Source organism: Epinephelus fuscoguttatus, linkage group LG8 (assembly GCF_011397635.1).
Source record: "Epinephelus fuscoguttatus linkage group LG8, E.fuscoguttatus.final_Chr_v1".
NCBI classification, from domain to species: domain Eukaryota; kingdom Metazoa; phylum Chordata; class Actinopteri; order Perciformes; family Serranidae; genus Epinephelus; species Epinephelus fuscoguttatus.
In genome coordinates, this window is record NC_064759.1 from 9345875 (window position 1) to 9627141 (window position 281267).

The 281267-nt window shown below is 41.9% G+C and overlaps 6 protein-coding genes and 1 long non-coding RNA gene across 11 annotated transcripts; 6 read left to right on the top strand and 1 right to left on the bottom strand.

Moving 5' to 3' along the window:
• The first annotated feature begins 8290 nt into the window (after positions 1-8290).
• LOC125892755 (uncharacterized) lies at positions 8291-12384 on the top strand. Its single transcript, XR_007449779.1, has 3 exons — positions 8291-8521; positions 10497-10669; positions 12150-12384. It is a non-coding gene; the product is annotated as an uncharacterized LOC125892755 (long non-coding RNA).
• A 521-nt stretch (positions 12385-12905) lies between these two features.
• On the bottom strand, positions 12906-15514 carry afp4 (antifreeze protein type IV). The gene is made up of 4 exons (XM_049582957.1): positions 15438-15514; positions 15159-15233; positions 14003-14153; positions 12906-13308 (listed from the first exon to the last, which is right to left on the bottom strand). The coding sequence occupies exons 2-4, from the start codon at positions 15208-15210 to the stop codon at positions 13047-13049; spliced, it is 465 nt and encodes a 154-aa protein (XP_049438914.1). The 5' UTR covers positions 15211-15233; positions 15438-15514; the 3' UTR covers positions 12906-13046.
• A 7204-nt stretch (positions 15515-22718) lies between these two features.
• On the top strand, positions 22719-30364 carry rbm8a (RNA binding motif protein 8A). Its single transcript, XM_049582954.1, has 6 exons — positions 22719-22857; positions 23481-23540; positions 23661-23741; positions 26477-26613; positions 29476-29612; positions 29903-30364. The coding sequence occupies exons 1-6, from the start codon at positions 22791-22793 to the stop codon at positions 29949-29951; spliced, it is 531 nt and encodes a 176-aa protein (XP_049438911.1). The 5' UTR covers positions 22719-22790; the 3' UTR covers positions 29952-30364.
• A 350-nt stretch (positions 30365-30714) lies between these two features.
• On the top strand, positions 30715-79498 carry otud7b (OTU deubiquitinase 7B). Of its 5 annotated transcripts, none has more exons than XM_049582910.1 (12): positions 30715-30927; positions 56915-57151; positions 60709-60879; positions 61073-61303; positions 62680-62781; positions 63253-63380; positions 66711-66817; positions 67186-67313; positions 69679-69828; positions 71149-71266; positions 73129-73207; positions 74262-79498. In XM_049582910.1, exons 2-12 carry the CDS (start codon positions 57067-57069, stop codon positions 75750-75752), a joined length of 2790 nt encoding a protein of 929 aa, XP_049438867.1. In that variant the 5' UTR covers positions 30715-30927; positions 56915-57066; the 3' UTR covers positions 75753-79498. The 5 variants fall into 5 exon arrangements, with proteins under 5 accessions (XP_049438867.1, XP_049438869.1, XP_049438870.1 ...); XM_049582912.1 differs by having other exon boundaries at positions 71152-71266; XM_049582913.1 differs by having other exon boundaries at positions 61076-61303.
• A 3968-nt stretch (positions 79499-83466) lies between these two features.
• mtmr11 (myotubularin related protein 11) lies at positions 83467-134523 on the top strand. Its single transcript, XM_049582915.1, has 17 exons — positions 83467-83954; positions 95094-95163; positions 105859-105995; positions 106193-106262; positions 107061-107200; positions 107690-107774; positions 111699-111846; positions 112241-112328; positions 112989-113077; positions 115942-116069; positions 119194-119272; positions 119595-119665; positions 121271-121443; positions 126297-126467; positions 126679-126897; positions 127426-127743; positions 132239-134523. The coding sequence occupies exons 1-17, from the start codon at positions 83898-83900 to the stop codon at positions 132692-132694; spliced, it is 2499 nt and encodes an 832-aa protein (XP_049438872.1). The 5' UTR covers positions 83467-83897; the 3' UTR covers positions 132695-134523.
• An 11653-nt stretch (positions 134524-146176) lies between these two features.
• sv2a (synaptic vesicle glycoprotein 2A) lies at positions 146177-230384 on the top strand. The gene is made up of 13 exons (XM_049582918.1): positions 146177-146329; positions 182333-183123; positions 202202-202382; positions 206141-206292; positions 206599-206732; positions 210229-210318; positions 210965-211072; positions 213255-213343; positions 215592-215756; positions 216225-216358; positions 221139-221345; positions 223577-223736; positions 225130-230384. The coding sequence occupies exons 2-13, from the start codon at positions 182514-182516 to the stop codon at positions 225311-225313; spliced, it is 2214 nt and encodes a 737-aa protein (XP_049438875.1). The 5' UTR covers positions 146177-146329; positions 182333-182513; the 3' UTR covers positions 225314-230384.
• A 1072-nt stretch (positions 230385-231456) lies between these two features.
• On the top strand, positions 231457-234554 carry bola1 (bolA family member 1). The gene is made up of 2 exons (XM_049582958.1): positions 231457-231511; positions 232817-234554. The coding sequence occupies exon 2, from the start codon at positions 232840-232842 to the stop codon at positions 233290-233292; it is 453 nt and encodes a 150-aa protein (XP_049438915.1). The 5' UTR covers positions 231457-231511; positions 232817-232839; the 3' UTR covers positions 233293-234554.
• The last annotated feature ends 46713 nt before the right edge of the window (positions 234555-281267 follow it).

Sequence of the window (281267 nt, forward strand, 5' to 3'; positions counted from 1 at the left end):
TATTATGTAGTGCAGTGGTTTTCAAACCTTTTGTGTCCAAGGCATATCAATGGGCAAATATATGAGCAAAATATCAAGGCACACCTGTATTTTTATTTGTGCACATAGTCTCTACAATGTGCAGATTTGCATCACAGCACATCATTGGAGAACCACACACGTAGCCACGTTTAACGACAGATGTAGCGGATACGTTGAAACTGGGAACTGCCCATTGGTCCCACATCCCATTGTTCCGACCATTTTAAACCCATTGTTCCGAAGTCCCGTTGTTCCGAAATCATCATGATGCCCTGTGGTTAAGGTCTGGTTAGGTTTAGGCACAAAAACCACTTGGTTAGGGTCAGGAAAAGATCATGGTGTGGGTTAAAATGAAAAAGAAAGTGACAAACACATAAGCTGTGAGCCTGCTTCACCTCAAGCCTTTCCCAGCTGACCCAGAGCTGGTCGCGGCACACCATCAAGGCAGAAATACGCCCGCCAGGAGCCGTTCAGCACCGCGGACAGTCGGACTAATGGGATGTCGGACCAATAGGCTGTCGGACCAATGACATGGACCCGTTGAAACTTAACTTTTCAACAATGCTGTGGTTAAAGTGTGTTGAGGTCTAGGCAAAAAAACACTTTGTTATGATTGGAAAAAGAACCTGTTTTGGCTTAAAACACCCAGTTTTGGGGAAATGATTTCTGCAGGAAAAACTTTTCTTGTTACTATCCCCACTGGAAAAACAGCAACTGGTTGCTTAAACAACTGGTTTTGTTGTTTGTTGGTTTTGAGCAGTGGTCTGCAGCTTGGCAGGCGTCTCACTTTGGTGACACGCCATCTTCTTTCTCCTCCACCTTCTGATGACAAAGGCACACAGAAAGCATTGTAGCAGCTGAAGGCGGCTTTTTCTAATTGTTTGTAACGAGAATGAAGCTTTTTGTCAGCGGCTTTTGCATTGTGATGCCCCTTGCGTTTCTGCGCTCTAGGCGCCTGGTGTTTTTGCCGGAGCACTCTGAACTCCTCGAGCAGAAAAAACTTCAACTTAGAGCGGAAAAACGCCTTTTTTCATCAATTTCCCATTGTTCAGTGGGATGATTTGAGAGGCGGGCCTTCTGTGGTGGTCACAAAAGCAAGTTTATAGTTGGTAAACAATAGAAGAGAAAGTGATTGTAGCGGTTGCTGGATACCCAGAGTTATATGGCCCAATGATAGACAGCAGGTTGTCAAACTGCCCCAGAGTCATCCTAAAATATACCTGGAAACAGCCATCATGAAGGAGAAGCTCCTGGACCAACTGGTGGTACTCCCCATGATCCAGCCTCTTTTTTAGGGTCTCATGTACCCACACAGATCTCCGTTTATCTGTGCCCAACAAAGTATCTGCTGATAGCCTCTCACCCTCAACCAGAGCTACAGCACGTACTCTCTGCCTCAACATTTTAGGAACTAGCGACTAACGGTAGATTGCTCACACAGAAAGGTTATTGTAAGGGCACAGCAAGCGTTATTTTTTTTCACCAACGGCATTCAGTTTTTCAAAAAGCAGTGTGTCGCACCTCCCATTTTGGTTTCTGTGTGATCAGGGCCCAAGTCACGTCAAATACTACGTCACTTTTATAATATTGATATGATGCAAGACTCAAATTTGACATACTTGTGGTACAAGAGGGAAATATTTTAATTTTTATTTCACTAGATTTATTTGATAAATTTACTATTTGGTTACTTTACCAATTAAGATTTTACACATAAAACTTAAGATCAGTTTATGAATAAAACATGTTGAATTACTACAGGTTAAACTTCCCCTGCACCCACTACGTAACTAAAACGCTGCTCAGACATGATTGCAACTGTGATAATAATCCAATGTAACACTATAACCTTGACAGGAGGCTCTCTGCTGTTTATTGAGTACTTTTAGTACATTTTTTAATATTACTTCTTTACGTTTTTGTACTATTGCAGGACTTTTGCCTGTAATAAAATGTCCTTACATTTAGATAGCGATACGTCCACTTAAGTAAAAGACCTGAATATTCTTCCACCACTGCTCATGATGCAGCTTTAATGGCTTCAGGATGACCGCACCACTCAACTGTCAGATTTCTTCTCATATAGTGGGATATTAATTAAGACAAAAGAAAAAGCTTTTCTCTCATCTCCTTGCCGTAAGATATAATTCTTGCTCAACCTTCATCAGCTTGTGTCTTGTATTGAGAGTGATTTCCTAAAAGGAGAACAAACAGAAAGAGGCAGCAGCAGTATCTCTGGACAGCCAGCAGATATCCACACGCAGACGGCTCTCAGTCTTAAGTGGAAGAGCAGCAGCCTCTCTCCCATTTAGGATAGTGGGCTATTTAGCCTGACAGCCATTAAATATGAATTAAAAACCACACAGGCCTCTTTGCCTTCGAAAATGTCATTACATATCTTTATGGCGGCCGATTGTTGAATAAGCAGTTTGCAGGGCTCCCCTGGGGGCAAGGCTGGGGATGGGAGTAGAGTGGAGTGAAGTGGATGGAGGGAGGAAGGGGGAGGGAGGGAGGGAGGGAGGGAGGAAGAAACCCGGGGTGGTCAGATGAGTGCTGGAGTGGAGAGATGGCAAGATGGGATAGGGAGACAGATGGGTGGAGGAGCGAGGAGGAATGAGAGGATGAGTGGAGGGACGGCAGAATGAAAACAGAGGGGGGAGGAGGGGCGGATGGCCACGTGTGGAGGTGAAGCATGGAGGATGGAGAGAGCGGTGGAGGAATAACGAACAGGCAGGTCTGCTGTAACGGATGAGGCCTAATAGCAGCTGAAATGGAATCTACATTACAGGTCCTAACTGAGTGCAGTACTTCAGGGGCCGGGCCACCGAAAGGAGCAAATAATAGCGCTGGCTTGAAGTGGTGCTTCAGTTTCTCTCCAGCAGATGAGGGAGATGTGTAGGGGGGGAAATGAGATTGAAGAGGAAGGGGAGTACTTCAGAGAGATACTGGGCTTCTTAGTATTTTCAGGGTTGTTAAAAAAATGTCTCAAAAGGTCAGCGTGTGCCGGGCGACTCATTTATTGCAGTGTTTGTGGCGTGGCCAGGAAGCCCAAACCGCCAGGCTGTAATTATCCAAGCTGCACCTCCAAATTGTGATGGCTATTGTTACAGAAATAAAGACATTACCATTGGTCTTGTTGCGTTCTTGAATACAGCCTTTGTTGTCTTAATACATCTAATTTCACTGATATACCCCCACTAACAATAGACATTTAATGAGGTTATTTTCACTGATGCTATGAATTATGCTCAAGTTTATCCTACAGAATAATGCTTCAGATTGTCAAGAGGACCATTGAATGAGAGGAAGAAAAAAAATACCGTAATGTATTCTTTATATTGTGGTTACATTATTATTTTCAGTCAGTCAAACACCTCCTGGCAAAGTGCACTTGTCTGATTGGGCTGCTACAAAAGAACAGGACGAAAGTAGAGTATTGTGGCAACTGTCATCCCCAGAGGACTGACGCTGCTTGTTTCTGTAATTAGGCCTCATTTTGCTGCTGAACGTGTTTTTCATGTAAACGTTGCTGAATAAAATATCTGCACTTTGAATAAGATGTCTTAAACCTGAGATCTAGGGGGAGAAAATTATATTCTCTACATTTTTGGTTTGATGAGGAAGGTGCCGATCCATCTCACGTGACATGGATCGGTGGTTTGGTGTTGCGTCTGCAGTGATGAGGGAGCTGAGCCAGAAGGCGACGCTTTCGATGTATTGGTCAATCTATGTCTCAACCTTCACCTATAGTCATGAGCTCTGGGTAGTGACCGAAAGAATGAGATCGTGGATACAAGCAGCTGAAACGAGTTTCCTCCGTGGGGTGGCTGGGCTCAGCCGTAGAGATAGAGTGAGGAGCTCGGACATTTGGAGGGAGCTCAGAGTAGAGTCGCTGCTCCTTTGTGTGGAAAGGGGTCAGTTGAGGTGGTTCGGGCATCTGATCAGAATACCTCATGGGCGCCTTCCGTTAAAGGTGTTCTGGGTATGTCCAACTGATAGGAGGCCCCGGGGCAGACCCAGAACACACTGGAGGGATTACATATCTCATCTGGCCTGGGAACACCTTGGGGTTCCCCAGGAGGAGCTGGGAAGCGTTGCTGGGGAGAGGGACATCTGGGTTGCTTTGATAAATGGATGAAAATGGATGGATGGCGGAGAGCTCTACACAACTTTTTCTGAATATCATTCTAGAACGTGTTTCCACAGCCAATCAGATCACTTCATTTTAAACCATATTAGGTTAAAGGGACAATTAAACCCCCCAAAAACATGTACATATTTCTCCTCTTACCTGTAGTGCTTTTTATCATTCTAGATTTTGAGTTGTTGAGCGTTGGAGATATCTACCGTAGAGATGTCTGCCTTCTCTCCAATACAATCGAACTAGATGTCACTCAGCTTGTGGTGCTCAAGGTGCCAAAAAATATATTTAAAAAACTCAACAGCAGTGTTTCTTTCCAGAAATCATGACCCAGTTTCTCAAAATAATCCACAGAACTTGTTGTGAGCAGATTCATGTAGGAACTATTTTGTTTTTACTGAACTACACCCACTAACCGCATCACTGTGCAGAAGGAAGAGTGCATCTACTACTAGCTAACCTAGCACCGCTAAAAGCCTGGTGGGTGTAGTTCAGTTGAAAGAAAATAGTCCCTACAGAAAACTGTTCACAGCAAGGGTGGACTGGCCATCTGGAGGTTCTAGAGAATCACAGAACGGCCGGTACTCCAGGACGGCCGGCGGCCACCATGCAGTCATCGCCGTTTTTTTCCTTTTTCTCCCTGATAATCTACTGTTCCATGTCCAGTCCGCTAGGTGGCAGCCTTTAAATTCTAAAAGATATCTATGAGCCGGCCGGCCGGCAATCAAATTGAAGAAGAAGGAAGCGCATACGTCACGCAAATCGAGCAGCCGTGTGCAGCAGGTGCAGATGTATTCAAGTTAAACTGTATAATTACAGCCTCTTTACACTGTGATTTATCATAACTCATACCATGTCTTGTTGTGTGTTTCAGGCAGTCACCTGCGTTGTATTGTTCAGCAGAGAGATATCTGGACTGTGTTGTTTATTTCTCAGTGAGTATTCTACACTATGCTCTTAACACAACATCTAGTCAACATCGGTGCTATTGCTATAATTTGGAAGGTATAGTATCATGTGTTAAGATTTAAGTATTTTGACACCTGTGGCTGATGAGTTTTAGCGCACCGGTTGTTGTGGGCTGGGCCGAGTCAAAGTCCAGGGCTGTTTTTTAGTCCCAGTCCGCCCCTGGTTCACAGCAAGGTATGTGGATTATCTTGAGTAGCTAGGTTATGATTTCTGGAAAGAGACAGTCGCTAGGTTTTCATCGAAATGTAGCACAAATTTTAACCAACTTTTTAGGAAAACTGCAAAACAAAATACTAATTTTTGTGCTCTTCCACCCATTACTGCGAATATTGGAAGTTGATTCATTGAGATAAGCAGTAGGTGGCGCCTTTTCTTCAGTCAGGTGCAACTGCAAAAGAGAGATCAACAGTGAGCGCACTGGACAATGGTAATACAGAGTTTTGAATAACTGATATTACAGCTGAGCTCTTGGAAGAGCTGTAATAGTCCTGTGTAGGGCTGGGCGATATGTACAAAAATTCATATCTCTGTATTTATAGGCTGACTGGTGATACATGATATATATCTCGGTATTTTCTTCAAAATGTGTGACATGTTTTCAGTAAGTCAGAGCCACATTTGAGATGTCACAAGCACTTTTATAAGAACAGACAAAAATGAAACATGAACATGGTAATAATCAGCTGCACAACATGTAAATGAAAAATGATATAAAATAAACGCAGGGCTGTACGTTAACTTTTTGCTCACAGCACTGGAGCTACAGAGGTTTAAAGGTTTGCAGCACAGGACACAAAACTATAAAAGTATCAAGTAGGTCTAAATACATTGGAGTTTGGAACAATTAGAAATCTTTGTGGGAGAGTTTAAAAGGCTTTTCAAATGAATCTAGTGCTTGAAAATGATTTGAATCTTTTTATTTATTTAGTCTATTAATCTTATTTATGCACAGAGCATCAACAGAGAGGCCGAGGGAGGGAAGGAGACAGAGACACTTTGTCTGCGTTATATACGTCTTGCATATGAAACGTCTGTGCTGTTGCTGCATCCAGGTGCTGTCTCAGTGTCACACAATAGACTACAACTACCAAGAAGAATGGTGACACGCTATGATCCACCTCACACACAAACTTGCAGCGCAGTATTGCATGCGTGCTGCGGTAATTTTATTCATCATCTGATTTAGTGTAGCTTGTGCAACATATAGACCAATGTCACACTGTAGACTAAAAACCAGACAGATTAAACAGAGGAGCAGCTCTGTCTCTCACAACTTGACCCTATATCAATATAAACAGTGTTGTCTGAATTTATATCTTGCTTGAAAATACTTTGATATATCGTGCAAAGTGTAAAAACTTCTTTGCAATATTTCAAAAATATTTTTGATTTTGGGCGTTTCCACTCAGAGTTTTATAATGCTCAAGTTGAAATGTGCATAAAAAGAGGTGGATGGAAAAAAAAAAACCTAGGGCTGTTGAGTTTTTCCCGAAAAAATTCTTTGGTGCTTTGAGCATCACAAGCCGAGCGCCATCCAGGCAGACATCTCCACAGCTGATATCGCCAACATTTGGCAATTCACACCAAAACAACCTAGACTGATAAATACCAGTACAAGTAAGAGGAAGAATATTTATTTTTGATTTTGGGCTGAACTGTCCCTTTAAAATATATAGCCGAACATGAAGCAGTGACACTGTGTCCAGTGTCGTTTCATTAGCCGGGTTGATTGGAAGCCGACAGGTGGATGGGTGGATGTTTGGGGACACATGGCGGCAGATAGATGGTCACATGTGAGGATGGAGGGATGGACGAAGAAATGAACAGACAGATGGAGAGGCAGGCGGGCTGCCAGACGTGAGCAGCCACTGATTGTTGTTCTATTGACCATGTGATTGGTCAATACATTGCTCCGTCTGAAACATTATCTACCACTATCAGGTTGTCCCCGAGCCGTCTACAAAAACAAAAAAAGGCCCCACAACGTATTTAATCCAATACAGGCATGTAGCAACAGCTTATATAGTCGATACATGCACATCGCGTTTTCACATGCTCAGGAGTAGCCTGCCTATTTTTTGCTAGTTCCTTGCTGAAAAAAACCCCCTGATCACTCATTTTCAGTCCAATCCCTCCTCATGTTCCAAACAGCAACTGCAATATTTCAGTCGAGCGTCTACACACAGAGGTGCACAGCTTCACTTCACACTACACTCTCCTTTTTCCCCCTGCATCGCTCTATTTTGTGAGTGTGTGTGTGTGTGTGTGTATGTGTGCTTTCACTCCTGTCAGTCCACTTAAGGGCCTTTGGTTTCAGAGGAGGCCATTGTATTTCCTCCATCGCCTAGCAACCATCACCAAGGCCGGCACTCCATTGTTGCGGAGGCTGAGCACCTGAATTGCCTGCTGCCTGTTTCTACTTTTGAAAATTGTACTGTAATTTCACAAAGTGGTGTTTCAGCATTTAGAGAGAGACGGCCGTGCTCCAAATTGGAGGGCTATGAAAATTGGGGGAAGCTTCATTTGGTGGTTTCACATCAGGAGCCGTGCGCGCATTTGCAAAAGCGACACAAACAGCGGATTGGAACGTATTGTGCGTTCAGCGAAATGAAAACAAACACTGAGCGATTTATATAGTGCAATGTGTTCGACCTATACCGTGTGTGTGTGAGTGATGAAGACGAGACACAAAGATGAAGACATGCCTGGAAGGGTTCTTGTGAGTTTGCAGCAGATACGTGTTTCAGGCTTCATCATAGTTTGTTGAAATGTACTTTATAGGCTGAGAAACTGATAAAAATCCACAAAGATGGGTGGACAAAGAGAGGGAGGGAGAAAAGTGGAGAGAAAAAAGGAGAAAATGGGAAAAAATATGAACAGAGCAACATGTAGTGGGCGGGACTTGAGTGTTGAAAAGGTTTGTGGGCTAGATTTTTCTCCGTGACGTCACTTTTACAGTTTCCTTGAATAGCACCTGTGTGCATGGGGGCTGTCTGTCTGTCAGTTCTGAGTAAAAACATAATCCATGCCAGCAAAAACATATCTATCAGTGTTCTCCACTGGCCATTGGAGACAGACTGTGTCCTTTTTTTTTTTTTTTTTTTCTCCTCAGAGGCCAACATCGACTCTGTTGTCTTTAACCGCTGGCTGTTAGAGATTGGCCCCCTCGATCCCTCCATTTTCTCAACCCCAAAGCATTTTAGCATCTTTTCTGTGAGCCTATACATTTTTTAAACCTCTTTTTGTGAATTCAAGTGATTTTTTTTTTTTTGTTTTTTTTTGTTTTTGACAAAGACTCCGCTTTCTCTTTGTGCAGTGAAAATTGCTCTTTTTTTGTGCGCCTGCAATCGACGCCCTTGTGGATGACCCCAGGTGCCTAATTCAGAAATGGTAAGTGCCAGCAATTTTACCTTCGGATAAATCAGTGCATCTCCCATTATATGTATTTTTATTGTTTTGACTGAGACGAATACCTGCGTCGCCTTCTGAGTCTTTACTGTTTTTTTTCATCTTTATTGCAATAGTTTTGCCCTGTTAATCCAAACACACATTTTCTCCTGTAATTCATGACTGTCTTGCCGTTGTCTGTCAGTATCACCCGCTTTCTCTTATTGATTTTCAGTTGTGCAACCGGTCCATTCTGTCTCCGCATCCCTGCATTCAGCATCAAACTGCACACAGATCCTGAGAAATCCGTTCGTTGTTAATCAGCCTCGTGAAAAGCATTTAAAATACACAAATTCTGATGTGGAAAAAAACAGACATGCACACCTTAGACTGCCACACACACAGCACACAGCACACTGACAGATGTGTGCACACACAAATACGAGCAAAAGCACACACACACACTTGCAGATCAGGTTTCATTGTGTCTGCGCGGTCCACACAAACACACACACACAAACACACACAGGGTTGTCTGAGATGGCAGCACTGTTGGCCGACATGCTCTCAAGTTTCAGTCAATCCTCTGCGTTCATGTCAGGATTTACATTCAGTAGGAATCAATTTCACACAATGAAATTCTGCAGAAATTGTTCTTTTATTTCTGTGAACGCAGAAATAATTACTCACTGTTACGACAACGGAAATGTGTTTTCATGTGATAGAATTGAAGAATAAGCTGCATACTCGTGTATGAAGGCGATGAGATAAACCTGACACAGACAGCCTTTTCCTACTTGTGATATGTTGCGTGTAACTTTACGACATAAGTACATAATAATTCAAATATATAGGGTGACGTGTTGGTATAACCCCTTAAACTAAAGTGCTTTTTGTGATATAAATCAAGCATCGAATGTGTGAAAACGATTTGTGAATACTGTGTGTGTCCATCACTGTTATACTGTGTGTGTGTCCATCACTATGTGTCCAGCTAACACATTAACAAAATGGCAAAGTGCCAGTGAGAAACAACTGACTGCACGTCTTCCCTCAAAAGCTGACTTCACATGTCCAAAACACTGTTATTAAGGTAAAATTATTGATCATTATTGACCTCACCTGGAGCCTGTATACTGTTATTGACAATGTGGAACTGAGTGCAGGACATGTAAGTGGGAGAAATGTTAAATTAATGCAGCAGTTTTCACTTTCAGGGGGTTGTGAGAGCTCAGGAGGAGTTGGATTATGCAATTTGTGGCAAAAAAAAAAATACAAAGTGTAAAGAAATAATAAGTTTTTGCAGCCTGCTGTTGCTTTGTCCAAAAAGTAATCAATTAAATCAGATGGAAAATGAAAAGAAAAATCCTTTTTTCACTGTGTAACTGTTCCTATTGTTTAATTATGTTTAAATAATACTATGTAATTCTTGCAGTCTCTTATGTGCTGCTTTTTCTTTCAACTAAGGCTGAGAGATGCTCATCTTAATGTCACGGAGCACACAGTGAAGTTGTCAAATGTTAAAAAAAAAATCCAAAATATTCAATTTGTTATAATGTAAGACCAAGAAAAGCAGCATATTCTCCAATTTGAGGACTTGGAAACATCACATTTTTGTCTTTTTGTTGAAGAATGAGAGAATGAGTGATTATTAAAATATTTCAACGTGATATTGCAATTGCAAGTTGCAGACAGATCCATTTTCTATCAACTAATTGTTGCAGCTCTACTTTTAACTGCAATGTGTCACATTATTCTGTTGTGAAATATAATTAAATACTGCCTTAATCAGCTTTAAAATGCTTAAGTGGATATTAACTCGCTCACAGCCTCCTTTCTCTTCAGCTTCTCTTTTGCAGCAGCTTCACTGACTGACAGCTGAATCAAACTGACACTGAACTCATTAACACTGACGTCAGTACGTGGAAACACACCACAGTGACTGAACGACAGCTCGTGTGTTTTCTCTCTGTTCCAGCGTGCGGGGCTGTCACCGGCTGTACTGAGCCTTGGAGCACACCTGGCAGATAACCCCGACGCCAACCTCTGGCCCTCCTCCTACCCTGATCCATCCCTCGGCTTCGTCCTTCCTCTGAGAACACACTGAACCTTCCACAGACTCACACAAAACTCTTGCTTCCATGTTTCAAGGTACAGAACCTGCACGTTGTGAGCGAGTTTATGATGCCGCGACACACAGATAGAAATGTATGTTTGTTGCTGCGATGTAAAAGCAAAGGGGAGCTAAATATCCAACAGCAGTAGATACAGATGCAGGATGATTGCTTTACGATTCCTGTTTTCAAATATGAAAAATGGTAGGTGAAAGATAATGAAGTAGTCGCACAGAGATAATTGCAGTAATTGAAATAATAACCCGCGCAGGGGAACTTGTTCGTGTAAGTGTTTTTCCTTTCGAGCACGAGTTTGAGCACTTTCACAGATGGTTTCTTGACAGGATGCCAACCGATTCATTTAATCTCTGCCAGCACAAGGAGAAGGCCGCTCAGGACTGCCAGTCCGTGCCGTCTGTGACAAACACTCTCTGGCCTTCAGCCGGCAGGTTTGAGAGTGCTGAAGAAAGTTTGGTTTGAAGGAGAGCCGCGGAGGTTTTGTCAAAAGCTCCTTCAGCCCTCCCTCATCGCCACACGATCATACATTAGCTCAAGGAGGCCACCTTGAGTATGGCACGTAGCTTGGCAACAGAACTGGAAGGAGAATGCAGTGACAGAGGGAATAATGCTGTTGTTAAATTACTATGTATTCTATTGAGTGAGCTAATGTAGGAGTATATCCTACTGTAACGATTTCACTGGCTCATTTAGATGGCCTCGAAACAAAATGCCAGAGAGTGTATCTGGAAAAATACTGCACAGTTATTTGAAAGAGAAAGATAAACCTTCGCCGTCTGCGTGAGGACGTCCACAGCAGCATGGAAGACTAGTGATTTTGTTGTTTTGTGGTTAAACTGACAACAAGTCATTGTCTCCCTCACTGCTTTGAGGCACAAGCTTGAACTCGAGTCTAGTCTGTGAAATGTCTCTTAAAATTTTGGGTGGTTGCATAGTAAAGTGCTCCAGTTACTGTTGTGCACACCAGCCAGAAGAAGCCAATTTATCTTTATCAGAGAGAGGTCGCACAGTTTTGGGTGAAAATCCTGCATCAAGTGTTTAAAGGCACACGTTTTTAAGTAGGTTTAATATTCCAAAAAAATAATTTAAAGTATACAATTTGCAGAAGTGTAGATCGCAGGCGGGATGCAGGAAACACGTCCCCTTGAATATTTAGAACATTTTTCTCACCCAGTAAAAACATTAAAGCAGCAGAGGACTTTAATCATGACAAAATTAGACATTTACACCATAAATTGATGCAGAAAAGCCACAAATTAGTGCATGGAAATTCACCAGAATGTTGGAAATTAAGGGATGCCCAAACCCTTCATATGTGTCTCCCTCAGTGTTGAAATGAAACCTGCGCCCTTGATAAATCGCCCCTGATTGGATTGAGAGAAATCTAATTCCTCTTCAGCATGAACATTCGTTACCGGATCATTTCGTTTGGTTTCAGAATGGTTAACTTATTTCCAATTAATCATTTCAGCTTCACTTAAATGTGCTCACATCTGCAGCTCGTGGTAATTTCTGTCCCTTCTGTGTGGACGAGGTGGCAGCACACAAAAAGAGGCGGAATACGACTGGTAAGAAACAACAAACAAATTTGCTGTGAAGTAATTTGTCAAAACAAATTTACCTCACAACAATGACCGCATTGTTTAAATTGTGTTTCAAATATAATTGTCGGCTATGCTTTTGTTATTCCTGAGGTAAATTGCTCTCGGCGAGGTTTGTTAGGAATGCTTTTGTTAACAGAGAATGAACTGAATGTGAGGTATTTGTGATATTGATTGAGCAAATGGTAAATTAAAAACACAAATTCATTACTTGTTAATCTGTTTATTTATTTATTTATTTTTAAGCAATTTTATTTTCTTTCCCTGCAAGCTTAAAGGTTGTGATTAAAAATATAAATGCAGCAAAAGTTGCTCGGCTTTTACACGGTCAGATTTGTTCTGGTTATCATTCTGATTGTGTATTCGGTTAATGATTGGTTTCAATCAATACATCCATCAGCCTGATCTTATCCATACTGTAGGCTGGACCCCAGCCTGTACTTCAGAATATTGAACCATGAATGATGGAAAACACCAATGACCCAAAGGTCAGAGGTAATGTTGATATCGACCTCCACCTCATTGAGTAACTCTCATCAGATTCTGCGACAGTACGTTTCATTTCAGCTTGATTGCTCGCCCTTTGGCTGTCTGTAAATTAATCTCGAATATTTACTCGTATATGTCAAAATAAAGAACACGTCAGCTCAAGAGTGACTTTCAAACCCCTTTAATGAGACATTCAAGCATTACATCTCAAATAAATTAAAGACACAGGAGCATGTCAGACAAACACCAGTGATGCATTCTGCCGCTGAGGGTGTTAACGCAGCTGGAACGGACCATCAGAATGCTTTACTGGGGGGGCATCAGAGCCTTGGTCTGGTCCATCACCTGCTGGAAGAACTTCTCCATCATGTCGGTGAGAGGCTTCACCTGGGCGTGGAAGTTGTCGGTGAGAGGCCTGACCTGAGCGTTGAAGTTGTCAGTCATGGGCCTGATCTGATCCTCGATGTTGGTGATGAAGGGCTTGACCTGCTCCTGCAGCTTGGCGGCCTCGGCCTGGACCTTCTCAACCAGAGGCTGGATCTTGGCCCTGCTGTCCTCCATGTAAGTCCTGCGGCAGGAAGTTGGAAGTCTGTTAGTCGCTGCAATCGTGTTTTAATAAAGAAAATGAACTAAAAAAGGGGCCTGAAAATGTTTAAGTGTGTTATTCTGTCATGAGAAACAGCCGTTCTGGTGTGTACTGTGTGTATTAATGCATGTATTCAGTGCAGGTTATGGGTCAAAATAATGTGGGTTTTATCTCATACACAAGCTTTTTACCATCAAAAGAGGTGGTGAGCATTTAGCCTCATGTTTTATGTGTAATTTTCCATCATAAATATAATTTTTGTGACTGAAAATTGACACATTCAATGATTTTAGAGATGTTTTTTCTCAGCTACACGAGGTTTTCTGTGAACTCGAAAGAATAACCCTGTATTCTGTGTGTCAGTGCACAGCTAGTAGAATTAAGTTAAAAAAATAATAGAATCTAATCCACAGAAGGGAAATTTACACTTCTGGAACTTCCATGTGCCATTTTGACTATATTGTTCTAAGAACAATTTAGCTGTCACACAGTGATGTTAACACTTAACGCTGGCCATTTACATTTAGAGTTTATTCTTGAAGCATTTCCCTAAATGCCTGATCAAAGCTGCTGCTAACACTCAGAGGAACAGTTGTTTTAAATCCTTGGATCCACACAGTGATAAGAGAAGTTGCTGCATCCAGACAAAAGATTAAACAATGTGAAAGATACTTACTGGGCCTGGTTGGCCACCTCCATGGTCTTCACCTTCTCCACCATGTCCTGGGTGGCGCTGGTGATGCTGGCGGACATGTCGTTGATGAGCCTGGTGATCTTGTCCATGTCGGACTCGGCGTCACGTTTCACCAGTGACCCGGCCTGAGTGCCTGTGAAACACACGTTTGTTGTTCTTTAACTGAACCCACTAGATCTTATTGAAACATATACACTGCAGGACCTGAAGACACTAACATGAACAGTAATGCCATAATTTCCTCACAGAACACACACACACAGTATGACTGTTTGAGGTCTCACCTTTTTTAAAAAATGTTTATGACCTACTGTATATCCTAAAGTGCAGTGTGGTGAGGTTAAAATTAAGATTTTAACTGCTTGAAAGTCAAAGAAAAAAGGTTTTGATGCGCAGAAGATGATGCAGATATTCAGAGTTAAGTCACGTTTACATGTTTTATCGCAAGGATACCTAACTTTTACAGAATGGCAGGAGGCCAGGGGCCAGTTGCAGGACATTTCTAGGATTTGAGGACATTTGGGGCTTATCCCAAACTCTGTCGGGGGTCCAGAGGATCCACCCTGACACTTAATTCTATGAACATGCTCTATTTGAATGCTTTTTATGCACTCTGGCACCTTATTTATATTAAAAGTAGAGCTGCACAGTTAATTGTAGTATTATCCAAATCACAGGAGCTCCAATTCTTTGATTAATTAAGATAAAATATGTCACAGCATATTATTATAAATGAAGCATTGTGATGCTACAGAGATATCATGCCTACAAATCATATTCCAGACGTAAGGAAACCTGGTCGTTTGGCACAGACCCCAGAAAGAGTCCCATTATTGTTTTTATATTTTCTCAGTTAGTATGAAATTCTAAAATTACCACTCCCACTAAAACTGTGACTCAAACCACAATCTCAACATCTGTCAAAATAATTGCAATATATTCTTTTTCATATCGTGCAGCCTGAAAAAAGCAAAAAAGTCCCCACTGTGAATCAGTGTATTTTCCCCTTTAATTAGAGAATGGTTCAGGGGGCCACCCGGCATCCTACTGGGGGCCAGATTTGAGTATCACTGTTTAATCGTCTGTATGTCTTCTTTCATAAATTCATAAATTAGAACACAGTGAAAATATGTCTTACCGTGGGCAACAGCCAGCACAAGGACAACAGCGGCAACGAGGGAGAATTTCATGGCTGCAGATGAGCAAGACCAACCTGGAGGAAGTGAAATAATAATTTAGATGACACTGAAAGGAGCAGAGACGATAATAAGAATAGTGTAAAGCAGCAACAACAGAACTGTCTGGTAATGTGAGAAATTTAAGTCAACATGTTTCTCACAAATATATGAGCAACATGTGTTTGTCTGCAGCCACACAAAGAATAAGAAACACCAAAGTAAAGCAGGACGAGACGTACCTTTACTCCTGGGGTTCTCGGACCTAACGGTGCCTTCAGTCAGAGAGTCAGAGGCTTAAATAGCTCCAGACGGTGAGTTAATCACTGCTAATCACAATTTAATCACCTCCAACGTAAAGAGGTGACCTGAACCTTGATGCCTGATAGCAGTCACAGGGAAGACACAAAGTCCACACCTTTGAGTGTGTGTGTGTGTGTGTGTGTGTGTGTGTGTGTGTGAGAGAGAGAGATCAGAGGAACTGTATTCAAGTATACTTTTCAGGTCACTTTAAACATCTTTAAATATTAAATCTGTAAATTATTTTACTTTTTACTCCACTTACACAACAGATTATTTCTTAATAATATATTTTTTATTATAAATTAAACTGTTAAAGAGTATATAAAGATGCAACATTTAGCTTTACTTCAGCAAGCTGCAACAAAAATGCTGCGTACATATTAATACATCAACATTAACAATCTGACGGGGATTATTTTGCCTGCATCATGAGGACTTTTACTTCTGATACTTTTTGAAACTTTAATAATTTGATGCATTTTGCTGCTCATGATTTTATTTCTCATGCAACACATTTATTATTTTAATATTAATATGTATGTATCGTTTTATATATTGTGGCATAATGCACATTTTGTTTTTGTGTACTTCTTCTTTTTTTTCTTTTTAAAAAATTTCTCATACATTATAGGAGTAACTGTAACATTTCGTATTTCCCCCCAGGTATCAATAAAATATTTTTGACACTGTACCTGAGTCAAATTTTAATTGCAGGACTTGTGAAGTATTGGCGCTTTTACTTAAAGGGATAGTTTTTATGTTTTTTAAATGGGGTTTTATGGGGTAATTATCCATAGACAGTGTGTTACATAGCCTACAGTGAATGGCAATCGGCTTCCCACAGTTTGGAGAAGCAGGCTGGAGTCTGACACAAAAGCTGAGCAATGTACTGCTGTGGATGAGGTCAGCAATAAAATGTATTTTAGCCACTTAAAAATCTTTATCAGTGTAAGCGTTTGCAATATTGACAGTATTTTCATTGCTTTAACTTTTTTTTGGCACAGTCCGTTTTGACAGGGAAGCTGTGAACAGCTTCACTTAGCCATATATGCTCTCGTCAAAGCCACCAGACTCCATTGACAAAAACATTAATTTAAGCTCACTGATCACAGGAGCTGCTGGTTAACCGCTGCATCAGTCAGTTGGTTAGTTTGTCTTATTGTGAGACTTTGGTGAATCCAAACTAATCTTTTTAATAGCCAAAGTCACACAATACTACTATCTAACTACCTGATCGAGGCAGTGGTAGACCAGCAGCTGCTGTGTTCAGCAGTTTTAAATCACTGTTTTTCTCAATGGAGTCTGGCTTTGAAGAGAGCGATATCACAGCTTCAGTTTTGAGTTGAAAATCACTGTCTGACATTAAAGTAAAGCAGTGGAAATATTCTAAATATAGCAAACACTGAAATGGATATTGATTTTTTTTTTTGGGTGGGACTTTATTTAGTTGGTTAAAATATGCCTTGTTGCTGCCTCCCCTCTACAGCAGCACATCGCCTGCTTCTTCAAACGGGGGGCATGCCGACTGACATTTACTGTGTGTAACAGGTATAAAACATTTTAGGTAAAGTCAGTAAAGAAAGGAAAAAGGTGCAAAATGAAACCATGAAAGTGTGAGCGACACAAACTTAAGACATTTTCTGGGCAAATTAATGTTTTTTTTGTGTGTGTATATGCGTTATTAACTTTTACATAACATGTCATTTATCTTTTTTTGGGGTGCCCTATTCCTCGACAATGATGAGGGTTAATTCACACATTGCTATCTTCTGTAACAGAGCTTTCAGTTGATGAGACAGAGGTACTCAGTCGTGCTGACTGAGCCTTTGTCACCTGGTCCTATCAGCAGTTGTATGCAACAATTTACAGCAGGCCGAGGAGTTCCTGATAACCTCATCACTGGAGATACAGCAGAACATACCGCAGTTCACACGTGTGTCATCACACATACAATACAGGGGCACCTCTGACTGTCCTCACTGGTTAAACTCTTTTGTGTGCGCATGCATTGTGTTTGTAATCTCTTTCTTTGTGCTTACAACATATTGTGTTGGGTTATTGTTACAGCTGTAGGCAAGGTTGGGCATTGTGTGTCTGCGATGTCACTATGGCAACCTACTTATCCTTCTGTTTTCACCTCTTGATGTTGTACCTCAGGTCTTGTCGGGGAATAATGAGTATAATTAAGCGATTTCAAAGAAAATCTCACATCTTCAGCAGACTTTTAAACATGAAAACCCTCTCAAGAAAATGTTGCTCGTTTTAACTTTGCAGTGTTTACACGTCTGCAGTGCGCTTTGCAGTGATTTGTGTGCCATCTTGGATTTAGTCTTTAAAAGGTGTAGTGAACAGTGATAATGTCGTTGCAGCAGAGTCACATAGCTAAAGCCAGAGTGCTTTGTTTGACAGCAGCGCTGAGGTTGAAGTAACTCAACAATAGATGGTGATTTTAAACTAAATACAGCTGAGTTTCCATTGGATGTGGAGAGACATAAAGAAAAATATCCTGCCACTGAATTGTTTGATGGATTCAGAATCAGAAATACTTTGTTACAGTTGCTCCGATGTAAAGAACAGAGAATTATGAGAAACAAATGTGTAAATATAGAGCAATAAATGACATGAAGTAGGAATGAAATGTGCATTAAATAAAAATAAAGTGTGCATTATGCTACCTCCTTTACCACTGGTGCTTAAGATATAAAAATCATAATATTAAAATGAAATATATATCGTCACCATGCTGAGGCTGTAAGTATGAGAATGGAACTGCAATGAATACACCAGTACATAATGCCACGTAAGATCAGAGATGTCACAATGGACTGTGCAAGTTTTCATGCTTACATGCAAGTTTACACCCAAGGATTAAAGTTCAGTGTAATCTAAACCTAGTAGTAAGAGACTGCTGTGTAAAAAGTGTAGCTGTGATAAAAGGTTAAGCTTCAGCTTTTTCGGTCAGTGTATTTTTTTAATTTTAATTTAATGCCTTGTTATTTATTCTTTATAATGTTAATTCCTTTGGAAGATCATTAACAAGGGCTGAAATAAATCACCACTCTATCTGAGATATTTGTCATGTTGCGTCAAACTGCAACACTCTGGCAACATACCTCTTCTAAATGGTTATCTCTGGGGTGGGGTTATCGTGAGCTAATGCGGTTATCTACACAGAGTTCACTTCATGGACCCGTGGCATGACATGTTGCACATTCTGTAACTCTGCTGCATGTGCAGCGCTGATTCATGTATCTATTATTCATCCGTCAGTCCGTGTTTTTGCTTGTATTGTGTTGTTTCCAGTAGCAACAGGTCAAGCAGAGCAGGCCACTGGTCCTTTTTTATGCCCCAACCTTAAAGGGATTTGTCTGGTGAAGCTTTGAGATGAAGTCCCTCTGACACTGGCAACTAGATGGCAACACTGTGAGGAATTGAAAGAGCAGTTACTTGAAATTGCAAAGTGGGAGGTGAACTCTGGCACTTCAAGCAAACGTTCACTGCCTTGGTCTTCAGACCATAGATGTAGGGCAAAACAAAATTGTCACTAAAAAATACCTGCAATTATTCCTGCGCTATCAGTAGTCACATTAATTCTCCTACACCTGAGAGGCCTCTCTAAAGGCCCTGGCCCACACCAAGCCGACAGTCCGTCACTGAGTGTTTGTCGCCTTAATCTTTGCAGTGTGCACGCCGTTAGCCCTCATCAGCCGTTGTCTGGAAGATAAGACATGACTCATACTTTTCACATCCTGACTCCAGCTTCAACAAGTATTCTTGATGCCAATACTGCAACAAAACACTCAGGACTCCCCAAACTATTGTTGTGATACTGTCTGGCACAGATATTGAGACTACTCAGAGCCCCCTTCCCGATGTGTGGACAGGAACAGACTTCTTCCCCCTCTCAGTTATGTGAAAGGTGAAAGGCTTTATATTGCATCCACAAAGCAATTTGCATTGTTTCTGTTGAATTTAAGGTTTGAATATTTGAGATACAGTCTGTCACAGGACATTGTCAGCACATCTTTACGTCATGTTTTAAAATACCATGCTCATCTGTCCGTCTCCACTGCAATCTGATCCAACTCACCGCCAGATGGTGATAAACTAACTAACAGTCCTCCTCTTGAGTTTCAACAAGATGCAGCCTCAGGCCTCAACGCACGGACAGAGAGCGTTTGTGGATGCATGAGAGCCCTCTGCTGGTCATGTGAAACACTTCAACAATATGTGGAACCATGAGAACAGGGGTATCTACCTCATTTTAGTTTAGAGGCCGCATAGAGCCCAGTTTGATCTCAAGTGGGCCAGACCAGTAAAAGCACTGCATAGTAACCTGTGAATAACAAAGCACTCAAATGTGTCCCTCTCTGTTCGTGTAAAGAAGTAACGTTACAGGTAGTAACACTGTCTGTTTTCCAGCTTTCTTTAGCTTTCCTTCCTCAAACCTGCCAAACAATTAATTTATCCTCTCTGTTCTTAGTTGTCCTGAACCACTGAAAGATGATGGGAGCAAACTGAGCACACTGGCTTCCTGTGTACCTCTGTGAAGAAATAGCAACTGGTTCATTTGGACAAACAGGAATCGTGGTGCATTTAATTGAAAAAGTGGAATTAATGACTTCTCTGCAATTTCTACACATAGCAAAGTCACTGAGTGGGCCAGTGTGGAAAAATACGACCCACAGGCCGTATGTTTGGTACCCCTGCATTAGAATATGTGGCAGGTCTGGAAGTCAAAAAATACTTAGTGAGCCTTAGTGACATAAGGACCCAACCCTGGGGATCCTGAGTCATCCAATTACCTGTGTTGATTTGAGAGGTGTGTAAGTTGACACAAATTCAACCACCTTCTCACTTCAAGGCCAAATAAACACTCTGACATAAAGCAAAGTAGAGGTGGTTCTGAATGGGTTTTTAGCAGTAAGGGGAGGAGTATTCAGATCTTTTACTCAGGCAAAAGTATGTGAATATAATAAGAAAAAATGTACTTAAGGTTTTAGAAGTTAAAGTACTCAATGTAGGAAAATGTCCTATGATGTCATGTCCATATTAGATCATCAAATTATTATTATTAGTCATGTATTAATGCAAAAGCAGGACTTTAATGTAAAAGCAGGATTTGCTGTTGTAGTTGGTTGAGGTGCAGCTCATTTTTAACTATTTTGTGATTGATTGATTATTGATTATTTTCATTATGGTTTCATCTGCTGAATATGTTCTCCATTAAATTAGTCTATTTTAAGGTTATTTTTATTGAATCGATTATTAGTTATACTTGTACATTTTTAAATAATATGTGAGCAGAAGTTAAAAAAATATATAACTAAAGCTGTAGGATAAATGTAGTGGAGTAGAAGTAGAAAAGAAAAGACTCAAGTAAGGGACTGTTCGTTACTTATGAGGGGGGGGAGGGGTGGTGCAAAACAGAGGAGGCACTTTTGAGCACTAGAAGGGACTTTTATTTTTTTAATTAAATAGGGGAGAGTAACTCAAGTTTAAATTGTTGTATTTTGTATATATTTTGAAAATATTCAGAACCCCGAAACCTGCAAATGGGTTTAAAAAGCATGTTTAAATTTAAAAAAAGCCCAAACTACACCAGTTATCATAGCCGGAAACTGTCAAAACAGAAATAATCGTTGGATTTTTCACAATTTTTATTCACATAAACAGATTAAAAAAAAAATACATGTACAATTCATAAAACATAATGGAGATGTGAAATGGAACACTATGATAAGCCACTGAAAGCTTGAGAATAGGGGCCCAGACATGAAGCAAATTGTATTTTAAAATGTGTTAATGAGCACGTCATCTAGATTTAAGAAAAGAAAGTGCATATAATACACAGTAACATCTATAACCTACAGACTAACCAAAAACCTAGAGACTAATCTAACCTAATGCTCACTACAAATGGTCCCATTGGTTTGACAGGGAAGACAACGTAAATAGAAATAAGTGGTAACAGTGTAAATGGATATGAGTGTAACTGCTTTAGAAGTCCCCAGCTGTTTAAGATGTTCATGCTTGTAGTTTTCCAGTGTTGACAGGCCTTGGACGTATGATGTACGACAAGTGCTTCCATCAGGAAATGTTATCACATCTAAGCTTACAATAGAATACAATATTTCATCAAAGTCACTTTATTTAATGTCTCATTTAAAATGTCACCAAAAAGAGGCTGTTTGCACTGACCAGAGCCTGTTAAAATAAATAAATAGATAAATAATAATTCACTCCCGCATGCACGACAAAGGCTTTTTCCAACTTTGTTTTACGTTTTTAAAGTGAAGATGGTGATATTCTGACTGCTGCTGTTGTGTACACTAAGGTTTATGTGTGCACTGTGATGTGATGTCATGCACCCATATCTGCTGAATTGCACACAGCAGAAATTAAGTACAGTCCCTAAAGTAAAAGTACCTCAAATTTGGTGACTTTGGAAACAAAACTCAAAGTATAAAATAAGTTTCAAAAATAAAAGGTATTCAACTTGACTGCTTGCTGTGTTGTTTTGGGTATATTTATAATAAGCAGAGAAATATAAGCAGAGGTGGGTAGTAACTAGTTACATTTACTCAGTTACATTTACTTGAGTAACTTTTTGGATAAATTGTACTTTTCAGAGTAGTTTTAATGCAAAATACTTTTTACTTTTACTTGAGTTATATTGTTTTAAAGCAACAATACTCTTACTTGAGTACAATATTTGGCTACTCTACCCACCTCTGAGTACTGAGTACATAATTATATATATATATGTGTGTGTGTGTGTGTGTGTGTATATATGTTTATATATATATATGTTACAGTATATATGAGAATATATTTGTGTTTTCTTGTGCCTTGATTTATGTTATGTTCGTAAAGATTTAATTTATTTTTGTTTTAGTTAAAGGGGTATCATTTAAAATACATGAATTTGCAGATTATTATTTTTGATTGATTGATTACGTTCATGTTCTTATTTTACAAATAAATCAGACGTTACTCTGTACTTGAGTATTTTTTTCACCAAATACTCTTTTACTCTTACTCAAGTAATTATTTGGATGACTACTTTTTACTTTTACTTGAGTAATATTGTTCTAAAGTATCAGTGCTCTTACTTGAGTACAATATTTGGCTACTCTACCCACCTCTGAATATAAGCAGATCTGATTTGCTGTTCAATAAACATTTTTTGTGGTTACTTACTTTTACGTAACCTGGCAACACGCGCCGACCTGTTAGCTCTCTTTGCGTACGCACTTTGCGCTGGCCAGCCGCGTACACACACAGACATCATGGCGGACGTGTTGGACCTTCATGAAGCGGGAGGCGAGGACTTTCCTATGGATGAGGATGGTGACGGTAATAATAATGCTTATATCCTGTCGAGGCAGATGCTCAACAACCCCGGCGTTCACACGATGTGTAAATATTAAGGTTTACCTGAAAATGGCCGCGGCTGTAAATGCTACAAACGCTAACTGCGTGGTAGCGGGCCTGAGAGATGCTAACAAGCTAATATGAAGCTAACAACGCACCAGAGGTTCATTCAAACCAAAGCTTTTTGTGAGCTCGCTATGTCGCAGTTAGTCCAAACTTGGAAAGCCACTTTTTCAAAACACGTTTGCTTAAATATATCTCTTAGTTTAAGGTAAAACTTTGAGCACACGCAGCGTGTTGTTAGCCACTGTTAGCATGCTATCTGAGTGCCCAACCAAAGCTAAGTTAACGGCTAACATTGGTAGCAAGATACACTAACAAAAGTGCCCAGAACTTCAAATAACATTAACGTTATTTTAGTATACATATAAAAAGTTTTGCTGTCGCTTTTGTGTTACTTTTAGGGTAACTACAGGAGTCTGTCCATATAGTTTAAATTCAGTTAAAGTAGAAGGCAGCCTGTATGTGAATGGACAGAGTTGTCACACAGAATAAAGATGTAGCAGCATGCACACATTTTGACTTGTTCATCGTTCCTCCCACAGAGAGCATCCACAAGCTGAAGGAGAAAGCCAAGAAGAGGAAAGGACGAGGCTTTGGTTCAGGTGAGATGCCAGTACTGTGATACTGGTTCATGCAATCTAACGTTATTGAAGTTTATAGTGTAATTTGGTAGGCTAGTCAGCAGTGTTGAGTCTAATATGATCCTGTGTTGCTGTTTCCAGAGGAAGGAGCCAGGTCCAGAATCAAAGATGATGCCTATGATACTGTGGAGCAGGACGGGGATGAGCCAGGCCCTCAGAGATGTAAGTGTTGTAGTTCGTGTTAAAATGCAATTTACAGGGTGTCTATGGCTCCTTAAAATGTCTTAAATTTTCTAATACAAGGCCTTAAAATGTCTCATATTGTCGCAAATTCAGATTTGATGGGTCTTAAACATTTTTACATCACATTACTGTGAAAATGTCTCCAGGCTGACAGACCCAATGATGGTTAACAATCATTGGACAGATCGAAGAGAACAATTTTGTTCACGGGATATTTCTTTGAATATTGCAGTAATAAATAGCACTTACGACAGCACTTAAACTTTAACATACTCACTTGTTGACATTTTTCCTTACTGTTCATTTTGAACTCAAATCAGTGTGTTTACCTGGAAAGAGTACTTACACAAGTGTCCTTCACATGCACACATATATGTAAAACGTGTATTTCCATTGCAGATTTGGTCTTAATTTCTTTCAAGTCACTAGTGACGTAGAAATAATAGTTAGCATGTTAGCTGTTAGCCTAGATACAGCCGTAGCGTCAGACCTGTTAAAACGTAAGTGAACGGGCATCCTTTCAAGTGCAAAGTTAGTCCACTAAACAAGCTTTTTTTCCACAAAGACCGCCTCATATCGTTAGGATAAATGTCAGAGAACATATAGAAAACGACATGTAAACGTGTTGTCTTACCTTACTGGTGTGGTGCCATGTTTGTTGTTTACCATTTAGCTAAGGCTGCAACCGGTCCCTTTCCTTGCAACAGAGGTATTCCTCTTCTGTGGGCACTGGGGTACAGCATTCACAGGTAACGTTACACCACCGAGCTCCAGAGCTAAATCCTTCCAGCAGCCATTCCTCCTCTGTCGTCCTCTAACGTTACCTGTTGTGCCTCTCTCTCTCTCTCCTCCTCCTCCGTTCTTCAATTTCATGAAGCTCTTCGTCAGTGTATTCTGGCTCAAATAAATAAGGGCGGCCATCGCCTCTTGATGTGGAAAACCTATATACTAACATTCCACATTTAGGTGGTCTTCAGAGTTGTTGTCTTACCTTACGGTGTGTTTACCGTTTACCTCTGCTTCCCAAAGCGCGGCCGAAATATCGCGAGAAGAAGCAGCGATCTCATACCGTGTCTAAAATCTCGCAGGAACAAGCAGCGATCTCATATCGTGCCTGAAATCTCGCGAGAACAAGCCGCAGCAGCTGCAAGGCAGAACCGGACAGTAGCCTGAAAGGTTCATTCATTTATTTTATGAAAGATTTATAGAATAATGGCTGACTTTTTGCCAGACTTTGACTTTGTGGAGGAGGAATTTGATTTTGCAGAGTTTGATGGCCGCCCTTATTTATTTGAGCCAGAATACACTGACGAAGAGCTTCGTGAAATTGAAGAATGGAGGAGGAGAGAGAGAGAGGCACAACAGGTAACGTTAGAGGACGACAGAGGAGGAATGGCTGCTGGAAGGATTTAGCTCTGGAGCTCGGTGGTGTAACGTTACTTGTGAAGGCTGTGCCCCAGTGCCCACAGAAGAGGAATACCTCTGTTGCAAGGAATGGGACCGGTTGCAGCCTTAGCTAAATGGTAAACAACAAACATGGCAGCACACCGGTAAGGTAAGACAACACGTTTACATGTCATTTTCTGTATGTTCTCTGACATTTATCCTAACGATATGAGGCGGTCTTTGTGGAGAAAAAGCTTGTTTAGTGAACTAACTTTGCACTGGAAATGATGCCCGTTCACTTACGTTTTAACAGGTCTGACGCTACGGCTGTATCTAGGCTAGTGGCTAACATGCTAACTATTATCTGTATGTCGCTAGTCACTTGAAACAAATTTAGGACGATAGGAGACGGGTTGAAATAAACCGAAATTTCCCTTTAACTTGGTTGTAGGCTGTAGACACCCTGAATTTAGTTCAAATGTAACATAATAGAATAAAGTCTAAGCTGCACGTTTGTCGCCCTAATGTACCCCTGTGATTTATCAAGTTGCAACCTCTTCTGTTGTTTACACATATTGTAAACTAACAGCAATTTACAATACCAATATATGAAATTCCTCTGTCACCTGTCATTGGCTTTGTTTAATCGAATTCCCATTTGTCAACAGTGCTTTAAAACTTTGGCACACATGAACAACCACCTAGATAAATATTCTGTCAGCTGTGTAAACAAAAAGATTTTTAGCCTGTCTCCCAGTTTGTAACTCTTAGACTTATCCAGGTACTCATAAATGACAAATATATGTTGTTGTAGTTCAATTTCTACATAAACAAAACACGATTTATTATAAGTTACATATGTTTTTTAATAATGCGACTTTTGTTTACTTGATATTTTCATTAACAATAACATATTTATATATTTAAGATGAGATAATCCTTTATTAGTCTGGCAGCAGGAAAATTTACCAGTATTTGTGTCGTACAAAACAACCAATGACAAACAAAAATCTTTTTTTAAATGTGTTTTATTATGTATCAGACGTTGTTTGTTTAATCCAGATAGTTGGAATAGTTATTTTTCAAAGGAGTTTTTGGACAAATGGCATCTTAACTCTGTGACTCAAATCTAATTTTACCACATAAGAGGCACAAACTGGAGCTCAGCAGGCTGTTTATTGGTTAGACCAGTGTTTATTTGTACATCTTGCATGACGAGAGCTTTATTAATCATAACTCCACTTGTGTTGTTAGTTTACAGCGTTGAAAGTGCTGCTTAGTTTATTATTTGACCCCTGATGCATTTACTTGTCTTTGTCTTGTTGCAGCTGTGGAGGGCTGGATCCTGTTTGTGACCGGTGTACATGAAGAGGCCACAGAGGAAGACATCCATGACAAGTTTTCAGAGTTTGGAGAAATTAAGAACCTGCATCTCAATCTTGACCGCAGAACAGGCTACCTCAAGGTGAGACAGATAACCACGCATCATTGGCATTGAGTTTTGAGGTGTCCTTCATTTTGTGGAAGATGTTTACAGTCAGTCGATGCAAACCTGTTACTGTTTATCTTCTATTTTTCATTGATTTGCTCTAATAGATTACTAATCTTATTCATACTCATTCAAAGCACACCTCACCTTGTTTCCAAACAATCCGATAGATGGTCAACTTATGTTAACCTTTATGTGCTGCTGTTCTTCTGCTGAATAAATGTCAGAAAGCATTCGATGGGATACAAAATGGCTCTAATATAAAATAATCAGCTTTCTTGTGGAGCTGAACAAAGTATTCTGACGTGCAGCGCAGTAGTTGGCCTGCTAAAGATGTGCTGTAATCAAGGCAAATAAGCCCATCATTGTACACTGCACACTCCATTTGTTGACTTGATTGAATATGAGCTTCATTTAAAACAAATTGCGTTTTCCTGACTAATTCTGACAACAATTGAGTCAGTCTGATGGATAATATGATTTAACATGGTTTAATTATATTTTGGTTGCTGGTTTCGCGCACACCCTCTTCCTGTGAGGTGAAGAGAGGGCTGATTGAATTAGCCTGTCATGAGTAGGAAAATCTCTGTCATTGCATCTAGATTTAAAATGAGTTAAGAAGGAAGATGTCACTTTTTCCTAAATTTTCTTTAAAAAAAATAAATAAATAAAAATAAATAAATAAAAAAAAATTAAAGATTTAAAGCACATTCAGAATCAGGGTTACTCCCAGGAAGGTTTTCAAATACAAGGAATTTGCTTTGGTGTATTGGTGCATATTATAAGCATAGTAAGACAAAATGAAATGAAAAATAAAAACAATTATTGTAAAGATCAGGAGACATGAATATAGGATAGATTAGGTTATGATAAGAATATGAAAAATGCTATAAAAATATGTACATTTGTGAATTAAAATGGAAGAGCTGTGCAGTATCTTACACTCTTTCAGTAGTGCCCTGCAATTGTTTACACAACACCTGTCAGCACAAGTCAATGATTGAACATTTTTGGTGAAACCACAAACTAGTGCACAAGTTCAAAGCTAAAACAGAAAACCATCTGATGAGCCAAATGTCTTTTTTTAATCCTTAGCTAAAATTACAGAGGGAGAAGGTCCAAGCCTAATGCAGACTGAACTAGACTCAACTCAACTCATTTAACAATTGCTGTAGTTTATCTGAATCACAGATTGTTGTGTACATGATGAATTATTTCCAAATGCAGAGAAAGTCAAGCTGAAAATATATTCTTAAAAAAATCGCATTACAATAACAGATGTTTTGTTTTCATCCTGCCTGGCTGATGTACAGAGTCATTTGTTGTGTGTACAAAAACCAAATGCACTTAATGATGATAGACTTTTTGATCCTCTTTCAATTGTGACCTGAATAAATGAATTGAATGTTTGTCAATATAAAAGATAATTTTGCAAGTCACAAAAGTTGCAGCTTGTTGCAGGTTTACCATGCCATTTAGTTTAGTGTGAAACCGCTCAGTGAACTACATCTCTCTTCTTGCCACGATATACGTTACCAACCACAGCTAACTAGCTAGGTAACTTATATATGTTCCGTGCACAAATGTAACGTTACGTTACCTGGTGTGTTTCCTTGGGTCTCATTTATAAACATTGCATACGCACAAAACAAGGCCTGAAAGAGGCGTACGCCACTTCCCACGCAAAAGTTGTGATCTGTAAAAACAGACTTGATGGGAGAAACTTTGACTCATGCTTACGAACATTTTGGAGACGGGGAAATAAGAGACGCAGATGTTGAGGTGGAAGCCTGATTGTCGACATTGTCAATTATTTTTTGGCACTGTTTTATAAATAAGACCCCTGGTGTTTTTATCAGCCAGGAAGCAAAAGAACAAGCAAGACATGTTGCTTGTGTGACGATATTCTGTTCGGAAACACACAGGCATCGTAGCTTCAGTGAGAGAAAAAATCTATGGCGTCAATTTCGCTACTTGTGTAGTCTCTCTGATTATGCATTTTCACAGTCTTACACTTGAGCAGTTTTACAACAAACTGCGACTTTCTTGACTTTCTAAATTGTCTTTTAAATTGACAGACATCTTATGTGTGATTCGTGGCGCAGTTCAAACAGGATCAAAAAATGTGTCTCTCGCTGTTAACTATTGCACATATTTTTTATGAAACAAGGTCCCATGGTGGGCCACAGGGAGGGAAGATACTTCGCCTCTCTATACAGCTAAACTTTGTCACTGCTACTTGTTATTTGCTGTTTGTGAACACACAAACGTGGTATTTTAATAGTCTAATTTTAGTTTATGTCAAATCAAAGATATCCGAGGTTTTGTAAACGTGCAGTGTTTAAATGCATCTGCTTTTCCCTTAATGCTGTATGGCACATGCCTGTAGAAACATTGACCCATAGGTGTTTGCTCTCCAGTTTAACAGTATGTGTCAGCTTTCCTCTGAGCCACTAGGTGACAGCATTGCCTTGAATATAAAGTGCGAACAAAGTGTCTTTGCCCTGTTACTGGCTCTCCATAGTCATCTCAGTCCAGCACAGAGAATGTTCCTTGTCTTTACAGGCTGTTTAAAGATTAACATATTTTAGCAACAGTCTCATTCATGTTATTGGTCATCTTTTCAAAGCTTCAGAGACATAAAATTGATAGTGTTGGTTTAGTTTTTGTGCGAGGTTGAAAATGTGTTCGTTCTAGCTCTGCTGTGTTAGCCTAAAGAATATTCATAGATCATTGAGTGAGCAGTGTCCTTGTTTTCTGTACTGTGTCGTAAATTTAAATTGTGAAAAGCCACCAAATTCCAAGGCAGTGACACGCTCTCCTGATGACTGTTCCTAGGGATATGCACTGGTGGAGTATGAGACATACAAAGAGGCCCAGGCAGCCATGGAAGGGCTCAACGGTCAGGACATGATGGGTCAGCCTATCAGTGTTGACTGGGGATTTGTCAGAGGGCCTCCCAAGAACAAGAGGAGGTGAGGGTGGTGTGTGTGTGGGAGCAGTGACTTCCCAGTAAGGGGAGTGTACTCAACAGTTTATATGTTTGTCAGTCTTTATGTTCAGAGAATATTGTACATTTTAAATATGTTATTATACCTATTGCTGCTCTGTTACCCAGCCCTTAGTGTTTGCAATGTAGGCTAGATATTTAATATATCTGTACATAAGTGGTGTGTGTGTGATCTTAACTATTTGGGTTTTTAAAATAATAGAACGTCCAATTAATATGATTTTCCTCAGTAACTGAACTGTATTTTTCTCACAGGACTGGCGGACGAAGACGCAGCAGAAGTCCAGACAGGAGGCGGCGTTGAGTTAGGCAGTGGAGGTGTCTTGTCACTTTGACAGGCAGTTATGACTCTTCTCGTCTTCTCATGAGAAACACATTTTTGTACAATATTTTTGAGACAGTTGTTTGGTATCTAGTTGTGCAATTTCAAATATTGTAGTGGGGAATTTCTTTTTTTTAAAGAGACAAATTAACAAAATATTTGGGCCTAACAGCAGCATTTTAATTTGTCTGTAAATTGCTTATGCTGCTTCGCAGTGCAACAGACGGACATCCATTCAGCTGTCAGTGAAATTATGATTTTACATTCAACACCTTAGAGGTAGTGTGTGTTCATGATTCCCTCAAAATGTTGTTTCAGTTTTCTCAATGTTACGTGCATTTTTTGCTGTGTTTTGTTTTATATTGCTTGGGGAAAATTAAACTTTTTAAAAGGTACATCTGTGCCCTGCTGTGTGATTTATTTAGCCCTGCCAATGACGTAGAGTTTACATCATCCCGGATGACCTCACCCAGGCAGTGGTGCCGCCCCAGCTATTTTATCAACTCCAAAGCACCTGTCACTCTGGACTCGGGGTGCCACACTCATAGGCTACTCGGACAAAACCCGTTGCCCTTTATTTTTCTGCAGCCAATTGGCAGGCGAATGATTTGCACTCTGTCGTCCTCATTTGGTGTTTACTCTATTGGGGAACATCAGTCAAAGACCCCAAGAGTCGCCATTGGTTCTTATACATGTCAATGAAATAGCCTCTCCTCTCTGATTGGCTGATCTCAGCGGGGGGCGGGCTCAACTCTTCGGTTGACGTTGTTGTTGTAAGTGGTGGAGAAATTACTTTGTCGCTGGTGGTCCGGTTTGGGATTTTACGCGTAGTTCCACCAGTGAAGATGCTAAAAAGTTAGGAGGTGGTGTTCTTGGAAACGTATATGCTGCTCTCAAGTCGGTACTTGCTGGAAAACTACACGGGACGATGAAAAAAACATCCGCGAGGCCGATAAAGGTAAGCAGTAAAGGGATACTCCAGCTACTAGCGTTAGCTAACGTTAGCTGCTGATTAGCCAGGCTTGAAGTAGCCACTTGCTAGCCAAACGTTACGGTTCGGTCTACTTACTGAAAAATACTAAACACTTAAATGCAATAGGAATTTATGCACACGTATAGCAGCTTTCAAAAGATGCAATTAAATAGTCTGTAACGAGAAAATAAAGTTATTAGGTTGACTGTGAACGGTGCATAAACCCCATGCGTTTGAACGCCTCAAATGCGTTTATGTAAGCATGTGTATTGTTCGTTGATATGTTGTTTCAAAGAATAGTCGTAGCCATAATAGCTGGCTGAGAGTCAACGTTTAGGACAAGCCGCCAGCAGCAGCATAACTATGCATGTATCAAGCAGGTTGGCGAGCTGAATTGGGTGCAGAACATTATATTAGCTTTAGGAGCTGTCACATAATAGCTGTGCAGGGTGAACACTGCATTGTAAAGTTGTGCTGAATGAGAAATCAGATCTATATTTAAGCTTTTATCAGTTATGTTTCTGCCTTTATAGTTATATGGTATGAGCTAGCTTTGTAATAGCTGGCAGTCACGATTCAGATTATCCGAGCCCGGTTTTTATTTAAGGTGCATGCGTGATGTAACATTTACTCAAAGCACCTGCTAGGAGAGAAATCTTTTGAGTTCACGGGTTGTATTTCCTAACTTCTAATTAAAATAACCGGTTACATGAAGCTAACGTTGACGGATCGAGTGAGTCAAGTCAGCAACGCGACATCATTTGTTCCCAGACGTTGGTGCCAGAGCTGGCTGGTCACTCGGTTCACTGTTCCCTGTGCTGGTTTTGAAACTAGGACTTGGGTTATTTGCTGTCATTTCCCACATCGACACGATTAGAGAGGCTTGCGTTACACTTTGCCTTGAATTATTCAGGTCTTGTATTTGTGGGCTCTTTTGTTTGCTGGGACAGACAGTCAACATGAAAAGTAGGACAGGGGGACCAGCTCCTCACTGCACTTGTCCCACATGGACTGTGTATGTTTTAAAAAGCCATATCCTGTTGGGAACACGCAGCAGCAAGTGGGAACCTCCACTTTTGAGGTTGATGGGATCTAACGAAGATAGGTGTTGTGAAGTGGGGAAGATGAAGTGCATCCAGCCCTCCCACCTGTACTCATTCCTCCAGTGGCAGTGCAGGGTGATGTTTGAAATGCAGCACACACAAACCACTGCCTTGCAAAGAAGACTGTTGATCAGCAGCACTGTGGAAAGTTGAATGAACTACCAGCTTAATGCTCCTAAATATGGCTGGTGGGTTTGCCTGCTCCTCCAGTCACCATGGCAGGTAATCAGGCATGATTGTATAGTTACAGTTCTGGGATCTCCATGCACTGTGAGATGTTCGTACCCCAATACTCCATGTCTGAGAAGGTGTGTGAGGCGGCGGTGTCAGGCTTCATTATGCAAGTTCTCAACACTTCAAGGAACATATTGATGCATACAGCAGCTCAGGGAACACCTCAGGCAAGTATTTTAAGCAGGATGTAGCATCCGTCCCTATGCAATTCAGACTCCAAACTAGCGGGGTGTAAAAAGAAAAATATAGTGATTATATTTAAATATTTACCAGTCAATACAGCAGGAACACTGTGTAAATAATTAGATGATTCGAGCTGGTTTATGAATGCTTGAATGGCCCTATAAGTCAGTGCACAAAACAGCCAGCAGATAAATCCATTCACAACCTGCTCCCACAGGCACAGAGCACGGCAGAGTATTTTCAAACCCTTTGTTACACTTAGTTAAAACCATTTGAATCTGTTGATCAAAATCAAAATGTGTGGCTTGGGATTTGCAGCTTATCATACAGAGATCTCCAGCAGCATTCAAATGCGCTGCGGTAAGCATTTCACAGTAGCCTTGGTTGAAAGTGATACGGAAGAGATGGGTGATGAGAATGGTAAAATGTTTCCACTGTTATCTTAAAGGAATGCTTCACCCGCTAAATTAGCATTTGTAAATTAATTCGTCATGCTGTGTTACCTTGAATTTGTGAAGAAAACTTTTTTCCCATGCATGCCTCCACGGAAAAAGACAAACATATGAATGTACTGATTGACTGGGGATCACGTTTAGCAACAGCGAACAAACTCACACACCACTTGTGCTGTATTATCCAGGTCTCATTTATCCAGTCGTATGCTCACATGCATTTTCGCAAAACAAATTTTAGTATTGGAGGCTTCGAAGAGAGAATAGATAAGTTTCTCTTTCAGTTCAGATCCAAAAAGCAAGATTGCATGTGTTTGGAAAGAACTGAGCATATGATTGGATAAATGGGATTTGGATTATACTGCATACTGCTGCAACAATTCATGAACTAGCTGTCAACTATTAAATTAATTGACAGCTAGTTTAACAGTCGGTTTATTAGTTTGAAGAGTTTTTAAGAAACAAAAAGTCAAAAATTCTCTCATTCGAGCTTCTTAAATGTGTACATCTTCTGGTTTCTTTACTCTCCTGCCACAGTAAACTGAATATGTTGCGCTTTGAAAAACAGTGGCAGACATTTTCACAATTTTCAGACGCTTTATAAACCAAACAACCAATCGATTTATCAAGAAGGTAATCAACAGATTGATTGACAATGAAAATACTCGTCGTTGTAGCCCTTATACACCTCGAATTGTGAGAGAGTTTGTTAACAAATGATTTGATACAGTTTTGCTGTTGTTAACACGTTCCCCAGTCAATCAGTAAATCAATATGTTCACTGTTTTCTATCGAGGCATGTGAGAAACACAAAGTTTTCTTCAAGGTAACATGGAATGACGAAATGATACACAAATGGTCATTTTGTGGGTGACGTATTACTTTAAATGATCAGTAATGTTTAGGCACTTGTAATGCCGAGGCTTGTCATCTTGAAGTTGCAAAATAACCAGACCTGGTGGCAGTGGAGATTATTGGCACACTGTTTTGATGTGACACATAGCAAAGTTATATGATAACACAATAGAGGGTAGAGCAGCAGTGAACCAATTTGAGTCTCACTTTATAGTCTCACAAAACAGGCAGTTGGTTTAACTTGGGAAAAGGGTCTCGTCTGGAGGTTTGTGTTACTATCTTAACTATCTCTCATATCTTTAACATGGCTCTTACAATCTGTTTATGTGCTTGGCGGCTGTGGCTGTTATGACCGCACTGGTGTATATAGTGTTTCACAGGGTAACCATGCTGCTTCAGCAGTGCAGAGGGCATGAAAATTTAAATTCGTCTCTCGCTGGGCTCTCCCAAACAGCTGCTCACTTAGTGTGTGTGTGTGTGTGTGTCCAGGATCCAGTGTCAGTTTCAGAGCCAGGCCCATTTGGCCGTGGAGGTGTTCCCATAGGATTTCTCAAACACAGTCAGATTAATAAGTAAGTAGATGAGTGCTTCTTCGGGTTAGTAGGACAAACGCATGACTTTTGTGTCAAGTGTACATGTTTCACTCAGTTTTGCAGCAGCCCAGAACAGGCTACAGATCCACGTTCCTGCTTCTTTTAAGACACTTTGCTGCTTTTATTATTGTCAGAATGAAAATATAACACGTCATAAAACTGGCACCCATACAGCCGTGCATCTGTGCTCTTATCTCTAATCGGCACTGTTCAGAAAGACGGGAGCAGATGTGATACGAAAGGGAAAACTACCTTAGTCCCCACAGTGGCACAGTGAGACGGGGATCAATAGGTGGCTTGTCTCCGCGAGCCCTCTGTGTCCAGACAGCAACTCATAAAACTCTTTGGAGCCCCACCCTCCCCTGGCTGCCAGTCTTGTGACACAGCACCCAGCCAGTGCCCAGGGCTGTTTGTGTCAGGGTGGAGAGACCTAGACCTGAGGCATCTACCTGGGGTGCCAGCAGCTGCTTGACTGTAAACATGTTGGAGATAGTAGGCCTACAATGAAGTGGATTATATCAAGATAGTTGACACGGTTGTTATCACAGTAGAAGTGCCTGTAAAGTATAGGAAGACAGATGAATCCTTATGGTACCAGTTGAGCAGCCATAATCCCATACAGTATGAGATGGCACTCCCACAAGAGACACTATGGTAATGAGAGCTTGCTGTATCAGTTACTGTACGCTTCTCTCTACGTGCAGAGCAGGGTGGGGAACTGATCATTACACTTGCCACCCGTCAAAACCTCACTGTTTTATCCGCTCTGTTAGAATTTGTGGCACATCTTGTCACACAACTGTTACATATATAATTGCCTAATTACAAAAGGACTTACATTTCAAAGTGAATAAATTACCATAGCAAATATGGCAGCAGAGGTTAATCATTTTGGGTTTTATTCCAGCGAGCAGTATTTTTCATCGTCTGTAGTGTCTGTCACATCGCTGCTTGTGACTGCTGTTGCCTTTTTCTCAATTCTGTCTGTCAGATTTGCTGTATATTATATCACACGTGAAGATTTCCTCCCTTATGTTGAAATAATTTAGCTGCACCTGCAGTATAAGGTGGGTGATTTGCCTTAAAATAATATCATGATATTTCAGGGTAGTTGTGAGGTAATAATGTTTTTAATGTCTTTTTGGTTGTTTTGGACTTAGAATAAGCTGTTGTACACCTTTCCCATAATTCCTTGCTCTATTTGTACTCAAATCTGTGAAATAAGTTTGTTGTATTGCATCTCCTTCTTCCACTGCTCATGTTACTATGGTTCAGGGTGTCTGCAGGTCCTTGAAAAGTCTCAAAATGTCTTGAAAACATCATTGAATTGTCTTAAATTTGAATTTGTGAGGTCGTAATTGCCACAGACATTTTATGTTAATTAATTGATCTATCTTTTAATGCCTTTTTGTCAAAATTAGTCGAGCTCTTCTGTGTGAAACTCCACATTTCTGATGTTACCAGTCTTTAATTCTACCACTTAACCTCATGCTGTTGTTTTACTTTATACTAGCTAATCTGTTGGCAAAATCTAACCTAACACACTCTTATAATTAATTCCTCCATAAAATCTACCTCTACAGAACCACATACATACTTAACTTTATACTTAACTGCAATGCTTGAGTAAGAAGAAGATGATTTGTCCAAAAATCACTCTTAAACTTGGTTAAAAATGATCGTTAAAGGTCTTAAAATAATTAAATTTAAGTGTCTGATATATATAGAGACCCTGATGGTTTCTTGTTGGACCTTATTTATATCTGAACCCTTTCCACACCTTCACTTTCCATTTTGGTAGCAATGTTACTTTGCTATCAGTAGGAATTGTTGTTGCTGCTGCTTTATGGAGTCATAAAGTAATATAAGGAATTGCAATATCATGATATCATTATATTTTTATTGCATAAAAATAGATTGTCTGTGATGTGTTTCTTTAAAAATAATGTGGTGTTTGCAAAACTAGTCTTATAGCTGATAAATTAATTGAATCCAGCCTAAAATGACCCAACTTTGTAGTGAAGTGACTTTGGGGTCTAAGTCATAGTAGCTGGTTGTTTTGAAAACAGACGGAGGCTCTAGAGGAGGGTTAGATTGGCTTGTATTAATACTTGTGTCTGGTAGACTTCATAAATTCACCAGCTATAGCCGAGGTCTGCCAACATTTGTTTAGGTGGCTATGTTTATTTCAAAGCATAATAGCTGGTGAATAATGAGACTTAGCTGCCACTTCAGCCCGTGGAGAGAGAAGTGTAGTTTCCTGTGCAGACTAGAAGACATCAGTCCCTCCCACCCTGCCCTGTTGATCCAGGACAGCGGGAGTAATCCCACACACAGCCCTGATGAGGAGCCTGTCACCCATGATGACATCACACAGGGAGTGACGTGAAGTCACCCTGCTGTGTACAGGGCCTGGCCTGCAGCACGTGGGGATTCACATGAGCATTAGTGCTGCCCGCCTTCAGAGGCTGGTGCCTGTTTAGCCACTGGCTTTAGATCTGGCCCGGCTTGGTTGGATTCACATTCAGGCTGATTTAGCAGGAGGAGATCTTGAACGGTTGAATCGGTGTCGAGCTGCGAGTCGTAGCTCCGCTTTGTGTCTAAATGAAAGCATTTTTTTTTTAAAGCTACAGCCATGCTTTGTTTTGCAGGAGTGGAAAAAATTAAGTTAATTCTGAAACAGCACAGCCTAAGGTTCAAGAAGGTTCAAGAAATGTCTCATATTCCTCAAGGGTTAATATGCAAATCAAAGCAGTAGTCATCTTGCCTGCCTTCTAAATGTGAATTATGTAATAGTAAGCTCATTGTTTGTACACTAAGCAAAAAGGATATTTTGGCATCATTGCAAACCCGGAGACATTATTTGTCGTCAGTGTATAGTTCAGCCTATGAATATGCTTTAGAGCAGTGTGCAGGCTTTAGATCTATGTGTCTTTATTTTTTTGTAAGTCTGGATCACAGATTTAAATTGCATTACTGCATTTTTATGTACTGTAGGGTTTGATGCGGATTCTTGAGTGTTTTTGAACGTAGCTTTCTTTGGACAACAATTCTCCATTTCAAAACAATTGCATAAAAAAGCTTTTGGTTTTAGATCTTCAGTTCATTGTAGGGCTGCAACTAATGATTATTTATTTTCTCGATTTTTCTGTCGATTATCTGTTAGTTTAATCGATTAGTTGTTTGGTCTATGAATGCAAGAAAATGGTTAAAAATTTAGATCAGTGTTTCCCAAAGCCCAAGATGATGTCCTCAAATGCCTTTTTTGTTGTCTACAACCCAAAGATATTGCGTTTACGGTAACACAGGAGTGAATAAATAAGAAAACATTTAAGAAGCTGGAATCCGAGAATTTTGGCTTTTTCTTGTCTTAAAAAATTACCCAAACTGATTAATCGATGATCAGATTAGCTGACTGTTAATTTAAGTTGACAATGAATCGATTAATCATCACAGCTCTCATTCATTGACATTTATCACATGAGTGTAGATGGTTTTAACTGAAGGGCCTGGTGTAAACGGACCTGGTGGGAATCCTTTAGTATCGGCACTATGATTATTTTAATCATGTTAGGCATTACTGCAGAGTCACATTACATACTTTGTAGTTCACAGTTGAATTCTTTCGTCCTGAGCTAATAAAGAGGTGGGCAGTTCTCAGATGGATGTAGAGGCTTGTATTTCTTCACAAAGGCTAGAAATCGATGAAGAGGCCGCCAGGGCTGAATGAGGACTTCTCACCCACAGAGTCTGGAGTTTAGGTTGGCAGCTTTCTGGAATACTGAAACCAACACATAATGTTCACCAAGTGAAGCAGTTTATCCATCGGCCTCCGTGCTGCTGTGTTTGCGAGGCAGACCAACACTTTGCACTGGATGCTCTCTGCAGCAGCAGCAGCAGCAGTCACTCTTAATATCTTGTTTTGGGTTTCTTTTCGTGTACGTCTCCGAAACCGTTCTGCATTGATGGCAGATTTGCTTCCACTTCGAGGATCAAATGCCCTCATTACATTTTCTGCTGTTTCAGGTGTCCACCGCACTGACACTGTGCACAATGTAATGTGGTCTCTGTGTGGAATGTGGGAATGCCGCTTATGGTCCCCTATAGCCCTCTCCACAGAAGCCTGCTTCATGCGGCTGTTAATTAGCACTCCTTGACTGGTGATTACTGGGCCTGACTGCGGTGACATGCTCCGGGCACAGACTGGGATCCTTGAAGGCCAGCTTTAATAGACTGCCTAATAAACCAATTTTACAGACAGACAGAAAGGAAGAAAACAAAACTGAGACTTAGAAGGTCCAGTGTTAAGGATTTAGGAGCGTCTGTTGACAGAAAAGGTATGTAATATTCATAACTATATTGTTATTATTTTACGAATTTTAAGAATTATTTAAGAATTGTTGTGTTTTTGTTACCTTAGAATGAGGCGTTTATTTCTGAATATAGAGCGGGTCTTCTTCCATGTTGTTTCTACAGTAGTCCAGAATGGACAAATCAAACACTGGCTCTAGATAGGGCCATTAGTATTTTTGCATTTTTGTGCTTTTATGCAGGCCACCGTAGTTCTTCTACACGGGACAAGTTCCAGTTCTGCAACCTCAACACTAGATCCTACACACTGGACCTTTAAAGCAAGGGCTGGATGTATATGTATATAGATAAAATTATTATTATGGTAGGACTTAAAACTCTTCCACTAGTCATTTAGGGTTTCAAGAAGTACTTCTCAAGACTGAATAAAAGACAGATTTGGTAATTTTTTAAATGCCATTTTGTTAAAGCCTATAAATTGATATGTCTTTGTGAGAATTTAATCTCATCTGTTGAGAGGACATAATAATATTATCTCACTTATAGCTATCTTAAGCCTTACTGATAGGAACAAGGGACCAGAAATCACCAGCTGCTCTCAGATGATCCTGTTTCAGTAGAAAGTGTGTGGGAAGCCTGATTTATTTGTTCAACAAAAAGTTGTTGCGCCTACTGTATCCATATGGAGAAAAAGACCTCTGTTGATGGGATAATGTTTTGTCCTAAATTCAATTCCGAGCATGGCTTTTCTCCACTAAAATGTGAGGTTGTGGCGGGTCCAGGCATTGGCATGCTGCGCGGTATTCGAGCCAATTTAGGGGAAGTGAATTCAGAGATCTCTGCTACATGCACTGCTACACCATGACATCAGCTCTCAGACACTTTGATAAACACTTGTGCTCAGAGGCTAATACTGCCCATTTCAGCTGGCAGGACTTGACTGTTATGCTTTGCTCCAGTGAATATCAGCGAGAGTCCACATTTGGCTGAAAGGAACCACCATGAAGCACTCTAACATCCTCCACTGACTAGGTTATGTGTGAAGCCATGTCCCATTCTCCGAACCAAATTTTGCATCTTGTCACCTCCACAGTGGGCACGCTGGAAGATGAGTTAACGTTAGTGATGGACAGATCGATTCTTTCGACCAGTTCCTTCGAGTTGATTCGTGTAAATGTTTCAAACCTTTCCAACCTGTCAAGATTTGATGCTTTTTGCAAAATATGGTGTCAGTTTCTTCATGACACTTTGTTATAGTACATCCTTGTTCGACAGCAAGGCTGCCTGCCCCACAAAACTAATATGATATGTAATATGAGTTCCTTATCATATTTCGTGGTTCACCTTATCCGTTTTCTTTGCTCCTCCCAAACAGCTTCACCGTTTCATCCAAATATGGTAACATTTGGCTCCAACAAACCGAAATGGTGATGGCTGAAATGCTGAACTGAAGTCTTCGAGAGTCCGCAAACCAATGGGTGACATCATAGTAGCAAAGTCCGTTATTTTATACAGTCTACCGTGTTGTTTGAACGCTCTGAGTAATCAAATACAACACATCTTCTTTGCAGTAAGCTCATTAACACACTGAAGTCAGAAGAACGACCATCCAAGGCGAGTGTGAATGCACCGTTGGCCTTTGCTGGCGGAGGTCTCGACTCAAGTCTGATCTAATAGGTCCCTGCTTGCTCCTTGCTGCAGTACATAACAACACATTACGAATTCATGAGTGCTCAGACATGTAACACGCTGACCCGGTACAACCGAACACTACAAAGAGTTGTTAAATAAGATTTGTTTGTTCATTTTTAGTGTGCGTGACATTTAACCTCACTTGAACACATCCTGCTGTCTGTAAATGGGTGTCCGCCCTACCTCTGCTCGCTGTGTTTAGAACAGTGCAGTCCCAGGGATATCATTATCTTAATGTCAATGAAAATGATGCCATAACTGGGCGGGTACTTGGGTGTCATGCTTTAAGAGAGCACACAGCGTCACCAAGTTATGATGGTCATTAATTAAGGCATGAGGCGTTCACCAGGGCGTTTTGTTCCTGACGATGTTTAAATGTTGGTTGTTGGCTGTTTCTGAACTCTGCACAGTGCAGTGTTTCTATGTTTAAACTGTGATTATGAGAGGATTATTTTTAGACCATCTGAAACAGGAGGTTGCTCTAATTCTAGCAACTCAGAGATTAGGTGGTGATTCTCTGTATGCATTGGTACTGTAGTTTTGCTTACACAGTTGTTATTGCTCCGGTTTAGATGTGAGGATAGATAGTCTGAGCTAGCAGTCTAGTGTGGCATTCAGGGGCTGTGTCCTTTTAAGAACAATAGTAATAATAAACCCAAACCACAGTGAAAGCTCTTTTTTTCTTATTCCTCGTCTTGCATTTTTGGATCAGATGATATTTATTCAGTTGCAGTAGCTCACTCATAAACTTCAAAGCTACTGCGACGTGAAGTTAACACGTCTTTTGGCACTTTACACTCCAAACAATAAACCGAGATCACATTCATGATCTGTAATCAGATCTTGTTTTCCTCACCTTGTTTTGCCTTGAGCTCTCACGGAGAAAAAGACTGGTTGCTGAGTTCACATGGATCAGGTTTAGATGTTTCTGAGCCAGCATGCAGGACGGACGGGGAGGCCGCGAGAGGGAAGTTAGACTTGGCAAATTTTTGTGTGATGACTGGACAGCTTTTGGACTGGACCAGCTCGAGTGGCATGGCCTCCGAGAGGGCAGGCATGGTGTGGAATCTCTGACATCAGCTGTGTGTGCATTCAGACTGGTGTTGTCTTACGCATTACACACACAGACGCCCACAGCTGGTGGTCAAACCTTCATCAGGGCTGGAATGTGCATGCTACGTGTTTCACACTGCAAAAATGTTATCCATTATAATAATAATTATATACCTGCTTGAGGAATTTTCTGAAGCATGTTTTGGTGTCCTTGTAGGGAGGCTGAGCTTTTCCTACTTTTCTGAAATTTTAATTCCCTCTTGTTGGTAAGTTCTTAGGAAACTTGACACTTTTTACAGTGTAGACCGAAGCAAGTGGTGAAAGATAATTATTGTCCTTATTTGGGAAGAAGATAACCAGTTGCTGCAGCTGCATCAGGGTTCTTTGCTCCACTAAAGACAAAAGCTTTCTTGGATTCACATGAAGAAGCATTTGTTTTTCTAGCTAATGGACTTGAAACGGCCCACTAGTTCCTATAATTCACATGCCAGCAGCGGCTCTGTGGATGTTGTGTTTTGCTGCAGGTTAGTGGGTTGTATTGATTTTCCTGCAATGACCAGTTTATTGGTATATTTCCTTTTGTCCAGGGAAATGGCCACACTCTAATTTACTGTATTGATGTTTGAGATGTAAACCAATAGCAACTGCAAGCACCCGTCCCCTCCTTCAGTACTGATCAAGCACATGTGCTCAGCTGAGTGGATGAATTAGTGAGGCAGCAGTTTTCAGACAGAACAGGAAGTAATGTTTAGCAGTTTAAGTTTTGTGTTGTTTGCTCTTATTTTACGGCGAACCTTTGAATTTCTTTTCTATGAAAGCATATTAGGGCGTGTTTATATCAAGATGTGTTGTGATCCAATCAATCAAAGCACTTGTCGAGGTAGTCTGGGACACATTTGACCACATATCTTTTGCAGTGTAAACACTTATGCATCCTGATTCAGCCCAACAAGGACTACATCTATGCAGGACGTGGAGGTTGTTTTGGTGACAGCACACTAAGGCTCTATAACTTTCCCATTCTCAACAAATTGGATGAAGTGTTGAGTGACCGTCCATCGTTTTGCCCTATGGATGGAGAAAGTGTTGAATTCAGCTGACAGCGATATGTTCATCTGTACTGACTAGCAAGCAGCTAGCGAGAGTGTGGACGTAATAATTCTGTGGTGGGCCTTTTGATCTTCTTGTGTAAGTGACGAAAGCCAGTAACGAAATCTTAACACAAGTTGTCAGTTGTCAGAATGTCCATGTCTCGGCTGGATGCTTGTTAATACCAGGTGTAAACAGGCTCTGAGTTAAAGGTGCTTTATAAATCAGTTTATTATGACATTGAGAGGAGCAGAAGCATTGATTTGCTTTGCTGCACAAACCTCTCTCTGCAGCGGCCTTGTATAAGCCCGAGGGGGTATTTACAATGCAATGCTTATCATATGCTTTAGCATAGCCCTTGGAAATGAATGTGCCTACGTAACACTGTTCCATACGGTGCATCCAGTTGCCCTTGAAGACAACTGATGTTGCAGAAAATGACAAAATTGGCTGAGATATCTTCTGCTTTTTCTTCATAGACGGAGCAATTTCTCTAAGCCATAAAAACGTATATTTATCATGTTTTTTGTTTTTTTTTGTCAACCACAACCATGTCTGCAAAGAAAGCCCAGCCCTATAGAATTAGATTACGCTACACCAAGCAAGGATTTTGCTTTGCTGTGCTCTGATGTGCATTTTCTCGTCCAGGGCTGTAGGGTCCACTGATTCTTTTTTCACCCCCTTTGTTTTTTAGTTCAAGAGGGCCTGACGCAGTGCATCCTATAGCTGAGATTCATTCTGCTTCATGTGCAGTACTGCCTTTGTACTGCTCCGTTCAGCTGAGAGAAACTTTAGAAGAACTGGGTAAAGGGCTTGGTTTCCCTCCGTTCCTTAGCCAGACAGCGATCAGCCTCCTCCCCAGCTGTAGCTCTCAGTGTTATGTAATGAGTCAGTGTAGGCTGACTGGGCTCAGTCAGTAACCAGATTACAGCACTCCACAGATAAAGTCAGCTGAAGGACAGCCATTTCACCACACCTTTGTTTTTCTTCCTCTTCTGGTTTTCTTCAGTAGTAATGTGTTAAATGTGACTGATTGTTCACAGCAAACCAAGCCCTGGTTCTGGAGCATTTAATAAAACGCAGGCCTTTGACTCACCGTGAAGGGGAATCAACAAGGAAGCGTTTTCTCTTTCCACTCCTACAAGTCTTATGCATGTCTGTCTGTGGTTTCAAAGACAATAAGCTACGCCTATTGCAGACATTCAGAGCACTCAGACTGACAGCTCTGATAACATCAGACTGATCGAGACTTAAGTGCGTCAATCATGTAGAGATTTAAGTCTCTCCAAATTCCGCTCATTTACTGTCAGGAAGCCCGACCGATACTGGATATTTGGGCTGATTATTTGAGAGATTTAAAAATATTAAAGAGCAATTGCACATATCAAACAAAAAACCTAAAAGGTATTCCTTAGATTTGTTTTCAAAGGATTGTGACCAAACAAAATAGTAAGCAGGATATTTTGTAGTTAAAAAATGAACTTGTACTAGAGGTACTGAATTTCTGAATTAACCTACTTTGGCATATCTGTACTACAATTTTTAGTTACGTCTTGACTGATATATATCTGCAACATATCTGTGGATCTATTGGTCTAGCTCTAGCTCTCAATCCCCATTTTTCTGTCCAAAGGTTTAGCTTTCTGTCTCTCCATCACTCATAGATGGAGCACCGGGGCAGCACTTATTACTCCTGCTACACCAGCCACACTGCCCTCCCCTGTTTGCTTACTTTATAAGCTTTATCTCTTTACTCATATGGTGTTTGAGAGGCTGAGAGGGTGTGTTGCATTTGTTGAGTTCACAGGAAAGGTTTTGTGATTGAACTAAAATAGAACTGACAGAATCACAGAGGTGGTCATACATCATGTCCGGACCATTAAAGGGAAGCAGAACAACGCAGTTGGCCTCATTTGGTAAAGTCCCACCACAAACTGTGCTGATGGTTAAATAATTGTCAGGCTCTGAGTCATCCTGAAGTATCTATTCAGGAGATGTGTACTCCTCGTCTTTGACCCCAGTGCCTTTCCTTCTTAGCTCGTGTTTTGCACACTGAATGTTACCTTAGTGAGCCAAACATGAAGTGATGAAACTCCCCACATGTAAACACGTTACAGTGACCCTGTTTCCCTTGTTCACAGAGACTTACCACAGCTATACCTGGCTCGGTTATTCAGGCATGTGGAAAAGCAGGCTCTGTGGAAAGCACAACCAGTGTATGAAACTATAATACCAAAACTCAAAACACAAGATATAATCACATATCTGCACAGAAAACACAATCGCCTGTCTGTGCAAGTCACTTAATCTTAATAATTTACATCTATAATCTCTTACAGCAGCAAAGAAGAGTGATATTCAGTTATTGACAAGCACTAATGCTCAGATTCCTTCTATATCTGTGACTATTTAAAGTCACAGTGAAAACCGACGTTAGTTAGGGCGAGGTCTCTCACTATAATTACATCATTGAATTATCATAAGATACATGGCCATGACCTCACTCATTTTGCTAACCTCAGTGTTACCTATAGTGTTTACACAAGTGTCTGTTTGCTCAAGAGTTGTGCTAACAAGACGCCAGAATAAACAGCAGGGTTTTGCCGACCATTATAAGATTTGGGCGTTGTGATTCTCCCTTTGTTTCTCTCCATCCGAGCCTACTTACGCAACTCTGAATAGAAATATAACAACATTTCAAAGACAGCTCTATGTAGATTACCAGTAGCCTTCAGCTGCAGTTTTGGAGTGGAAGAGGCTCAGTGCTGCTTGTCGTTAGCTTTCCAACCAGTGGCATTGAGTTATAAAGTACTTTGTAGGTTTACCCTCAAACAACTTTATCGTCCACCAGCAAACTGCCCAGGCCGTTCATCCCCAGGAGCCAACTGCAGCACATCGGCCGGATTATGGAGATGACTGTGGTGTTCCTGGAGCTTTGATAAGATTGTTTATTATTTGCAAGATGCTTTGCTTGGTTTTGTTTTTGTTGGCCAAATTTTCTATTAAGTCTCAAACTGTGTAATTTTTGGCTACTCCTATAAAGGTATTACAATTTTATGTGTACTTTTTAAAAACTATTTTAGGCCATGTTTAGACGAAAACGATCCGCTAAAAACGGAATCATTTCTCATTTTCATTTTGAAAAAAGTTCCGCGTTCAGACGACAAAAATGACCAAAAACACTGTAGTATACATGCCAGGCCAGTAGTTGGCGGTGTGACTTTGTAATGAAACAACATGTGCCTGCACACATGCGCTTCTATCTACAGAGCTGTGATAATAAACAAACAAAATGGCGACTGCACGAATGTTTGTCTGGACGGACGATAAGGTGGAGTTGCGACAGTAAAGCTACACTTTGCTGGAGAAGCATGGATAAATTCAATAGGGTGAGCAGCACAAACAGAGCTCGGGAGTTCGCCATCGTTGTTGTGATGGTCAACTTTCTCGCACATGCCTAGTGACTGGAACCGTAACGTGCATTTGCGAAAAGTCTCTGTTTTCAGAGGAACTGCATATTGCAAGTTTACATGGCAACAGAGACGCACTTTGGAACCCGTTTTCGAAACATTGCGTTTTCAGGCACCCAAAACACCGCTGTCGTGTAAATGATCAGCCAAAACGCAACTTAAGTTTACCGTTTTCGCATAAACAGGACCTTCAATTTTTTAAGTATTCCAATCTGAATATTCTTAAGAATTAAAAGTTAATGGCTCTTTAAAAGGGTGTACTATAGAATGGCCTCAAATTGACATAAGTATTGTATCATTATTATTTCTGAAACGATATATCATTTAACAAATGTAGTTATTGTGACAGGCCTCGTGGTGAATCGTCCCACTTGTAAAAATGTTGCACTGACCTGTTTCGCTCATTCTCAGACTCTCTCTGTAGGTATACATGGATTAGTTAAACTGGCATGTGGAGAAGCAGGTTCAGTGAAAGGCACAACCAGTGTTTCACACGTAAATAAAAGTGTAACTCCATTAACAAATCTTAAAATATAAGGTCTGAAGCCTGGCCTGCACCCTGAGTTCTAACTTGAATTCACATATTTTAATGGACAGAATAACAGAATTGGCTGCCCGTAGCCTGAGTGTCAGACTGAAGCTCTCAGAACCTTCAGTCTGACATGGCTTCCATTGAAGACAATTTACAAGGGGGGGGGGGGAATTTGATTTTTCCCTAACCAATCAGTAGAGATCAACGACTCACCCAGAATCTGACGTCATTAGTATCCATGCCTCGGGGGTGCCGAAAACAAGCAAGCATTGCCCGTTTAAAATGTCTCCGTTGTCGTGCACGCCCAGCTGCATCGCCGTTAAATCCAGTTTAGCAGCTTCCTTAATTTGGTCCTCCATTAACGCGAGTAGTGGCGAAATACCTCGATAGCATCATTAATGTGGTCTGTAGGTTCTGTAGCGGTCGCCATTGTTGCTATCCTCACCAGTTACCCACTGGCGTACAGCTTGACATCAGCGTGGCGCTGATTGGCTAATCGCTAGACCCCCGGCGTTCATTGGTCCGTCCAGCGTTTGGACGAGATAAAATTCATTAAAGTATGCCAGACCAGAGATGCAAGCCTACTCAGTTGAGTGGGCGGGGTCTGTGGTCTGGAACCAGGCTAGGCTGCCCGTACATTAAAGTAAACTTAACTGTTTGCATCTATATGCCTGCAAACACAGGAACAAAAAAGTATTGAAATAAGTATGTTGCTCATGTTCCCTCTTTATCTCAGACTATTTAAAGTCACAGTGAAAATGGAAGTTAGAGCATCGTTAGCTTCTCCCAATGTAACGTATTTATGGAGTATGTGGGCGAGTGTCTTAAACGGGACCGTGGCTTTACAAATAGAACACAATACAGAGCAGTGGAGACATACGGAGCTCAGGAGCAGCAGAACTGTCGGCCTCCACCCGCACTTTTTAAAATTAATAAATTAAACCTCATCCACAGTCTGTTGAAATGTAAACAAAGGTTTAGTTAGCTGATATCCAAACACACACCTTCTTCTAGATGTTGCTCTGCTTGCTACCCACAAACAGTCAGCTGCAGTTTTATATGGTGGGTGGGGTTAGCGAGCACCCCAGACTGCATTTGATTGGATATATACATATGTAACCATGCCGAGATCAAGATGAGTCATCTGAAATGTGTTTACATTTTACAGGAAGAGAGAAGAGAGCGATTTTGATGTGAAATACTCAGTGTTTTTATAGTAAAGTATTAAATTGCAGTATTAAAGCTGTCACTCCTCTACCCTGGAAATACGGTACGGCAAGAGTCTAATCTATTGTTCTGATCGGTCGTAGTGTTATCCAATTGCGTGCAGTAATATTTTCAAATGCATGCTTGGTGCCACCCCTCGAGTTGGGCCATTTTCATTACTCACAGCCAGACCCTAAATCTTTCTAGATTTAACGGGTGAATTTTTACATCACTCATGTTTTAATAAGGCTTAAAGTTACACACAATTAAAGGCAGGGCAGCTTTGATAGTGTTCTCGGCTTCTCAGTCAGATTCACCCCTCACTCATCCACAACTCCAACCTCTTGTCCAAATACGGTCATGGTGACATCACGGTGGCTACTAGGGCTGTACCCAAATATTCGGATATTTGTTTCTATGGGTAGGTATTCGTTATGAAAATTTGGTATTCAATTTACGTTTCTTTATTTACTTTTTGTTTGTTTTTTATACATATTTTTTGGTGCTAAATGTAGTCTTTTTGTTGTTGGTAAATGTAGGTTATCAATAAAAATCAAAATTTTTAAATTGCATTGTTAAAAATGTGAAAATATAGTATAGCCTACCAACTGAGCTTGTGTGCTGTAGCTTGTAGCTGTTTTTTCGTTATCTTTTGAATTTAATATAAATTATGGAACCATTTTTGTCAACGTTTGTTTCCCCCGTTTTGTACAATAAATTATTGTTTAAAGTTTCAACAAGTTTCTTTTGGAGTGCATGACACAAGTGTGTTTTGAAAATGTCCGCGGACTGTCACCTGCTCAATGCATCAGTACCTTCGGATGCCATGACAGTAATAGATTATAGATTAATAGATTATAACAATAATAATGTCAAAATATCATTTACAGACCGATTTAACAGACGATCACTGCTGCCTGACCCGCAGGTCCATTTGCAGGTCCCGTGGGTTACGGGTTGACCCGTGCATCACTACTCAGCTCAGTCTATAAGGCTGTACACAACAGTAAGGCTATAGACATTATATTCTATTCAGGCCGGCAGAACCAACAGCACATCGGCTCTACAGTACACGGCACTGCTGATTAACCATTTTATTGCAGCACAGAGTGTCTGCCAGCAACCAATTACTTGCAGAGGCTTCCTACAGCTTGTTTCAATGGTTCTGATTTAATCAGAAGACAAATTAAACAGGATGACTAGCCAATGTGAAAATCAAAAGAAAGCATAGAATAATGTACTGAAGGAGACTGTTGTGCCATCACTTTTTTTTGTGGTTTGAGAGCAAAGATCCAGTCGCCGCTGTGCAAAACTCCGCAATACAATTAGGTCCAAAAAACCCCCGGAGGAGTGCTTCGCAAGGAGTCTTTGAAAGGAGTGAAATATTCGAATATTCGTTATAAATTCTGCCGAAGGTCTGAATGTTAAAAAATGGTATTCGGGACAGCCCTAGTGGCTACATCTATTATTTTATACAGTCCATGATGTAACTAAGCCACTGTTGACTAACAGGTTGGTTATATCATCTTAAAAGGTGATGATATGTTAATGTTGTGTTAACTAAACAAAAAATCCGTTATTGCAGGATTTAAACTTCCCGTTTTTATGACCAAACAAATCACAAAGTGGATCTTTAAATTGGAAAATTTTAACATACGGATCAAATTTATTGTTTCATGTTGTTAAATGGTAGGTTACCACAGCTCCTCTTCATCATCATAAAGACACATAGTGGGTGTGTTGTCAGCTTTTATCCTGGGTCATGCCATATTGAGTGACCTTGCATAAGTAACCTGCACAGCGAAGCAGGACAAAGCATTTAGGGCACTGAAACCTTTTGCACCTTACAGGCTGAAGGCCCAGTCTTTCTGTCCTGCTCTTTCTTTGTTGCACGTGTTATTGTGTTTATCTTCTTATGCTCCTTATCTTGGCGTGCTTTGAACAGTGGGTAACTGCCTCACCCCGGGCTGATGATAACACATTGTACCAGCACTAGATCCAAATCCTGTCTAGTCTTTATAACGTCAAAGACAATGACAACAGCAACAGACAAGACAAGATATGGTGTTCCCACAAATTACAACAACAAAGTCTAAAACAATAAAAACTAAGGAGTCATTGCATGTTTACAACAAAGAATAAATAGAAAAAGAATGGTAATAGAAATAGTATCCCTATAAAAATAGTATTTGCGTAGTAATGACAGCAGACTAAGTTGCTTTTATGGTTGTTTCTTGTGGCTTTCATGTACGTGACATTTAGTTTTTGCTAAAAGAAAGAATCAGACATGTGGACTGTGATTCAGATGTCTGGAACCAGGCAAGCTTTTTTTGCAGATCATATCTAAAAATGTCTCGTTGGTGTATTACTGCTTGGTTACATAGCTGTTTCACCATTTGGCTGGTGTTTTTTTACACATCTCTCTTTCTCACCAACTTGTGTCTGCGTCATCTTTAGGAAGTAAATGCCGTTTTTAGCTTAGTCATGCACTGTAGTTTTTATCTGCCGTCTTTGTCAGGCAAGAGAATCTGGCTTTTTTATCTCCTCAGAAAAGAGTGATGCCTGGGTGTTGGTCAACAGTAGAAGACAGTGGTTGTAATGCTGTTTCTCCCGGTGTGGATCTCAAATGCGATAACATGAATTCCACAAGAAGTATATTAAAGTGTTTCCTAAGGGCCAGCAAAGCAAACTTGTGTCCCCAGTCCCAGCGGTAAATTGACCCCCTCAGCCCACCGAGGGCTGACGCAGTGGGCTGTGGTGACCTCTCTGTCTCCCTCAGTGATCCAGGCCATTCTCCCAGCCCTCAGCTCAGCACCCACGTGTTGTCAGCAGCTCCTGTTACGTAAGCCCTCCTGCCAGACAAAAGCTCAGCCATCCCAGACACAAATCACTGACTGCCCCATGTTGCCAGCAGCACTGTTAATGTTAGCCAGTGATCCACACAGGGTCTTTCTTGTATAGAATTTTTTTTTTCTGCTGGTTGCCAAATTTAAAATTTTGGCCACCAAATGAAAGTGTCAGATTTATACAACAGTGTGAAATTTATAATGTATTTGTTTGATCTCTATGTGTCATTGCTTTAAGACAGCTTTGATGTTAGAGGCAAACATAGGACTTTCCTGTTATTTCAACACACAAGAAAAAGCCTTTATGAGCACTAGCCCGTGTTAGCCATGTGACAATTGTTGGTGAAGTTTAACAGTGCATGCACCCCACAACATATCTTGCATTTGATTAACTTGATAAACTAGCTTCCCACACCTTCACTGTTGTGAAAGTTTTAATTAATGACTGTATGTGCCAACATGTCCATTATTCTTATGTCTTTGGTTTTGTTATATTGCACAAGCCTTTTTAAAAAAAAGTTTCACAATGCAGGAAGTAGGATTAACGATAACCAAGACAGGTAGCAACAACCTTCCCTTATAATGCCAGACTTATGTAGGCTAATGTCACCTGCTAATATGCCACACCAGAGGTCTCGTGGGACACAGTCTGGTCATTTTTGAAGGAGAGCCGTGCGACATTACATCAAACGCACCAGAGTGGGTTCACAGGAATGGCTGATGTTACAGCAGGCCCTGAGTGACAACAGCCGGTCTTTTGTTGGTCTGTGTTGGTACTTTCTGTCCACAGCCCTTCACTTTTATCGCTCTTTTCACAGTGCCTTGTGTTGTCAGTGCCAGTGGTTTTAGTCAACAGGCCCAATCACAGTGTTTCTCAGAATAATCAAACCAGTAAATTACTTTTTAAGGGTTGCTATTAAGTAAACAAACAAGACACACACACACATAGTACCCTGAGGTCCGGGCAGAGGCTGGATTCTGGTAAAGTCATCAGACCGGTAATCATTGGTACAGATTTTTTCAGCATTGCTTCCTGTGTATTGGAAGTGGTTTTTTTTCTATATCCAGAAACTGAGTCAACAGAACTCAAGGCTTACTGTAATACCTCTTTTATATACCTCTTTTAATTCACTTATACATGACTGGTGTCACAAGTTAATCTCGTCAGAGTCCCATGTCTGCATCTGAGTTCAGCGCTTGTCACAGTTAAACCAAACCACATAGAATTTCATTACGCAATATCTAAAAACAAGGTTGGTTACAGTTTTACTTTTGTAACCATGCCCTCTGCTTGGTCTCTTTATTTGTGCTCTCTTTCTCCTTTTGTTTAAGTGGGAGAGTTAAAAGTTAAAGTGTCAACAACCTCGAATTCTCACCCCTAATATTATTAATCCCTAATCCCTGTCACCTGTGCACCATAGTCTCTAACCTGCCTGTGTTCTTCCCACATCATAATGCCTGTTGACCCCTTTAGATCACCCTCCAATTTGACAACAGACTTTAGACTTAAGGAATATTTAATGTCCACAATGAGATAATTTGCGGTACAGCGCATGAAACAATAAACATTATGTAGACACAAAACACAGAGCAAAACAACAACAAAAGTCCATGATTATAATCTATCAATAATTAGACGTAGTTTGCACATCTGTGTGTATTGCACTCCCTCCGTCTATGGGTTAACATAACCTCCTCCCTACCCTATAGCCCTCTCTACACAGAGATGGTGCTATAGAGTCGCTACAAAGTCCCCTCTTTACACCTCCTTTGCATTTTTACACAAAACAAACAGTGACGGCGTCATGCCACTACATTGTGTGATTTTTGATAGCATGCCGGCACCCTGGAAGCAAAAGAGGCGTAATGGGCGTGACATGTAACACAGCAGCGTTGGCCTCTAGTGTGACGTATAACATATGCGTCGGCAGCACTTTGTAAACAATAGCAATGGCATAATAATCATTTACCATCCCTGTTATATGGTGGCTGATCTCGTCCTCTGCTCTGAGCATAAGGAGCTCCCGGACCTCATTGTTTTCCCAATTTGTGGACATTTTCAGTTGTTCTTCTTTTTGAGTTAGCTGCTAACTGCTGGTAGCTGCTTTTTAAACTTCCCGGCGTTGGGTCGCACACATAACATGTCAAAACATCATCTCATCTTATGTCCTGTCTTGCTGGCTGTCCCTATTACACAGACGTTGTTTCAGCGCTCTTACTTCCTCTAATGCCGACTCAAAGACGAGACAACCCTGATCTCCCATTCCGCATTTGTACGTTTTATACAGAACAGCAAGGCGGAATAACAGCATGAATCCCCAACTTAAAGAGGCAGTCCAAAGGGGGCTTCTGTTTCATGTTGCCCTACTACAGCTTGTTAGGGCTTGATCACCGACTACAGGTGGTTATGAGGACCCTCTTGAAATTGTCGGAATTATCTAAGTTGGATTGCTGTAAGAATAAATGACTTTTAACTGTTGGTTCTGATCTTAGGATGTATGCATCTGTGACAAGAATGGAGTGTCTGGAGTTCCACTATCAGCATGGTCAGACACAGGTGGTACTGATGGCACAGATAGCTCTGTGAAAACAAGACCACTGGTGTTCATTCGAAGGCTCGTGCAAAAAGAAAAGCAGGTCAATCTGATACAAAAGTTTATCCTGGCTCAGCTCTTGCTGCAGAGCCGTGTACCACAGACAAACATAGTGCGGCACCTAATCAAACATATGAAAGTGCGCATATTGGACTTGATACCTTATTGAATCCCTTTTAGCATACTGCCAATTTTACTGTTGACTGAGGCAGAGGAGAAAATGATTGCAAACTTTGTACTTGAAACTGTAAAACCCTGCCCTGGAGGAGTATAAACATCTTTTCTTTTTGAGTCTGATGAGTAACTGGACTTCCTGGACTGGTTCGTATTACATCTTCTGGTACCTATAGCAACACGCTCACTCTGACACAGCTACTGGTGTTTTTTGATGCAGTGCTATTATTGGTCAGAGCGTGGTCTAACCCACACCTCTGTGTTCATATGAATGGGGTCTGAGTCCGTTTTGTTACCCCTGTGGTTTTAAATGGTTAACTGGCCACGACTCTCACATCTCTAAGTCGTATATGTGATCAGTGGACCTGAACACGGCATAATTGACAAACGGCAAGAATGTTAGGAGACCCTGCAGGGGCGACTGCTGAATGCCTGACTTTGCAGCGAACACTCTAGAAATACTCTGCTGGCTGAGAAAGGCCTTTTGTACTGAAGTCTGTTCCTCCCCTGCATGCCTGTGTGTCTTTTACTGTAATAACGACGGAGAATCTGAGGGAGGTAGGGAAGCAAGAGAATGATGGAGAGGTGTAAGAAGAGTAAACTCGTGACTCATCAGGCGCAGTGGAAAAGGGTTCACTGAGTCAGAGATGAGGCAGGAACATTGGGTGGTGGATGAGCCATGGGACGGATGGGAATAGATGACTGTAGGTAGATAAAAACAAACAAAAAAAAAAAGTCAGGCAAAACTGGATCAGGCAGTTTATGAACTTCATGGCACCATAATGACTGGATAGTTTTACGACTGTGTACAGCATTTTTGTTATTTAAATACCCAGTAAACATCATCATTGTCATTATTCTTGCACTGATCACATGTTGGGTGCTGTATTTAAATGACTTTGTTGTTATGTAAAAGGCGGCACAATATGTTGTTTACATTTACAAAACAAATACAAGTGATTGGTAATGCTCACAATGTGAAGTTAGTAGCATACTGTAGCTAGCAATTAGTCAACTGTCTTTCCTTTTTTTTTTTACACTGAGTTTGAGCATTTGAACAGGGGCTGCCAGGATGTTCAGGGTGGCAGTGTCACTCACGTCATTTAGTTTTTATTTAATAAGCCAAGTTATCCTCCGAGCAGGAATCAGACGGATCAGAAATGTGCAATAACATTTTTTGCTGACACTAGATATCAAACAAAAGCTAGAGACTGTATCGTATTATGTTGCTGTGGGCTGTAAATCTACCACTTCTAAGCAGAAGGCAGAAGATAACATAACTCAGAGCCAGGCAAAACCTCTCTTCCTCCAGACAGCTGCCTCCGTCTCACTCAGACTCACCCTGGGTCTGGGTCAGCAGCTGCCTGTACCAGAGAGTGCTCACTCTGTGGCTACATCTGGGGACCGAAACACCCCCAGAAGTACACTGCACACTGACTGAAAAAAACCCAATAATAAACAAAAATGACTTGCTTGACTTGAGGAATCTCAGTCGAATGAGAGGTTGCCGACTGAAGATTTGAATTTTCGACTTACACGTTGGCAGCCCAAATATTTGCTTATATTACAAAGTCACAAATTTACGAGAAAAACACCTCCAGGGCTTTCTACAAGAAAGTCAGGTGTCATCATAGTAAGAGCAACAATAACCACGTAGCGAGGAAGTTACGGTGGATGAATGGGTCAGGCACAGTAGTTAATTAGTACGTAATTAGTTGACGTATTATTTTTAGTTTTTAGGATGTATAAAGCTGCTGAATGCACACTGTGTACATAGACTTTAGCAGGATAGGTTAATAGGCCGGTTTGTGTTAATGTCACATTTTGACGATGCGAGGGAGCCCAGGAAGCCATCTCGGACACTGGCATTTTTGAACCATAAAGGGACGTCTTGATTTGACTTTCAAACAACAGTCATTCAACATCTTGTTTGCTGGGATTCATTGTTTGCTGATGGCGTCTGTGATGTAATGAGGTTGATCCGACTTTGCAAAGTCAAGCGATGTGAACCGTTGACAAAAAGAAAAAAGTCCGGTAAATTTGTGACTTTAATTTCAGAAAAAAATCAAGTCCTTTTCTTTTTGCCTTTACTTGGTAGGAAAGCGTCAACATGAAAGGAAGAGGGAGGGGATGATATGAAGCAAAGGGTCGTAGGTTGGAATCGAATCCACAGCCACTGCGGCAAGGACATAGCCTTAGTACATGAGGCGCTCACTCCACCAAGTAAGTGGTGAACTGAGTGTCCCGGCTTTTTTTTTTTTTTTTTACGTACAGTGGCCCTAATACGTTGTCATAGATTTGCACGTACTGTAGTGTTGCATCCCTAACATGAAACATTTCATGTGCTGTTTGACCTGCATTAATCAGCCAGGTTTGTCATGTTCCAGATGGTTGAGATTTTTGACACATTCTCAAAATTGTACCAACCCTGCAAAGTGCTGGTGAAGGACAGATGTTACAGAATAAGATTTGTAACTGAATGTGGTTCAAAGCACTGCTGAGAAAGTGTATGTACCGCACTCAGAGTATCTTTCCTGGTAAATTAAGGCTTTTAGCTTTAGCTCTGCCTCAGAAGTGCATCTTTTTAGGCAGAGCTGCTTTGATTCATCTCTTTTTTGTCTGTCCGTTCATCGATTGCCCCCTCCATCCTATGTGTTAACGGCCCTGTGATGCTGACTCTTTTTTCCTCTCAGTCTTGATAATGTTTCTGTATTGATTTCAGTGCCCAACTGATGCGGGTCCTTTGGATCTGCCATTGAAATTTGAAGAGTGAAATTGTCTAATTGATTTCAGAGAGGAGCCTCTGAAGGCGTACTGTTTCCTCATATCACACTGCTCTAACAAACTTTAAATTGTACATTATACTGAGGGCCATATCCTTACCCTATTTGAAATGTATAATATTATAAAAGTCTCTGATCTGCTTAATCTCCAGTGGATTTACAGTGCAAACAGACTTTATCTTGGTTGTTTGCTGAACACTTCACTCAAATGACTTGCTTCCTCTCACACGTGGTTTAAGTGTTTCTGCTCTGCTTCATGATCTGTTTCTCTGGCAGAAAACAAATCTTGTCTGTTTACATATTCAACAGGTCATATCTGAAGGCGGTTATCATGCACATTTGCCTCAAGTCCAGATTTTGAAATAGTCATGACTTTAAGTGATGGATCCTGACGGCTTTCAGAATTCATAACAGCTGATTTTAAAAAAATTCACAAAAACGGGATGAAGTCTGAAACCACACAGTTGAGTTGCCCACATGACAGACATCACACGCCTGACAGCAGCTACCTCACATGTGTTTTCATTTGACTGTTTTTTACAATTCAAATCTGACCAAACCGTTTGTGAGACCTGTTAACGTTGTGTGCCACAGCTGTTCTTCGGTGACTGCGAAGGTGTCAAGTTCAAAAGCAACCAGGTCACAGCAGGCTTGCATTTGAAAACGAGGGGGTTGAGCAGGGTCATTATGTCAGTGTGCCTCTCATTCACTGTCGCAAACACTCCTTTCATCTCCTGTAAGCTCACTTCTGATGAGTTTACACCTGCACGTTTAACCATAGTTATCTGTGTTCTCTTTGCAGGTGTGGCACGTATAGCACGAGGTAGAGGACTGCTCCCCCCTCCCCCTCTTCCCGTGTTGCCCTGTAAGAGAGACCAGAGTCCGTGTTTTGTTTTTGTTTTGTTTTTTTTTTCTGCCCGGACACAACCCGCAACATTGTGAATTCATGATCACATGACCGTGGATATGGACGCAGTCCTGTCCGACTTTGTCCGTTCCACTGGAGCTGAACCAGGATTGGCCAGAGATCTGCTAGAGGGTGAGTTACAGAGCATTTCATTATTTGTTTCTATAGTTTTCTTAATGACTGCTGTCCTCCTGGGACTAAACAATGGGTCCTAAGTCAATAGGTATATTATGTGATGTAACTGACACACTGTCTTGTGCATGTGCGACATATTAAGTACATACAACAAAGCAAACTTGGAGTGATAAATGGAGTAGTGATGGAGAAGTAAAAGTCCTGAGTTCAAAATGTTACTTTAAGGTCCAGTGTGTAGGATTTAGGGGGATATATTGGCAGAAATGGAATAGAAAAAAAATGAATGTTTCCATTAGTATATAATCACCTGAAAATAAGATTTGTTGTGTCTTTGGTACCTGAGAATGAGCCGTTAATATTTACATAGGGTGCGGGTCCTCATCTACAGAGATCGTCGTCAGTGGCTCTAGATAAGGACATTTGCATTTTCACGTTGGCCACCATAGTTAGCAGCTCCTGCACAATGAGAGCGTCAGAAAACTTGGATTATTATTTTTTTTTCTAAACATGAAACTGCCTTGTTCAGTGTTTTTTTTTACCAGTTTAAATTAGGGGGTTCATGTGTTTTGGAAAGGAAGAGACCTATGTAAATAATTTAGCTCCTGGTGAAAAACTCATGAGTGTCTGAATTTTATGTTGTCAGAGAAAAGAAGGTGAGCACACATTAGCAGGTGCTGGGCTAGCAGCCCGTCTCCGACATGCCAAATAGCGTCAGAGAAACACATTTGAAATGTGAAACTGCTTTATTCAGTGTTTTTACCGGGTTAAATCACTGGGTTTGTTTTGGAGAGGAGGAGACCTCTGCAGATAATTTGGCTCCCAGTAAAAACCTCCTGAACATCTGGATCAGAAATAAGGTGATCGCACGTTAGCTGCTGGGCTAGCAGCCCGTCTGCAACGTGCTGAACAGGGTAGGAGAAACACTGTTTTTGTTTTTTGTTTTTTGTTTTTTTTACATAAAACTGCTTTATTCAGTGTTTTTGCCGGTTTTAATCACCTAGTCCATTTGTTTCGTAGAGGAATAGACCTCTGGGGATAATGAACACTGGTTGCAATCTGCAATCCTCACCGCTAGATGCCATTAAATTCCTTCTAAATTGTACACACTGGACCCTTTAAGTAAAAGTGCAGAAATATTATCAGCACAATGTACTCAAAGCATCAAAATAAAAGTACATATTCTGTAGAATGGCTCCTTTCACAGTGTTACATCATCATCATTTTAGTATAGAATATTATTCTGTTTTGATCAGTAGCATGAATGATGTGAGAACACTAGAGATGCACTGATCCAGCTTTTTCAGTTTCGATACCGAGTATCAGCTGACACGGATCCGAAACCACAGTTGACCTAAAAAGCTAAATACCTTTACATGGAGTACAGAAAAGACTAGAGGCATCAGGCATTGATGACTACACTGTTCTTTCCTAAGATAAAATGAAACAAGATGAAACAGATTAATTCAATGATGAACTATTTATTTTTAACAAAAATAAACAATTGTGTGGGGCGTCAGTGGCTTAGTGGATAGAGCAGGCACCCCATGTACAAGGCTGTTTCCGCAGCGGCCCGGGTTCGATTCCAGCCTGTGGCCCTTTGCTGCATGCCATTCCCTCTCTCTTTCTATCAATTAAAGGCAAAAATGCCCTAAAAAAAATATCTAAAAATAAATAAATAAATAAACAATTGTGCAACAGCAGTTGAAATAGTGTGAAATACCTCCACACAGCAGATTCACTCCTTCGCTCCATGACGTATGACGTAGCTCGCGTCGCAATAGATTTAAAGGAAAAGGATCGCCTCAGGTATAGGTTGCGTTCTGCGATACCCGATCCATCTATTTTGATGATATTGAGGCTGATATTCAATCCAGATATCGGATCGGTGCATGCCTAGAGAACATTTTTAATGTGATTAGTCAATGTGGAGCCAATTAGAGATACTTCCTCTACTGCCGAGTAGGTTAATAGTATAGTACTGCATCATGTCATTTAAGCAAATTAGGGATGCACCGAATATTCGGTAACCGAATATATTCAGCCAAATATTGCAAAAAACCACACATTCGGTATTTGGTGGAATAAGTGAAAAGCAAGGCCGAATAATAGTGGCGTGTTTTGATAATGGTAACGGAGTAGAATGTCGGCAGTGTGGCGATATTTTACTCCGTCCATCACCGCACTCGCATTTGCGAGTTTTGTGCGGGCAAAATAAATCATTCAGCATGCTGTGTGAGTACAGATTTCAACCAGCAGCAGAAACGAAACGGTGAATCCCGCCGGTTGTGGGTTGAACGGGGGTCACAGACACGGACAGGAATACGTATTCCTGTCAAATACAGCGGCGCATGATAACGGCTTACCGGCGACAGAGAAGTCCGGCTCCAGGTGAATAACTTGTTGTCATGACTGCCCAAAAGTACCTGAACAGCCGAGCCATGGCGCTACAGTATGTGGAGTATCAGAGGGACTTGTCAGGGGAGAAGGGTGGCTGGTTGATTTTTATTTCATTTATTTATTTTATTTTGATCCCCCCTATGTTAATCACTTATTGATGCTGTTTTTGAAGTATGAATAAGTCAATAAGTAATTTATTCCATTGAAATATCATTGGTGTATTATAGAAAAGTGATTTATCTTTTTATAAATGAAAAAGGCACATCTGCCTCATTTTTGCTATGGTATCCTGATACTACTCAGAACCGTGATACTTTCACTGGTATCGTACCATGGATCCCAATTTTGGTACCGTGACAACACTAATCTGGAGGGGGTTCATCTGCAAAAACTAATGAAAAACTAAAAAACGGCATTCGGTGTTCAGTACTCAGTATTCGGCCAAGGGTTTAATATTATTCGGCTTCGGCCACAAATTTTCATTTTGGTGCATCCCTAAAACAAATGTTCTTATGTAAAAGTAACGGTCAAATAAATTTAGTAAAGTACTAAAGAAACATAAAATGGAAATTCTCAAGTAAAGTACAAGTACTCATATTGTACTTCAGTACAGTACCTGAGTAAATTTACTTAGTTACATTTCATCATACTGAATCTAGTCCTCGTTGCCTCCTTCCCTTATGAGACAAAGAGGGGAGGGAGGTGGTTGGGGGTGAACCTGACAGCTGGTAGTGTTATGCACAGCAGTTAAATTGACCGCTGTCTCAGTCAGTGCTTCTGGCTTGTTACTGTTAATTAGACATTCATACACTAACAGAAGGAAGGTATATCTGGAGTCAACAGGGCTCCTGTTGCCTAGCAGCGACACAAGTTGCAGATAAGAATATGGGTTAAAAATGTAATGCAATGCAGTGAGCAGCAGCAGCAGCAAGCCAGCGAGCCGAGACGTGCCCCAAATTCTGATATTTACCCAAGTGAAGGAATGTGCCAGTGGCCTTTGCATAAGATAAGGCAGTTTATGGTTGCATTGACTCATGGTAAATATTTAAACTCACTAAGGATGTGTCATTTGCTGGACGTACAAAGTAGATTCAGGTTGTCACGCTGGACCTGGTGGCTTAGACAGATGTTGTTCCTCACCCTGTCTGTGTCTGTAGGCAAGAACTGGGATTTCACTGCCGCCCTGAGTGACTTTGAGCAGCTACGACAGGTGCATGCTGGGAACCTGACTTATTCGTTCGCAGAGGACAGGACATATCTGCCACCCGAAAAGGAGATGGCCAGGGTAGGGCGGCCTGTGCTCCACCGCCAAGATGAGGTGGTGCAAGGTGAGGCCACCAGCAAGTGACATGTTTGGCAGCTAGTACACTAGTGCTGGGCTCAGAAGGTGTTAAATGAGGACACATACTGATGTAAAGCACCAAACAGCAGACCTGAACAGTTATCAGTAATATGTAGCTTGTTAAAATATACTTAGACTGACACCACCTTTCCTCCACATCTTCTGCCACTGTCTCTTAGCAGCTACCGAAAAGCGTCTGTCAAGGGGAATTTCCCACGCCAGCTCAACCATCGTGTCCCTGGCGCGCTCTCATGTCTCAAGCACTGGAGGTAGCAGTAATGAGCCACTTCTGGACACGCCCCTGTGCACTTTCCAACTACCAGACCTCACCGTGTACCGGGAAGACTTCCGCGGCTTCATCGAGAGGGACCTTATCGAGCAGTCCATGATGGTGGCCTTGGAGCATGCTGGTAAGAACTCAACACCAGATTCTAGGTTTAACTGCATCATATTGTTTAACACATCCATCCCTATGTACAGCCAAACATAAATTAAGTAAGATTTCAATATTTCCATTAGCCTTGCTTCCTTGGAAGATATTTTGACATGTCACAGTAGGAAAAGCAAAGGTGTTAACAACAAAATGAATGATGGCTGAATTCAACTTAGCTTGTTCGGTTTCAGGGTCGTGCCATTTTACATTTTACGCTGCCTTTTCAAGACGGGAATGTTGCATCGTTATACCGCCTCACTGCTCTGTAGAATAAGTACGAGCAGAGAATGGGGAGTTGTGCTGCTTTTAATCCAGCAGTGGAGGTAGTAACAGTGATAAGCTGGAAGTAGTTAGCAGCTATCTCAAAAAGAAAAACAGCAACCAAAATGTCTGAAAATTGGGAAAACAATGAGGTCCGGGAGCTCCTTACCATCTGAGCAGAGGACGAGATCAACCAGCATGTAATAGGGACAATAAATGATTGTTATCAGCAGGTTACGACTACTTCCTGGTTCGCACACGGGGTTGGGGAGCCCTTCTGTTTCCACGTTCTCTCTGTGTTAACGTGGGTTTCCTCCAGGTACTCCAGCTTCCTCCCACAGTCCAAAGACATGCAGGTTAATTGGTGACTCTAAATTGTCCGTAGGTGTGAATGTGAGTGTGAATGGTTGTCTGTCTCTATGTGTCAGCCCTGTGATAGTCTGGTGACCTGTCCAGGGTGAACCCTGCCTCTCGCCCAATGTCAGCTGGGATAGGCTCCACACATTAACGGGGGAAACACTCTCTGACAGTGGAACACACCGGCATGCTATCTAAAATCATACAATGGACGGTATTAGGCTGGCATAATGGAGGAACTTTGTTGTGACAGTTTTGCGGGATCTCCGTGTGAATAGGTCTACTGCCGTGAATAACAGGGATACTTTAATACTGCAGAACAGAGCCATTTTTGTTGTTATTAGCTGCACCTGTGCTTTTCCTAAATGTCTACTGTGATGAGGCCTTTTGTCCTAAACCCAGAGTAAAATCTTATCTACCAACTTTTATAAGTGTGGACGTTTTTTGGACAGACATATTGTGATTAAATTGTTTTAAAAGAAGATCATTTTTAAGGGAAAATCTTTCATTTGAAAAGCACATGTCTGCTGTCATAAAATGGCAACTATTCTATATTCTAGATTCGTGGCATCTTATTTTCCAGCATGGAAATCTAGCTTTGACACAATGTGATTATCTTCCAAACATCCTCATTTTCTCCATCTGTGAGGTGCTACATGGCAGTTGTTTTGGATCAGTGCTGTGTCATATTTGTAACACAAACAGGTGAGTTAGGTTTTTCCTATTTGCCTGCAGGGCGACTGAACTGGTGGACTAAAGTGGTTTCAAACTGTCAGAATCTGCTGCCGCTGGCAACAAGCGGAGACGGAAATTGCCTGTTACACGCCGCCTCGCTCGGTGAGTATCGCAGACCTTTCAAACGAGACCCCAGCACCGTGCAGGTTCACACTCCATTAGCATTCATTGAGAGAGCTTCATTGTTGGTTTAAGCACTAATTGCATTTTACAGTGTTGCAGTGCACATTCACTTAGCCTTTGTGGCCCACTTAGGAGCCCTAGCACATAAAATTAATAATGTCCTAACTAATGTGCAGCCATCGTTCAAGCCCTTGTTGTGCTCCTGGGTAGCTGATGTGAAAGTAATAGTCGTGCTTATCCTGTGCTTTTTAAAAGATATTTACAGGTTTAAGGTGAAACATAGCTACAAATTTAGGTTTTTATTTAATTTATTCATTTACAGTTAATTTATGAGAGAGAATTTGTGTCTTTTAAACATTTCAACACTAAAGAAATACAAAAAAAGACTCTGAAACAGCAGCTGCATTATTTTCACGTGCAATTATTCACAGGTTTTGTTTTCTGATGCAGGTATGTGGGGTTTTCATGACCGGGACCTGATGCTACGGAAGTCCCTGTATGCGCTGATGGATCACGGGTTGGAGAGGGAGGCACTGAAGCGCAGGTGGAGGTGGCAGCAGACCCAGCAGAACAAAGAGGTCTGTTATAGAGGCTGCACATTTCTCCAGGCAGTTTTTGCAACTCTGTGATGACTGTATTAGGGGAGGGTTAGTCTAAAGCATGAAAACACTTGTGAACTTGAGAGTGTTGCCTTTTTGATTCATTTGACCAAATAGGAAAAAACAAACATGGACATGAACAAGTAAAGGCCTTTACATGCTTCCCATACCAGCGTGCCCGCCTGCAGCTGCTCACACGTCTGCAATAGAACATTTGAAATGTCAAATGCACACAGCGCGCTTTTGTGTATTAGTTTACTGTGTCCCATGCAATCCCAGCTCTTTCAAAACACACAAGGTTTTTTTCTGTGTAGGCAATTACGAGGCGGCTGTCCCCGTTAAATTTCATGGCGCCTCCAGCTCTCAACAAAACTCTTGACAGTTGTCTTCATTGTAAACACTGTTCACTAACAAACAAGGTGGATTTCTGTGATTTGTAACTGCAATCGCTGCATTTAGCTGATGTGGTGATGCTTTATTGGATTCAGCACAGTGCATTGGGTAAGGTGTTACCAAAAGTGCCATAGAGGAAGAGTTTTGCAAATCTTGAGTTACCTTCTGGCTTCGACCCTGTTTTTGCTTCAGCAAAGCAGGGGCAACAATTATTCTGCTGCTAATGTCATTGCAACCACAGCAAAGAAAATCATGAAGGAAAACAAAACTCCTTTTCCCTGCTGTTAATACTATAAATATACTACGCAGAAGTGTTGGTTACTGTTTGTAACCTCGCTATATTTGCATTTTTTCGATGCTGTGTCTCATGGATGTGTGTTGCTCATGGTTTGGCAGCTGGTCACTACCTTTTTATAAAGCCCCGACCTCACCTGAGCACTGTGGAGCCACACGACCATGAACAACCCAAACACAGAAAATAAGACAAATATAAGAAAATGCAGGCAAAGGGCAACGGCTCTGCAGAAATAATACACCGCCATAGACTTCGAGTGGGCCATAAGTGATGGCTGAGAGGGATTATGTCTGTATGAGTCTATACATTGAGGGTTTTTTTTTTAGAAAATTCCTACATAGTATATCTTTAAATATAATTTTTTGTTGCCAGCTGGCGTATATAAATGCAGCTGCAAATGGCAGTCTGCATGAATATAAAAAAATTAAAAGATTAAATAAATTAAAATAATTAAAATAAAGTATTTAAAAAAAACTACAATATTTTCACGGGGGAAATGTCAGGAAAAGAAAAACTGATTTTTTTTTTAATTTTTTCCCCACTTTAATGAAAATAAGTGTTCCATAATATGACATTAGTTCATTACGATACGAAAACTGGACTCAAACATATACTGATAAAAGCAAATAATTTAAATTATGCAGAATAATTAAAATTAAAAGTAAAAAACAAATAAAAGGATAAGCTATTTTCCAAAAGTGTTTGAGAGGGGATTACTTTTAAAAAAATATCTATATATATCATTCTTAAAATCCTTTAAAAACAGTAGGACGTCTAAATTTTTGTGAATAATATTTTGCCAGCAGAATAAAATCACTTTATCAGTATTTGTGATCATGTTGTTAGTCTCAAACGAAGGTCAACCAGGTCATGTGATCTGCTACTTCAGTGCACTTTATTATCAAATAATACTGTGACCACAGATGAACATTTAACATCCAAAATTCTAAATATAGACACTACCAATAACTGTTCGTGTATCCATTTCACAATTTGGCCACAGTTTATCAATAACTGTCATTTTTTTCTAATCATAATTATTAGAACTCCTAAAAATATGTTGCTTGTAAAAACTGTTTGTCTGAGCTAGTTGAAGGCACATTACACATGCATGTGTGTGCACATGAGCAGGATGGCGCCACCTCTGCCTTATTGTAAGCCAGGAAAACCCTGAACACATCGACACACCAAAGGCAGACAGGACAACATTGTGTTGCTGTGAACTTTGTTCTGTTCTGAGAGATTTCCAGTCAATGTGTGCAGGTCATACTGGCTAATGTGGTGCACCAGTCCTTTGAATTCTGTCTGTTCATTGCTGTGGGAATTCTGTTGCAGTTTACTAAATATTTGTTGCTGTAAAAGTGTTAATCATAGACATGTCATATCATTAAAGGTAACTCTTTAGTTATTACCCACGGTTGTATCAGTTATTAGAGACCAAAGGGTGGGACTCTGAGTGTGCATTAACTGAAACACTGTTAACACTGTAATGATACAACAAGCGTGTGATAGGTCTCATTCCTTATTTAGACAAAATCAAACCAGCTGAAATAACTTTGCTGAGCTCTGTGAAGCTCGAAACCCACTCCCTGTTCCATGCGGCTCTAAAAGAGCTGCTCCCTTCTGTTGGCCAAGTAAGAGCTTGAACCTACAGCTGGAGCTTGTGGCTGTATTTTTCTGTTTGGATTCACACCGCCAATAAGAATACTGAAGTGACATAAGCCGGTTGGCAGTTGGTATAACAACGTCACTTTTGCTTTGATGAGTCAAAATCGTGTTGCATTCCCACTGTCTCATATATGCTCAGTCAGCCCCTTTGTGTTTTCTTCTATTTCATTTCAAGCTGTTGTGTTGTCTGTTGTTTACAAGGCTAACAACTTTTTAAAAGTGGTGGTTGCCTGAGCTGCATTGGCTGTGTTCGACTGATCAACACACACTTACACCACTCAAGGTTCCTCTTGTACTTAGAGAGTACCTGCTCTGAAATAGGAGCTAAAAAAAAAAAAAGTCCTTCAAAACAGCGTTCTAAGAACTACAGTCATCCCTAGTTCTTGTGATGCGGACACAATCTGAAAGGGAGGTTCTTAGAACTATGGAAAAAAAGTTCCTCTGAGCCGAAAACGCCTACTGACTCTCTTCCCCTTGAAAGCAAGCATAACAGCACACTGAGCATGTTTTTCAAAGTGGCTGCAGACAGCGTGCAGACACCCACAGATGAGATGCCACACGAATGACTGCCTAATGTTCAGCCATTCTTCAACAGCTTCCACTGAGGTGTCCTTTAGCAGATCACTTACACCAAAGTTGCTCTCACAGTGGGCAGCGTCGAGGACTGTGGCTGCACTGGGATGCTTTCTTGTCTTATTGTACTGCAGGTGAAAAACATTTCAATAAGTTTTCTTCTGCCCATATGTGGAGGTTAAATCATGACACCAATGAGTGTTCTGTTGCTACTGTGTGAACGACACAGGGGTTAATAAAGGCTCTTAAATGTCTTTCCTCAATTGTCAGTATGTACCCTTGTGGTAAGATGCCATAACGTCAGCGCATGCTTTTGTGACATTTGACACTCCCTCTCTAAATGGCAAATGTGTGTGTGCATGTCCTTCCTTTCTCCTCAGTCCGGTCTGGTGTACACGGAGGAGGAGTGGCAGAAAGAGTGGAATGAACTGTTGAAGCTGGCCTCCAGTGAGCCGCGAATACACTACAGCACCAACGGCACCAACGGGTAAGGTCTGGCTCGGACAATGCGGGGACTGTTACCCCAACGCACACTTAGTCACACTCATGTTTTTATTCATGAACAAACAACTGCGCTCACAGTCAGAACTGAGTGGCTGGCCCTCATTTTAGTCAATCTGCTATTTACTGTACCAAGCATAAGTTCAGTGGGTTAGGTATACTGAAGCTCCACAATACAAACGCTTTGTTTAAATGTGGTTTCACCTTTATGTGTTTATGAATGTGGCCCCCCAAAAAGCCTACAGTGCCCTTTTTTTGTTATTATTACTCATAAGGAATCTATTACAAAGCAAGCGATATTTGATTATCTCTGGTCTTGTCCTCTTTCACTAAAAGCAGTGTTGTTGTCTTCAGGGCGGAGTCCTCAGATGAACCAGTGTACGAGAGTTTAGAGGAGTTTCACGTCTTTGTCTTGGCCCACGTCCTCAGGAGGCCCATCGTGGTGGTGGCCGACACCATGCTGAGGGACTCTGGAGGAGAGGGTAAATAGCCCAGAGCCTCGCATTGCTAATGCATCATGTTCTGCATTTCATCATATTTTTCACAGTTTCATCATGTTAGTCATCCTCTATGTACCGCGGATAAATTAGGTCTGTCACTTACAGAATTTGCACTGCACTTAGCAGAAATCCACCAGGAAGGATTTGAAGGAAAACATTTTTTTACTGAGATTTCAGTGACTGATGACTTGCCCAAGTTGTCCCGAAGAAGTAAACACCACCCGTCTGGTATCTTAAGCAGAGTAAAATTAACAATGTGAATGGCTGCCAAATTCTGTGTGACCTATTCCTGTCACACAAAACATAGTGCATAACTTTTCTTTACAACAAACAACTTACAGCACTCCTGTGAAGCAGCAGCCATATTGGTTTGGTAATTGCAGCAACTGTTAATTTACTGTGCACTGTTTTGACACCTCAGTGCTGATTTACTGAAATCAGAGGTGACAGCAGTTTTGTTGTGGAATTGATGCAACTGTCATAATTGGCTGGAAATTGGAAGTAGATATAAATTAACCAACAGCAAGTTAAAGCAGACCTTTTATGCTTTTCTGTATTTTGTGTTTTTTATTTAATGTTACAGTGTTGAATGTTCATATTAAACATGGCCAAAGTTTCAAATAATGAAGGAAATGTATGTAGAAGTAATCTACATAAAGACTCAAACAGTTTTTTGTTTTTTTTAACTCTGGGGACAGTATGACATCATAACATGACGGTTTTCTTTTATATGGTCATCCATGCCAGGCACGCTTCTGCAAGTATTTACATCGTGGAGTGCTGCAGGAATGAGTCCTAAAACCTGGAAATAAGTTAGCATTTTGCACTCCTGGTTCCCTCCCAAAGTCAGTGGGTTTTTGGTTAGATGTCTGAAATAAGGTCTGTGGTTAACATAAACTGAAAGACTTTCACGTTTTGTTCTACAGCATAAAAAACAAAAGTAAATACCCCACTTGTGAACTTTGAAGCTTTTATGTGTCTTTAAAAAGGAGGTTGCTTACAAGTGGCTAAATGAGACTACAGAAAATCATCACGTCAACCACAGTTTTACAGCCGGTGAGGTGAAGTCATGCAACAGTAGTGTAGTTTGTTTATAGCCTAACGCTTTTTACTTCTGGCTGTTGCATTTAGACTTAAAAAAAACCACAACTGGTGTTTTTGTTAAGGTTATCTTTCTGAACAAAATGTGCAAGTACCATCAAGGTTTGTTTGCTACAGAGCTTATTTTCTGCTTTAGTTTCTTGAAGACATTTCACCTCTCATCCAAGAGGCTTCTTCAGTTCTAACTGACAGGTGTTGAGTCGCAGGCTTTTGGGTGTGAACCCAAAAGAGTGGTTAAGGTCACATGTGAGTCCTTGACCCACCCGGCCATCTTAGGTGTCCTTAGGGTTAGATGGGTCCGGGTGTGAATGGGTGTTAAGTCGTCTGGGAAGAGATCCCAAGACTGCATTTTAAGTCGGAGATAAATGGTGTCGTAGGCCACCTCCTCTGTTAAACGATAGTTATTCCAGTTTGACATAGATGGCTTCTTTCACGGCTCTTTCGAACCATCTTTCTTCTCTGGCCAAGACGTGAACATTGCTGTCCTTGAAGGAGTGGATTTTGAAGCTTTTAAGTGTCTACAAAAAGAGGTTCCTAACAAGGAGCTAAATGAGACTACAGAATGTCATCACACTAAACATGGATTACAGCCTCGTTGTGGTGGTCATGTTAGGTCATGCAACTGTGGTGTTTGTTTATACCCACCAAACATTAGCTTTTTCACTTATGGTGATTGCATTTATACTTAAAAAGTCATAAAAATAGTTTTTATTTGTGAAGATTATCTCACTGAACAAAACATAGAAGTATCAAAAACGTCCAATCCCAAATCCAGTGCAAATATCCCGTTGGCTGTTTGTTGAGGGAACCAGGGTGATGTTAACTTCCGGGCTAGCCTTCAAATAAACATCATCCCTGCAGCACTCCATGACGGTGCAGAGATGCAAAGATGTAGAAGACCTGGAAACGCTGACCAATCAAAGCAGACTGTGTCTTTTCGATAGGAGGGCTTAAAGAGACAGGCTCTAAAACGGAGCGTCTCAGACAGAGGGTGAATACAGGTGTTCCAACACAGACAGTATGAGAAAAATAAAGTATGATAACATGTTCTAATAGAAACCTTAAAGGCAAGTACGAACCCTGAAAATAAGCGTAATAGGTCCCCTTTAAACACCGGTATGATTTATCGATAGAGGTGAAAGCTCTTTTTTATTTTCGTCTCAGATCCCCTCGGTGCTATAGCGCCGGGAAACAGTCCTGAGGTTGTCCTTATCAGATATTTAATGTCCTTGTTACTCTTCCCTAGCCTTTGCTCCCATCCCGTTTGGAGGCATCTACCTACCACTGGAAGTGCCAGCTGCCAAGTGCCATCGCTCACCCTTGGTCCTGGCATACGATCAGGCACACTTTTCTGCCCTGGTCTCCATGGAGCAGAGAGACAGCTCCAAAGAGCAAGGTAAAGCTCTGCATCATTCATCTTTAATATCATCTGAATATTGATTTTTTTTTTTTTTAGCAACCTCCTTGTAAGCAGTTGACATTTTAAATAATCAATCACGGGTGTAAGACCATTACATTAATTCCTCCTGAGAAGAGTTGCTGAGAATAAAAGCCCTCAAGTAATTGACATTTATTAATGTGTGCAGGGTTTAGAACCAGAGTTTCCTAACAGCACTAGGACCCACTTTACAGCTGGGTGCCTTTGCTTGATGGGTCAGTCTTTTTTTAAAACTGACTTAAGTGGTTTATTTAAGAGTGGGTGACTAATGATCACTGGGCTTTTGAGGATATCCAGTGATCTTTCTAGCTCAACACCAAGCCAGCAAATGATCCCCTTCCTTTGTTGAAGCTGAATGCTAATAAAGTCACAGATTTGTAGTTAAAAATGACTTTGTTGTCATGTAATATGCTCCAAATTAGATGAATTTGTATATCAGATACTCGCCCCATGCTGCCTTGTATTTGTGAGGAAAACTTTTTCTCGCATGCCTCCACGGTGAACGAAGAATCCAAAAAAGGTGAACATTCTCCATGAATTGAAGGGAACAAGAACAGCATTAACCAGCAGCAAAATGATATCAAAACACTCCTGCAGTATAATCAGAGTCTCATTTATCTGCACGTATGCTCAGTACTTTCCAAACACGTTCATTTTTGGTAGAACAGTACAATTTGAAACAGGTCAGAACAAACAGTCTAATGCACAGCCAAGTAGCGTGTCTGAGCAAGCACATGTGTTTGAACTCTGCTCAAACACAAGGCAGATATGTTTTATATTGTAACTGTTGTTAAAGGTGATTGCTAATTACTTCAGTTCATAATGTTCACCTTTTTTTTTTTTTTTTTTTGGATTCTCTGTTGACCATGCAAGAAAAACTTTTCACAAATTCGAGGTAACACGGGGTGATTGATTATGAAAGTAACGCGCATTTTCAGGTGAATTGTTCTTTTAAATGCTGTGTCTTTTCACCTTTACAAGAGTGGAATCTCGGAGAAACTCTGAATACATGTGCTCACACTGAAGTTTATGCACAAATTATAAGTTTATCCTTCAAATTCAAGACATTGGCCAGACGTCAAATTGTTTCCCGGTCTAAAAATACCATAACGGACCATCCAAAAACAATACTGGTCAGACGGCACGGACTAAATGTGAAAATAGAAAGTGAACGAATTGATTGCACTCAGAAGTATTTCTGTCTGCAGACAATGCAGAGTACTGGATTGAAATGTTTTGTCTTTTGTCTAAGAATACTTTCCCCCCCGTCTCTACCAGCAGTTGTGATCCCTCTCACCGACTCGGAGCACAAAATGCTGCCTCTGCACTTTGCTGTGGATCCTGGGAAAGACTGGGAGTGGGGCAAGGATGACACAGACAACGTGATGCTGGCGAGGTATCGTCTCCTTCTAAAATCAGCGCTCACATATTTACACCCTGTCATGTTTCTCAGCTCGAATGTATTCACGAGGTGCCTTTTACAAATGGATTCGTCAGAGGTGCTTTTAAAGGTCACAGATGATACAGATAAAAGCGAGAGTGGCACATGTTGACTTGCATGTGTACTCCCTTATGTACTCCCTACAGCTGTCCCTGTAGCACCGAGTGTCAGTGTGTTGGGATTGACCCCTGACTCCAGATTAGCGACACCCAGTGCCACTGACAATAAGATTAGCTCTAAATACCTTCTATGAATGGACCAGGGAAGGAGCACCAAAATAGCAGCTCGGTAAAAATAACCTTCCACCTCATGTACGTCAGTTGATGACACTGTGGTTGTGTTATTCAAATGAAATGGTTTACAGAGATAATATTACACAAGTGACTGTTGATATTGTTTGGTGAGGTCATTGAGTTAAAAGGCCAATGCAGAACAAGAATGCACAACAGCAAGATGCTTTTAGTGCCATTACTGTACAATTTAAAGCCAAATTACTGTGTGTTGTGAAGCAGCGGCAGGTAAACACCACCCCTGTCACCAGATGACGACGGCTGTATGCATGCATTGATTTATTTAATCGCTCTTAATCTCTGTTTATCAGACCACAAATGAGACAACAGTTAGCTGCGAGCCACCCCACAGTCCCTTCGTCTCGCTTACCCATGAGGAAAGCAGGCACTAGCTCGGGAGACGGACTTTTGGTCAGCAGCTGTAGCAGTTTAAATTTGGGCCAGCGCAAACCCCCCCAGAGCTAAGTGTCACAGCAGGCTGGTGGCCAGCAGCAGCAGCACAGGGTCTAACGTGTGTAACGGCAGCAACAGAAAGTTTACTGATCTGACAGGAAGTTGAGGCTGTCCGGTGTCCTGGAGCTGGCTGGGTTTGCCTCCAGAGCTGCTGCCCACTCTCCTCCCTGCGAGGTGGTCTGGCTCTTGCTAACGTTAGCTACATAAACGTGAACTTGAAGCCTCCGCTATGAGCCTTTAGCTCCGGTTGGCATAAGGCTAAACTACTAGCAACCTTTTCTCTCCATCTCTGAAATGCTTCGCAGATATTGACACACGTTTTGTTTGGTTTATTGTCAGACTCTTATCTTGATTAGTCTGTCTTTCTTTTTCGGGGTTCCTTTGCAGCGTGGGCAGTTGTTGCCATTGCTAGCATAACAAATATCTCTGCAGGACTCTCCGCCATTGAATTAGGTTTTCACCCAAGTGATGTGCACACCTATCTGCATTTGTAGAACAGCGAATAGGAACACCCTCTCTCTGAAATGACCTGTGATTGGTCTCCTATCAAGGCCTAGATTTTCTAAAGCCTGAAAACAGAGCCAAGAGGAGGTGCAGAAGTCCAGTGTTATTTCAGAACACTTGAATTACAATATGCTCAAACTTATTTTACCCATTAACACCAAAAATAAACTGCTTACCTCAGCTTTAAAGAAGAGGACCAACGTTATAAAGTATATCAAGGTTGCAACCTCTACCATTAACATCTGTGTGTCTAAGCTCACAGTATGTTACTTCTTGTTGTAATGCTGCATTGTTTACTTTAATTTGTATATTTCTGTCGCTGGCTACCTGTGCATATTCCTCTAGATCTATTTTCTATGGCTGAATATTTACCTATTGTTTCATGGTTTAGAATCCAACTTTTGATGGTTGTCCAATACTGTCTTACAGCACCACTATTAATAACATCATCAACTTCCTGAACAACAACAACATAAATTATATTTCCATGAGTGCGACACAGGTGCTCTGGCAGAAAGTGTCGGTCTCCTCTCACTTAGCTTTGTTTCTCCCTCTTCCTCTTCCTCCCAGTGTTGCTCTCTCTTTGGAGGCGAAGCTCCAGATGTTACACAGCTACATGACGGTCACCTGGCTGCCCCTGCCCTGTGAGGTAAAGATAAAAGTCCACGCATCCATCCAGAGTCTTGTTTGCTCTTCTGCGGTAGGGAGGTTTATAAAGCGAGTTCAGACAACAGGATTCGTCATAAACTTTATTGGACATCCTGGTTGTACAGAAGCTGCATTTGCAATGATAGACTCAATAAACTAATAAATAAATTAGTGATAAAATAAACAGTGAATTATTTGTTTAACTAACCATGAAAGCTGGTTCAGAATTCCTGAGTCTCATTCAGTATTTCACCAGCCAAAAACAGAAACCCCAGCTTGTAATGCAATGTAAATAGACAAATGCCAAAGTGGTTGGTAGCCACTTACAGTTTGTGTTAATTTCCTACACTCATTATAAACAAGGGCAATATTTTTTTCCTTTTCCATCAGACCAGCTGTCCCCTGACTGCTGTACAACGCGTATGTGAAAACATACTACAGTAGGCCATTCAGGTCATAAAGTCACGCCATGCAAACACTGACAAAGCTCCTCTTGTGCGCCACATGCTAACAGCAGGGAGCTTGGAAGGACAAGTTTCATGGCAGTTTCATGGTTGTGCTGCAGGGTCTGGTGGCCAGACAGGAAACCCTGTATTAGAATAGAATTTTGGGGGGTTGTTCTGTTTAGAAATACTAGCAGAGGATAGCTGTGTGATGGTCAGTATTACTGAAATATGGGGCATTCTCTAAGTACTTCTCGTTTGAGATAACACGTCATCATGTAGGTCATATCCAAATACAGCATTGTTTATTTTAGAGCTTCCTTATTTTGTTTGTAGAGAAGATAAGACATTTGGAAACGGAGTCAATTTGTTTCTGCAAAAGAAAAAAAACAGCTCTATGATTAACTCATTTCACATCCTTTTCCTCCCATACCTGAGGCACATGTGCGTTTGTGCTAGAGTTCAGCCAGAACTCCCTTTTTTCCATTTCTGATGAACATTGTCTTATTTGTTTTCTTTTCCATTATTATATGGTCAGTAGATTTGGGCCTGATGTGCATTTTCCTACAGTATTTTTCCACTGTCTTATGTTTGTGCTTTGTTTGCTCACAGCAAGCCCCTCTGGCCCAGCCCGAGTCGCCCACAGCATCGGCAGGAGAGGATGCCCGAACGCCTCCTGACTCAGGAGAGTCAGACAAGGAGTCAGTCAGCAGCAGCTCCAATGGCAACGGGGAGACAACCACAGGATCAACGGTCAATGGAGGAGGGTCCTTGGCCAAGAACAGCTCCTCTTCTTCATCTAGTTCCTCCAGCAGTGGATTGGCAGGGGCAGGGACGGGAACGGCGGGGAAGGACAAAACCAAGAAGGAGAAAGACAAGGATAAAGACAAGAAGAGGGCAGACTCTGTGGCCAATAAGCTTGGAAGTTTTGGCAAGAGTCTGGGCAGCAAGCTGAAGAAGAACGTGGGCGGACTGATGACAGGAAAGAACGCTGGAGCCGGAGGTGCCAAGCAGGAGGGCGTGGAGAAGAAGAAGGGCTCGTTTAGGGGGAGGAAGGGCAGCAAGGATAGCTCGCCTTCAGCCCACGCCTCAGAGGATTCTGGGAAAGGCTCCCCCTCCTCAGGTAGCGAGCGTCTCAATGGAACAGGGAGCAGTATGAGCAGCAGCGGTGGGAGCAGCACTGAGAGCGAGAACTACAAGTACAGTGCTGATGTGAAGGTCAGCCTGGGCATCCTGCGAGCCGCCATGCAGGGTGAGAGGAAATTCATCTTTTCCAGTCTTCTCACGACCAGCAACCGACAGCCGTTCCAGGAGGAAATGATCCAGCGCTACCTCGCCGACGCAGAGGAGCGCTTTCGGGCTGAGCAAGAACAACAGCGCCGTGAAGCGGAGAGGAAGGGCGTCACCAATGGCATCCAGCCACCAAAGAAGGAGACAGCTGGAGGTTCAGAGCTGACCTACCGGCCTTATGAGGCCAAAGAGGAGCTGTCGGAGAACTCGTCTCCTTCTTTCAACCAAGTCAAGTCCACTCCCTTGAGCCCCTCTATGTACTCTGGTGTTGTGCCCATCCCCCGGCCCTCCTTCATAGACCAGCCTCCTGCAGCAGCACCCCTCACCCAGCACCTTCATATGCACGGCTACGTGGATACTCGGCGTCAGCTAGCCGGGGGCTCCCCAGCCACCTCCTACCCCGGCCTCCCCTCTTACGCCACCCTTCCGCGACACTGCCCTACAACGCAGGGTCCCTCCCATCCCCAGTACAATAACTCACAAGGCCCCGCCTCCCTGAGTCCCTCTCGACTCGCACCCTCGTATCCCCCTGAGTTTGACCCACCGGACTACCCTGGGTCTGAACCCGCTACTGGAAGTTACACCAACGGCTTCCGGGACGTGCGCTCCAACTTAGACTCTCGGAGTGGGCAACCCCCAGTCAGACACTACTCACTGGGCAGCGCCGGTGGTTTGGCCAGCCTGCAGTCCAGCCGCTGTCGGACACCCAGCTGCACCTACTACGGACACCCCGAGACGGGCAACTACTGCTCCTACTGCTACCGGGAAGAGCTGAAGAAGAGAGAGCCAGAACCGGCCATCCACAGGTTCTGAACGGACCTTTGCTATGGCTTGAATTTGATGAGTGGCCTTTTTCAGTTAAAAATAAAAATAACGGCTGGGGCAGATCAGCCTCTGAATGGACGAGAGAAAGGCACAACCAGCTCCCTCCCTTTTTTAGCTGTGTCACTTCCTGTTGGAATAGACGACCTCAGAAAGTGGCGGAGAGTCGACACGACCACAGAATAAACAGGGTGGTTTCTGGCTGCTGGGGTCACATGTTAGACCATAGAATAAACTAACTGCACTTCTGTTACATTTTGCTGTGGCTCTTATGCAGGCGTTGTGTATGAGTGTGTGTGTGTGTGTGTGTGTGTGTGTGTGTGTGTGTGTGTGTTTGTGTGTGAGCTGCAGGCTCTCCTCCTTTATCAGTTTAACGCCTTGCTACTGTCTCCTCCTAGTGGAGAGAATGTATATGGCAGGCGCCATACATAACACTCATCAACGCACACATATACAGTACATGCACACATTTACACTAAGTCAGACTCACACTGCTACACACACACACACACAAACACACACACACACACACACACACACACACACACACACACAGATGCAAGCACAAACAAACTCCATTTGTGGTCTGTGATAACGTTTGGATTGGTTAATTAAGGGATGTTTGAACATTTTGAAGTCACATCCGTTTCGAGTGATTTCAGTGTTATTCAGATTTTACACTACTGTTACTAGATGCTTGCGTCACATGTACCTCGGGAATGAACAGAAGTAATCCTTGTCGGTCATCGTTTGCGTAATGCAAATTGAAACTTCCGTGCAATGCTAATAATGAAGCGTTCTGTGGGCTGCTGTGGTGCTAATGCTCCAGAATGCAAACACAAAAATGTCCATGCATTAAAGCAAACTGCTCTGCACTGTTATCCTCCTGGCAACAATATCACACTATCTTATATCTATAAATTGGATTATAAAGATGTCAACCTTTTGAAGGGTTAATGCAGCCGGCCACATTATTAACCAGGCATTGCTGAACAAGACAACATAGCAACATGGCACTACAGTAAGATACTTTTCCTCGAGCCTGATCCAGAGTATTTCATATGTTTGTTGCAGTGTTTTCGTTTGGGTCTTCCTGTTTTTGTAACAAGAGGTGGCGTTGAGGCATTTGATTACTGTGGCCACGTCAGGCATGCAATACTACAAACTACAAAGTCACATCCAGCTCAACAGATTCTTGAGACACCCGTCCCATACGCAACACGCTATTAAGTCAAATTACTCAAACACATTTATTGGATTTCAGACAAGTAAAGCAATGAACAGATCTGTTGTTGAATCAGTGACATTACATGCTCTAACGCTGTGAGGGCCTCCTGCAGTTGTCTCCAGTTTCTGTTTGCATGCTGCGATGGGACGCATGCATTTTTGTTGGACATTGCTACTCAATAACGTTCACATTGTACTGACGAATTCTGGTTACATGTTACGCCTCTGAAACTCAAAATGACAAACCCTCTGCGCTGTGATGGTTGACAAATGTGAAACATTCATACAATCTCATTATCACACAACAAAATGTCATACAGTAACGTTGTCCTTCACAATAGGACGTGATTGGTCTGGTCGCCCACTGCAAACTCTGAAGTTCTACTGAAGGCAGTTCCTTGATATCTGACATTCGTCCCTCCAAACCCAGTTGCGTAAATCTCTTTTTGCACAAATTCAAGCACTTTCCTGATGTCCGTAGACCCCAAAACTTTTTACTGTTTTTTGAAGTGGCCTGACTGTTGTCCTTTGTTCATCAGACACTGCCACCTCTGTTCATGGGAAACCAGGGGGCACAGGCCAGATGGGTTCCTCTTAAAGATTCAGTTACTGTAGAGCTAAAGCATTTTGGTGCCAGCGTCACCGTCTGACTCAGTTTCCTAGTTGCCTTTTTCAGCATCTGTCCTCGTGACGTCACAATCCCGTTTGTACGTTGTGCGAGACGAACGTCAAGTACCCACTGCTCGCTTGATTGCCTGCAGTTTCTACTACTACTGCCCCCAAATTAAACAAATTATAGTTATTTTTAAATGGTGTTGAAGTTATTACCATTATTGTTTTTTCAGTTAGGCGTATCAACAAGTTGATATGTGGCTGATGTTCTGTTTGAGTCTTCCGTATTGTAATTTCAAACGTAAGGCTGTTTTAGTTGTACTAATGTCAACATGACTACTAGAATACTTAAATTTGTGATTATTTCCCCTCCTAATAAGCCATGACGAGGAGTTTCCTTCGAGGTAGTGTGACTCTTGTCGCTCTACTCGAGTTGAATTGAATCTATTCTTTGGCATTTAAGTCTAGAAAAGCACAATGTAGTATGCAATTCACTGCCTTGCCCAGGTGAGGGCGCTCTTGTTTTGTTTTTCTTTTAAACTCAGTGGAGCTTACCAACCTAAACTCAAACTACGAACAAAAAATAACCAAAATATTAGAGAATCATTTTCAGTAGTGCTAATTTAACACTACGTTAGACTATTTTCTATGTTGCTAAAGCTGGTCAAGGAAGAAGGGAGTTTATTTGCTGTGTATTTAAAGTAACACTAGAGTTTTAATGACAATAAAACACTTAAATGATGCTATTTCCCAAAAACAACATGTGCATTTGCTGTGTTTATGTGTGTTGACATGTGTCCATGCACTAATGTTTTAATCCAGACGAGACCCTGACTGTGGGAAGGTGATGCCTGTTTTAAAAAATGCGTACATGTGCATACTCTGTCCCTCCCTCCAAAGTAATAATCAGCTATCAAACCTTTTTTGTTTGTTTTTTTTTGCAATGAAACGGATGCCTCAGAAACATGTAAGACACCAGACTTTACAGGCTACAAACACTTTTTTGTATTTAAGTAAAAAAAAAAAAACAATGAGAGGTTGTATAAATATGTTCCGAGTTATTTTTGTAAGCCCAAAGTTTTACAGTGTTTTTAAAAGGGTAAGAATGTATATTGTTGGAAACTGAAGGTGTGGATGATAAGCTTGGAAGAGCCTGGATTTGGTGTTTGCCAGAAAGTGACATTTTGGCCGTCGAAGGCGACTCCCAGACGAGCCTCTCGATCCTCGAGGCTCTCTCATTGCAAACTAATTTCCTCAATGCTGACCTAACGAGACACCATTTGAGAATATATATTTATAGTGAGATTTTTTTAATAGGTTTCCTTGTGGAATGTTTAGTTGCGACATTTTAGGATGTTCTTTCTCACATGGCTAATTGTCTAGCAGTCTGGCTTTTATTTGTTTGTTGCTTTTATTTTTATTTGTACATTTTGTTTACTTTATTTTTTGTTTTCTACAGCCACCGATCCGTGCTATGCTAAAGACATGACAGCAGCGTTCTCACTGACCCAGCTCGTTTCCTCCGAACCAGAAGAGAAATGGCTCAGAATTAGTTTTGCGACACAACTGACCCGATATATTTTTATATATTGTAAAACACTGTATTTTCTGTGTGAACAGAATATTCATCATCAGTGACATTAACATGGAATACTTCGAGTTGCATGGGACTGGAACTGTTGCATGTAAATGGCAATCCATTTTACCAAATTTGTGCATTATTTTAACTTGATTTCAGTTGTCCTGGTATTTTGATCTGTTTTTTATTTTGTATTGTTTTAATGTTTTTCTTTTTTTCATGAGAGGAGAGCCCTAAGGCTGTGTGACAGTGCAATCTGGATAGAAAGAACATCAGATTTTATGTTAGGTTATTATTATTATAATTATTAATTTTTTTTGCACCGTTTGAATAAATTCTCATTGTATTTCAAGAAAGCTGAGCCTCCTCTGTTCTCTTTGATTAATATTGAAAAGAAAATGTGTTAACTGCAGATTGCTGGATCCTTAAAGCTACAACCATAATGATACTGATACGCAATTAATTCCATAAACATATAATTGAAGGTCCATGCACGTACACGACATAACGGTCGTTTTTCACATTTTAATTTAGTCCATACATTAAGTCGCAGCATTTGACTGCAACAGCTTGGAATCTGAGTTGAGGCAATTTGCCAGATGACAGAAAATGATTTAGCAATTTTCCATCAACAATGTCAAACACTTACAGCATCCAGCTTCTCGTTCGTGAATGTTTGCTGTATTTCATTGTTTTATTTGATAATGAGCTGAATTTCTTTGGGTTTTGGACTTTTAGTCACACAATAAAAGTTATTTGAGTCACTTTTATCAGACAGACACTTTATACCATATATATATATATATATATATATATATATATATATATACCAGCTGAAAATAAATGACAGACTATACAAAAATGAAAAGAAAGGTCAGTGTCTATGAAAGTCAATTTCTGCCCATCTCTATAAAGGAAGAACGTAAGATCCTGTTTGTTATTATAATAAGAAACTTTCTCAAAATAATGACGGAGTTTCTCAAAATGACTTTATATCTCAAAATAGTGACTTTATATCTCAAAACAGTGACTTTATATCTAAAAATAGTGAGTTATTATCTCAAAATAGTGACTTTATAACTCAAAATAGTGAGTTATTATCTCAAAATAGTGACTTTATATCTCGAAATAGTGACTTTATATCTCAAAATACTGTATCTCAAAATAGTGACTTTATAACTCAAAATAGTTATTATCTCAAAATAGTGACTTTATATCTCAAAATAGTGACTTTATATCTCAAAATATTGTATCTCAAAATATTGTTGGTATCTCGAAATAGTGAGCTAGTATCTCAAAGAAAGTGATGTTATATCTCGAAATATTGAGTTACTATCTCAAAATATGGTTAGTATCTCGAAATACTGAGTTGGTATCTCAAAATAGTGAGTTAGTATCTCAAAATAGTGACTTTATATCTCAAAATATTGAGTTAGTATCTCAAAGAAAGTGACATTATATCTCAAAATAGCGAGTTAGTATCTCAAAATAGTGACTTTAGATCTAAAAATATTGTTAGTATCTCAAAATAATGACTATATCTCAAAATAGTGAGTTAGTATCTCAAAATAATTAGTATCTCAAAATAATGACAATATCTCGAAATTATGACTTATTCTTAAAATAACAGCTTAATATATATAATTGTGACTTACTATCTTAAAATAACTTAATATCTCAAAATAATCATAGTATCCTGAAATAATTATGTAATATCTTGAAATTATGACATTGTATCTTAGTATCTCGAAATAATGATTAACTAAAGAACTACTTATTTAATTTGAGATATTAAGTCAATAACTTGAGAAAGTTTATTTTGAGATACTAACTCACCCACAATGGGTAGTGGCTGTAGAAGCCCTTTACAGAGGGAAACGTTACGACATCATGACTCAGTATCCCAAAATACTGACTATAAAAATACGTCAAACCTCGAAATAACTCGTTAGTATCCTGAAATCATGACTTCATTCATTCATTTTCCGTAATTGCCTAGCTGACACTGGGTGAGAGGCAGGGTTCACCCTGGACAGGTCGCCAGACTATCACAGGGCTGACACATAGAGACAGACAACCATTCACACTCACATTCACACCTACGGACAATTTAGAGTCACCAGTTAACCTGCATGTCTTTGCACTGTGGGAGGAAGCTGGAGCACCTGGAGGAAACCCACGCTGACACGGGGAGAACATGCAAATTCCACACATCCTCATATATCTAATAAAAATCATGTTATGATCATTAAAGTGGAGCTGCAAAGACATAAAGACATTTAAACTGAATAAAAACAACTTGAACAGATAAAGACAGAGCTCATTAATATATTTTATTGTGAACACTTATTTTTTTTATCTGTGCCTCTCTGTATCACCCTAACCTTGTTGCATTATACATTGTTGAATAACTCCAGCTCGGATGATGCAAGGTCCTGTGTCTGCGACTGTTTTATGTATTAGAGAAATCGGAGAACCTTATGTAATATTGAACAGTTTCCCATGTGGTAAAAAATCCAGACCTCTCTCTATTATAGTTCACAAGGACACCGTCTCCCCACCTGTTCAGCAGGACAGACTGTCGCTCAGGATTATTCAGACTTTCCCCCCGTTCTCTTTGGAAAGGAATTTCTTCTGAATTGGCCTCCTGTGTTTGTCTGGAAGAAAGCTGCCGCTGGTTTCTTTCCACGTGTTTGGATGAGAGAGGAGAGGAGCCAGTCCCCACACAGACCTGCTAAAGGACCAGAGAAAGGTACTGCCGAGCAGAAAGAGGCTGTAGATGGTAAATTAACAAGATTATTTTGTTGTTTTTAGGAGGTGATAGGCAGGCTTGAAACACCACAAGGTCAAGAGTTGAGTGGTTTTATGGATGTTGTCTTTCTGGCTCAGCTACTGCTTCAGTTTAAACCCTCAACGTCAAGCTGCCTGATGACAAAGCCAGAGCTCTCACTAACAGACGTTGTTTCATTGAACGCCATCAGAGAACAAAGTCAAATTTATGAGAACCACTTTAAATGTGTCATGCATGTAAAACAAACGAGACACACATATGAAAAGCAATTTCAAAACAAAGAGAAACAAACTTGTTTGAGTTTAAGGGTGAAAGTTGAAACAAATTTGGGACTTCTCACAATTAGAAACCCAAGTACAATACAGTACTAAAGTACTTTCCATTTAATCTTAATTTATACTTCTATTTCACAACATTTCAGAGAGAAGTAATACAATTTTACTTTTTTTTAACACAACTTTAATTTCACAGCTTTTGTAACTTTGCAGATTAACATGTCGTATACAAGACAAATGATGAACTTTTATAATATTGTGCATATTGTTATATATTAAGTTACACACACTTTTACAAACCAGATGAAATTATCTGCACCTGTGCCAGCTACAGCAGTAAAATGCTACTTGAACACATCAGTCCATTACTGTTAATAATCCAGTACAATAATAATGATAATAATAATAATATGACAACAAATAATAATATTATATTATTTTATAATATATTACATTATATTATATTTTCTTATGTTATATTATGTTATATTGGCCTATATTTTATTATATTTCATTATGTTATATTACATTATATATTATATTATATTATATTACACTACATTATATTATATTTTATTACATTTTATTATGTTATATTACATTTTATTAGATTATATTACATTATATTTTATTATTTTATATTACATTACATTATTTTATTTTATATTATATTACTTTATATTAGATTATGTTATATTATTTATGTTATATTTTATTATGTTATATTATATCATAACCCTTATTGATCCACAGACAATAAATGTAGGTGTTGCAGCAGCACAAGAACAGATCAATAGGAAAAAAATATATAAATATAACATTTAAAAAAGGAATAAAAATATAAGTACACACTATACAAGAGCAATATAGTGTTGCTACATCGAGTATCCGTGCCTGGTGTTGTACTTAAATATGTTGTAATTATAAAACACAGCATGACAAGTAGGCTGAATAAAGGAGTTTAACTCTTTATGGATATTTTTCACATTATAATATTTCTTTCATCACTGAGTGCTGAGTGGTGGTGAGTTCAAGGGGTCCAGTGAAAGTGGGGGAAACTGACCTCTACTCCCTTTCTGTCCTTGTGCTAAGCTTCTCAAACTTCCTGAGGACTTTCACTGTCACTCTGAGACTCCAGCTCATATATTCAGTCTCTCTCCACATGTACTGGCCCTTTAAGAAGCTCCACTGCTGCACTTTTTTCCACCAGTGTGTGTTTCACTATGGCGAATGGATAAACAAACAGAGCCCAATGGGTAGGAAAGCGGCAGTAACGGTGAACGCATCTCCCCCGTTCGTTAGTGACTAACAGCAGTTAGTAACAGTCCGGTGACTGCGGGTGTGCTCTCGGCAGGGTGTGCTCTCGGGACACGGATGCTTGTCAGCGCGAATAGCGATGAAAAGAGCGAAAATAGTTTGCTCGTCCACACTGAGCACCTCGGTAGTAGCAGCCGGTGATACGGGCTAACCGTTACCGGACTCCGGACCCTTTCTTCTCTTTCTCACGGCGGTTTTTTTTTTTTAGCTAAAAATGGAAAGAGGTGAACTCTAACACAGCGACCGTTAGCTTGTAATATCACACTTTTTTTTTTTATCTTTCATTGAGTCGCTCGTTGTTTTTCAATTTAAGTCGAGTTTACCTGTCGTCCAAAATGTTGACAGGATCTAAAACCACGTTCAAAGTGAGACAAATGCTCCCAGACATCAAGGTAAGGTGATGACGTGAAGTTAGCTAACTGATGCTAACTATATTAGCTTTGATTAGTGACAGACTTCTAACAGTGTTAGCTTTAACTTGTTTTATCCCGTTTTGTGCTGTCAAATAACTGCAGACTGAGCTGTAATGTGGGTAACGCTATTTAACACACAATCTTGAGTCCTTTTTATTTGAAATATCAGTTTCACAGCAGATTTTTAAGCTTTTTTTTAAATTAAAAAAATGTATGATTTTGTATGTGTTTCCATCCCTTGTCATTGAACCTCTCTTTTCCTTCTCTCCTCTGGCACGAGCCAGCTTCAGTATGTAGAATAAAGGTCATATCGTGTATTATTTCAAGGTTACTTGTGATTTGCAAGTCAGTCAGATGAAGGTTTGAGTTCAGTTGCTTTCTCAGTGCTTTAACACCCATGTGATTAAACACCAGAGAGGCCAGGAAGCAGGCAATGACATGATGCAGGAAACACCGGCTATCATTCACTATGCAGAGCTATAAATGTGCATTCAGGTAGTTTGCAGCCTGCCTGGATTATAAATCTGCGTTTCCTCCTCAGAGATGCCTCTATGAGCCTCGTTCAGTGTGTGAAAGTGGACTGTCTCATGGTATTTTCGTTCACAAGTCAGGACGGCAGCTTTGCAGGGATGAGGCTGCAGAGGGCTGCTGTTTCTTACTGTCCGGAGAACAGAGAGATGCATATTTATTGTAAGGATGAGAATGTATATATATAATTAGAAACCTGCAGTTCCTCCTCTAAAATCCCTCTGTGAGCCTTATTCAGTGTGTGAAAGTGGACTGTATCATGGTATTTTTGTTCACAAGTCAGGATGGCAGCTTTGCAGGGACGAGGCTGCAGAGGGCTGCTGTTTCTTTCTGTTTGGACAACATTATTTTGAGGGTGAAAATCTACATTCAGGTAGTTTGCAGCCTGACTGAATTAGAAAGCTGCGGCTCCTCCTTAAAAAATCCCTCTGTTAGCCTTATTCAGTGTGTGAATGCGGACTGTGTTATAGTATTTTTGATCACAACTCAGGATGGCAGCTTTACAGGCATGAAGCTGCAGAGGGCTGCTGTTTCTTTCTGTTTGGAACATTATTGTGAGGGTGAAAATGTGCATTCAAGTAGTTTGCAACCAGGCTGAATTAGAAAGCTGCGGCTACTCTTCAGAAATCCCCCTGTGAGCCTCATTTAATGCATGAATGTGGACTGTGTCATAGAATTTTTGTTCACAACTCAGGATGGCAGATTTAGAGGGATGAAGCTGCAGAGGGCTGCTGTTTCTTCCTGTCTGGAGAACAGGGAGATGCATAATTACTGTAAGGCTACATAATGTTGCTGTCTCTGGCTGCATGCCTTATTAAAGGCCAGGGTAGTGGTGGTGAATCTTAATCACTTCTCATGGCAGGAGGCTTGCCTCATATGGGATTAAGTTGTTGTACATGGGGACAAATGGTGCAGGCGATCATCATCTCCTGTGCAGCAAACATTTGGAGCCTGTTCCAGCTGCTTTGATCGCCAGAGGTCTGAAAGGTCACATGGTGCTACAATGAATTGCTTTGAAATTCAGAAGATGAAATCCCTGCATTTCAAATGATCAGAAAGATACTGCCCCAGTTTAGGAGTACCTGAGAGGATAGGGGTTAGAAGTGCTCATTAGTTTGATAGATGGCACAAAGCAATGTGTACACAGAATGAATGTGTTTCAGAGTTTCTCATTCCTCTGGGAACAGTCTCTTGGCACCGCGTCTGTGATGCCTGGCTTTTTGTCTCTCCCTGGTTATTTTCAGCAGCCGCAGGGGGAAACGGTAACAGATGCCTTTTACTCTGCCCTCGGGTGAGGCTTGCATGTGGAGTGGGGGGTGATGTGCACTGCACAACATCTGGCTGTCGCCATGGAGACAGCAGTTGGGAGGTAGAGGAGTTTTGAATTTGATTACCTCCGAATGAGACGTGCAGAAATCATCACAGCCCCCCACCAATGGAATCCCATGTGTCCAAGTATGAGAATGTGGCTGAGCATAAGATATGGTAATGTGGAGTAGTAGGCTGTGTAGATTATGTGCCACCCACACACTCTTGTGGGTTTCTCTTCCATGAGCATGTGTTAAGACTGCTTTAGAAAAATGAATCCAATCCTGGGCTGAATTTGGACCAGATGGCTTTGCTGTTTGCATGTACTGGTGAATCTCTTCTTCTTTAAATACAGTGTAATACTCGAGCCATTTTGGATGACATAAATTATGATAGGGCTTTAACTTAATCCTTATTTAATAAGCCAGTTACTTCCTTCAATAACTGATTATTTGTTTTACAAAAAACATATTTGGACCAACAGTCCAAAATAAGACAAAGAAAAGAAGCAAATCCTCACAACTCAGAAGCTTGAATCAGGAAGTGTTCTGCACTTTGCTTGAAAAATGAATGAATAATGAAACAACAGCAGTACATACATAACGATGCTCAGGCCTGCTTCTTGACAGGATAGCAGGCTTATTCAGGCTTATTTTGGCTGTGCTTATCCCCCTGAGTTCTCTCTATCTGCATCTCGCAGCCAGCTTTGAAGCAGTCAGCATGAAAGGCACACAGCACAAAGCTCCACAGAAGCAAAAATGCCAGAGGAGGGATCATCTGAGCTCCATTCAGAGTGGCTCAAGATCCCAGCTTGATAGGAGTAGGCCAAAGCAGTACAGTCACCCACACCCGCTCCCATAGGACCCAGACGTCATGTTCACTGCCAGCTCCTGAGCTACCGAGGCTTCCACTGCTTAAACAGAGCACAACAATGGGCTCCTCTTAATGGCAGAGCAGATTTATGGTCCTGTTAGAGGGTGCATCGATCTGGCATTGGGTGATAATTAACCAGACGCACTATTCACTTGCAAAAGGGCTGAGAGGCTAGGTTGTTTGTCTGTTTGGAGTGTATGTAATGGCTCTGATAATCTCACTCGTGGGACCTGAGCTGCAGACTGTCTCGAGGTGACTGTCAAAAACATTTCATACGAGTATGAGCCGCTGAAAACGCTCAATGTTTAGCATTAGATTTTCACTTAAGCCATTTAGCTGACACTGGCATCTGCAATGATGTACTGTCAGTGAGAATGTAAGAGGATTAGAGATGCAAGTGTGCTCCAGAGACCAAGAGGAGGAAATGCTGCTGTTGGTGGACACACTGCATGTTGTGGGCGGCAGACTTGTGATCTTTTAGTAACATCATTTGGCCATTAGGCAACCCTGCAGTCCTTTAGATGAAGGATTCCTGAAACTGATATGTCAGGGCTCAACTGACAGGCATTGTGGTGATTGATGAAAATAATCAAATGTGATGGCATGTGATTTATGAATGCAGGCTAATGGAAACAGGTCCACCAGCTGCACTGGTGTCTTTTTTTGTTTGATGTTTTTTAATAATGCGGTTACTGTTATACCACGATGATAGCCGTGCTCGCAGCGTGACCCTAAAGATGGTGAGTCAGTACCTATTGGATGGATTGCCATAACATTTGATACCACTCTCTGCTGTCCCCAAAGGATGAATCCCAATGAATTTAGCGCCATCATGAAGGTGACAATTGAAGCTTTAAGTGAAATGTCTCGAGAACTATCGGATATATTGAATTTTGATCAGACATCATGGTCTTCTCATAGTCTGAGTGGGCGGAAGTTCGCTGCATAGATCAGCCTCTCATTGGGCGGAAACGAGCCACCCGCTGAAGTCCCGCCCTACCACCTCCGGTTGTGTAGCAGTTTTCAACCGTTTTCAACACGTCCTTTACTAACTTTTGCGGTGTTTGATCTTGCGGGGATGTAGCCATTTTTCTGCCATGGTTCGCGTCCTGTAGGCGATATTTTTGTGGGCGTGTTACACCTAAACCTGTTTCCCCCCCAGCAATATTTTTGCAAGCGCACTGTTGCTGTGGCACCACCCAGAACAACTGTGATTGGTTGAAAGAAATACAAGCAGCCAGGGCGTTTTTTTTCTCCAATCTTGAAGTGAGAGTCGGCCCAGCCAGACCTTTCTTTTCTTGAGAAAGGTCTGGTGAGCAAGACTAACGGATCCCAGATCCTAGTCCTTTAATTTTAGGTATCTCTGATACCAAGTTCAATCAGACATTTGTTTTTACCTAAATGTTGATTAAATTTGTATCTTGACACATTGAAATAACGTGTAGCCCACTAAATATGTGTTAGCATGCTAACACACGAAATGTGATGGTAAACATGATCAACATTATGACTGCTAACATCAGTATGTTAGCATTGTCATGGTGAGAATATTAGCATAATGGAGAGAACTGGATACAGTGTTGGAGGTGGAGCCCCATTCATTCCTATGAAAGTTACTCAGTGGTGCATGACATCTAGGGGTTCAAGGATCCCCATGGGTCTTTGAGGGAGTTCCATGTGGTCCACAAAAAATGTGGAATAGTGTATTTTCACTATTGTGAGTCTGAGTCATAAGAGCGTTTATTCTGATCACTGGTTTCACTTCCTCCACAGTAATCCCGTCAGCTGTAGTTGACAACTATAGAGTTCTTAATCATATCTAACAAAAAAACCCCTTGATTCCAAAAAGGTTAACCATTTGGCATATGAGGGCAAAAAAAGCTTGATTTCCGCTGTGTAAAATTACACGGATCTTCCGCATTGTGGGGCCCATAGAGCAAGTACACTAGAGACCTAAGCTGCTTTCACACCACTGCACAGTGACCACCTTGACAACCGCTGACCTGCAAGTACATTCCCCCAATAAGCTAAGTGTTTTAAAAGCTGTTCCTTTTGCTACAGTCCACGGCTGCGATGCCAGGCTGGTGCTGTGTTGAACAGTCAGAAGTGCAAGCTAACTTGTAGCTGCATACTGTAGCGAGACAATTGAAATCACTGACATTAACAAAGATTTTTACATATTTGGAGAATTTGCCAGTCCTCTGAAGTTTGGTGGAAATGTTATCCCAGGCCCAGCTTTTCTTCTGGTTGTTCTTATAAATTGTTAGCACTAGGGGTGTAACGGTACACAAAAATCTTGGTTCAGTGCGTACCTCGGTACACAAGTCACAGTTCGTTTTTTTCGGTTTCGGTTTTTAAAATAAAAAGTATAGTGCAGCTGGTCAGCTTTAAAGCCTGCTCAGATTCAGTTTTACTAGGAACTTACTTAGCTTTCCCACTTTGTTAAAGTGCAGTAAACAAAACATGCTTATATCTAAAGTGCAGCTTAAACAATTTTACTCAACTCCAATGGCGTTGGTTATTTCTTTAGCGCAATGATCAGGGAAACGCTCTTTCTTTTTAAACGACGACAATATCGTAGTTTGCACTAGATTGCTTTTTCTAGTCGTGCCGGTTAACGTTCAAATTCAGGTGGTGTCGCTTTAGATGCGTTAGCACGTTAGACGTGTTTCCAAGTACATACCCAACCGCTGTTCTGCAGTGCCGGCACACTGCTTTTGTCTTGTCAACTTGTTTATTTCCATCTTTGTATCTTACCCTGAAACCAAAGTGTTCCCAAACAGAGGACTTAAGGTTTGCGGGAGGGTCTTCAGGTTTGTCAGGCTCACTTGCCGTGTTGTCAAAATGCGAGAATGCGCTGCACAAAGTGAAAGCGGGGATTTACGGGACTCGGGGAACTAGATATTTCAAATGGTTCGGCTTGCAAAAATGGAATTAAAATAAAACAAAATAAAATAAAATAATATCCTGCGCCCAATAATTCGGTACAGGGTCGAGCCAAACCAAAAGTCGCGTACCGAACGGTTCGACACAAATACATGTACTGTTACGGCCCTAGTTAGCACTGTAACTCCGAGTATTCAGACACCAGCATCATCAGCTCCTCCATTTTGTCTTCTTTCTGCCTCTGTGATGCCCAGTGTTTGATTGGCCAAAGCCAGTTTGACACAGCTAGCTCAGTGCGGCATAGCAAACTCTGTGCGTGCACATGGCCGGCAACCGCTTCATACCTTTACCGCCGTGTTGGAAAACGCTTCCTCTCTGCCACCTTCCCCTCATTGAGATGAAAGGAGGCACCGAGTGACCACGCACTTGTTCATTACGTCAAATTGGCTTCAAAGCCAAGTGCTGTCCCCGGGGGCTTGGTTAGCATGCTGATGTTCTTCTAAGTGCTATATCGTAGGCGACTGAACTTGATTGAGTTTCTTGAAGATGCACTTAGAATTACCATGACCTGGATGACTGAGAATCTTCTGCTGTACAGTACAGCCCCAGAGAGCCGACTGCATGGCTGTAGACACTCAGACACTGCTTTATTTGGCTTCAGATGACCTATGAACCTTCCTGTACTGACCTTACAATCAACAACTGCACAAACATATTTGCAACTCTCCGTCAGCACTGAACACTTGAGCAACAAGAGGAGGGTGTAATGAAGACACAAACATGTTATGAAACAATGAATTGCAAATCCTCCAGCAGGGATACCATTAAAAGAGTCAGTAATTATCCGTTTGTTGTGAGTCTCAAAGTCTAGACTGATGGTGTTGTAATTAAGAGTGAATAAGAACGCAGACACTGCTGTAAATATTCCCGTGTTGCCGGCTTTCGTGGAGGGTTTCAGGATGAAATGTTTCAACAGGGAGAGCTGTGCTAATTGTGACAGGCTTTTGCAGAGTAGAAAGCGAGATGTTCACTATAGTGTGATGCAGAAATTCTCTCATTAAATATTAACTGTCTGAATTCCCAATTCATGAAACATTGATTTACTATTTCACTCTATATGTCGGAATCTGTTTCTGTCTTCTCTCTAGCTATCATATTGAGGCAAAACTGCAGCTTTTTCTGGAACGCAGCTGTTTGCAGTTTTTTGTACACTGCACCAGGTGGTGTATTTCCACTCAGGACCATATTTCACTGTGAACTGCTGATTGTATTCAAAGCATTTCTTTTGTCCCTTTCTTTGCCCTTGGGGTTTTGCTTTCAGTGGATTAATAAACTTGATGCCAGGTCTTCTGTTTCCAGCAGTACATTGTAACAGGGCTGCTTCGAAAGGAAAGACACAGTGATCCAAAAATGATTGAAGTCCTCAGTCATTTTTATGCGTGCAGACAAAAAAAATCTCATGTTATTCTGAATGGAAGAAGAGGAAACACTTCAAAGTGAGCCCCATTTAGCAAAACTAACTCATGTCCTGGTTTTCCTTCCAAGCCAGTTCATAATGCCATATGACGGTCCCCATTCATGTGAGGAAATGAAAAGCCCAATACAAACGAACGGGCTGTGAACCTTTTCAGCACAGAGTACAGTGGCTAAAAGCTAATGTGTATTTTACAAGCCCCAAAGCAGAGAATATCTTAGTGGGAGATGCTTTTAAAACGGACTCAGATTGTTTCATCATAACAACGGATGCTGAAGGTTCACAGTGTGTTTTGGGACAGCAGCAGAAACGATCTATTATTCAGTAACTGAGTCTTGTTAGGAATTAAATCATATTCTTTAGACTGTTTGTAGGTACACATTTTTGTCAAATGTCAAATAAGGCTGATGGGATGATAGCGGATTGAAATGTTAGAGTTTGGGGTACAACAGATGAGTGCTTTATCTCCAGTGTCCCTCAAAAACTCCCATTTGTTCTCTTTCGTTTCGAGTTTGGCCTGTTGTTTGAGAAAAGACAAGTATGTTCCAGACGCAGGAACAGGCACGCTTACTGCAGAAGTCTGGCCGCAGTAGCGAGGGGAAGCCATGAGCAATGGAAACTGGAATAAGCCTTGGCCACTGTCCCTGAGGATGAAGAGAGGGAGCAGAGGAGGGCAAAAGTGGGGCAGAGAGGCAGCACAGGGGAGAAATGAAAGTGATAGAGTGGGGACGCCGAAGCCACACAATTAAAGCTAAAGTGAAATGTCAGCTTAAACACGGCCCTGGAAATGTGGTTTTGGAGCGATTCATGACTCAGAGATCTTTTTAAGATTATACCTAGACATGAAGTCATTCCAGTTTTCCTTATCTCTGTTGCCTGTTGTACTTCTGCTGTCAGAGAAATGCATGGGCTTCACACATAAATGCATTTGCTTTATATCTTCCTGTCACATTTTTGCGAGTTTAACCAAGGGAGTTGCATTCATGTTACCCTTATCACATTATGTACATAGCCCAGTCTGATGTGGAGTGCCAGCAGTACTTCACCTTGTGTATTCCAGTGTTATCTAGTGAGTGCACATGCCTCACAAGACCCTGAGGCCCAAGTTTGTCAGTCTTGACAACCTTCAGAGGACAGATCTGAGACACTAGGCGTATAAAAGGAATAACAAAACAAGATCTGAGTAGCCTCTGATGTTCTTAAAAGGGGATGAGGAATTCAGCTGCGGGTTTTCTGTGGGTGTTGATGGAGAGACTGAGGGAAAGCATACGACATTTTAAAGCCAGATGGAAAAAAATGAACAATGCACTGGCAAGCAGAAACGAAGTGTTGTAAAATTTTAGTGTCCTGCCGTATAATCAAAAAAGCCTTGTTTTTCTCCTGCGGTTTTTGCTAACAGAACTTTCAGCCTTTTAATATGGCTGGTAAAATAGTTGGAACTATAACCATATTTTAAATATTTGTCATGCTGTTGGCTAATACTTGTAGTTTTGTTACAGATGCTGGAGTTGGCTGTACTGAGCCATTTGAAAGCAAGATAATACACCAGAACAACCTTGCCCATATGACATTAATTAGTGCTTGTGTTATTTTGATTGTTTTTATGACAGTGATAATGGCTCACTTAGCCCTAGTTTAATTAATTAGCAAATTAGTAAGGTCTCTTTTTTTCGGCAGTTTACATAGTATTCCACCATTCATTATTTTTACTGGACAAAATGTGAGATGTATGCATTAAATCAAAAACTATGACCTTAAAACGAAAACTTAAAGGTCCAGTGTGTAGGATTTAGAAGCATCTAGTGTTGTGGTTGCAGAACAAATCCCATACTTCCATTAGTACACTTACTTGTAGTATACTATGTGCACTATGTACTCATTGGCGTAGTGCGCGAATTTCAAACCTAACACGGCCATCGTGCACTCACCGGGATGACGACCACAAATTAGCTAGTTAGCAAACTAGCGTTAGCATTTACGTTAACGTTCGCGGTACCAAATCGTTACAGACTGCTAAATTAACCCAATAAACATAGTGCTGGCTTATACCTGACAACAGTATAGTGGTGCTTAGTGCAAAAAACACATTTGTACAATGCAGCAATGTTCATAGTCACACAGTCGTCGGCTGCTATTTCCAGTTTGAAAAGTGGTCCCTCCCCTTCCGCTACGTAGCCAAGATGGCGACCACTGAGGGCGAGAAGTGTCCATAGTTTCACACTCAACTTCTTGAGTGCACCATCCGGGTACTCATAGTGCACTGCATTTTTCCATACTCAGTGTGAATGCACCTATGCACTCAAAATATTAAGTGTAAGTAGTAAGCACAGAAGTATGTGATTAGAGACACCAATAGTAAGGAATATTATAATGATAATAACATTGAATTTATTATTGCCAATAGATGACCCTAAATCCTACACACTAGACCAGTGGTTCCCAACTGGTCCAGCCACAGGGTCCAAATTTCTCCTTTGTCATTAGTTCAAGGTCCACACAATTAAATACATTCAGTGTCATACTTGCGTTTGGCCGTGTCGTCAAGCTAGTTTATTGTCTCTGTCAAATCCATTAGTCACTCACTCTACATCATGAAACAGCACTTCAAAATAAAAGCTCTGTGCTGGAAATTCACTGTACAAAGTAAAGTGTGTTTTTTGCAAACATGACATGTTTGGACCTGCGACCCACTTTTGGACCGCCACCCACCAGTTGGGGACCACTACACTAGACCTTTAATACCATTGCCTTTAATACCATTAAGATAGCATCAGTACCACACTGCAGAATCTGTGAGTTATTGTTAAAGAAACAGCCAGACGCTCTCACATACAAAGAAAACAAACCGCTGTGAATAAGTGTGATTTTACTACCTTTTCCAGGAGCAAAGGTCCTCTTTGTTAAATGTTTTTATGGGGGGCCACAAGCTTAGAGTCTCTGGTTTTCATGAACGGGCTGCTAACACAGAATCCACCACACTGCAGAATTGTTAGCATAACACGGGCGACTGAGTAGATTCATTGTTATTGTTCACACGTCCTTGCTGACTCAAAGAAATACCAGCGTTTTGTGATCAAGCCGGTGCTTTAAATGAAACAATGATTAATAGTTTCATTGTGGGTGAAACTCAGAGCTGAATTGCTGAGAGAGACATTTTGGCGCTGTATAATGTATAGTTTTCTTGGATGTCAACTCCGGGCTGTAGCTCTATTTCTGTACTACTATAAAGGTTGTTGACCACCTGTATAATCACATCATACTCTCACTTTGCAGGCCTTGGCATATTATGGGATTTGAAGCCGATAAATGTAAATGGCCTTCACAAGGGGGGGTGGGGGGTGGGGTGGGGGGTTTAGTAGCAGAGTTAAGTGGAAGCATATGTGCTAGTAGGCTCACAGTCTGATTATAGAAACCTCTGTGGCTCTGTGGGGTTGGATTCTTGTCGGATTCTTGCTTGTAGAACAGACTCGAGTACGTGAGACTGTTATTGAGAAAGCAGGAACAAACAGCTAAATGGAAACTAAGAATCATGGAGCATTGTGTGGTTGGCTTTGTGTTTTTTTTTTTTGTCGATGAAAATGAGTCCGTTGAGACGAGCCAGGCTTTGATGAGAGAAACAGGCTGAGCCATAACTTAAATATAATCAACAAGACCAGCGGTGACATAAGGCTGTTTTTTGACAAAGTCTACAGAAAGAAAAACACATCATTTCCCTAAAATTAACACTGCCTTCAAAGTCATTCAGGATATTCAGGTTCTTGTCAGGAGTAGTAAACAAAATGTTGCATTCTGGGAGCATAAACTTACTGAATTATGTTGCTTTCATTTAAAGGAGTTTAACATTTTAGTTTCTTGATTTGGGCTGCATTATGAAATCAATACCACTTTATATCTGCTGCAGCTGGTTAGCTCAGTGGAAAAACTGATCCAGAAAAGCAAGTTCCTGAAACTACAAATGTATTCCTTTCAGGTCAGGACATGTCCTGTGTGTAACACTGATATGTGGAATAAAGATGGGTTAAATTATGCTAATTTCTGCTCTCTTACAGGAGAGGATGCTGAGTCAGAGTGGGATGAACGCAAGGAGTCGAGATGTGTTTGGACTGCGCTGCCTGCCAGGTAAGATTGTAATGTTCAGAGATATGTATGAAGCTTTTTAAATATGTAAGAATATTAGAAGAGCAGTTATTATGATGGTCACAACAGATCAGTTTTTACTTCCTACATTTCTGCTTTTGAGAAATCCACACATCGTCCACGTTTGGCAAATCCACCCACGTCTTGCATCAATCAAATAAATAAGGAATGATTCCAGCTACTATAACAATAAACAGGTTGCAGCTGAACAGCTCAGCCAGACACCAGAAATGTGTAAGGTAATAAATAATACAACACCTCACAGCATGAACTTCAATTGACAACTGCCATGCTGCTCCAGGACCAGATGAAATATCAACATTCAGTAACGCCGAGGCCGAAAGCTGCTGCTGTATTCATTGTTCTCTGTGGTTTGAATTTTCCATTTTGCACTTGTAGCCACACCTGGACCAGGAATGTCACAGCAGGTGTTTTGCCTTTGAGGCGGTAAAACATCTGCTGTTGAAAAGCTAAACTGAAAACACAAAATGGGACCAGGAGCTTCAATGAACAGTTGTGTGGCTAACGTTAAAAAGTCACGTAGCTTTATTGCAGAATGAGTGCTCAGACAGAATGAAGTTAGAATCAGCAGCAATGACTTTTTTGTCGTATGTAACTAAAGGTGTTGTGTTGCAGAGCTTACTACAGCCTATGTTTACTATGTGGTGACTAATTTGTAGTTACTGCAGAATGTAATCATTCTCTTATAAAAGCACAGCCACAAAATTACATGGAGATGCAGGATGTGCATTATCAAGCAGTGTAGTGTATTCACTGTACACTTAAATACCACTTTTTGACAGTCATGGGCTGGCTTAGTTTGGTTTGGTTTGGTTTGGCCTCTTAGGCCAGTACAGCAGGGATTTGCATCTCCATTACAACAGGGTTACCCGCTTGAAGGTGTGTCTTTAACTGATGACGGCTCATCCTGAGCAATGATGTCTAAAAGCAGCGGGCTGATCCACAGCTCAAGTCCCCTGATATTTTTGCTGCAAAAGCACAGCAGGTAAAAGAAGTTTACCTGCAGTTATTCCACAGGCTAGTTAATAACATGTCGGGCAGGAAATCCAAAGTGTGGGATCATTTTGAGAAGGTGAAGGACGAACTCAAGGTGATATGTAAACTCATCTTCATTGGTCGACTACAAACATGACGTATCATCTGAAACATGGAAGTAGCTATATGCCCATTAGCCCACAGCGTCATTAACAGGCGGCTCGCTCAGTGTGTGACGTGCACTTGTAGATAAAATATAGGCCTATATTAATGAAGGTTCATTAGTACGGTTTTGTATTTCTCTGTAATGTAGCACAGTGTTAACAGTGTTACTGATACTATTCTTTCTCACACCTTCAACTCAAACCATTGTGTTGCCCCGCCCAAAATATATAATTTAATAATTACATTAATATCATAAACATGCAGGCGACTAGTCTACTAATGGCCCTAAATGACAGTACACTTGTTTTTAATTGAAGAAAAGCTGCTATCAAAGTTAAACACATTATAAATGTTTAGCAGTAACTTGCCAGGACTCATACAGCTGAAACAGAACATAAAACAGTAAAATAAAGCAGATATCAAAAGAGGAACGAAACTCTAAACCACAGAGATTGAGTCAGAAGCTGCAAAAGCACAGAGAGCTTAACACAGAAAGATTTTTAAAAACACTGTTCTCTCTGAGAAAGTTAGGTGGAGTCTCTCTACACACATGCTTGTTTCAGGGTAAAAAGGGGAGGCGTGAAGGGTTGGCAAGATGTCACCACTACCTGCTTGGAGGTGGGTGCATGTGCTTTTGGCCGTACTCCAGAGAAGGTCCATCTCTGTCGCTGCGTGGCATGTTAAAGCTGACAAAGGAAACACAAATCAGTGTGGCGTCATTGACTGGGCACGACCAAAAGTGACTATGAAAAAAGGCCCATTATGTCAACTGTGACTAGGCTCCATCTTGTTTAGAGATCCAGCTGATATGGATCGCCTTAAACCTCTTTGCTGGCTTAAAGGTACCGAATAACAGCGCAAATTTCCCGCCTTGAACAGCCAGTGTAAAAGCAGCTAGGGTTTTGCCAGCAGGGTTAACTCGAGGTCGACACTTTTAACCCAAGTGATAATTTGCTGGATGGTTCAGGACCACAGAAAATCTCTGTTGCTGCATTCTTAATTATTTTCCTCGCCCTGCCCTGCTCATATTCTTGTGTCAGCACCACCCTGCAGGAGCTTTTCATAAGAACGACAGCAGACCCAGACCAGAGGGCCCAGATCTTTAACCCTGCATATCAGCAGTTACTCATAGCACTCTTCACCAGAGCAGATTTAGTGTTAATGAGTGTGTGGGTGTGTTAGCAGGGAGTTTATGAGGTGGAGAGATGACTCCTTGACCTGTTTCAGACTCAGCTTGCCACCTTATGACTGATATCTCCTTTTGTCACAGTGTCATTTTGTACATTTTAAGCTTTGTATGTATCTCTTACTTTTGAAAAGGTTTTTTTTATGCCTGTTGTTTTGACGTAGGATCTCGTGACCTTTTACACACACAGACATCCACATGCGTAATTATACACAGACAAACAATGCACACACATTCATGTATGCACACGTATTCTTCACAAACGCACACACTTCCTTCCTCATTTTCACTCACTTCATGTCAGCCTAATTTGTTTTCCAGCAGTGTGTTTTCATCAAATACTTTCCAGACTCGACTGACAACACACACACACACACACACACACACACACACACACAGAGATCCTATTCTTAGCTGTTAACATTTCACTGTGAAATGTCGACTGTCTTTACTTCACATTTTTCCCTCCCGCTGGCTTTCAGCTTCATCTCCATCTCCAACACCACCCTACTGTTCCCCTACCTCTCTCTGTCTTCCCTTTCTCTCCTTCTCCACCTCCATTCCAGGCAGATTAGAAACACAGCTGTCCATGAGAACCAGTCCTATATTAAGAGAGAAGAAGAAACATGTGTATTGGCAGCGCTGTTGTGTATCTTTTTTTTCCTCTGTTTTCCATTGAGACCTATATTAGCTCCACCGTGAGCTAAAATTACTTACAGTTAGCCTGCTGTAAATGTATCATTTCATTTTATTTTGGACGTTTTTCTGAACCGATTCAGATTTCAGACAGGGAAATCTATCCTTTGGCTTTGTGTGCGCTCTGCAGAGTAAGTGTTGAGACAATTTGTGAGAACAAGTCCACTTTCAGACACAAAGGAGTTGCGAGTCAGTGTTACCCCACCAAGTGAAAGGGCTCACGTTGCACCTGTGGACTCCCACTCTATCACCCTCTTCTTCTCCACAAACACACACAAATCAGATAAATGTTTGCAGAAGTTGATCCATTCTCCCCGTAGTTAACAGACAGTGCTTGGTGTCCTCTGCGTTCTCATGTGACACCGCAACACAGGAGCACAGAAACCGAGCCGGTCTGTGGGAGGGCAAACGGGTCAGAGCAGCTCCGGCAGCCATAGGTAGATCATGTACCTTTTCAATGCTGCAAGTGTGGGAGGGGTTATACTGTCCATTCACACACAATGCCAAGAGTCCAGGACCCCCTTCAGAGCAACTTCACATTCCCCTTTCTCTACAGTCTTATGTTACTGTGGGATTAAAAGGCTGTCAATCAGCTTTATCCCTCGTTGATTGATGGACAAGAGAGCATTCGTATACTTGGGTTTCGATCTTGAAATTGGAAATGGTATTAAATTCTCTTAATGTGTATGACTTTAAAAGGATTTTTTTTGGCTTATTGTCCTGGAAAAAAAGAAACATCAAACAAGATTTTTGGGCGGAAATCATGTTGCGGATGATCAGTATGTCTGGAGATATAGTAGTAAGTGTGGTTTTTACTGGCTAGCAATTACAGTGTAACCTGCATTCAAGAGCAGACAACTTTAAAGAGACTGACCTAGTGAAGGGAAAGGTTGGACAAGATGTTTTGCTTTTGTTGTTTCACATAACAAGCCAACCTAACATGGTTGTCATTATGAAACTGTCACTGTTTAGGGATGTTGCACACGAAGGTTAGTGGTTTTTGGTTTTCTGTGCAAGAGCAGTCTTCACATTTTATGCTGTGTCAAATTTTAGGGAAGACACCAGACATCGAGGGCTTTTCTCACAGTCATCGATACAGAAAATGTCCTTATCAACTGTTAATTTGTCGAAAACGACTGTAACCCTAAATTTAACCTGACATAATTTATTCCTGGTCTTTACTCATCCTCCCAGTGGGTTGAGGAGGGAAGAAACCTTTTCGCTCTGCATGCATCTCAGCTGAAAATGAGGAACAAATGTGGATGAAAACAAATAAAACAGAGGCATGTGGTTCAGATCTCTCTCAGCTGTATTTTCTCAGGCTGATTCTTAAGGTCGCTGTCTCCTCATATCCGAGTCACAGACCACAACGTCAGCAGAAGCAGTTGAAACATTAAAGGGGAAGTTCAGATTTAAACTTAAAGCTATAGTGCCTAACTTCTGTCGCCTCCCAGCGGATAATGCGTTATTACAACTAATAAGCCAGCGGCACTTCCATGTACACAGAGTAACACTCGCCAGTCGCCACACACCGTACACAGAGTAACACTTGCCTTTGTGGTAGGATCCACTTCTGAACCGTGTCTCAGCCGCTTCTCTGCCATGTTGCTTTCTCTTTCTACCTGCGCTCTACCTCTTGCTATGACACTCTCCGCTCTCCCTCCCCCTCCCTTCTTGTTGTGAGGAAGCATTTCCTGTGTGCCAGTGCGGGAATGTCGCCGGTCGACACCCATACTAAAAATGATATATATTGAAAAATACCGCGAGATGTTAGAGGAGCCGATTGGCTTAATCAGCATTGTGTCATCTCCTCTAGTAGTGGCTTGGGTGAAACGGACATTTACGGACCTGAAGAAGTTACGCACTATAGCTTTAATGTGGAAAAAAAACAACTTTTATTTATGCCCAACTCCGTGTTAGGAGTGCAAAAACATTAAAATACTTTCAGATTGTGCAGAAAACAACAACTAGAAGTGGTCTTACAGGTGCACATGTTCCTTAACAACTTCCTGAAAACTATTGTCAATCATTTTTTTCAGTATTTGAATTAAGGCTGGGTAGTATCGACTGATATTATCCAGTACCAAGTAGTATTAAGACATCTCTTGCATTCCTTCCTCTTTGCTCCCGGGTGTCTGATCCCGGACAGTCCCAACTCCGTGCTGGATCAGCAAACTTTCTGTTGCTGCCATCTCCGTCAGTTCAACGTCTGCCTTGTTAGCACAAGCTAACACAACAGCAGTGGCTGACATCCAACACAGAACTGTTAAATAGACCCACCAAACTCACTCTGACACAGAAATGAATTGACACAAATATTGCGGTTTCACAGAGTTTATATTGTTATCAGTCAGAATGACCCTTAAAGGAATGACAACAGAAGCATTATTTTTGATTGAATAAATGTTTTATTACTATAATTGAAACTTTTGTCGATGGAAGTACGTGTAAAAAGTCTCCCGCTTGGGAACAACTAAAATGAAGGGAAGGTTCTCCATCCAGTTTCCTTTTCAGTATCATAGATAAGCAAATGTACACGGTATGATAACCGTCAACATGTATATCATTTGCAACACTAGTATAGTAACATGGCTGTGTGATGCTAGCAGTTAGCCCTGTCACTGTGTTTGCGTGCAGCTAGTCTCTATATACAGACTCTACATTCAGTGAATGTAGAGTCTGTAGGCAAACCCCGGAGATCTTGCCTCCGGAAGAAGAGCGGAAGAGCCCTGGTTTCCGAGTGATATTGATCAATCATGTTTGAAACAGCTGCAGTTGTTGCCAGGTTAAACGGTCCGTGCGGTGAATTAACGAGGCGGAACATAATTGGCGTCACTGCAAACTCTGAATCCATCGCAGTGGTTCAGCATATTTACTTATATGTAAACGGAAGTCAGAAACGGAAATTCGCCTCCTCCGCCCAAATCCAACTGGAATGCCAAAAAATCGGGGGTCTGCCCCCAGTCTGCCGGAAGTCAGACGCCGAATACAGCCGATGGGTTCCGAGAATGGCGTGCAGCTAACTCTTCTGCTGTCCCCAGTGCGGAGCTCACACTCCTGCAGCAGCAGCTACAACCCCTACAGTGAAGTGCGGCATATTTGATAGAGTTGGTGTCTCAAAATCCTAAGATGCCACCAAAACGTTCATAAGTATGGCTTTACTTCACGCAGCTCCACTCACATCCGTATTGAATTAAGTCATTGGAATTGGTGTCCCATTAAGGGTACTGGTATTGGTACTAGTATCTTAATTTTTTAAACACTCAGACCTAATTTGAATTGAACTCATTTCCTCTACTCGACAGCAAGGAGGCCTCAAGTTGTGGTTTCATTTGAAGCTATACTTTTCAAATAAAGATAAGAAATACCACTAACTGCTGGGTTTCAGTGTAATAAAACTATGTAATGCAGCTTTATTTTCCTCGACACAGCGTCTCTTGTTAGTTTCGCCCTTCTGATCCTAAGTTGATGTCACTGCCATCTGTAGAGCTGCAACTGGCACTAAAGAATCACAGCAAACACAGGGAATCTGAAATCAAACAGTTGTGGTCAGTGAGTTTTGTCTGTTGTATGACAGTTGTTCTAATGTGTCTTACTGCCTGCCATTGTTGCTGCTACTGTTTTATTGTTCGTAATAGCTGTGATCCAGCTAACTACGGGCCACACCCACGGCAAAAGGCGTGTGCCAAACAAATATCCCAGAATATCCCAAACATCAGTGGCATATACACACAGGGTTGCAGACAGGACACAGACTGATGGTGTGAAATAACCTAATTTATTATCTTAAAATAGTGGATGGTCTGGCTTTAATCAACGTGAAAGCACACTTGTACTGTGTTAGTACAGCAGACATGGTTACACTCTGTAGCTCTCCAGGAAGCACATAAAGATTTTATTTGATTAAAGGACAACTGTCTCGTAAAACACCTTCACTTGTACAGCTGACTCATTCTGGGCTGAACCACCTGCTAGCACTAACCTCCTAAGTCTCACCAAAGAGTGTAAACAGGCCCTGAAGCCTCTGCTCCCTGTCTTCCTCTTCTTTCTCCCTCAGCTCTCGATTCTTCAGGCAGTACAGGAATGTACTCGGCTCTGTTGCGCCCTGGGGAGACATTAAAACAAGGCACAGAAAGCCACAGATTGTCCTCTTGAAAGACAACAAGGGTTCACTTGTGTCCGCTGATACTAAGCATCTTAAATCTCTCTCGCTAGATCATGTGTGGTCGGGTTTAATTGATAAGTCCAGCCTAGGGCTTTAATGCGTGGTTTTGGAGGCTGAAGGGCATAAGCATAATCATAGAGCACGCCCTAAGATTTAAACTCCTCTTGTGCAATCAGCAAATTATGGTGTTGGAAGCAAAGGCTCGTCTTCCTCCTTCTCTCACAGTATAAACAAGTGTTTCATGTGTAAAAATGGCTCCTTCCTGTTTGTGCTTTTGTATCCCCCAAAACATTCTTAAAGCTAAGAGGACTAAGTAGCTGCGACTCTCAGGCCAACAGCTCCACTGTCATTTTCAGTTTAAGGGCCGAGCGAGTTCCTTCCACATGTGCAGTGAAGGAATTTTGTGTTTCCTCAGAGTGTTTTTTCAGTTTCGAGGAACCAGGAGTCTTTCCCCGTCTTTTTCATGGTCTTGTGAGCGAATATGAAAACATTTGCCTTGCCATATGTGTCTGGGCAAACACTCCTCTTGTCGTGGACAAAAAGGCCATTTTCACCGCGTCTGCTTTATCCTCAACTCTGTTGCCATGGAAACCCACAGTCTAGCTGGCAAAGGCTTTTGTATTCCTGCGGGAGACTGTTAAAAATGTGCTGTCTCACCGCTGTGTGTGTGTGTGTGTGTGTGTGTGTGTGTGTGTGTTTTGCAGAAACTGTTTTCTTTTTTTTCCCCCTTTGAGAGTGTTCATGCACATCTGTGTTTGTGTGTACGAGATTGTTCTGAGTGAAAAGTTTGTTTTCGGAAGCTTTTGTCCTGGAATTTCAGATGCTTCTTTAACCTTGCTCTCCGCTGAGGAATGATGAGGATTCATCTCAGTCTCAACTAAAGTTGTGCAAATTTTATGGTTTGGTACGATATGACACAGGGATGTCATGGTTTGGTACATTTTCAATACAGAAAAACAGAGTAGAAATATCCTTGAATTTTAAATGCATAATTTATTAAGACTAACATCATAAAGTATGATTTTTTTTGTACTTTGGACAATTGTGGCACTATACCTGATTGTTGAGTGACTCATCTTCTTCCTAGCAGCATATGAAACAAAATCAGTTCCTTAAAAAATATTACATATAGTATAGTAGTCACTAGTCTCGCTCTCCAGACCTTTCTCAAGAAAAGAAAGGTCTGGCTGGGCCGACTCTCACTTCAAGATTGGAGAAAAAAACGCCCCGGCTGTTTGTATTTCTTTCAACCAATCACAGTCGTTCTTGGCGGTGCCACAGCAACGGTGCGCTTGCAAAAATATTGCCGGGGGGAAACAGGTTTTGGTGTAACACGCCCACAAAAGTATCGCCTACAGGATGCAAACCATGGCAGAAAAATGGCTACATCCCCGCAAGATCAAACACCGCAAAAGTTAGTAAAGGACGTGTTGAAAACTGCAGCCGGAGGTGGTAGGGCGGGACTTTCAGCGGGTAGCTCGTTCCGCCCAATGAGAGGCTGATCACCCACTCAGACTAAGCAGTCACAAACAAAAGAATCAGTTCTGTTTCTGAAATGAAAGAAAAATGCCTTTGTTTTTTCTTTTTTAATTCATTTGTAAATGTATAAAAACTAACACCATAATTTGTGCTTTTGGTTGTTTTGTATAAAGCAGGAATTACACTCTGGCTGGCTCATGAAGGAATATTGTAAAGGGGCTCCATTGCATTAAAGGGGAAGGTCACCCATCTTCAAAATTCATATATTTTACTCCTATGGTCTCAGAAGGTACAAAAATAATAGTCAAGATTAACAATTCTCCCCCAAATCCAAAACTAGAGTGCTACAGCTCAAATGTGTGATGTCATAGGGTATAAAGGCTGGAGCCGCTCCATAGACAATGAAATGGGAAAAATGAGAGAGCATCCAGGGGAATGTTTAAAGTATACGCGAACACTTTCTGTGGGTCCACAAAATCAGGCTCCCAGTCATTGGGTATGGCGCAAACTTAATACCTGTTAAAGATTTGCTTCTGTGTTGTCTGGCTTTGAGAAAGAGCAGCTCATGTTCACAAGTATTGATTAAACTTTCCTTAGACATGGAAATAACACACTGGAATTCTGGATATAGGTGGTGTTCTCCTTTAAGCATGTTCGTAAAGCCTGCACTTTCTACTACAGAGTAGAGTCTCATATCTGGAGCAGTAAATGTTAACCACAGTGATTTCCTTTGCTGTGTTTGAATCAGTTATGAATGGCTGCCTGAATGCTGTGGGGTTAACCTTAGCGTTCATCTAGTTCCAGTCACAGACACACTGGGGTGAAGTCGTCTCTAGTCATCATCCTCATAATTCACAGCGCAACCAAAGTGGCTCCAAACGCCAAACCTGTATGTTAATGGAGAATCTTCTATTTCTGGTCTGATTATGGTGTTAATAACCACCTTGCAACGAGCTAGCTTAGCATAGCTGCCTCTCAGTGTGTCTCAGTGTGTCTCAGTGGAGTAGAATGTTTTGGTTTGGGGGTGGGAGGGGCAGACAGCATGTTGTCTGTTACATCATGTGGGCTGCAGCAGCACTGGAACATTATATTAAACGCTGTTTAAGCTGTATATGTTTTTTCCAAATGTAATGGCATTAGATCAAGAAATCGCTTGGATTTTATTGCGCACTGAACTAAAAGCCTTGTACTGAATGGTTCAATACGTGTATTGTTACACCCCCAGTCAAATATTTAATCTGCTGTTAGAGCTCAGTTTTCTGTATTGATATTTCTGAAAATCCAAAAGCAGAGATTAAAGCTTTCATTTCAAGTAGCTTCTGCAGATGACATCGTGAACCTTTCTACACCTGACTAGATGAACACACTATTTGCTGGACTCTCATGGGTCTTTGCTTAAACTGTAGTTAACAGCTGTTATTTAAAATTATCACATCTCTCATGAATTATCCACTGAGTTATGTCTCATAACACACAGCTTTTGAATCATTCATTTTATATTTATACCAACTACCTGTAACCATTTAAGAGTTTTGATATCCAGCTGTACATTAGATAAACAAATACTTTGATAGATCTTTGACTCATATACAAATTTAAATGTATTTACCAGCAAACCAGACTGGTGTAATGTATTCAGAATTGTTACAGTCACCAGTAAGATGGCGTTTTTGTTATTCTTTCTGCTCCTCTCTGCCCATCCACTGCCGCCTGAGGACAGTAAGCAACAACTTGACCTTTTTGTTTGAAGGTGTTTGTTACGCCCACTCCCAGTAGCTTACACAGTGAACTTCCACGCTGCTGTTTCTTTGTCTGTTCTCTTCCTGTTATGTATCCTCACTTGAGCCCCCCTCCCCTCCCCTCCGCCCCCCACCCTTTATACACCCTCAGTTATGCAATTTCGTACAAATCTGAAAACCCTTGACAGACACATTACCCACGAGCTGCATCCTGTAACCTCTGCGCTACATCCAACTCTTGTCCCCACCAGGCGAGTGTGTACTTCAGAGAGCTGTCATGGTGAGGAAGAAGCTGACCGCCAGGGAAGGAAGAGGTTGGGTGTCTGGGACCCTTTTCTGTACCCACTTCAGAGTGGCCTTTGTGCCTCAGGACAGTCCCAAACCTGACGTGAGTCACTCTCAACTGCTGCACTGATTAAAAATACCTGCACTTATTTTCTATTATGATTTAATAATAATGATGGAATTGTCTCTTTAAAGGATGACATTATGAAATTTATTAGGAACATTTAATGCCATGCAAAAACTGTGGGTTTTTTGTTACATATTGGTTTTTTTTTTCTTTAAATCACATTGATGATGCAGGACAATGCAGATCCAGTGCTTTTAGGAGATCATGACGTGGCTTTGGCTTCCATAGAGAAGGTTGTGGTCGGTAAGTAAAACCTCATGGCCGCATTGTCACTCCCCATCACTAAGAGATATTTTAATGAATGCAATGACTGGAGATTTATTGACTGCTGTTACTCTTATGTGACACTCACAGACTAGTATACTGTACATCATGCCTTTTGCTGTGATGCTGCCGGTAATGCTACTGCTAACAGTGTGAATCCATAAGGGCTTACAGTTGTAATCCTTAAGATTTCAGCCCTGATTGATTTGGCGATAGCTGTGGTTACTATGGTAACAGCAAGTGAGGTTTAATACAACAGCAAACACACGCTGAGCAGATAATTTGTCAGAAATATAACAAAAGACCAACTCTTTGTTTTCTGTTTTTGTATTTTTTAAATTGTAACAACAATCTGATTTCATGCTGCACACAGCACAATATATTACTACGCATTACAAATTAAAACCACTATATAAAGAGGTGTTTTTATTGCATAAAAATGCTGACCATAAACGGCATCAGAAATGGTGTTTGATTGCATTCAAATCTTAAGGATTATAAAGTGGCATAATAGTCCAAACAAGATGTTTAAATTGCAGCAATAAAAACACTTTCCTGAGATAACAGCTAAAATGTAATCATGCAAAATAACAACTTAAAATAGCAAATACTGTATGTTTAATGTGCATGTTTTGGGCATCCTTGTAAAGTTAGAGAAGCATACTTTACTACAGGTATAACCTACACACTGTAACCTCTACCCGAGGGTTCTTTGGCTCTTGACCCATTTGTCGGTTTAATGTTTAATCAGGTCCCTTTTCCCCTCCTGTGTTGCAGTGGGCCCCAACAGGACCAAGCTGGTGACGCCAAACTCCTCGCTGAAGTTCACTCCAGAGGAGCTTGTGCTCTACTGCAGGGACCTGCGAGTCATCTGCTTCCTGTTTGACCGCCTCACTCCTGACGCACAAGTCATAGAGGTGTGTGTGCATGTCTTGGTTTTAATAATTTGGTGATCTAATTTTTAGCATGACTATGTCTTACACAAAAAACAGAAATATGCAGACAACTGCTCATTTTTATAGCCTCTAAAAACACTTTTCTGGATTTGTTTTTTGTTATTTAATGCTGTTCTACATTTTAAGTAATTTTTCTGATCCCGATGTGAATATTTCAGTGTTACGCCTCTTTATAAGCAATTTCCAAATTCTTCTCCTGCAGATTTGTGCACTTGGGTTGCTAAATATTTGCATGTGACTGCATCTTTTGGGGTGTGTGTCTGCATACTGGCTCAGATTCAAAGCTCTGGTTACTGTCATGCTGTTCACCAGTCCTTTCAGAGCCTAAAGACTCGTGCATCGAGAAGTTGATCTGTACCATACACCAATGATCTGTCTCTGCAGGGCATTGATGTTGAAAGCTGACGACCTTTGTCATGCTGATGGGCTCACTGTGGTTTCCCTCCTCAGATAACCTACACCATCGCCAAGACCTACCAGCCTCCCAAACCGGGGTCAGTTTTATCTTTCCAGAATGCTGCCCTTGGGAGTGTAGGTGAGTGGATTAATGTATGCATCCTCATGTATACAGCCATGCAGTCCCTCCCTGGCACTGATACAAAACCTCATCAGTCTGTCAGTCTGCCTTTCTCCCCACAACTGTGTTGGGTCCTCACAAACAAAGAGAATAATGTCACGTAGCTTAATTTTTCATGATGTCCTGCTTAAGTTGGCAGATATCTGGAAAGGCAAACAAAAAGGCAAAATTTGAAAATCCACCCACACTCACACAGTAACCCAGGGTTTCACATACATAGATTTATTTAGTCTTATTTCATTGTTCAGTTACACACAGCTCACTCGCTCAGCCCCTCCTTGCCCTGCTCTCTATTTGTTTATCAGACTAGAATTAGCTCAGTCCGCCTCGCTCCTTGCTGCTGTGGACTGCTTGTCGAGGAGGAAAGCAGGCAGCAGCTCTGGAGACGGAGCTTTGGTTGGCGGCTGTAGCATCTCAAATTCAGCCAGTGCAAACCCCCCCACAGTGGGCTGGAGGCCTGCAGCAGCACCAGCTCTAACCTGTGTAACAGCAGCAACAGAAAGCTTGCTAATATGACAGGGAGTGAGGCGGAGGACACACTGTGATTCGAGGATCTAGCTAACGTTGGCTACATAAATGTGCACTTAAAGCCGCAGACGTGAGCCTTTTACTCCAGTTAGCAGAGGGCTAAACTATTAGCAACATCTTTCCATCTCTGAAACACTTCGCAGATATTAACGTATTGTTTCGTTTATTATCAGACTTTTTGGTAAGTCTGGCCTCCTTTTGGGGGGGCATTGCTTTGCAGTGTAGACAGTGGTTGCCATTGTTGGAATAGCAAATTTCTCTGCAGGACTCTCCACCATTGAATCAGGCTTTCATAGAAAAGATGTGCATGCACACCTGTATTTGCAGAGCAGCAATTAGAGTCGACCTCTCTCTGAAATGACTGGGAATTGCCAAGTCTCCTGTCAGGATCTAGATTTTCTAAAGTCTGAAAACAGACTGCAGAAGTCTCATGTTCCCTCAAACCACCTGATTTACAATATGCTCAAAGTTTATTGTGGATTTTTTTGCCCAGTGACACCAAAATGAAACTGCTTACCCCAGCTTTAAATGTAGAGAGTTGTATAATTTAAACCTAATCCAAATTATCTTGGTATATTCTCAAGATAGGTGGGACATTAATTAATGTTTCAGGCACTATTGTACTTCTTGTGTATCTGTTTGGATGTTAATGACATGAAAATGATTGAGATGCAGTGATCTGAGGTATTTACTGGTAAATGTGTCTGTCATTAATCTTTTTCCTCTGTAATGAATATTCATAGAAGTAACAGCTCAGTGAAAGTGAGAAGTGAATGCCCACATGAATCAGAGAGGCAGCATGAATGTGTTAGTCACATGCTGTACTTGCTTTCTAAATCCTTTAAAGTTTCCTCCTGATGTGTCTCCATCAAGTCTCTTCTCACTTTCGTCTTCACCCGCTCTCGCTCCAGGGACACAATGTACCCAAAAATCACTGTCATTTAAACACGACTCCAACTCTGTTTCATCTGTTTTAGTTTCTGCCTATTTCCACTTTCTGCTGTACCATGAGAACATGATGTTACAGCTCTGAAGACTGGAGGAAATATTACACAGGAAACATAATGGTTTCTGTGCAGACCATAATGATATATAAAGCTCACATCCTCTCGCGTTGGCAAAATTAGAAACATTCTCGTCTAAGATGACGCAATGAAAATACTGTCCTTGAAACCATGCCCAGATGTGAGGAAACCTCTGAGTGGTTTGAAGGCGAGGCTCAATAAAATTTTCATGGGCTGATTCTGACAGTGATTGAAAAGCTTAATTTATGATACATTAAACAACCATAATTAAATGTAATAGTCTGCTATCAGATAGAGGGAATCCAACTCAGCTCAGTGAACAGGACACACTGCACATCTCACTCGCTCAACAAAAACTCGCTCAACCCACTGACTCTTCAACTCGACCATATAGAGTAATATGAGCCCGTCTGTACAATACATTATGCTATGTTGGAGCTACGCCAGGCTGACCAGGCTGTGGATGACTGTCAGCTGTTGGATAAATAATGCAAGCCCCCCCCTCTGAGACAAGTCACTAGATGACCTACAGTTCAACTCTGCCCCAGGGGTCAAGTGTGTCTGGTGCGTGGTCACTGCTCGACGACATCACTTTAAAGGTCCAGTGTGTAGGATTTAGGAGCATCTATTGGCAGGAAGTAGTGCATAATATATTTAATATTCATAATATCAGTCTTCTTTCAGCATTGGCAGTATACAAACAAAATCGGGGAGTGCAGCAAAATGCCGCCTACCTACTTTTGTTCATACAGAATGCGCCTTTTTCGGGGCAATGGGGGGTGTGAGCAAGTAAGAAAACGTGTAGCTCAGCGTGTGACGTAAACAGTGACGTGGGAGGGAAGCCACGGCTGGTCAGTCCTTCGGCGATTCTTTCATAAGTCGGCCCGTCTTTCACCATCCCTGTCATCTGACGGTTAATGGTCTCTTCATTTGCGAGGACAAGGAGGGCGCACAATTCCTTGTCTCCCCAGCTGCTCATCTTTACAGTGTCTATCAGGTTTGCGTTTCCCTCTTGTGACTAGCTGCTTGCCAATTCCTGCTATCAGCTGTTTTCTGTTTATCTACCGCCAGTGGGTCGCATGTGCGGCGTCATCAACAGTTCCTCCTACAAGTCATCAACAGCCCCTCCCGTTGCGGAAGGCCGCCTCGGTCTGTTTAAACTAAAAGGGTTCGCCAATATGACTACCCTACGAGGCGGAAAATTGGGCACCTCAGATCAACTCGCCAATCCGGCTCTGTGTGTCTAAACGCTCGCAGCTTGCCGGCAATTCGTGGTAAAGATTATTTAGTCAATAAATCAATCAGTTGTTTGGTCTGTAAAATGTAATTAAAATGGGGAACAATGCCCGTCACAAGTAAGTCCAAGGTGGCATCTTTAAATTGCTTTCGTCCAACCAACTGTCCAAAACCCACATTTATTCAGATAACAAGGATATAAAACTAGCAAAACGGAGAAACCTGAAAGCAAAAATGTCTTCAACAATTAATCAGTTCTACTCATAATACACAAGACTAATGCATTATTAGTCACTCTCTGATCAGTCCTCTGTAGTAGTTTTATACCCACCTGGACTCATGGCTGAAATGCATGGGGCATGAGCGCAGTGCATCATGGAGGTGGGGCGAGGCTGTGTTTCATACCTGCTGCTATACAAATTGTCTTTGCAATGTGTGCTTGCTGCCAGCTTCACTGTGTGTGTAGTGAGTTTTACTAAGTGATAATACAGTTGGTTATGCAGGATTTGAAAAGTGTAGGCTACATTAGCAGGTACTGCATTATTTACTTGGATCGTTTTAATGAAAGGATGCATTAATGTTATTGATTTATTTTGATGTGAAATGTGAGAACACCCACCAGGTTGCTCTACTGCGTGGCTTCGCCTCCGGTACAATGAGCTATTTGTTTTATTCATTTAAAACTGATTTTACTTGCTTTTCTTTTTACACAGTTCTTTGTAGATTTCACCAGTTCAAGGGTTGTAAAGCTTCCTGTGGAGGAGAAAAAACAGACCAGCTATGTAAAAATAGAGGAGCAGTGCGAGTGCAGCTTCTATGGTCACTGTAGCAGCCTCAGTTGATGATAATGGATATGCTCTGCTGCAGACATGCTACGGCATGTATTTTGGCTGTCACTGTTATGTTTTGCTGAATTGCCACCCTGATCCCTTTCTTTAGAAAAGAGTTGAAAGCCTTTTTCCCCAAAAATTGATATGTAGTGATTATATACAATATAATTAAAAAGTCACAATATCATCATACCCAGTCTTGTTTCCAAAAGTGTCATAAGCACCAAAACAAAATTTGCACTCATCACACTTTCTTCCTCCAGAAATGAAGCAGTTTCTAAGCAACCGTCGCCGAAACACCCACATGAACTGGTATGAGTGTGCCTCAGACTGGGAGCATGAGCTGGAGAGGTGTGGGGCCACGGGCTGGAGAGTCAGCTCAGTCAATGACCGCTTCGAGATGTCCACCAGGTAAATTCACACCTCAAGAAGAGCGTCTCTTAATCGAAGTCTAAATGTTGTATACTGTCAGTTTTCCCAGATATCCATCTCCTCACGTTATCTCTTAATCAGTAGAGAAACATGAAGTGCAGTGCCAAACTAAAGCTACCAGCAACACTTTCCTCAGGAATGTGTGAATACATCTGCCTGCAAGTCCCTGACAAGAGAACATTTGAGAAGCACTGCTGAAAGAAACTGAGTGTCAAGCAAAGCCAAGGCTAGACTCCTATAAAACACACAAAGAAGAGCACTCCGTTTATTCAGTAGATGCTCTCAGAGGTCAAAGCTGTTGGCGTTTTGAATACATGAAAATCTCATCTTCTCTCTGTCAATAAATCATTACATGCTCTGTGTTTTCTGTCAGCCTGCCGAGGTCCATCGTGGTTCCACAGAAGGTTTTAGACACTGAGCTGAAGAAAAGTTTCGCCCACTTCAATGAAGGACGCATCCCTGTGAGTGCACTCATTATTGAGAAAGATTTTGATTTAACCTACCACCACTTATTTAAGATTGGTTCATTAATTCATATGTATGTATTTCTATACATAAAAACATATATCTTTATTTTATCCGTATTTCTACAGATTCTATTTATTATTCTAATCGTTATGGACTTCAGACAGTATGTGTAATTCCTATATTTGGAACTTAAATCAAGAAACTAAGACACAAACCTGTGATGTCATTTGGTAGGGCTGCTCACAGAACATATTAAAGGTGCTTTAGGGAGTACTATGCGTGATTATCTAAGAGATTAAAACACATTTTACAGTTTAGAACCAACTCTGCAGCCCTGCGTTTGTGTTTAAAAACTCAGTCATGCCAAACATTCGTAGTCTCGTACAAGTCTGACTTCATATTTTCATGCTTTAAGACGAAGATGCGATAACGTAGGAACTTGAGATTAGCATTTGTCCCTCCCAAGTGTGTATTATGTCTTGTACTAGAACAATATTTCCAGCGCAGTCATCTTTCAGATATGGTTTCCCTTCTTATTGTCATTCCTGTGAGACAAATTACAAGATGAACACAGATGCAGTGAGCGCCTTTTAGAATTTTACACAATGTGGAACGTGTCATTAAAGAGGGGGAAATGATGTTTTGTGTTGCAGCGCTGGTGTTGGCGACACCCCCGAGGCAGTGATCTACTGCGAATGGCCAGTTTCCAAAACAACATCTACCATGAGAAAGATGACATCAGGTGTGTGTGTGTGTGTGTTGGTTTGACATTTCAGTGTATGTGTGCCTGTCAGCGTAAGTATTAAAGGGATAGTTTAGATTTTTTTGAGGTGGGGTTGTATGAGGTATTTTACCAGTCAGTGTTATTATCGACAAAAGATGGCAGTTGACACAGTAGTGGTGTAGTAGTATATTGCTGTGGATGGGGGCAGTGGCAAAACATAAACTGCTCAAGAAAATTAAGGGAACACCTAAATCATACGTCAGACCTGTATGAATGAATTATTCAAGTTGAAACTCTTTACTGATGTGCATTGTATAATTTGTTGAGAATAAAATGACGTAACAGCAGTCAATGGACACCAAGATCATCAACCCACTGAGGGCTGGATTCAAAATCACACGAAAAATCAAAGTAACGGCCCACTGCACCAGGAGGAACCCAGGGCCCACTGCACTAGGAGGAACCCAGGGCCCACTGCACTAGGAGGAATCTAGGGCCCACTGCACCAGTAAGGTCTGACAGTCGCTCTGAGGATTTCAGCCCGGTACCTAACGGCAGGCTATGACATGGAGGTCTGTGTGACCCTCCAATGATATGCCTCCCCAGACCATCACTTACTCACTGCCAAACCGGTCATGCTGGATGATGTTACAGGCAGCATAACGTTCACCACGGCGTCTCCAGACTCCTTCACGCCTGTCACGTTCTCAGTGTGAACCTGCTCTCATCTGTGAAGAGAACGGGGCGCCAGTGATGGACCTGCCAATTCTGGTGTTCTCTTGCGAGCTGCACTGTGCTGGGCTGTGAGCACAGGTCCCACTAGAGGACATCTGGCCCTCATGCCACCCTCATGGAGTCTGTTTCTGACAGTGTGGTCAGAAACATGCACACCAGTAGCCTGCTGGAGGTCATTTTGTAGGGCTCTGGCTCCGCAAGGTAAAATGACTTCTTTTGTCACAGGGGTCTGGTGGCTTTAAGGTAAACCTAGATACTGGTTTTAGTTCCCCTTCATAAAGGGCTGTCTGACGGCAAAGTAAAGGTATATATAAGGTATAAGGTATATGCTCTTCCTGTTCCTCCTCACACAAAGGAGCAGATACTGGTCCTGCTGCTGGGTTGATGCCCTTCTACAGTCCTGTCCAGCTCTCCTTGTGTAACGGCCGGTCTCCTGGTACCTCCTCCATGCTCTTGAGACTGTACTGGGAGACACAGCAAACCTTCTTGCAACCGCACGTATTGATGTGTCATCCTGGAGGAGCTGGACTACCTGTGCAACCTGACTGGGCTGCAGGTACAGCCTCATGCTACCAGTAGTGACAAGGACACTAGTAGAACACAAAACTAGAGAAGAATCAGTCAGGAAGGAGAAGGAGAGAGCAACTGTCTGTGGCCACCACATCTAAAACCATTTCCTTTTTGGAGGTTGTCTTGCTTTTGCCTCTCTGTTGCACCTGGTGTCACTTTGATTTGCACCAAAGCAGCTGAAACTGATTCACAATCACTTGTGCTTCCTAAATGGACACATTGATGTCCCTGAAGTTTAACTGACTTGGTGTTTTACTGTGACCATTAAGTGTTACTTGCATTTTTTGAGCAGTGTATTTTCACCACCTTAACAAATCAGTTTCAGTTTAAGTGTATGCTACATTTAGAATATTCTCAATGCTTTACTTTGCCGTCAGACAGCCCTTTATGAGGGGGAACTGAAACCAGTATCTAGGTTTTCTTTAAAGCCGTCAGACACCTGTGACAAAAGTAGTAATTTTATCTTGCAGAGCGAGGTAGTTGCTGGTCTTCCTCTGCCTCGATCTGTTGCTTTGTGTTATTCTGTGACTTTGGTGTTTAAATTAAAGGGTTAGTTCAGATTCACCAAAGTCACACAAACAAACTAACTGATTAAGGCGGTGGTAGACCAGCACAGTGTGTGTTCTGTGAAGTAAAACAGCTGTTTTGCCAACGGAGTCTGTTTTTGACCAAAATATATTTTGCCACTGAGCTTCTGTGGCAGTACTCCTGTCTGCTTCTCTAGTCTGGGTTCATAGGGTCCAACATCTACTGTGTGTAATACCCTGACTATAGATAAGTAGATCCTACAAACTTCAAAAAATCCAAACTATCCCTTTAACATGTGAATGTGTTTTACAATGATATAGCTGTAGTCGTGACCATTACAGGGCAAAGCAAAGCATGGGTTACAGTAAACTAATAACAGGGTTGACGTTACGCCTCAAAGCTGCTGCAGGAAACAGTTTTCATTCACAGGACAGTGGAGTTGTCTGTGTGCAGTTTATTAGATCAGTTAAGATCTCAGGATATTGAAGTTACATATTACACAAGTTGCATATTACATGTTTAATTGCACGTTGTTCACCTCACCAGCTGTTTGAAGAAGTCTATTCTTTGATACTGTGTGAGAACGAGACAGTCACACTCCTCTCTGCAACTGAACCACTTTTGGCACTTCAATTAGCAGTCAGTTTATTTTAATCATCCTGTAGAGAGGATGCAGTGTTGTGCTGATAAATATCTGAACACAGGAAACCAAGGTGCCAAAATAGTCTTCTCTGAAACAGCAGTCACTGCCGAGACACTGCAAGCTGTTAAAGAAGCTTGAGACTGCAGTTTAAAAGCAACATAATACAGCATTAAGTCAGAGTAGCAGACTCAGCTTGCACTAATGGGTTTTTACAACTTAAGATAGATTTAAATCAATTACTTCTAGTGTGCTCTGATAGATTTTTAAAGGATGTGCTTGCAGATGAAATCCACTGTTCACAAAGATGTGACTGGAACACTAATAAAAGGACTATATGGTAACTTGTTTGCAAGTAGCTTGTTGCAGGTGTGGCGATGTGTTAACCACAGGATGTGCTGTTCTGTAGAAACCTGGAGTTGATCCTGTTTGGTTGCCAGTCCTCTCTGTGTGTGGTGGTGGAGCTGGACGAGGAGCTGCCGTCACCTGCAGATATCCAGCTGGCACACAGCCGCCTGCGTGCCCTCTGTCTGGGAGGTGGGGACAAGACATGGACACACACAACACCTGAGCAAATATGTATTCACACATGGGACAAAAAAAGCCAGAAGCATATAGAGAATAGTGACAAATGAAGCTTTCACTGGTTATTTAAAACTCCGCCATGTCGGAAAAATCCTTATTTATTTATTCACTTTGGTCTCTTATTTATTGTAAGCTTATTTGTCATTGAAAGCACGACTGAGGCTCCAAATTTTACACAAAAGTTCTGCTTTATCACACTTGATTTACATTTCAAAATGTAGAATTACATCACTGCTTCGTAGAGTTCAGGGTTCCTGCACAGAATGGAAAAGTACAGAAAAGTGTGGAATTTGATTTTAGTAATTTTCAGGTCTGGATGAGTATGGAAAAAAGAAAAGAGAGTATGGAAAAATATTTGTTTCCAGACTATTCACCCTGATACTGTTCTCTAAAATATAAAAATCAGATCAAATTTCTAAAACTAGATTTATCATACAAGCGGAGTGTTTTTCATGCCGTTTGGAGCAGGCAGCAAGCACAGCCAAAAAGTTACCGCTCTGTGAGAGAGTACAGGCCTGAGTGAGCTTGATGTCATCAAATGCAGTGTGAGAAGTATGGCGTGCGACTGAGCACTCCTACGCAGAGCTGCCTCTACGCCTCTACATCACAGCTCTGCCCCAAGTGCCTTCATAACCACTCCAAATCCGGACATCGCAACCAAATTAGTTTGAAAGAAAATGCAGCGGTATCTTCGAATTGCATATATACTGTGCACAGCATCAGAAGTAACCAAATATATTAGATTTGTCTGAACATTTATGAGTCACACAGTGATGTCGATAACACAAAAGTAAACGTCTTTTTTGCACAAGGAAACATGGCGGCAACATGGTAGCATACATAGTCATAATGTAACATACATGTTAACAGTTGGATTTTAAAGTGATTTATTTACATAATAAATATCCAGCTGTTTGTACTCAGATGTTATATATGGGCTGAAAAATCTACCAAGAAGTCTAGAAAGTAGAGTTTGGAGAAGTATGGAATTTTAAAATGGAGGACGTGTAGGAACTCTGAGAGATATGTTTGGGTCTGAAACATACAGCGACAGCTCAGAGCAGCTTTGTGAGATGCTCTTTTTTGTGTGTATTTGTCATGTCGGCGCACACAGCACATTCCATGGTTGAGTTAACAGAGGTGACAAAACTCATGGTCGTCTACAACTACTGGCCCTGAAACTGAAACGCTGACCTGTCTCACACTCACACACACACTCTCTCTTACATGCAAACAATGTGAAAAGGTCACACATATTGTCACAGTTCACACATTTGTCAGCTCAGTGTTTTGTCTTTGTGGGCGAATGCTTCACTGCTCACAGGATTGTCCTGTAAAATCAGCCTCTCGGATGTATTTGGTCGGCTTACTGGCAGCGGGCTTTGAGTCTTCACAGCAAGTAAATGGGAAATGAAAATAGACTTCACATTAAATCTTTCTAGGATTATGCAGATTTTGTACCTAGGGTCACATTCAATATGTAGTGTTGGGAAAAAAGTAATACTGCTCTGTCAGGAACAACTAGACTGCAGTTTCAAATATTGAAATATACAGATGTAAATGTGAGTCAACCTCAATCACAGTGTTTAATTGACTGTTTTTCAATTTCAGAATATGAAAAACGCTAACCGCTAACTTAATTGGGGTTAAAACGATTTAATCATGCAGCTCTTCTAGACTTGTTGTGTTATGTTATCAGATTGAATGGATGAAATCCTGAGAGTGGGGTGAGTCATTTCGCAGGGTTGTGACTCTCAAAAAAATGTATTCACTGATTTACAGACATCTCTTTACCAACATTAGTCTATGGGAAAAAGTCTTTCTGGGCCTCATGGCATCATGTGACAGACCCAGATGCTGCAATTCGACGTTTGGCCATTATGTTAAATTGGCTTTAAAGCCTGGCACTGTTCCTGGGGGCTTGTTCCCAACAGCTGAGGGGTCTTTCAATCAAAGTAGCAACAAAGGACAGACTTTTATGACATTGTGAAGTAGCGTGGGATCATGGGAGTTGTTGTCTTCATTGTTAAACAACCATCATTGCAGATGCAAGTTTATCTGACAAGGCTCAGGCAGAAATCATGTTCCTGGACGTGGAAATGTATTAATGTTTAATTTACATTAGGTTTATTTACATTTATTCACATTATGTAATTTCCTTTTATTGAAATAGCTGCATTAGCTAATGTAACGTTAACTTGCTAACTTACCAGTAGAAGAGTTGCCTACTCGTACAGCTACTGTAGCTGTGGTGAATTGAATCATGGTGTAGCCTAGCGCTGTTATCCATGATCTAAACAACCACACTAAAACAACTGTACGAGTGTGTTTAACATTGCTGTAACTTTATAACGTTACCATTCACATCAGCGTGGTGGCTGCCATCGGCTACTTGTCACGGTAGCACATTGTAGCAAGCTGGATCGATATTGAAATATATCAATAAATTAGGTCACTGCTGAATGACTGTGTTGTAAAATGGCATGCAGTAAATGGAAGAATGGTGGTGTGTGGCTGAAAAATGGCTGCATTACTGTTACCGAGCAAAATTCCTTCCCATGTTTCCTGGAAGTTAGAGCAACTAGTGGAGGTAAAAGGGAGCATTGAGGAACAATCAAATAAATTAAATAACAGATAAAATGACAGATTTTCAAGGGTTAGAACATTGTTAGAAACATTTGGGAGTTGTTTTTGGATATTTTAATGCAGAAATGCTACATATTATACCTTTAAGGCCTGGAAACATGCTTATATTTTTTTTTAGTTAATATTCAGTAACTAATGTTTCAACAGATAGCATGTCTTCATCAGAGTATGGAGACACGTTTTCACCACAGTAGTCTTTGTACATATATATTCAAGACTTGATGTTTGATGCTGCACCTGATTAAAATCTTTATTTAAGACTGCGTGCTCTGTATCTCATCTCATTGTTGTGTCTGCTGTTGTGTGCCAGTTCTGACCTTCAAGTCAGCTGATTTGTTGAGATCCCCTTTATCCTTTAAAGGCTTTCATGCATCTGCAGTGATACATAATGTCTGAACATGATCTTTCTTTTTCCTGTTTTGACTTCTAGATATTTCCACATCTGTGTCAGTGCCTGATGACAAATGGTTATCCACGCTGGAAAGCACCCACTGGCTAGACTACACCAGGTAGCACAACTGTTTTACCAGTCTGGCAATCCATGTCATCCATACCACCTGTGGATTTCTATTGTAAACTTGTGCTGTTTGACTGTTAACTGGCCGAGGAATTACAAGAGTAGTAATCAGGGGCATTTAAAAATCCTTAAAGACTTTGAGAGTTTGTGGAGGTAAATGGGTACAAATTAAGCACCAGTATGTATTAAATGGCTTATTATGTTTCTACGTAATAACACTATTTTCTAGAAGTATTTGTGATGTAATTATTGTGTTTGGAAGTGAAATGTGATGAATCTTGTTTGGTATTATCTACCTGCGTCTCCGTCTGCAGGGCCTGTCTGCGGAAAGCTTCAGAGGTAGCCTGCCTGCTCCGCGGCGGTCACCTGACTGTGGCACTGCAAGGTGAGTCATGTGACCCAGACCCCGGCTCATATTATTCAATCCATTCATTATTCACAGCGCCTCCCTCTCATTAATCCCACATTAGGGCTTGCCCTGAAGTAGCTATATACCGGCGACAAGCACACTCCACTGAGCCTACATGCACACTGTCAATAGACCTCCGTACAACAGGCTTTTAAGGACACGGTGACACCAGGCTGCAACTGGGGAGGCAGACTTCATATAAGAAATATGATGTCTAACTCATGGACATGCAATTAAAACATATTGTTCAAGATATAAATGTATCTTGAGGCATTTGTACATGAGGTAAATGTCACTGGCTCTTGGACCAAACTTCTAGATGAGCTGGATTTTCCTTCCTCCTGAGATGAGCGGCACCGAGCAGGTGTTGGCAAACTGACAAGCCCTCACAAGCCCCTGCCTGAATGTGTTGGAGTGTCCCCCTCAGAACAAGAGAGTCACCTCTATGTGACTGAGTGTTGCGAAAAAGGAAGATGCTGATTGTTGTTCGTTGTGGAGTAGAGGTGTCAACTGATCACCACCTGGCAGTGAGTTGGATCAGGTGACAGGGAACGCAGCTGGACAGACCAGGTAAACCCAAACATGCAGTGAGGGTGACCTCAAAGTGTCTGGCTGGGGCTCCTGACCGCAACGTCTTCAGCTTTCACCTCCTCGATCTATTGCCAGCTGACATAGATGTGCTTATTGTCGTTCTGAGTCCTGATATTTTCATTGCTGAAGACAAAAGAAGGGTGATTTAGAAAGATGTTATTTTGCTGTAGATTTCTTTTTCTGGCTCATTTTGCAGACAGTAAGCTGTTGTTGATTTCTTATCATCTGGTCAGCCTGCCTGTGGTGCATTCATAAACACCCAGAGAGACAGGCCTAACACTCAACACCTAAACAATGGCTGTTTTCAGCGAAGGATGTTTACTACTTGCTGCTGGTGTTTGACTTTCTCTGCCCCTCTGCAGCTGTGACTAACATCAGGCCGGCCTTTTTAAGGCTTGTTTAGCTGCGAGGGGTTTATACATCAAGTCTCCTTGTTGTTGTGGCAGATCTGTCTTTGGCCGGATCAGCCATAAATATCCCACCGCAGAAATGACTCACGACACCAGCCTTGTAAAAACTGTGTCTCTCAGTGCGCCTCTCCCTCTTCTATTGTTGTGTCTGGCGATGGGTGTTTGTCTTTTTATTCACCATCATCACTTTAATCTGCAGGTCTGTCCAATCAATATTTTCTTTGTTTATTACTCCTGCTCTGTTGTTGAACTGAATGAGCCTCAGGAGGAAGAAGAGCAGAGTGAAATGGTGTTTGTAAATTAAAAGGGTGTTTCCCAAGTGGTGCTCTAAAATTGTGAACAGGTTGAGTTGATTACACAGTTGAAGTGTATGCCTTTTAATGATGTCAGGGTTACTCATCACAGTGATGCTAGTGTTTTGAGTGATGCAGAAAGAATACCCCCCCCCCCCGCCAAATGCTAACAAATGCTCATATCAAAGTCATTGTCATTTGGTGGAAGATGGTAAATACATGAACCAGTGCAACCAACAGAGTTTGATGACCTTCAATCATGTGCTCCCTCTGCTCTGATGTCACAGAGGCAGAAGACCGGGACATGGGCTGCGTGGTGTCCAGCCTGGTGCAGGTGATGTGTGACCCTCACTGTCGCACCCAGCACGGCTTCCAGAGTCTGGTGCAGAAAGAGTGGGTGGTGTCCGGCCACCGCTTCTACAGCCGCATCAACTACCACCGTGACAACGACAAGGAGGAGGTGAGAGGTCAAGCTCTGCACCGACACTGACGATCACAAGTTTAACTAAGGCCAGTTATTGAATACAAATGTCTTTATTCATTGCTATTTGACATAAGGGCAAAGATTAACACAGAGGTTTAATATCCTTTCCTACTATTTCTACCTTTCATCTTCATCCTTCACCTCCCCTCTTCTGTCCAACCTCCTCCTCCTCCCTTCTACTTTCCCCCTTTTATACCTTCCCTCTCTTCTACATTCAATCGTCCCCACCTCTATCTTTATTTTATTTCCTGCCCACATGTATCCGTCACACTAGGCACAGAGGATATTATCTCTCCACTTCTGACTTAATTACACTGGCTCCCGATGCTTTTTAGAATTTAATGTAGGATTCTGGGGATTACTTTTAAAGCCCTACAAGGTTTGTCTGTGCTATACATTCCAGATCTCTTAATCTTTTATTCTGCACTGACACCCTCACATATGTTTTTATAAGTTCCACTGTTCAGGCTTAAAACAAAGGGGGATTGTACTTTTACTATTTTTGATCCAACACTGTGGAACAAGCTCAGCCTTTGAACAGTCAATCAATCAATCAATCAATCAATTTTATTTATAAAGCCCAATATCACAAATCACAATTTGCCTCACAGGGCTTTACAGCATACGACATCCCTCTGTCCTTATGACCCTCACAGCGGATAAGGAAAAACTCCCCAAAAAAACCCCTTTGACGGGAAAAAAAAACGGTAGAAACCTCAGGAAGAGCAACTGAGGAGGGATCCCTCTTCCAGGACGGACAGACGTGCAATAGATGTCGTACAGAACAGATCAGCATAATAAATTAACAGTAATCCATATGACACAGAGAGAGAGAGAGAGAGAGAGAGAGAGAGAGAGAGAGAGAGAGAGAGAGAGAGAGAGATGCAGGTAATGACAGTAGCTTACAACAACATTAATGAAAGTAATAATATTATAGTTATGGTTCTGGTTACTGCGGTACAATATGTTGAAAGTATGTATTAATACCTGGCAGTATACATGTGTGACAATAATCATATGTGTATAATAACAGAAGAAGTATGACTAATGACTAATGATGGCAGCAGCAGCAGGAGGCATCTGGCAGGACCACGGCAGCAGCACAACCACACACGTCACGCTGTCCAGGCACCGCTGTGATATGAGTTAATCTGAGAGACAGTGGAGCACAAAGGCTCCGGAGAAGAAGCCGAGTTAGTGACATCCAGAATGGCCGAGTTAGCAAGATGCAGTAATAGAATACGAGAGAGAGAGAGAGAGAGAGAGAGAGAGAGAGAGAGAGAGAGAGGAAGAGAAGGTGCCCCGTGTATTATAGGGGGGTCCTCCGGCAGACTAGGCCTAAGTCAGCCTAACTAGGGGCTGGTACAGGGCAAGCCTGAGCCAGCCCTAACTATAAGCTTTATCAAAGAGGAAAGTCTAGTCTTAAATGTGGAGACGGTGTCTGCCTCCCGGACCGTAACAGGAAGATGATTCCACAGGAGAGGAGCCTGATAGCTAAAGGCTCTGGCTCCTGATCTACTTTTGGAGACTTTAGGGACCACGAGTAACCCCATGCTTCTCAGAGCGCAGTGTTCTGGTGGGATAATATGGCACTATGAGCTCTCTAAGATATGACGGAGCTTGACCATTTAGAGCTTTATAAGTTAACAGTAGGATTTTAAATTCAATTCTGGATTTTACAGGAGCCAGTGCAGAGAAGCTAAAACAGGAGAGATATGATCGCTTCTTAGTTCCTGTTAGTACACGTGCTGCTGCATTCTGAATTAGCTGGAGAGTTTTTAAGGACTTACTAGAGCTACCTGATAATAGAGAGTTACAGTAATCCAGCCTTGAGGTAACAAAAGCGTGGACCAATTTTTTTGCATCTTTTCGGGTCAGGATAGGCCTAATTTTCGAAATATTACGCAGATGAAAAAATGCAGTCCGTCAGGTTTGCTTTAAATGAGAATTAAAAGACAAATCTTGATCAAATATTACTCGAGGTTTCTTACGGTAGTGGCAGGGGCCAGAGCAATGCCATCTAGAGAAACTATGTCATCAGATAAAGAGTCTCTGAGTTGTTTGGGGCCAAGAACAATAACTTCAGTTTTGTCTGAATTTAACATCAGGAAATTGGTGCTCATCCAAGTTTTTATGTCTTTAAGGCAATTATGGAGTTTAGTTAATTGATTGCTTTCTTCTGGCTTCATTGATAAATACAACTGAGTATCATCCGCATAACAATGGAAATTTATAGAGTGATTTCTAATGATGTTACCTAAAGGAAGCATATATAGAGTAAACAGGATTGGTCCGAGCACAGAACTCGGAACTCCAAAACAAACTTTAGTACGTAAGGATGGTTCATTGTAACGCCAACAAATTGAAAACGCATCAGATAAATAAGATTTAAACCAGCTTAGTGCTGAACCTTTTAAGCCAATTAAGTGATCCAGTCTCTGCAGTAGAATTTGATGGTCAATTGTGTCAAACGCCGCACTAAGATCTAATAAAACAAGTACAGAGACGAGTCCTTTGTCTGAAGCAATCAGAAGGTCATTTGTAATTTTAACTAGAGCTGTCTCAGTGCTATGATGCACTCTAAATCCTGACTGAAATTCCTCAAATAAATTATTATCCTGGAGAAAATCACACAGCCGACTACTTTCTCAAGGATCTTTGACATAAAGGAAGATTAGATATTGGTCTATAATTGGCTAACACCTCTGGATCCAGGGTGGGCTTTTTAGTAGAGGTTTAATTACAGCTAAAAGACTGTGGTACATAGCCTGTTAATAAGGATATATTGATCATATCTAATATATGAGTGTTAACTAAAGGAAAGACCTCCTTAAGTAGCCTAGTTGGGATGGGGTCTAAGAGACGTTGATGATTTGGATGAAGAAATCACTGCAGTCAATTCTTGAAGAGAAATTGGAGAGAAGCAATCTAAATATATATTAGATTTTACAGCTGTGTTTGAGGTTAGATAGGTACTATCTGAGGGCAAGAGGTCATGAATTTTGCCTCTAATAGTTAGAATTTTGTCATTAAAAAAGCTCATAAAATCATTACTGCTAAGGGCTAAGGGAATACGAGGCTCAATAGAGCTTTGACTCTCAGTCAGCCTGGCTACAGTGCTGAAAAGAAACCTGGGGTTGTTCTTATTGTCTTCTATTAATGCTGAGTAATAGTTTGCTCTGGCATTGCGGAGGCCCCTCTTATAAGTTTTGAGACTGTCTGTCCAGATTAAACGAGATTCTTCCAGTTTGGTTAATCGCCAATTCCTTTCAAATTTTCGCGATATTTGTTTTAACTTACGGGTTTGACAGTTATACCAAGGAGCGAACTTTCTTTGTTTTTTTAACTTCTTTTTAAGAGGAGCTACAGAGTTGAGCGTTGTTCGAGCGAGCCTACGGTGCTATCAACAAAATGATCAATTCGGGAGAGGTTAAAGTCGGCACGGGAAACCTCTGTTACTGAAGGTATTGGTATTGAATTTAACGACGAAGTAATCTTTTCCTTAAGTTTTGCGACAGCACTATCTGATAAACATCTAGTATAGTAACTGTTGCTGAGTGGCGTGTAATCGAGTAAAAAGAAATCAAAAGTAATCAGATAATGATCCGATAGCGAGGGATTCTGTGGAAAGACTTTTAGGTTATCAATTTCAATTCCATACGTCAGAACTAGATCGAGGTATGGTTAAAACAGTGAGTGGGTTCATGTACACCCTGACTGAAGCCAATGGAGTCTAATAATGAGATAAAGCGGTAGCCAGGAGTCATTATCAACGTCGACATGAATGTTAAAATCGCCTACAATAATAACTTTATCTGATTTAAGAACTAAACTGGATAAAAACTCTGAGAATTCAGATAAAAATTCAGAATACGGGCCAGGAGCACGGTACACTATAACAAATAATAGTGGCTGCGAGGTTTTCCAGGTCGGATGTAAAAGACTAAGAACGAGGCTTTCAAATGAATTATAATCTAGTTTAGGTTTAGGATTGATTAACAGGCTAGAGTTAAAAATGGCTGCAACTCCCCCTCCTCGGCCGCTGCCTCGAGGAATGTGGGTATTATTATGACTGGGAGGAGTGGACTCATTTAGACTGACATATTCATCTTGACACAGCCAGGTTTCAGTGAGACTGAGTAAATCAATATGATTATCTGATATTAATTCGTTTACTAACACTGCTTTAGACGATAGAGACCTGATATTCAACAGTCCGCATTTAATTCTCCTGTTTTGTCTTTCTGTCACAGAAGAGGTTTTAATTTTTATGAGGTTGTTATGCACAACTCCTCTTTGTTTAATTTTAGATTTAGATAATTTAGGCAGTCGGGGGACAGACACCGTTTGTATAAAACTATTAAAACTATGGCTGGGTAACTGAACTAGAAGCTCAGAGAGGCGTTTAGGACTGCGTCTCCGAGTCCTGGTCTCAACTCTGGGTTGTCAGGGATTTAAATTACTAATAAAGTTTGCCAGGTTCCTAGAAATGAGAGCAGCTCCATCCAAAGTGGGATGAATGCCGTCTCTCCTAATAAGACCAGGTTTTCCCCAGAAAGTTTGCCAATTATTAACATTACATTATTAACAGTCAGTGCCACATTTTAAAAATGTATACAACGGCATTTATAGAACTTCTTTTAATTTAGTACTCCAATGGTTTTATTTATCTTGTACAGCTGTTTTTTTCCTGCATGTTTGGCCGTGACGTAAAGTTTTATTTTATGATATTGTTTACATGCGCCTGTGAAGCACCTTGTAACCTTGAAAGACGCCATAGAAATCAAGTTTACTTACTAGCTTCCCTTCTCTTCTCTCCGTCCGTGTAGGCTCCAGTCTTCCTGCTCTTCCTGGACTGTGTTTGGCAGCTCTTGTCCCAGTATCCCTCTCGCTTCCAGCTGACAGATGACTTCCTGTTGGCCTTGCACGACAGCATCCACCTGCCACTCTTCTCCAGCTTCCTGGCCAACTGCCAGCGAGAGAGATGCAAACGCTCCCAGGTACGGGACACCTGAGAGGGGCTTTGGTATTCTGGCATTGCTCTTTATAACGGAGCCTTAGAGAGGAGTATTTTATTCTATTTAAAAACCAAGACAAATAAATGATCACAGAGAAATTTGATGCACAGAGTTGCATAGAAACAAAAGTATTCATCTAACAGTAAATTGATCACAGCATAAACCTTTGAAATGCATCCCCTACTCTACCCAGAACCTCGGGCAGTCGTACACACCAGTGAATGGCTGGAGAGACGTCCTTCATCCAGATTCTTCCTTAGATCCCTCTGACCCTCCTCTGCCCTCAGTGTGGGACTGGTCCCTGCAGTACAGCAAGCATAGACGAGACTGCTTCACCCAACCCGTCCCCCCAACCCCTCCTCTCCAACCACTGCTGAATGGCAACCTCAACACCAACCCAGACTCACACAGGGTAAGGCTGCCAGCTCTGTCATGATGCAACACACCCTCTAGTGGCCATTGTGGGAGCTGACAGGACTGACACTGCAAAGCATCCCATGTTGAGGTGTTAATGTCTTTGCAGCTTTTCACTTAAAATGGATCGTTTGAGACATGATGGATGTCAGCTGTGTGCATAGCTTGCTAGAAAACAACATAGATAATCTCTTTACTGATGAATAAATGTAAAAAAAAAAAACAGGGGTTATCAGTATCAGAGAACATGTGAGACTGTTACAGATTTTGTTACTCGGTCAAGTCAAGTCATATTTCTTTATACAAGCCCACAGTTAGCCTCAGGGGGCTTTACAGTCTGTACAGCATGGGACACCCTCTGTTCTTTTATATCCTTGCAGCAGATAATGAAAAACTGCTCGTACACAACACTTCCTTGTAACTGTGGATGAAACCTATAAAATTGAATTGTTAGATTGTTTTTGCAGGTGTGTGCGATTTAAGATTTTGACTGACAGTACCCCTCCCCCCCACATCCGCCCACCAGCTGACTGACACCATCCCTGGCTCAGTCTTCCTGCTCTCCAGAGGCACCTTCTCCTGTCCTGCTAACCTGCTTCCCTGGCGCAGCAGCAGCTCAGGCGTTTACAAGAAGAGCCACCGGAGGGCGCCGTCCTCTGAGAACGTGCCCGGACTGGAGAGGCTGCTGAAAGCTTGGGCTCTGGCTGAATTCCCTCAAGGCCTCACTTCCACCTCCGGACCTCAAGGACCACTTGACCCCTATGAGCCCTTGCTGCCCCTCCTCATGGGGCCCTGCATGGGCCTGTGGAGAGAGTGCTACCTCCGGGGGGCGCTGCATGCACAGGTATGATGGAGGTGGGATCAGACAGCGTAGCTCCATATAATTATCTGATTTCTCAACAAAAACTTGGTACCAAAATCTGTCATAAGTGACTATTTTGTCAGTGTTCCATAAGGATAAGGAATTTTAAGACTGATTTCTCTATTTTTACATCGCTTTGGGCCTCTAAAATATTTTGAATGAAACAAGCTGCAACAGAAAAAACACTCTGTTGTTGAACCATCTTGAACCATCACCACTTATCTGCAATCAGCTGCAGCTAGACAGTGTTTTGCTAAAAGGGGTCAGATGTCAGAAAGGCTGGGATCTACTGGCTTAAAGGTTGAGGCTGGTGATATTTTATCTTTTTATTAGTATCACAAATTGTCCTGAAGAGACATAAACCCAATAATGATATTATTCTGCTGTAGCCAATGCCTCTGTGACCCAGAACTCATTGCTGTATGACAGAGATTAAAAACACACATCAGAGAGCTATATCATTCAACTGGATGATATATTCTATATTTGAAACAACGTCACAGCTGCATTTTAAGGCTAAGGGTTTACAGACTCCAGTAGCTGCCCTGAATTCACTTATTTCCTCCAGGCTCAATGAAACTCACCTCAGACACACCTAAGTTTCAAACGCTGAGCTGAAAGGAAATGTTAGGATTTACTGGGAAGAGTGTTGACTTGAACCTGAAAGCCAGTGAAAGGTAAAATTATTTACTTTTTAAGCCATTAAAAGTGGAAGGGATGTGATTTACATTCATTTAAAGAGCATTTTCCCATCTTTCTGTGTCAAGGGACTAATGGAAGCAACAATTTTTGAATTTTGTCTAGTATCAAGTAAGACAGCTGCAGCCAGCAGAGTCTAAACAGGTTGCAATTTAATCAATGTACATCCACTCAAAGTGCTAATCTTTGCCGCTCACAGGTTCAGATTGATATAAGAAGTGTTTGACCACATTATGGAAAGGATGTCTACAGAGATAGATCTTTTTATTAAAGAGTAAGATTCTTTTTGTTTAACCAGAAACAGCCCCGAACTTGCCACTGTCAAACCCACCAGACTCCATTTACATAAATGGTAATTTTATAATTGTAAAACACACTTCATTCACAGTTGACAGAAGCAAAATAAAACTCAGAAAAACCTTCTTTGTTAGTCTTTCCACTGTTCCAACAATCACCAGCTCTGGTTCAGTTGAAATAAACCCTTACTTTACCCAGTCAGATGTGAAGATATGCTGGATCTATACAGGCTAAAATTACTGTTTATTTAAATGGAGTCTGGTGAGTTTGGTGATGGCAATTTTGGGGCTGTTTCTGGTTGAACAAAGAGGATCTTACTATTAAACAAAGAGGTCGACCTCTGTGAGGATCCCCTCCATAATGTTGTCAGACACTTAAAATAAAAATCTAAGCCTGTCTGTGACAAAACGAGCACTTTAAGTGGACGTACGTTGACAGTGCTCAGTTGCCATCAGTGATTACATTGCAGCCAGTTTTGCTGTTGCTGCATTGCTCTCACTCTATACTGGACAAAATTGCTGCTCCTATTAGTCCCTTAGAAACAGAATATGGCAAAAAAGGGTCCAGGTTTAAAAACACCAAAGTTACCCTTTAAGGGCAGGCATCTATTCAAAGCCCAATATATATTTAAGAAAATCACATCAGTTTACAGAACCATCAGATACGCAGCATTCATCATTGTCTAATTTAAATATCGCAGTGTCTAAGTGCGGATGTGTCATTGGATTCATCGAGTGGGCAGCATCCTTCACAAATCTTTTATTAAATTTTGTCCGCGAAAGGTCCGGAAAGGCTGCACATATCTGCTGTGTTTAGCCTCATCATGTCCTCTCTCACATCCTCTCACATCATGACTGCTCGCTCAGGAGATGACGTTGTCTCTTTGATGTGCAGATTAGTTTGATCGACAAACTCCCAATATGGATGTGGTGCAGCCTTTGTGATGATGTCTGTGCAACAGCGCGTCTATTGGTGTCCCCATGGTGATGTTAAGAATAGTCGAGCGCTGTGTGGGTAGGTGCAGTCATCTATTTTGAGGGAGCTGTAGAGGAACAAGTGAAACCTATCAAACTGCTAAAACACTGACTCAGGTTAACAGTGTAGAGAGATTAGCGTCAATTCTGTTCTTCTGTGTAACTGAAGTGTTTCCTCGACAATTTCACGCACCATTAAAGGGCCCCTGCAGGCCAACAAAACCCCTTTTCTTTCTTTTCATCTTAGCGGCATCGACACAAGATACCTATTCATTCAGAAATCCCTGAATGTTTGTGCTCGGGAACCAGTTGGTTTGTTTCACTGCCAGATGAACGAGAGCAAGAACCAATTTTACTCTTGTTAAACGTGGTGGTTGTTTGGAGTTTTGTTGCTTTTTCACAGTTGTATCCAAGTCTTAACACGACACTAAACAACTCTCATGTATAATGCAGCTCAGTACAAACAAAACCACTCACTACAGCATCACAAATTACTACACAGCTCTCTAACAGTATAAACAAAAACTGAGTACTGTAATCTTCAGGTAGGACAGAGCATTTGTTGGGTTGCATTAGGTTGCACAAGCGTACCTAATAAACTGGTACCTTAGTATACATGGATGTAACCGTTTTTTTAATTGTGAAAGGATAACGGTGGTGATATTCTATATTTTTGTTGTCATCAATAAACACAACAATGTGTTAGTCCGTCTCTCAATACTTTTCGCTCTCAGTCTGGAGCCCAGTGATCCTACTGAGGATGTAAATCCACAGACGAACGTAGTTACCGTGACATCACCCATTGGTTTGTGGACTCCCACTTTGAAGCCTCGAGTTCAACATTTCAGCCGTCGTCATGTTGTTTTCTTTTGGAGCCAAAGTGACCATATTTGAAAGAGAGGGTGGAGCTGTGGAGGAGCGAGGGGTGGACAGTGGTGACGCCTTGCAGACAGCCTGTCACGCAAAGTGGCACGCACTTAATTATGCGTGGCTTTAAGCCTTACTGAAATGTAACAAGGTGAGTTATGTAAAAATTCACCTCTGTACAGTTGTCAAGAATGTTTAATTTGGCTATAGAGACCAAGAGCATTTTTTGTACCAGGCTGTAAACATGTTCATTTCTGCTGTAAAGTGGGCATTTTAACATGGGAGTCTATGGGGACTGACTCGCTTTTGAAGCCAGCCTCTAGTGGCCATTAGAGGAACTGCAGTTTTTGGCACTTCGGTGTTAGTGGCAGTGAGGTTGCGGTTTGTGTAAATCTTTAAAAACAGGTCACAAATTCTGCATATAGTTCTTTATAAGGCTATTTTCTCTATCTTTGGCATGTGTTGCTCAAAGAACAATGAATAGTGCATTTGTTGGGGACTATTTTCAGCCGTGAATTAACACAGTGCATCAGGGCGAAGTGTAATGAAGAAACATGTTAACCAGTGCGATGGTAAGGCTTTATCATGTTTTTTTTAATACTTCAAGGACAACCATGCAGGTCTATGGCACAGAGAAATAAGACATATCAAGCTTTGAATAAATAAATAATTCTTGTTAGTCACATAAATTCGCCGTTTTCGTCTTTTCTTGGGATTTGTTGAGTGATAATATTTAAAACCCCTCTGGTGGGTGTGCTGAGGTGCAAAATGATGAAGGAATAGTATAGATTTTTGAAGGGGGGTTGTATGAGGTACTTATCCATAGTCAGTGTATTGCCTTCAGAACGTGGCAGTCAGTGTGCCCTGTTTGGAGAAGCAGGTAGGCATGCCGACACAGAAGCGCATAAATGTACTGCTTTGAACGGGGGCAGCAGAAAAATGTAGTTTAACCATTTAAAAGAATCAGTATCAGTCTAAGTGGACGCTAAATTGAGAATATTTTCCTTGCCGTCAGATGGCCTTTTCCTTTGGTACAACCACTGAATTTCCGTATCCCTACGCATAAGAGCAACCGTGCCATGCATTGTATTACACCACAGGTCAGCTGTTTGGGTCAAATTTTTAGCGGTTTGTGGAAGAGACAACAAATATTAGAAAATTATAAGACTGAGTGATTGTGACAGCGGTGACTAAATGCCAAGTATACAGAAGAGGAAGTTTGCGGAGGCAGACTGAATGGAACAAAAGAGAGAGATGTGTAGGAATATAGAAGTTCTACTGTTGAAAAAAATGTAGTGCCAAAGGAAGGGGCTGTCTGACGGCAAGGTAAAGCCATGAAAAAGTTCTCAGTGTAGCGTCCACTTAGACTGGTGTTGATTGTTTTGGGGACAGGCCTTGATTTAAGGGGCTAGCATGTTTTATTTCTGACCCCGTCCACAGCAGTACATTGCTTAGCTTCTGTGTTGGTATTCCTGCCTGCTTCTCTAAAGTGGGGGCGGGCCAACTGACATCCACAGAGGGTAATGCGTTGACTATGGATAAGAACCTCACACAGCCCACTTCAGAAAATCCAAACTATCCCTTTAAGTCAGTGACTATGAACATTAGAAGAGATCAACCTTGTTGTTTTCCATCCTCAGGCGTTCTCCCACCCCATCTCCGCAAACCACCCCCACCCTGTGGAGCGGCTGGCCCGGGAGGTGCAGCAGCTCAAAGACAAGCTGGCGCAAGTGTCCACCGGCACGGATCCAAACCCGGCCACCAAGATGTCCGAACCCCGGCGGACCGAAACCAACCTGAACCAAAACACCAACAACGGCACCTTCCTCTTCCCGGCGTCAAGGCCTCAGGGCACGACGATGCCCAGAGCGGTGCCCGCCCCTCCTACCTCCACCAACCACCAGACCTCCAGGGGGCCTCCACCCTCTTCGGCTCCACCATCCAGGCCCGGACACAAAGACAATGGCGGCAGCAACAAGCACACCTTCCTGTTTGGGCACTCTTCAGTAGCAGAGGCCCGTCCTGACCAGCGCTATTACCCTGCACCCAGTAACGCCAAGCTGCCTAAGAGCAACGGGTCCTCGATACCTTCCTGAGGTCTGGTCCTCGTCTTAACCGTTCTCATATATGATACAGACCATTCGACCCCACAACAGGTTACTATAACCCAATCAGCTGTCACTGGTATCATGTACTGAGGAGAGTTTCCCGTCTAACCGTATTTGATTGACTACAGAGTGATTAAATAAACATTAAGGTGGAACACAGTGATCAGTAACAGTATAATACAATAATCAGTGCAAGAGCTCCTGACTCTGCTTCTTATCGTCTGTACTGTATTAAAAAATGTGACAACTGTTTTGTATATTTGTAAAGAAAATCCTCAATATTCCACCGATGAAATATATCTAAAACAAAAAGGGCTGAAGATGCTTGATGATATAAAACAGAGCTTCAGAAGCACGTCTTAGAGTATCTTAAAACACAGTAGAACTTGCCATGACACATTTTGTAGACGTCATGTCGAAAGAAAGAAAGCTTGTAGTTTCCATTTTTAGCTTCTTATCCTTAAGGGGACACAGATAGTGGAGTGATAAGGTGGTTCTTAAGGGCACTCTGAAAGGACACATGGCAGTGTATGGACACACATCAGGTTCTCACTGGATCTAACCTGCGTGACGTCTCCACAAGACTTTTTTTTTTTTTAAACTAGCTCTTTAGATCTTTATGATGTCATTCTAATGTGCAAAAACACCTGTTCGTTTCCCAGCAATTGGATCTCAGCTTCAAATAGAGAACAATGTTTGGACGACGATCATTTTTGAAAACCGTCATTTTTTGAACTGCAGGCGCTGTGACCGCTGACTTTAATGTGGAATTTAGGGCATGAGAGCTATTTTGGTACTGCTCTCATATCTCTTCACTTGCGTGCTTTGGAGCAGCGAGAGGCCTATATTCAGAGTGTTATGTTAGCCTGGAAGTGGCTAAAGTCACTGCACATTATTGCAGTTTAATTCCTGCATGACTGACATCATTTCAGGGCTTTTGTTATATAATCTTAAACTTTATTTTTAAGTATTTTTTGCCTTTATTGGTCCAATTTTTGATGTCATACATGTAGATAAGTGTGATTGCTGAATTGTTTCTGACCAAATTTAGTATTATTTTGAGGATTTCTCCATCATGTCACGGTGGAATTGAAACACAAGCATTATTCTGCCTTTTAATCGTCGTACCTTGTGAAGGTACCAGTGTTGGAAGCAAAGGGAAGCTGATTTCTTCCTGTGTTTACTTTTCATGTTATCTCTCTTTTTTTGTTCCAGCCTAGAGGTGTATTAGTATGCAGCCAGCATTTAGGTCAAGGACTTGGAATTGTCTGACTGTATTTAAAAACACAGAGGGAAGTATGTGGTCCTGCACTTTTAAATCCAGACAGGTTGTCATTCGCATGATGTGGGTGTCAAGTAGATGCACTGGCGTCACTCCCACGGATGGATGAAATTATTATGCATTTGAAAAAGCATGTTTTTCTAAATTTTAGGCAGGATAGCAGTTGTCAGATGTGTGACTGATGTCGACCTTCTCTCTGTCAAAAGGTACCTCACTTGATAGCAGTATGAATTATTAAGTTGTTGTAAATATTCATCACATTAATATCCAGGCACATTGATATCAGCTACAGTTTCAGAGCTTTCCAGGTGTGATGCCAATGCATTCGCTTGTCTTCTGTGGAAGGGGCGGGGGGAATCTTTGTCCTGTCAAATTGAAAATCCTAATTTAATCTTCTGCTACACCGGTCTGCATCGGTCTGCACCGTTGTTTAATTTAATGTCTTTTTGGTACGAACATCACTTAAATTTGCCAGATGTACATATTTTTTGTATCAGCATGTTTTGATCCTGATAAATAAAGTGTTATCAGTTCATAAACTCTCAACTGCGTCCATAATCTGTGCCACAGAAATAAAAATCTGTCCTCGCACACAGCTCACAAACTTTATTTTTTAACAAAATAAATATTTACATATGATCTGGAACACTTAAAAAGTAGCATGGCACTGTACATGTTAATTTAAAATCCAACCGTATTGCATGATATGTATAGTCAGGATAAAACAATTTGAGAATCATGTGCAAAATGCTCAATACTTTCACAGGAAATGTACAAAGTAAGAACTCGCCTGACAGGAAATGCTGAATATACAAAATATCTACTGCACAGTTAGGTCATGTAAAACTCTGATTTGGTCTCTCTGATGTCCAACATTATGTTCAGCAGAGTAAAACTCAGTGTTTCAACTGATCAGTGTTTTTATACACAAGTAGGAAGAAAACCTGCATGCTGTTTAAAACATGAACAAGGTTTTTTGGGGTGGGGGGGGGCTCATAATGTTGTTTCACCACACGAACCGAAATCTAAGAGACCTTTCACATTTGTTATGATGGCGTGCAAGTTTTCAACCATGTCTTGAGATGCATTTTGGCACTTTGAACCAATGGATGTCATGCGTTCTCACGTTTCACCTGGTCACCACAGACGACAGAGCAAAGAGAGACAGAATAAAATAAAGTGGCCATTAGCTGTAGTCCATGTCGACATGTAGCTCTCATGGCAGTGGCAGTGTGTTAAAAATCAATCAGGTCATAGCTGAAACCAAAAGATTCAAGTCCAACATCTCTCAAGAGCTTCATCTTTACCCCCACCGACTCCCGTGCTCCTGCTGCAGGATGCCGTCGGGCCCGTAGAAGTACCCGGAGGAGGATGGGCCGAGGCCTCCCAGCTGCCGGATGGACTTGCACATGGGGCAGGGGTAGTCGGAGAGGCCCTCGATGTCCTCGAAGGCCAGGTTGACAATCTGGTCACAGCAGGGGTCGCAGTAGAGGTGTCCGCAGGAGAGGCGCTTCAGGCGGGCCTCATAGGTGATGCAGCACTGGCAGTGTGGCAGGTCGGGGCCCAGCGACAGGGAGCCGGTCAGGGAGCTGCTCTCCAAGCTGCCGGCCTGGCTGGAGCCCTGCTTGGTGGGAGACCTGAGAGGAAGGAGGGCAGTCAGGACGGTCAGGACAAAAGATTGTAATGCTGAAATGCGAGACGACGAAATGAATAATTGATGGACATTCAAAAAATTTAGTAATAGCTTCATTTTTTTTTTTAAAGTAAAAAGGCCAAACGTTGGCTCGTCCAGCTTCTAAAATTTAAACATTCTCTGCTTTTCTCTGTTTTATATCATTTTAAATTGAAAATCTTTGCATTTTGGACTGTTGGTCGGACAAGACAAGACATTTAAAGACCTCATCATTGGCTCTTTTCAAACTATGAATTGATTAATAGGAATAAAAATGGCATATGCTATTTGCACCTAAGTGTACACAGCCAAAGTGGCCATTTACACCTGGATGTATATTCCTGAGCAACTTAGCAACGTCAAAGTATGACACGTCTATTTAGCTCTTCTACTAAAGTTTACGTACACAGTGTGTAATCAGCAGCTTTATACATCCCAAAACTAAAAAACAATAACTCAACCAAGTCTAAAAATGATAAGCCAACACTGACTCACACAGAACTCAAACTCCTGTCTCATGTGTGAAAGTCCTGTGCTTGACCCTATTCACCGACTGCAGCTTACTCCCTCCATGGACTGCGTCGCCTCTTTATGCTACGTCAGCTGACTTTCTGGCACTATGTGTGTCATGTCTCATCAGTCACTTTAAGTTAAGGATATTATTTTCACTTTATTAAAGGTCCAGTGTGTAGGCGTTAGGGGGCTATATTGGCAGAGATATAATATAATGCAATAAGTATATTTACTTTAGTGTATAACTATCTGAAAATAAGAATCGTCGACCATTCGTGTTTTAGCATCAGCCCTCTGTGAAGAGTGTCAGAAAAACTTTTTTTTTTTTTTGCGTGAAACTGCTCCAATCAGTGTTTTTAGTGGTTTCAATCACCTGGTCCATTTGTTTTAAAGAGAAAAAGACCTCCTAGGATAGTTTGGCTCCTGGTAAAAACCTCCCGAACATCTCGACCAGAAATACGGTGAGCACGCATTTGCAGGTGCTGGGAAAGCAGACTGTCTCCAACATGCTAAATATCATCAGAGAAACACAGATTTTTTTAACATGAAACAGCTTTATCCATTTTTTTTTTTTTAATCCAGTTTTAATCACCTGGGGTCTCATTTATAAACTTTGAGCACGCACAAAACAAGGCCTGAAAGTGACGTACGCCATTTCCCACACAAAGCTGTGATCTATAAAAGCAGACTTAATGGGAGAAACTTTGACTCATGCTTACGAACATTTTGGAGATGAGAAATTGGGGACACAGATGGTGAGGAGGAAGGCTGCTTTGTACAAAGTGTTGGATATTTTTTGGCACATGTCATATTTGGCTTTTGTCAGTAAGTACATTTTTAGTTTGGATCCTGCACACTGTTTCATAAATGAGACTCCTTGTCTGTCTGTTTTGGAGAGGAAGAACCCTGTATGGACAATTCGGCTCCCAGTAAAAACCTCCTGAACAATGAACACTGGTTGCAATCTGCAGTACTCACCACTAGATGGCACTGAATCTCCCTCAATCTTACACACTGGACCTTTAAACAGATTTGCTTGACGTGTAAAGAAAAAATTGCCAAACCAGGGCTGCAACTGATGATATTTTCATTATTGATTAACCTCAAAGTGATTTTCTTGATTAATGAAGTCACTGTTTCTGTAAAGTGCCGAAAAAATAGTGACAAATGTCCCTCACAGTCCAATCTGACGTCTTCAGATGTCTTTCTTTGTCAAATTTATTCCATTTACAGTGATATAAAACAAAAGTCCTCACATTATGACACTAGAACAAGAACATTTTTGATAGCTTTGTTTGAAAAATGACTTTAAGTGATTAATCAATCAAAACAGAAGCCTTAAATCTCCACTACACCATGTCACAAACATGTGACAGCAAGTGTACTTGAGACACAAGAAGCTGGGATCAGGCTTTTCCGGTGCGCACACTAAACACAGATTTAATGCTGGTGTACAGATTTGTTCCAGGGAAAAAATAACTGGTAAAACAAGACCTGAAGTGATCTCAGTCAGGGTGGAGCTGGGCCATTGCTTCAGAATTTACACTGTGGAGGTGTGTCTGCTGACATTTATCTGCCTTTACACTGAGCCTGCATGTTCTGGGTCACACTCCGACTCAGGTACAGTCTGTCACTACCTGCAGCTCATTAATGGGTGCAGCGGATAATAATGGCACCCTCATATTGTCTGACGCCTACTGAGACATGTACTTATGATGTCAATCAGGATTCCTCTGATGTTCACATTCCTGCACTGGACACATTTGGCTTAATGAGGATTTCAGATTCTCTAAGTTGTGTAACATGAACTGGCCTTCAGCTGAGGCAGAGCTGGAACAAAATGAGAGCAAATTATGACTCAGAAAAACCTGTTGTCATAACAACTGAGAAGTGCAGGGCGATATTTCCTCTTAACAGTCTATTTGTGTCTGATTCATCACAGGCTGGACTGACATTTAATCGTTTCACACATCAGATCTGTGCTCAGTTACTGAGCGCTGGTCTTTGCAGGAGGATTACACAATTAAGGATTATACGCAGAGTGCTGGTTTTAAAACATACAAGCAAATATGAGAGAAAAATAGATTCACAGGGGAATAAAAAAACACGCTGAGATGCCCAGTAAAGTCATGACTGATGCACACACACGGGAACATATATAGGACTGATACATCCGGTTAAATACAGGTTGATCACTCACTTTGACGACGATGAATCTTTAAAGCAGTCGAAGCTGAGAGCTGCTAAGATCCTCCACAGCAGATCCATGCCGGTTCCTCTCATGGTAACATCCAAATTTCATCGACCTGGTTTCTGGAGAGCGTCATATTTTTTCAGCACGACACCAGTGAGTGTGTGTTGTCTTTAAATCAGAACAAAACAAGAGCAAAACAAAAACGCTGCTGCGCCACCCCCCCTCCCACGCTGCGTGTTTAAATGTGCGAATGAAGAGGATGTGCCATCATCATCATCATCATCCGCAGGCATCTGAATGGAGGTAAACAAAGCGCTCCTCTCGTCTCTCTCTGTGTGCGTGTTGGAGTCGATGGTTTCTGCTCCCGTCGTGTCTCCGCTCCCCTTCCTTCTCTTCCTCCTCCTCCTCCTCCTCCTCCCCAGCAGCAGCAGCAGCGCGCAGTGGACACACAGAGGCGCAGCTGAGGTGTTTGATTTGCAGCAATCAGAGACAGAAGCACACCGGACCTCACCAATGAGCTCAAAGTGGAGCAGCAGGATGAAATGGCCTCCAGATACTGATGAGGGTGAGACATTAGATTTCCACCACTTCCCAAAAATCATCAGAATAACTCCAGCACCTCTGGATCTGTTATTCATAGATACAGATGGAGGTGTGTGATCTGAATATTCAGTCACAGGCTGTTAAAATCACAGTTTGCTTATTATAGTGTCAATCCAACATTTTACGTTTACATTTTATATTTTTCCTATAAAAAATAAATAATACAATTATGCCTTAAATTGCACCACCAAGCGTCTGTAATTGGGACACTCATATTGGGTATTTTCATTACAAAAAAAAAAAAGTGATTGAGTGGAAATAATATTACAAGTTTATTCAAGGACACAGGTTTGCAGTGTAGTTGTAGCCTCCTCCATGCAACACAGAGAAAAGGTGTGTATGTATGTATGTATATATACACTAATCGGTCACAACATTCAAACTACTGACAGGTGAAGTGAATAACTTTGATTATTTTGTTCCGGTGCATTGTTCTGCTGGGAAACCTTTGGTTCTGGCATTCATGTGGATACCACCTGACATGTCCCCCCCCCCCCCTTCAAACACTGTTGCAGGCCAAGTAGGATAATGCACTATGCCACACTGCAAAAACTGTTTTAGAAATGGCATGTGGAGCGTGACAAACAGCTCAAGGTGTCGACCTGGCTTCTAAATTTCCCAGGTCCCAATCTGTTCAAGGATTCTTGTGATGTGACCCCAGATGTTCCCCTAATCCAAGGTGGGGCCTCCTTGGATCAGACTTGGCTCTGACCTGTGGAGGCATGGACACAGGATCTCTGGGAGTGTCCTGCTGTGTCTGGCACCAGTGCGTTGGCGGCAGATCCATTTAGTCCAGTGGGTTGTGAGGTGGGTTAATGGCACGTGCCACAGATGCTCATTCAGATTGGCATCTGGGGAATTTGGAGGCCAGGTTGACACTTTGAGGTCTTTGTCACATTCCTTGGGCCATTCCTGAGCCATGTTTGCAGTGTGGCATGGTGCATTATCCTGCTGGGGGGCCACTGCCATTGGGGAGTGTTTATGCCATGAGGGGGGGGGTCTGCAACAGTGTTTGAGTGGGGGGGACATTCATTAATCTTCTAACCACTTCATCCTCTTGAGGGTCGCGGGGGGGCTGGAGCCTATCCCAGCTGACATCGGGTGAGAGGCAGGGTACACCCTGGACAGGTCGCCAGACTATCGCAGGGCTGACACATAGAGACAGACAACCATTCACGGGCAATTTAGAGTTATCAATTAACCTAGTCCCCAATCTGCATGTCTTTGGACTGTGGGAGGAAGCCGGAGTGCCCGGAGAGAACCCACGCTGACACGGGGAGAACATGCAAACTCCACACAGAAGGGCTCCCACACCTGGGATCGAACCGCCAACCCTCTTGCTGTGAGGCGAGAGTGCTAACCACCACACACTCGGGCTACAACTACATTTCACTGTGTAATCCTGTATAATGACAGTAATAAGTCCTTTAATGCTTGAATAACCTTCTAATATTATTTCCATTCACTGTCATCAGTAGTAGGCCTACTAACACATCTTATGGTATCACTTGAATTTAGGCAAATTTTAAAATGTAATTCTCTCATTTTAATTTAATTTTATCTCATTTATCCTCTTTTTACTTAATCATATTAATTTAATGTCTCATTTTGACCTTTATGTATACATACAGTCATTCAGCCTCTTTCCTTGCACTCTGCAATCATGGTTCACCTTTAACATCAGCATTCAAGTCTTTTATATTTGTCTTTAAATCACGTACCTTCATACTGAGAAATACTTCTTTAGGTGGACCGAATGGTTGACCAGTTCATTTTACATTGTAAGCATCACCTGAAGTGACCACCAGATGGCGACAAGTATTTGCCATAAAACCAAACTACAGACACAAAGGACACAGGTATTTCATCATGTATCATTTTTCTCTCTTAATGACAAGAAGCATATTTATATAATTAATGAAGAATCATTAATCATATTATTAACATTCGGCAGCACAGCAGCCCATTTCCTGTAAGCTCCCATAAGACTGAGAACATTACTGTCAGTTTGTCTGTCCTTCTGACGTTAAATGCCTCATGGAGATTAATGAGTCATACATTATCATTAATACTGTGAGATTTAAATAATGCACAAAAGGTCAGTTCATTGCTCAGTACGTACTTGTGCAGTTTTACATAAAGCCTCTGTTTGCAGTTGTGATTCATTACGTTACATTTACAGCTGCAGATAAGAGCTGGCGGAGGCACATCATTAAACCGGCCCCGACTGCATCATTGTGTCCAGGAAATTTGATCCTGTTTGGAAATTAAATTGTGCGTCAACCAGGCGTGACCCTGCTTTTTGTTAAGGCAAAGAGGACACAATTGTAAAACAATTATGAGTCGACAGCTGCAGACACACATACAAAGTGCAGAGCTGCAAGTTTGTCTCTGGAGGTATAGTTTGGTTTGCAGAGATGATAACATGGTGTGTCAGGGCTTCAGCCAGCTGCCGGCTGCTGCAGGGAAACATGTGCAGCTGTGTTCATCTGCTCTGTCACATTACCAACAGGTTCCACTGCAAAGATGGAGAGGTGTTGCTCATCTTCCTTTGTCCTCTTTCTCTTTATTACAGTGTAAACTGTCACATGATGATTAGTTCACTGGTGTAAAAAAAAAAAAGTGTCAGTTACACACGCTGAAGTCCTGAAGCTGATTTACTCTGATGGACTCTGGCCCATGTCACATTAAGACAATACAGAGTTGGAGAAATCTTTTTTAGGTTAGGTGCTTTGTAGAACTGTGGGTCATAGGACACTGGGAACATTAGACCCTGGGAACATAGGACGTGGAACATAGGGCCCAGAGATAACAGGACACCAACACAGGACCCTGGTAACATGGGACAAAAACAAAGAACCCTAGGATCATAGGACCTGAACACAGAATGTGGAACATAGGACCCTGGGAGCATACGACACACCAAAGGACCCTGGGAACATTAGACCCAGAACGTAGGACCCTGGGAACACGGGATGCGAACATAGGAGCCCAGGAACAAAGGACCCTGGGAACAAAGAACACGAACATAGGAGCCCAGGAACAAAGGACCCTGGGAACAAAGAACACGAACATAGGAGCCTAGGAACAAAGGACCCTAAGAACATAGGACCCTGGGAGCAAAGAACACGAACATAGGAGCCTAGGAACAAAGGACCCTAAGAACATAGGACCCTGGGAGCATACGACACACCAAAGGACCCTGGGAACATTAGACCCAGAACGTAGGACCCTGGGAACACGGGATGCGAACATAGGAGCCCAGGAACAAAGGACCCTGGGAACAAAGAACACGAACATAGGAGCCTAGGAACAAAGGACCCTGGGAACAAAGAACACGAACATAGGAGCCTAGGAACAAAGGACCCTAAGAACATAGGACCCTGGGAACAAAGAACACGAACAAAGGAGCCTAGGAACAAAGGACCCTAAGAACATAGGACCCTGGGAGCAAAGAACACGAACATAGGAGCCTAGGAACAAAGGACCCTAAGAACATAGGACCCTGGGAGCAAAGAACACGAACAAAGGAGCCTAGGAACAAAGGACCCTAAGAACATAGGACCCTGGGAGCAAAGAACACGAACATAGGAGCCTAGGAACAAAGGACCCTAAGAACATAGGACCCTGGGAGCAAAGAACACGAACATAGGAGCCTAGGAACAAAGGACCCTAAGAACATAGGACCCTGGGAACAAAGAACACGAACAAAGGAGCCTAGGAACAAAGGACCCTAAGAACATGGGACCCTGGGAACAAAGAACACGAACATAGGAGCCTAGGAACAAAGGACCCTAAGAACATAGGACCCTGGGAACAAAGAACACAAACAAAGGAGCCTAGGAACAAAGGACCCTAAGAACATGGGACCCTGGGAACAAAGAACACGCACATAGGAGCCTAGGAACAAAGGACCCTAAGAATATAGGACCCTGGGAACAAAGAACACGAACAAAGGAGCCTAGGAACAAAGGACCCTAAGAACATGGGACCCTGGGAACATAAAACGTAGAGCACAGGACACTGGTAGCATGGGATCCTGGTAAAATAGGACACGAACAAAAGACTCTAGGAACATGGGACCCGAATATAGGACGTGGAACATAGGGACCTGGAGACATAGGACCCAAAACAAATGACTCTGGGAACATAGGTCCCTGGGAACATTAGACCCAGAACAAAGGACCCTGGTAATGTAGGATGCAAACAAAGGACCCTGGGAACATGGGATCCTAGGAACATAAGACACGAACAAAGGACCCTAGGATAATAGGACCTGAACAAAGAACGTGGAATATAAGACCCTGAGAACGTAGGACTCTGGGAGCATAGGACACGAACAAAGGACCCTGGGAACCTGGGGAACATGGGATCCAGGGAACATAGAACATGAACGTTGGGCCCTGGAAACACAGAACATAGAGCATAGGACCCTAAAAACAAAGAACGCAAACAAAGGACCCTGGGAACATAGGAATGACCCCAAACTTAACATTAGCTATCTGAGGCTAATGTGTTGCTAACTTGCTAATACAACACATTAAATTACTTTAATTTTACTGTTTATGTTACTATTGTGTGTTTTACTCTTTTTACTTGCTGTTGTTGACTCTGTGACTGGATCAGTCACTGTGTTGTACTTTATATAGGAACTTAATGTTGATCTTTCTCTGGTTTCACTTCCTAGCATGAGAGACAATGAACATATATGAAACATTTAGCTGATTAATAGCATGTGGTCTACCTGGTGAGCTACTGGGACGCCCCAGAAGTTAGCCTAATATTTATTTTTGTACGAAGAGCAACTCCCAAACTTATTTCAATCCAACATTTGACATAATAAGAATTAGTCAAGGATTAACCTATCAAAAGAGAGGAAGAAAAACAGTTGATAAATTAAAATGGGTCAAATTTGGGTTAATTATACGGCCAATTAAAAGACTAAAAACTATTTTGGGGAGGTTTCTTGCTCCTAACACCTGGTGTCAGGTACTGAGAGGACTCAGTAGGTAGGCAGCGTGTGTTTTGACTCTACCTTAACAACCACCAAGGTGTTTTTTTGTGACCAAATTATCTGCAAAAGATGTTACCATTAGCTTTAGCTGTACTTGTGCTAGTTTGCCAAAGTTAGCACGCCAAACTGTGATTGCTAGCATGATAAACATTACATATATTGATATATACATATAATTGGCCATGCTAACGTGTTTAGCTAATGTTAATATTAAGCCTTCTACACATGTTAGCATTGTCATGGTGAGCATGTTACCACACTTCATATGGAAGCATAGTAGTGTCCGCATGAATACAAGGAACACACCACCAAAAAATTAAAAATTCACCCTGTAACTGAAATGAATAGATGCCATTTAACATTTTAAAGTGCTTGAACCCATTGAAACCAATATAAACCTTTGTGATATCATTGCAGGAAATCTGTGCCTCATAGACACACATGGGTTGTCTTCATTATATTTTCTGCAGCTCTTAAAAGGTTCCATATTCCAGTAAAAGGCGCCAATAAAACATTACAATCATATGGTAAAGCAAATTAAGCTCCCCCATACCAATAATATATCGCCTCGTCACTCTTAAACTGTTTCATCACTCTTCACAATCTCACTGAGCCGGACAGATGGAGACTCTGCACGCTGTTTGCAGATAACAGCCTTTCAGGCCAGCTGATCAATAGATGAACCAAAGAGACAAAAGCAGCTGAAAGCCTGAAGCAACATGAAAGACCTCAACTGATGTGGCGACAATCAGACGACAGCTGGAGTGTCAACGGAAATGTGACTGGAAATAGAGGTGTTACACACATATGTGTCCATGAACGAAGGTCATGTGGTTTAAGATCAATCAGAGATGTTAATTTCCTTAAAGGAGAAAGACAAGTATTTACATTTATTTCCAGGAGGTATGAGTGAGGATTCACAGTTTGATTCATTGTTTTATAAGTTTATAAGTTGCTTTCGCTGTTTTTTAGTCGTGGCTTGTTCTCTTTTATCTCAGTTTCTGTTTCTGTTTCTGTCCTTTTACAATTTTAAAACACTCTCAGTCCGTATTTATGGTATTTTTAAGTCTTTTATTTTGCGACACTTGACAAATGGCAGACTAATTTAATGACTAGCTGGTGAACATAGTGGAATATTCGGTAGCTAAAACGCCAGGTGTTTCCTGAGTAGCTGGTGGAGACCAAAACAGAGCACAAAGAGTGAATATTGGACTTAAATTCACAACTCCAAATGTTGCTCTGTGTCCTTATATTTAATCTAAATAAAATACTACTTTTAAATGCACTAATGGAAACCTGACACATTTTTGGAACTGCTCCTGCACTGTAATTTGAGCATCTTTCATTCCGACCATAAGAGTCCAGAGTCCAGTGTGTCTCTGACATCACATTGACGTCCGGTGCCAGTTCAGTTAATTTTCACACATTAAAAAATATTTACAAGTACAAATATGACAAGTGTTAGAAAGACACATGACAATAAATAACAGAAATGTGCAGCTGGTCAACTTCATAGGCTAGACGTTCAAGTTTTGAATTAAATCCTGCATTCAGATTAACTTTGCTATAGAATTTTGAATTGTAAAGTGTGTGCCAGCTTCAAGAAACATAATTAATTGAATAACTAGTTCCTATTTGAGTTTCAGAGTTAATATAGGCTTTATTGCTGACCTACAGGCTCATATGTTGTGTCATGGTTCCAGTATCACTAAAGCTTATATTTGTGTCAGGTACTTTAAAAATTAATAGAAGAGGATTTCAGTAGTTTTCCACCAGGGGCATCCTTGTGATTTTTTTCTCTTTAACATGGCCAATTATAGGCACGAGCCCAAGCACGTGCAGGGAGAGGCTCGTCTTGCACAGTTCATTGCACCATCCCTTTGGTGCATATGGACCACATCACAGTCTAACCGAGACACAGAGCAGGAGCGCAGAGAGCGCACTGTCCTCCTGCTTCTAACTGTGTGTGCATCCCATATAAAGTGTGACCTTGTGCCGTTTAGACCCACTGACGAGTGAATCACACAGGAGGAAACATAAATCAGCGTTTCAGGTTACATGCAAACCCCCCTGCTCTTCCTGGGAGGAATGGTGTCTGCTGGAGGAGGGATGGGAGGGCAGGAGGAGGAGGAGGTGGAGGGGGCGGTGTCTCCATCCAAGAGGGATGTTGTGTAGTAAGTGAAGGGGGCGGAGGGGGGAGGAGGGTGCAGCTCTCTCTGCTACGTCAGCGCACATCACAGGGGCACACAGAACCTTTTTGCTTCAGGTACTCGGGGTGACTCCCTGCACGGAAAAAACAGCGAATCCCGGTCACCCTTAAACGCGCTGACCTTCCCTCCACAAAGGTAAGAAAATCCACAATCCTTAAATCTGCAGATTAATCTTAATCCTCCTTTCAGTGCGCTAATAACCCCTAATTTCCTCAATTGCCGCCGTGTGTGAGAGTGCATCCATGTGCATGATAACAGGAGGATTTGCATGTGTGTATGATACAAATCGATATTTATTTATGACTGAAAACGAGTTTAAAGGCCTGCGCTGCGATACGCGATGACCCCTAAACCTGCACCCGAGGGGAAGCAAGGAATAAGTCGATTTTTGCATGATAAAATTGAGGCTTTTCTTTTTAAACGTTGCGTTCATATAATATTTTAAGATTTCTAACAGCGGATTTTGGCAAAATGCGCCCTTGGTTCGTGTTCTTGCCGGGAGGTCTTGTGCGTTAAGAGCGATATCATCATCCATCCCAGCTTAGAGGATTCACTCTGAGGACAAGGAGGCAAGGAGGGAAGGGTAGGAGGTGACGAGTGTTATGTTTTATTGTCATTAATCAGATCATATAGCCAGCTTTCCAGTCATCAATCCAGTTTTGTCGAATATGGTTTTGGCACCGATGCCCTTGCCCCTCTCCCTCTCCATCGCCTGTTCCGCCTCTCTCCTCAGCAAACGGTCATATATTTCCACTTCTGCTTTAACCCCACTTTTTGTGAGATTATAGGAAGTTGTCCTGTTTATGTGTGGCATTGAATTTGCAGAATATCAGTGAAAGCTCAGGGAAAATCTCAGTGTTGCTGGGTGCCCTCTCCTGCGTCGTGCGCCAAAATGACCTTGTAGAAACCCAGCGGGGAGAATGTGATGGAGAAAGAGTGATGAGCAGTTTTTTTCCTCCTTTGCTTTTCCTCTGTGGTGTTGCTCTGCGGTGGTTTATGTCAAACGACTTTGCCCAAAGAGGGACATTGTGTGCTTTTATGAGTGTCCTTTAATTGTTGTTTGAAAGAGGAATAAGGTGGAAGCTGCTGGAGCCTGACATGGCACTGATTTACTGTCTGTTTCATGTTCGGAGGTGGGTACAAATTGGCATGTCTGATGTCTTGTCCCTGTGGCAGCCATGATTGCAGCTCAGGCAGTTTCTGAGCTATTTATGCATCCAGCCCACATGAGGCGGGTGGCAGCGAGGGGAGCAGTGAGGACAGACTGTTGCAAACCTGCAGGAACACTGACAGCCCTCTTTTCTTTAAAAAAAAAAAAAGTGATCTATGGTTTGTGATTGAAAGCCTGACACACTTTCAGTCTCTTAATTAGCCCGTATCAGGCCGCAACAAGAGCAACATCTTTACCCTGACATTCAGTCTAACAGCTCCTCTTTAAAGCAGCTTACAGCGATCAAACCAGTCCTTTGACAGTTTTGTTTTGCTTTTTGCTGCTGGTTGTGAAGGCAACCATCCATTCATTCTTCAGAAAGATGACGCTTCTATTTCTCTGTTGTGGTAATTCAGTGTTGGTTGTGTTTCTATACAATCCATCCTTCAGTTCATTTTCTACACCTGTGCTGGGCTGGAGCCTTCAGACATGCAAGTGGAAAGCATACCCATTCAGAGACGCCCAAATGAGCCAAAGGATTCGAACCCCAGTCCCTCTCAACACTGCAAATTATTGTCTATGATTTTTGGATTTGAACCCAAGTGGAGCTGCCTCCCTAAAAGGACAGTTCCCCCAAATAAAAAATGCATATTTGCCTCTTACATGTGGCATTTATTATCAGATGTTGGAGATATCAGCCGTAGAGATGTCTGCCTTCTCTCCAGTATAATGGAACTAGGTGGCACTCAGCTTGTGGTGCTCAAAGCGCCCAAAAAATACATTTGAAAAACTCAACAGCAATGTCTCTTTCCAGAAATCATGATCCAAGATAATCCACAGACCTTGTTGTGAGCGGTTTCAAGTAGGAACTATTTTCTTTCTACCTGAATCGACTCACAGATTAGAGGCTCGTGTTCGTGACAACATGATACGTAAACATTAATGGCGTCCTCCTCCTTGGCTGTGCTGTAACGTTAGCTAGCTCAGTGGTGCTTGGTGAGCTAGCAGTAGATGCACCCTTCCCTCTGCGTTGTGAGCACAGTCTCACTCCGAATTCGTTGAAATCCGGCGCTTGGGCATTGACTTGCGGTGTCACAAACCAATGAAAAAAGCTGTCCTTTAACGTTAGCATGATACACTGCCAATTGCGGTAATTGTTTAATGGTGCCTGGTAGGGCTCCAACGATTAGTCGACTAATCAATGACTAATTGACTATTAAAATAATCGGTGACTATTTCAGTAGTCGACTAATCGGTTTGAGTCATTTTTCATAGAAAAGTACTATAAAAGTACCCCAAAATACTCTTACTGCAGCTTCTTACGTTCAGATATTGGCACCTTTACACACTCTCCCATGACGGTGAACTAAAACCCTTCGGCGTGCGTATGAAACAAGACATTAGATGACATAATTTTGGGGTTTGGAAGAGACAGACCAACATTTTTCAACATTTTAACACATTTTTCGATAAAATGATTAGTCGACTAATCGAAGAAATAATCGACAGATTAGTTGAAAATAATAATGAAATAATAATGAAAATAATTGTTAGTTGCAGCCCTAGTGCCTGGCAGCGTCAAGGGGAAACGTGGCGGGACAAGGATGAAAGTTAAGGCGGCAAAACAATCAATCAGTCGTGTACCTTAAGATTCTGAAGCCAAACCCTGTACTTTTTTCCTAAATCTAACCACATGTTTTTGTTGTTGAAGGAAAAAAATGTAAATTTGTGGTGCTGACATTTATTTTGAAAGAGACTGTATGTAAACGTTAACTTTCCTGTGAAACAGAAGTGTATTTTGAAAGAAGACAATGCATGTAACAGGCAGAACTTGACACAGTGTCCCAGAACGTCAACAACAACACACCCAGGGTACCTTTCACATCGTATCTAGACATGGAAAGTCCATGACCAAACGTCAATATGTGAGAATGTGTCGGTCAAGATGACGTTGGCGTGAGACGTTTGGAAGACATTTTGGTTACCCTGCATCACAACTACAATCACAACAGAGACAAAATATCAATGTCACCTGTCGTCAGTAGCCTATTTCAGGTCAAACTGGCGCTGGCATTAGACGTCCCGACATGAAAACATTTTCACCACCCGACGTCACAACCTCAATTCAATCAAATATCAACATCTAAAAACGTTGCTGGCAAGCTGAGAATTGTCTGTGTGTATTTCTGTCATGCATGCATGCTCGTCGTGATGTAACAGTAATTGGGTTTCCATCCACCTATTTTTATTCGCACTTTCAACAATCGCGGAAAAAAACTTGAATGGAAACGCCAGAAATTCGACAAAAGGCTGAAATATTGCAAAAAAGTTTTTACGCTTGGAGGGGGTGGAAAAGTCAGCGTATCGATATTAGGAAAATGCAACTTTTGGCAATGGAAACAGATTTAGCGAATAAACAATGACAATGAGAGGTAATTACTCCAGTGTCAGGTGAGTGTAGGCTATTTCACAAATTACCTGAATAGACTTGATGTGTTGAATACCGCTGCATCATGTGCGCTGCCTGGTGTACCAACACAGACATCACGGCATTAGGTAGGCTACGCTGACAATGCTGATATGAGTGTGATGAGAGCTCTCGCAATAGCCAAGAAGTTCCCAAGGAATCTCCCGGTAATTGTTTACATCAGTTGTGGACACGAGACGCTCTCATTGACGTCATCTCACGGCGCCCTCTTCTTCTACGGGTGTTCTTTTGCATTTTTATTTTCCATGAGAAGCGCCACCTTCTGCTCGACCTGTTGACTCCCAGTACTCGCAAAACAATAATGAATAGAAATGTGCATAAATTCACATTTTCTTTTGCACATTTTCACAAAATTCGCTTAAAAATTTGCAATACATTTGGATGGAAACCCAGCTAGTGGCTATCTGTCTTTCTTTGCCTCTTTCATTTCTTTCTTTCCTAAACCTAACCATGTTTTTGTTGTTGAAGAGAAAAAAAGGTCAATTCGCGTTGTACCGATGTAGTGCGTTTATTTTGAAAGAGACTGTATGTAAACATTACATTTCCTGTAAAAATGGAAGTGTATTTTGAAAGAAGACAATGCATGAAACAGGCAGAAATAATTTATGTTATCAAGGTATGAATACTTGGCACAGTGTGACGATACGATATTGCCACACAAAAATATCGCAATACTATGCTGTGTCAACTTTTTTAGATAATGTTGGAGGGTGTAGTTCGGTAGAAAGAAAATAGTTCCTACATGAACCTGCTCACAACAAGGTCTGTGGATTATTATGAGTAACCAGGTCATGATTTCTGCAAAGAGACACGGATGTTGCGTTTTTCAAATGTACTTTTTTGTCACTTTGAGCACCACAAGCTGAGTGACATCTAGTTCTGTTATATTTGAGAAGTCAGACATCTCTACAGCTGTTATCTACAACACTCGGCAACTCACACCAAAATAATCTAGGCTGATCAACAGCACTACAGGTAAGAGGCAAATATGTATTATTTAAAAAAAATAAATAATTTTTTTAGGTTGGAATCGAGTCTGCAGTCTCTGCAGCAAGGACGTAGCCTTTATACATGGGGTGCCTGCTCTACCAGGTGAGCTACTTGGCGCCCAAATATGTATTTTTGATTTGGGGGTGAACTGCCCGTTTAGCCTACAGAAAAAGAAGCAGTAATTATTGGTAATGATGTTTGCAGCGGTGCAGTAACTGGTAAAGATTGCTGCAAGTGGTAAACTGAAATCTGTGCTTCAAAAGATTGCTTTCAGAGTCGATCAATTAAAAAAAAAAAAAGACAAATTTTCTTGTTCCAGCCTCTCAAATTGTGGTGATTTGATGCTTTTTTCCCCTTTAATGATAGTAAACTAAATATCCTTGTGTTGAGTATAAATAGCTATCTACGTCACTCTGAGCTGTGGGACACAATAAAGGCCATTTTCTAGTATTTCCTGACTTTTCTTATTTTTACTTTTTATTTAATATTAATTTTTTTTCAGACATAGGACTTCTTAAAAATTATATTTTTAAAAACAAACAGAACAAATATAAAACAAAACAATAAGAAGCAAACAATATACTTAGGTTTTTAATAATGAAATAAATAATTAAACACGAAACTAAAAATGACAAATTACAACAGAGCAGGTTCAGTTACAGAGGAACACTTTGAGTGCTATTCCATTATCATACAGTCTATTACAGCAACTCAATCTCTTCGAGTAGATCCCCAAACAGAGTGTAACTCAAGTCCACCTTTGTGTAAAAGTGTCCAGTTTCAGTTGCAGTCTTGCCGCCATTCGTTCCATCGTGTAAACCATTTTGGGTCTCTGCATCCACTGGATAATAGTTGGTGGTTTTGCATCTTTCCTGTTCACTGTTACCATTTTATTGGCAATCAGTAAGAGTATCCTTAGAATATTCCTCTGATCCGAACTCCGAACAAAAATATGAACAGGTCTGGCAGGACATCTACCTCCATTTCCCGGCAATTTAAAGACAGCATAAATGAATAAAAGGAGAGATGCCACAGTCTGCAGGTAAAGATAGAAAAGACTGACCAACATGTTGAATTGTTTGAGTTTTCTATTCCCCGAGCCGTCACTCAGCATCACTCAGCACAACAAAAGCAGAGTGACTTGACGCCTGTGTTGCAGGTGATGCTGACGTGTGTTCACACAGCTTAACTCTCAGGAGCTCCACTTGAAACCAGGAGGAGCTGAGGGAGCTGCTCTGTTTGGTGTTCTCATTTTCTGCCTGCTACCCCTGCTGATTGGGCCGTGCTCCGGTCCGTCCGCAGAGATTAGCCCCCGTCACAAGTTACAACTCGCCTCTCCCTGCAGCTGGGAGCAATGGGGCCGGGTATATTAGCATAGCAGCCAAAAAAAAAAAAAAAAGGAATCGGAGGTTTGCGGTGCAGTCGAGCACAGATATCCTCCATCCGGGTGTTGTCAAGATCAGCAATTAGCACAGCTGTTTCAACATTTAGACCAGTGCTTCAAGGAAACGCTGGTTCATTTGTGCTGCGTGTTTTTTTCTACACAGATCTGTTTTTGGCTCATGATGCTGCAGCTCCTCTCTGCTAAAGATTTACTGTGAGACTGAGAGATAATCGATGGCCCTCTCCGTCGTCTCCAGATGGGTCGAAGAGCAACGATTAGCGTCAAGCACATAACTCTCCATTAACAACTGACAGTGCATTTGTTTCTTACAGTAAATGTTAGAGGAGGCGTCTTAAACAAATAAATCATTAATATTTATTGGCCCTGCATTTTTGCTGGTTCTTATGTTTGAGAAATCTGCATGAGCAGATTATGAGACTATGGGCCCCTGGGCACTGGTATGCAAAGGGCCCCACCACCTCTCCCACACAGGACCAAGACACAGAGACTTGGTGGTGGTTTTTCCATCTCTTTGTAGTCGTTATGCATCTTTTTGTGGTTTGGTGTCTCTTCGTGGTCATCTTGTGTCTGCTTGTAGTCGGTTTGTGTCTCTTTGTGGTCATTTTGTGTCTCCTTGTAGTCGTTTTGTGTCTCTTTATGGTCATTTTGTGTCTCCTTGTAGTTGTTTTGTGTCTCTTTATGGTCATTTTGTGTCCCCTTGTAGTCGTTTTGTGTCTCTTTATGGTCATTTTGTGTCTCCTTGTAGTTGTTTTGTGTCTCCTTGTAGTCGTTTTGTGTCTCTTTATGGTCATTTTGTGTCTCCTTGTAGTTGTTTTGTGTCTCCTTGTAGTCATTTTGTGTTTCCTTGTAGTTGTTTTGTGTCCTTTGTGGTCATTTTGTGTCTCCTTGTAGTCATTTTGCATCTCTGTGGTCATCTTGTGTCTCCTTGTAGTCATTTTGTGTCTCTTTGTGATCACTTTGTGTCTTCTTGGAGTCATTTTGTGTCTCCTTGTAGTCATTTTGCATCTCTGTGGTCATCTTGTGTCTCCTTGTAGATTGTTGTGTCTCTTTGTGGTCGTTTTGTGTCTCTTTGTGGTCACTTTGTGCCTCCGTGTAGTCGTTTTGTGTCTCTATGGTCATTTTGTGTCTCCTTGTAGTCGTTTTGTGTCTCTTTATGGTCATTTTGTGTCTCCTTGTAGTCATTTTGCATCTCTGTGGTCATCTTGTGTCTCCTTGTAGTCATCTTGTGTCTCCTTGTAGTCATTTTGTGTCTCCTTGTGGTTGTTTTGTGTCTCTTTGTGGACACTGTGCCTCCATGTAGTCGGTTTGTGTCTCTTTGTGGTCATTTTGTGTCTCCTTGTAGTTGTTTAGTCTGTGTTTGTTGTTGTTTTGTGTCTCCTTGTAGTCGTTTTGTCTCTTTGTGGTCATTTTGTGTCTCCTTGTTGTCGTTTTGTGTCTTTTTGTAGTCATTCTGTGTCTCCTTGTTGTCATTTTGCATCTCTTTGTGGTCATTTTGAGTCTCCTTGTAGTCATTTTGTATCTCTTTGTGGTTGTTTTGCATATTATATTTTGTGGAGATGCATTTTCTCTGCATTATCTTTTTGTGTCTCTTTAGGGACATTTTGAGTCTCTTCCTGGTTGGTACGTGTTAATTTGAGTGACATTTTGGGCTCTTGGGTCTGTGCCATTTAGGCTGTTCAGTAATCCATCTATGCATGTTTCTGCTCTTTTACTGTGGTTCATAAAGATTTATTGCTCTCTGGTTAGAGCTATGTAAAGCGCAGAGTCCAGACCAAAGATTTATAATGAGACAACCATTTTACAACATTGCAGGGAAAAGTTGCAGCGGTGTGAAACGGCTGGTCTGAGCTCGACTCAAGCCGGCTTATGGTGTCACCTGCCACTCCACTGGTCAAATCGCCCTCAGCTAGTTTTAGAACGTAAAGCACATCCCTTGTTTTAACAGCCAAGAAGCTACAAATTATATTCAGCCACAAAACAAGCCTGAAAAGCTGTTGTGAGAGTTGTTGCATAGAGATGATACACTATCTCATCTAGTTGCATTGGTGTGAACTGGCAGGTTTTCAGAACGACTCAAACGGCGCATTGGAAGATGTTAGCTGCTCATATTTGTGCAATAAGAATGGAGGTGGGGTCAGAAAGCTGTGAGCTTAGCGTAGCATAAAGGCTTGAAGCAGCACTCCAGCTCGATACTTAACACACAGTACATGAAAACAAATAAGCATGTTTTGAAAACCATTCCCTTAATATGTGCACTGTCTCCGATAATTTGTACCGAATTACAAAGTCTCCTCAAGAAACCTTCTAGTAGATTATTAAACAATGAGTGAACCTGTAAACAAAGCACCTCCTCTTCTCGGCTCCACTGCTTTAAAGACAAGTGTTCGGCAGTGAGAACCGAGCGCAGCGATGAGAGGTGACACACGTCTCAGCTCCAGCAGGAACACAAATAGCTTTTGTTGTGCGGGAGAGCCAGAGCAAAGCTTGTAGTGGCAACCATTTAATTCAAACAACCATAAAAAAGCAGCAGCACACCCGTCGTTCACTGAGAGAGACTGTCTGCAGCGGAGCATCTGCACAGAGCAGTGGAAGTGAAATCTGCACAGAGAGTGTGTCCTACATATTCTGTGGTGTCTAGGAAAGATTCACTCACTGCTTGGAGGTAGTGGTGTTGTCTGAGCAGCACATAATTCATTATTAAACATGAGCATGCTAATTTGATTTTAACATCTCAGGACCTTTTATTCTTTTTTCCACAATATGGGCAAAGTCAGTAATTCCAGCACTTTGGTCCAGAGTGAAATATATAATATTATAATGATTACATATTTTAGTTTCCTTCATATTTGCAGTTTGCTTAGAAAATAAAAAAGTAATAATAATAATAATAATAATAATAATAATAATAGCCACAACTGCACTGGACTGTGGAATGGGCAATAATGTTAATGATATTTTAATTAAATTTTTATTTTCTTTTTTATGCATTTATTTTAAGTTATTTTATGTCTATTTTGATACCACTGTATTATTGTTGATGAGGGGAAGTGTGGTTGTTGTTTTTTATGAGTTACTGGACAGTTGAATTTCCCTTCAGGGACGAGTAAAGTTCTTTCTATCTATCTTCTAATAATTTGTAATAATAATTTGTATGTGTGATAATTTTACATCACGGGTAAAACTCTTACAAGTTACCTGAGTTGAATAATCAGCGTCTAAAATATCTAAAAGTTTGGGCGCCATAAAGAATTCAGGAGTTTGGCCACTTGTTTTATGTTAAATACTTTTTTAGAAATATTTTTGAACAGTTAAAGTATATTGAAAACAGAGTTATTCTATTATACTTTATCATGTGATATAGATATTAATAATATATATATTAATCATTATTATTAGTCTGATTTTGATTTTACTGTAGTTAGACAACAGCAACAATGACAATAACAATAAAAAGTAGATTTAAATAGACATAAACATTCCTTTTATAGATCCCAGGGGACATTTTTTTGTATTTGGAAGCTGCTTAAATTTGTGGTAGATTTTATTTTGTTGAACTATTAATATAGCGTACAGAATATAAATCTCACTTACTAAAAATTTGAAGGCAAACTGTAAAATGATGTCACTTATTTTGTTGCAATTCTATTTTCTTAAATGAATAATAAAATAGGGGCGGCACGGTGGTGTGGTGGTTAGCACTCTCGCCTCACAGCAAGAGGGTTGCCGGTTCGATCCTGGGCGTGGGAGCCCCTCTGTGCGGAGCCTGCATGTTCTCCCCGTGTCAGCGTGGGTTCTTTCCGGGCACTCCGGCTTCCTCCCACAGTCCAAAGACATGCAGATTGGGGACTAGGTTAATTGATAACTCTAAATTGTCCATAGGTGTGAATGTGAGCGTGAATGGTTGTTTGTCTCTATGTGTCAGCCCTGCGATAGTCTGGCGACCTGTCCAGGGTGTACCCTGCCTCTCGCCCGATGTAGCTGGGATAGGCTCCAGCCCCCCCGCGACCCTCAAGAGGATGAAGCGGTTAGAATATGAATAATAAAATAATCAAATATATTTTTCTTTACTAATTGGTCATATGGTCAAGTATACCATTATCCCAAAAATACCCTGAAATATTGGGATATTATTTTAGGGCCATAACCCCCACCCCTAGTACAGACCATAGAAAAAAAATGACTTCATCATAATTTTTAGATTTTATTAGTAAAAATAAATTGCAAAAATGACCATTCCCGCCTAAACTGGGACTCATATTGCAACTGCAATATCTGTCAAATTTATCGCAGTATACAGCCTTTTACATCAGTAAAGTATCGCAGCACTTTTTCCGTCAGTTTTCAACTCTTCAGTTGAAGCAATACGTTGAAATGACTGAAGGTCACAGCACCATGAGCTTGTAGAGACACAAGTACTTGATGTTGATGGACTAAACATGAGAATATGACACTAATATGAGCTGCTGCTGCTACGTGCTGTGAAAAACTCACACCACGACAGTTTTTATCTGCCATGCTGCAGGTTTGTAGCTGCACCTCTCAGCTGCCCTCTGTCTGACTCCTTTTCAGTCCATTTTGCAGTGAGCAAAGCCAAAATGGATGCAGAGCACTGACGTCACTGTATTTGACACGGTGTTGCTAGCCGCCTTGGTGCCACCAGGGTGACGGTGCACACTGAGAGGCCGGGCAGGGGAACAATGATGTGACTCATGTTAGGCCGCAGATTCTCCCAAAGGGGACTTTGCAGCTGGGGAGGAGCTATGACCCAGTAAGCCTAACGACCAATCATCACACCCTCCTCTGAGGCTGCTGTTATCTCCTCAGCTTGAATGTGCCTGAAGCCATGCAGGACCATGGTGCAGCTGAATAAAACTGCCACTTCCTGTGTGACTCTGTGCGGCTGTCACACCGTGGTTGGTGCAGATGAGCAGGAGCTGGGCCGAGGCTGCTGGGAGAATAGTTTTTTTAATCGTACCGATTCATCACCGCTGAGGCGACGAGTCGACTTGGCACCTCTGTCCTTGTGGCCAGAAAACAAGACATGAATAATTGATCCTTCACACGGGCTCAGGAGGACTCCCCGCAAGCTCAGGCCAGAGGAACTGATAGAAAAATGATGGATGAGGACGGATAAGAAATGCTGGATGATGGGTGAAATTCTCAGTTACCACAAGAGGCCTTGGCTGGGTCAGGATGATGAGTAAAAGCCAGTGTGTGTGAATGTTTGTGTGTGTGTGTCTGCAAAAAAATACTATATTTTCCACCTCACCCTGCTTCAGTCTGGAGGGCATCTTATCCTTCACCAAGAGTTATATTATTTTTATTAATGTCACAGGATAATATTGATTTAACCTCTGACTCCTCTAAAATTAACAAATACAAATCATTTTTAAATCTCTTTTCAAAACTCTTGCATCCACTGAGATCTAAAGAGAACACTGTGAATTTATATAAAGTAGGCCTGTATGACTGAATATTCTGTTGTCCTCTTATGTCTGATGATTTAGCAAGCCCTTATCATGGTTCAGCAAAAAGCTTTGTAATGTCATTATTGCAGCATTTCCTTTCTCATTTTATACATCAATGTTACAATAGATTACTTTCCCTCTTATTGCAGGACGAGTCTAACTTCTTAAGAGATGTTTTTCTTGGGTTTTCTCCTGACACTTCCAGTGGTGCAACCAAAGAGGGGCCTGGGGGGGCCATGGTCACCCTAATTCAATTGCTGGCCCTCCCAGTAGTAAAGTAATTGATATTCCGACATTACTGTCTTTAATGGCCCTGACACACCCAACTCACAGTCGGCAGTCAGCAAATGTCAGGCTGTTGGTGAGTGTCTGTCGCCTTAGTTTTGGTGGTGTGTCCCGCACTGTTGGCACCAGTGGGCCCTTTGCAGCTTTTTATGGCTAATTCAGCATGTTTAATGCACAAGAAAAGAAATGGAACTGGGGAATACAACAAACGGCTAAAGTCAAGAAGATACAGAAATTTAGCAGAAATGTGTTATTATTATTATTTCTGTGCTAACTGGCTAACTCGTCTTGAATCCGTCCTGTCGGTATTAATCAGGTTTCCATTTTTTAATGACGAGCTCAGACTACTACTGCTGCAAGTATTGAGAGTTATTTCCTCTCACACAGGCACAGAACGTCCATGCTAGTTGTCTGCTAGCTGTAGTCTTTGCGGTGTGTTCACTCCAACTTTTTGGCCGAGACACAGGTGACGCGAGGTGACGCAACAGTTAGTCTCGTCACCACTAGTTCTTTAATGTCAGTTTGGTGTGTCTGGGCTGAAACAAGCTGTGGTGCACTCATTTTTGTAATCAAGGGTGAAGGTAACGTTATCTTGTGACTAGCCTACCCAAGGCTTCCATTGGTACCAACCATGTCGGTATAGCTTATCGGGAAGGGGGCTAAATAAAGCTCCAACGTTAGGCTAAATGTTGGCGAGGGAACAGTTTGCATTGCCATTTTCAAAGGGGTCCCTTGAACTCTCACCTCAAGATAACTGAATGAAAATGGGTTGTATGGTTACCCAAAAGTCTCCCCTAAATTTGAGACGGCTTGTTCCCAGTAAATTCTTTGTTGCTTACAGATACATAACACACCAAAACAGGATTGTTTCCAAGCTCAAATTGTTAACTGTACCGATATTAGCCGGCACATCAGATAATTAGAAATGTTAAAATGCGATTCCTTAACTCTCCATATTAACATAGTTTTCAACAAGCCTATATACTACTACAACATAATGTAATTACTGTAATTCAATTATGGCTTTTGGTTTTCATCTGGCCATCACTATGAAAAATTTATAGGGAGGATGGGAGACTGGACACTTCAACAAGACTTACAGCGTGAATGTGAAAGCTTCCATCAACTGCATGAAATGACTATAGCTTATCGCAGTCACTCTGTCAGCAGTTTGAACAGCTTGTTTCCTGTTACTCAGCAGTCTGCCTCCTAGAGTTGATGTTATATAGATAGATGGATAGATGAATAAATGGTCAGACAGACGATAAACCGCCTTGTCTCCATTTTTCCACTTTGGCGAGCTGATGTGAAATGAGCATACGGCTGAATGTAATCTCCTCCTGTGGTCTGACTGTGCTTCATTATGAGCGTAGGTGTTTGTTGACTGAGTCTTGTTGGGTATTGGGAGGGGGGGGCGGGGGCTGGGGTCTTCAGCGCGTGGGTTTTGTGCTGACCCGACCCAGAATGCAACACTCCCGATGCGCCCATAAGAGCAGAAAAGGCTCCACTAGGAGATCAGTGGCCATCCAGTGGATTGAACATGAAGACAGTCAGATTTTATTATTGTGTGCATCAGGGGTGTTTGATATGCATCTCAGTGGGCTGTGAGGAATAATTACATGTTCCTCCATGGTGATTGTGGAGAGTTAGAGCCCCTAAATGAGCAGTAAAAACAGACAGAAGCACTGAAACCTCAGACTCCCACTCAGCAACATAAAAAACATAGACTGAGAACATCATTCGTAATTCAAAGACCAGCTTGTATCTCAGTAAAATACTGAAACTTAAGCTCATGATTTGTTTTTTTGTCAAAACAGATACGTACGGTGGCGTTTCAGGAGTGAACTCTTCACATTTCATTTGGTGTCCATCTTGCTTTGCCGTCTTAAATTGATCAGGAGTGCGCGGAGCCTCAGGGACAATCTATCAGAGGAGAAAATTTACTGAGTGCGTCACGACGAGAAATCAAAGATGTCAAGAGAAATGAATTCAGCGCTGCATGACATTACCAGCCATCTGCAGCTCAGAGGATTCACCGCTGACCTAATCATCCCCACCTCTCTGTCACGCACTCACACACATGCTGCATTAATCGCTCACTTCTGCACACATGCATTTCTTTTTCACTCTTTGGCACATATCTATGTTCACACACACACACACACACACACACACACACACACACACACACACACACACACAAATATAAAACACTCATAAAGACCATCATCACTCATCCTTGTCTCTGTCACAATCGCTAACTGCAGCATCTGTGCCGTCAAACTGAGCATCAGGATTCACTTCAGTGTGTCAGTGTGTGAAGGAAAGTGGAGAAAAGACTGCAGCAGTAACACAAAACTACATTATTGAGACAGCGTGAGCGCTGCAAGACTGACGTGACAACTAATAATTAACATTCACTGACTACTGAATGAAAATGTGTCATCATATGATTGCGTCCTATTTTTTATCTTTATACAACAGCCTGTTGTTGACGTAAATAATTCCAAACAAATTGTAATTTTCAGTGATTCATCGCAGCGTTTATCTTTGATTTAATGCATAAAAGTCGATCACGCCACTATCTTGAGCTTCAATCTCATACACCGGATTTACAAATATTTGCCATATTACGATATATATTAAAGAGGACCTGTTATACTTGTGGTTAAGGTTTCTACTGGAACATGTTGGCACACTTAAATGCTCTAAAAGCACTTTATTTTCCTCATTCTGTCTGTGGTCAGCGTTTGCAAGTCTTCGTATTTCTGTGTTTCTGCACTGTCATAGCAGCCGGGGAACGACTGTAACGGAGAATAGCATCACTTTTTACAGTGAAAAATCAACAATGAAAGCTTCTAAACAAAACCAGACATGTTCCAGCAGGACTGTGAACCCAAATCTGGAAAATATTAAAGGTATACTATGCAGGATTTTTCCTAGAAAACAATGTACAGACTCAAACAGAAGTAACTCATCACTTATGACCCACTAGAAGTGAATGGCGGTGTTTGTTTCTGCACAGACGCTGCCCTCTGCTTGTATTTTCTTATTTTCTGTGCTCGGGACGTTTGTTGGCACAAAACCCCACAGTACCAGGTGCCAGACCGTAAGCAGCAGGCATCAAGGAGACATAGCGGCCAAAAAACGCAAATATAGCAGGACGAAATCCCAAACGAGAGTGAATCTGGGTTTGGCTTTTACTTTCACATTTGCTGAAGAGTGTGTTCACATGAATAACCAACAATCCTGCACAGTACAACGCATGCAACCAGCAACCCCATTTCCCTGACATGACATTCACCTACATGTACATTAGCAGTGTACTCGCAGCCTATAATGGAGAATTACAGTATTTTTTATAGTTCAGATTCGCAACAAGACGAAACTGTTTCAGAATGTTGCAGAGAAAATTTAACCTGGAAATCCAGATGCCCCGCCCCTAGCAAATTCTAATTTGCCTCAGTTAGTGCCGCCCCTTGAGTAGGAAGGGTGTATCGGTGAGGGCCAGACTCAAAATCTTTCTAGATTTGAGTCTGGATTTCCAGGCTAGACAAAAGTTGCAGCGGTGTGAATTGGCCGGTCTGAGCTTGACTCAAGCTGGCTGATGGTGTCACCTACAACTCAGCTGGTCAAATCGCTGACAGCTGGTTGTAGAAAGTAAAGCACGTCATCTGTTTTAACAGCCAGTTGGTCAGGTTTGCTTGCTGCGGGTGCTCTGTCCCCACCGAGCCCTCAGTTTCCGTCCTCATGGTGACCTGGTGTTGGACGGTGGGTCGCTGCTGCTGCTCACTGTATGTGCTTTGCCCCTCCCTCCGCACACACATTGTCACTGATTAATTGGCGCTGATATATCATTGTCGTGTATTTATTATGAATACAGTTCATCTATGCTCGTTTTGATTATGTTCGTGTTTCATCTCTGCTACAAATGTCTCTCTGTCACTATCCTCATTCATATTTTAAGAAGCTACAAATTATATTCAGCCACAGAATAAACCTGAAAAGCTGCAAATCAGAACAGAAGCACAGAGAGTTGTTGCATAGAGATGATACACCATCTCATCTAGTTGCATTGGTGTGAACCGACAGGTTTTTAGAACATTGCAGAACGGCGCGTTGCAAGTAGCTGTCTGTTTCAACTCATCTTAATATGAATCTTTGGTCTGAACTGGGCTTAAAATCACCAGTAAAAGTGTCTAAACACAACTGGACATGTTCCAGCAGATCTGAAATCACCAGCAACCAACTTTGTATGCTTCTCTATTAGCATGTAGCTTAATGTAGCAGTGTAGGATAAGTAATGTAAACCCTTGAAGTGTACCTGGAGCAGATGACCGTACAGCCGACAGAAATATGGCACATTATGACGTCATCGTGTACCTAGAGTAGAAAAAACTGTTGGAAACATAGTGTTCAGAACATTGTAATACCTGAGGTTTTTGCACACAGGTATTACTTCTCAATACATTCATCTCATTATTTGAAACTTTGGCCACGCTTGATATGAATATCCTTCATTATAATACTATATATAAGATACAAAATACAGAGGCAATGATATTGTAGGTCACCTTTAAAATTGGAAAAACACCCATATAAATTTCGTTCCGTTTGTTCTTGTGTGGTTCAGATAAGAGCAGAAACAAATGATCAATTAGTTGAGCGTAGAAAATAAAGAAAGATTACACTATTTTGATATCTGATTAATCGTTTATAAGTCATTCGATTTTTAGCAAAATGTCTCCATATGTGAGTGTAAACTGAATATCTTTAAGACTGGTAGTCAAGATTTTTTAACTATTACCTGCAGGCTTTTCAACCAAACAATCAATATATAATGAAAATACTTGTTAGCTGCAGCCCCAGCAGAGAGTGATAATATATGCATGAAGTTGTGTGTTAATGTGGATGTGTGAAGGTGTGTTGACTGCATGGTGGTGAAAGCTGAGGTTATATTTGGAGACAGGAATGACTCATCCTGGCAGCAAACGAAGGGGCTGTTAATTGGATGCAACTTTAAACCAACACGAGAACTTCACATGTAAGATGATGTAGGCATGAAGTAGAAATGTAATTCTGGCTCTTGTTGGCTCTGTTAGGGAAGTTCAGGAAATTAATTACTACTTTAAAACAGGCTTCTTTGAAAGCTGTGTGATGTTCAAACCCAAGACTTTTTAATGGCTCCACTGTGCAAAATCTGGATGCCTTGTGCATTATTTTGAACACATCTACCACGAGTTCAGCCTGACATATTTGGGATCTTTGCATTCTTTTGGATCTAGAAATAGACGTAATTTTTGTGGGTTTTTACAATCCCCATTGTTTCCTGTTGCTCAGGTTGTTGTTGCTTCCTGGTGTTGCTCTGGGTATGTTTGTTTTCTCTGCTGCTCTGTTGAAAAGGCTTTTCAACATCACTGTTTGACTTGTTACAGAACGTTCTCAGCTCTGAGGTGTTTTTGCGCCGGCAGAACAGCAGCCTTTTATTTTTGTTTTCCATAAAGCAGCCTTTCCTCATGTCACAGAGCAACCCAGCAGATAAATATAAGTATAGTTTAGATTCTGAAATAGAAAATATCTCTGTGTCTGTCTTGTTTGTTTAAAGTAACTTTGCTTTCATCTCAGGGTAGTGCTGTGTATTTATTTAAACCTTTGTTAGTTGATTTTTTGACCTGTGTGAGAAAACAAAAAACACTGACATACCTTATAAAGCTGAATGGTGAATGTTACACATCTGACAGACATGAAGTAACAGCCTCTACTTGTTGTATGTCTGGCTACTCAAATAATGTGAATCAAGTTTTTACTCTCTTTTTAGCTCAGTTTTGGTCTCCACCAACTCCTGAGGGAAATATCTGTCTCTTTAGATGCTAAATGCTCCGCTGTGTTCACCAGCTACTCACTGACTGTGTCTGTCTGCTGTTTTTTACTGAGCAGGTAGAGGACAGTGGTAGCCTGGAAATCCAAACTCAAATCTAGAAAGATTTTGAGTCTGGCCCTCACCGATACACCCTTCCTACCCAAGAGGCAGCACTAACTGAGGCATATTAATTGGATAGCACGATGGCCAATCAGAGCAAAAAACAAGGTGACGTATTCAATGCACTAAGCCCCATTTGTTTGCCAACCAGTGGGGCTAACTGATATATTATGCTTTTGCCGTATCCCGTCGGCAAACCGTCAAAAACGTCCTGGAAGCGAAGTCTTCTAGGGCAGTCTTCTGTTCCTCTCTCAAGGAAAAAGATAAGTGTATTTGGCTTACGCCGGATTTCCACTGGATGCGTGTCCGTTGCGGAACGGCAGCGCTGGTTATCTGCTGCGTGCTCCGCCGTCCGTCAACACCCACCGGCTGCGTTTGTTGTGCAGAGCGGTGCAGCTCCGCCGGAAGACATCTCGGTGCACTGCCATGATTAACATCTCCTCGTCCATGGTGTTAACGGGGTGAAATGACATCTGAAAACCTCTGACCTGTTGACTTCAGGCCTGCCTCTGCCCATTATGTAGTTTTCAAGGTGTAGTGCAGGGAAATATGATCCGCCGTGAACACTGTGGATTTTATTTTGAAATTCAACCGGATGTTTTATTTTGTTCTGTGCACGACTTCCTGCCCCGCACGATCTGCTCTGTGCTAAATTGCTGTGTTGTGCTCCGGCATCTGGCAAAAATAGAAGTCCTGCGTATCTGTTGCGGAGGGCTCCAGAGTGCCAGAGCTGAGACGGAGCTGGAACGCAGCACAGCCGCAGCCGGTGGAAACACACACATTGACTAGAATTGAATCCTATCGGCTCCGCTGCCGTGCCGGAGCGGAGACGCAACCGACACGCATCTGGTGGAAATAGGCTGTTAGCGTTTCTTCCAAAGCTAAATTGAATGGACCCGGTCCTTTGGCAGCTGCCATCTTAGCTGTTTACTTTTCGACTCCTGCGGCGATTTTTTTGCTGATCAGGAGGTTGATGAGAGTGGTGAACCAAAACAGTAAATTTGTGTGCTGTAAAACCAGCCTGTTCTAATCTCCATTAAATATCAATGCTATGTCACACTCCTTGGTTTGTGATATCAAAGCCAACCTTTAGCGTTTTTATGACACGCCCCAGGGCTTTCAACAAACTCCAATCTATGCCATGTTCTCCCCATGTCAGTGTGGGTTTTCTCCAGGTACTCCAGCTTCCTCCCACAGTCCAAAGACATGCAGGTTAACTGGTAACTCTAAATTGTCCGTAGGTGTGAATGTGAGTGTGAATGGTTGTCTGTCTCTATTTGTCAGCCCTGTGATAGTCTGGCGACCTGTCCAGTGTGAACCCCATCTCTCGCCCAATGTTAGCTGGGATAGGCTCCACCCCCTGCGATGCATCACAGGATAAGCAGTTACGGAAAATGAATGAATGAATATTGCACTTTGTGTTCTTTAAAACTCTGCAGAAAAGACTAAATATTTCTGTTCCTATCCAGTATTTTTCAGCCGCAGCTTCTCAGTTTATTGTCCAGCTCAAATGAAAACATATTTCTAGGTTCTTTTATATGCTGAAACAACACCTGGGCCTCTGATAGTTTGACACCCGGCTCATTGCTACACACTGCACAACATATCTCCACCAGTCGAAATGAGGTCAAATTGAAATGTGCCGCAGGTGAACCAGATCAAAGACAGCAGTGCCTTTTTTTAACCATGTGGACATGAGTAACGTGATTAGACTACTCTATAAAAACATGATGTGACAATAAAACCACAATGTGGACACAACACCTGTTAGTGTAAACATGTTAGTTCATTGTGAAGGCAGCCTGAGTCATGATTAATCTGTACACATTTTAATTAAACTTGTTTCAGCATCAGGGAAGAGAGAGGACGCAGGAGAAAAGTAGCTCTGTGCATCTCATGCTGTCAAGAAAATAAATTGAGCTGTGAGTACGATGGGATTTCATCACTGCTAGTTTATTCAGAGAACGTTTAAGTGTGCCGACGGTCGCGCTGCTCTATATGAACTGTTCACTGGTTCCTTCCTCCTCATCCATCTTCTCGGAGCCCATAAAGCACTTGTCTTTTTCCCTGCCAAAAGCTGTCCGCTGCTTAAACGGGTCTTGTATTTCTACTAAATAAAATGTCCCGCTCCTATCACCGAGTGCCAAGGCCTGATGTTAAAGGGGAAATCCATTTTCAGCAGCTTAGCAGATGCACTCAACGTTTGTAACAGTGCAGCAAAGAGTAATTGTTAAAAGCTCAAGGCTATCAGCGAGAGTTATGAATGGCGGTTATGCGCTGGTGTTGAAAGAACTGCCTTGTCAGAGTCGGACTAATGTGGTTATAACTCCTCCGTTGGGAGCTGGAGATCTCCAGTGCACCTCTCAAAGGTAAATAGTTGAGAAGACTATTAACAAATGAAATATAATATTCCCAATGCGCTGCGCTACTGAAGAGCGAGATTGTGTTGTGGATCAATAACGCTTACAGTATAAAATACCACCAATGACTCACTGTTAAATTATTCACAACCACACCTATTGGCTGTTTGTTAATTTAACTCTTGCTGAAGCTTTCAGGGATGAAATGATAATGACATAAACTTATATTTACAGATGATGATGAATGAAAATGCAAAAAAGAAAGCCCAATCGTACTCAGTTTACGGAGCATGGGCCAAATCTGGCCCTCGATAGGATGCCAGGCCCCCAAAACCACAGGGACAATAAATGGTTTCACACACAAGTTTTTGTACTTTTAATATACACTGCCCAAAAAATTAAGGGAACAGTTAATGATTACAGTATAACACCAATTCATTTAAACTTCAGGGACATCAATCTGTCCATTTAGGAAGCACAAGTGATTGTGAATCCGACGTCCTCTAGTGGGACCTGTGCTCATAGCTCGATTGCCATCCGCCAGAGAACACCAGAATTGGCACGTCTGCCACTGGTGCCCCGTTCTCTTCACAGATGAGAGCAGGTTCACACTGAGCACATGTGACAGGCGTGAAAGAGTCTGGAGACGCCATAGTGAACATTACGCTGCCTGAACATCATCCAGCATGAGTGGTTTGGTGGTAGGTCAGTGATGGTCTGGGGAGGCATATCATTGGAGGGTCACACAGACCTCAGTGTCACAGCTAACGCTACCCTGACTGCTGTTAGGTACCGGGATGAAATCCTCAGAGTGACTGTCAGAACTTACGCTGGTGCAGAGGACCCTGGGTTCCTCCTGGTGCAGTGGGCCCTGAGTGCCTCCTGGTGCTGGACAATGCCCGGCCTCATGTGACCAGAGTCTGTAGGCAGTTCCTGGACTGACTGGCCCTCTCGTTCCCCTGACCCAAATCCAATGGAGCAGCTATAGAACGTTATGTATCGGTGCATCCGACGCTGCCAAGTACCGCCACAGACTATCCAGGAGCTCACTGATGCCCTGATCCAGGTCTGGGAGGAGATCCCCCAGGACACCATCCGCCAACTCATCAGGAGCATGGACAGACGGTGTTAGGAATGTTGTTGCTGTGATGAAATTCACACAAGTTGGATCAAACTGTGATGTCATTATTTTTCCTTTGATTTCCTGTGTGTTTTTGAATCAGCCCTCAGTGGGTTGATGATTTTTGTTTCCCTTTCTGAATGACAAATACAGACTACTGACACCTGCTGGTGTAGAGAGAGATATTTCCTCTCATGCAGGTAGCACGCAGGTGCTAGTTGGCTGTTGGCTGTAGTCTTTGCGGCATGTTCAGGTGCGACTTTTTGGCTGAAACACAGGCAATATTAGGCGATGCAATTGTTAGTCTTCGTCGCCAACAGTTCTCTGATGTCAGTTTGGTGTGTCTGGTCCTTAAATGTGTCACAATTAGTTTCTCCTGTCACATTATTCATAGTAATTTGATCCATTGTGAATATAAAAATCTTGAATACTATATACTGCAACTGCAGCAAACTGCACAATTGACATTTAGGCGATTCCTGCTCATTTCCTTTAGCATCTAGGCCTTCATGTTCCAGATGCTCTGAGCCAGGCCATACCAAACCCTGTGTGTGGTTTAGTGCAGCGTCGACCGCTTGGTGTAGCTCCAAGATGTCACGATTCATTTAGCTCCCATGTTTTCCCCCTGCCATCTTTTGTTAGCATGCTTTTAGCCTGCCGCATTGTATGTTGCACGTGTGTCAGTGTGTGTGGTTGTGAGAGTGTGTGAGGCTTCTCATCCCTCTGGCGTCTTTTCTGCTTACTAAAAAAGAAAATGGGATTACATAATTAAGTCTTTCATCAGCAGCAAACGACAGCCGGGGTTTTTGCCCGGTCCCCCCCATCGACTGTTAATTTATTATCAATTTACGCTTCATTAGAGATGCCAGAACTGTTTGGAAAACGGCTTTGTTTCACAGTAACTCTTTATACTGTGAGCTCATCTATTTTCACTTAGCCTTTTCTTAGTAATTAGCTTTTGAAGCCAGTTACGTTCAATGATATCACCATAATATGTGTATGTATACGATCACGGTGATGTTTGCACTGCAGTTAGAAAGCGGCCACAGCTGCACAGTAACGCTACATATGCACACTAGGGAAGGTATTTGTTATTCATAGGCAGAGAGACCACCGACACTCACTCTCATCTCAGTATCTCCGGCCTGTGAAAGGCTAATCAGATGGTGATGGGCTGCCTCGCTGCATTCAGATGGGCCTCAAGAGTCTCCTTGTGCAAAGGTCGTGACCATGGTGACGAAGGAGGATCGACCAATCGTCTGACTCTTCAGAGAGATATAGAAAATTGAGAGGAGATGGATGTAGAGGACTCCAGCTGGAGCATTGTCGAAAGTTAGAGACAGAAAATACTGATTTATTTCCAGCCTCGGCAGCAGACTCACAGAGCAGGTGGCAGAGGTGATACAGGAGGAGCAAAGAGCTATAATATAAACCACATGTATCGTTAAAATGACAAACACTAATCCTGTATGAAATTAATAGTTGCCATTTGCTGAATTTATGTAGCATTAGCATTCATCTGGCTGACTCTAACCTCTAAGAGCCAAAATGAAAATGTAGAAAAGCCCCAGTAGCACCATCCACTGTGACGTACTACAGACTCTGATTAAAAACGATACAGTCACTGCACGGTTTGGTATGATACACGTTATTTTTAACAAAGTTGAAATAAAGATAAGATGCTTTAATATCCAGGTAATTTCTGAAAAGTGTGTTTGAAAGTTTCCCAGATGGAAGTATTCATCAGACATTTGATACTTATTATATGGAAACTAACAATTAAATAAAAGCTCCCTTCACACCAAAATAAATATTCATTGAGTATTAATTTATTATTGGACACCTGATTATCCAAATGAGTCGTGTACAGGCTTGTACACATATTTCAAAGTGTTTTGCATCTTCAGCTAATCTGTGAACGCTGCTTCCAGTTTCCCAATTAGCAGTACCAAATTGGAAAATTCCTTGCAAATTAACAATATAAATTGGAAACCAAGGCCCTGTGAAATAAAGCTTGATTGATATTTCCTTTTTCTTAGCGGTGTCGTGGACTAAGAATTTACAAAGTAGAATCTAATTGGTCAAATTTTTCCTATTGTGACTGGTTTTGTTTTTCCTCATTGATCCATGTTCTCATTGGCGACATTGGCTTTGATGTTTTTCCACACTTGAAGAAAGAGCTGAAACACCCAATTAAACAATTTGTCTTCTTGACTTGGCAAAAGAATTTATTTTATAATGGGACATGCTCCATCCAGCGCTGCTTCTTGTGTAAGTGAGGCGCTGTCCAAAGTACTGAAACAGAGGAAGGAAATCAATAGACAGACAGACAGAACAGTTCACTTAGACACTGTCTACATGCATACAGATGCTTTTAAAAATGGATAATTACCTCATCAGTTCTGAAAACAAATTCTGTCCACATGACCTTTGTTTTAAAGAATATCTCTGTCCACACTAGAGTGCAAAAACGACTCCAAACACTCACCGATGTTAGCTGTCTTTAACTGTTTCCCCTCATTACAAAGGTCATAAAGTATGCAGGCTAAGGTTATGTTTTTAAAATGACTACTAGAGATCTCATCACCGTTGATTCTCCTTGGATATAAGGACAAAGGAGCTCACTCAAATATACAAGTGATGCTCTGGACGTGCAGAAGTTTTCCTACCACTCTTAATCCAGTGTTTTTGCACGGTTTTGGTGGGTGTGTTTGTGGAGTTTTGAGTCACAGGGTGGATAATTGATCAGTTGATCCAGTCAGAGCTGATCAGATTGGATTGATGGATGAGAACGGCAGCTGCAAACTTTTAGACCCGGCGCAATGAACAGTAAAGTTTCGTCTTGACTGCGCCTACTGTTCTGCGGCTCTGTCCGTGCTGAGAGTACACTCTGCGCTGTGAGAGTGTGATGCAGTGAATAACCAAATGGTATACAGCACATCTAATGAACAGCTCCAAAAATAGAAAATCAAAATGTGGCGGTTGATGTTTTAATGGTGGCGGGCCGCCACAAATAAATGAATGTGTAGTAAACCCTGTCATTGTCAACAATCTCTCTCTGGAAGTTGTCCTATCTGTTGGTTTGGCCAGACCTGATCTGAACTGTCATTTCTGGTGCACTTTAAACCGTGGACACTGGGGTGAAGCAAGCAAAAACACTGGGTGCAGCAGGTGCCTTTATTCATCTGTGAAGTGGTACAGCAATAGTAAGTGTAAAGTGGTTATTAGACCAAGGGTAAACAAACCGGTAGTTTGGTGTTGTTGTTGCTGCATGCTAATTCCACAAAGCAACAATTACTATGCAAATTGAGAAGATGGTGTCATCCTTTCCCCAAAGAGTCTGTTTTACACATCCACTCAGATTAACAGTAACCGGAGTTTTGAACAATCTGCACCTTAGAACGTGTTTTAAGAAATAGTGAGAGATAGAGAGAGATAGATCCAAGCCATAAACTGTTTGTATGTGCTCTTCTCTGCTGCCTTTGATAGACAGAGAAAAATATTCAGCACCATTCAAGTGCTATGTTCATTTGTGTTCTACTTTGTACCAAAATAGGTTTTAAATCATGATTTTTTGGGAGAAACCAACACATTCTATGTAAACCCAGACATTCAGTACCCCCATAGCCTCTATGGAATGATCCTTTGCTTCATTACCACATTTTCCCGCAACTGACATGATTCAAGATAGACAGTCAAATCAGGCCTTAGATCAAATCCTCAAATACTCTCACCGGCCACTTTATTAGGTACACCTTGCCAGTACTGGGCTGGACCCCTTTAGCCTTCAGGATTGCCTTAATTCTTGGTGGCATAGATCCAGCAAGGCACTGGAAACATTCCTCACAGATTTTGGTCCATATTGACATGATGACATCACACAGCTGCTGCAGATTTGTTGGCAGCACATCCATGATGTGAATCTCCGTTCCACCCCATCCCAAAGGTGCTCTATTGGATTGAGATCTGGTGACTGTGGAGGCCATTGGAGTACAGTGAACTCATTGTCATGTTCAAGAATCCAGTTTGAGATGATCTGAGCTTTGTGACATGGTGCGTTATCCTGCTGGAAGTAGCCATCAGAAGATGGGTACACTGTGGTCATAAAGGGATGGACACGGTCAGCAACAATACTCAGGTAGGCTGTGGTGTTTAAACCATGCTCAGTTGGTACTAAGAAAATCTCCCCCACACCATTACACCACCAGCAGCAGCCTGAACTGTTGATACAAGGCAGGATGGATCCATGCTTTCATGTTGTTGACACCAAATTCTGACCCTACCATCTGAATGGGGCAGCAGAAATCCAGACTCATCAGACCAGGCAACGTTTTTCTATCTATCTTCTATTGTCCAGTTTTGGTGAGCCTGTGTGAACTGTAGCCTCAGTTTCCTGTTGTTAGCTGACAGGAGTGGCACCTGGTGTGGTCTTCTGCTGCTGTAGCCCATCTGCTTCAAGGTTGGACAAGGTGTTGTTGCTTCAGAGATGGTCTTCTGCAGACCTTGGTTGGAACAAGTGGGTATTTGACTTCCTGTTGCCTTTCTATCATCTTGAACCAGTCTGGCCATTCTCCTCTGACCTGCAACAACCATGCCACGTTCAAAGTCACTTAAATCACCTTTCTTCCCTATTCTGATGCTCGGGTTGAACTTCAGCAGGTCTTCTTCACCATGTCTACATGCCAAAGTGCATTAAGTTGCTGCCACATGATTGGCTGATTACCTATTTGTGTTAACGAGCAGCTGAACAGGTGTACCTAATAAAGAGGCCGGTCAGTGGAATCAACTATTTGGGATCACCCCTACTGTTTATTCCCTCTTAGGATATACAATATGTATTTTCAAGTTTCAACATTTTATCTTTTAAACAGTTATTATTTTTTGATCATTCACAGTGTCAGTGCATGACACTCGAGCCCTCCAACATTTCACGTACACAAACAATAATTAGTACCCTTTGGGAGTCATAATGGATCAGATTTAGTAAATAATGTGACCTATTTTTAGGCACCATAATGAATATTGTTACACCCTGGAGTGATAATGTTATCAGCTATAACACACACTGTAATCTTGGCCTCCACCTGATCTCCATGTACAACATATTTACATGGCTGTAAAACCTTCCTCTGTGCCTTCGACATTATTTGTCTTTTATGGGAGCAGTGCAGGCTGGGTAAATGTCAGAACTGATGTAGATACAAACTGATTGTTTGTTGCTGCTGCTGTCGTACTAAATTAATTAATTCTTATACTTAATTGTACTTTCAGTGTGTAGCCGGCTGTCTGTGGAGCCAGGAGAGGGATGAAAAATTTAAACATATCCAAACACAGCACCACTCCCATCCCTTTCAGTGTAGTCATGAAAACTGCACACAGGGTCATTTCCTTTTTTTCCCAGCAGAGGCCTTATGTTTAATGCATTCTATGTCAAGTGCAGGTTTACTGAGCCACAGTCTGTAGGCAACACAACATGGAGTAGTGTTATAGTGTCTGCTGGTGATGTCGCCCATAAATTCCTGAAGCGACGGTGGATTTAAAGCTTGGAGTTTGAGTTTATCACTCTCTGCTCTCTTGGCAGTTTGTTTTTGAGCCATGAAATCCAATTTTCTGCTGCAGGGTGGAGTTTAGAGGAGTGAGTAAGCACAGCCGCCGTGGCTCATGCTGTCTTTGATATATTCCTAATGGAGCAATCACTTCCAAAATTGCTTGGTAGATTAGAGGAAGTGAAGTTAGGTTTTTAGACTCTAATGGAGGAGAAAAACGTAGTGGGTTTAGTGTTCACTTCTGTACAGATATGAGGATTTGATGCTTTTCTTTGTCATATATGATGTGAAGCTGAATATCTTTGGGATTTTGGAGTGTTGGTCAGACAAAATCAGGCAGGTGAGGATGTCATGTTGGTCTGTGAGAAATTATACCGGGCATTTTTCACAATATTCTTGCATTTTATAGACAAGACGATTAAAGCTTTGGTCGATAGAAATATGAAAGACATTTAAAAAAAAAAGGCAGAATTTGAAGGTACACTGTTCTCCTGCAGGGGCGGCATGGTGGTGTGGTGGTTAGCACTCTCGCCTCACAGCAAGAGGGTTGCCGGTTCGATCCCGGGCGTGGGAGCCCTTCTGTGCGGAGTTTGCATGTTCTCCCCGTGTCAGATGTGAGTGTGAATGGTCTCTATGTGTCAGCCCTGCGATAGTCTGGCGACCTGTCCAGCGTGTACCCTGCCTCTCGCCCGATGTCAGCTGGGATAGGCTCCAGCCCCCCCGCGACCCTCAAGAGGATGAAGCGGTTAGAAGATGAATGAATGTTCTGCAACTCGCCTCTCTCCCCTGTCTGTCCCAAGCCCCTCCCACCAAACAACCACAGGCATATGCACGCACTTAATTAATAGCTTTCTGTCATTGTAGAGGCACACACAGCGCATTCACTCTGCCCCTCCTTGCACCAAAAATGAGGCAAGAATTAGCAATTCAGGCTGCTGTGGCTGCTGACTGCGGCTCAAGTGGTCTGAAGGGGCAGGGAGTGAGGCGGAGTACACACTGTGATTCAAGGCTCTAGCTAATATCAGCTTCATTTCAGTCAGGATCACTTTAGTCAACAAAAACTTTATTCCATTTCCAGTGCTATAATTGGCGGTATGGCTCTGTTCTGGGGCCTCTCTGCCTTTTCTAGGCCTACACAGAAAGCCTAAGGCGGAGAGGGCACAACTCTCCATCCTTCTGCCTGCCTACATGGAAAGCACAGGCAGGGAGAGCACACCTCTCTGCCCCTCCATGTGCAAACAAGGAAAGCCTGAGGCAGGAAAAGCAGTAGCCCCCCTGTAACAGAGCACAGCAGCATTAATGGGAAACAGAAATGACATTGACACCTACGGGTAATAAGTTAGACACAGCATGAAAAGGAGGAGCTAGGCTGGAGCCTATCCCAGCTGACATTGGGTGAGAGGCAGGGTACACCTGGACAGGTCACCAGACCATCACAGGGCTGACACATAGAGACAGACAACCATTCACACTCACATTCACACCTACGGACAATTTAGAGTCACTAATTAACCTCCATGTCTTTGGACTGTGGGAGGAAGCTGGAGAACATGGGGAGAACATGCAGACTCCACACAACAGTGCTCCCCCACCCTGGGTTTGAACCAAGACCCCTTTGCTGTGAGGCGGCAATGCTAACCACTGCACCACCATAGCTAAGATTAAATTGCCTGTCCCAGCTTCAGTCGATTAATTGAAAAAATAATATGAAAATAATGATTTATTGCAGCCCTAAATTAATCCTTGAAAAGTGTACACCCAAATTCACTGCAGTCATTTAAGTCTGTGTATCTGTGTTGAAACATTTATTAGGGACCGACTGACTAGGCAACAGACTGATTTAACAGCAGCTGAACATGTGAGTCAAAGCTGAGCAACTGATACAGAACTGATTGCTTCATATGACTACGTTGCCTTTCATCCAACTGACTCCATAAATGACAGCACTTGGTTGAATCTCCTGGCTCGGACATCATGAATTGATCTCTCAGTTGTCACAAACATGCAAGTGAAAACTAAAATGAGCAAATGATAGGCTGAGAGCCAGGCTGGTGACAACGCACCAAATGTCTTTCACAACATTTGCTGATGATGTGATGCTGCCCGTCAGAGTGAGAAACTGTTGAAACAAAAGAGCTGCATTTTTTTTTGTAAGATGACCACAGAATGAGGGATGAGCAGATCTGGAGAGATGGATAAATGAATTACTAAATGACTGTAAGTGGTGCCATAGATCTTTTCTCTGGCCTATATAATTTGAGCTCAGCCTGAAACCACCATTTCTGTCCAAATCCATCCAAAGCCTGTGGCCTGGGGAAGTTTGTGAGGCTAAAATCCAAAGAAAAGATATTTCTTTTTATGAGAAATTGAGCAAGACCTGACCCAGAGGCAGTCCCACTGCGGCTCCAGTCACAGATGTACATGAGGAATCGCTTTAGCCCTGGCTGCTTGTTGCTGTAGTTCAGCCTGAGGTGTTTGTGTTTTTGACCCGCAGATGTTTGTTGCTGGTGCAGTTCAGCGCTCCTGTAGGCCTGAAGTAAGATACATAAACATAGCCCTCAACCTTTTCGTGTCAAGGACCCCTGCATTGATACACATTAGGTCATGAACCCCCTTTTGATATGACTTCACTTCAGGGATTTTGGTTGTTAGATATGATTCAAGAACATATCAATAACTGTGGATAACGCATACTCACAGTATGCAGAAAGTCAGTGCAAACTAAATCAGATTACCGTAATTTCTCTTCAACACAAATCCTGACTTTTTAAGTCTTTAGTGTTTGACGCCCAGTTTCAAAGGTCAAAGCTGTCATGATTACACATCATCAACTGATCAAAGAGATCCTAAAGTAGATTCTGCAATTTCTGTATTCATCATATTTATCCGTCCAAATCCCGACAGGCAGGGTGAAGAGAGCTCGACAGCAAACTTCCCCCTCCTTCTTGGGTTTTTACTTTCAGCTGGCTTTCAGTGAGTGTGTTCTTAGAAACCGAGGCGTCCCAGCAGACCTTTGGGTCGTGTGATGTTGGCTTGGCAGTAGTCTGTGTCTGTTCAACACCCCCGAGGCTACGCAGGAAGCTTTCAAAGATTCCCTCCCTCCTGCCTCCTCCCACTGCCTGCTCCCCTCCTTCCTTTTTTCTCTGCTGTCATTTTACTGCTATAATAAAATTATCGTCCACAAATAGTCTTTTAGGTTAAAAACATTTCCATGAACAGGAGCATGACTAATATTACTGTCACAAAGGTTGGTCTGCACTTGATTCGGTATCTATCCATTGTAATTTAACACTACCCCTCCATCATGCCTGACATTAATTACATGGCTCATTGATTTATTGATCATTACACTGTCAGTGCAGTCTGATCACTTCCCAGACATCGAGACAACAATAAAGACAGAGCACTGGGGGCATATTGATACCATAATGCTCTTTGTAAAGGCCAAGATTTAACATGAACATACAGTATGATGAAGTGGTCTTGTCAGTGTATGTTACTGCTGTTTGTCCTCACAACATGAATGAGCATTAATGAAAACTGTGTTAAATAGTGCGTCTAACGTACCTGCAATCGTTAGCATGTCTGCTAGCTTATTGCTTAATCATGTGGGATTACAGGTTACATTATTAAGGCAGGTTTAGGACTGCAGATTTAGCAGCAGACCTCTTCCTCTCTTTGTAAGATTTGGGCCAGTTTACACTGCAGCAATGTGATGTAGTGGTATTTTGGAAAATGCGTTAGTTCAGTCAGGCGAGACTCATTCTGAGAGAAAAGAATATTTATTTACATGTGCACATAAGTGTGAGAAATGTGAAAAGTCCTTGACCATTAGTGATGTCATCATTCCAGGAGGTTGGTAAAGATGTAGTAGATTAGGGGGTCCTCCTTATGGAGTCTAGATGCTGGTGGTGATGAGATGAGATGAAGAGGGAGCTGAGGATCTGGATGTGAAGAGGAGTGGGCTTTTGATGAGCTTGTCCTGGGCTCTGGATAAGGTGACTGGAGGTGAACGGGGTGGAGGAGGGTGTGTAAAATGACAGCTGACGGGAGCAGAGAGGAGAACAGATTTAAAGTTTGGCGGCAGCAACATGAATGACTGAAGGAGACTGTGGCAAAGTTTGATTGGCTAACCGGGAGAGGGAACACCCATAGATTGATTGGTGGAAGTGGTGGTGGGAGGTAGTGCAGTATCATGTATGTAACCATCAAATGCATATTGAAGACCCTTCTTTATAGGCTTTTCGATTTTAAAACAAGTCAGCTGGAGAGAAATCCCACACAGAGTGAACGTCTCTTAGCTAGCCTAATTGTAGCGACAGCTGATACAAGTGGCTGGTGACATTACAGCTGGTAAAAGTGACATTTGCTGGGTAGAAATGAGAAGCTGCTTTTGTCTGTGTCTGTGTCTGTATGTTAAATGTTCCTAAGAATCTGGATGTTGAATCTGCCACTGTCAAATGTTGTTTGACCTCTGTAGCAGCCACTAGTCCTTGCTAAATTTTAGCATGTATAAATATATATGAGCCATATATTTTACAGTAAAGTAAGCTCAGATCTGGTTTCATGTGTTTCCAGCTGAAGGATGATGTTTGGATGAGACATGAGAGAAGGGTGGGGTAGCTGTTTAACAGCGAGCAAGGAGGATGACTCAGAGAAACTGGATGTTAGCCTGCATTGCTCCTGCATCACCCTCTTCACCCTTGTTATTGCTGCAGGCGGTGGGCTGAGGGAGAGTGGGAATATTTTAAACTCTGCATTGCCACTTTGAAATCCGTGAAATTAAAGGTTTTGTGCGATGTCACCTTTTGCTGCTGCCTGCGGTTTGATTTGATATTGTGTATTCCAAGTGGTTCTGGGTCTCTTAGATAAACTGTTATGTGAAGCATCAGCCAATAATAAGTGATTTCTTAGAGGAAGGGAAAGTAATGGGATGTTGTTGCAAAAATTAATGAATAATATTCGTCATTTTGTACTTGCAGTATAAATAGGCATATGATTAGGCTCAGGCACAAAAACCACTGGGTTATGGTTAGGAACAGACCATGTTTGGCATAAAATACCTGCTTTTAATGGCACTATGCCAGCAGGAAACGTAGTGACAGGTCGCTATTATATATTTTGGGCGGGGCAACACAGTGGTTTGAGTTGAAGGTGTGAGAAAGAATAGTATCAGTAACATTGTTAACACTGTGCTACATTACAGAGAAATACAAAACCGTACTAATGAACCTTCATTAATATAGGCCTATATTTTATCTACAAGTGCACGTCACACACTGAGCGAGCCGCCTGTTAATGACGCTGTGGGCTAATGGGCATGTAGCTACTTCCATGTTTCAGATGATACGTCATGTTTGTAGTCGACCAATGAAGATGAGTTTACATATCACCTTGGGTTCGTCCTTCACCTTCTCAAAATGATCCCACACTTTGGATTTCCTGCCCGACATGTTATTAACTAGCCTGTGGAATAACCGCAGGTACCAGCCCTGGAAATTAACCTGACTCCTGTCTGACTGCTGAGCGTGGACACTTCCTGTGTCTGCAGCTTGGCAGGCGTCTCATCTCCTCCACCTTCCGACGACAAGTCAGCTCAAATACTACATCACTTTAGAAACGCTGACATGATGTGTATAAAACATGCAAATGTAACACATCTGTGGTTTCCAAAAACGTACAATGCCAACATTTTCTTCTGTCGACTGGGCTGTTGGACGACACTGTTCTCCATTACATTGATCCAGTGTTTGCGGCTGTGTTGTAGCCTGCTGTCGGCTCCCTCAGGCTAAATGTTTTCTCTCTGTCCCCCATGCTGAGCTGCTGCTGCTGCTCTCTTTAAAGAAACTGTGGGAAGCTACCAGAATGACTTCAGTGTTGGCTACAGCTGCAGTCGACCCCCAGGGACTCGCTCCCTGCGGGCACATCATCTCTGCTTGGTCTCATGAGCACATACATGCTGGAGATATGTTGTTGTGGCAGACAAGGTGTAAACAATCTCTCATGTTAGAGATGTTGGACATGTCAAACAGAGGTTGGGCCTTCACTAGAGCAGAGTCTACAGATGGGTATTTACTGACCAAAATGTGTCCTTAGCATTGATTAGCAAAAGCTAATATTTCCAGAAAGTTAAATCATGATTTGATACAATATGAATACATGATTAATACAACAAATGTGTTTTGTTTGGAAACATATTCCTAAAAATGAAATGCCACAAAAGTGTTTGTAAAATACTTTTAGTTTGGGCATGTAGTGGTTATCTCTCAATGTATGAAAAATGGAAATTTTCCCTTCCCAATATTTGTAACGATCTGTAACGAAAATGCCTCCAAAAGCTAAAACAAAGCTACTTTTCTCCCCTCAGTATTCAAACCGACTCCAAAACACAGTGGATGGCCCCTGAACTCCTCTTGCTTCACACTGGTGTTGGCCTACGTGCCAACAAGCATCAGTGAACGCAACAGCTGTGCACACGACATGGCAACATTTTTGGCTGTTGTGTATCCTCTGTGCATCATGCACAGCTGATTTCAGGTCTACTACACAGATAAAACACAGTCTGTTTAAACTGCACTGATGCTCATGTTGAATATGAACCAGTGTGTTGCGGCTGTTGTTGAACACATCTGGACAGGTGTTTGTCAGTGTGACAGGCTGGAGATTTATATATTTATTTAGTTATGTTTGACTTTGGGCGACACGGTGTTGTGGTGGTTAGCACTGTTGCCTCGCAGCAAGAGGGTTCCCGGTTCGATCCCGGGTGTGGGAGCCCTTCTGTCTCTCCCTGTGTCAGTGTGGGTTCTCTCCGGGCACTCCGGCTTCCTCCCACAGTCCATAGACATGCAGATTGGGGATTGGGTTAATTGATAACTCTAAATTGTCTGTAGGTGTGAAGGCGAGTGTGAATGGTTGTCTGTCTCTATGTGTCAGCCCTGCGATAGTCTGGCGACCTGTCCAGGGTGTACCCTGCCTCTTGCCCAATGTCAGCTGGGATAGGCTCCAGCCCCCCCACGACCCTCAAGAGGATGAAGCGGTTAGAAGAGGGATGGATGGATGGATGTTTGACTTTGACTTAGATGTCCACATTTTTAAATCTGCTGTCTGCTTCTCCTCTTCCAGACTATCATTATTATCTTGGCCTTCAGTCGACCTCTGGTACAGAGCCAGGGTGGCTGTTTACCCCTTTACTGGCCTTTGTGCCAAGCTAAGCTAACTAGCTGCTGTGACTTCAAAGAGTCTGACCATCCAAGCTGATTTATTCATGTACAGATTCTGTCTGTACAATCTGAACCCTCCACGGCGAGTCAAACGCTCACTAAAACACATATGCTAATGATGTTCTCCCCGCTGAGTTTGTTTTGCCCGTTTGCAGGGCTTGCAGCCTTTTCTGTGGCGCAGCATGTCGACGCCAGCGAGACAAACAAGGGCAGCATCACAGTGACATAAGTGTCACAGAAAAGAGCAGGGCGGCCTGCTGATAGACTCATAATGGCTTTTATTTGCTGCTCTGTTCAGGGTTTTTCTCTTCTTTTCTCTGCTTGATGAGATAATGGAGAAGATAATGGAGATTTAAAGTAGTGATGGAAGAGGGTGTGTGAGAGAGCAGGAGGAAGGGAGCATGAATCAGGATGGACGAGGGGAAGGAAGGAAGATAAGTAAGAGATGTTGGGACAAAGGCATTAAAGGGTAATTTCGGTATTTTTCAACCTGGACCCTTTTATCCCCTCTTTTTGTGTCTAAATGACTAATGGGAACAACAGCTTTTAAAACTGGTCCAGTGTTTAGTGAGACTGCTGCAGCCGGCAGCTGCAAAACAGACTGCATATTAACCATCAGGGCATTTGTGAACCGTGAATTTACATCCACTTAAAGTGCTTGTTTTGCCACTGACAGGCTCGGACTGCTACTATAAGCATCTGACAACTTAAAGAGAGGAATCCTACCTTTTGTTAAGAGTAAGATCCATGTTGTTGATATCAGGAAACTCACCAGACTCCATTTAAATAAACAGTAATTTAAGCATGTATAGATCCAGCTTATTTTCACATATAACTGGATGAATTAAGGGTTTATTTCAAGCAAACCAGAGTTGGTGATTGTTGGAACAGTGGAGAGACAAACAAAGATGGCTATTGTGAGGATTATTTTGTGTCTGTCGACTTTGAATCAAGTGTGTTTTATGGTGATAAAATTACAGGTTTTTTAAATGGAGTCTGGTGGGTTTGGTGAAAGGGATTTTGGGGCAGTTTGTTGTAAAACAAAAAGGATCTTACTCTTTAACAGACAATGTTGTTGTCACACATTTCTAATAACAATCTGAGCCTGTCAGTGACAATTTTTTTTTCTTTCAATTGAAAATGGCTCTGCTCTCCATTCACAGTTTTTATTGTCTGTGCCAAGGGTACTGTACGTACAGAGTTTGGTGAACAGCATTTATGTATGCAGCTCCTTATATGTGGAGTCTTCTGCAGAAGAACTTAAAGTTGCACTGTTTGGTTCCTCTCGGCCGTTTCAAAGCACTGTTGCACTGTTTTGTACACAGTTTTCTATATGCCAGTGTCATGGCATATCTTAGCTGGTCTTTGTAATCATGTGTAGTTGCCCTTTTTTGTGTTTTTATGGTTGACTTCTAGTACACATAAACACTTTCAGCTGACGTAGATTGACACTGCACAATTGCCCTTTAATGTTACTTTGCAGCCTGTTTCGCCGCTGTTGGCGCAGCCTTGTTGTTCAATTTATTTGAGATGTCAACACAAAAACATGTGAAACCAGAGTCCATGTTGAAAAATACCAATGTTAACACCACCATTTGTCGCTAGTAAGCCAGAAGTTAGTCAGAGTTCACAGACTGTAATCATAAGTGTCCTCAGTGGGAGCTTCAGTCTATACATAAACATCGACCTGTACTGCACCGCATTGCAGCCCTGCTTGTTAATCACAGATGTACATGCTGTGACACATCACAGCATGGATCCATTAAATGTTGACTGCGGTGTGCCGCAATGTAAATGCCACACTGTGCTTTCTGCTGATCTGAGGACGGAGCTGTGAGATAACTGCTGTTCAGTCAATATAGGTCACAGAGCTCCAAGACTCAGGTGTCAGCACCTTAAAGCTGTCATGTCCTTTTTCCTCTCAGCCATTAGTGCTGAGCCAGATAATGTGTCCTGTCCTGCAAATGGCAACAACCCAACGTGAATGCCAATGGTGCTTCAGTGTGAACTGGCTCTGATAGATTGTTTGAAAATGGGCTTACAGAAGATTGTTCTCCCTCACATGCACTACAGTGCCAGTGTGATCAATCACGCTAACACAAACCCTTTTCTTTGCTTTTCCACAGGATTTCGTGTCGGAGCGCACGCTGGCCAGAGGTCCATCAGCAGCAGTGCAGTGGAGCAGGGAGCTGACCGCGGTGCTGAATTCATCAGCTAACAGAGATCCCCATTGCACACTCATGTGCCTGGGCTGCTCCTGATAGCTCCCATTCCTAGCAGCAACAGACCAACACTTCCACATCCAAGATGGACGACGACGGGCGTTACAGAGACAGCCGCTCAGACTTTGTCCGTGGCGCCAAGGACATTGCCAAAGTCGCCAAGAAACAGGTCGGCAAGAAGATGGGGCGTGGCATGGACAAAATGGCCGACGAGTACACCAAGCGCTCCTACAAACGCTTTGAGGAGGAAGACGATGATGAAGACTATGGCGGTGTGCCGAGCAACGCCGGCGGATATTACCGCAATGACAGCCGAGCTAATGACGATGAAGGTCACAGTGATTCCACTGAAGGACACGACGAGGACGATGAGATCTACGAGGGGGAGTACCAGGGCATCCCGAGGGCTGACTCGGGCAAGACCGGCAGCATGGATGGGGTGACGGCCACCCAGGCGCAGCAGTTCAGGGATCTGTCGGCCTACGAGGGTGAGAGGAGGAAAGACCAGGAGGAGCTGGCCCAGCAGTACGAGACCATCCTGCAGGAGTGCGGCCACGGGAAGTTCCAGTGGACGCTCTACTTTGTCCTGGGGCTGGCGCTGATGGCGGACGGCGTGGAGATCTTTGTGGTCGGCTTCGTGTTGCCCAGTGCAGAGAAGGACATGTGTCTATCGGAGCCCAACAAGGGCATGCTGGGTAAGATTTCCAGACATGTCTTTATAAAAGCACTTAGAGTTACAGAGGGTCAGGGGTTAGAAACATGAGAACTCTGCAGTACCAACCTTAGCTGTGGTTACACGGACGATGTTTCTTCAATCTGATTAAAACCATTCTGATTAGAGATTCCAACTGAACTTTTAACATAGATGCTGATGAACAAAACATCAATATTGGTATCAACTTACAACCAAGCTGGCCCAAAATTTCAGAATTGGTACATCCCTAAAGAATAAACTTACTAATCAGAGTGCTCACATAAGAATGTAGCAGAGCACTAAATATTTTATGATTCTTTGTCAAAATCAGCGAGGGAGAAACAGCTGTTGCGGCACGTCATGTCTGCTGCATGCACTCTATACGCGACCCAGCGTTACCTCCATGTTGGCCAAACAGGCACAGAAAGAACATATTTTTTTCCAACCAGAGAGAAATTATTGGATTTAGCATTTAGGCTACACACTTATTAGCCGCTAATATTTTCTTATTTAACGGATTATCAAAGGTTAACACCATCCCCTCTAAGCCCATCGGGCCAGTCTCTTTGGACTGAGGTGGATCTGATCTGGAATATCAGGGTCCATGCAAACATACCTGCTCTTTTGTTTCTGCCCTCTGAACACCTGTTTTCAGCTCATGTACTGTCTGCTCTGCCCTTTCCCTGTTCTTTTTCCTTTCTGTGCCTCCTGTGGGAGTTTATGCCACCGCTTCACATTTTATCTCTGTCTTATCTTGGCAGTTACCTTTGCAGTTTATCCCCCAGTAATTGCTTTTCTACAGCCTCGTTGGCAGAGGAACTACAGCTATTTAAGATTCAACTGGCCGTGCAGCCTCTGAACAGCGGCAGAATTTCAATCGAACTCTCAGCCTCTCAGTTCTTTGCTTCACTTCATCTGTTTTCTAGTTGGACAGTGTGTGTTATGTGTGTGTGTTTGTATGCCCATGTCCTCCTCCTGTTTTCATAGTATATGCTGTGTGTCGGTCGCTTTCCCTACTTTACAGCATACAGAAACACAAAGCCCTCATGATGGTTTCCTATCCTCAGGGCCAATGTCCAATCAGAGTCCAAACCTGCCTCGCCATCTGTCATTGGCTGCCCAGCAAGGACACCGTGAACAAGGGCCAGAGGTCTGCTGGGGATAACAAACTCAAACATATTGTTTAGTCTACATAAAAAACGTAGATATAAAGTTATGTATTTTGTTATAATGTGTGAGAAGCAAGGTTATTATAGTTAAATAAAAACTAAACAAGGTGTGAAAAAACATTTTAGTTAACTGAAATAAAATAAAAAAAACACAGACTTTAAGAAAAAAAAAACTGAAATGATATTGTGTGCTTACACAATTAACTAAAGTAAAATTGAAAATATGCAGAAAATGTCTTTAGTTTAGTTTAGTCAGTTTGGTCAAATATGTCAACACTACAAACATCAGTGTGTGTTTTTTTGTAGTCTCTTTACTGGTTTTTTAAGTCACTCATCTTATGTGTCGTATTTTGTTAAACTTCCTTCCTTTAAAAATGTAGAAAATCTTAGTCAGTGATGTCACAACTACCCAAAACCCAAAGTGGCACCTTCACAATGTTTGTTTTGTCCAACTATAACATTCAAAATTAGTAAAACTAAATAGTAAAAATGTGTATATTTATTGAGACTAAGATGTTTTCGTGACAGTGAGTGAATTGTTGTCACATAATGTTTGTATTATTATATCTATTTGTAACTTCTTAAAGGTCCATTGTGTAGGAAGGCTGGGGGGGGGGGGGGGGGGTATAATCACCTAAAAATCAGAATTGTTGTGTTTTCGTTACCTTAGAATGAGTGTTTATATCTGCATAGGGAGCGGGTCCTCGTTTATGGAGACTACCATGTTTCTACGGTAGCCCAGAATGGACAAACCAAACACTGGCTTCAAATAGGACCATTCGCTTTTTCATGGCTTTTTCTACCACCATAGTTAGAGGCCCGTCTGCAAGGAAAAGCATTGGGAAAACACTGATTTGTAACATGGAACTGCTTTGTTCAGTGTTTTTACCAGTTTAAATCACCTGGTCTGTTTGTTTTGGAGAGGAAGAGACCTCTGCTGATAATTTGACTCCTGCTAAAAACCTCCTGAACAATGAACACTGAAGTAATTCCAACTAGGAGAAGTTTCTGCTGGTTGCAATCTGCAATCCTCAATGTTATATGCCATGAAATCCCCCTAAATCTTAAACACTGGACCTTAAAATATTGCCCCTTACAAAACCTCCTTATACAGTTATTAAAAAACTAAAACTTATATCAAAACTAGTAAACACTAAACTAAAAATGATATTTTTTAAACATTAAATCTAAACGAACAAACCCTCTCTGGAAACAAACGGAAACAGAAATTAAAAATGAAATAGAAATAAAAACTAATAAAAAAAATATATACAAAAAAAATATACAACACAAAAAATATTAATAAAAATACAAAATAAAAATACAAACTATTAAAATACACAAAAAAATACAAATACAACTATTAAAAAATACAAAAAAAGGAGTTAGTTTTATTCCACTGGATGAAATATAGAAAGTTTTACATCACAGTGAGATATTCATGTCCAGCTTTGTTGGAGGTTGGTTGTGGGAATAAAAAGATGTCAAGCATTATTGATGTCCAACATGAAAAATAAATACAACATTTTACAGCATGCAAAATTCACACCCATTCTTTGGTGGGCTGTAGAAAGAAGAGAGGATTTTTGGAAATGTACTAAATATTCTTCACTGAAGCAGACATGTACAGTCTGAAATATCCCAGTATGCTCATCTAGAAGGAACAGCAGGCTAATACAAACTGATAGTAGATAGGTTAATACTGCTAAATCCACATTATCCAAACTTCAAAAGAGATTTAAGTAGATTAAAAAAACAGAAGTTGTATTAAACTAAATTAATACTGATATTAGTGAAATAAACTTCACAATATCAACGCAAATGTTTAGTTGCATTATTTAATTTTAGTAAGTCAGATGAGATCTAATGACATAATTTGACTGTTGAGCTGCACTGCTGCCACGTCGATGAACATTGTTCCCCTGCAGATGGGATGTCTGTGTATTGAGCGTCTGTGCTGTTGGAAAATGAGCATCATAGATTGGGCTGCTGGTTCTGGCTGGAAGAATATTGCGGAACACTTACGCTGACAGTGGCTTCCCTGCAGCTCTAATCGTCGTCCTCTGCCTGATCAATTCACACTGATTCTTTTTTTGAGAGGTCAAAAGTTTAGATTTTCTTTTAACCTTCGATGATCAAGTACAGTGTGTTCTTTTTCGGCTGTAGTACAAGTGTGTGCTGCTGGTCAGTGAGCTGCAGCACTGCGTCAGTGAGGGGGTTGTGTGCCGTGTTCATGTGGGCTTTCTTTTCTGTTTTCCACTGTTGTTTTCCTGTCAGATCTTTGTCACTACTCCAGGGCTCTAGGGCTGGGCCATATATCGATATTATATAGATTTCATGCTATGGAGGTAGATATAGTCTTAGAATTTAGATATCATAATATTGTGTCGTCTTCTCCTGGTGTTAAAGGCTGCATTACAGTAAAGTGATCTAATCTTCTGAACTTACCAGACTCCTCTAGCTGTTCTGTTATTTCCCTTTACGCATATAATCATAATATCTACTTCACTGATCATTATTCACCAAAATTATTGTGTAAATATTTTGTGAAAGCACCGTTTGTCAATCTTAGAATATGGTCGTAATATTGATATTGAGGTACTCGGTCAAAAATATCACAATATTTGATTTCCTACATATGGCCCAGCCCTAGTACGTGACATACTCCTATTATTGTGAACCTACACCCAACACCCTCTCACTCAACTCACGAGGCTTAGGCCCACTGACCAAGCTGCTGTCAAACATTCAATTTGGTCAGTGGGCCTACGGTTCAAACTATGACACTTTACAAACCCCTCTAGTGACTGTTTTACACATGCTAGTTTCCACTCATAACATGCATACAGTGTCTCTTTTTAAATTAAACTTAGGTTAGGTTAGACACCAAAATTACTTGCATAGGTTTAGGAAAAGATCATGGTTTAGGTTAGGGATAACCATTAACCATCTCAACCTACCAGCGTTGCTGTGGACATACCCTCCAATCTCCTCACAGGTCGCCCCGGTGAATAAGCACCTCACTTTGAGCTGCAAACCCCCTTTTTGTTAGCTCTGTTAGCACCGTTAGTGGTGCTGTCATCATAGTTGACAATGCTAACGGGGTTTTGCAGGTCAAAATGAGGCCAGTTAATCACCGCTACTGGAGGGTGGCTACCATGTTTCTGAAGCAACGGCATCAGCATTACCAGCAGTGTCGTATGCTGTGTCTCAAATCGCGTACTTACACTTAATATTTTGAGTGCATAAGTGCGTTCACACTGAGAAGTATGGAAACATGCAGTGCACTATGGTGCACTCAAAACAGTCAAGAAGTTGAGTGTGGAACTATGGACATTTCTCGCCCTGAATGGTCGCCATCTTGGCTTCATGGCAGAAGGGGAGGGACCACTTTTCAAACTGGAAATGGCGGCCGAGGACTGTGCGACCGTGAACATCGCTGCATTGTACAAATACATGTGTTTTTTGCACGAAGCACCACTATACTGTTGTCGGGTATAAGCCAGCAGTATGTTTATTGGGTTAATTTAGCAGTCTGTAATGATTTGGTACCATGAACGATAACACCAATGCTAATGCTAGTTTGCTAACTAGCTAATTTGCGGCCGTCATTTTCGGTAAGTGCACAATGGCCAGGTTTCGTTTGAGACAACACTACCCTTAAGAAATTTGTGCACTACTCCAATAAGTATAGTGCACATAGTATACTACATAGAAGTGTACTGGCGGGAGACACAGAGGTAGTCTCTGAATAAGCTAGCTAGCTTCCACCCAACTCAGTTGTTAAGCAGTGCAGAGCTGCCAAGGCTTACGTTTGCTAACCAGTGGGGACCAGAGGGGAGGGCAGTGGGCACTCTTAGTTTGGGAACTGCATTTTCTGGTGAAGATCTCACAGTCCTTGGTTGTTTTTGACATAGCCTCGCTTAAATTGAAACAGTCGACGTGGGTTTTTAAAGTTGTTTAATGCAGGGTTATACAGAGCTTACACACTAAGCTGCTGTATCGGTCCGTGGCTCCAAAGCGCCATTCATGTTGCTTCTGCAGTCAATCTCAAGATTCCTAAGTGCAGTACGTAGCCTAAGTCAACTTATGTGTGTGTGTTTGACCCATCCATCCATCCCAACTTCCTCCATATGCAGACTTTGTTACTCTTTATACTCCATCACCTGACTTCCTCCTTTGCTTCCATCATAATCACTCCCACCATGTGCAGCCTCATAGTTTAATAGACCAACTGACCAAGCTGCTGTATTTGATGAGCTGGGAGTGTGAGCGCTCTGTGATAATACTGTGCAGTTTCTCTCTATGTAAGGGAAAACTGGAGTGTGTACACACACATGGCTACATTTGGCAGCCATCCATGCTTTTAATTGGTTATTGGGTTGTGTGATTTTCCCGGTGGTCCATGCACAGCACAAGGTATGGATTGCAGAGCCAACATGTACAGTAACCAGCCTGCGTGTGTGAATGTGAGTGTGTCTGTCTGCTCACACATCCATAACAATTTGCATGTGTACGTGGGTGTGTGTTACACTTGTTATGTGGGCGCAACTGTGCTCATTTCAGTGGTGACAAAATAAAAGCAAAAGCAGCAGCAGCAGCAGTGATGGTGCTGCGGAAAATACTCCAATTAAAGTCAGCTGAGGAAGCAAGAAATAAGTAAAGGAAATAAAGTAAAAATTGAAAAGTAAAGTATTTCCTCCTGTAGTGTAGCACAGTGAAAGTATAAGGAAGTCTAATAAAATGGAAATATTCAAGTAAAACTACCAAAAATTTGTACTTTAAAGTAAATATACTCAGTTACTTCTCTCCCATCCTCCCCTCTCTCTGGTTGGGTTTGTGTCATGCCATGGGGGAGCCAGTAGGGAGACACGACCAGCGCCCGATCCCCCCCCTCCCTGTTACGCAACACGCCTGACTCATGCTAGAGAGCATCCTTTGCTCATGCCTCTCTGCATCCCATGATTCCTAGTGTCCTCTCCCCCAACCCCCACCCTCACCCTCTTCCTCTCCACACGGTGCAAATATAGTGTCAGCCACTTTAACCTGACGCACTGTGGTGGAATCATGTATTGTGTGTGCAGTGTGTGACAGAGAATGTGTGAGGGGTAATCGCCTGCAGAATATTAAATCCCTGCCAGCAGAGAGCATTCAGATGTACACATAAAGAGAAGGATTCAGAGTCACACGTGTCACTGCTAGTTAGACAAAAATACCTCCATCCAGAAATTCTCTTATGCTCTCTCCTGGCATTTTTTATTTGCTAAGATTTGTTCTTTATTAAACCACAGAAATTAGGAAAATTAAAAGAAGACAAGCCCAGCAGTGACAGCAGTGATGCCTGTGCTGCAGTTTTTTTGCGTGATGAGCAGGAGGAGACACTTTCACAGGCAGCAGAGAGAAGCACAGAGCGGTTGTCATTGATTTGTCCTTGTTGTGAAGCTGCGGAGGTTGCATCTGCAGCGTGGTCGGTTTGCCGTAACATGAAGGAGAAACTGGGGTTTGTCACATGCAGCGGCTCTGGAAGGAGGTTTCTAGAAAAGCGCTGGCTGAGCGTACTTTGAATGTCAAGATTATCTCACACTGTTGAGCCTTCAGTGTGCTCTGCCTGCTGTGACAGTGTTGGTGAGGAAGGGGAAAATATCTGGTATATAAAAAGTGCAGCTCAACCACACAGAATTATTTTGATATTTCCAGCCATATTTCTGTTTGACTCTTCAGGAGATTGCAGCCATGGGTGTATTATGAGACAGTGGGCCCCTGGGCACATATGCAAAAGGCCCCTCCACCTCTCTTTCAGAGGAGCAAGACACACTCTCTTTTTTGGTAGTTTTTTCTCTTTATACTCATTCTGTGTTTCTTTGAGGTCAATTTTGTGTTTCTGAGGTAGTTTATTATAGATTTTTGTTGTCATTTTGTGTCTTTTTAAGGTCAGTTAGTGTCTTTTACCAGGAATTGTGTGTCTCTTTAGAGCCATTTTGTGTCTTTTTGTAGTCATTTTGTGTCTTTTTAAGGCCAGGTAGTGTCTTTTTGTGGCCATTTGTGTCTCTTTATGGTCATTTTGTCTTTTTGTGGCCACTTGTGTCTCTGTATGGTCATTTTGTGTCTTTTTGTAGTTATTTTGTGTCTTTTTAAGGCCAGGTAGTGTCTTTTTGTAGTCATTTTGTGTCTCTTCAAGGTCAATTTGTGTTTTTTATGGCCATTTGTGTCTCTTTCAGGTCTTTTTGTTTCTTTTTCTAGTCATTTTGTGTCTTTAAGGCCAGGTAGTGTGTCTTTGTAGTTATTTTGTGTCTCTTTCAGGTCAACTTGTGTTTTCTTGTGGCCATTTGTATCTCTTTGAGGTCATTTTGTGTCTATTTGTGGTCATTTTGTGTCTTTTTAAGGCTAGGTCATCGCTTTTTGTAGTCATTGTGTCTCTTTAGAGCCATATGTAGTCATTTTGTGTCTCTTTAAGGTCAGTTAGTGTCTTTTTGTAGTTATTTTGTGTCTTTTTAGAGCCATTTTGTGTCTCTTTAAGGTCAGTTAGTGTCTTTTTGTAGTTATTTTGTGTCTCTTTAGAGCCATTTTGTGTCTTTTTGTAGTCATTTTGTTTCTTTTTAAAGCCAGGTCGTCTCTTTTTTGTAGTTATTGTGTCTCGTTAGAGCCATTTTGTGTATTTATGTAGTCATTTTGTGTCTCTTTAGAACCATTTTGTGCCTTTGGTAGTCATTTTGTGTCTCCTGTAGGTTAATTTGTGTTTTGTGTGGTCATTTTTTGTGTAATTTTGTCGTAATTGTGTATCCCATTGAGGTCATTTTTGTCCTGTTGTGGTTGTTTTGAATCTCTGATTATACGTTTTGTGTCTTCTCTGCTCATTTTTTCCTCTCTCCATAGTAAGTTTGTGTCTCTTTGCAGTTCCTTTGCATCTCTTTTTGGTCTTTCTATGTCTCTACCTTGTTGGCACATGTTAATTTGAGCGACATTTTACAGTTGAAGGCAAGGCCCCTGAGCCTGGGCCCTGTAGGCCTGTTTAGTAATCCATCCATGATTGCAGCTATAATCTTTGCTCTGTGCATTGTGGCTACATGCATAATTTCTTAGGAAAGCCACTGCGCAGTTAGTCCTCAGGCTAAAAGAAACCTTTAGGTATCATAATTTCTCCTTGGCATTTTAATGAACGTCAAGAGCTGAGATAAAGGATGAAGGGAGACAGATGGGATAAGGAGGAGACGGGAGAACTACTGGGTCTGTTTGATTTATTGGCATGTGTGGGAGATACTGGTGGAGGAAGCTGTTAAGAAGAAAGTTAAGACATTGTTTTTGATGGAGTGTCAGAAAGCAGTTAAGCTCAGATATTAGTATTCAGCTTATATCTTAAAATGAATATGCAAGCTATCAGGCAACAGATGGTTTTGTCTTTTTTTTTTCATTCTGTTGACAATAACGTCTTAATAGAGTCAGCAAACAAAGAGATGTGACTTTAAAGTTTAATGTTTTCCATTTCCCCAGAATTTTGTAATCTCTGTGTTTTGGAATAGAAGAGACCTTTGTGGATAATTCAGTTCCTGATAAAAAACCTCCTGAATGTCTGGATCTTAAGTTATCAGAAAAAAAGGTGAGCATATATCAGCAGGTACTGGGCTAGCAGCTGAACAGCGTCGGATCACTGACTTGTAACGTTAAAGTGCTTTATTTGGTGTTTTTACCTGTTTAAGTCACTTGGTCCCTTGGTTTTTAGAGAGACAGAGATATCTGTGGATAATTCAGCTCCTGGTAAAAACCTCCTGAAAGTCTGGATCTTGAATTATTAAAGATAAAAGGTGAGCACACATTTGCAGGTGCTGGGCTAGCGGCCTGTCTCAGCATCTGTGAAACACTGATATATACTGTAACATGAAACTGGTTTATTCAGTATTTTTACAGGTTTTAATCACCTGGTCTGTTTGTTTTGGAGAGGAAGAGACCTCTGGGGATAATTCGACTCCCAGTAAAAACCTCTCAAATGTCAGAATCTGAAATAAGGCAAGCACATAATAAGTTAGTAAAGAAAAAAGGTGAGCACTCATAAGCAGGTGCTGGGCTAGCAGCTGGTCTCCAACATGCTGAACAAGGTCAGAGTAACTGATGTGTAATATGAAAGTGCTTTATTCTCTGGTTTAATTCACCTGGTTAATTTGTTTTGGTGAGGAAGAGACTACTGCGGATAATTAGTTTCAGCTGGTTGCAATCTGCAGTCCTCACCACTAGATGTCACAAAATCCTGCTAAATCTTACACACTGTTCCTTTAAAATGAGCCCAAACAGTAAAGGAAGTGTTGCACCACCACTGAAGGTGAATTGAGGGTGTCATTTACATCCATGTGTCAAATAAAGCTTCACCCAAGCAGCTTATTTCACGAGTTATTCCCACCCTTTGGAGGCGTGTTAGTCAGCTTCTGCTGTTTGGATCGAAAACCCGCATTCACAGCCCAGCGCTCGCCGTCACAGGGTGAGGCCACTGCTGTAAAAACCATTATATCATGTTTTTTCAGCTCTCAGTGGTTAGCAGCGAGGAGTGTGATGGCTGACTGGCCAAGTCAACTGATGAAGGACTGCATTCTCCTCCGGTGCCGAAGAGCCTCGGCCCCCGGCTCATTCAAACAGCCCTGTGCACTCTGGCAGAAAGGGAAAACCAGCTATTAATAGTGCCCCCCCTCTGCCCTGCCCCCTCCCTCACTCATGTACACAGACACACAACCCTGCAGAGGCACACACTTTTTTCTGTCCATGTTCATGCAGACGCACATACACCACACACACAAACACACACACTACCCTGCAGCCTTTGGGAGCTCTGTCACAGTGCAGACTGGCCACTGTCCTCTCCTCCTCCTTCTTTTTTTTCCACTCTCTCTTCCTCACTCTTCATCCTCCCCTCCCCCCACTTCCTCTCCAGAGTGACGAGGTGCTCAGCTGCCTCAAGACTCCTGCCTCTCTCTCCTCCTTTTACTCCTCATCCTGATCAGCTCTGTTTTTTGATTACCTCTCGTTATGCGTCAGGGTATATTTTGCGTATTTTACGACCTTGCATATCATATGAATTATTAAAGAATGGAAAAGAAAGCAGTAGCTGTTTGCTACTTCTTACTGTTAGGTGCACCAATCCGGTGGAAGTAATAAATATGAGACAAATGAAGGCACTGAAGGACGATGAAAACCTCAGGAGCTTAAAAAGCAACGACCAACAGGAGAATTGTTAACCAAATAGAATACATATCGAAGGTGTTAAGAATACATATCTCAGATGAATACAGCATGAATCACTGGTTGGCAGCTGGCTGACTGACTGGATGTTTAAAAATGCAAAAGTCATTTGTCACCCTCAAACCTCGTTATGGTCTTCTTGTTGCCGTTTTCAAGACAGACACCAGATGTACTGCACCCTCTGAAAACAGCAGCACATATTTTAGAGTACAAAGAGTTGTACTGTAGTCCAGCTGTTAGCAAACAGTTGCTTATTTATACGTCCAGCAGTTACTGAACAACATAAGTGTTTATGTGGAGTCGTGTTTCTAGCCATGTGGCAAAAGTAATTCTAATATTTAATCTCTTAAGCTCCATCTCCACTAACTCCTGTGGGAGACACCTGGCTCTTTAGCTCCTAGATACTCCATGATGTTCACCAGCTAGTAGCGAACATCAGTAGCTATTTTTTAAATAGGTATTGTGCAAATTTGCAGGAAAGCCCAATCAGTCTTTTTTCAGCATTGGCAGTATAAAAACAAAATTGGGGAGTGCGGCAAAATGCCGCCTAGCTACTTTTGTTTATACAGACTGCGCCTTTTTCGGGGCAATGGGGGGCGTGAGCAAGTAACAAAACGTGTAGCTCAGCGTGTGACGTAAACAGTGACGTGTTAGGGAAGCCGCAGCTGGTCAGTCCTTCAGCAATTCTCTCGTAAGTCGGCCCGTTCTTCACCGTCCCGTCAGCTGACAGTTAATGGCCTCTTCATTTGCGAGGACAAGGAGGGCGCGCAATTCTTTGTCTCCCCAGTTGCTCATCTTTACAGTGTCTGTCAGGTTTGTGTTTCCCTCTTGCTACTAGCTGCTCGCTAATTCCTGCTATCAGCTGTTTCCTGTTTATCCACTGCCAGTGGGTCACACGTGCGGTGTCATCAACAGCTCCTCCCACAAGTCATCAACAGTCCCTCCCGTTGTGGAAGGCCACCTCCGTCTTTTATTTGTCACTTCAGATCAACTCGCCAATCCGGCTCTGTGTGTCTAAACGCTCGCAGCTTGCCGGCAAAAAGGCCCAACATTCGCAGAAAATCTGGCAGTGTAAAAGGGGCTTGTGTCTGCTGTATGGAGCTGAGTAGGAAGCATACCTGTCTACTGAGGTTTAGATTGAAGCAAGCACTGGGCTGCAAAATGCTGTTAGGCTCTAGAGAGTTGAGGGAAACTGAAGAGTTAAGTATGAGTTCATCGCTACAAGTAACCTGCTTCACATACAAGTGGTCACGTTGTCCATTTTTAATATAAAATAACTGATTATAGACACTGTAAAGGGTCTGTGCGGGACGTTCAGAGCACTAATATGGCAGCAAACCAAGATTTGCTATGTAAAGATATGGTGGAGTTTTGTCTCCTGGAGCAGAGAATGAAGTAAAGCTGCCTCAGTGTGTGTTTTAATCTGAGCTTCTCTGTGGTTTGTTGTGGTAAGCCAGTCTGGCTGTATGTGCATGTTTATACATAAGTGTTCCCTCATTGGCTAGCTCATCGCTGCAGCTTTGCACTGCACCCATACAGCGGTTAGTGCCCACCCTCCAGTTACCTCCTGGTAAACACTGTTAGCTCTGTTAGCATTGCTGCTGTTGTTCAGTGCTGTTTATGGAGTTAGCACCGTTAGCTGTCAGCCGTCGGCCCTGCCACCTCCATGTTGAATCCAGACAACTCATACGCTCTGAATTTTGTGTGTCTCACTGCAGTGTGGGGTAGAGCTTAGATCGGGCCCAAAAAATCCAGCCTGACCCCACTCAAGCCCGTGCATGTTCTGTCCCTAGCCCAGCCCAGCCCGTCCCTCGAACTGTAATTATGAGGCCGAGCCTCATTTTTTTAAGGATACGAACATTGAAGGCTGGACATCAGTGGACATTGAAGGCTGACTCTTGTCTTTCTTTCCATGGCAAGCCTTTCTCATGTGCCTCTTAAGTATGAGGTTCCCGTCTTTTTGCTGTCATATACCAGCATCGCGCTGCACTTGGTACACTCGATGAAGCCAACACACACGTTGTCACCGTTGACAGCTCACATGTGTGCGGCCAGTGGCACCAGTGGAGCCCGACCCGCCCGAGCCCGAGGATAGTGGCGGGAAATTATGGCCCATCCGGGTCGGGCTCGGACAGAGAATCTAAGCTCTAGTGTGGGGAGTGTGTAGAGATGAGCGGTGTTACGAACACACAGACCTGGTTGAAAATCGGCAAAGTATCCCTTTAAGTGACTTTATCTTCAGTTCAGGCTGAGTTGGTACAAATTAGTTTCTCAGAAACTGCTTTGTACCTTTCATAGTGAATCATTAGGTACAAATATGGTCTTAAGAGAGCCAATTATATGCCTGTATAGGACATTTGTGGAAAAATATATATACTTTTCTTGTGCCTTTTCTTTTGAGATAAGCTTTGTAACATTCTGTCAAGCTGCTTCATGAAAAGAAAGATGAACTCACACACTCAGGAATTCATCACTTAAAGGTCCAGTTTGTAAGATTTAGGGGGATTTAGTTCGCCTGGTGAGACCATCCTGATGACGTGAGCTCAACTCTCTGTATCAGTCTGCCGCCCCAAACACGTTCAGTGGGCGGGAATACTCACCTTGACAGACAAATTCCTTCAGCCAATCAGCATAATAAGCACAGGAACATTGAAGTCATTACCAAACGGGGCAGTGCATAAATCAAGCTTTTGCCAAATCCAGTCGGAAGAACGATGAGTGCATACTCTTGTTCTTGTTAAGTTGTTGTTATTGACTCTTCACTCATTTCTGTTTACTCTACTAACATTAGAGTTAGTGCTTGTTGGTTCAGGAGCCACCATCACTGTTCTGCAAGTGGTGCTCTACATTTTCCATCATCAACTACAACGCAAGCCCTGATTAACTGCTTACTGTATGTTGTCAACTACGGTAGGATCCCTGATTGGCTCTGACTGGATTTTAATTTCTGGAAAGTGTTTGGGGCGGCACAGAGTCCAGACTGATACAGGGAGCAAACCAGAATGTTGAGCTCAAGTCATCAGGATGGTCTTACCAGACTAGGATTTAGTGGCATCTAGCAGCGAGAATTGCAGCTGAAACCAGATGTTCAGAGGTTTTTACCTGGAGCTGAATTATCCCCAGAGGTCTCTTCCTCTCCAAGACTAACAGACCTGATGATTTAAACAAGTAAAGACACTGAATAAAGCAATTTAATGTTACAAAATTAGCGGTGGTGGAACATGGTGATCTCCATAGATGACAACCCGCTCCTTACATGGTTAGAAATGACTCATTCGAAGGTAACTTAAACACAGTTTTTATTTTCAAGTGATTACACACCAAAGATATATATTATATTCCATTTCTCCCAATATATGCCCCTAAATCCTACACACTGGACCTTTAATTTCTCTGTAATTGCTGTTATTTATAGCCAGAACTGCATTGTCACAAACAGCGATACCTTTGTATATTTCTGATGACATCATAATTTGGGTTTTGGTCAATCTTCACTCTTAAATTCATCTCCTGGTGAATAAAAAACAGTCTCTGGTCATCCTCTGTTGTCTTAAAAGAATGAACTTTATCACAGTACTGGCTCCAGGAAGCAGACACCACATATAACATCAGAGGCTGCAGAGGGTCTGCTCGATAACTGCCCCTAATTACACCCACGAGGACAAGGTCATAAAGAGGGCCGTGTTTGGCTCTTTGTAAGCTATCTTGTCTTTTTCTATAAACACCAGTTAGGAGCAGTTGCCAATGAGCGTACACTCTAAGGTGTGTGTAATTTTCTGCCTCAGCTCCCAATCAATTATTTTGCCCCTCAAATAAATGAGATAAACTGGGACATAATTTATCCTTGAGCCAAATGCAGCTGCTAACGAGCCACACACATTGACAGGCCTGAGCCGGCCGAATGTGACGACAGAGGGAGATAAAGAGGGAGAGATAGTGATCCAGTTACAGTGAGTGCTGAAAAGGGCGGCAGGTCAGCGAGGCAGTCCGACTCCCAGACTGCAGCTTATATGGAGGGTTGAGAAGATATACTCACTGTGTGGCCCATCCTGGTCACTGTGGCTGTCTGTCCGTCTGTCTGTCTCTTCTTCTACCTCTATGCTGCTGCAATGCGGCGACAGCTATTGAGCCCAGTCCTCATCACTGGCTCGTTGTTGTTGCTATGAGCTGAATTGTCAGGAGAAGCGGCTCGCAGCCATCTCTCTGCCCTGCCAGGGTGTACTGCGTGCAGATAAGCACACGACACCCACACAGAGACAAAGTAGGAGTGCACACTTACAGTACATGAGAATGAACATGGGGATATTGACACAATATCACAGGCGCACACACATGCAGATGCAGCTGTGGGACTACTCACTCACTTTCTATCCCTGAAACACGCTAACACATGCACACTAAGAACCCCCTGCAATCAATCAAAGAAGGGAATGGAAGTCACCTTCTTCTCCAATTCAGCACTGCAGTGTTTACACAGAAGTATACAGACAGACAGGTGGAGGACAGATGAGTCAAACACACTCTGTTACCTTCAAAGGTCTTTTCATCCAAAATAAAAGGAAACCCCTTTTCATGATATTCAAAGTCAAGAACATCCGTCCTCAGAGCTAAATTTGTCTTTTTCTCCCTCGGTATCATAAATCTGCGTCCGGCTTCATCATCCCAGCAGTCAGCTTGTTAGACTGTGTGATGGATGATCTTAGCTGATGCAACAGATCAGTTTAAAGCCCAAGGCGTCCTCTCCTGTTTTCTCGCCTAAATAAACGACCCCCATGATGGGTTCATTCACACCATTTAGCAACATAAAGCCAGGGCTGATTTCATGTCATTTGCAGCGAACACAATCAGCTGTTGCGCTGTGATTCCCGTCGACTGGAGAAACAAGTTGTGGCGTCATTACTGCTGCTCGCCTCCTTGATTGTTTGCACTTTGTGGTCAATGGCAGCAAGCTGGTCATTACGACCAAATAGGCTGTGACATGCAGAATGACACATATTGCAGTAAACTGCCTTAAAACTACAAATTTCACTGATTCTGTTTGAGTGGCCATTTAAAAGTGAAGGGCAGGAAAGTGATGATAGTTAAGTGTTATTCTTAATGATGAACCTGCCGTAAAATCAAAGTTACAATCAGCTCTAAAGCACCACACAAACACTAACGCTTACAGATTAAACTGAAAGTCTTTTCTTGTCTTGAGTCAGCAGCAGTTGACAAAATATTTTCAACTTAAGGTCCACACTTGTTCCAAAGCTTTCAGCTGTACCACATGGTTTTCATCCACCCCTGTATCCAAGGGATTACTTCCATATTGAATGATTCCACAAGTTGTGTGCTCTTTATGAGGAAATGACCATTCACTAAACCCCACCCCTTTGTTATGGTCAGCATGGAGCCAGAGAGAAGCAGACAGAGGGGTCTACAGTCTGTGTTTGAAGGATATATCCAGGATGTCAAACTGACTCAGCAGCAACAACAGGTTAAAAAGACAAAGATAGTTAGAAGCTAAAGCCGAACTATAGGCTGCAGATCACAGTAAAAGTGAACCACCACATCACTGCTGATCGCCACACAAGACAATGAATATAAAGGGAAACTTTGCTGATATTGAACCAGCTGTGTGGCATCACAGTGTGTGCAGCACCTGGACCTCCACCGCCGGATAGGCAGGGATCTGTTGGTTGAATATCAGCAAGCTATCAGCAATTAAGCTTGACAGTTAATTCGAAGCCTTTGAAACAATAGTTGACAAAACTATTTCAAATCTATTGAGATGTGGTTGTTGTTTTTCAGACGTTTGTTTGCCTGGTGTCGTCAGTTAACGAGGGTTAAATTGATCTAAAAATCAACTCAGTGTACTGACTCCAATTAAGTCTAGCTGTGAAACAGTGACTATGTTGATTGTCCAATCAGAGTATTTGACAAAGCTGTAGGGTTCAGTATAGAAACATACTGGACACACTAGGTTCACTTTGCCCTTTTAATAAAAAAATAAATGTAAGATTCCTTTTTTTTTTTTTTTAACATACAGAAAACTGAGATTTAGACACAGATGTCAAGGTCAGACTGAACACCGGCCCTTTCCTCCTTGTTCATTCAGAGCGATCGCACCAATAACCTGTGTCACTGCAGGCTCAGGGAGCGTGGAGACTGTTGACAGGATGTCAATAAGGCAGCGATTGCAAGCAAGCAACCGGTGTGTGTGTGTGTGTGTGTGTGTGTGTGTGTGTTTGTGTGTGTGGGAACATCATGTCTCAGGAAGCTGGAGACAGACAGACAGAGAGAGGCTGGCTTGGATAAGTGCATGTGAATCATGGTAGCACCTGAAATCACAAGAGCGGGTTGACAGCGGTGCTGTTTGTTTCTGTTATCAGCCTGTCTGCTCTCCGGCAGTGACTCCCTGACATGGGAGAGAACAGATTTCTCCATGATGTTCAGTCTACACTGTGTCAAGTGAGATGGTACTCGAGGCATAAGGATGTTTTTGGTGCAGAAAAGACAGCAGCATAGTAGAAGCTGTAAGATGTTTAGAGTTTACTTTTAACTGTTGTGTTAAAGGAGTAGTTTGATGTGTTGGTAAATATGCTTATTGATGCTGAGAGTTAGATGAGAAGAAGGATACCACTCTCATGCTGTTACACTGTTCATGAAGTGACATCCAGCAGGTGATTAGCTTGGGCTAGCATAAAGACTGGAAGCTAATGGACACAGCTAGCCTGCCTCTGCCCATAATTCTCCTTAACAACGCCTCTCAAGCTCGCTAATGAGCATGTATGTGTTTTATGCTGTTTTAACTTTCCTCTGGATCTGTCCTGTGTTTTAAATATCTGTGTGTAATGTTAGATGCCCTGTCCTGCTACTGCAGAATAGTGTTGTGTCGTTCGCAAACGAATCGTTCAAAAGAACGAATCTGTTGAGTGAACGTACTGAACTGAATCACTTCCGGAGCTGATTCATTCATTTCTCAGTTCAGTTGAGCTGGGCAGCGAGCGTGCAGGCTGGGAGTGGAACTGCCAATTCAGTCCATGCAAATGATGAATCATTCATGAGTCGCTAGGCAGCCAGGGTGCAGGGAGGGACTGCCTACCCCGTGACGAATCACTCAGTGAACGAATCACTCGGAGAACCACGTAACCCCGATCCCTGAGTGATTCAAATAATTTCTTCTCAGTGATACACTTTCATAGGGACCGTTTTCTCCAAGCTAACGGCTAATGTAGCCAGGAGTCAAGCCACATGAACACCATCACACACCTCACCATTGTTTTAACAGAGTTAGTTTCCAGATAAACAAACTTAAAACGTTAGGCTGGCCAGTAATGACACTCACCAGTGCAGGGCAGATGCAGCAGCACAGTCAGGGTGATGTTTGGTGAACAAATCTTTTGAACGAATCTTTTTAATTAACTGATTCCTGTGATTCAGTAACATCTAAAAAACTGCTTTGCCCATCACTGTATGCAGAACAAATCTACCTACGAGTACCAATAAAGTCACCTTGAACCTTGTATAACATGTTATATTTTATTTCTTTAAACAACACACAAAGACAAATGTAAAAACACAACCCAGTCACCTAAAAAAAAATATTGGTATTGTATGTTTCTGCAAACCAGGGATATGTTACATTTGCAAGTTAGTATGTAGTTGTAACTTTCAACAACAGCGTGGTTAACATAACATTTGGTTACGGTTATGGAAAGGATCATGTTTTGCCTTAAAATACGCAGTTATGGGGGCTCTATCCAGAATTCAGTGATATCTCCGTAAGAAACAACTACTTTTTGTAGCACTATCCGCACAGGAAAAAAAGGGACAAGTCCCTGAAAAACACCCATGTCTCAGAGCTAATCTTAGTGATTTTAAATGTAATAATAATAATAATTTTAAAAGAATTTTCCTCTATTTTTTTTAAGAATAATATTCTAATTTTATTTATTTTATTATTATTAATTATTTATTTTTCAATTTGTGGGACATGTCTTACCAAGTTTCTCATTGCCTTTTCCCATGTTTGTAAAAGAAATCACAGCAATTAGCTCACGTTCCAAGGGTTTAAATACTTGTGAAAGGCGCCCGAAAGCAGCACAAGAAAAGTGACGTCGCTCCAGGTTTCAAAGGGTTAAAGCTCTCGATGATGTGGCTGAAGCACACATGAACTTTTCTGCCCATTTACAACCACACAAAGGAGATGAAACCAAATCTGAAACCACCCAGGCTCATTTTAAATAATCTGGGACGACTTTATGGACCAAACCTCTTTTCCTTTAATTTCGTCAACATATTTCTGGTCTGCCATGTTTTTTTTTTCTTGTGTAACTTTGTGAAAAAAGGGCAATATAAAAACATTATTATTATTGTAATTATTGTGAGCTGTGTGTATGGTTCAGATGATTCTGCTGTACTCTCTTTGGTGCTTTATGCAAAATACTTCAGTCATTCTAATAAGTCGGCCAAATGAGCTGATTTACCGGACATTGGAAATCTAATGAGAGCGGAACAGAGGGCTGGAAGTAATATCAATGAGTTTACTGATGAATAATAACTCATTATCATGCCCTTTGTCTCTTCATCCTCATTATCTCGCCCCCTCACATTCCCCTGACATTACTCTCTCCTCTCTTTTATCCACCAACTCCTCCTCTCTGTCTTCCATGGCTTTGCTTCCCTCTTCCTCCCTCCTCCCTCCAGGTCTGATCGTGTACCTGGGGATGATGGTCGGGGCCTTCGTGTGGGGCGGCCTGGCAGATCGGATCGGCCGGCGGCAGACCCTCCTCATCTCCCTCTCCATCAACAGCGTGTTTGCCTTCTTCTCGTCCTTCGTCCAGGGCTACGTCTCCTTCCTCTTCTGCCGCCTGGCCTCAGGTGTCGGGTAGGTAGACAGATGAGTCACACAGGCAGAGGTGGAAGTGAGACAGTCACGACCATGGTGGCACATCAGTTGATTTGACAAGCAGAGCAACGCCATGTGTCAGAGAACAGATAAAAATACAGTTCTCGCTGCTGTTTGAGGAAATCCACCCTCAGATTCTTGGATGTCTGAGAGGTTTTCTGCAGTTCAGGAGCTATTTTTCAACAACGTGTGCAATGTGCTTCTCAATGGTTCCTATTTCCTTCAGACTGTTTTACTTAGGGAAGTAATTTCATTTACTTGAGTCAATGACCTCCACACAATGAGCCTGAACTAACCGTTTGCTTGAAGTTGGGTGTAAAGGTGTGTAAACGCAGCCACTGCCATGCTCCTTATTTGAAATTAATAATTTGTGGCTTCCTTGCATTCTGGTCTCCTGAGGCTATTTCTGCCTGTGCTGCTGGATGATGGTGACTTTGGTGAAATGTCAGCGTAATGGCAGCCCTCGCTCTGATTGTTAAGGTCTTTGAAGCATGACCTTCACCAGGTTTTTGATGTTTTGGATACAGTGGGTATATATTAACTTAGTTTTACCTACGCAAAAAATATTTCCATATGAATATTTCTATTAAGGTTTTGTTAAGTTATGCATAGAAATGAAAAAATACATCACTTAAAACAAAGTGGGCCCAAAATAAAGTGTTCATGTTTCTATTAAAGGTCCAGTGTGTAGAATTTAAAGAGATATTGGCAAAAATGAAATTTAATATAATATAATGAGTATGTTTTCTAGACATTTCTTTAATTTATAATTACCTGAAAATAAAAATCGTTGTGTTTCATTATCCTAAAATGAGCAGTTTAAATCTACATGGAAGAGTGGGTCCTTGTCTACAGAGATCACCCATGTAGCACCACCATGTTTCTACAGTAGCCCAGAATGGACAAACCAAACACTGGCTCCAGATAAGGACATTTTCCTTTCCATGTCGGCCACCGTAGTTGGCAGTCTCTCTTTGATGAGCAGCCACCAAAAAAGGAACTATTTTTTTAATTAGATTTTTTTTTTATTATTATTAGATTTTTTTTTGGATGTGATTTAAACTATTTTATTTTATTTTATTTTATTTTATTTGGGCCCTAGCATGCAGTGCGAGGACCCTATTGTATTGCAAGTGATTATTTTATTTTATTTTATTTTATTTTTGATGTTTGTCTTTTTTTGTAAAATTACTTTATTCAGTGTTTTCACGGGTCAAAATCACTGGGTCTATTTATTTTAAAGAGGAGGAGACCTCTGCAGACAATTTGGTTTCTGCTAAAAACCTCCTGAACATTTGGAGCAATTAGGTGAGCATACATTAAGTTATCAGAGGATATAGGCGAGCAAACATTTGCAGGTGCTGACCCAGCGGCTCATCTGTGAAAAGCCAAACAGCGTTGGAGAAACACTGATTTTAACGTGAAACTGCCTCATTCAGTGTTCTTACCAGTTTTAATTACTTGGTCTGTTTGTTTTGGAGAGGAAGAGACCTCTGTGGACAATTCAGCTCCCGCTACTGCAATCCTCACTGCTAGATGCCACTAAATCCCCCTAAATCTTACACACGGGACCTTTAAGTGCTGCTCTGCAGAGCTGCTAACATGGCTGTAGACTCTGTAGAGTCAAGTTGATACTTCCATCAGGGGGCATCAAAGTCAGATATTTATAAATCCTTTAGATTATGGCTGTAAAGCTAAAGTTGGTTAGTTTTATGAAAATAGCTTTTTTTGTCATATTTGCTGACCTATGACAGATGGTCTGTAAAAATAATCATGTCACTGCTCCTCCTCCTACTGCTTCTAAGGGTGCTTCCACACCCATGTTTTACACCTGCCCTGTTTGGTTCGGTTCAATCCAATTCAAGTTCATTTGCCCCCTACGTGCAGTTCATTTGAGCAGGTGTGAACACAGCAATCACACTCCGGTGCGCACCAAACAACCTGACCGAGACCTTCTTGAAGAGGTGGTCTTGGTCAGGTTACAAACAAACTCTGGTGCAGTTTGTTTGTGGTGAGAACGTGTTCCGACCTGGATCTGAACCAACTGCAGTCACATGACACATTGTTTGGGTTAAACATGAGCATGTTACAGTCCTGGAGGATTGTTAATGTGCACCTCCTCCTGTACTGCCTTAATATGCACATTCAGCACATCCAATGCATCAAAACATTGTTTTCTAGTTGGAGCCGCGCCTCGTTTTCAAACTGTATGGTTTGACTAAAATGAACAATGACAGCAATATAGTCCACGATGAGCAGCGCTAAAATCAACCTGCGTAGTTGTCCCTCCACTGTGACATTAGAAAGTGTCACATTTATCTTGCAAGTGTACTCTTCTTCAGCGTTTGCTTTACTTCCTGGATTTTTCCCACATGGAAATTCTGACCAAATTTGCCTCAAGAACACATAACTTCCGCTTATATAGCTTTTCCGCCATTTTGAATTTTTTTGAAAAACACTTCAAATCGATCTCTTCCTAGGAAGTTTGAGCGATCTGCATGAAACTGGGTGAACATAATCTAGGGACCAATATTTAAAGTTCCCTCTTGGCAAAAGTTGGAAAACTTACTAAAACTGAGCTTCTATAAGGCAATGAATATTGTGGAGGGCGTGGCTCATCACATAAAGGTGTCTAACATCTCAAGGGTTTCACCCATCACCGATCACGTGACTGCCATATGGATTTTTACTAAACTTGGTAGATATGTAGAACAGGACGCCTCAAGGTGACTGGAGAAATTTAACTCTAACTGGCAACTGGGTGGCGCTATAACAACAGAAAAATGCTTAGAAATGGCTAAAATGTGACCGATCACTGTGGCTCCCCCTGTGGCCCAATTTTTTTTTTTTTTTCTAATTTTTGGTATGACTAAGTCATGGTATGGTATGCTGTACTCAATGGGTATAGACTAGTTTTTGAAGTTGTTTTTTTTTTTTTTTATAAAAGTTGCCCACTACAGCCTAAAAGTACAATGACAGGAAAAATAATTTTTATTTAATTTACATTCTGCAGGCAGTTTATTTTGTCAGGTTTTCTCTTTAGTAACGTTTAGTAGAAATAGAGCAGCTCAGAATACGAAAGCTTTGCTCTCCCCACCCTTCCACAATTACAAAGAATAGCAGACTGTGAAAGTCTCTGTTATTCTGGGCAAACGTGCACAGCGGCCTGTTCATTGTGGATATTGCTTCCATTTGCAGCGTAGTCAACTTTCTCCAAATTGAGTCATTGTATTAACAATCTCTGCCCCTGTGTGACTGCAGAGCTCTGAATGTGTTCCTGGCATCAGCTGCCATCAGTCAGATTGTAAATTGTTGTGATGGAGCAAGCACAGAGGGTTTAAAGATTGTGCCATTGATTGCAGTCAGACGGGCCTTTATTGGTGTTTTTTTAAAGACTTTAATCTTTATTCTTAATCAACTACAAGGCTGCTCGATTGTCTCTCATATCTCACACTCTCCTGCTGCTTTTTCTTAAAACCCTCTCTCTGCTTTTCACTCCTCCCTCCCTTTGTTATATTGTTTTCTTTCAACTCCTTTCTTTCTTCACAACATTACCTCATTTATTTTTCTCTCCCTATTTGCCACCTTTTTAAATTACCATTGTCATCTCTGTTGCCTCTGTTCTTCCTCCTCTCTTATCTCACCCACCATTTGCTTCTCCTCCATGTGGATCCCTTCTCTTGCCGGTCTCTTAATTGTCTTTCCTTTTAATTTCTGCCTTCCTCTTTACTCCGCAGCATTGGCGGCTCCATCCCCATCGTGTTTTCCTATTACTCTGAGTTCCTGGCCCAGGAGAAGCGAGGAGAACATCTGAGCTGGCTCTGCATGTTCTGGATGATCGGCGGTATCTACGCCTCCGCCATGGCCTGGGCCATCATCCCACATTATGGTGAGGAAAACAAACAGATCACTCAGTCACAAAATCATTGTCTGAGGCAATATGTGTGTTAGTCAGTGAGATAAACAGCATGTCATTTTAACCATTTAATGTTATATGATTAAATGTGGAGATGAGATGCGATCGTTGTTTCTGTTTGACGGTGGTGGTGGTGGTGGTGGTTTTAAATGCCTGCAGTTTACAGAAATGCATACAACCAGAGCATTACAGTATCAGCGCAGGAAGCTCCTTGAGCACACGATTCAAGTGTTGCAGCTGCCTCTGACCCCCCTTCTCTCTCTCCCGCTCCCCATTTAGGCTGGAGTTTCCAGATGGGCTCGGCCTACCAGTTCCACAGCTGGCGTGTCTTTGTGCTGGTGTGTGCCTTCCCGTCTGTGGCGGCCATCTCCGCCCTCACCACAATGCCCGAGAGCCCCCGCTTCTACCTGGAGGTCAGCCTGTCAGCTCTCACCGCACTCAGACCTTATGGAAATATCACCTGAATACGTTTTGACATCTTGGATGCATAAACAGTTTTAAAAACAGAAAGCATGCGGGCACTGTGCTGCATACAAAACGCTACTCTCACACTTTTCCAGAATATTTTGAATAGATAAATAAATATGTGCATATATACATTATGAATAGGGCGAAACATACAAAATACAAGTGCTGCTGAATTTTTTATTCCTATTCAGTGTATTTTGAACACTGACACACAAAAAGTAAACAGGAAGTTGGAGATGAATACGTTTTAAATTACTCATTTTTAAATGTTCAATACATGAAGGAATCTGTCACAGCTAATACAGTATATTGATGTCCAGTGGGCTGGGGATTTCTGCAGTCCATTACCTTCCCCATATTTCAGTAGCTCTGTTTATGTGTCACTAAGCCACTGTCAGCTATTGTAACCACAGCACATTATTCCTTGGTACACTGTTAAGCCTGATTTATGGCTGGGTGCTCGACACTTTTGAGTGTCGCTCAACAGAAATGACGTATTTTCATCAAAAGAAAATGTTGCTCGACACTTTTCTTTTATGTCGTGCACCTGGAGGATTTTGTTTATTCGTGGATGATGCCATATTTTGTCCGGCAGTAGTAGTTTTCAATCAACATCGACTTTGACCTGCATTCAGTGTCTCTGTCCGCAGCAGCTCCTGCAGAGCTGAGAGGACAGTGGCCGTTAGGGCTGGACGATTATGGCAAAAATAATAATCATGATTATTTTTGATTGATGTTGAAATCACGATTAATAAACATGATAATTCATTGATTTCAATCATTCGATTGTGGAAAAAAAATTCAAATATTCGGCCTTTTTTCCCCCCCCTTTTTTGGGGGGGGACCTTGAACGCAACACCATCTCCGACAAGGAATTGGAAAGCCCAACACAGACGACTAAATTCTTGCAACAATGTGACTCAAAATAATGATAAAATAGATTTTATTGATGTAAAATAATATGCTGATGGTGACATTTTCCACCGGTCCGCTGCGCTCTGAGTCTGGTGTCGGAGTCGGAGTCGCGCATCTGTCTGCTTGCGCTGCAGTACACGCCGAGGGTTTTAATTTTTAGTGTTAAATCAAAAGTTAAACACTACTTATCAGCAACCAGAAGTGTTTTTTCGTTTGTGAATATTTTTATCTTAATTCTAGGGTTGCAAGAAACTACCTTTTCGCCATAATTTGTAAGTTATTAACTTTTTTGGACTTTTTTTTCCCCGCTCGTGTTGCCTTGGGGGGCAGACACGACAGCGTGACAAACTTTGCAAACAGTTTCCTTTTGCACAACATCTGTCAACTTGAAGCCAAAATGTTTCCAGATGACTGAAGTTGTCCTACCTTTCTTCTCAACCAAAGGCTGCCTTTCATGTTCTCAGTAACAACAATAACACATATTATTGATCCACACACGTTACACGCTTGCTGCTGCTGCACATAACACAGGTGCATTCACGGTGCTTTTCCAGCACAGGAACTTACATACACGCCGCGCCGTGCGGCACATTAATCGTTTTTCTTCGATTATAATGTTTTTATGATCGTGAGAAGCCAAAATCGAAATCATGATTAAAATTAGATTAATTGTCCAGCCCTACGGCAGACATGACAGACTACATAATGGTCCGCACCAAATGTGTGATGTCATCGGTTTATTCTTGTCCTATTTTTATTATTATTTCTATAATTTCAGTCACCGTGTCTGTTCATGTCCCATACGAAATATTATTGTAGTGATGTAAAAAGCTCCACTAGATGCCAGGAGCTACATTTGAAGCACCACATGCAAACAGTGCAAGTCACTGAATCCTCCACAACAAGTTCCTGCAAATTTTTCACAATAAAAGCCTGTTTAGGAAATGAAGGGATTCTCTCAACCCAAATTATAATGGGCTTTTGATTTTAAACAGATAGAGGAAGTGTTGAGCTTGAAATGACGGCACAATGCATTAACTTTATCAAGAAAAACACGAGCAGATTAAAATATAAATATGAAAATACAGAGGGAATAATAAATAATGGCCTGTGTCTAATGTATTCTGAGTCAAATCTTTTGTTGAAATGTCGTGAGGTTTCCATGGCATGACGTTGGTTGTCCTCTACTATGATACACTACACGAGATGAAACGATGGATTATCGCACACGCTACTCATTGTCGTTCACGATCCGAGCTGACACCGTGCAACGCTGCGTCAGGCTATAATCCGGCTGATATCGTGTAGTGTGTACCCAGCATTACTTATAGAGATATACCGATACCACTTTTTCCTTCCCGATACCGATTCTGATCCCTGAACCTTAGGTATCTGCCGATACCGAGTACCGATCCGATACCAGCGTGTAAAATAAAAATGGATGGGATATGAATTATTGTATGTCTCAACTCCTGAATCTCTATGTAAAATATTAAGAAATAAATACATAATAGTAAAAGGAATGCCATATAACTTTTTATTATTATTACTATCTAGTGTTGACACAGATCAAGACACAGGTTAAAGTGCAGCCACACAAGTTGGTAAAAAAGACATTTTAAAGGCTACAGTAGAATGCTTTTTAAACTCCGCTCTGTTTCCGTTTCTTTTGCCTGTAGGGTGCGTATGCGTAATGACGTGTTTTCGGATTGGTCATAGGCTATACTCGCCGATACCCGATACCGCATTTTAGGCAGTATCGGAGGCATTTCCGATACTGGTATCGGTACAGCTCTAATTACTTAACATGACAGCAATACACTCTGACTGTAAGAAAAGAAGGGTGTCTCTGGTTACCATGGAGACAACTTAAAACCTTTCACTGAAGCTTAAACTGAAAACAATGTGCAGCTGTTATATTTCTGCAAAGCGACACTCATCAAAAGTGTCGAGCACCGAACCATAAATCAGGCTTTATCTTCTCATTTAACTGCTGATAAGAAAACGAATACGCTTTGCCAAGTCAAACTGTTCCTTTAAGCAATTACACTACATCTGCACCAGTGAAACATCATGCATGTGAAGCAGAAATGGCTGAATAAAATTAATGTTTTTATTTAAACAGGGCGAAGCTGTGTCAGCGTTTTTTATCTTCATTTTGACCTTGAAAAAATGGCAGTGCATGGGAACCTTTTCCCTAATTGGCTGCTGAATGTTGAACAGTTAATTGAAGTGAATGTTCAAAGATTTTCAACATATGTAAAATTTGAGGAATTGTTTCTCCAAATGTTTTGTGACGTCATCACATCACACATCTTACAAGGGATTGATTATTGAATCAAAGCATCACTCCTATACCAAATCTCATACCAGAAAAAAACAGAGGTTTCACAAACTATAGCAAACTGTGAAGAGGTGTTAAGATATTGAGTGTGACATGAGGTTTGCACCACTCACAGGAAACCCTTCACCCTCCCTCTCAACTGTGGTTTGTGACTAACATGTAAATGTGTTTCTCACCTGCAGAATGGGAAACACGACGAGGCGTGGATGATTCTGAAGCAGGTCCATGACACCAACATGAGGGCCAAGGGTTACCCAGAGAGAGTCTTCTCTGTAAGTCACACACAGGAATCTTATGCTTTACACTTGTGTCTGTACGCAGGAGAAAATGTCTTCACACAGTGCGTGTGTTCCTGCCTGCAGGCTAATACAGTGCAGCAGGTTTTTGAGCTCTTTGCTGCATAAATTTGCATATTAATTAAGTTAAAACAGATTTTCTTTAAATGCTTTGAGCCACACAGTTCATATTAATACTTCAATGAAACATGGTGACAAAAACACCTTATAACCTCTTCTTATCACATATATATATATCATAGTGTTAATGGTAAGGCAGATCAGGTGCATACATTGATTTTGAATAACATGGAATAATGATAATTTGGGAAGAACATTAATTGTACTGATCATTTGTAATATATTAGAGCAAAGGTTTACAAATTAATCTGTGAGAAAAGACAGAACAGTCAATGAATTTAGGATTTGTGGGCCTGATATCACATGCTGAGTATCCATGTGAAAGCTTGTTATTCACTCACACATGTATATTTTTTAATGACTTGTGTGTGTAATTTAGATTTCAATAAAGATTTTGATTGAAGCCCTTCCCAAAAAATATGTGTGTAAAGTACGTTGAAGAGGAACACATTTAACAATCAGTAAAGATGTAATTAAAATCTAAATATTGAATGATTTCCAGGTGACCACCATTAAAACAGTGAAGCAGATGGATGAGCTGGTGGACCTGGGCGATGGTGCTGCCTGGCATCAGAAATGGAGGATAAAGCTCACGACACTTTTCCATCAGGTGACACTATTCCCCTGATTTTACTGTTTGATATTTAATATTACCTGTACAGTGGAACAAAGCAACACATCTGGAGCAGATCCAGACTGATAATCTGACCCATACAGATTTAAAACTTTACCCTTCAGCTTAGAGGAATACTTTCAGCGCAAAATTATCATTTGTATATAAATTACGCACCCCGTTTTAATTGTGAAGAAAACATCGTTTGTCTTGCATGCGTCCATGGTGGACAAAAAATCCAAAAATGTCTTGAATGAATGCCATAAAACTTTTTATTATTATTACTATCCAGTGTTGACACAGATCAAGACACAGGTTAAAGCGCAGCCACACAATTTGGTAAAAAAAGACATTTTAAAGGCTACAGTGGAATGCTTTTTAAACTCCGCTCCGTTTCCGTTTCGTTTGCCTGTAGCATGCGTATGAAAACACGTAATGCTTCATGTCATTACGTGTTTTCAGATTGGTCATAGGCTGTACTCGCCGATACCCGATACCGCATTTTAGGCAGTATCGGAGGCGTACAACTATAGCTGAAACTATATCAAAACCTCCTTTTACGAGCTCACACAACTCGTGCAGTAGAAACAGTCTCACCTACAGACAAGTAGTGCACCAGGACGAGCACTTTCGTTTAAACTACTGAATGGACTGCACCAGCAGAGATCAAATGCCATTTTTTTTAATTGTGAGGTTTTAACAAAAATGCATGAGAACTGGATTATATTGCATAAGTTGTGTAAGACAGAGTTTTGAATAGTTTTGTTGTTGTTAAACGCTGCCTCTTTTTACTCCAAGTCATCAAGAACTTTCTACATTTATGGATTCTTCATTCACCGGAGACGTGATCAAAAAAACGTTTTCTTAATTCTTTCATAACTGATACACAACTGATGTTTTTGTGGGTGAAGTATTCCTTCTGTAAATGGGAATATAAGTGACAGTAGTGCCAAATAATATGGTGTTGCTCTTCCTAGGGCCTGTGTCCATGTAGCATTAGGTTTTTTTTTCTGAGTGACGGCATCTTTTTTCAGTTGTTCCCTATGAGGAGAGAGTGAATGCGGCCACGTATGCCTGCCTAGAGAAATAGGGTTACACTCAGGCGCTGGTGTCGTCACTGCTGCTTTGGCTCCTGTCTATCCTGAGCTGTATAAGTTGTCAGAAGGCTGTGGCTCAGAGGTAGAGCGGGTCGTCTACTAATTGGAAGATCAGTGGTTCAATCCCCGGCTCCTTTATCTGCATGTCGAAGTATCCTTCAGCAAGATACTGAAACAATAATTGTGTCATCTGGGGATTGTGTTAAAATCTGAGCAGCAAGTGGCACCTTGTATGGTAGCCTCAGCCACCAGTGTACGAGTGTGTGTGTGTGTGAATGTGACTCGTAGTGTAAAAAGCGCTTTGAGTGGTCGGAAGACTAGAAAGGTGATATACAAGTGCAGGTCCATTTACCAAAACAGAATGTTGCTGATGAGTGTTGTGCTTTAATCTCCGTACCATAGCTACCGAGCGAATGTTAATGTCAAGATTGTTGTCACTGAAACAAACCTACATGTAGTGCGTCATTTAAAATGAAGCACTGCGATGAAGTGCTCTTCAGCACCCTGCCGCCTCTTTTCCGCTAAAGAAAAACGCTACGTGGTCACAGCCCGTTATCTAACGCTTAGTAAGAGAGCAAATGAGGATCTTTCCAAAAATGTTGAACTGTTCCTTTAAACCAGGGTATGTCATCAGTGTGCACTGGGGGTTAAACTACCAACCAGATACTGTCAAGGAAATTCAAAGCATTAAAAACATCACAAACAAATATTATGAAGGGAACCAGAGTTTAATTTTAATCAGTGTTGAATAAAATATAATCTATAAACGTCAGTCAGAACTGAAGAGATGAAATTTCCTTCAGGCTGCTCAGCTCAGGCTTTATTTATATGATAATTCTCTTTGCCTGTGTGGACGGTGTGTGTTTAGTGACAGGATGTGTTTGTGCATCAGCTTGTGCTGCTGAGGCTGTCTCACTTTGTTTGCTCTGGGCCTGGAAAAGGGGATTCTGGGACACTGTGTGGAGAGAAAAGTTTTCAGAGATGCCTGGTGTATGTTAACTGTTAATCTGACTGTACCATATATTTATTATGTCCCTCTGTGTCTCCACTGTATCTCTGTGTCCATGTGTGTGTTGCTGCAGGTGTGGAGTAACTTCCAGACTGTTTTCTCCCCCGAGTATCGCCGCACTACCTACATGATGATGGCCGTGTGGTTCTCCATGTCCTTCAGGTAAGATCAGGTTAAAGAACAGTACACTGGGTCTCACTTCACTGACAGTCTCAGAGTGGTATGGATCTTCTTACCAAACTTTTTGCTGTAGAGTGAATAAACTTATCCCAAAATTAGCGATCTCAACCAGTGAGCCACCTCGGAGTGTGATCTAGGCTGATGGTTTAAAATTGCTTCTTTTTTTTCTTTTTTTTGAATCTAAATGTGATCTAGACTTCACATAAATAAAAAATGCCAAATTAAAATGCACAATTTCACTGACCAATTACGTTTGAATATCTCAGCATGTCATCAGGTAGAGACAAACATGTCTTGTCACTGTTAGCTATCTAATGTTGCCTGATGTTCAGTTTTTAAAGACAACCCTGCACCAGTAAAAGCTCTAAAGGCTGTGTTGAGGAAATATGACCTCAAATGAATTAAATATGGATTCATTTACACTGGCAGGCAGTGATGTCGAGCCGAGAGCGCAGTGTTGAATGTGATGAAATCCTGTCAAATGAGGCGCTAAAACTATCGAAGCTCCAGAGACGCGTAAAGACAAAGCACCCGGGATGTGCTGGAAAGCCAAAGGAATAATTTCTAAGGAGAAGAGACGGGCTTCAGGCACAACAGAAAGTCATCTTAACATTTACAGCTGACAGTGGCATATCACATGTTTACAGTCCAGTTTATTTTCTCCTTTTTTGTCTTTTTATGTTTTGTTTTTTTGTTATTTATTTCGAGAGGTGGTCCTCTCACATTTTTTTAACAATCAAAAGTGGGTAATAAAGTTCACATCTCCTGCTAGAATGTCAAAATATTCCTTTAATTACAGTACATGTGTAAGTAGCCCTTTTTAGATAGGAATTGTGCAAATTTGCAGGAAAGCCCAATCAGTCTTTTTTCAGCATTGGCAGTATAAAAACAAAATCGGGGAGTGCAGCAAAGCGCCGCCTACCTACTTTTGTTTATACAGAATGTGCCTTTTTCGGGGCAATGGGGGGCGTGAGCAAGTAACAAAACATGTAGCTCAGCGTGTGACGTAAACAGTGACGTGGGAGGGAAGCTGCGGCTGGTCAGTCCTTCGGCGATTCTCTCATAAGTCGGCCGGTCCTTCACCATCCCCGTCATCTGACGGTTAATGGCCTCTTCGTTTGCGAGGACAAGGAGGGCGCGCGTTTCCCTCCTGCTACTTGCTGCTCGCTAATTCCTGCTATCAGTTGTTTCCTGTTTATCCGCTGCCAGTGGGTCGCACGTGCGGCGTCATCAACAGCTCCTCCCACAAGTCATCAACAGCCCCTCCCATTGCGGAAGGCCACCTCGGTCTGTTTAAACTAAAAGGGTTCCGCCAATATGTCTACCCTACGAGGCGGAAAATTGGGCACCTCAGATCAACTCGCCAGTCCAGCTCTGTGTGTCTAAATGCTCGCAGCTTTCCGGCAAAACGGCCCAACATTCGCCAAAAATCTGGCAGTGTAAAAGGGGCTATAGACTACATTTACATGCACAAAATATATGACAATATTCCTACTAAACTGTTCCTTCCTTTTACATGCAGCTGTGCATACTCCGATTAACGCGCCCTGACATGTTTATCAAGTCAATTGTGATAAAATAGATCAGCTGTCACCTGTGCCAGGATTTTTTCAAAGTTTTCCACAGGTGGCAGCAAACACAGCCTCACTCTGTCATTCCTTCAGCCTGCTTGAAAAAATTGCAGTCTTTCATGGTGTTTAAAAGTAGGTGTGTTCCTCCTTCTGACCGGAAGTGTGGGCTTTTCTTTTGGGCATGCATCTCTAACTCACTGCCTTGCAAATTGTTGGTGAGTGGGTTTGTGGACAGCACCGTGTGTCGCAAACAGCAGTAAAAACAAAACAGTTGAGGTGCATATTCCAAATACGCTGTTTACATGTCCAAAGAACGCTATTACAATCCGACTGACACCAGCATATCCCACGTCTTAATCGGAGAATGCCTAATGCTGTCATATTAGCGTGCAGTAGACATACCCTAGAAAACAATTTCAGACTTATACTCATATTCAGATTTACTTTGCTGAAGCAAAAACATTACATAAACATTCACTGGAGCTGCCAGTTTTTGGTACTAACGGGCAAAAGATGTTACAAATATGCCTCTCTTGAATATTCGTGCACGCAGTAATGATTAAGGCTCTGCTGTGTAGGCCTGTTACTGTTTATCTTTCTTGTGACAGCAGCACTCTCACTTTCTCCTCCTCCTCCTCCTCCTCATCTCTCCCATCCAGCTACTACGGTCTGACAGTGTGGTTCCCCGACATGATCAAGTACCTGCAGAAGCAGGAGTACGCCTCGCGCACCAAGGTTTTCGTCAAGGAGAAAGTGGAACACATCACCTTTAACTTCACCCTGGAAAACCAGGTCCACCGCCAGGGAGAGTACTTCAACGACAAGTGAGTCAGCTGCATCCCTTTTGTCAAGGCTGGCCTGTTGAATGAAGGCAAAATGATTCTGAATTGAGTCACGCTCAGTCAGGTGCCTTTTATTCTGAGGGTATTTTTTATATTTCACACAGTCTACAATGATGACTTTATTCACAAAGTGTTAATACTTTGTGATGGATGACAACAAAGCAGATGAAAATGTGAATAAGGCTTCAAAATGTTTTATTCTGAGCTTGGCTTTGATTGGATGAGAGCCCTGCGGAGTTGTTCTTGTTTAACAAGCCTGTCTTTGATGTTTCCTCTGACCTTGCCTTTTAAACCTCAACTCTGCTTGTGATCTGAGTTGTTAAAATTCTCTCACTGTCTTTGCATCTGTCTCTTTTTCTCCTTCCACTTCTCAATCCCACGCTCCATCTCTTCGTTGCCTCTTTGCCTCCATTTCTTAATTCCACTGTCCCTGTGTGTGATTGCTCGCAGGTTCATGAACCTGAAAATGAGATCTATGGTATTTGAGGACTCGCTGTTTGAGGAGTGTTACTTTGAGGACATCACCTCCAGCAACACCTTCTTCAAGAACTGCACCTTTATCGCCACCCTCTTCTACAACACAGGTAGGTTACACACACACTGACACTGTATAATGGTTATTGTAAGGTGGTCACTCAAGTCAGTGAACACCATCAGGTAACAAACAAATTATAATCAACACTGTTTCAACACAGCCCAAGCAAGGACAAGTTGCAACTATTTTTTTAATTAAACAATGAAGGCATGAACTCATCAACTTTCAGTTCAAACTTAAGTGGCCCTTCACGAAGTCCCACCTGGACCCATCCCGTCCCTCTGATGCTGACTCGCCAATCACATCTATCTACATTTGTTCCCTGTTCCAAAACCCAAATCAAACCCTGGAAAGTGTTGGGTAAGCTAGCTCGCTAGTTAGCTGCTAGAGACATACATTAGCCTGATGACTGTATACACATGCTGCAATCGCTTTTTAATGATTACTAGTCCATACCCATTGAGTGCACAGTTGCCCACATAGTTTCACATGGTGTGTGTTTGGGATACAGGTCATAGGAAATTGCAGATTAAGAAGAGCAATGTATTCAGACAGAGTTTTTGTGAATTTCTCTAGCGCCCCCATTTTGTTTGATGGGGTCAATAATGGAGGGGTCCCCTCAGATTATGTGTGGTCATATGCCTACAAAGTTGCGTGGTGATGGGTGAAACCCTTGAGATGTTATACACCTTTATGTGATGAGCCACGCCCTCCGTAATATTCATTGCCTTATGGAAGCTCAGTTTTAGTAAGTTTTCCAACTTTTGCCAAGAGGGAACTTTAGATATTGGTCCCTAGATTATGTTCACCCAGTTTCATGCAGATCAGTCAAACTTCCTAGGAAGAGATCGATTTTAACTGTTTTTCAAAAAATTCAAAATGGCGGAAAATCTATATAAGCGGAAGTTATGGGTTCTTGAGGCAAATGTGTTCCTCATGAGGAGAGGCATCTCTGTGCAAAGCTTCATGTCTCTACGACATACGGGGCATGAGATATGCCCATTCAAAGTTTGCAATTTCAAACGGTTGCTATAGCGCCCCCCTTTGGCCAACTGATGTAATATTGCTTAATTTGTATCCTCCCATGACCCTCTACCACTGTGCCAAATTTCACATGGATTGACCAAGACAGTGAAGAGAAAAACGTGTAACAGACACAGACACAGAGTTTCTGTCATTATATAGTAAGATAACAGTGAATAAAGACCTATCCAGCTTAACTGGAATAGTGGAGGGAAACAGAGAATCTGTTTTCAACCAGCTCTGTGTCATTGCAGCACGTGCAGATGAATGGCGTTTGGCTTCCCGTGGAGCTCCCCACTCATCCGCTGGTGCTGGTCTCGGCACTGGTGGCACAGGGAGAAGCCAAGCATTGTAATCTGCACCAGGCAGCAACATCCAGGGCTAAAAAATGAAACATGGAAGTGCTAAAACCTGCTGTTCATCAAATGGCTGCTTGAGGCTGCCTCCAGATGCCAGTCAATCCCCATTGACCACCATCTTAAAATGCCCAACTAACAGCAGAAATAAACATGTTTACAGCCTGGTACAAAAACAGTTTTGGTCTCTATAGCTAATTTCCCCTTCATGACAACTGTACAAGGGTTTATTTATATATAACTCACCCGTTTATATTTTATTAAAGCCTGAAGTTATGCATAAAAAGTGCTTTGAGTGACAGGTTGTCTGCCGATAGTGTCCTCAGTCACATCCGCCTCAGCTCCGGCCTCTCGCCCAAATATGATCATTTCTGGGACCAAAACAACAAGATGGTGAAGGCCAAAGACTTTTTAAAACAGGAGTCCACAAATCAATGGGTGACATCACCGAAGCTATGTCACCAATTGATTGTGTCCTGCAATTTCCTAAAATTAAACAGTGATAAACTGAGTTACTTCTCATTGGCACCAAATCCACCTCAGCAGCAACTGACAGTTTCACACTTGATATTAATAACTCCTTAGTTTCCTAGTGAAGAGCCTGGGCGTCATCCTCGACAGTCATTCTGAGCTCACATCAGTAATGTCACTCAGTCTGCCTACTTCCCGGTTAAATACCGCGTTGACTTTAAGATCTTGCTCCACAACTGAGCTCCTCTGTACCTCTCCGAACTCTTGCACATCCACACCCCCATCTTTCAGGTCTTCCTCTTCAGTCCACCTCAGTGTCCCGCCAGCGTTCGTAGCATCAGCTCCGTCTCCACTTTCAAATCACACCTTAAAACTTTATTCACTGTAAACTTGTTTTGCTGAATATTTGTTTGTTGTTATCTGCTGTTATTTTCCCTATCTTTGCCTGTAGGGTGACCTTGAGTGTCTTGAAAGGTGCCTATAAATAAAATGTGTTATTATTATTACTGTTATATGTGGTGTACTGTAAGCTGTGCATTGTACCTGCACTAGACCAATGGGTAAAAACAAGTATAAACTGTAACTGTGATCTTGTCTCTCCTCTCCCTCTGTCCTTATTCTCTCTCTGCTATTTATAGTGCTGATAAGTAGAGCTGTTGGCACAGTTTCACTCTTTCATGTTTGCTGTCAAATGCCGTCTTAGTGAGGGATTGTGTCAGTTTATTGTGCTCTTGTATGGTGAAGGATGGCAGATGGCATTAAGACAGTGTTCATGTGTTGCACCTGTCTGATGAGCACATAGTTAACCTGACATTAAAACAAAAGCCCCCTGAGCATCTTTTGGCACGTTATAAAATTCACTTTTAGTGGACGCAGTATTTCTCCTGATGCTGAAAAGAGCAGCGGAATAAGCTCCAACTGTTTGTCAAAATGGCTCAATTACTTTCCTTCTCCCTCTCAACCGGCTGACTGGCACGACACCAAATGCAGCATTGCAGAGCTGCGATGTCGCTTAGCAACCCAGACTGAATCCTCCAGTATTTCAGCTTTAAAATTGCGGAGCTGTCTCTCTCCTCAATTTGTGCGTGTCACGTGTTGCAACTCAATGAGAACTGTATCTTTGTTTGTGTGGACACAGCTGCTGAATCTACAGTGGGCAGTGTGCCTTTTCTGAAATGTACCAACACTTAGGTACAATAGACATATCAGGTCAAGCTGTCACTCACAGCTGCAATCAGTGGCGGCCAGGAGTCGCTCATTAGAATAGGAATTAGAAACTTGTTTGCTTATTAAAGCTTAATCTTAATCTCTTTTATAACTTAAAGCTGTCTGATAGTTGCCATAGTGAACCTGTATCATCACGATGTGGCACATGTCAGTGACTGGGAAGATGGTTTTCATACTTAGCTGCGATGAAATGACTCTCAGCAGATCATACTGGGATTTGCTTTACTTCTCATGATGGTTTCTCTCTCAGTGGGTGACGAGGTGAGACGACCTGGGTGATGCAAACAGATCTAGGCTTCTTACAGCTTGTCAGTGTTCCCTGGGAATGCGCTTTGTGCGTCCTTTCAAATGTAAGCCTATGAAGATCATATAGGTTACTTGCCGAATATGTTAGTGTGTTATAAGAATATGTACTTTGAATATAAAGCCGTGCACTTTAAGTGTGTGAAACGGGAAACTCAGTTCAGTCTCCTGGAGGGCTCTGTCCATGGTGCTGATGTAACCCCACACTACAGTGTATTCTGTCATACACTGTGCAGCCTCTGCATAGGTGCAGGCTCATGTGCTGCTGCAGCTGTAGCACAAGAAATAATTCAAAATATAGCTTTCTTTTTGTCACATTTTTTTAATGTTGCTTACATTTTGATTGAACAATCATAAGGAAAGCATTGTCCTGTAACAACAGCACAGCATTCCTGACATTTATTGTGTTTAAAAGAAGGGAAATTCTGCAAAAAGGTGTTGATAATAATAGTTTGTTGTTGGGGTATAACAATACAAATACTTGTATTGAACTGTTCGGTACGAGGCTTTCAGTTCAGTACGCATTACAACTCAAATTATTTATTTAACTAATCTTTTTATATCTGGAAAATAAAATTTACAGCTTAAATTGTGTTTAATATAATGTTCTCAGTGCCACATGGATATGAGACCCTACTCTGTAGTGGAAAACGCAGGCTTTAGAAACAGGCTTAAAGAGTTGAGCCCGGGGTCGTCAGTGGCTTAGTGGTGGAGCAGGCGCCCCATGTACAAGGCTGTTGCTGCAGCAGCCCGGGTTCAACTCCGGCCTGTGGCCCTTTGCTGCATGTCACTCCCTCTCTCTCACACTTGTCTGTCCTATCCATTAAAGGCTAAAAAAATGCCCCCAAAAATATCTTTAAAAAAGAAGAAGAAGTTGAGCCCTGTTACAATATTTCTTCACCAAATCCAAATGTCCAGACTTGACCGCACTTTCAGACTCATGGACTTTGCGGTCGCTTTCCCGGGAAGTCTAGGAGTGTTTTGGGCTGTCCAAATTCACAATTCGTTCAAACTAAGCAGAAAGGTCGTACTTCATGATATTAGTTTTAATAAATAAATGAATTAAGATAACATACAATTTAAGAATCAAGGTAATTTCACCGGCATTTCTACCTTTTGCTGTATCAAAAACATACCATAACGTGACACCACTGTATGGTATTGAACTGAACCGTGAATTTTGTGAACCGTTGACAGCCCTAGTTTGTTGACAAGAGTCTCCCCACTTGTCCTCTCACATTTACTCCAGTCCACTCTACTGTGTTGCCTTCATGATGTTAAAATGTTGTCAATCTTTACTTCCTGCAGGTGTGTAACATTTAAAAACTTCACCGGAAGGGATCACAAATTGAAAAATGAGTTTACTAATCAGCCCCTTCAACTCTGCTCCCTCTCTGTCTGCTCTCTCTCCATCCTCCACACTCCCCTTGCTTTCTCCTTTCTCCCCAGATCTATTCAAGTACAGGTTGGTCAACTGCAAGCTAATCAACAGCACTTTCTTGCACAACAAAGAAGGCTGCCTGCTCAGTGACGTCAGCGATGAGAACAATGCCTACATGGTCTACTTCGTCAGCTTCCTGGGCACCTTGGCTGTGTTGCCAGGCAACATCGTCTCCGCGCTGCTCATGGATAAGATCGGACGGCTGAGGATGCTAGGTAATAAGAGCGCAGGGCACTCAGCGGCATGTGCATGGAAAGGAAAGTAGAAGGGGAGCTAAGTTTGTATATGAGTGGAAGGCTGAGTGTTAAAGTCAGAACATCCTGCTCTTTCGTACAAACGCTGGGCTCTGTGTTCAAGGCACTGCTCTCGTTTACAGCTTATTCAATCAAGCTTTGTTGAAGTGCAGAGAAGTTGCTGAATGAATTTGTACTTCAGCGCAGGATTTGAGTTAATGTGCGTAGTTAGATTCCAGCACTGGTTATCAGAGAGAGGAGCTGAAATTACAGTGATAGACCTTTTAATGGAAGACATTTTGACTCGTCACAGTAGGAGAAGCACAGGTGTAAATAATGTCATTAATGATGGCTGATTTCAGCATCCTAGTATCGTGCATGTCGGCTCACTGTCACTCTTACAAGGACCTCTGAACTGAACAGAGCCAGTAACGCCTGTGCTTTTCCTATAATGATGGGCCCTAATGTGTGCTGTGAAAAATCTCTATCACAATCCATGGGACAAGTATAGCAGCATTTCTTTAGCTCACAAATGTAATAACCCAATCATTAGAATTACTCTAAAACATAATTATCTAAATTTGAGTCTATAATATTCATGTATTTGTTCATGTTCCTCAAATTTCTATCTTCCCAATAATGGACAAACAATATGTGGACTGTGAAAAATGCCTCTCTCTCATCTTGGTGAGAGCGCTCTCGACCACAAGTAAAAATGTTCTCTTACTTAAGAGAAAACCAAAGATAATGAAACATTGGTGAATCCCAAAAATCATTGGCTACCAACAAAATAAGAACAAACCATGGATACAAAAATAAGAGAAACTTTGCTTATATTTTGCTCATAAATCATAAAGTTTTAAGAATTTTGATAAATGAAGGTCACATGATTTAAGTTTATTTGTAGGCCAACACAAAAGTTAGCGTTGCCCTGGTTTCCTCGTCAAAACACTGATGGGATTTCTCCACGGGATTATGGAATATTGCAGAAATTTAGCTCTGTGGCAAATTAAAGTTTATGAGACTTACATGTTTTATTCAGTGAGACAATCTTCACAAATTGACACCATTGTTATGATTGTTATGAAGCCTAAAAGCAATCACCAGAAGTAAAAAGCTAATATCAGGCTGTAAAGGAACTACACCATGGACACATGACTTCAACGTCGCCACCTCAACTAGGCTGCAAAGCCATGTTCATCATGATGAAGCTCTGTAACTCCATTTAGCCACTTGTCAGCAGCCGTCTTTTTTAAGACATTCAGGAGTGGGGTCAGTAATGCAATGGTACTATGTCATGCAGTCGGAGGCGTAAGGATACGTCAGTGACGTCGACACAGGAAGTGATGGGTGCAGGGCCAGGCCCTTGTTGTTGTGTATGCTCCAGGTTTAGTACATGTGCAGCTGAGCCGAGTAGTCCAGTGTTTCGTATTACGAGCTGTGTTAATAAAGTTGACAGAAGACAGTCGCAGCTGCCTGATTATATTTCTGCACAACATCACAGGGTATTTACTGATGTATTTTATGTTTTATAACAAAACGTGAAAGTCTCTAAAGCTTGTGTTAATCACAGACCTTATTTTTAGACATCTATATGTAACAAAAAAAAACATTGACTTCAACACCAAGGAAGCAGGGGTGCTAAAAATTCTAACGTATTTCATGTTTTGGGACTCATTCCTGCACCACTCTATTTATCACCGATCCTAATGCTGTCCCTCTGAGAAACACATATTTTCATTAAAGACAACACCAAGATATTACTGGACTGTTTCACTGGGCAACAGCTTTGGTCCCTCTTTACTTCCTGTCAGTACTGCATGAACAAACATTGCAACAGGAAATACAAAGGGACCAATTTAGAGTGTTGATGTTGTCAAGTTTGAAACGGCGTTGACCCCAACTGAAATGTGTGGTTTCTCTGTCGCTCTCTTTGCTTTTTCGCTATCTATAGCAAGTCTCCATTTAATAAACCATAAACTCATGATATCCAGCATGAGAAGTGAACAACAAATCTAATCGCAGAGTGATACATGACACTAGAAGGGAGGCTGATGCTACCATACTGTAGATGATACATCCTAACTAGGACTGAGACAAAATTTGCTCAGTGTATTCAAGGTACATATGTATATATATGCATGATTTCCCTCCTTTCTTGATACATCACTCTCCCCCTCCACCTTTCCTTCTCTCCCTTTGTCCACCTGCAGCGGGCTCCAGTGTGATCTCTTGCGTCAGCTGTTTCTTCCTGTCCTTCGGCAACAGCGAGTCAGCCATGATTGCTCTGCTCTGCCTGTTCGGGGGAATCAGCATCGCCTCCTGGAACGCCCTGGATGTGCTGACCGTCGAGCTCTACCCCTCTGACAAGAGGTAGGCAATTTAGGCATGCCCCGAAATCTCATTGACACCGTGACGACACAGTCAGTGGTGCTGAATGACGTGTCAGATGATGTCATAAGAGTTGCCCTACGATGATTGGTCGGCTCACAGGGATGGATGACATTGTAGGGTGAAATCATTGGTGGTGCATGTGATGCAAAGCACTTGGCTGTGTTGTTGCCACCTAATGGCTTTAGTAGGATGTGTGCTGCATTTTTTAGGGCCCACTATAAATAGCTGGGTATGTAAATTCAACTTAGATTTATTAATTGAAATGCAACCTGGTAAAAAATAATGTGGGTAACATAATTAATGATGTTACCAAACAGGAACATGTATATTCTGTATTCAGTGTGAGAGCAGCTGTTCATTTTACAAGATGTAGCTCCTCCTTGTGGTCATACAGAGTCCCTACAGCCTTTACATTGGATTAAGTGCAAGTGCAAATTAAATTCTGAGACTCATTTTTAGCTGTTAATCTCAGGAAGAAAATGGCTGTATCCGGGATGAGAAGTGAAAAACAAATCTTGTGGTGCTGTATAATTCCACTGCCTTTCTGGAGGGAGGGGAGGCTCTGGTCCCAACCGCAAATTAAGAGGGGGGAAGACTAGAGCAGAGTAAATATAATTTTTGACTTACTTTAGGCTTCTCGCAGTACTGTGGTTTGTATGAAATGATTACCATGTTATAACAACTTGTCAAACATACTACCTTTTTTTTGAATAAATGCTTCAAAGTGGGCATTTTTTTAACATCGGTGCCAGGTGATGACGCTTGGCAGCACTCTTAGACTACAGCTGCAGGTTTTTGGGTTGTTTTTTTGTTTGTTTGTTTTTGTAATCAACTTTATTTAGATAATTATGCAACAAGTTCACAAACCTAAACTGCAGCTGCTCGTCATCCTGCAAACAATCATGATAGGATTTTTAGGTTTTATACATAATTGATCAAGATTCATTCACAGCAATAAAGAGGAGAATATTTCAGTGTGTTTTGTGACGTACGTAAATGGTTACCTGTTGCTTTTAGAATTGATTTTATATTTTATTGATTACATTCAAAGCCCTGAGAGGCTCTCTTCTTAAAAACTATCAGTCAAAAAGACATCAGTCCAAGTGTGGAATGTCCTGTGGATATTCCCCTGGAGAATGAGCACCCAAACATGCTTGTCTGACTCTTAACAACAGGACTGCTCACTGACGAACACTGTAAGTCTGTACTTTGTGGATGTTGTGACAGTTACAGCAAATATGACATTACATTACATTAATGTACAATACAACATTATTTTTATAAAAGTTACCAACTGTAGCTTTGATATATTCCCGAACAACAGACAATAACCTGCCTCTTTTCTCTTTATCTGTCCCCTCTCTTTCCTCAGAACCACGGCTTTTGGCTTCCTCAACGCCCTCTGTAAATTAGCGGCTGTTTTAGGCATAAGCATCTTTACCTCCTTCGTTGGTATCACCAAGGCTGTGCCCATCCTGTTCGCCTCGGGGGCGCTGGCGGCGGGCAGCTTTCTGGCCCTCAAACTACCAGAAACGCGGGGTCAGGTGCTGCAATAGTGTGGCGCCAACAACTTTCCCAGGGGGTGGGGCAGAAGAGTTTTCACCACACTGTGAATGAGCAGCTCAAGAGCCCTCCAGATCCTTACCTCTGACCCCTGTCTCATGATTATAGAGTAACGTTTGTGCACAGATGCAGATCTGCTGTAAATATTCGGGACTGATGATTATTTGATGGGTGATAGTGACGCTGTGACAAACCATTAGAGTACCTGAAGAAATGTCAAACTGAGGCAAATTTCTGATGAAGTAAAAGTAATATTAACATGTTCAGTGAGAGCATGACACTTCATATGATAGATTTAGATTCGGCCCCCCTGATATAAGTCCATACACCTGGGGTTGGAGGTCAGGAGATGGGGGCTCTTGATAATGAGCCATGCAAATAGACTCATAGAAATGACCACTAGCCATTGTTGCAGAGTTCTCTGTAGTCACCTCCATTCTTCTGAGCAAACTCACCTGTCAAGTCTTGAGTACTTTGCCATTGTCGGACATAGAATCAAAAATGCGACATCTTCTGCCTTGATTTGAAGCATTTTTGACTTTGCGGGGTAAAACCAAGACACACCTCTCTTGGCTTTCTCTCAAACAAAGACCTGTCCTCATTCTTTATCTCCTGAGGTCTTGTGTTGATGTACAGACTAACTGCCATTTTTATAGATAGAACATTCCAGGTTTGCTTTTGTTGATGTTAGTGTGCGACAAGGAGATCAATCGAGCCCCTTCTCCCTTTAAAGCATTGTTTCCGATCACCTCCGAGCAGCCATGAGACATCCAGATCCGTTAACGGACACGTCTCTCATGCCAAGTGAAGATTTTGTGTTGTCATGGTCACCATTTCATCTTAAAGAGTAAGTTCAAGTGTACATTTAAAGCACAACCATTTGCCAGTGTGAATGTCCCTAACATTTTCTTGACTCGATGAAAATGTTCAGAATCTCACACTCAGTCACCAGTTTTTCAATCATACTGTATATCCCTTTGTAAGAAATGCCTTTATAGTCCCTCCCCTCCCAGGCTTACAGTATGTTTGTCTCTTATAATATATGTTTTGGAGGGTGTTATGCATGTCACAAAGTATGTATGTAAATTTATGACAACTGAGAGTACAACATGTAAAACAGCGTTCTGGACAAGTTGCATTTGCTCATTGGTTAGTCTGGTTTAAGTCACCCGAATATTTTTGACATTTCCTACCCACAAAAAACAGCACAGTGCTTTTATTCTGCCGTCGGTAGCAGTGATACCGTGTAAGATGATGAACCTCACACTCCACAGGATGTTCTTAAAATTAAAATATTCCTTAAATCATACACACAGGTGGGAAAAAAAGCAGGTAATCACAAAGGAGGAAAAAAAAAATACTCTAAAAGTCTTAGTTTTGACGGTTTCAGTTCAGGGGTGTGTCAGAGCTGACAGACTATAATCTAATTGTTTGTGTGAACTGAATGTTTATATTAATGTGAGTGTGCTTCTTAGTGCAATATTGAGCCTCTGTGCAATATTGAGATTTTAATTTATTTTTTATGTCTTTTACCATTTCATATTTGGCAAACATTAATTTTATTTGTGAAAGGTTGTGGGGTAGCTGTCTTATATTGGTAAGCGAACATGGTGTGATAAGATACTGGACGTACTTAACATGTTTTTTGCTCTTGGATCAAGACTGGCTTGAAGATCAGGATTTTTTGAAGTGGGGTTGTATAGGATATTTATCCATAGACAGTATATTACAGACAGTAGATGTCAGTCGGGACGCCCCCACTTTGGAGAAGCAGGCTGGAATCCAACATGGAAGCTAAGCAGTATAATGCTGTGAAGGGTCCCAGCTAAAACAGTCTTAAAAAGAGTTTAAGTACACACTACATTTAGAATATTTTCACTGCTTTACCTTAATGAAAGAATGTGATTTACAACTGTAAAATAAAGCTGTTACATGGCTCTCTTTAAAGCCAGACTCCATTGAGAAAAACAGTGATTTAACACTGCTGAACACAGGAGCTGCTGGTCTACCACTGCCCCGAACAGTTAGTTTGTTTGTGTTATTGTGTAGCTTTGGCATTTAAAAAGATTAGTTTGGATTCACCGAAGTCACACATTAACACAAACTAAGGGACTGATCAAAGCAGCGGTTCACCAGCAGTTCCTGTGTTTAGCCAGCTAAAATGACTGTTTTTGTCAATGGAGTTTGGTGGCTTTGAGAAGGAATAGATGGGAAACTGCAGCCGTTAGTGGCTTCCCCGTTGGAATGGGCTGTCTGGCGGAAAGGCAAAGCGGTAAAAATACTATTTAGTATTTATTTTTATTTGGTGGGACTTTTTTATATCTCTGGGTCTTGATCACGAGTGAGGGTCGAATGGAGTGTGAGATGGATCAGCAGTGATGCAGGCGCTGCGCCGGTCCGTCATGGTGAAGAGGGAGCTGAGCTGGAAGGCGAAGCTTTCGATTTACTGGTCCATCTGGGTCCCAACCCTCACCTATGGTCATGAGCTGTGGGTAGTGACCAAAAGAATGAGATCGCGGATACAAGCAGCCAAAATGAGTTTCTTCTGTGGGGTGTCTGGGCTCAGCCTTAGAGATAGGGTGAGGAGCTCGGACATCAGGAGGGAGCTCGAGTAGAGCCGCTGCTCCTTCGCGTCAAAAGGGATCAGTTGAGGTGGTTCGAGCACCTGATCAGGATGCCTCCTGGGCGCCTCCTGTTGGAGGTGTCCTGGGCATGTCCCACTGGTAGGAGGCCCCGGGGCAGACCCAGAACACGCAGGAGGGATTACATATCTCATCTGGCCTGGGAACACCTTGGGGTTCCCCAGGAGGAGCTGGAAAGTGTTGCTGGGGAGAGGGTGCTTTGTTTGCCACCGCGATGGGACTTTTTTTAGGTGACTAAAATAACTTTTGTTGCTAACTCCACCAGCCTGCTTCTTCAAGCTGAGGGAGTGCCGACTGACATCTACTGTATGTCATATACTGTCTATGGATAAGGACCCTGTACTAACCCACTTCAAAAAAAATCCGAACTGTCCCTTTAAGCATCAGTAGAGTAAATATTAAAATTGTTGGAAAATTCTGCACCCAAAGTAAAACCAACAAAAAAAACGTTGGACAGCAGAGTTGTTCTATTTTAAATGTTCCTAATTTAGGATGTCCTCGGGGCACGAACAGGAACATGTTGAACAGTGAGGATTAATTGCAGCTGAAATGGATTATTCTAATGAGGGTACAGATTTGGAGTGTGTTTACTTGTGCTTTATTATACAAATGTAGCTAGATATAACATGAGATTCACTGTAGAGAACTCACTGCCAAGGGCTGATTGTCATATATCCCCACACAGGTTACAGCACAGAGTCTTGACACAAAATTATTGCCTCATTCCCCTGATCTAGAGAAGCATGGATGATATGTTCACAATTGCATGATAAAAAGAAAAACAATCATTAACATGTAGGATTAAAGAAAAAAAAAGTTTTCGTCCAAACTGCCATTTTGTAGGATAGCAGCCATACGTAGACTCGAGACAGTTGAATAAATAGACAACCCATTGCACTAAATGTACACTGTCGTACATGCACAATTGTGAACGCCTTGAGTTCTTCAAGACACAATCTGATGCAGCCTTGCTAGAGTTTTAAAGAAGAACACGGCAGGCGTTTAGCAAGAGCACAAAGACCAAAACCTACCAAATGACAAGATTGTGAAGTGCAGTTGTGAACATAGGTGCTTCGAGCTTTGATGACCTGCCCCTTGCATTTCACTCCCTCCATCCTGATCTAACTAAATTTGACATCTGACCCATTATCTATGAGTGTGCCATGAGTACCGCCTCTCATTAATTATTGCCAAATATTTTCTATGGCCTGAGTTTACACATTACACCATCGACTCTCTGTTATATGAATATATGTAAATAAAAGTACTTATAATGTAACTATTAAGATAGCTCTTCAAACCTTTTGACCCCGGGAAATATATATTGCAGTCAGTCTTTGTAGGTTCGCAGCCAACGATCATGCGAAACAAGAACACCTGGACTCGTTATGGTAATGAAGACCTTTCCCAACTCATCTGATAACCAGTCTGAGAGTCCAGGTGCTCTTGTTTTGAAACTGCAAGAGATGATGGCGTCAGGAGCCAAAACAGCCGGCAGGTCAGACCACAAAATTTGCCCTCTTAAAAGCACATTGATAGTATGTAAATGCACATTAACTGTACAAATATAAAAGCTAAGCGTCAGCAGTCCTACTCTCTGTATGTCGTCCTGTATCACCCATGAAATTTAAGAACAACGATGTCAAGATAACAGTTGTATTTGTTCAACATGGAATGATGTTAAAGCGCTAACCTGTCTCAGTGACTCAGTTCAGGCTCTGTCAAAGTTGAAATCGTCTCTCGTAGATACATATCTTAGCTTACGTTACAGGGTTTTTTTGTATAATGAACTTGTTGCCTGAGCAACAGTCAATCGTGAGTGCAAAAAGTTAACAAAGCAATAAGTGTTTGGGTATTTGTCTCTTATTCTCTTCTTCAAAGCTATTGGGAATCAGAGCACATTCCTATATGCTGGCCTCGTCCACTAAAATGCTGAGTGTTGGCTTAATAATGGCACAGCTGACATTCGTGTGTACTCTCTGAAACAACCCTAAGTCTTGAGGCTTTTGTCAATAAGATTGCATTGCCATTAATTAAATGTAACAAAGAATTTATCACCTTTGTCATTGTACTGTGCTGTAGAAACTGTAGTTGATTGTAAGTATAGAAACTGTTTGTGGAACCATGAATATAAAAAAAGGCATAAAAAAAAGAAGTGTAAATGAACAATGCTGTATGTTGTCTTTGATTTTGTGTATTTTGTAAATGAGAATGAAATATAAGTAAATACATCAATGTTAAATACCAGTTATGAATCATAGTTAGCCTAAATGTGACAACATCAGTTCTGTTAAAAGGTGTGTGAGATTTTTTTTTTCTTATATTTTCTCATTGTTGATTTTTGATTGGGTTTGCACAGTGTCGTGCAGCTGACCCTTTGGAATCACAATGGATAACAAAGAACCATGAAGAATAAACAAAAGTGATGAAAACTCAATCTTTGTCATTTCTTTATGTCCATAAATATTGTTTTACCTTTATAACAGACACTAAAAGTCCCCTCCAGTATTCACAGGTCCACCTGCTCGTCCAAATATAGTCACTGCTGCCTCCAGAAATCCAAGATGGCGACAGCAAAAAAAAAAAAAAAAAAAATTGCTCCTAACTTTTTAAGTCAACCATTCGAACGGGTAACATAGAAACATAACAAGGCAAATATCAAATGTTCATCATCTTCCAGGATGCAGTGAACAGAACACCAGAGATACAAAACACAGACAACAAACAAAAATAAAAATAGAATAAATTAAGCATAATAAACTTTAAATTAACCATAAATTAATCATTAATGAACATAGTGTCAAAATATTTTTTACAGATATAGTAAGGCTGACAAAGTGATGTAAAATATTTATTCATTACCGATTCATCTATACAGGTCTTTTGCACATTTGGAGTTTATTCATTTAAGGGACTTGCTGTAAAGTTGAATTTCATTATAGTATGGCAGATTTTTAATCAGTGTCACTTCATGAATAAGAAAATTGGCTAAAAGGCGATGGCTAAAATGCGGCTGAATGTCATAAAAGTCATAGCATATCACAAAATGTCCTAAAAGTTACAGCGTGTCATAAAATATTCTAAACGTTATAGTATATTGTCATAAAAAAAAGTCCTAAAAGAGTTATGGTATAGTAGGCCTATGTCATTAAATTTCTTAGTATAATATTATAAAAATGTAATTTAACTGTCATAAAAAAGCCAAAGTGAGTGAACATTTACTGTCCTCAATCATATGCTGGCTCTAAAATGGCACTCTGTCACTACAACCTTGAGAACCCCCGATCTAAGATTTTTTTTGTTTCCAGATGCTCCTAAATGGTCCGTTTAGCTGGTAAATTTCCAAAAAGTTATCCTGCGAGGAATCCCCTCCACATTCCCTGCTGAAGAGATGATTAGGGCCTTCCTACTAATGATTACCGTCCTGCAGGTGCAGGGATACTGCTACAGGACTACAAAGTGTTAAAAGAACTACACAACCCAGACTGTGTTCACTTCCGGTGAGTGTTGCGTTACGACACCAGGGACGCAACTGACTGTACTTGCAAGGTGAGTAGTTCGCAAAAATCACTCTACATTTTAGCTTCATGACCAGCATACGTGTATTAATAAACACTGGGCGGTGTTTATTGTACGAGGAGCTGTTTGCCGTTACAGTGTCTCAGTTCTGTTACATATTGACTGGTGTTTATCACGAAAGCTAACAGCTAATGCTAGCAAACAAGCAATGAATTATGCTAGCTCAGGTTTAGCTTGGATGTTTAGCGTTAGTTACCTAACTGGCATTGTAAAGGCACTGCCCTTATTAAAAACGGTGTCACCGACTTATATGTCACCATAACGGTTGTACGTGACGAAATTCATTCTATTATTAATTTTAGTGGACAACAACGGCTCTCTGTGTTAGCTAAAGTGAACACGTAGTCGCTTCGTGTACGACAGGTATAAACCGTCATACGTTTGCATAACTTCAGAGGCTTTGCAGTGGCATCGATCTCCTCCAGCAGACACATCTGTCCCCATCACAGAGGTACAGCTGTGAACTACATTGGTAGGGGTCACACCTGTGCAGTCTGTTGCAATTCAATACAACAGGTCTGCCATACATTCTACCTTTAGTTTATAATGTTCAGATTGTGACATGGCGTTGTCTCAACTATAGCAGTGTGTGTTTCTAAATGTAGGCCACCTTTACACAGAACATTTTATGTTTAGCAGTGGTTTCAGGACTCAACAGCACTCAGATGAGGCTTTGCATGCAAAATAAGTTTCTTTAAAGAGCTGTTTTTCGTGTAAAGGACCCCCAAATTGACACACATTAGATCATGAACCCCCATTTTATAAGATTTTGCTTCAGGGACCTCCATCTAAAAAGACTTTGGTTGTTAGATTTTGATTAAGACGAGAATTTGGTGGTTGTGACCTGTAGAATTGTACAGTTGAGAAGATAACCATGGAGGAGCTGAAACCTATGATCAGAATAGTCACTTTTTTGACTCTTACTGTCATTGGGTTTACTTCTATTGTGAATTAAATAGTGACAATAACCTATACCCCATTTGTCCGGGGACCCCTTAGGACTCCCTCAGGGACCCTGGGGGTCCCAGACCTCCTTGTTGAGAACCGCTGTAGGCATTTGTACAGTGGGTAACTGATCCAGCCTTTTCTCTCCTAAATCCATTTCCAGTACTCAAACTCAGGGTATCTGCTGATACCATGTACTAAACCAATACCAGTGTGGTGTATTTGTACACCTCAAAGCTTGTTATTAAATCAAAATGCGTACCAGAGCATGAGTATCTCTCAGTCACTAAATATACATATGCTGTATTTACACCCATCTGGCTTTCATAGGTGGTCTCCTGCCACAGCTTCTGATGCTGCCTACTGTCTTCCGCTGTGTTCGACCCATCTCCACCAGTCTTGCCTTAAGCCGGCCTCTGGCCCACTTCAGACCGCACATGGACCCAGACCCGAGCCGGCCCGTTGAGAGGTCTATCAGAACCAAACTGACCGACAAACTCAAGCCGGATTACTTGGAGGTCCACAATGAAAGCCACATGCACGCTGTGCCCCCTGGCTCCGAATCCCATTTCCGTGTCCTGGTTGTCAGCTCCGAGTTTGACGGACTGCCTTTGATAAAGCGCCACCGTCTGGTTAATGAGGCTTTGAAGGAGGAGTTGAGTACCTGTGTTCATGCACTGGCTATCCAGGCAAAGACTCCTGAGCAGTGGGGAAGTAACCCCTCCCTGGCTAAGAGTCCGCCTTGCATGGGGGGTTCGAGGGGAGATCACACGATGCAGGAGAAACTGAAGGCCGGGCGGGAGTGAAGGGTTGGACTATGAAGCTGTTGGACTGAGCTGTGAAGAAGGCAGGTGAATGCTGTAGGAGAGGTATAAAGATCAGTGTCATTAATGTAATGGCAGTCAGGATTCTGTTGAGGATTTCATTACAAAAATGGCTTTCTATGGTTATTCTATCATAATAAAATGTGAATTGTTAACATTAAATCATCAGTGTGTTTTAGAGGGATATTTGCGCAATCAAACAACCATTTTAATAGTCTGTTTCATTACAGGTTGTCAGAGGTATTTTTCACTGTAATTCCATAGACTAATGTGAGGATTTCCATAGCAAGGCTTCTGCTCATAGTTCATAGTCTCAGTGATTCCACATTGGTGAAGTAAATAGTAATTTTATTGTCAGAAAAGCCCCCATTGCCTGAACATTAATGAAGGACCAGAGATCAAGGCGGGACGGGGATGGCTGTATTTAGTGGATGAAAAATTGGGACATTAGTTGCTTCATTCCTGTATCCGTGTCTTCAGGTGACCATTACCAAGTCAGTAAACATGGTATGCCTTCGACAGGCCTGCCACCCTGTCGGTCAAATGTGTTAAAGTTGCTGCATGTAAGTCTGGAGAAAGATATTTGATTGTTGAGTGTCATTCCCAGATCACAAAACGCCAGTGCTTTGGGTTGGTGGGTCGGAAGAGACTCGGCAAGTAACTGTCTTTTTATCCAGAATTGCATAGTTAACCTGTAAATGTAATTGTCATCCTTCTGTAAGGCCCAAATAATCATTTAATCTGTATTTGTTTTCGATCATATTGATGCACAACAATCAGATTCACAACCAGAACAACTCCAGTACACATTCCATGACTGAACAGAGCAGAGAGAAGAAAATCTTGATTTGCCCCCCTTTCTCAGAACTTAATTAAACAAAAGAAAAAGATAGATGGTCAGTCACAGTTACTAAACAACAAACACTTACACTAACCTCAGGAAAAAAAGAATAAGAAGCCATACACAACAATTCACCTTCAACTGAGGGACAGATTCTACCTGACAACTTCACATAGTCCAATTAGTCTTTCCTTATTAATTTCCATAAACTGAAATACATTTATACAACCCTTTAAATAATTCTGTAGAGAATCCATAGTTTGACGTCAACCATGGAAGTATACACATCTGCCAGTCTGTGCACACTGGTGCTTAAATATTCTTCTGTGATCCTTATCCTCCAGAAATAAAAACTTAATAGTGTCTGTAACTCAAATAAATCTTGAAGTATCAGTCAACATCATTACACTAGTATCTCTGAAAGTTTATTAGCAGATTGCCCCTTGAGATGAACCATCTCGTTTTCGAAGGGGTCATGGACACAATCACAACATAAAACCTGCCTACATGGCTCTCATTTACTGACCCACCCACACATCATTCCCATATTATATTGTACTACTATACGATAGTTAAAAACCATATCAGATTTGGAATTTTAAATTTTGTTGTGACAAGAAAAACAAACTTAGGTAAGAAAGTATTGCTGTTAGATAGGCACCTTATTGACGTGACATGCCTGTGCTGGGGAGTATAGTGTCAGTACCACTGACTCAACACACGATGGCAGTATTGCACAAATATATGGCAAACTAAATTGGGTGAGAGGGCTGATGAATACATGATGTCTATATCATTCCCATTGAAGTCAAATTTTCCACTAAGTGTTCATTTTCTCCACATGATTTCACATGTAGTCATATTTAAAACACAATCTGGTGATAAATTAACACACGAGTAATCCCAGGACTAATGTGTGAGAAAGTGAACCCACCAACATATTTTAAAGTCTTTAAAAAAAAAAAAAAAAAAGGAAATCTAAATCCAGTATTAAATGTTTGAGTTCATAATGTACAGAACACAAAACACAGGCAAATAGTCTTTGTAATCAGTGGTGACAAAAATCTGTGATTCAATTATCCTATGCTTCAATAAATAATTGCTCAGCTATACTAACTTGATGATAATTTTAGCTTTTCAGTGATTGGCTGACGACAAAAGTACAAAATGTTCAGTAGTTTGTGCTTGTTCTCAGAATGACACTCTTTATTGTGTGTGTGCATGCATGTGTGTGGGTGGGCATCTATTTTTGTCTTGGGGTTATATGTGTCACCGTGAAGGTCTTCTTGTCCTACCCTCAACCCTGATGACGGCCAAAAATCACTCCTCAAGCCCGCGAGAGTGATGAGACAACACATCTATGTCAGAAATGGTTGGTGGGAGTCTTAACAAACACGATCCTTTACCCCAATTATCATTCATCAGCCAGATGAATTTACTCCAGATAACATTTTACAGAACTATGTCCAGAGTTGACGAGAAATAGTTGGGATGAAACACACTCCACAGAGCCAAAGCAAAGTTTTAATGCTTTGCTGCAAAAGCTATTCAAAGTTATTGTTAGCTCATAAAGACAGGCCTTCAGTGGAATGCGGTGTCACCTCAAGGTAATGCTTGTCGTCTTCTACAATCATCCTCCGCCTGGAATTGACAGCCTGTCAGGCCTCACAAAAGGCCCCGGTGAAGAGGGTGAACAACTGGTGTCACTGGTTTGGAAAAAGGAAAACAGTAACACAACCACTTTATGACCCCTGCTCGCCCATTAGAGCCGGGCCTAAGGGGGCGAGAAGCAAGGTCGGAGCTGTGGGAGAAAGCAATAAGCTGGGCCGCACTGCCCGGGGACCCGCAGACTGTCTCTGCTGGTAAGATTTACGTGTCACAGTTCCAGGTGCTGTTATGATAGAGAGGGAGAGACGTCAAGTTGTCAAGGGTGATGAGGTGGAGTGCAGAGACTTGTCTTGCACTTAAAAGGCTGGACTGTTTTACATGTGTGAGAGTACATTACCTATTTAGTCTGCGGCAGTTAAGCAGCAAAACAACAGGGTGATCGGTCAGATCACCTTCACAGACTGTGACTTGTTTGGGCCAGAGGTTGAATAGCAAGGGCTCTAACTGACTTTCTTTTCATGCACGTGTGTATTCTACGATCAGATGATTTCACTTAAATAGATGCTGATAAACTACTTTTGGCAAGAGGAGCAGGCATGTGAGAGTAGCCTCAAGCTGTGCAATTAAGGGCTAATCAGGGGAGAGTACACTTAAGTTTTACTTTGGAGAGAAGTCTCTGAGTAAACTTTCTTAAAAACAAAAGATCGCCACTATTTTGGAAATCATCACTCAGAGCAATCGGGCTAGGCCTCTTCACACTTGGCGCACTCTGCTGTTTTCATGAAGGCATCTCTACATGAGTAGAGTTTTACACAACTAATCTTCCACTGCAGTTTGTCACAACACTACATGATTAGATAATTCTCTTTCCACCCTTCACTGTTGATACGCAGGTGAAATTGCACTACATCAGAGTCTTTTAAGATGTTATTGCTCAGGTTGGTAGTTTTAGTAGCATTTTGGCCATTGATTAATGTATTTTTTATTACACTCATCCAATTAAAAGCCAAATTAAAGTTTATTTACAAGCCGATAGAAGGATTAAATTGTTTTCCATAAACGGTTGATATGTCTGTAAATGGTGTGGGTTTGAAATCATCATCAGCCTTTCTTTATGCAGGGAAAATTGACTGAGCATTAAGTTCTTTTACAGCAACGCCCTGAATTAACATTTATAGGGGCTAGCAGGATATATAATATATGACAACAACCACATTAAAATGGTGAAAAAGAAAACACAACTCGCTGCAGTGGCTGGGAAAAATGATTAACAGCAATTAAAACAGTAAAATAAGGGAAAAGTCGACTAAAAAAAAACAGAAATCTGCCAGAGAGTGAAGTTATGGAACAACAGCAACAGAAATAAAAACAATAAAATACATAATGATATGTAACAATCATGTCTGTGAACACCACGCTACGACCATTTCATAACATACACTTAAAATGATCCACTGACACATTTCTGCCTAATTTCAAAACCTTTCGTGACTTGTTCCATTTATTTAATGCGCAAAAAACTAAAAGCTAATTTACTGAGCTCAGTACTGATCTGAGGAGTTTCAAGAGACACAAATTCCTGTGAGTATGTCCGATGTCACCGTTGAGTATTTCAAACTTGCCAGGTGTTAATGAAGTACTCAGATTCTTTACTTAAGTTAGAATAACCAGTATAAACAAAAGTCCTGCATTCAAAATCCTACCTGAAAGTACTTGCCCTGCAGGAAAATGATATAATCTATATGATATTATTAGATTTTTAATTCTGTTGCGTTAATGTATTATCAGCATTTCACAGTTGTTTATATGCAGTTAGGTAGTTTTAGTCCAGGAGTTCCCGCTCCTAAGGGTCGTAAGATGGATCTAAGGGGTTGCAAGATTATTACTATTATTATTAGGAAAGACTTGACAAAGTTAAATTTTTTTGGACTTATCTCAGAGGTTTGCTTCTTTATGAAATATCGGGAAAATGCAGTTATTTAAATCAAACCATTACAAGGGCCTCAACCAGACACTGATATTTTGTAAGTGCTCAGACAACATTTTGTACACTTAACATTTATTTTATGTAAATATTAAATACAAAGTAACTATATCTGTAAGGTAGATACGGAACATGACAATAATTCTGTTTGAAATGTAGAGGAGTAGAAGTATAAAGTAGGATAAAGTGGAAACACACAAAGTACAAGGAAGTACAGCACTTGATTAAATGTATATTTTAACTTTCCACCACTGAGGTTGAACACAATAATGTGATCTGATAAAATAGCTCTACAGCACATATCATAAATAAGCTATTAATTAACTATGTATTCCTGCTCTGTAGTAATGGACTGTATTTTATTATAAGGACTTCCTTTAATTTATCCACCTTTCCTTTACTTTGTGTGCTGCTCATTCAGAGTTAATTTACAGTCAATGGATCATGTACTTCCACCATGTCCCGACTGCAGTGGTGACGGATCTGTCTCCAGTCCCAGGTCTGGCCTGTACGGCTCAGAGGGTGCAGCAGGTCAGTGGGAACCCACCTTGGCAGCGCTGCCTCTGCGTCAGAGCCCTGGGACAGATGGTGCCAGGCTGGGCTGAGACCTCGGGCAGGGCAGGGTTCCCGCGATGAACAGCCGCTGATTTACGCTGCGGCTCCGGACCGAGGGCAGGGGTACAGGGGGGCTCCTTCTGCGCAGCTGACCCCTGCTGGTTGCAGGGTCATCTATCTGGAGGAGGGAGGGGGAGGTGGAGGTGGGGTGGGTACGACAAATGGGTGTCTGAGAAAGGCTGGTTTGGTCATCCCAGGGGACTAGCTTCATCCTGCGGCCCCCCTGGTCAGCTGCAGGATCTGTGCAGCATGTGTGTCTGGAGAGCCTGTTAAACACATTTAATTTAAACCCCCAGCAGGAACAACAGTCATTACTTTTATTGTCTTTAATGTTAAACCTTGTGTCTCTGTGCAATAGAAGAGGTTTGCTATTTGGAAAGCAGCACAGTTTTGTCCCTGTAATACTTGAAAAGTGCTCCAGTGTATTTTGTAGCAGAATTATAACAAAGGCAGCTTAAAAATCATCCGTCCTAATGACAGTTTATTAATCAAAGAATGACTTTTAACGGCTCTCCTGCTGCTCAGGTGATTAATCTTTAGCTGGTTTTATGTTGTAACAAAACTGAGTTAAACTTAAGGTGATGGTAATAGGCTATTAAGGCCTTTTAATTGGGAAGCCCCCCCTCCTTCTTCCTTCACCCTTAACCGACTCTCTCCTCACCACACCGCCAACTAATGAAATCAGTGAATAGCCAGCTTGAAAGGGAAGGACAAAAGCAGAGATAGGGAGAAGACAATATCCTTGTGTGGGAGAATTAGTTACACTCAGTAGTCTAAGTATTCAAAGCGCAGAGCAAAAAAAAAAAGCAGGGGCTAGAGAGGGATTAAGAGAAAAGTCCACACAGGTGGGTTTCTGGGAGGGAGGAGGGGTCACATGACAGGACGTTACCTCGTTTGATAAACAACAGCCGGGGCCCACAGGAAGGAGGAAAGGAGTTATTTTATAGGCGGAATTAACTGCTTCACCACATCAGGTATTCATTATGGTAAATCTCCCAGGTGTGCTGTACATGCAAGTGAAGTCAAACATCTTAGGAAGTTGGATTTGATGCAAAACAACTCGGACTGATAGATATTTGCCGGGACAGTGAGGGTGGGAACAGGAAGGGACCTCACAAACGGAGTGTAATTTTTCATTTCATTTATTTTATTTTTAAGGACAACGCACATTAATCAACATTTCTGTAAATGTGCCAGTGTTACCCAGCTGACTTATTTTCAGCTGCAGTCCTTAGGCAAGATGTTTTGAAACCAATTAAAGGATAAATGATGCAATTTTAAATTACATTTTTTACAGTTTTTTTTACAACTTCTTGTCGCAGAAAAACGAAATATTTTCTGTGCACACTCAGAAAACAAGATACAGAATCACAGGTAGACCTCTGCACCATGTTTTCTGAGTTTACTGAGGCATTAAAAGCAGCTTTTCCACCACAAATTACAAAAAAACAAAACAAATTATGTGTTAAAATTAGGTCTAAATTCAGATGTAGCAACTTTATTTAAAGGTTCAGTGTGTAGGAGATTAGATTTAGGGAGATATATTGGCAGAAATGGAATATAATATGATATGTATGTTTTCTTACGTTTATAATCACATGAAAATAGAAATTGTGTTGTTTTTTAACCTTAGAATGAGCTGTTTATATCTACACAGGGAGCAGGTCCTCCTTTACAGAGATAGCCATGTTGCACCGTCATGTTTCTACAGTAGCCCAGAACAGACAAACCAAACACTGGCTCTAGAGTGGGCCATCTGCGTTTTTGAGTTTTCGTGCCAGCCGCTGTAGTTATCAATCAATCAGTCAGTCAGTCAAGCTTTATTTATATAGCACTTCTCATACAAAAATGATGCATGAAAAGTGCTTCAGCTTAACTTCTCCACCATGAATGCATTGGGAAAAACTGATTTTTCTTGAAGTGAAACCTCTTTATTGCAGTGTTTTTACATGGTCACAATTTATTTTAGCATAAATGCATTTTTACTTCGAATGATCACTGTAAACTTCTAATAATCAATTGGTTAATTCCACTCTGGAGAAATAAGGTGTTATCAAGTTAAATAGTTTTTTTATTTTTTTACCTAACTGGGAGCAATGGTCTTGCAGTGCTGTGCTGAAAACAGTGAGAATTACTGTCAGGAGGTTTAAGTGTTCCCAACATGTCTCAGTAACGGGGCAGCTGGTTGTAATTCCTCACTTAACCTTTCTTGTGTCTAATGAAGTAAAACCAATGGTTAGGTTATGGAGAAAAATATAAAACAATCAGGTCTGTGTCGGAATGTCATATTTTTGTGGTTTACGTCACTGCAAAGAATAAAAGTTGTTGTTGTTTTCCAACAACATTTACAACTCAAAAAATCCCCTGAGTACACATGTGGTCATCAGATCTGCAGATCTTTGTCCTTCTCAAATAACCAAACAGAAAAGAGACACCACTGAAAAAAAATTGTAACTCATCAGCTGACGCCGAAGATGAAAAGTGAATTGTCAAAGAAAGTAACATCTGTATTTTCACTGACGTGTGACCGCCCTTTTGTTAATGCTTTTTTTTGTGTGTTCCCCCTGCCTATAGCTCAGTCAATCACATGATCGCAGCAGTAAGTCATGAGAGTGTTTTCCCGGGGGGTGTTAAAGCATAGGGCTGGTTAGGCTGGTTTTCGGGCCAGAGTGCACAGGCCAAGGCCTCAGGCCTGAGCCCTGTACACTCAGTTGCTGACACGCATGCTGCTCCCTTCCCCTCCCCTCCCCTCCAGGGCACTAACCAGAGGAGTGTGCATGTCGAGACAGATGGGTCACAGATAAGGCTCTTTCAAGGCCTTCTCTCTTGGCTCCCTCTGTACCCCCTCTCAACCGCTTCGCTCAACCTCTGTGATCTTCCCACTCTGGCTCGCTAGCTTTGAACCTGTGCCTCATTCCTGTTTCACCCCCCTCCGTCTCCACTCGCTGTCAATCACATCATTTTCTCTGCAAGCTTTGACCCCTTTTGCACACATTGGCTAGTTACCCTTTTGCCTTAAGCAGCTTTCTCCTCATAAACTTCTCCTGACCTCTTATCAACTTTCATTCAGCGTTTTAAAACAGCCCCTCTTACGTGAGGCTGAGCTGAACGTGCTTTATGTTCCCGCTCTTGGTATCACGATTGCCCCAAATCTCCCCTCAGCCTCTCCAGGGCTCCCAGTTGCTCATGGCTGAACCCTGACACATGACTTTCTACCTCCCTTTTCCCTCCTTCAGCACTGTGGAGGATTACATTCACTTAACCCCCTGGAGTACTCAGCACCCTATATGATCATGTTTATCTTCCGCAAAGCCTGAAGCTATTATCATATCACCTTATTATGTTATTGCTTCTCCCCTTGGGTATCACTCAGTGCTGATGTTGTTAGTCAGAGGGTTGTAAGTTATTCAAACATGAGCGTTTAGAATATTTTGTGGTATTTGAATGACAGCCAGCGCACAGGAACATGCAGCAGAGCCACGGAGCATATGATATTCACATAGCTGCTTTTATAGTCACTGCAGAAAGACCCAGCCACACTCATAAACCTCCACTCCGACATGTTTGTCATCATAAAACCAAAGGGAGAGTTAACAGAGATTGAACACATTTATGGCTCGGCTTCAAATATCATAAAAAAAAGAATTGATTAGCACCAGGTTTTCTCATGCGGGCAGCGGTGTCACTTTGCACCTGCTGACCCCTGGTTTTAGATGACATACATAAATGTTGTGTTAGTTATTATTTCTCCGTTTGCAGAGATGATAGCGGCATGGTTCTGAGCGTGGCAATGTCTGTTGGTGGGTTCGTCCACCACGTTGGTCCAGACTGAGATATTTTAACAACTATTGGATGGATTGCTATGAAATTTGATTCAGACATTCATGGGTCCTGGAGAATTAACCCTAGTGACTTTGGTGATCCCCTGACTTTTGCTCAGGCTCCACCATGAAGCTGACATCTGTGGTTTTAAGTGAAATGTATCAACAACTGTTGGATGTTTTGCCATGAAATTTGCAACGTGTTCTCACTCCCAACTCTCAAACATGGCAGCTGGGTCAGTGGTCCTACGCTTCAAACTGGGACACTCTAGGTCTACATGAAGAAATATAGATTTCAAAGATTGTGGTTTGGGTTACAATGAAGTTGACTTGTAGTTTCACTTGGGGCACTAACAGCGGCCTCCTGGGTGAAAGTCCTGTGTTTGTCTGACCCGTCTGTCCACCTTGACCTCCTCTCTACACAGACATTCTTGCTCTTAATACTACATCCGTTGCTCTGGGTGTGTAACATTGCAGATGATAGGTTGACATCGGAGATACCTAAAAGCCAGGTGCGCCTAATACCGATGCTAAAGGATGCATTCTGATTGGGGCTGGCTGTGGCTCGGGAAGTAGAGCTGGCTCCTCCGGTCCACATACACTTTGGAATGCAATTTTGTCCAACCACAGCAACTTTACTGCAAATCTGACTTTTAAAATGGGTCAAATCTCAATTCATTGTAGAGTTGCGTGCTGCGGATTGATTCACTCATCCCCTCTTTTCTCCTCTCTCTTACTCTCTCTATTTGTTTTTATCATGAGACTACTGCTGCAGGAGTGTGAGCTCTGCACCCGGGATAGAGTCCCACACACAGTGACAGGGCTAACTGCTAGCATCACACGACTGCCGTTAATTACCAGTGTTTATTAATGAGTTTAACAACATAGTCGAGCCATTTCTGTGGCAGTGTGAGTTTTCTAGACTGTTTAACGGCTTGGTGTCGGATGTTAGCCGCTGCTGTGTTAGCTCGTGCTAACTGAGCAGAGAGAACAGGAAGGTAGCAGCTCATGGACAGGGCCCTTCAGCACTGAATAGGTGCTAATCCTGTTTGGAACACTGACAGTTTATAACAGGCTCAGAATCCAAAACAGCATCAAACTACTTTTGCAAGTTTCACTTTGCCCCGCAATTCAGTTGCAAAAAGAAGCCTATTAACACTACAACATGCTTCACAGCTTCAGATAAGCTGCCGTGAAATCAGACATTTCAGGCAGCAACTATCCCAAAAACAGCCAACGAAATCCTGGAGGGACTGCTATATATACTGATAGAGATACTGAACCCCAAATTGCTCCTGTGCCATCAGTATGTGAATGTGTATGAATAAAAAAGTGGCATGTAGTGATAAAACGCTTTGGGTGATTGGAAGACGTTGTTGGAAGGCGCTGTACAAATGCAAATCTGTTTACCAGTTTCCATTGTTTATCAGTACTACACGCTGTGGGGCGTGACAAAGCCTTGGTATTTGACGATCTGCAGGTTGGAAAATTCATACAAATATTCATGTTCCCCTCAGGATGAATTGAAATAACTTTGGTTTATGAACAAATACCTGCAAAGAATAGTGACAAACCCATCAGCTTCAGCTATACCTGTGTTCAGTGCTAGTTAGCAAATGTTAGCATGCTACATGGTACACATTATACTCGCCAAAGTCACCAAAGTAAAGCCTCACAGAGCCGTTAGCGTGGCTGTACACTTTCGTTGTAGAGTCTTTTTCTGTTTTGGTTGCTTGTAATCTCCCAACAACATGCAACACTTTTGTACTGATTGTATCCCATCCGCTTCTAAGAGGATGATTCACTGATGTCACCTCTATAGGGCGTCTCTGAGTCCTATATTAACCCATAAGCGATATTGTTGAAGCTGCACTTTGGGTCAAAAAGGTCAGCCATACGCGAGGCCAGTAAACGCAGGGTTAATCTCGCCTCTTCCAGATGTACCAGCCAACTCAAAGGAGCTGCGAAGGCTCCACTCGGACTTCCACAGAACGTGATCTATTGTTCATCTGTCAGCAGCGCCGTGATATATTCTATCCTACACTCGTGGACAAAACATACCCCGGCGATTATACAAGCGGGGCCATTCGCTCCGCAACTACGCCAGCCCGGTGACTGTGGACACCAGGCAGCTTGACCCCGGGGTCTCGCACTTCTTTGTTTCCACTGACCTCTGTTTCTTTTACCCCCCTCTGAACCTAAAACCTCTGTCCTTCCAACTCCCCCCCTCCTTTCCCTGCCTCCTTCTCCCACACACTCTTCACACACATACAAATAAAGAAATGGGCCCCCTTCAGTTTATTTTATTAGCACTTTGAAACCTGGGCCTTTTACTGGGGATTGGAGGGAAAAATAATAGGAAGGGGCTTTAATTAGGAGAGTTATTAGGGCTCAAATAAAACAACGGGGTCAGAGGGAAGCGCTGGGTCAATTGGGGGTGTGTGGGCTTTGATATGAGGACTTTGTCATCTTGGGTTCGACCCTCATATCCTCAGAATAGGACAAGGCTCGGGGTAACACTGAAGAGCTCACAGAGTGTCATTAAGGGATGTGCTAACTTTCTGTGTTTGTCGTAGCAGGGACGATGGCTTTATGAATGCTGAGTGTGTGTGAATGAGTTCTGGTTGTTTACATCTGACTGCACTTTCTACTATCTGGTGGTTTACACTGTGTGTGCAGGAGGGTGCATGCCTGCCGCATAGAGCACTACGCGCAGCTCCAGCTGTGTGTTTGTGTACACATATGTGTTTGTTTAGTGCCAGGTGTGCCGTCCCCTTCCTTTGTGATCAGCCCAACCGCGGATTGTGACGTGGAAGCCCCCTGCAATTTCCTTTATTCAACTCTTTACCGGCTTCCGACTCCGTTCATACCTCAGTGTGCGAATCCCCTCTGTCCTCCTTCTCGTGTTCCCTCTCCGCCACTTCCCCTTCCCCTCTTCCTCTCCTCCAGTGTAGCCGCTCCCTTCGGCTTTCTCGCTGTTTACCAAACACACCAACGGCCTCCTCCTCCTGCTCCTCCTCCTCCTCCTCCCTCTTCCCTCGCTCCTGCACATGCATGTCTTTGTTTGCGCTCATCTGAGTAGAAAATGGTTCTCAACTACCGGCGGGACTGCAGTGTGAGACAGGAGGCCTTAAGTGGTGCTCGCCGTGGGGGAGAGACAAGGGACTCTGGATGCCGCTGAGTGCTGCAGACGCTCCTTCCACCTCCTCTGGGGGTGTGGAGGGGTAAGGGAGGGTGAGAAAGGATGAGGAAGAGGAGGGGAATCCCCAGAGCTTGGCACAAAGAGAGACTGTGAATGGTGGAGTCCTCACAGCACATAATTGCACTTTTTGCTGATATATTGTTAATTTTCATAATAAATAATTGCTTTTTTTTTTATGACGACACCCTCCATCTGTCCCGATGTTTTTTAGGGGAAGAAATAAAGCCTTGACTTGTTCAATATAATGTACATCTCTGTAACAGTGATTACTTTTTGCCAGGACTGCGTGTGTTTGCGAAGGAAGTCATCTCCATGTTGATGATGTGAACGTCATAGCCCTCCACACATGTGATAACACAGAGATCCCAAGAGATTTGGATTAAACAAACAAAAGGATTGGTGAGCCAGCGCAATGCATTTCCCAGAATTCACTGAGCGGTCGAAAACAATATTTGGCACAAAGGGATTAAACCTTTATCTCTAAACTTTTGCATCAGTCACAGTCAGAGGCCGCTGCTACGGATCTGTGCAGAGGGAGAGGGCAGCAGACAGATGTGTGAGACAGATGTGTATGAGAGAGACGGAGAGGACAGAGAGAGCGTGCTGCTGGGTAAGATGTAGGTATTATAAGTGGCTTGCTGCGAGATGACCAAGTAGGTCAAGAGAATCAAGGCGGGAGTGGAGGGGCTCACAAAGCTGTGAGGGGAAGGTCAAGCGTGAAATCCCTCCCTCCTTGCCACTGTGACCCCCCAGGGAGGGGCTGTGGACAAGCAGTGAGGCATGTGTGTTGCAGCAGAGGGGAGAAAAGACGTGGGCATGCTATGTGGCATTGGTGGCATGCAGCTACAGTATATGAAGGTACATGACCAACGGTATCAGGGGTGTCACTTAATTTTGATTTTGATAGCCCGACACCCTTATACCAGGTTAATTTTTAGGAAGAAAATGCAAAATAAAGTGAGGCCTGTCCTTTACTTCTGGCGTCCATTAAGTCATTGAGCATTAGTGCTGCCTTTCTAAGCACTATCCATGTAGAGGAGGTGAAGGTTTAATGTTTTTGATGCAAATGTCTTGCCTTTTATTATTATTATTATTATTATTATTTTCTGTTGGATTTTCTGCTAGACAGCTGGCTGGCTTTGTTAACATTTGGAAACATGGTGCCCACTGCCCACCCTCAGGTCTCCACCAGGCCCCCAGTAAGTGCGCCAGGCTTTAAAGCCAATTTTCATAGTGGCCAAACAGTGGAATTACAACTCCTGAGTCCGTCATGTGATGCCACTGGGCCCAGTCAGTTTTTCCCATAGACTTACATTGGGAAAGAGAGGTCTGTAAATCAGTGGATACACTTCTTTATGTGAGCGTCACAACCCCTGTGAAATGACTTGTTTCAATATCAGGATTTAATCCATTTGGTCTGATAAGATTTCAAATGTGTAGAAGAGCCGCAAGATTTAATAATTTTATCCCCATTCAAGTTAGCGGAGCGCTAAACCAGAAGTAGCTGGCTCAACTAGCAGAGGTCTCTAGTGCACATGCTCAGTGGGCCAAGTGATGTGGAAGTAGTGCTGATCATCTGTGTAATTTAATACTGCAGGAATAAAGCTTTTTTGGCTTCATACGCCACTGAGCAACTTTCATAGGAATGAACGAGGTCCAGCCTTAAACACTATCCAGGTCTTTTAATGCATCCATGGTCTACACTGGTTAGCGAATGTTAGCCTTGGCCACTCTGCACTGTGCACCACCCACTCCGATGGGAGCTAGCTAGTGGCCCAGGTTAGTTGGGCCACTCATTCGCGATTACCTATAGCTATGTTTCCATCCAAAAGTGATTCAAATCATTGGGAAATGCGCATTAAAAGAAATACGAATCCTGTGTGTTTCCATTAAATGTACGGACTTTGGTGAAAACTACGAACTTGCGTGAGTTTCCGCAGAACCGGAAGCAAAACAAGTCTCGCATTCTTCTTCTTCTTCTTCTACATTTTCTGGCGGTTGCCAACCAGCTTGTAAATGCATTACCGCCTTCCTAACCTGGACTATTTCCATCCCCTGTTTTGCGAATCAACATTTTTTCGAATCAACCAAAACCTGGCTAAAGTGAGCGTATTTTAGTTTGTGCGAATCAGGGGATTTTAATTCGAATTTTGGCACTTCCATCATAATTTTACGATGCGATACTTCTAGATGCGCATCTAAACAGGCTGATAGAAAAATGGCCACTGATACCACCACTGGAATGACGTTGCTTAGGAAACATGGTGGCTGTCCTTCAGTCTCCTCCCTCCTCCAACCCTTTTAGCATTGTTAACTAATGTATGTTATAGCACCACTAGCCTTGCTGAAACTGCTAACGGTGCTAACAGTGCTAGCAGAGATAACATAGGCCTAGTAAAAAATGCTAAAGGGAGTTAGCAATTCACAAATGAGCTGCTTGACCACGGGACAACCTGGGAGGAGATCGGAGGGTGGCACAATGTTTTCCCAGCAACTGTTGCAATGGGATGGGGTTACTAGCAGTAACTGCAGAATGAGCAGTGTTGCTGCTAGCTCCCACCAGACCAGGGTGGTACGAAGTGTAGTAAGTTTAAGAGTGGCAAAATACACCTACAGACCGACCTGGATAACCAGTCAAAAGTAATCTTGGCAGTGAACAGATTAACAGTTAATTGGATCTAAAGCCTGTGTGTTGGTAAAAACGATACCTGTTTGCTCAAGCACACACCGGTTTATTTACACCAAAAACACTTGCAGCACAGGTGAATTAACTGAGCTCTGAAATAACATGTATGTTTATGTATTAATGCATTTAAATATTTGGTATTGACTCTTTGGAGGTTGTTTCTCCCAAAATAACATTTGTCTGTGCACACCATCCTTCATAAACAGCCTGACCTCGGGCTCAGTGACAAATTTGTCAAATACAATTGTGAACAGTTCAGTGAACTCGCCGACACCCCAAGGAAAGTTTCATATGTCCAAGGCTGAGGCTGTTTGAGTGCTGGCAGTTTTAAGTGCTCTCAGTGTCGCCGTCTTGTCGGCAGGTGGTTCCAGACTTCAGATGTTTCTGCGGAGAAAACTATCAAACTGACCACATGTTGAGGCAGAAATGCATTTATGTGCAGCAGGTACATCTAATGGAGCACAGATGCTCCAGGTAGACAGGGCTGGTAAGTGCCTTTCAGGATGAAGGCAGAAATCCAGCTTTATACAGGTGTGTGCAAGCATGTGTGTGTTTGACTGCCTGTGTGTGAGTATGCCTGTCCGCTCAAGTATCTCCACTGTGTGTACAAGAGAATGTGCACATATACTTGCAGGTTTAGTGTTTGCAGTGTCAGAAATCTCTGCACAAGTTTGTATCAAAGATGTGTGTGTGTTTCATTTTTCACTTTACAACTTCTGTTAGCATACACACCTGCTTGCCTCTGTACTGTATCATTTGGTAGTTTGTAATAACATACTCTTCATTAAGGTTTTACAGTAAAAACTATTGGCTTTATTGGTTTTAATTTAGCACTTATTAACTCTTCAAAGATCAGTGATAAACCATTAATAAGGACAACTCTGGGGTTGCCTGGTTCATAAAAAATCTGTTTAGCAGGTGTATATTCTTGTCTGCCTCACACCCTAAGAAGGGTGCAGGGCTTTGAAGCCAAGTAGCCCAAACCGTGGGCCTGGGTATGGAGGGCTTTGTGAGTGAGGAGAAGGACTATGAATTGGATGCGTTGTGGGACAGGGAGACGGTGGAGGTTCTCTCGTGGGACCAGGAATGGGTGAGCAGACAGGCAGCAGTTTTCTGGATGTATTTATAGCTTGTATAAGACTTTGGATGGTGTACCATAAAGAATGCTGTTACAGTAGTCAGTTTTGGATGTGATGAAGGCATGGATGCCCCATTAAAGCCACCAAACACTTTCAGTATGGTACCTTTGGAACCAACAGTAACCCTTCAGACATGGTACCTAGAGCCGAGAGTTTCCACCACAAACTGTACTCTTAAATGTGGGCAGGGTTGTTGTCACTCGCTGTTCCATCCAGCACTCACTGTATTTCCTCATCACCGGTGACACAGATGGGAGTCTGCACCTCGTTTATCGTCCACAGATTGGGGTTGCACGCAGACATTTTCTGAACAAAATAAAACAGGCTGCAGTGAGAGTCTCTTGAAAGTAATGTGTATTCCAAGAGAGACAATAAAACTAAAGTAATCATCAAAGGTGTGCTGATGGATTCATGTCGTCAACTCATGCATTGAGTAACGTTATAAGTAAATGCTCCATCTTGAGAGTCGTCCCAGTGAATTCAGTTATTTTCGCCTCAGTCTACAGCTGCTGCAAGAAGCAGCAAAACATAATTTCATTTTGTAGTTTTATAGGTATAGTTTCAAGTATAGATTTGCCACGGTGTGAACAGTGGCTACATAAGCCTCAAATCTAGCTACACCACAGCACAGTCCTCTGCTGACCAATCAACACAGCTCCACCTTTTAATACCAGATCTGTGTGCTAGGTACCCCAACAGAGGGGGGACCAAACATGGGGATGGTACGGAACGTTCCATTGGTACCATCCACAACTTTTCACAAGTGGAAACGGAAAAAATGTGTACCAAACTGAACTGAACTGAACCAGACTGCTCGGTGGAAACAGGGCTTAAATGACTCCTTTCACTAGTCTCGATCTGATAATAATTTGAAAGTGTAGGAGACCCACACAATCAAATCATTTTATCCCTATTCAAGTTAGTGGAGGAGGTAGCCAACTTAGCCAGTGAGACCACGATGGTAAAAAGTTTGGTAATTTTACTCCTTTGAAGTCAAACTTTTTTGGCTTCATGTACCGATGAGAAACTTTCATAGGATTAAACAGGGCCCCTCCTCGAATGCTGTATCCAGTTCTCTTTATACATCCAAGGTTCATCCTGAGTTGCTTGTCCTATTTACCTTGCACTTTTATGCATCTACTTATTAACTTCTTATTAATATTACTAAACCAATCAGTTACCAGTTAGTTACAGAACATTTTTGTATTTTCTGTCTTTATGTCTTTGGGCTCCACTCTCCAACAAGGCATCCTTTATTAAGGCTTTATTTAAGAACATCTTTTGGAGTTCCAGGTTGTGAAAACATCCTTTAACTGATTGAAACATATGTCCACTCAGACATTCTGGACCAAAATCCAGTTATTAAAAACTTATTAAGCATTTATTAATAGGTTAGCAACATTTATAAGTACGTCATTTAAAAAATAGAAATGATAAACCCTGGCAGTGCGTTTTTATCCCACAGCCTAGCAACAATTATGGCCAATAACTGATTTATTAACCATTAATAAAGCATTAATAAATGTTTTGTAAAAGTTGCCTCATAAGATAGAGGCTTCAACATCTGATCTGTCTCATCAGTACGTGTGTCTGCATGTGTGTTTTGTGTGTGTGTGTCTTTGTGTGAGAAAGTGAAAGATGCCTACTTGTGCGCCCTGCAGTCTGATGGCTCATCCTGTCACACCCTGTCGCCTTCATGTCACTGCTGCACAGCGGCTGCTTTTCTCGCCCTCTCTCCGCCTCAGCGCCCGGCAGCAGCGACACTCCCACCGCCACTCACCCTCCACCTCTGTTAAATGGTGGCAACTGTTTCTCTGTCTCCAAACACTTAAAGTGTCGGGTTCATTTAAGCTTTAGTGCCAATAATGCACATTCTTGATTAACTGGTTGAACACAGTTTTTTTGGTTTCAGGCCTTTTTGAGAAGTATTTTTAGTAGAACGGGTTTGGGCTACACACGATACATTTCAGTGTCAAGTTGCGTTGCATTGTTAGAGAAACACAAACAAAAGGTTTACAACTGGTAAATACTGTATGATTTAATATGTACTGCAGTTCTCTGACATTGTTTTATGATGTATTTTTCTTCTAAGGCCTGGTCACACCAAAACTTTAAACACTAAAATTTCATTCTTATGAAATCTCCACGATTAGGTAATTCACTCGCAGGGCTAAAATAAGTCCTCGTAAAAAAAGTTTTGCTTCAAGTTTGACTTTGGTGAACTTTGACTTGTGACTTTGTGTCATTAACCAACAGCTAGCTGTCTTGACAGTGCTGCGTGATCTTCTTGTAGTTATCAGACAAGGGTCAGTGTACTCTTGAATAAACTATGTGCATTTACTGTCCTGTTAGCGACCAACGAGAAAGCTGTTTATCCCTCTTTATTAACTCTTTATTAAATGAAATGATGCATAATACTGAGAACAAAATGCCAGGGGGAGTAAATGACAGTACAAGAAAAATAGCAAGAAACATGGGGAGCTATTGTGACTGATAGCGATTTAGCCGTTAGCCTGCCAGCTAGAGTAGTTTACCAACTAGCGCTGAGAGTATAGTCACTACGTCACTAAGCTTCAAGAATTAAATTTTTTTGCAAAGATGTGCAGATCTATTTTGTTTTGCCACTTTCTGCTAATCAAAATGGTCAGTTCCAGCCTGTTTCAGCCTTCAAGGGCGTCAAATACAGCTGCTTTGTGACGCTTTCTGCGTGTGATATTGATGCCAGAGGAACCTGCTCTTCACTCTTGTGGTATAAAGAGCAGGAAATTCCATGTGAACAAGTGGACGGGTCAAACAAAACTGGACTTCCATCCAGGATACTGTTGTTTATGTCCCATATGAAACTAATAGTCAATGTTGTTTTAACATCACATGAGACATAACAAAAATACTTATTTCAACCCAATACGTGATCTTTTTCCAAACCTAATCAAGTAGTTTTGTTGCCTAAATCTAACCACGATTGTTTTACAACATTAACCACATGCTGCAATGTGTTTCAGCTGTGTGTCATATATGAGCCTCTTTTACACTGCCAGATTTTCTGTGAATGTTGGGCCGTTTTGCCGGCCAGCTGCGAGCGTTTAGACACACAGAGCTGGATTGACGAATTGATCCGAGGTGCCCGATTTTCCGCCTCGTAGGGTAGACATATTGGTGGATCCATTTTAGTTTAAACAGACGGAGGCGGCCTTCCGCCACGGGAAGGGCTGTTGAAGACTTGTGGGAGGAGCTTTTGATGACGCCGCACGTGCGAGCCACTGGCGGTGGATAAACAGGAAACAGCTGATAGCAGGAATTAGCGAGCAGCTAGTAGCAAGAGGGAAACGCAAACCTGACAGACACTGTAAAGATGAGCAACTGGGGAGACAAGGAATTGCGCGCCCTCCTTGTCCTCGCAAACGAAGAGGCCATTAACCGTCAGATGACGGGGACGGTGAAGGACGGGCCAACTTATGAGAGAATCGCAGAAGGACTGACCAGCCACGGCTTCCCTCCCACGTCACTGTTTACGTCACACGCTGAGCTACACGCTTTGTTATTTGCTCACGCCCCCCATTGCCCCAAAAAAAGGCGCATTCTGTATGAACAAAAGTAGGCAGACGGCGTTTTGCTGCATTCCCCGATTTTGTTTTTATACTGCCAATGCTGAAAAAAGACTGATTGGGCTTTCCTGCAAATTTGCACAATTCCTGTTTAATGAGGGCTATAGATACGCTAGAGGTTGCCCTATGTGTCATTATGAGACACCGAAAGGGTGTAAAAAAGCGTAATTGAAGACCTGGAAATGAGAACAGGTTGTTGGTTCAGCTGTCTAAGACATAACAGTAGATGCAGTCTCAGAATCAAAAGGTAAAAGCTTCTTTTTCACCATCTTGCACAGAAATTCAAAATCCAGAGAGAAGTCCAGTAAAGCGGAGACAGAGAGACCAATTCATCCACTGACAGAATGCACTCAGGACACTCTTGCTTTTAAGGAAGGGGCACAACTTCATCTTTTTTCACTAGTAAGACAATTTCTCTTGTCCGTTTTCAGAGCTACAGACCCTTTCTCAACCTCTCCTGATGTTTCCTTTAAATATATTCACACTGCAGTCCTCACAGTCTGGCCACTGTGTACCTTCCTTTTGGTGAACGGTTATATGTTACTGTATCTGTATTATCATCTGACAGGTTAACAGCAGCTGTGTCAGAGTGGATGATGTGTGGTTATTTGTTCAATACAAATTCTAGATCACTGTCACATTTTAAGGCTTTGCATATTGTACTTAGATCTAGCAGTGTTCCCGGTGTAGGGGCTCTGTAACACCCAACAAAGGGATCATGACTTCAAGTCAGAATTAGGACGTTTACATCGGGACTGAGCAGGACAGGAAAGAATGTTTCCCTCATTTAGGGCGCAACTGAGTGGAAAGGACCAGCTTTAATTAATCATTGTCACTAATTAACCGTAGAAAATGTAAGTCCTCTTTGCTGGCTCGAGGTAATTGAGCTTCTTCACTCTTAATTGCTAAACTAGCCAATACATGCTGGTCTCTGTGACAGCGATACATCATCATCAGAGCGACAGATGTTACATAAGAGCAGAGAGATTGATTTCCCCTGTGAGGGAAGGTGTTGCGGTGCTCCAGGCTCAGATAATGAACCACCAGTAACCTATTTTAGCCTGTGAGTGACAACTTTGTAAGTGATGATTTAGAGGTTTCCTTTAACGCGCCGTCCAAAGAGAATAATGCAGCTGTCATTGAGGAATGTCCGACTTTGGTGTTTTTCCTTACTTGAATTTGAGTTTGCGGGGCTGTTAATGTGTTGAGTATGTTTCATGACCCCGTAGGTGTTTGGAGGGCACTGAGTCATTTTCAAAACAGGTAAAATAAAGGGGGTAGTTTTTATCTGTCAGCAGCCATAAGCCGTGTGTAAGGTGAGGTTAAATGAGGTGAACAGGTGTGTTCCTATGTGGATGTTTACCAGGGTGACAGAAAATAAAGGCACTTAAAGGTTAAACAAAAGGTTTTCAACCTTTCGACAAATCCGTGTTTTCTTCAACTATTGTCATGTGATTACTTGACGAGACGTCTCTTTGACTTAATGTAACAAACAAACTGTCAAGCTGCGTTTAAGGAATCCTGTTAATGCAATTTTAACTGACACCTGCCAACCAAGTATTTGGCCGTGGTCATAAGGTGTTAATTAATGAAATTGCTTTCCTTGTGCAGGCAAACAATGTGGGGAAAGAGAGGCAGATAATATGTAACAAAAGTCAGCGGCCAGATTTAAACAGCTGGACGTATCAGTTACGTCTTAAGGCTAGTTTGTGCGATGTGTTGTCTGAACACGTCCGATAGCAAAAGCGTTTGTAGCTATTTCAAATGGCCACGCTTGAAGTGGCCGTAATTAAGAGGCTGGAAAATCCTTTTTGAAATATTTTGCAACAAATTAAGGGGTGGATAAAAAATGCAGCCAGCTCACTCAGTGTAAAAGTCCATAGTACAGGTAGGCGGTCAAAAAAATCGATTACAATTACTTAACGATTTTCTTGAATCTTTTTCATATTGTGTAGCCTTTGTAAATGCTTGTGTTATGGAGAGCTGCTTTGTGGAGTCTCTTGTTGCTGGGCGCTTGTCAGTCTCTTTCTTTTATTGAGCTGTGCACTGTTTATATTCACTAAGGTGATCGTGCTCCAAGTGCAAAAACAGATTGGTGGTATTACCTTTGTTTGCCGAAATGTTTTTTCCGCAGTGTTCACATTTGATTTCTCTCCGCTCGTTGTCGACATTTCTCTTTGGGACAAACAAGTTGTTCAGTTTGCTCGAAATTACCAGAAGGAATCACAAACATGGGCAAGATTACATCAGTTAGAGGCTCTGAATGTCGGTTTCAATTAATTTTCGATTAATTGCCCAGCTTTAGCCTTAACCCAGTGCAGCACTCCTTATTTTTTCCCCAGTGTAAACAGGTGGATTTATTCATTTTAGGAGGAAAATATTGTTTATTACAATTTGGGTTTCACTTTTGTTGCTCCGGCCATCAGTTGTATTGGTTATGATGACGCACCAAAGTGAGTGCTGAGCTCTCAGAACGTGGCAGCTGAGCTTAAAAAAATATGATCAGGCAGTTAATCAGTCTTATAAACAAACACCAAGGTTTGTCAAATTTATTTGGGAAAATAAATTAAAGGTGCACAATAAAATGATCACCCATTGTAAATGTCCACCACACCTTCAAGCCTGACTTCCTGCTTTGGGTTTGACCTACCATACATGCCGTAGTTGTCCCTGTACAGTGAGGGGTTATTAGTAACATTACATTTTTTTTAGCCCTGATTTAATGTGAAGATAATCTGTAGCATCAACATATAGAGTGTGCCAGGAATGAGTCCCAAAGCCCGGAAATAAGTTAGCATTTTACCTCTCACGGTTCCCTTGTCTCAAAGTCAGTGGGTATTTTGAATGGATTTTTGGTTAGATGCCTGAAAATAAATTCTGTGGTTAACACTTTAGAGATTTCCATGTTTGTTATACGGTATAAAATTCATCAGTAAATACCCCACTTCTATGTGTCGTCCACAGAACGAGGCTGCACGCTGATATTTTCAGAGCAAAATAAAACCAGCTGCAGTGAGAGGATTGGGATGTATGCAGTCCACATAACCCATCTATCTACTACTATCGCCGTACTATTTTCTGTAACTAAAGAACCAACTGCATATTTGACAATCTGCTTTGTGTTTACAACAGCACGTGCAGTGTACATCATGTGATGTGCATTTTCAGGTGCGTTATTATGTATGGAGATTAAAATGTTCAAGTTTTTCGGCATTTTAATATAAAAACATAAGTGGTATCACAAAGTTCGGCACAAATTTGAATTTATTTGTCAGACTCCTGTCTAATCTTAGACTTTTTGGAGAATTGTTGGATAATTTTTCCACTTTATTACTGAAATTAAACCATTTGAGAGGTTTAGTAACTGCTTAGAACTCATGGACTTTTTAATATGAGATCACAAGGTAAGAAAGATGGAAAACAGTGGTTTAACGATGCGCTGAATTTTATAATCTTATGCAAAAGTAACTAAAAGTAAGCTGTTAAATAAGTGCAGTGGGGTAAAAAGTACAATAGTTCCCTTTGAAATGTAGTGAAGTTAAGTAAATGTTCTTAGTTACTTTGCACTGCTGCTCCGAGCTGCATACAGTCCATCTAAGAGAGTGAAAGTGTGTGTATGTGTATTAGGGAGTGGGAGGCGGGCCTGTTGGCAGAGTGGGTCAGCAGGCAGAAAGGCAGTGGGCCGAACCGGGAGCCGCAGCCCCTCCCGGGGGTCAGGGCAGAGAGGATGAAACCTGTCATTAGGGAGGTGAGGGGAAGAAAGCTCTCAGCGGGGGTGGGCATTGTCCTGGGGGCGGGAGGGTGGGATGGCTCTTTAGTGCCTCAAATAACACGGCCCCCGGCAGCCATTGTCGCAGAGTGAAAGGGCCCAGTGGGGGGGTCACGGGGGTGAGGGGGCAATTCTGAGCAGTGGTCAGTGGGAGAAAGGAGTCGGTGGGTGAGGAGGGGAGAGGGATGGTGAGTGAGGGAGGGGTGGGCTTTTATACAGTTGTTTTCCTCTTCTTTGTTGACAGCTCATCCAGAACCAGGTTCCTATAGTCTCATGAAACCTTAATGCATTCATCAGGTGTGTGTGTGGATGTGTGTGTGCCAGAATCAAACCTCATATGTAGATTTTAGACTCATCATGTGTGTGTGTCCGTCTCTTTTTCTCTTTGTGTTCGTGTACATTTCCAGCTTTCTGCGTGTCTGTGCTTCCTCGTCCTGCAGTCGGGGGTGTACGAGCCGCAGGTTGAATAGCAAAGGTTGACATCTATGACAGAGCTCAGTGCAGAGTCAGGACCTTTCACTCGTCCGAAGTGTTTTAAGGGGACGGGTCACACAGATAATGGGGAACCCGAGAGAAAAGACCAAAGCTTTGCTCTTTACTGGAGGTCGTGGACGGAGCTTTTGACGGCCCGTCGCTCCTCTGAGCACCTGACAACAGAGAGGACACAATATATCTAAATGACAGCTCGGGCTGCAGAGAATAGATAGATCATGGATGACATGATAAATAAGTTTAGAAGAAGCTGCTTATTTCTTGTTAGTTATGACTCCTGTTTTTGTGAAATTAAACAGTTGTTTCTGACGGATTTGTTGGTCTCTGGATCATAAAATAAGATGCACCTTAAATAAAGAGAAAACACCAAAATGGCGGTTAGTTCTTACAGACAGGAGCCCATCTGAATATCTCAAAGTGTCATTTTTTAAAATCCTGCTTCAGCATTTTCCATTTTCTCACTCTCCCTTAAAACAAACCTGAAAATATTCCATTTGTTTTTGACCAGAGGAGCCAGTTCTTTGCTAATGATGTATACTTTACTTTGTACCTCAAAGCTGTTCCCACAGCCAGAGCACCTAATAAACTGATAAACTGGACCAATTACTGACTCCATTAGAGGGCTTTCATCCAATCCCAATGCACTGATGACTTTAGGGGGCCAATAAAACTGCTAGGTTGTGACCTTAACGTTAAGGGACCTTAACAGAACGAGAGGGGACAGACAGGGGTCAACAGCATCTCACACTTGTCACACCCCAGTGCGAGAGTGTGTTTACATCTCATTTCTGTATCAACGCTGGTGCAGTTAAGGCAAATTGAATTGTTAGAGTTTTAAAGGGGGAAATTAAACATAGTATAGTAAATAAATATTTATCTTTTAGGTGTTTTTTATCTCTTTGATTTTGGATTCCCTCAGTGTTTGTCATTTTGGGGATTTTAAAGACTCAGTATTTGTACATTTGACATGGACACTAGGGAAGTATGTTGACTTCTTATGTGGAGATTTTGATTCATTGGGCTGCTCCACAGGAAAGAAGCCTTTACTTTAAACACATTATCACCCAGGGACTCAATGATGGACTGTTGATTAATGTGATGATACATCTATTTGACTTCGTTCTAATTTTTAAGCTTTTAGTGATAATGCAGAGCTTTATTTGACCATTCAGATTTATATTCACTCCATTATCATTATTTTAAGTAGCAGTAGTAATAGTAGTATCCACTTATTACCCTAGTGTTTCCACCGCAAACAGTACCCTTAAATGTGGGCGGGGTTGTTGTCACTCACTGCTCCGTCCAGCACTCACTGTATTTCCTCATCACCAGTGACACAGAGGGAAGTCTGCACCTCGTTTATCGTCCACAGAACGAGGCTGCACGCCAGTATTTTCAGAACAAAATAAAACAGGCTGCAGTGAGAGTCTCTCTCCATGGGATATTTGAAAAAAGCGGGTTTGTGCATTTAGTCCTTCTCAGGCAAGCTCAGGGGTTTAGTGTTGCTGGAGCCCACAGGAACGACACTCTGCAACACTTCTTTTTTCTCCGAGTGAAGATTAGAATTTATGCAGTTCATATAATCCAGTCGAAATTAATATATATATAAACGCTTGAAGATCCACTCATTACTAAAAGTGCATGTCATCCAAGAGAGACAATAAAAACACCTTGTCACCTCATGCATTGACTAACATTACAAATTAACGTTCCACCTTAAAAGTCGCCGGCAGTCGGCCCAGTGAATTAAGTTATTTTTTCTCAGACTCCAGCTGCTGTGAGAGGCAGCAAAACATCCTTTCATTTTATAGTTACAGTTTACGAATGAAACTCTCCACAGTATGAACAGTGGTTACATGAGCCTCAAAACCAGCCACAACTCAGCCCTGAGCAGAGTGACCGTCCTCTACTGACCAATCAGACTGCAGTGTTCACAGCTCCACCTTTTAGTACCAGATCTGTGTGCTAGGTACCCCAACAGAGGGGGGACCAAACATGGGGACGGTACAGAACGGTTCTATTGGTACCATCTACAAGTTTTCACAGTGGAAACGGGAAAGTAAGAAGTAATCCCTCTTCTTCTTTAGAGACTCTGTTGGGTCTTTATGAAAAGTCAGCAACCAGGTGCCAGATCAGTCCAGACCAAGAGACACAGCACCAAAAAAACAAAACACAAAGTATATAGTAGGGCATTAACAGAAAAGTTGATTTGTCGACGTGTCGACGTCAGTGGCACAAGTCGACACCCCCGGGAGGAGTCGACAAGTCGTGTGTTTTTTCCCTCTCTCTCTCTCTCTCTGTGCTTATTTACGGAATGCAATCGCTGCCTGTGATTGGCTTAAGGCCCGAACATACTCGGGCGGAACGTACACGGAACGGACTCCGCAGAGGTCTGCGCGGACTCAAAGCGGACGTCCGCAAGCCCTGTGCGCGCAAAGCTCAGATTTTACGACCGTGCGGACTCCGCTCCGCGCACCAGTGACTGCTCGGCACGGACATTTTTACAGGAAACTACAACGCGGAAGTGCACTCGACTATGAAAGCCCAAATGACTGCGGACATTCCTCACGGAGTCCGCTCCGCTAATAGTACACCCGAGTATGTTCGGGCCTGAGAGTGACAGACACACATCACATGTGTGGAGATACTTCACTTTCCTCCGCCGTGTCAATGTGATGACGTCATCAAATGACTTGTCGACTTGACTTAGACTTTATTGACAGATAAATCGACCTGAAAAAATCAAAGTAGTTAATGCCCTAGTGTATAGCGAGGTGAAACGCCAGACAAGAGAGAATCTGAAGTTGGTGGTTCTGACTTTTGCTGGAGAGCAAGTTTACAAACAGTAAGCGACAATCCTGTGTAGTATACCTTTAACATTATGAACTTAAAGTAGAATTCATGGCAAAACAGTGGCATTGGATTCCAACAGAGTGTGCAGGTGTGCCTAATAAAGTGGCCACTGGCTGTATATGCTAGTATGGAATTAAAAGTAGTGATCCAGAAGTCTTTAAAAACTTTTTCAAATGCCACTATTTACTTTCATCATTTTCTAAATCTCTTCTAATCTTTAGTTTGATGTTTTAAAAATATCTTCTTTATCTAATGCAGATTGTGCGTGTGCGTTTCATTTTCCAGTTTAATTCATTTCCGTGCTTCTCTGATTGGATCCTCAAAGCAGCCTCTAAATGTATATAAAGAGAGCTGTTGTTATGTTTGTCCATGTACTTGGTGAAGGTTGTACAGACCAAAACATTTTAGATATACCAGCAGTAACCAAGACAGTGTTTAGGGTTTTTTTAATTCAAATTTTGTGAAAAATTATAGAATTGATTTTTAAAATGAAGCAAAACATTTCAAGAACAAGTGTCAGTGTAACCTCATAATTATAAAGTTAAATCAAACTCCTTCCTGGCAACAAGCTACAGTAAAAAATACATTTCATTTTGGTTGTAACACGACAGGAGAAGCACAAGAAACCAGGGAGAGGAGGAGTAGTTGATTAAATAGTGTATTGCAAGTGTATTAGTTGTGTAGTTTGCATCAGTAGTTCGTTAATGAGGTGAGGAAATTAGCAGCAGGCCTCATTGAGAGACCTTAAACTGTTACAACCTGTGTAGAGGTAAAAATGGAGGGAAGGAGGCAGAGGAGGAGGAGGAGGAGGAGAAGGAGGAGGAGGAGGAGAGAGGCAGGCCTAATCACTTTCCCTGCTGACTTCACCGGAGGGAGGGAGGTAAAGATCACAGCTCCACCAGCACATTGCAGCCGTCCTCCTCTCCTCCCTCCTCTCCTCCCGGCCTTTTGAAGGAGGGCCTGGGGTGCCTGCTTCCCTCCCTCTGCCCACTGGGCTATTGAAAGGAGTGATGGATGGCTTCATAAGGAGACAAGATCCATCTCTCATTCACAAAATCTTACCCTCTTTAAATGACACTTTCATTTTGTGTCCGTCTCTCTTCGTCTGCTTTCAGTTCCTCTCCGATGTCAGCGATAACAGTCCTTACTCTTTTCTCTTCTCTTTTATTTCCCGTCTGTTGGTCACCTGCTTCTTTCTTTCTTTCTTTCTTTCTTTCTTTCTTTCTGTCTTGCTCGTGGATGTAGGAATGTTTTCCTCTCCGTCCTTTTCCGCCTGAGGGTTGGGACAGATGTGGAGGCCTTCCTTTCCCAGCATTCCCTTGGGAGAGCAGGGACAGGTCTTAACACCCTTTTGGAGGAGGGAGGAGGGCGAGGGAGAGGGGAGGGCAGTTTGTTGTCCGAAGGGTCACGTATTGGGAGTCAAGTGATGCATAAGTAATGCTTTGTTTGGACTGATCTGGGGGAAGGAATTTACTGGATTTGTCTGTAATTGGGTTATTTTCCTTTGGAACGGCTCATGAAACAAAGATTGGGGGGGGTGAAAAAGGTCAGTACATCATGGGAACTGTTATAGCAGTCAGTGAAATTGTCAGAAATCAGACAATCAACACTAGAATAATGCAGAAAATATCTGAATCCTCAGATCATGAGTTACGGCTCAAAAACATTCCTTTAATCCTTTTCAGACTGGTCTTGGTTAGGGCTGCCCCTGACTAAAAAAATTTTCTAGTCGACTAATAGTCGTCATTTAGGGCCATTAGTCGACTAGTCGCCCGCATGTTTACGATATTAATGTAATTATTAGATGATATATTGTGGGCGGGGCAACACAATGGTTTGAGTTGAAGGTGTGAGAAAGAATAGTATCAGTAACATTGTTAACACTGTGCTACATTACAGAGAAATACAAAACCGTACTAATGAAGCTTCATTAATATAGGCCTATATTTTATCTACAAGTGCACGTCACACACTGAGCGAGCCGCCTGTTAATGACGCTGTGGGCTAATGGGCATGTAGCTACTTCCATGTTTCAGATGATACGTCATGTTTGTAGTCGACCAATGAAGATGAGTTTACATATCACCTTGGGTTCGTCCTTCACCTTCTCAAAATGATCCCACGCTTTGGATTTCCTGCCCGACATGTTATTAACTAGCATGTGGAATAACCACAGGTACCAGCCCTGGAAATTAGAGGCCGTACACATGCCGCGACTTTAACTGCTTGGAAAGCGCAAGGTCGGGCAACCTTAACGAGCATCGTATAGCCTATTTACCTGAAACCCTGAGTGCAGAGCTGATCTTCTTCCAGGAGCTGTTTACAAGTGTGTAGGCCTGTCGTCTGTGGGACAGATGTAAAGCTCTGGGTAGCCCTGCACTAACATGATCAACTTTTTCGTATTTATCAGACTGAATGTTTACAGAAGAAGGGAAAGATATCTGTCGGCTGTGATTGGTTTGTAACCTGACTCCTGTCGGACTGCTGAGCGTGGCCACTTCCTGCATCTGTCTTTTCATACTTAATTCCCACATGGTCCAGTCATATAGGCTTTGATTTATTTTGATAAGGCGCAGCTCCTAATAGAGTTTCACGTTTGATTTTCTTTTTGTTTGTTTGTTTTTCTGCGACTAAGCGACCAGTGAAACTTGCCGACTAATGACCTTTCTGGTCAACCAACATTTGGTCGACTATTCGGGGGCAGCCCTGGCTAGCATGGCTAAAAAGTTGCACAAGATGTCTTTTGATTGTTTCTGTGAAAACTTAGCCAAACAGTTGTGTGTGTGTGTTTGCATGCTGAGCAGAAAAGGAAATACAGTGATTGCAGCTGAGATATTGTCCGCACAGTCTGTGCATAACTGGACAGCAGTATCAAGGTCTAACCAGGATCTTGAGACATGTACCTCTCGCTGTTCAGCTCTAAGCAGCCTGCTGGTTATCCTCTCCTTCCTCCTCAGCTGTTGGAGTGACAGCACACTGTGGTCGTGCTGTGAGAAGCCATTCAGGCCTCACGGTCTCCTCAGCACAGGCGTGAAAATTGGCTACATTTAATCAGCCACGGTGGAGGATTTAAAGAAAGGGATCAAGAGAGCTTTGTCTTAATGGATTGGCTACAGTTTAGGGGTCCAGCTCACTGAGTTATACCTAGTTAAAAGCACATCACTCGCTAACAATATAACTCAAACCACATGGCACTTCCCTGAAATGTTCTCGCTTGGATCTTCATTCCACATTTAGACAGAGCAAATATGTTGGTTCTGATGTTTTTTTTCTACATTGTGTTTCGGTGTTTGGGAGCATTTGAGAATTTGTGCAGCTCAACCCAAAAATGATCTTGATTGATTCTTCAAGTCAATCATTTCATCCGTGCTCAAAAAACAGTAAATTAAAGAATAAGTCCACTTTTGTGTATTGGAAGTACATCAAATGACTCACACACACAGTGGGACAATTCTTTCAGTCTGTCTGTACATTAGAATTTCAAGCTTACGGCCATGGCAATTTTTACCAATACAGTAAGGCCATACAAGACGGAGGCGACATTCAGAAAAGGGCCAGTGCAGTCAAACAAAGCACTAAATCAAGTGGCTTGACACATGCTCACCAGACAGTTTGCCGTTTGTCACAGCGCCTGAATGGAACTAAAAGCAAAGTTGTGGACGCATTGGGGTGATCAGCATTGCTCAGATACTGCACAAGAGGCCTTTTCAGACAGCTGCAACACTGATCACATTGTGTGAAGGCCAATCAAAGGGGAAAATGACGAGAGCAGTCATGCCGGACACACACAATGCACAAGTGGCAGCGGTCAGATGGTTGGAGGAGAGAAATTTTAAAGACGCATTTTGGGATACGGGGTCAGACGTATGGGAGACTCTCACACACCCAACATACAGTTTATCACGAAGAGGCACGTAAACAACTTGTGATGTCTGAGTGAGTTTGATTCCATAAGTGAGATAAAATATTACTCTTCGTTGTGGCTAAATGCTTATTGGCTTAGTTCTGGAAATAAAATAACTGTCTAATTTCATGTCCAATCTGTAGAACTGAGGTGTTCATATGTTAGATTATACCTTGTGAACAAATATACAGCAACATAGGAACTGTTCCAAAAAACAGATTAAATGTGATTAAAAGTTTGCTACATGGGTGCCCAAGGTTTGCAACAATTCATAAAAGAAATGCTGAAGATTTTCTGACTGTATCCTCCATAAGAGCCACCTAAAAACTGATTTCTGCCAACTTCAGTCGTCCTAAACTTCAACTATAAATTCTCTCCAAAATTAGGACTTTGAAAAGGTCAGTTCACCCAAAAAAACTCCATTACTCAAGATAATCCACAGACCTTGTTGTGAGCAGTTTTAGGTAGGAACTGTTTTCTTTCTACCAAACTACATCCGTCAACCATATCACCGCACAAAAGGAAGTGCGCATCTACTCATGGATGAGATACTCGTGCTTGTGACAGCGTGGGATGTAAACATTAATGGCGTCCTCCTCGGCTGAGCCGTAACGTTAGCTAAGTATTGGTAGGAAAGCTAACAGTAGATGCACTCTTCCATCTGCGCAGTGATACAAATGGTTCAGTAGAAGGAAAATAGTTCCTAAATAAAACTGCTCACAACAAGGTCTGTGGATTATTATATAACCAGATCATGATTTCTGGAAAGAGACATTGCTGTTGAGTTTGACAACCAAAAGCTGAGTGCCATCTAGTTCCATTATACTGGAGAGAAGACAGCGGCTGACACATCCAACACTCAGCAACAGGTGAGAGGAAAAATATGTATTTTTGGTTTTTGAACTGTCCCTTTAACATCTCGGAGAATTCTGCCACTGCAATTAAAACGGAGATGAATGAAATTTAGGCGTTTGTGGTGAACAATGATGTTCAGAACATTCAACTAGAGTGCATCCTGTAGGTAACAAATGTCTCAGAAACCTACAGACCTCAATATGAACCGTTGGCAATACTTTCGACTGAAGAAATATTCTCACCGAAAACTTTTGACTGTGTGTTCTGAGTGACAGCGACGCAAAAGTTATTAAAGGTAACCTATGCAGGAATTATCAGCCACTGTTTGTAAAGAGTATCATCAGCGAAAGTGAGAGCCAACTCCAGTTTCGTCAACTTGCTGTTTAACCTCATTATAGACCTTTTTACTGTTAGTGAACAGTATGAAGTGTTGGTGGGCGGGGCTTAGCTGGAGGCAAAACAATTCTCCACAGACATTAGCTAGCGCTAGTTAGCAAGTTCTGTTGGCTTGTGTTAGACAATGGAGGAAGATGATGTGAGTGGTGCATCCAGAAATACTCATTTCAAGTGCCGGAGCGCACTCTGGCACAAACTGGACTGTTTGTAGATTTGGAGTGCTGTCTGAATGTACCATTTGGTTATCCAGAGCACCGTAATTTCGGCTTTCTATCTGGGGAGATGTAGCAGCAGAGCGCCGAGCGGAGTGAATGTGTGATTAACTTAACCGTTCATTATTCATGTAGAAATATAGCGCTCTGTTTCTTCAACCAGCAGGGCTCTCATTTTAGTGTAGAGCATCAGACTGAATTTACGAACACACCATGTCAGGTCGCTCACTCTCTGGGACCCCGAGTGTTACTTGAATAAGGAAACACTGACCAACAGGACCAGACTGGCCGACCCATATGCTCTCACTGAGTGGATTGATGATGTCACAGGAAGCCAATCCTACAACGAACGACAACACTTGTACGGTTTCCTCCAATTTGTTTTGCTATCGAAGCTAATGTTAGCTAATGCGCTAAAAAGTTAGCATTACGGAGAAATCCAGTATTCCTCTCAACACCTCCCCAGTTTCTGATGAGGTGGACATGATAACCCTTAATACACATAACGTTACGTCCCTACAACAGGAAATACTTTTCCCCCACCTGATATGAAGTGTGCGCTGCACATGTTTGAATTTTTGATGATGGCCTTCGTCCAGTCCTTTGGTCTTATCACATTTAACCATAGTGGTCTTTGTTTTTATTGATTGGCAGTGGCGGCTGGTGTGTGATCAAATTGAAGTTTTGAGCCAAGACCACGTTTTAAGACTCCTATGTAGCCTACAGCCCTGTGGGGGAGAGTCCTGTTTTGCCTCCAGCTAATGAAATGACATTATTGTGACGTCAGCTCTAAAAGGGTCTGTATTTGTGTTATTTTGATTACTGAGAGGGGTTACTTTTGTATGAGTCTATACATTGTTGTTTAGTAACATCCTGCATTGTACATTTAATGTAAATATTTTAGAGTTTTAGAGATTATTATTTGAAGCAGAAATTTCAACAATTTCAAAGCCCCAAATAAAACCAAAATTAAATAGCTGACCAAATATCATGACACAAAAGTGAGAAAAATTAAGTTTTATCTGGAATCTGAAGGTAATGATAAAATGTGTGGAGCCCAAATGTGCAGGTTAAACAACGGCATTGCCTCTAATGAGGAAGTTGAATTAGAATATCAAAATATATTGTCATACGGCCTCGTCTCAGCCATTTGGGGAGGCAGTTTAGATGGAGATTTTGAAGCAGGTGAGACTCCAGACACACAAGAAATGTTATTTACAGGGACGCAAAACACACACTGACACCACATAAACACAGAGTCAGGGGGCAAATGACAGAAACACATGGCTGTGACACTCTCTGTGACTCTGTCTTTGGTCTCTGTTGATGAGGACAATGATGATGATTGTGGCGACGATGATGATGATGATGATGATGATAATGATAACAAGTACTGGCTGTTCTGTTGTCCCGTCACTAAAACCCTCTAAGCTGTAACAGCTCTGTTGTGTCTTCGCTATGTGAACAATGCGATGAAAGGATTTTAAAAGTCAAAGTTCCTCTCTACACACACACACACACACACACACACATATGCATATCTCCTAAATACATTTTAAGAATCATTTTGATCATGTGCCTTACAGGAACCAGAGAGAGTGTTTGGCCTCAAATTCGTCCCAAATGGGAATCAGCGTGTGTGTGCGTCTCCCATGTTTGTGTGTGCGTGCCCGCTCATGTGTGGGAGGGCTGCTAGAACAGGGGATTTTTTGTGTCAGGGAAGAGAGAGGCTTGGGCACTTCATCTTCTCTTGTGTGCACTGCCAAAAAGGGCAGAGGTCAAAAGTCAGGGCGATTGGAGAATTCCGCGCTGCATGCCGACAGATCGGGTTTCAAGGGTGGGGGAGGGTCGTGGATCACCCTAGAGGGATAGGTGCTTGTGTATATGTGTGTGCGCATGAGTACATGTATACATGTAGGTGCGGTGAGCACAAACATGTGCACGTGCACGGCCTGCGTGTGCACGAATCTGTGTTTATGTGTGAGCTTGTTCGGGCAGCCCTCTTTTTTTAAAACATCTTTTTGCAGCTTTAGTGCTCAGAGCATTTGGAACTTTCTCTTGATGTTTACTGCTTTGGGGGAGTCGTTTGGAGGAGACTCACCCATCATACGGCAACACCTAAACTCCCCTGACCTCGATGTCACATCGTCCGCAGTTGAAAGACATCTATTCCAAAAATGCTTTAGATCCATTTTGGGCTGTTTGGCAGTCAGGAGCTCTGAAACTCGTCATGATTTGTTAAAAACAAAATCATTTATCTCACAAAATAGTTGTCAGAGTTGACTTCTGTGCTCTCAGTCATTGTATTTGCAATGCTGTTTTTAATAATGGGTAATTCTTGCATGTATGGAGCTCAGCTAATCCTGCTTTCCGCCTGTTATGGCCAAAAATCAAATCAAAGCTCCTTAACTGAGCAGGAGAAGAGAAGATAGACACGTCTAACGCTGCAGATTATGTTCCTTGAGTTGTTTTAGGACTCAAAATGGCTGAACAGTTTCACAGAAGATGCATGAAACATCACTTAAAGCCATTTTTACATTAAATTTATCCAAAATCTGCATTCTCAAAAGAGCTTTCAGAGAGATCACTGAGCGGAGAAGTCTCTTTATAACAAACAAAAACCTTTAACACCTCACTCAGTCAGAGTTTAAACTGTCGACTCAACCGCAATCAATCCACAGAAACACATCCTGGGTTTAAACATTTAGCAGAAGGTGCAGTCATTCAAATGGTTTCACATGCAAAGGAGTACAGACCTCGGCGACTAGCAGCTCCCATTGTGGCCTTTGTAACTGATCATTAACGAACATGTGCTCCGGGGCCTCCGGTGGCTCCCGGGGAGCCCGGACTGATCACCACAGCTGTGTTTCTATTGTGCTTACCCGCGGTGCTGAAAAATAACACAACACCCCAGCTCCGGCTATGTGCTGGAATTTATTGTATTTACTTTCCAAAGCGTAAAGAAGCAAAGGTTGAAAAAAAAGAAAAGCTGCGGCGGTCTAGCACGTAGGAAACATTAGGGAGGATAACTAGAGCGCTTTTTGAAACTGAGAAACAGACAGTGATTTATGTTGGTGTGATGTAGAAGTTTCTTTAGGGATGATAATGTTACATGAAAACTGAAGGGAGGGTGTAGAGGGGCAGTGTGAACTCTGTGGGGAATGGCTTTGGAGAGTGTTTCACTGTTGAGATGCTTAAATACAAAAGACAGATATTCAATGAAAGCCTTGTTGTTCCTTCTTACACATTAAATCACAACCTTTAGATTTCAGTGAAATGTATAAAAGACACTTTAACACTTTTGATTTTTGAAACTGTAGCTCTCTGCAGCAGATGAATGAACTCCAAAACTTGCTGAAAGAAAACGTCAAATGCTGTACATTACAATAAAAGCTCTTTGTCAGCAGTTTCAATGCGACAAAGAAAACTGCCCAGCTCCGTCATGACTCTTGCTTTCACTTATATTCTGCCACACAATATGTGAATTGTGGATTTATGCCTTTGGCACTCTGCGGTTTTCGTGGTTTTTGTGGTGGGCAGAGGAAGTGCCGTACTTTGACTGTGCAATGACAGCAGCATCCAGAACAAGTAGTCCTCTCTCTGTGTGCTGTTCGCTGTTTTCAGGGGAGAAAGTGGGGTCAGAGAATCGGTTAAATCTCACAGAACAATTATTGTATGCAAGTAGTGTATGCAAATACATTTAACCCCTTAAAAAGCCAGCCAGTGGGCACTGGTCATTACAAACTTTAACTGTGCAGTAAAACATTGTTTAAACCTACAGAACTTTATTTTACACTCTACTGGCAATCTCAGAGTTTCCAAAGATGTCCAACTGGATTTGGAAACACATGTAAAAAATTATGCATACTTCCTTTTGATGGAACGGTGCTGCCATTAAAAACATGACTCGAGTCTTTGGTTTGAATATTTCACTCAATGTAAACATCATAAAACCTCAATGAAGCGTTGGACACTAACACAGAATATATATGACACAGTCTGACAGTGTGGAGTCAAATGAGTTCAACCTCAACTCTACTTGAAGGGTAACTGTGGTATTTTTCAACCTGAACTCTTTTCCCCATGTCTTTGTGTCTTAGTGACTAATAGAAACGACAATGTTTAAAACTGGTCCTGTGTTGGGCGAGAGCGTTGTAGCCAGCAGTGGCAAAATAAGGCTGCAGTGTAACCACTCAGGGCATTTGTGCACTGTCGATTTACATCCACTAAAAGTGCCAGCTTTTGCCACTGACAGGCTCAGATTATTATTCCAAATCTCTGACAGTATTATGGAAATGATCCCTACAGATACAGACCTTTTTATTAAAGAGTAAGATCCTTTTTGTTTAACCAGAAACAGATGCAAAATAGCTATCGCCAAACCCACCAGACTCCATTTAAATAAACAGTCATTTTATCATCATAGAACACACTTGATTCCAAGTTGATGGAAACAAAATAAAAATCACAAAATTTGTCTTCATTCATCTTTCCACTGTTTTAACAATCACCAACTCTGGTTTGGTTGAAATAAACCCTTAATTCACCCAGTTAGATGTGATAATATGCTGCCTCTATACATGCTAAAATCACTGTTTATTTCAATGGAGTCTGGTTGGTGTGGCAAAGTTAATTTGGTTACATTGCTGCTTGTTAATCGGCTGCCAGCTGCAGCAGTCTCACTCAGTACTGGACCAATTTCAAAAATTGTTGTTTCCATTGGTCACTTAGTCACTCTGCATTGACATAAAGCCTACACAGTATCCTACGCTATAAGTCCGCTAGCTCCAAGGCTAATTTATACAATGTAAAATGCCATAGGCTTGTGCTAATAACATTAGCATGTTGTATTTGTGGGGAAAATGTGTCCAGATAAAGACAAGTGCTTTGTCTGTGAATGCTGCGAGATATAGTGAAGCTGATTTCTGTATTTGTAGCTCTTTTTAAATAGGACTTGTGCAAATTTGCAGGAAAGCCCAATCAGTCTTCTTTCAGCATTGGCAGTATAAAAACAAAATCGGGGAGTGCAGCGAAATGCCGCCTACCTACTTTTGTTCATACAGAATGCGCCTTTTTTGGGGCAACGGGGGGCGTGAGCAAGTAACAAAACGTGTAGCTCAGCGTGTGATGTAAACAGTGACGTACTCCGAGGGAAGCCAGGGCTGGTCAGTCCTTCTGCAATTCTCTTACAAGTCGTCCCATCCTTCACCGTCCCCGTCATCTGACGGTTAATGGCCTCTTCGTTTGCGAGGACAAGGAGGGCGCGCAATTCCTTGTCTCCCTCCTTGTGTTTGAAATTGTCTCTATTAAGCCATGTTTAATGTGTGTTTTGGGTGTGTTTTTAATCAACGAAACTTTACAGCACTTCACAAAAACCCCAACACTGAGTAGTGTTTTGGAGGTGTAACTGCAGAGTGACACAGACACACACACACACACACACACAAGTATAAATGCTCCCATCAGCGTAGGCCACATGTGTAGGCTACGGCGTAGAGTCTGCCGCACAAGTATAAATCCCTGACATCATCAGGGGGATTTTCTCAAAGCTCCTCCAGAGCCACAGAAGATATTTAAAGATAAACGCATGTCAAAAATCACAACAATTCACAGAACAAGACATTTCACTAAACACAGTTACAACTACCTTTTGTCAAATGCTACGTTTCTTGAGATGTTGTGTTTTCTGAAATGTCGTGTTTTGACCCTCAGGGCCACCATAGCTAACCATGCGCAAACCATGACAAGTAATCTGACATTTTTGTGTAAAAGTGGTAAAGTGAACAAAAAGTGAAAACTGTATGTTAACGTCTTTACTCAACAGATATTAAATTTTTTTTGCAGGACATATCTGTCAGAAGGTTTTGCCTCCTCGCAAATAAAAACTAGGCAACATGAACACGTCATACTATGGTTCATCCTTTGTGCATAATTTGTATCTGTATGTGTATGAAAGCTCAGTATATTTACACTTTTACACTTCTAAAACCAGCAGGACTTTTGTGTCACAGTTCCTACTGTGGCACATGTGTACTCACACCAGCACCTGTGCTCACGTTCGAAAGCATGAACCCACTCACATGCTCACAAACATACTTCTGTTGTCACTTTAAAAAAGCCTGTACACTAAAGTCTTTTAACAGTATCAGATCTTTTACTTTTCCTCTCATGCTTCGCTGTAGTTTTTTTTTTTTTTTCTTTTTTTTGGACATGGCGAGGGATCATGAAAGAGTGCAAACGAGTCATTGATGGATCGGATGGAGCAGTCTAAACATGGGGCTTGACCTCCGTGCCCCCTCCTCTCTTCCACTCCCCGGGCTGTGTGAGTGTTCGGATCAGCACCGACTCTCAGGCCCTAATGGCGGCAGCTCATTTCGAGGGGGCTCGTATCTTTGATGCCGAGCCCGTTAACAATGCGTCCTTTCTGTGACTGGGTAAGAATTGGCCAGCAGGGTTCCTGCGAGAGGGGAAAATGTAAACGGGGGATTAGCCGGACTAATGGCCTCAACTTGTCGTTGATGTTAATTAGCGTTAATTAGGACCCCCTTCATTTAGCAGGCTGGATTGAAAGGCGGAGGTCTTGTTGCTGGTGTTTTTGCAAATGTTCTGCCTCATGTTTGTGCGCACATGGTCAAATTCTCATGCACGCTTTTTCACACTTGCACACACAGAAGCCAGAGCACCTTCTTGTTAATTTCAGCATCTCATTGGTGCTAGTGCTCGTACGCTGACGGCTTCCCTCTGTTTGTTCTTTGCTCGTTGTCAGAGGCCATTTGCTCTCGCCACAATGACTCCCTTTCACTGGGTTTGATCTTTGCAGCTATTCAGCCCCTCTTCTAGTGGTCAAGAGAAGAAGCCACCATTCCACCTCGACTCTTTGCACAGCCCTAAAGCAAACCCTTCCCCCTCCACATGTGTGTGTTGTGTGTCCATTAATCCAGGGGAATGACAGTGGTAGGATTTGGGATCTTTTTGCTTCTAAGGTTCCTCCACTGAGACATAATCAGCCACTTTGTTGGGTCGGTTAACCCCGTATTGTCCCGGAGGCCCCTTAGAGCTCCGATGCCATTCAGCTTGCTAGTATCTCTCCCCCCTCTGCCTGTGGTGGCAGCTTTGTGCAGCTCGTACATGTGCAAACACAGTCAGGAAACGGGTGACGCTTACACATGCACACAAACACAGAGAGGGCATGTCCTGCACGCTACCTGAGGGTTGTTTTTACTTTGACATGCACGGCCACCCCTTCCAACGGGCTCGCTCTCAGACTCAACGTCCCAGCAGGATTCAGTGGTGTGAAATGGGGGGCCCACAGCTTGCTGCTGGTGGGAGTTAGGAGAGGAGAAGCGGGGGGAAAAAAAACGCTTCTCTCTGGCCAACACCTGGTATCACTTTATTAACCCTCGGCTGTCTTGACCCCTGAGAGCCAAGGAACAGCAGGGCCAAAGGGGGCCGCAAGGGAGTGAGAGGTGGGGGGTGGAAGAGGAGAAGGGGTGCAAGGGGTGTATGGACGTCACCGCACAGCCTTTGAAGGGGGAAGCGATGCCCCCACATCGGAGCCCCTGCGATGACTTTACCAGTACTGTGACCCCCCTTGACCCTGACACCCCCCTCTGCCCAACCCAAAACCCCATCCCTCTCTAGCTGCAGCTGCTGGTTCCCATTGGCCTGCCGTGGGTCGCTGTGGCGGAGGGGAAGAAGGAATGGACGGAGGGAAGGAGAGCGAAGGAAAGAAGGGAGCAGGACGGGGGAGCAGCGAGAAGGGGGCCATGCAAAAGGTCAACTGTTGGTCAGAGGTTTTTATTGGGATTGCAGGAGGGAGGGAGTGGGAGTGGGAGTATGCGTTAAAGACCACCGTCTGAGATTTTAACTGCAGGGAGGGGAATTTGGCCTTTTTCCACCCCTACACACGTTTAGCAGTTAGAGGACAGGCTCTGAGTGGACCTGTGTGCTTGCGGCCGAACACTGAATTACAGAGAGTATGAGCGAAGTGACGCTCCTGGGTGCCGCAGGGTCATTTCAACGTCAACAGCTTCAGTGAATGATTTTGGTCACTGTATACTGCATGTTGACCCGTGCTGCGCAGCAACCAGACGGCAAAGTTGAGAGAATCTCCTCACGTCACACGCGTTGCTTATTCAGGGTACTGAAGATCTCTCGGGTCATGTAATTACCGTCGGATGGTAGGCCTGTGGAAATTCCATCAGAGGGACGTCATACTGGAGGATTAGTGCTGATCCAATCAGAGGTTACAATCGGTCCGAGGCAACTCTGAAAACCCTATATGAGCCTCTGATTAGTTGCTGGCACAGTCAACAGGGATTCATGATCCACAAATAGAACCTGTAGGAACAAGTTAGCTCCTCTGACCTTTCATCAAAATCACCATTAAGATGCTTGCTGACCAGTTGTCAATCTCACCTGTACCTCAGACAACTGATGCACTTTTACAGACGAAGACAGGAGAGTAGCAGAGTGTAAGCTGATTAGTTATATCTTCTGTTTGACAAACAGTCCAAGACACAAAGACATTAAAAGTCCCCCTTTGCTCAAGAATGAATTTTTTATGTTAACTAATTTGGACGTCTGACCTTCAAAGGGGAGAGTTTAACACAAGAATGCTGAGCTATCTATCAAAAGGAGAAAAGTATTTTTCTGTACTCCCCTTAAATCTGAGTTTAAGACTTGGATGTATGAGGGTAATTTCTAGAGCTGCCCCCCACTAAGAATTTTCCTAGTCGACTAATAGTCATCATTTAGGGCCATCAGTCGACTAGTCGGCTGCATGTTTATGACATTAATTTCATTTTTAAATGATATATTTTGGTGGTTTGAGTTGAAGGTGTGAGAAAGAATAGTATCAGTAACATTGTTAACACTGTGCTACATTACAGAGAAATACAAAACCGTACTAATGAACCTTCATTAATATAGGCCTATATTTTATCTACAAGTGCACGTCACACACTGAGCGAGCCGCCTGTTAATGACGCTGTGGGCTAATGGGCATGTAGCTACTTCCATGTTTCAGATGACACGTCATGTTTGTAGTCGACCAATGAAGATGAGTTTACATATCACCTTGGGTTCGTCCTTCACCTTCTCAAAATGATCCCACACTTTGGATTTCCTGCCCGACATGTTATTAACTACCCTGTGGAATAACCGCAGGTACCAGCCCTGGAAATTAATGCTGAGCGTGGCCACTTCCTGTGTCTGTCCTTTCAAATTAAATTCCCACATGGTCCAGTCATATAGGTTTTGATTTATTTTGACAAGGCACAGCACCTAATAGAGTTTTACATCTGTTTGTTTTTTCCTGCTATTAAGCAACCATTGAAATCTTGCAGACTAATGACCTTTCTGGTCGACTAACGTTTGGTCGACTAATAGACAACTATTACACAAGTTATTATTATTTTAGGGGCGGCTGTGGCTCACAAGGCTCCAGTCCGCATGTTGAAGTATCCTTGGGCAAGATACTGAGCCCCAAATTGCTCCTGATGGCTGTTACACACTGTGAGTGTGTGTAAATGGTTACTGAGTAGCAGGTGGCACCATGTACAGCAGCCTCAGCCACCAGTGTGTGAATGTGTGTGTGAATGGGTGAATGTTTCGTAGTGTATAAGCTTTGTGTGGTCAAAAGATTAGAAAAGTGCTGTACCAGTGCAGTCCACTTACCATTTTTATAACTCTTAAAATGTGTCTGCAGGGGATCTATAATTCACATCTAATTAAAATGGAAGAACTCTCTGTCTGTGTGTCTGTGTGTCTGGGCGTGTATAGTATGTGTGTGAGCATCTTTTATTGTTGGTTATTGGTTAGAATTCTGTGAACTTTGACTGTTAATCAAAACAAATAAGATTCTATAGCCAATAGCATTGCTTGGTGGGTGGTGGGTGCCGGTTTCAGACCCTTATTTCAAGCATCAGGGATGTAACTTTCAGAGTGAGCGCTTTTGTTCCTTGAAATAGCCTGGTCCCAGATAGCTAGCTTATAGGAAATTAGGTGGACTGGTGTACTCCATTGTTGTTTGGTTGAGCGGTTCTCCAGAAAGCTGCAAGCAGAAGTACTTGAGGCCAAGCAATTGGCCTGCTCCAGACAGGCGTGTCTTGAATGAACACTGCACTGATTTATAGACTACAGGGTAAAGCAACAACCCTTCACAGAGAATGTTTGGATTTTTTCCTTGAATTGTTGACTAATTAATATTATTTTTTTGTCAAATTATTTGAATCTTGTGATCGAAACGCTTTTAGTTTCCAAACACAGTCGATGTTGCCGACTCCAGACAGATCTGCAGCTCGTTCAGCTCACTCAGGAGCCACTTGGAGATGAATCAAAACTGCCCTCACTATCTCAGTCTCTGCACTGAGCTCCCTTGTCACCTAATTTTTTTAACTGGCCTCCTTATCAACTGACCTGAGCGCACACAAAGATGACATCTGCCCGAAGACACAATTTCACAATTTCACTAAGGTACACGGCAGTCGCCATGTCGAGCTTCTCTCTCTGCAGGAGAACAGATTACAGGCGTTCTCTGGGTCGTGTTGGGCACTCATCCAGACTTCACTCCACGACCAGGAAGACGACTGTGAAAAACAAGGTTATCTCCTGACTCAACCCCTGCAGTGCAGAGTCAACACTGTTTCTGCTGCAGCTCGCCTCGACCGGCGAGTCACAGGGGCTCAGCCTTCAGCCAGGGTCCAGAGGTTAATTTATTGCCTGATCGCATGACCGCAGTTTGGAGTAAAAATGGCAGTAAATGTTGCATTATGACGGCGGAGGAAGGGTGGAGAATCAGAGTACACCGCTTGGTTAAGTGCATCAGTCACAATCTGAATGCCTGACTGTGTATAATCAGGGCTGCTTGACCACAGCTGATCAAACTGGACAGTATGTTGCTTTGCGTGTGTAGATAGATAGATAGATAGATAGATAGATAGATAGATAGATAGATAGATAGATTCCTCTCTGTCTCCTTTCTCACCCTTCCTTTTCTGTCTCTCTTTCTCTCTGTAGGCATCTTTTTATGGAACTGACATTCCTGGAGCGGTCGAAACAGAAGCCCTTGTTTAGAGGCGAAACCCTCCCACCCTATCCCCTTTTTTCATCTTCCTAGTTTTGGAGCCCTGGGGTCAAAGGTCGAGACCCCCTCCAGCTTCAGAGACATGTCAGGTCATGCAAGCCACATAGCATTCCCTGTATAGCCCCCGCCGCCACCACCACCACCACCACCACCACCCTGCCTCCCCTTTACCCCAGCAAAAGGCCCGCTGCCTCTTAACAGTGACAAACCTCCCTTACACAAGAGGTGTGAGAGCCTGCGCGGCTGAGTAAGCGTGTGTGTGACATTTTGAGAGATGGTGAGTACTAGCGATCACTTGAGGATTTTACATTGGTGAGGGTGGTTTTTGAGACGTTGTCTGACGACAGTGTCAGAAATTAGCAAGAGCCACGGGCCATTTGGCCCGCAATTTATCCAAGAATGCCCCCAAAAGCCATGTTCCAGGGGCCAAAATTGTCCCCAGGTTTTTGAAACAACTATATGTATTTATATTTTTAACAGTACTACAATCTGACATTAAAGTATAATTTTATTTTCATTAAATGAATTTACCGTCACGTCTACAACTCATTTTCCAGACATGATCAACGAGATTGCACTGATTACGTGAGAGTAATCTGACAGAGAAGGGGAGGGGGCTTTGCTGTACCATAAGTATAAATTAACCATTTCTTGGGTGATCTGTGTCTACACAATGACAAATTAATGAAAAATTAAGGTAGAATGAATGTTAAATTTTAAATTAACTTACTTCCAGGATTGCATCTAAGGAATTTATAGTAATTTGGCCTTTTTAACAGTGAAAGTAACTGTAATGTGGTGAAACATTAGTACTGCTATCAGTAGATTAATGGTTAAATCATCACATTTAAACTGGTTGAATTATAGGAAATCTGAGTGATATTTTGCAACCATAACTTTATGTAACCCATTATTTATTTCATTTATAGTGGTTTCTACTGAAGAGTGAAGACACTATCTTAGTTGGTTTTGCTTTTCATGTGCTTATTGTTAGAACATAATTACAATTTTTTTGATGGCCCCCAAACATTTTGAAAATGCTCCCATTTTTTAGACCGTGGGGGCCAAAATTGCCCCCAAAATATTTTGTTAATTTCATACCCTGTCTGACGACCAACGATAAAGATTTAACTCTAAAGGTACAGTGTGTAGGATTTAGGGGGATATATTGGCAGAAACGGAATATAATAAGTATGTTTTCTCTAGTGTATAATCACCTGAAAATAAGAATTGTTGTTTTCATAACCTTAGAATGAGCCATTCATTCCATGTTGCACAACCATGTTTCTACAGTAGATCACAAGAAAAGGAACAAACCAAACACTGGCTCTAGATAGGGCCATTCACATTTTTTCTATCAGCTACAGTAGTTAGCAGCCCACCTGTGACGAGAATGTCAGAAAAACAGTGAATTTTTACCGACTTAAATTACCGGGTGCATTTGTATTCAAGAGGAAGAGACCTCTGCGGGTAATTCAGCTCACAATAAAAACCTCCTGAATGTCTACACCTTAAGTTATCAGAAAAAAACGGGAGCACACCACATTGGAGAAACACTGATTCGTACCATGAGACTGCTTTATTCAGTGTTTTTACCGGGTTAAATCACAGGCTCATTTTGTTTTGGAGAGGAAGAGACCTCTGCGGATAATTCGGCTCATGGCAAAAACCTCCTGAATGTCTGGATCAGAAATAAGGTGAGCACGCATTAAGTTAAAAAATAAAAATCAGAGAGCACGCAGCAGGTTCTGTGACGTGCCAAACAGCTTTAGAGAAACACTGATTTTTTTTTTAACATAAAGCAGTTTTATCACCTGGTCTGTTTATTTTGGAGAGATAGAGACCTCTGCAAATAATTCAGCTGATGATAAAAACCACCTGAACAATTACCACCAAAGAAATTCTTACCTGGAGAAGTTTCAGCTGGTTGCAACCTGCAATCCTCACTGCTTATGCCCCTAAATCTTGCACGCTGTACCTTTAAATATAAGCACAAAATTAGGTCTAAACTGATAGTAAAACATGTTAATGAAATTGAAGAAGGCGACTGATATTCATGTAACAGTTGCTGATGGATTTCCTGATAAATAACTTAATTTCTTAGAAGCTGTTTTCAGCGTTCCTCACTGTGATGAATCTAAATGGCACACGTAAGTAAACATGAAATGCTGGGTTGCAATAATAAATCAGTGATGTGTATTGATGATGTTTTTTTAAAAAATATACATGTTCCTGTGTGAAATGATAAACTCAAGTTGCATCTGTCAGGACTGTAAGCTATGGCTCGCTGCCTTTGTGAAACATACTTCACTTCGATGAAATAATGCAAAAATAGGAAATAAAAGGCCATAAATTAAAGTGCAGCTGAATTAAAACTGTCAGGAAACAATTAGGAAAACACCATAACTCCTCCAAATGGGGGCCAAAGTTGAACAGATAGCAAAATACGTGTTAAATGAAAATAACCAATTTTGGGAGCGTATCGCTGCCAAATGTTAAAGGTCGCCAGACTCGGCGGGGCCTTGTGCTCGTGTCCTCTTCGCTTAGTCAGCGGAATGGAACCAGCGCCACAATCCCACAAGAAACGGCATGAAAAATGGGTTTGAGATGCACAAACAGGACTGAGATGTAGTGCAGAGAAGAGGCTGACCTCTTTCCAACAGATAAACAAATAACTAAATAAATCCTGGGGACACTGGGGGTGAGGGAAGCTACCCCCGAGGGGTCAGAGCAGGAACAGATAAATCTCCCTTAAAGACGCCATGCCTCTCCACAGTTAACCTCTTAATCAACCCCAATCGGCCAAAGGAAACAGCGCTGACTTTCAAAAACTATCAGCTCTGTGTCCCGGCAGTGAGTAAACACCCTCGGACATTTGCACAGCGTAAACTGGAACTGTGTGTGTGTAGAAATGTGGGGTCATTCACTCCTGCATGATGAGAATTTAATTACGACACGCTTTACAAAAAAGGACGTTCACTGAGGTTCATTATTATTAGTGCGTCTGGAGGAGATTCACATGCTAACGTTTAGATAGCCTCCATTCACACATTTCTCCTTTCTCCTTCTTTGTAAAGTACAATTTACTTGTGTCTTGTCTGTCCGTCAGCGAGCCTCTCCAGAGCAGAGCATCAGCGATTAACCTCCTGTGAGCACAAGAGTTTCCAGATAGTATCTGTTCACAGGTCATGCATGACACGGGCTGCAGACGTAAGACCCCCTAACAAACGTGTCATTCTTAGCTTTGAATTTCTATTTCGGTGGCACGCTCAGGTTACATACCTGGTGGCTTGATGGCTCCTTTCCTCAATGGGATCATATTTAGCAAACGGAGCGTTGCTTTGTGGGCTCTGGTGTTGTCAGGCTGTCCATAAATTAACAAGCAAAGCGGTGGCCTCTGCATTTCCTAGGCCATCCGGTGCGGTCATGTTTACCACCCCTTGCCCCCCACCCTGACACCCTCGTGTGTCAGAGCCTCACCACACCAGTTGGTCAAACCATCCATCACTGGGCACCAAATACTAACTGGTTACTGCTCTGTGCATTTGTTTAAGATACTTTTATGTGTGAGAGGGCAAGTTTGCTATGATTAAACGATTCAAGGTGCGTCAGTTAATGCTGGCCTTACACAACACGATCTTTCAAGTGCTTTCAATGACAATTTCACAGTAAAATCATCTGAGTCTGTGAGAGCTGCGGCGCTCCTGTGAGCTTGATTGTTTAGTTAGAAGGCCAAAACACACATCAAAAAATACGACCCTATTATTTTCAATGTATAACCCCACACCAGCAGTGGCTAAATACTCCACTGTATTAATTCCAGTCTCACCGTCCCCGGTGTTAGGTGCATTTTTCTCCACTCACTCTCTGCTTGTGCACACCAGCTCCCATAGCAGCTCCTTTTCTTTGCTCCTGTGGCAGCTCGACTCCTCTCCTCACCATTAATGTGTGAGAGAACTGTTGCTATTTCTCATGTGTGATGAAGAATAAGTTTTAGTCTTGGCTCACACAAATACTGAAGTTCAATGACATGAACATTGTCAGCTACCAATTAGTGCTCTCTCCTGCACCAAACAGGAAGCAGCAAACCGGGTAGACAGTAAACATGAAGGGGACTTCATGGGGGAACAAGAACGTGAACAAGTCTTGGTTCTTTTGGACAACTGGTAGAGTTGTGGAGTAAACAAGAGCGTTTAATTCAATGTATACAATCCACTAGCTGGTTGGATGGTTGGAAACAGTTTGCCCGTCATCCCCACGGTCTCCTCCCAGTAACAGTGCAGCTAACCAAAGGTGTAGATTTTGGGGAGGATGCAGGGCACACATCCCCCTCAAATTTTAGTCAACACATTCTCACTATGATTTCGTCACATGTGGACGTTTGGTCATACACTTTCCATGTCCAGATACGATACACAAAGTACCCTGGATGCGTTGAGTGTTGATGCTCTGGGACACTGCGACAGGTTCTGTTACATGCATTGTCTTCTTTCAAAATATACTTCTGTTTTTGTTTGCGCTGTTAAACTATAACGGCAACCGGCTGCGTATCATGCTGACATTAAAGGACGCCTTTTTGGTTGGTTTCTGACGCCGCAAGTCATGGATTTCGACGACTTCGGAGTGAGACCGGCCTCGTTGCGCAAGCCGTGGTGAAGTAGATGGACTCAGACTCAACACTTCCTGTTTTGATGAATATTCTGAATCCAATTTAGATGAAGACGCAAATGAGTCGGAGGGAGACAACAGTATTGACACTGAACGTGACAACTTGTTCAGCTTTACCTCAAAGAGAACATTTTTTTCATTATTATTGTTGTTATTTTTACTTATACAATTCAAACTGATGTAAGGAAATGAAATGGAAATGTCCTTGAAAACGACTCTGA

What these genes read in the sequence shown, in the direction of transcription:
- bola1 (XM_049582958.1), top strand. Translation starts at nt 232,840, where the DNA reads ATGCTGCCTACTGTCTTCCGCTGTGTTCGACCCATCTCCACCAGTCTT.
- otud7b (XM_049582910.1), top strand. Translation starts at nt 57,067, where the DNA reads ATGACCGTGGATATGGACGCAGTCCTGTCCGACTTTGTCCGTTCCACT. An exon ending in AGCACCAACGGCACCAACGG is followed by an intron (nt 66,818 to 67,185) that starts GTAAGGTCTGGC and finishes TGTTGTCTTCAG; the next exon opens with GGCGGAGTCCTCAGATGAAC. An exon ending in GGCTGCCCCTGCCCTGTGAG is followed by an intron (nt 73,208 to 74,261) that starts GTAAAGATAAAA and finishes GTTTGCTCACAG; the next exon opens with CAAGCCCCTCTGGCCCAGCC.
- sv2a (XM_049582918.1), top strand. Translation starts at nt 182,514, where the DNA reads ATGGACGACGACGGGCGTTACAGAGACAGCCGCTCAGACTTTGTCCGT. An exon ending in GGCCATCATCCCACATTATG is followed by an intron (nt 206,293 to 206,598) that starts GTGAGGAAAACA and finishes CTCCCCATTTAG; the next exon opens with GCTGGAGTTTCCAGATGGGC. An exon ending in ACCCAGAGAGAGTCTTCTCT is followed by an intron (nt 210,319 to 210,964) that starts GTAAGTCACACA and finishes AATGATTTCCAG; the next exon opens with GTGACCACCATTAAAACAGT.
- afp4 (XM_049582957.1), bottom strand. Translation starts at nt 15,210, where the DNA reads ATGAAATTCTCCCTCGTTGCCGCTGTTGTCCTTGTGCTGGCTGTTGCC. An exon ending in TGTGCTGGCTGTTGCCCACG is followed by an intron (nt 14,154 to 15,158) that starts GTAAGACATATT and finishes TGTGTTTCACAG; the next exon opens with GCACTCAGGCCGGGTCACTG. An exon ending in GAGGTGGCCAACCAGGCCCA is followed by an intron (nt 13,309 to 14,002) that starts GTAAGTATCTTT and finishes TTCCTGCCGCAG; the next exon opens with GACTTACATGGAGGACAGCA.
- mtmr11 (XM_049582915.1), top strand. Translation starts at nt 83,898, where the DNA reads ATGTTGACAGGATCTAAAACCACGTTCAAAGTGAGACAAATGCTCCCA. An exon ending in TGCTGCCCTTGGGAGTGTAG is followed by an intron (nt 107,775 to 111,698) that starts GTGAGTGGATTA and finishes TTCTTCCTCCAG; the next exon opens with AAATGAAGCAGTTTCTAAGC. An exon ending in CATGAGAAAGATGACATCAG is followed by an intron (nt 113,078 to 115,941) that starts GTGTGTGTGTGT and finishes GCTGTTCTGTAG; the next exon opens with AAACCTGGAGTTGATCCTGT.
- rbm8a (XM_049582954.1), top strand. Translation starts at nt 22,791, where the DNA reads ATGGCGGACGTGTTGGACCTTCATGAAGCGGGAGGCGAGGACTTTCCT. An exon ending in TGAGCCAGGCCCTCAGAGAT is followed by an intron (nt 23,742 to 26,476) that starts GTAAGTGTTGTA and finishes GTCTTGTTGCAG; the next exon opens with CTGTGGAGGGCTGGATCCTG. An exon ending in GCAGAACAGGCTACCTCAAG is followed by an intron (nt 26,614 to 29,475) that starts GTGAGACAGATA and finishes GACTGTTCCTAG; the next exon opens with GGATATGCACTGGTGGAGTA.